The following is a 288,358-nucleotide window of genomic DNA, read 5'->3' on the forward strand; positions in this document are numbered from 1 at the left end:
CATGGTTCTCCTATTGAAGCTACAAAAACGTAATTATGTTGCTAATTCCACCGTATATTCCATTTTTCATCGGAATTTAGGAAATTCACCCTTATGAAACAATACTATTGAACACTATTCAGATACACTACTGAAAAACTATTGGACTAGTACTTTCATACTTGGCGCACTTTTTTACAGATGAAATCTGATTTTGGCTGATTAATCAGACTACTAATGCTCATTAATAAAACATTCACAACATTAACGAATTTTCTGTAGTGTTCATTAGTTTTTTCCGCAAAGGATACAAAATCATAGGCACGAATCCTATTCCAGAATTAGTTTTTAAATTATAAACTTACTCGGCAAGCATACTGTATTCGATTTCATTATAAATGGATCTCTACATTGACATTCATTATCATTACAGATAGAATTGTTAACTAAACAGGGCTTGTGTACATCACAAGATCCTCCTATCAGCGCTACACACTTAGAATTATTTGTCAATGCACCATAATTAGGTATACAATCACATTCTTGGTAATTAGTATTACACGTTGCGTAATCTAGCCTTAGACAGTCTGTATCATAGCGACAATACTCTCCTACCAATGCTTAAATAATTATTTAAATTATAATAAATAACTTCTGACAACTTAAGGGCTATTATTGTATGTCTTGTAAGTGTCAATGCAGTAAAAAAAGTTCATAACGCACCTGGAGTTATGCATATAGATCGCGTTTGATCGGGTTGCCATTTTACAGTTCTGCATATGTTACTTGTGTTACAACACGGGATATTATTTTCGAAATAACACTTCAAAAAAAACAATTCTTTTTAAAGTACATCATGACTTTTAATAAAATGTCGCAGATTCAATTCTTGATCTAAATTTTATTTTTTTAATCTTTAAATAAATACTTACCGTGTCACCAAACGCAATACAATCATTTCTTAGACGATCATCTTCCTTGGTATCGATTTGTGAATCAGTTGAAATCGTGGCGTGGATGCTGAATACAATAAGAATTAAAAAAATATTTATTGCCATATTTTGTACTCAACAAATACTCTACTACTGACTCAAAGCTGCGATTTTTATTTTCACAATCCTACTTTGTAATTATTGCTTTGCAGTAAAAACAAAAATAACCGTATCAATACTAGACAATTAAGATTATAGTGGTCGTTAGAATTACCCGAGTTCTATCTTTGTCAAATCATGATTATTTTTATTGTTAATCGCTCGCGCTATAAAATATTAATTTCATAACTTTTTATAAAAAAAATATATAAGTGCGAATGAAATGATGTAAGACACAGATTTCGTCAGATAGACACAATAAATGAACATTCGTTTCTTTATTTTAATATTTATGGGATATATTTTTTTTAGAAAACAACAATAATAACTTAAAACTTAGAACTATATTTTAACCAAAATACATGCATTATCGTTGAGAGATGAGTAATTAGTACTGCATTGACATTTATTATCAACACAAACAGAATTTCCAACTTTGCATTCTTCATCGTTTAAACAGAATCCGCCAATCAACGGTACACATTTGTCTCGGTTGATGACAGCATAGTTTTCACCACAAATACAGACTCCATGTTCAGAGCATACTGAGTGCAATATATTTTCACAATCCTGATTGCTTTCACATGGTCTACCTATATAAACTAAAAAATAAGAGAACGTTGATAATTCACACTAATAAAGTTGATAGCTGTGATATTTATAAATAACAGTTATCTATATCTACACGGAGAAAAAAGTATAGTAAAAATTACAATACTATAGTAAAATCTACTAACAGATATGAAAAAATACATTCTGTATTGTAATTATTACTAAACGTTTAGTAAAATTGACTAGTTAGTAATAATTACATAATAAGATATTAAAATTTACTATACGTAATGTATTTTTTTCTAAGACGATTAAATTTTTACTATTTGTATAGTAAATTTTACTATCAAGTACTATTAATAAATACAAATTTAAGATAGCAAATTTTTTAATACAATGTAGGATTTGTTACTATACAAAATATTAAAAATTACTATACGCAATGTATTTTTTGCTAACACGATTATATTTTTTTACTATCTGTGTAGTAAATTCTACTATGTATAGATAAAATTAGAAGTTGGTGGGGATAGCATATACAAATATGTATTACAAGTTCTGAAACTTTTGTTCAAAGGAGACATCGGGCCGTCAGACATTGGAAAGGACTCGCGCGCGGGAGATCAGGATTCGAATCTCGGTTGAATCAAGTGATTTTTTAAAAAACAAAAATCCACACCAACACCAATACAGAGGACAGTAATAATAATAATAGTAATCAATAATAATAAAAAGTCGAAAAACTATTAAAACTTTAATTTTATTTTTTTCCATTCTAATATAGTAAAATTTACTAAACGGGATAGTAAAATTCACTAAACAGGGATAGTAAAATTTACAAAACTGGGATAGTAAAATTTACAAAACGACTCCCTAGCAGACCTGAGTTACCGTAAATTCACGGTATTTTTACCGTAAATCTACCGTAGAATACCGTAAAATTCGAGTAGATTTACCGTAAATTACGGTAAATCCACCGTAAATTGCGGTAAATCGGTACTTTACGGTGGATTACCGTAAATTACGGCGGATATACCGTAAATTTACCGTCGAATACGATAAATCTACCGTAAAAAAATTCGGGTGGATTACCGAATTACCGTAATTTACGGTGGATTACCGTATTTCCGTATTTTACGGTAAATCCACCGTAAATTACGGAAAATCCACCGTAAATTACGGTAAAACCACCGTAAATTACGGTAAATCCACCGTAAACTTTTATTTTAATAGAGATATCCTGACGAGGTCTTGATCAGGAACTTGTCAGGTTGACCCGATGGCAAATAACTTTTTTTTTAATAGAGATATCTTGACGAGGTCCTGATCAGGAACTTGTCAGGTTGACCCGATGGCACATAACTTTTTTTTTTAATAAGGATATCCTGACGAGGTCCTGATCAGGAACTTGTCAGGTCGACCCGGTGGCAAATAACTTTTTTTTGAATAAGGATATCCTGATGAGGTCCTGACAGGGAACTTGTCGGGTTTGCCCTGATAAGGCAAACCTTATATTAACCCGATAAGGTCCTTATGGTACTTCAGGCAAATCAGGAAGAAATTGTAGTCGGAAAAAGTGTATAGGCTCTATATATGGCCATGTATGGTCATATGTAACTCGTTTTTCCTAGATGATTAATTACTATGCCTACACTGTAGAAAATTTGCGGAGTACACGCGGAATGAATACGGAGTGAACGTGGAGTGATTTTCTATTTCTTCAATTTCCCAATTCCCAGAGTGAGTTTCATTCGGAGGGGAAGTTTTAGAACATTTTAATTATAAAAAAAATTATTAATACATAGTGAAGTTAGGTCTTTTATATTTAGACATATTCCACATATGTGTCGATTACATTTTTTCTTATATATTTGCCGTACAAAAAAAATATATGTGATATACATTTTGATCATATAAGAAATACATTTATTCTATATGAAAAACGGCCAAAAGTTATGTATTTGAAATACATTTATTTTATATGTAAAATATATGTGCGTATATTTCACAGATATTCTAATTATATTTTTTAAATATTTCATTTATATTCCATATACATTAGGGTGGGCTGAAAATCCGCTTCTTTTAAATTTTCATTATTAATACCAAAAATATTTTTCCTTGTACAAAAAAAAAATTTTTCGGAAATCAAAAAAAATTTTAGGTCGATATCTTGAGCTCGCCAAATTGCGCTAAAGTTAGAAGTTGTTTAAAGTTTTTTTTTCCAACACATTTTGATCGGAAATTTAATTCTCTACAAAAAAGGTCCTATAATAAAATTACGTAAAGTTGATAGTTACTCAAATAATTGCAATTTTGCTGTAAAAAATGAAATTTTTCAAGATATTATTACACTTTCAGGGTATAAAATAAATTCTATCATAAAAATTTCGTAGGAAATTCAATTTTTTACAAAACAGACCTAACAAAAATTTATTCAAAGTTGATAGTTACAAAGATAATAGCAATTCTTGGTGAAAACCACCAAATAACGACAAATGTGACTATCTACACGGAGAAAAAAATATTGCGCTCATCACTCAACGGTATCGTGATATTCACTCTCCTCGGTTGGGTATCCGTTGTATACGGAAAGTGCTGGTCTATCGGATCGTCATTATCACGATCCAGGCGGATCCCGAAATCATAAGATCGTTTCGCTATAGTAACGATCCATTTTGTTATTAAAACTAATTTGAGGTTAAAATAGATAAATTTACAACTTTAACTTCATTACAATTTTATTTTTAGCTGTCATTAATAATCACATATTGATAATTCTATTAGGTGCAATAAAAAATTATTATTTAATATCAAGAAATGTTAAGTAATAGAATATACGTAATTAATTGATGTAAATTTTACAGTCTTTTTTTTGTTTTAAAGATAAATTAAAAAATTAATAGATAAAAAACAGAAATTCTTGCATTAGATATATAATTAGTATTTTTTCATTGTCGTTGTGCACTTTAAATAATTAATAATTTTATAAATAAACACTGTATAATTTGCAAGATATGCATTATAAAGTTTAATAATTTGGTTATGAGTGGTGGCGCTTGAGAAGTAGATCGCGATAATCACGATCCGTTTTGGTACGATATGGATACGTTAACTGACGATCACTATACATTTAAGTATATGCACAATCCGTAGGATCATTATTATAAGTATCTAGTGTTTCATTCATATCGATATATATATTGTGGTAGTAGCAATACAATTTAGAACTAATCACGATACACTTGTCGCTCTCCGTTGGTGAGCGATAAACACAATATTTTTTTTTCCGTGTAAATGTAAAACTGCCAGTTTCTGAGTAACTATAAATTTCAAGTTTTTACCAGAAGACCAATTTTGTAAATTCATATTTTACCCTGAAAAAGTGATAATATCTTAAAAAATTATATTTTTTAAAACAAAATTGCAATTATCTCAGTAACTATCAACTTTACGTAATTTTATTATAGGACCTTTTATGTAGAGAATTAAATTTCCGATCAAAATGTGTTGGAAAAAAAATTTTAAACAATTTCTAACTTCAGCGAGATTTGGCGAACTTAAGGTATCGACCTAAAATTTTTTTTGATTTCCGAAAATTTTTTTTTTTATGTACAAGGAAAAATATTTTTAGTATTAATAATAAAAATTTCAAAAAAGTGGATTATCGGCCCACCCTAATATATATTTCACATAAATCATGAAGCATATTTTATTCCCATGGGCGATGAACAGAGTTGTGCAAAATATCCTCACATATTGACAAACTGATGACTATCACCAACGCCGTGCGAAAGTTGTAGATTAAATTTGTTGATATGACTGATCTATATCTGACGTGGCTTTTTACTGTACTATAATGGGTGCGCGTGTCCTTTTTGCGTTGAATGTGATCAGTCGCAAGTCGCAAATGCTGAGTTGAGGAAACTAGAATAGTTGCAATAAAGGAGCTTTCAATTACTCTATCTTACTTTGACTCTACTATCGTCGTATTTTTACTGCAACTGGGGTTTTGGTTTTTTAAACGCTTATTTAATTTTTGCGACGAGAATAAAAAATTTTTTATCGCGAGTATCATGACACAACTGAATTATAGTTTCAAAATTTTAAATTAAGTCTATATTATGAATTTTTTTTCCATTATTAAAAAATCATGACAACGATGTGGATAAGAATAATGAACTGGTGGTTATTGTTCGCCTATTCCTTTAAGGAAATTGAGGGATTTACTTCATTATTTACTTCGGAAAATCCCATTAATTCCTACAAATATCAACAAATGGTACGTAAATGTTATTTAATGCATACTTTTAACCCTTCGTCACTCGCTCAATGAGCGCAGCGCCGCCTTTTTTACAATTATGCAATTTTCTCATAATAACGGTGACGGATGACGTCGAAAAAATTAGAATGCTTGAATTAGACATTCTAAAAGAATTTCTAGCATTAGCCGCTCCTAAGAAATAAATTATTTTGTTGAAAAAAAATTTTTTCATGCGAAAGAAATTGAAAAGCGGCGCGATGCCGCCCAGTGCGAGTTAGTAACCGGTAAATGTCCGCCGCGCGCTGCTGCCAACTTGTGTGTGGTAATATTCTCTTGTACGATATAGATATATAAATATTTAGGTTTGACATTTAGGTATTATCTCTTAATAGAGATACATTTTTTATTAATAATTAAGAATAATTCTACGCGTAATAAGTATTTTGTCACAAACAAAAATATGTTATTTGCATATTAATTATTATATTTACAAATATACACGGAAAGAAAATTATGGGAAGTTTTCCTATGCATTATGGGAATGGTTCCCATAATGGTATGGGAATAGTACCTATACTACTGTAGGGATGGTTCCCATATATTATGGGAACCATCCCCATAATAGTACGAGAATAGTTCCCATACCATTATGGGAATGGTTCCCATAATGATATGGGAATGGTTCCCATAATGGTATGGGAATAGTACTTATACTACTATAGGGATGGTTCCCATATATTATGGGAACCATCCCCGTAATAGTACGAGAATAGTTCCCATACCATTATGGGAATGGTTCCCATAATGATATGGGAATGGTTCCCATAATGGTATGGGAATAGTACCTATACTACTATAGGAATGGTTCCCATATATTATGGGAACCATCCCCATAATAGTATGAGAATAGTTCCCATACCATTATGGGGATGGTTCCCATAATGATATGGGAACGGTTCCCATAATGGTATGGGAATAGTACCTATACTACTATAGGGATGGTTCCCATATATTATGGGAACCATCCCCGTAATAGTACGAGAATAGTTCCCATACCATTATGGGAATGGTTCCCATAATGATATGGGAATAGTTCCCATAATGGTATGGGAATAGTACCTATACTACTATAGGAATGGTTCCCATATATTATGGGAACCATCCCCATAATAGTATGAGAATAGTTCCCATACCATTATGGGAATGGTTCCCATAATGAAATGGGAATGGTCTCCATAATATTATGGGAACCATACCCATAATGGTATGGGAATCATTCCCATACTATTATGGGAATGGTTCCTATAATGGTATAGGAACTATTCCTATAATATTATGGGAACTATTCCCATAATGTTATGGGAACCATCCCTATAATATCATAAAATTTTTTTTTTGCACAATAGTGTAGAAATTTCCCAAAATTTGAATTTTCTTGAATGTTTTGTGGTGACAAAAAATTCTTGTTAAAAATTTTAATGTTTTTTTGCCAAATACGATTTTTTTTTTCAATGTTTGAATTTTTGTTTTTATGTTTAATAATATTTCTGTGTATTGTAGAAGTGATTACCACACTTCTTTAAATTAATTTTTTCATGATAATATCGGAACCATTCCCAGAATATTATGGGAATGGTTCCTATAATAGTATGGGAACTATTCCCATAATATTATGGGAATGATTCCCATAATGGTATAGGAACCATTCCAATTGCATTATGGGAATCATTCCCATAATATTATGGGAATAGTTCCCATACTATTATAGGAACCATTCCCATAATATTATGGAATGGTTCCTATAATTTATGGGAATGGTTCCTATAAATTATAGGAACCATTCCTATAATTATAGGAACCATTCCCATAATTATAGGAACTATTCCTATAATTATGGGAAACATTCCTATAATACTAGGAACCGCTCCCATAATTTATGGTCGTAATTCCTATGATGGTATAGAAAAAAATTTCACAGAATTATGGGAACCGCTGCCATAATTTTCTTTCCGTGTATATTTATATTATATGTAATTTGTGTATAATATTCAAGAAGAATTTCGAGGTTATAACCACAACAGGTAATTGAATTTTATTTTGTTTTTAATTAATTTTGAGTTAAAATAATGAAAAAATTTTAGTAACAATAGAGGCATTATTAATAATTATAGAATTAATAATATTAACAATAATAATAATAATAATATCAACAATAAATAATTTATTAAAATACATTTGAGTAATAATTTTATGAGCAAGCGATTTTTTTAATAAAATTGTTGTTAAAAAAAATTTAATTTTAATTGAAACGGAGTAATTCCTAATAAAAAAAATTAAAAACAAAATGGAAAATCTATCTTTAATTTTTTAATTTCGAAAAATTAATTATTGAAAAAAATTTCTTTTAGATTATTTTTTATATAGATTTAGCAATCTGAAAAATGTGGCAACAGCGCGCTTGATTTAACACGGCGGCGCAGCGCTCACCGCGCGAGTGACGAAGGATGAAAAAGTGATGCGGGTGACGAAGGGTTAAAAATATTTTCGAGTTATTACAACTAATGACTTCTTGTTTACAGAGAGAAATTATAAAATTGTGCTTTTCAAATCGTTCGAACCCTATAGTGCTTACTGATAACTTAATAAGTGTAATAGACCAAGATGCTCAGGAATCAATCACGTCACCAATTAACGTTGTAAATGATAAATTTGAAGCGAAGAATATTCAAATATTCAACCCATCGAGGCCAACATACATTTTGTCGACTTCTTCTAATGAACAACTTGACACTTTTCTTCGGGAGTTTGAATCCATGGTAACATGGAGTATCGAGTCATTGTTTTTCATTGTTGACTTCGCTGACAACAATTATTGCATCAATGCTTCGAAAATGCTGCAGATTTTATGGAAAAAAGAATTGCTTTCATCCTTGTTTGTCTGCATCGAACCTGACAGTGACAAGATATGGCTGTATACTTTCAACCCTTACGCACCTTATGCTCCTCACCCATGGGAAGAAGTGAAAACTGTTGACAAACTTGATAGTCGATGGACTCTTTACAAACTACCTTACATAAATGGTACTTATTTAAAATAATATTCATCGTTTATAGAAAATTAATATAGGGGAGGGTGGGGCAGAGCGGCCCCCCTGAAATTTTGACCAAAAAAAATTTTTTTTTTTTTCGACTAATTACTATAAATCCGATATGTTTGCGCATTTTTATCCCTACGCATGACATTTGGGGCAAAATGGACAAGCCCAAAATTTTGAAAAAGTGATTTTTTCATATTTTTATCGTCAAATTAAAAAAAAATTATTTTTCTCACCTCCGGGCGGAAAGCGTCAACTTTCGTCCCGCTGTGCAAAACGAAGTTGCCGCTTTCCGCCTCCGTCGAGGAGAAAAATAGTATACACTCCTCGGGAAGTAAATAAGAAAGCCTCAGATCACATGTTTGTTGACCTCGGCTTCGCCTCGGCCAACAATTACATGTGATCTGAGACATTTCTTACTTTACTTCCCTGGGTGTGTAATATACTAATAATCCCACATTTCTAGCCCGACGCATAACACCTGGGGTAAAATGGACCAGCCGAAACTTCCGAAAAAATTATTTTTTCATATTTTTCGGCCGTTTCTCTATGTAAGAGGCAAATTTGGTCACTAAAAATTTATAAAAATTAAATTTTTTTTTTTAGTTGATAAATTTTTGAAATAAAGTAAAATTATAGAATTGATTTTTTTTTATTAAATAACAATTAGTAATTAAGGTAATCGAGAATGAACGATTTTTTACGCTTTAAAAAATTTTTTTCGAGTAATATAAAACCAAAAATAGTTGTCAAGAGAAAGAAATACATTCTTAATGATGAAAACAATTTAAAAAAAAAAAAAACGAAAAAAAAAAATTTTTTTATCACTTTTTGAAGGGGGGCCGCTCTGCCCCACAAAAAAAAAAAATTTTTTCAGAATTTTGGCAAAATGTCCATAAATTTGTTCGAAATAGGACAAAAGTAAAGTGATCTTATGGTTGAAAGCCACAAAAAATAATAATTGGCTTAGGGGGGCCGCTCTGCTCCACCCTCCCCTAAGTTATATTTTTAACTTCCCGCTAAGAAAAATGTTAATTTTCAAAAATTCGGGAAGTTATTGGTTTCAGTCCGATTTGCAAAAACCGAATTTCAATCAGATTTTGACGTTTTGAGGTTCTAGGAAGCTATCCTGACTAATTTCATGATGATACCGAGTGTATACGTATGTATGTGTGTACGTACGTACGTATGTAGATACCTGTATCTTTTGAACGAATAAACCGATTTTGATCTTTGAGGTGTCATTCGACGCGGCTTGTTAATATCTTGAAGCTGTAAAAATTTGAACTTAATCGGTAGGGTGCGTTCGGAGATATTTCAAAAATACAATTTTTTCAAAAATGTTTTATTTGGATAATTTTTAATTTGCTCGATGGATTAATTCCAAAATCTAATCAGCTCTAAAACTCTATAAGCCGCGTCGAATGCCACCTCAACCATCAAAATCGGTTAATTCGTTCAAGAGAAACCGTTGACGAAAGAATTCAAAAAAATTTTTTGTTTTGTTTTTTTGAAATTTCTCAAAAACGACTGGATAAATCGATTTAAAAATTTGATCAGCTTTAGAACTTGATAAAACACGTCAATTGCTTTCCCAACCGTCTTAATCGGTCAATTCGTTTACGAGATATCGTTGATTAAAAAAATAGAGAAAAACGTTTTTATTCGGATATCTAGAAAAAAATTGAATTATTCGATTTCAAAATCTAATCAGCTCTAGAACTCAATAAAACGCGTCGATTGCCGCCTGAACCATCAAAATCGGTTAATTCGTTCGCGAGATATCGTGGGAAAAAGAAATGCTAAAAAATGGTTTTTTTGAAAACAATGACATACAAAAGTATTTTCGAGATCGAAAATGTATTCACAATAATGTTTTCGAGCTCAAGGAGCTCGAACACAGCGGGAAGTTTTGGGGCTGGCCCGCAGGGTCAACTGATAGACCGATTTTTTTCACAGATATCAGCTTTTGTCAAAATCTCACATTTGACAAAACTCAAATCTTGGACGGCTATCCACTGAAAACTACTGGACATCCCAAATTTAAAAAAAATTGGACTCGAAACGAAGAATATGGTAAAGAAGTTTTGAAAACAGAATTTCCGTATTTTACTGGTATGTTTTTTTCAACATTATGCTCAAAAATGAATGCCACGCTAGTAATTAATTTAGACGATGAAGGCTACTTTCATAAAAACGAAGCTTTCGGTTTTTTGAACTTATTACTTAATGGAACATCCGATATCAGTATGGGTTTAAGACGATTCTATCGTGTTCCACCGGAACTTTTTGATGTAGTTAAACTATATCATGAAAACGGGTTTTTGATATTGACATTGAAAAAAAGATTTGAGCTTCCTCTCGAAGTAATTGAGGACTACTGGACCACTGACATAATCATATTATCAATAGCGACGTTACTAATTACGTCCATAACAATATTTATCAATAATAATAACAGTTTCCGCGCAACTTTCTTAGATATTTTACGAATGATATTAGGCGGGGGTATAATGACTACACTTGAAAGATTTTCTATGCGTATTGTTTTTGTAATCGCGACAGCAGTACTTTTTATTTTAAATCCAGCCTTAGGTGGTTCTCTGTCAGCTTTGATGTCAAATCCTGAACGTCACAGTGTAGAAAATTTGCAAGACTTGCATAATTATAACTATCATGTTTACATCCACTTTCTTCAAAAAGAGTTTATTGAAGAAGAAAATTTGTGGTTAGGTTTGGATCGTAAATATTTGCATTTTACAAATGGGACTGATATTGACTGTGACTATCGGGTATTAAATGACTCAACTGCTGCGTGTATTGCTTTTTCTGCTCGTCAAATACATGCTGCTAAGAAAAATCAGAAGCAATTGCATGTATCGGATTCACTTATATTCAAAACATATTTTAGTTTTTGGACCCGACGTAACTGGGCATTAAAAAATAGAGTCGACCGGATAGTCCTCCGATTAACCGAAGCCGGTATCATAAATCACTGGAATAGTAAAGGAATTAACGAACCTTTAAAAAAATTAAGAGCCATGGAAAAACTGGAGGAAAGTTCTGAATATTTTCAGATTCAATTAGAAAACGTGTTATTCGCTATTATATTTTTTGTATTGGGTTCAATTTTCGGAATAATTATGTTTATCACCGAAATATATTTAAAAAGACAAGTAATGCGTTTAGAACCGCCGGTAAGAAAATTAAAATTGCGACAAAAAATTGTCATTATCAATAAAAAAATTGTGATTCTCAATAAATATATTAAATAGTCAGGATACTCATAAGTATAAGCCTTTGTGTGGTTTTCAAATGTTGCTACAAAAAATTGTCTTTATCAATCAAAGAATAGTTATTATGATTAGGCGTCGATAATTCATATTCGCTTTTTAAACTGTGGTATTTTTAAATCGTTTTTGGAAACACTCATTAATAACCGTTGCTATAATCTATAATTATATTTAAAGTTTCTGTCTGACAATATTCAGGGATTTTAGCAATGATGTTCTTTATTTATATTTAGCCCGCATGAAAAAATGTATATTGCACGCCTCGAAAGCGACGCGACGAGGTTGTGCTTTATAACGGACCTGTCAAGGTCAGTTGACTTTTCCTCATTAAATTGTATACACGGAAAGAAAATTATGGGAAGTTTTGCTATGCATTATGGGAATGGTTCCCATTATGGTATGGGAATAGTACCTATACTACTATAGGGATGGTTCCTATATATTATGGGAACCATCCCCATAATAGTACGAGAATAGTTCCCATACCATTATGGGAATGGTTCCCATAATGGTATGGGAATAGTACCTATACTACTATAGGGATGGTTCCCATATATTATGGGAACCATCCCCATAATAGTACGAGAATAGTTCCCATACCATTATGGGAATGGTTCCCATAATGATATGGGAATGGTTCCCATAATGGTATGGGAATAGTACCTATACTACTATAGGGATGGTTCCCATATATTATGGGAACCATCCCCATAATAGTACGAGAATAGTTCCCATGCCATTATGGGAATGGTTCCCATAATGATATGGGAATCATTCCCATACTATTATGGGAATAGTTCCCATCTTGGTATAGGAACTATTCCTATAATATTATGGGAACTATTCCTATAATGTTATAGGAACCATCCCTATAATATCATAAAATTTTTTTTTTGCACAATAGTGTAGAAATTTCCGAAAATTTAAATTTTCTTGAATGTCTTGTGCTGACAAAAAATTCTTGTTAAAAATTTTAATGTTTTTTTGCCAAATACGATTTTTTTTTTCAATGTTTGAATTTTTGTTTTTATGTTTAATAATATTTCTGTGTATTGTAGAAGTGATTACCACACGTCTTTAAATTAATTTTTTCATGATAATATGGGAACCATTCCCATAATGGTATACGAACCATTCCAATTGCATTATGGGAATCATTCCCATAATATTATGGGAATAGTTCTCATACTATTATAGGAACCATTCCCATAATATTATGGGAATGGTTCCTATAATTTATGGGAATGGTTCCTATAAATTATAGGAACCATTCCCATAACACTTTAGGAATGGTTCCTATAATTATAGGAACCATTCCTCTTATTATAGGAACTATTCCTATAGTGTTATGGGTATCATCCCCATAATTATAGGAACTATTCCTATAATTATGGGAAACATTCCTATAATTATAGGAACCGCTCCCATAATTTATGGTCGTAATTCCTATGATGGTATAGGAAAAAATTTCACAAAATTATGGGAACCGCTGCCATAATTTCCTTTCCGTGTATATTATTTTTATGTTACACTCACACGTTATAAAAAGCACATTAACCTAAAGAGGAAACACTAATTAATATGACTGATACTTTCATTAAGTTGTTCGATACGTATTATAATAAAAAAAAAGTTCAATAAAAAATATGTATCGTGGACGTCAGTTAGTCTGTAGTCCAAAAAAACTTTGTGGCACGGATATTTCGTGAACGGCTTGACAAAATGACTTTTTTTTTTTTTCACTGTCTTCAGAATTATGCAAAGAAGGTTCTTTTCGAAAATCACTACTGTAGACCCTCTCGTTTTTTTTTTAATAAATCATTCCTGTTAAAACCGGCACTATTCCATGTAAACAAACACACACTGCAGCCATTTTTTTATTTTATCGAGAATTTTATTATTTTTTTATCATCGAACTTTGCTGATATCATAAGGTTCTACTTTACCATCAAATAATTTTTTTTTACTACCAACTGTCATAGAATTAACTAAATTAAAAAAAAAAACGACGAATTTCTTTCTAGATATTTATTAAAAAATTTTGTAATTAAAAATAAAAATTAATAATTTATATATTTCGTTGTAACATGAGCGTTCGAGGTGTGCACTTTTGGATTTTCCAAACTTTTTTTTATTTTATATACGGAAATATATAATTACATAAGACGGCAAAAATTTATGTATGTTTGAATATACTGTTCATATGACTTGAAAGTATATTTTTTCTTATATCATAAACTATAAAAGAATATATATATATTATTATAGAGCATCGTATATTATTATCTCCGTAGATCTAAACTACTTTCTCTTGGGTTAATACTATTGTTATGTATTGAAGTGTATAACGAATTGCAAAAAAATTTTTGTATCACCGATTGTTGTTTGTAAAAATAAAAAAAATGTACACCAAAAATTGTGAATTAAAAAATAAAATCGTGTAAAACAGTAAATGTGTTAATGACTCTGTATCAAAATATACATACATACATATACAGTGTATATTATACACACACACAAACACACACACATACATACATACAGACACTTGGAAATCATTCTAAAAATAGTCAGAATAGATTCCTGTGACCTTAAAATGCCGACATTAGATAAAAACTCGATTTTCACAAAACGGGGTAAAAACAATAACTTCCCGAATTTTTCGAAAATCATTGATTTTTTTAGCGGGAAGTTAAAAAGGTGATGGAAAGATATCGAGAACGAAATCGTTTCTTCAATGTCCATCTTTCGCGTGATCTCCACTTCTCATCAGTTATCTACATCAATAATACTTGGGCAGTAAGGTGTCCGTTATTTATCAAATTAAATTTTTTTACTTGGGTATGATATACATCATATATTTGTGATCCAAAAATAATAAAAAAATATAAACAAGTTTATTCTAATGCCGTTTAACCCTGCCTAAGTAATGATACAATCTCACTTCAGTACAATGAGAAAAATGTAATTACTTGCTTAAAAAGGGGGCACAGTAATGACTAATACATATTTTGTAGGAAATTTCCCGCTCTTCAAAAAAGGTATCTTATGTTTTTTTCGTGAATCCAACTGTTTAAGAGATATTGAAGGTCAAAGTTAGATTTGTTTAAAAAAATTTGCGTTTTTGTTTGAAATTTTATAACTCTCTAACACCTAGACATAAAATTAAGCGCTGTAAACTTTCTTGTAAGAAATTTATTGCTCTTCAAAAAGGTATCCAACACTTTTTCCCTAAATCCAACCATTTGAGTGATATCGAAGCTCAAAGTTGATAGATTTAAAAAAGAATGTTTTTCGATTAAAATTCTATAACTCTCCAGCAAACAAATATTTACGTAGGTTTTTAACAACTTTTCGTCGGAAATTTACCGCTCTACAAAAAAGGATTCTTTAATTTTTTTGATAAACTCAACCGTTTAAGAAATATTTAAGCTTTAAGTTGAAAGAAAAGTTTCACAAACCAACACAAAATTTTGCTCTGATGATATAAAAAATTTCTTTTTTTTCGAGCTCAAATATCTCTTAAACGGTTGAGTTGATCGAAAAAATTATAGAGACCTTTTTTGTAGAGCGGTGAATTTCCGACAAAAAACTGTTAAACACCTACGTAAATATTCGTTTGCTGGAGAGTTATAGAATTTTAATCGAAAAACATTCATTTTTAAATCTATCAACTTTGAGCTTCGATATCACTCAAATGGTTGGATTTAGGAAAAAAGTGTCGGATACCTTTTTGAAAAGCAATAAATTTCCTACAAAAAAGTTTACAGCGCTTAATTTTATGTCTAGGCGTTAGAGAGTTATAAAATTTCAAACAAAAACGCAAATTTTTTCAAACAAATCTAAGTTTGACCTTCAATATCTCTTAAACAGTTGGATTCACGGAAAAAACATAAAAGACCTTTTTTGAAGAGCGGGAAATTTCCTACAAAAGTATGTATTAGTCATTACTGTGCACTCATTTTTAAGCATGTAATTACTTTTTTCTCAAATAAAACTATATTTTCATGAAAAAGACATGATTTAATGATATTATAACCCGGGTTGAAAAATTTGATCTGATTTTAGTCTGATTGGACTATTTGATCTGATTTTGATCTTTTATGAAAATTTTAAGCTGTTTTCGACCTGCTACGTTAAAAAACAAACGCGTTACGAGCAGATTAAATTAGATTAATTCGTGAACTTTAAAAAATTTTAGTTCTGAAAATTTACAAGGACAAAACTAGATTAAATCATGGACTTATAAAATTTTTATTTATGGGCAATATTTATGAAAAAATATTAAGTTGCAGAATTGATTATGTTTTATTTACTATTTATTTACTATCTTTTGTTTAAAAATGTCGGCAGTTAATGAAAATTTGACAGCTTAATTTTTTAGTTGTCTTCATTGAATATTTATATCATTGAATAAAAGTGATAAAACAACTCTTGAAATGTCAAGAATTTTCTCTTATTTACTGGATAAAATTGAAAATATTTTGGCATAAGAAAACATCAAAATTCTTGTGCTACGGAGAAAAATGTTGGCTCGAAATCTACCAATTTTTATTATGCTGTCAACCAAACTTGAAACAGAAAGTAAAGTATCCAAAAAATTACTATGCTCTTATGAAAAATTATTATGCTGCATCAAAATTATTATAATGTATGGAAGTAATTGATATTGAAGCTCATCGATAAGTTTCTCGCGCGTAATAAGTAATGTGATACAGTATAATCATTTTTTGTAAGAGCACGATAATTTTTTGGATGCTTTACTCCCTGGTTCAAGTTTAGTCGACAGCATTGGAAAAATTGGTAGGTTTCGAGCCAACATTTTCTCTCTGTGACATCTTATTATGGAAGCGCATTAGCATGTTTTAAATACTAAGAAAATTAAAATAAATTAATAAATCTAGATTATTATTATTTATATTTATAAAAAGTCCTGTATTTGTCCTTAAAAACAATTGAACACAGACCAATAATTATAATAAAAAAGTCTGTTTTTAGTCTAAACGCGATTTAAAACAGACTAAATATCATACGGAAATAAGTCTGATATTAGCCTGGATAAGGAATAGTACGGGCAAAAACAGATTAAATTCTTATATAAAATAAATACGATTTATAAACTTGAATTAAAGGACAAATATTTGAATTTATCATTTATTTTAAAACAGATCTAATTTTTTGACCCGGGAAACTTTATCTATTTTTAAACTTTACATAAATCAATATTTTAACATAAACATATTGAAAAAAGTATCATTGATTTTAAATTTGATTAGCGGTTTGTCAGGCCGAGGTTACCGTTTAAAGGTTAATATAAGAACTAATTTCGATTAATTATACTTACATTTGGTGCAATGAGTATTTGCCACTGCAGAATAATCAGGTCTACATTTGCATCTATTATTGAAACAAACCGAATTTTTTGGTGCGCATAGCTCATCGCTCCAGCAGAACTCATCCAAAAGTGGTACACATATTGAATTGTCAACCAGAATATGATGATCTTTACACACACATTTTTTACTAACCGAGCAGCCAACATGGAGAATATCGCTGCAGTCAAGATCTTTTTTACATGATTTTCCTATTGAAGCTACAAAAATGTAACTAAATTATTATAACTCCCTCATCTATTCATATTCCCTTGCGGAAAAAAACTAATGAACACTATTGAAAATTTATTAGTGTTGTAATTGTTTTATTAGTGATCATTGGAACTCCGACTAGTGAATCTTGCAACACTATTGGAAGGTATGAATGTTGATGGGTCTTTTGTATAAAATCATTACTAGAGTTTGATTAGTGAGTCTACATCGTTATTGAAGAGAAATCAGTATCGATCGTGGTTTAGATAAAAAAAAAAACTCTAATTCAGAAGAATTGCCGTAAATTACCTGAACTACGGTATTTTACCGTAACGTGCGGTAGTTTATAGTAAAATGCGGCAATTCACCGTAAATTTGCAGCTAGGCCGGTATTTTACGGTCAAAGTGCGGTAATTTACCGCAATTCGGATCCACTGGAGACTTTAAAATTTTATATTCGATATCAATATAAATACAGTGATAATTTAGAAATTGCTTAATCATCGGATTAACCCTTTCCCGGTTGACCTTGAGTCCCTACTCTCAAATTGAATCGTACATCTTCGTCTGAAAGCGAGAGAGCGCTAGCCTGATAAGACGAGAAGGGGCAGAAAAAATAGTCGAAAGGGGCGCATGCATGCACTACTACAACTAAACTGTTATTCACACATTCTTAACAACGAACTTTGATTGGCGCTACCCCCGTAGAGCTCACATCGATTCATTTCGACACACACTTTCGGGAAAGGGTTGATATCATTCGCATTGTCATAATTATTGAGGTTTCTGTGATGAATATGTATAGACCTACAAACTGATGCTAACTATTGAGTCCGTGGTGTTGGCAGAGTGGAACCGGGCTTTAACTTATATGCAGAAGGATCCAGGTTCGAGTCCCGGTAACAGCAAAATAATTTTTCATCAATGAAAAAATTAATACACGTCAATTCATCAGTTCAAATAGTAATGCTAGCACATATAATTGGATCCAAATATTTTCGATTGGATTACAACATCGATGCTGAGGAATAAGAGTATTACGGATATGACACTAAAAATACCGGTAACACTGAACAGCCAAAGCGTTGGTGTGCGAAAAAACTAGTCCATTAGTTTTTCATTAATGTTTTCCAATAGTGTTAATTAGTATTTTTCCGTAAGGATTATGATAACTCGAAAATTCAGGGCGTCAATGCAGCGTCATTAGCTTGAATCCCGGTTCCGAATTTATTTTTGAATTATTAACTTACTTGGCCAACATTCTCTACTTGATTTCAAGCGAAATTCTGCTTTGCATTCACATTTGTGATTAATGCAAATAGACTTATCAACAAAACAATCTTTGTCATCGTAACAATTTCCACCTAAAAGTGATACACACCTCGGAATATTATTTACTTTACCATAATTAGGTAAACATTCACATCGATGGAATTCGGTATTACAATAAGCATAGTCCAGACGCATACAGTCTGTGTCATGCAGACAAAACTCTCCTATCGACGCTGAAATTTTTGTTTATTGAAAAAGTTTACAAAGCTGACGCTAGGTATTGAACGGCGCTTATTTTGAGCATGTATTCTATAAAATATTTTTTACGAACCTGGAGTTGTACATATTGATACTGTTTCGAAGTATTCCGGTCCTATGGTTCTACAAACTTCAGTTTTATTGCAACACGTATCACGATTTTCAAAATAACACTGTTGAATACAACTCAGTTAAGAAATAAATCAAGTCTTATTATCGAAGAGAGCAGGTTCGAGTCTTGATCTCAGTTTTTTTTTTAATTACAATTGAATCATTAACTATTACTTACCAATTCACCGTTTTCAACACAACTATCTATTTCGTGATATTCAGTTTCTTCATTAACATCTGAGTCACTATCAGAGATGGCATGAGTTACAGATAAAATTATAAGTAGGACAATGACCACCATTTTATGAACTTTAAAACTATTCATTATTGACTCAATTCTGCAAATTCAACTATACGTGTGACACTAAATGTTTTTTATTTTTTAATTAAATTATCAAGCTATAAAGTTTTTAATAACTGCCTTAATAATAGATAACATAAAATGTTGCTCAATGTAATTACCGAATTCTTAATGTTATTAATAAAGTTAATTTTTGTGTAACAAAATTAGGTGTAATAAAAATTGATTTTAATAGTGGGTTTGAAAAAAACAGAAACGATAGAAATGAGGGTCATTCCGCTCAATGAACTGTTTTTTAAAAAGGTGACCTCTAATGACCTTTAATGAAGTTTTCATAAGTTTGATAAATGGAAATTGTTTTTTTTTTTTTTTTCATGAAATGATAACTAAGTAACTAGTGGAATTTAATGTTCACTTCAATGAATCAAAATTACTAAACAAACCACTGAAACCCAATGACTAGTTGAATCAGTGAAATTTATCAATTGCTTCGGTTAGGCAATATTACTGATCATCAGTGATATTTACTGATTATTTCAGTGAAATGAAAGCATTCATCTGACTACTGAAACTTGCTTGATCACTTCAGTGAAAAAAAATCACTGATCTAAATAGTGCAATTCAATGATTAGCTCAGACAAATAGAATTACTGATCGAATCGACGAAATTCACTGAATGGTTCAATGGAATAAAATTACTGATCATCAGTGTTATTTACTGATTTATTCAGTGAAAAGAAAGCATTGATCTTAGCGCTGAAACGTTCTGGATCACTTCAGTGAAAAAAAAAATCACTGATCTAAATAGTGGAATTCAATGATTAGCTCAGTCAAATAGAATTACTGATCTAATCAACGAAATTCACTGAATGGTTCAATAGAATAAAATTACTGATCATCAGTGTTATTTACTGATTATTTCAGTGAAAATAAATCACTGATCTCAATAGTGGAATCAATGATTAGATGAGTCAAACACAATTACTGATCGAATCGACGAAATTCACTGAATGGTTTAATGAAATAAAGTTACTGATCATCAGTGATATTTACTGATTTTTTCAGTGAAATAAATGCATTCATCTTAGCACTGAAACTTTCTGGATCACTTCTGTGTAAACGTTGATATAATGAGAAAAATCCACGATACTGTTAAAAAAAATTCACCGCTGATGAAAGCGAACTAGAACGGCTATTTTTTCTACATTTTGTGATGGGTCTCGAAGACGGGGCCTTGAGAGGTCTATAGTTGTGCAAAACATAACATAAATTTATTCAAATTTTCTTTGAATTTATAATCAATAAACATATGTTGTTAATCTCATAAATCGTTGGCTTTTTTATTTTATTCTTCAATCACACATACAGTGAGATTTATATATTTATACATTTTTTAAATTAAGATAATAATTAATCAATATAAATTCTATTAGTTATATTTCAAGTAACAGATGGTGATAACAATACTTTCATACTTAATTTATGTATAATTATATTTATTTGTAAAGTAGTTAATTTGTTTATAGAATATATAAGTATAATTTTATCGATATATATTTTAAGTGGTAATTATATATATATATGAGCTATATATTTATTTGTCTATTTTTTTTTATTAATTCAATTTTCAAAGAATAAAGGAAATAGTAAAATTGATATTAATTAGAAAATATAAACAAATATAATCAAAATAGTTGCAAACAAAAGAAATGAACGTTACAAATGAAAACGTTGAGGAAATATATATATATATATTTGTAGAAAACATATGATATTAAAAATACCTGATGGTATTTGGGGTAAAAAATCTAATTACTTATTATGAATAAAAATAAATAATTGTTTAGAGAAAAAAAAAAATTATTTAGGCGGGGAGGAAGCAAAACGGGGTACTTCATTTAATACTAAGTTTTCAAGGACTCACATATGTTAAATCTTTTTTTTAATGATATTCAAAGTAAATAGAAAAAATTTTCAGGTGCCGTTAAAAAAATCTGGCCGACGGTTCGCCCTGCGGGCCAGCCCCACAACTTTCCGCTGTTTTCGAGTTCAAGGAGCTCGAAAACATCCGTATCAATACATTTTCGAGCTCGAAAATACTTTTACATGCAATTGTTTTTATGAGCTTTTGAGCTCTGAAAAGTTACTTTTTATGTTAAAGTTTTTCACGACGCGGTTTAATACAATGAAGGTTTGCATGTTTAGATTTCCACTATATAAAAATTGGTGTATTACTGTACGATGAACGGTGTGGCTCAATAAGTTATAGATCAAATTGAATGGAATATAGTATAGTGCCGGATAGCTCAACTGGTAGAGCACTCGGCGCGATACCGAATTGGTCTGGGTTCGATTCCCAGTTCGGGCTATCTATATTTTTCTCAATTTATCTATAAATTGTTTTATTGAGAAGGTTCGCATGTTAAGGTTTCCACTATATTTAAATGGTTCCGGTACCAAAAGAAACCCAGAAAAATTAGGATATTTTACGGTAATTACCGAAATTTACTGTGATTCGGATCTGCTAGGGTAATGAGCGTTTAATCCAAGAATAAAAAATTATGTGGCCAACAATGCTGTATAAAATCATAACTACGGCATTGGTTTATTTGAGAATAATGGACTGGTGGAAGTCATCAATAAGTCAGACGCTAGTGGGTTATGTTTGTTTTATAAACAAGATACCTCACTTTTGGACTCACCTCCAGGATATACCGATTCCTGATCAATTGATTATATCGACAAGTCGAAAGAGATATTTGAGTGACAAGAAAGGAATCGGTACTAATTTTCCAAAATGATCACCTAAGTTAGTTTTCAAAATTTTAAATGAGAGATGGCTATGGATATGGACACATATTTTTATTTTAAATCTAAAAATCGATTTCGTTGTTATGGTTTCAAATACATATACATATTTTTTCAATGCATCCTTGACTTGGACCTTGAAAGATGGAATCAGTTGTTGGGTGACTTAATTGGTTACAAACAAATAGGTTCACACTTTGCAAGTGCTTGATTGCCTAAGTGGACAGAACAAATAGTAAAAAGACATAAAGATGCCTTTAGATAGTAGCAAATATAGATAATTCGTCACGGTAGATTGTCATAAAAAATGTATTTTTGCTGTAACAACTGTTGTCATAGATACGCTTTGTGTTTCTATATTTTTGTGATCATTTGAAAAGCCAGAAGTTATTCTGCTAACGCAGCATACGGACGTACTGGAAGAATTCTCCATTAAAATAAGTCTATAGAAAATTTATTGTTTAAAAAAAAAGAATATAAGATTGATAATTTAAATTATATTAAATTATTTTTTCTCCGATAGAGATTGGAGTGATTAATTATTGTTGCGTTGTACTGTCAGAATAATGGAGTGTAATAAAATAATGCTATTTTATTGTTGTTTATTTATCGTTAATGTTTCGAGCAATAATATAAAAATTTATGCTCCTTCGCCAAAAGAAGATTCATCAAGGCGTCTCATTAGCGATGCGGTAAATTTTATTCTTAATTTAATTATTGAAAATGTGTTTCTAAATGGCGATTAGTTAATAAATTCTTTATTGTTACCAATAGAGGGAAATAGTGGAGAAATGTTTTACAAATAATTCAAATCCAATTATAATAAGTGCTGACTTGATTAATGTCCATGACAAAGTTGAAAATCCGTCTGATATTAATAATATAAAATCGTCGTTAATTATCATTAACGAGGATTTCAAGCCAACGAAGATCGAAGGGTATATTCCTGCTTACCCGACGTATGTCCTTTTATTTGAATCGTTGCTAAAACTGACAGGGCTTATTGGAGAGTTAAGGAAATCAAAAATTTGGAGTATCAAGTCTCCGTTTTTCATTCTCGACACTACGAAAGATTCTCGTTGTATGAATGCTCAACCCATACTAGGAATGCTGTGGGAATATAATTTATTGTCTGCATATTACTTGTGTAATAACAGTGAAAGAGATTCGACAATTGTTTACACTTTAAATCCCTTCACAAATTACGCTCCGTCACCGTGGGTCCAACTTGATGCCAGCCACGTATTTGTAAATAAAGCTGAAGAAAAATGAACATTCTACAGCTTAAAATATTCGAAAGGTATTTATTTAATTTTAAACCACTTGTGTTTTATAAATTTTAGAATTTTTTCAAACTCACATATGTACACGGAAAGAAAATTATGGCAGCGGTTCCCATAATTCTGTGAAATTTTTTTCTATACCATCATAGGAATTACGACCATAAATTATGGGAGCGGTTCCTATAATTATAGGAATGTTTCCCATAATTATAGGAATGGTTCCTATAATTTATAGGAATACTTCCTATAATATTATGGGAGCGGTTCCTATAATGTATGGGAATGGTTCCTATAATTTATAGGAACCATTCCCATAATATTATGGGAATGGTTCCTATAATAGTATGGGAACTATTCGCATAATATTATGGGAATGATTCCCATAATGCAATTGGAATGGTTCGTATACCATTATGGGAATCATTCCCATAATATTATGGGAATAGTTCTCATACTATTATAGGAACCATTCCCATAATATTATGGGAATGGTTCCCATATTATCATGAAAAAATTAATTTGAAGAAGTGTGGTAATCACTTCTACAATACACCGAAATATTATTAAACATAAAAACAAAAATTCAAACATTGAAAAAAAAAATCGTATTTGGCAAAAAAACATCAAAATTTTTAACAAGAATTTTTTGTCAGCACAAAACATTCAAGAAAATTCAAATTTTGGGAAATTTCTACACTATTGTGCAAAAAAAAAATTTTATGATATTATAGGGATGGTTCCCATAACATTATGGGAATAGTTCCCATAATATTATAGGAATAGTTCCTATACCAATATAGGAACCATTCCCATAATAGTATGGGAATGATTCCCATAATGAAATGGGAATGGTTTCCATAATAGTATGGAAATGATTCCCATACCATTATGGGAATGGTTCCCATACCATTATGGGAATGGTTCCCATAATGATATGGGAATGGTTTCCATAATATTATGGGAATGGTTCCCATAATGGTATGGGAACCATTCCCATATCATTATGGGAACTATTCTCATACTATTATGGGGATGGTTCCCATAATATATGGGAACCATTCCTATAGTAGTATAGGTACTATTCCCATACCATTATGGGAACCATTCCCATAATGCATAGGAAAACTTCCCATAATTTTCTTTCCGTGTACATATGTATTTATAAGAGGCGTGCGAATAATTCAAACTTGTGAATCATTCGTATCGAATTGAACTGAACTCTTCGATTCGAACTACGAATCGCATAATTCGGATTATTCGCAAGTTAACTCTCAAATTGATTTGAAAATTTCCGAATAACTTACAAATTTCCGTTTAAACGACTAGAAATTTTACTATTTTATCCTATAGTTCAAGTCTTGCTAAAAAAGGAACATTTGATTCAATTCGATTCGAACACGATTCGCATACCTCTATGTATAAAAGTATTTATATATTCAATTACAGATAAAAAAATATGTCAGAATATGATTTTTTATAAAACAAAAAACTTAAAACAAAATGAAATAAAAGTATTATCTCTTGGGCTATTTCCAAATATGACTTCAGATGAGAAAGTAAAAATGATGAAAAATTATTTGAAAACAATAAGGAATGAAAAATTAGCAACAATATATACATTATTATCGTACATTAATGCAACACATTCGGTCCACTTCTTGGATCAAGGTTTTTCCAAAGAAATGATGAATAATGGTTACATTGAAGAGTTAGTAAGAAAAAAGTATGATACCAATGGTAAATTAACGCAATTAGCAGATACTAACTATCAGTTTATAGATATTATAGAACAGTATAGTGTATTTGAATATTCAATATTGACTAGAAAGTCGAATTACTTGACGGTGATCAGCGAAATAACTTACAATCTACAATTTATTGTTCTATCGGTAGTTTTTCTATTATTGATGTTAGTCGTCATATTGATTAATAATACCTTCAGGGTCAGTGAGAGTATTATGGACGTGGTGAGAATGTTGGCTAATATGGGAGTTATGTCTCCAATGGATCGCTTATCCATGAGAATCATTTACTTCTCCGGATTTCTATTTATATTTATAATAATGCCCGAGTTTCAGGGACAAATATCCGCAATTTTGTCAAAACCAATCCGACGGAACGTCGAGTCGCTTAAAGATCTTCATGACAATAAGTATCACGTATATTTTGACAGACTTTTAGAGAATGACATGATCAATGAGAAATTGTGGGTTACTGATGAGGACAGAAAATATTTACATCCATCGAATTTTCAAGAACTTGAGAAATGCGCGTATGAAGCTCAGAAAAATTCAACCATTGCATGCATCGACGATAGGTCGTTTCAATTAAAGTCCGCTTTAAATTCAAAAAATTTATATATTTCGAAAGACGTCATATTTAGTAAATATTTCGTATACTGGACCAGGAAGGATTGGCCGCTAAAAGATAGAGTCGATAAAATGGGTGCACTATCGGTGGAAACAGGTTTTGTTTATTATCGGGTCGACAAACCGAGCAAACAATATTCAAAAAAGTTAAAGAAGATTAAGAAAATTAAAGAAAATGAAAAGTATGAACAGATTGACTTTGATAATTTGGTGTTCAGTTACATGTTTACTGGGGTGATTTTACTGTGGAGTGTGTTCATTTTTGCAATGGAACTGCTCTTCCATAAATATTCAAAACTTCGCAAACAAGTTCTGATAAGGCGACGGTTCGGGAATAGAAAATCATTGAGATCGCTACCGAGAATTGTTTTCTTTCCTGGGCGAATGGTTCTTCTCAATAGCCGCAAGTGATTTGTATCTCGAAACCAAGTATCAAATTAGTAGTAAATCCGTAATTAGTATTCACTGATTGGTTGATGTGGATTTGATAATTGCACTCGATGATATTCAAAAAAGGTGTTATCTGCAGGTTTTGGTCACTGAGTAAATAATAATTTAAACTCTCGAATATCATGATAAGTATCAATGATACCCAAAATACAACTCTTATTTTTCCGTAAAACATAAAATAATATCCAAAACAAGTTGATTCAACTTTTTTCTGAAAATCGTCTTTTGAATCTCCAGAAATTCAAAGTAAGATAACGGATTTAAATTTAATAAAAATTAAACCGCTGCTTACAAGTTGAAAATGAAATAAATGTTATGTGTTTTGTCATTAACAATTATAAATCTGCGATTTCCATGTATTGAGTGTATTGATTAATAAATAAAAACTTGATTATAAAGACATCATTCGAAAAAACTTAAAATAAAAAACATTTTTTAATATGTTCGTTCATAGGTAATTAAATAAAAACGTCAACGTAAGTATTGTAATTATCTAACATCGCACATAATATTTCAGGTAATTGAATGCTATACAAAAAATCTGGGCGTCAGTTGGCCCTGCGGGTCAGCCTCAAATCTTCCCATACGAAAATAATATTGTAACGAATGTGAAACTGATCTTTAAAATATTTTTCTCACCTCCGGGCGGAAAGCGTCAACTTTCGTCCCGCTGTGCAAAACGAAGTTGCCGCTTTCCGCCTCCGTCGAGGAGAAAAATAGTATACACTCCTCGGGAAGTAAATAAGAAAGCCTCAGATCACATATTTGTTGACCTCGGCTTCGCCTCGGCCAACAATTACATGTGTTCTGAGACATTTCTTACTTTATTTCCCTAGGTGTGTAATATAGTATGAATAGCTAGAAAACAAATGCCTTCTTCTCTTGTTTTATAGATGCGCGACTAAAGTCAATCAGTCATATATTGACAACTAAACAGCATACGTCTTGTATCAATAAACTATATCGCTCTCTTGCTTTCTTTATTGCTGTTAATTGTGGTGTTGTTATTTATAATTTAAGTGTGTTATTATTGTAGTGTATAAGTGATATTAATTTAAGATACCAGTTACTACAATATATATCCGGATATATATTTTTTTCGTATGGGTTCCCGCTGTTTTCGAGCTCAAGGAGCTTGAAAATATTAGGTGAATATATTTTCGAGCTCGAAAATCTTATTGCATGCGATTGTTTTTTTATAATGAGCTTTTCAAACTCTAACAAGTTACGTTTTATGCTAAAGTTTGAAAAACTTATACAGATAATGAAAAACAGTTTTTAAATTTTAATTCCTGATTATGTTCAATAAAATAAATGTATTGAGGCAGAAATCAATGTCAGTGATCAAAATCAAGATTTAAATAAGTTTTGACTTAGGTCAGAGCAATAATAAAAAAAATATCCGAGAAAAATTTTAAAAACTTTTTTTTTTCAATTTTTTTGTTGATAATATGATTTAAAATAACGAACAAGTTAGATGACATTATATGATGATTAAAAGAGACCATAAAGAGAAAAAGTTTGTATGATTTCACACATTTTAGTACATTATATCATGATTTATCCGGAAAAAATAACATAGAATGATATTTTTTTGACTTCTCAACGCCGATATCTTTTGAAGCATTAACCAATAGACGTTTGAGGTGGCAATCGGCGCGTTTTCTTGAATCCTAGAGCAGATAAGAATTTGGAATCAATCCGTTCAGCCGTTTCAGAGATATTTGGAAAAACCCGTATTACACCATTTCTTTCGCCAGCGATATCTCTCGAACAAATTAACCGATTGAAGTGGTTGAGGTCGCATTCGACGCGGCTTATAAAGTTCTAGAGCTGATTAGATTTAGAAATCGATCGTTTAACTCGTTTCTGAGAAATCAATAAAAAACTAAAAAAAAAAATTTTTTTTTCGTAATTCACCGATATTTTCGAGTCTACTTGATCAAATGAGCTGAAATTTTCAGAAAAGTTGATGGCCAACAAGCTCTTTCGATTGCCTCCTTAACCATTCAAATTGGTTTATTCGTTAAGAAGTTATAGACCGGTCACACATACACACACATACACACACACACATACAGACACTCGGACATCACTTTGGTAATAGTCAGAATAGCTTCCTAGGACCTCAGAACGTCGACATCTGATGGAATTTTGATTTTCGCAAATCGGGGTGAAAACTATAACTTCCTGAATTTTTCGAAAATCGTCGATTTTCTTAGCGGGAAGTTAAAAAATTCTATCGCAATTTTATTTTAAATCAAAAATCGAATCTTTCGAAACATTTTAAGATTTTTATCAAATAATTATTCCAAAAATTTGAAGCAGCTGCTTTAAACTCGAAATAACTCCATAAATATTAAAGATATCCATAATACAAAGAAGATTTATTAAAAAATAATTTCGACCCAAAGTTAAGTCAATTGATTATTCCATTAATTAAATATGAATTATTTTAACTTAAGAAACCAGTGCTGTCGATGTTACGTATGAAACTTCGTAAGCACGATAACTCTCAATAGACGCAATTAATCGGCCTGACTTTTTTTCATTATCTTTGTATTTTTTATCACAAGAGCCCTATGAAAAATCGCTATCTAAGTCCTTTGAGTATAATTCTAATTAAGTAAAAACTTAAAACTGATTATTCACAAAAAATTTACCTGCCGTTCTTATTTATATTGTTGTTATTATTATTTTTATTCTTTTTCTCCATCAACTACTAGCAGAAGCACTAGCGACATCTAAGACAAAAAGGCGGTTGATTTAAAAACAAATTAAACTGAAAACAAGAAATGAAAAAATCAGATTAATAATTTACAAGTTTTTTGAAAATAAAATAAAAGTAACGATTAAAAATAAGATGAGCGATTGAGGTGTGCACTTTTGGATTTCCCAATATTTATTTAAAATCAATATTTAATTTATTAAGACGTAAAAAAAATCTTATAGTTTAATTATTCATTTAATGCAAATAGTATATTTCCAATCATTAAAATTGTTAAATTTTAATATGATAATTAAGATGAATTGACAATTTGTTCCCGAATCCAATCAACGTAATTATTGATGTTAATATAAATATTTGTATACACGAGAAAATATTGATATTACTAAATTTTATAATTTAAAGAGCCTAGTCAAAAATAATGCTAAAGGCTTTGAGCCGAAAAAATCTTTGATCTTCAAGTGGGATGAAATTTCAAGATTTATGCCCGATGAAAAAAGATTTTATACTATTGTATAAAATTATATATCAATTATATATGGACTATATATAATTATATATAGACTATATATAATTGGATAGAAAAAATGGCCCGATCCAATTGTATACAATTTGTATAGAAAATTGTATACAATTCTATATAATTATATACAATTCTATACAATTCTATATATTGCAATTATATAGAAATGTATATAATTATATATAATTCTATATAATTTATATAAAATTGTATATAATTATATAGACTTGTATACAATTTGTGTAGAATCGTATACAATTTCTATACAGTTATATACAATTGGATCGGGCCATTTTTTGTATATAATTTTATACAATTGTATAAAATCTTTTTTCATCGGGTGAAAACAGCTCCAGATAACAAACATTTCGTTTCAAAGGTTCATATTTATAATAATTTTTATCAATTTTTTTTATTAATTTATATGTTAATTTTTCTAATATTTCAAGGTTATACTGATTTTGGAGTTTGTGGAGCTCTGAGATGTGACGAGATCAGCAAGCTTAAATTGCATGATGCCGAAGATCGTGGTAAAAAGTTCTTGGTTTCTACCAATGAGACAAAAAATGATGTCCCTCGCCAGTTTATCATCAGAGAACCCTTTTACTTATTATTGACTCAATCCCGCAAATTCAACTATGCGTGTGACACTAAACGTTTTTATTTCTAAGAAGGGGGGGTAGGGTTTTAAAATTTTTTTGTTCACACTTTTTCTTATTTTTTTTCTGAATTAACAATATGTCGAGAATATTGTGTACAAATTTTAAATCAATCTGATTTGAATAAATGGAAATTGTTGTTTTTTTCTTTATGAAATGATAACTAACTAACGAGTTGAATTTACTGATCACTTTCATGACTGAAAATTACTAAACAAACCACTGAAATACAATGACTGGTTGAATCAGTGAAATTTATTACTTACTTTGGCTAGGCAATATTACTGATCATCAGTGATATTTACTGATTATTTCGGTGAAATGAAAGCATTCATCTTACTACTGAAACTTGCTGAATCACTTCAGTGAAAAAAAAAATCACTGATCTAAATAGTGGAATTCAATGATTAGCTCAGTCAAATAGAATTACTGATCGAATCGACGAAATTCACTGAATGGATCAATAGAATAAAATTACTGATCATCAGTGTTATTTACTGATTATTTCAGTGAAAATAAATCACTGATCTCAATAGTGGAATCAATGATTAGATGAGTCAAATACAATTATTGATCGAATCGACGGAATTCACTGAATGGTTTAATGAAATAAAGTTACTGATCATCAGTGATATTTACTGATTTTTTCAGTGAAATAAATGCATTCATCTTAGCACTGAAACTTTCTGGATCACTTCTGTGTAAACGTTGATATAATGAGAAAAATCCACGATACTGTTAAAAAAAATTCACCGCTGATGAAAGCGAACTAGAACGGCTATTTTTTCTTCATTTTGTGATGGGTCTTGAAGACGGAGCCTTGAGAGTTCTATAGTTGTGCAAAACATAACATAAATTTATTCAAATTTTCTTTGAATTTATAATCAATAAACATATGTTGTTAATCTCATAAATCGTTGGGTTTTTTATTTTATTTTTCAATCACACATACAGTTAGATTTATATATTAATACATTTTTTAAATTAAGATAATAATCAATTAATATAAATTCTATGAATTATATCTCGAGTAACAGTTGGTGATAACAATACTTTCATACTTAATTTATCTATATATATATTTATTTGTAAAGTAGTTAATTTGTTTATAAAATATATAAGTATCATTTTATCGATATATATTTTAAGTGGTAATTATATATATGAGGTATATATTTATTTGTCTGTTTTTTTTTATTAATTCAATTTTCAAGAAAAAAAAAATAATAAAATTGATATTAATTAGAAAGTATATTTATGGCAGTGATAAATTTTACTGATTATCTCTTAGTAAATCAGTCAAAATCCCACAAATTTTAATTTTAATATTGTCTTATATATTTGCCTATCAAAAATTGAATCATTTTCTTTTATTTTTGCCCAGCAATATTGTCTTATTATTACTTGTGTAACTTTTAAAATATCAATCCGAGAGATCTGGTACTTAAAACCTTTTCTACAGAGAATTAAATTCTCTTCAAAAACATCTCATACATTTTCACAATAACTATAATAGTTCAGTTAACAATTATGAGCAAACATTAGATATATATTTTCTTAAATTAGAATTTTTTAATGTTTTCTTTATTCAAATAAAATTATATAAAGAAAAAAAAAATAGTTACTTAATATTTACAAAGTTCGCAGGAAAGTGGACTTAAGATGTAAATTGATATACTAATTGTCAATTGATTTACATCCCATGTTCACTTTCCTGCGAACTTTGTGAATATATATATATATATATTAAGAATGGACGCAATGATAGACTATAGTGACTTATTATGTTTTGTACTTGAGTTTTATAGCAAAAGTTATAATTGATCTGTTTGTCAGACTTAATACTCATTTAATATTCTGAAGTGAGTAAAAAAAATGCTTACAAATGAAAACGTTGAGGAAATATATCTATATATTTGTAGACAGTGTATGATATCAAAAATACTTGATGGTACTCAAGGTAAAAAAACTCATTACTTATAATCAATAAAAATAAATAAGTATTTAGAAAAAAAAAACACAAAATTTAGGCATGACCTGATGGGTGACTTGCATCTCTAATTTCAGCACAGCGACTGTAGAGCACCAGCCATAAATATACACCAATACCTGGAATAATATAATCATTTTATTAGCGTTAGAAAAAAAGTTTTTTTCTAAATATAGGCGCGGGGAGGGGGCGAAACGGGGTACATAATAAAATACTAACTTTGCGAAAACTCCAACGATTTATCATAAATCAAAATTCATTAAGATTTTTCGACTTACACTCGATTTTTGAAAAGACGTGACTTTTGAATATTCGAAAAACATTTTAAAAAAAGAAATTTTTTTATAAAATTTTGGGGTACTCCCCCCCCTAGGCCCCTATGTATGAGCCATTTCACACGAAATCGCCGACATCGTTGACCCGATCATTATTTGAATCGTTTATTTGAGAAATCCCATAAGTCAAACAAACAAAATTTTTCAGGAAACACAAAAAAAATTTTTCGGAAAAACTTGACATTAAAATAATAAATAAATAATTGAATACAATAATGTTAGCGTCTCTGAAAAAGATTTCAACGAGAAAAATTCAATTTTTTAACTGAAAATACTTAAAAAAATTATTTCAAGTTGATTGACTTATGGGGTTTCCAACCAAACGGAAAAAAAAGTTATAAAATCATTGTTTTTTTAAATGTTTCTACTCAAATCATTTATTAAACTGATAAAATGAAGTATTAAATATGTATTTGAACTCTGAAACTCAGAAATTACAAAAAATTATAATTAATTTAAACATTTTAATTAGTCACATAACAGTCAACAATAAAACTTTTGAAATTAATTTCCCAACAAAGCGCGAATTTTAAATAAAAAATAAAAAAAATTATTTCTGTAAAACTAAAAATGCATATGTTTACTTGAGTCATTGACTTATGGGGTTTCTCAATTAAATGAAATTACTGTCACCCCGTGAATTTTTTTTAAACGCTGATTTAATGCATATTTTGATTGATTTCTATGGAGGGACATCCAAAGAACCCAAAAATGAAAAAAACCTAATTTCGTAAGAACATGACTTATGGAGTTTCTCAAATAAACGATTCATTTGTTTAGCCATTCTTTTAACTTGTAATAGTCCTTTTCGAAAAACACGTCGGCGATTTTTGTTTTAAATTAGTATATCGTTGTTTCAACAATTTATGAATTTTTGAAAATTTCGGATGAAAAATATTTGAATACCCATAACTTTATGAAAAATATAGATAATTATATAAAGTCGTACATCATTTTTTTCAGCTTTAAATAAACTTGCAACAAAAAATATTTAAAAATTGAATAATTCTTTATTTCCATTTTTTTTTTAATAAAAAAAAAATGCGATTTTAAAAATTTGTGACATATTATATTTTCTCAAAAAAATCTCAAAAATAGTTTGAATTGTCAATAAAATTTTGAGCCCGATCCGATCATGCGGTACCAATCCGTTCTTTTTTTTTCAATTACAAAAAAAAAAAAAAAAAAAAAAAAAGTTGCTTTCATTGCGTTAATTTATTCATTGTGGAAAAGTTATTATCACATAAAAACGAATAATGACACTTTTTTAGTATATGTTTATTATTTAATTTAATCATAGCGAGATTCAGATGCAAAACATAGGCAAGCACGAGAGTAAAAGAACTCAAGTTCTAAGAATTATTTTTTCTATACTACGGTCTATCTTAGATCTACAATGAGTAGTTTCTCTACATAGTATAGTAATATACTGGGAAAAAAAAAAAATTACCTCGAGAATTTTTTTTTGTCGTACAAAATACAATGTACATCCACAATAGGTTTCCAGAATAAAAGTATCACCATTTAATTCTTAGTATTTATCACTATAGCAGATGTTTACTTTTGTATCGAAGTAATACTTCAATAATTCTCATACAAAAATAGTATATTTATATGTATATTTTTAGAAAAAAAATATAAAACATTTAAGTAATTTATAAAGAAAATAAAATTTCATAATTCAGAATAGGAGAGAGTGGGGCAAAATGAGACCCCTTTTTTTTTAACAAAAAAACGTTTTATCTTTATTTATGGTCTGTAGAAAAAAATTGGGGTAAATTGCTCAGCACAAATAGTACTATTTTTAAATTTTGGGTAAAATAAACTTAGATATAAAAATTTTTTTGGAATTAATTTTTTGGTAAACAAAATTTAAAAAAATATTCTGTAACTATCAGCTATGACTTAAATATTGATGTTTAATTTATATAACATAATTTTTTTTATTTTAACACAGAATTTCAAATTTTTTTTTGTATTTTTAATTATAGGGGAGGGTGGGGCAGAGCGGCCGCCCTGAAATTTTGACCAAAAAAAAAATTTTGTTTTTTTTGACTAATTACTATAAATCCGATATGTTTGCGCATTTTTACCCCTACGCATGACATTTGGGGCAAAATGGACAAGCCCAAAATTTTGAAAAAATGATTTTTTCATATTTTTATCGTCAAATTAAAAAAAAATTATCATAATTCCACATTTCTATCCCTACACATAACACCTGGGGTAAAATGGACCAGCCGAAACTTCCGAAAAAATTATTTTTTCATATTTTTCGGCCGTTTCTGTATGTAAGAGGCAAATTTGGTCACTAAAAATTTATAAAAATTAAATTTTTTTTTTAGTTGATAAATTTTTGAAATAAAGTAAAATTATAGAATTGATTTTTTTTTTTTATCAAATAACAATTAGTAATTAAGGTAATCGAGAGTGAACGATTTTTTACGCTTTAAAAAATTTTTTTCGAGTAATATAAAACCAAAAATAGTTGTCAAGAGAAAGAAATACATTCTTAATGATGAAAACAATTTAAAAAAAAAAAAACGAAAAAAAAATTTTTTTTATCACTTTTTGAAGGGCCGCTCTGCCCCACAAAAAAAAAAAAATTTTCAGAATTTTGGCAAAATGTCCATAAATTTGTTCGAAATAGGACAAAAGTAAAGTGATCATATGGTTGAAAGCCACAAAAAAAAATAATTGGCTTAGGGGGGCCGCTCTGCCCCACCCTCCCCTATATATATATATATATTATTAGTGTGTAACAAAAAAATCGACTAATTTATTTTTCTTCATTATATTTGAAAATATTGTTGAAAATGACGAAAAAAAAATACTGTGAAAGTTTGAGCTCTTAATATTAATATTAACAGCTGCCGCATCGCAATTTTTTATTTCCCGTTTAAAAAGATGGGAAAATTTATTTTTTAAGCTTTGGAATTTTGTAGCTCACGGTGGGATCAATACTATTGAATGTTCAAGATATATTCTTATGGGAAATTTGACGCTCTACAAAAAAGGTCTCTTATAATTTTTCGATATTTTTATTTCTTCAAAAGTTATTCAAAGTTAAAGTTAGATTGACGATAAATTTTTACATTTTTTAAATTTTTTGACGCAACCATCAACTTTATCGGAAAATTTTATAGGACATTTTTCGTAGAGCATTTCATTTCCTACAACTTATCTCAGAGAAAATTTTCGATATTTCTCACAAGTCGTAAGTTATTTGCAGTTAACTGAAAATTTTCTTAAATAATCTAAATTTTGTTGCTTAAAATTAATTATATTAAATTTTCAGTTAATTGCAAAAAAAAAAACTTTTGCGGAAATGAATCACCCTAATATATATATTATATATACATATGCTATTCTATTGCGCAGCAACTAATCATCGGCACAAAATTATTACTCACTAGTAAAATGAACTTGACTAATTTCGCTCACGGACATCTTTAATTGAGTTTTAGCTGACGAAATTTTCATATTTTTATTTTGGGTAAAAAAATTTAAAATTCCCGAGTAAATTTGAAAATAAATTTTTCGTATTTTTTTTTTTTAATGTTTAATTATTATTATCACTTACCAACAACTGCGTTGCCGATAATCATAAATAAAAATCCTGCTCCTACAGACGCTATAAAAGCAACAATAGTCAAATACCAAACAGCAATAAAGAAAATTACTAGTCCAATTGCTTGAAGAATAATAACTGGCAGCATTAATTGATGTTTTTCCTGTACAAATTAATTAATTTATTATTTTTTTATAAAAATTATCGTTTTTAAACTTATTCAATTTTTTGTTTCAAAAATAAAAATTGATTGTCAAAAAAAATTAAAAAAAGCAAAAAAAAACATTAATTGAAAATTTTCGGTGACCACTTTACCCCGAAATCTAAAAATACCCAAATCCATAAAAAAATAAATCTTTTACAATAAAAAAACTTTTACTTTGTTTGTCCCTTTAAAAAAAAAATTTGAAAAATAAAAAATTTTTTCTGTTAAAAATAAACTAAAAATGTATTAGCGATTTTATTTCAAAATATAAAAATTATAACCCGCGAAAAAGAATTTTTTTGAAAATGTCAACTCGCCGCGGTAAAAAAAAAGTTTTTCAATTTTCGGCTTCCAATTTTTTTAATTTTCTATTTAAAAAAAAAATTACTTTTTGTGATCCATAGAGTGTAAGAGAAGTCAAAATAAATCCAATAACGGCACTACTAATTGTCACTGCCAACATTGAACTTGCGCTCGCGCAATTGGAATCATTGTCAACTGTTCTTCCGCCTCTGCAAGCTTGACTGTAAGCTACAGGTCCTTGAATTATACTACCAATGTTACCCAGCTATTACCAAAATTTAAAATAAATCATTAATTAATAAATTTCCTAAATCACTCAAAAAATTAAATGAAAAAAAATATGAAAACTCACAATACCCAAAACACAGATAATAAGTACTCCCGTTTTTAAATCAAAGCAACAGCAAGATTCGATTTTTTTAATCGCCATTTTCAAATTATTTTGTCAATAAATGACTTATAAGTCAATAGATAATTTATTTAAATATAATTAATTATTATAAATAACGAGAGTAGAAGCAAATAAACTCTGTATTGATAATGCGCGTTAATACAGTACGATAACTACGAAAGTGCGTCGTCAACTGACAATTTTAGTTAGTTGCCGACAAGTATAGGTTCCAGTATCCACATGTTGCTCACGCGCATCTGCTTTTGAGTGGAAAAACACTCGAGCATAATATATATATGTATATATATATAATATATTATTCATAGGGTAAACATCGCAATACCGGAACGACGTAGGGTATACGACTGATTTTAATATTTCACGCTTGTGTGTGTGTGTGTGTGTGTGTGTGTGTGTGTGTAATGTAAACCTCTCATATCTTTTTGAAGAATACACTGATTCAGATGGTCTTTGCGTCATTCGAAAAATTTCTTCTGAACTTAGATTTGCACAAAATTTCAGATAATTTAGTCAAATAAACTGAGATATTTAAGAAATACGAAAAAACAAAAAAATTATCTGTGTATCGGTTGGCCCCACGAGCCAGCCCCAAAACTTTCTGCTGTTTTCGAGCTCGAAAGAGTTAAGTTTTATGTTAAAATTTGGAATTTTAGAATCGAAAATAATAATCCATGGTTATGTTCAACAAAGAAAAAAAAGTATATTCAGGCAGAAATTAATATAAGGGATCAAAGTAAGGATTTAAATGAGTTCTGACTCATACGCGGAAACAAATAAACTTTAAAAGTTAGTGTTTGAAATTATGACCCGGAACCCGGATGTCAATGTGGGGAATTTTAACATTCCAAATGATAAATTTTATAATACGTGTCGTCAATTTTTTAAGTATCAATAAATTTTCATACTTATCCTGTAATTATTAACGTTTTAATCATAGATGAAAAAATTAATTTTTAGAATGATAGTATTTACTGATCACTTTATCATTTTTTTACTTGTCGTTCTCAATTTATATAGTTCATTTTTTTCTGTGTATCAAAGCGTTAATACATGAAATATCCCAAAAAAATATTGAAATCGGTGTTTTTTCAATGTTTTAGTCGATAATATTACACGGAAAAAATGTTCCTTAAAATTTTAATAGTTTTGTAAGAAGCGACCATATTGCCCCGGACACCTAGGCTGCTAGACAGCCTGGCTGTGACGTCAAACCCGATCCCCTCACGTGACACCTCAGTTACCCCAACAGATCAAGGGACCCGAGGGTCTCAAATGCAGAGAGATTACAATTGTACTAGACGGTTAAGGGGATACGGTACCGGACCTCTTTCTCACACTCAGAAAAATAAACGGGACTGTCTTTGTTGCACTCGTAGAGTAAATGAGAATTTTAAAACAATTTTTCTCGGAGACGAATTAGAATTTTTGAAAATACGAAATTTCTAGCTCTTTGTTAAGGCTTTAAAAAACGCTAAAGACTCTCTATTTTAGGTTTCTAATGTTTGTCCGTAAATTAAATTGAATTGAAAATCGGTTACCGTTACCCCTTAAACTTGTAAAATAAATACTTCTTTGGTTTAAAACCTTGCGTTAGTTATTTCTTACAGTTATTAGTTTATTTTTTACTTAAAATTAGTATATTCGATACTAATATCAAACCAGGATCATTTTATGAATTACAAAATGGCTATTATTTATATTAAAATTTGATACACATAGAAGAGCAAAATTTGTAATTTCGTATATTAAAATTAATATGAAAAAGAATCGATAAATTGGTATCTACAGTTATTACTATTCAAATAAACATAGAAAAATTAAAAAATGATAAACCGAAAAATTAATAAACGTACATATTAGAGTGTTTAAAAAAAATCGACTTTTGCTATTTCTTCAAATGGCCAGCAAACTCTTTCAGAGAATGCCAAAATAAGGACCTCGTCAAAGTTAGAGTTCTTAATTTGAAGATTTACAGGTCGCGGATCGTAATTTTCTATTTCCCATTTAAATAACATGAGAAAAAAAATTTTTTATTTTTTTATTTTTCTAGCTCGGCATTCGCACCTCATATAAATCAGTCCGTAGCATATTCTTGTAGAGAATTTAACGCTCTACAAAAAATATCTCTTATCATTTTTTGATAAATCCATCCATTCGAAAGTTATTGGAGCTGGAATTCAAATTTATAATAAATTTCTAGATCTTTTTACTTTTCCAGCAAAACTATCAGACTTATCAAAAAATATTATGAGATCTTTTTTATAAACAATTTTATTCCCTACAAATTATACTTTATAAAGTTTTTTGAAATTCCGCATTGTTTTCTAGTTATTTTCATTTTAATGTTAAGTTCGCAGAATAGATTAGAAGACTATTATTTTTACGAGCTTGGCATTAAAATGAAAATAACTTGAAAACGATGCGGAATCTCAAAATACTTCATTTGAAATAATTTGTAGGGAATAAAATTGTCTATAAAAAAGATCTCATAATATTTTTTGATAATTCTGATAGTTTTGCTAGAAAAGTAAAAAGATCTGGAAATTTATTATAAATGTGACTTCCAGCTCCAATAACTTTCGAATGGATGGATTTATCAAAAAATGATAAGAGATAATTTTTGTAGAGCGTTAAATTCTCTACAAGAATATGCTATGGACTGATTTATATAAGGTGCGAATGCCGAGCTAGAAAAATAAAAAAATAAAAAATTTTTTTTCTCATGTTATTTAAATGGGAAATAGAAAATTACGATCCGCGACCTGTAAATCTTCAAATTAAGAACTCTTACTTTGACGAGGTCCTTATTTTGACATTCTCTGAAAGAATTTGCTGGCCATTTGAAGAAATAACAAAAGTCGATTTTTTAGAAACACCCTAGTACATATAAATATATAAAGATCTAGTATACTAATTTTTCATTTTATTATTTACCACTTATTCGATTTATGTATATTGTAAATTAATTTATAATGATAAATAAATTATATTTTAAGCTAATAATTGATCAGTGATATCGAATTTATAAAATGAAAGTTGGTAACTTTTGCAATTTTCGGCTGGAAAAATCAGTATCTGAGATAGCAATTCTTAATTTGACCAATCATTACTTTTTAATAGATTATGCCATAAATTAATTGACTTTCACCTATAAGTCACGTATTATACCTAAAAGTAATAATGTTTACTTACTTTTTGAAATAATTGATAGTAGTTTTTAGGAATGTACAAAAATTAGTAAACTACTTTGCATTAAGTACATAAAAGTACTAATTATTGATAACAGCCCAGCAAACGGGATCGGATTGAGTCGGATTCAACATCCTATCCGCTTTAACACGATTCAATGCAGTTTTTGAAATCTCCGTTTTTCAATCCGTTTTAATACGATCAGACCCGACACGTTAGTATTGGATAACGACAGAAAATTTTGTTACCAACTTCTAAAACTTCTAAAAATTTATTCATAATGAGTTGATTTCTTTTTTTATTCACTTTCAGAATTTTGTTTTCTTATAAATTTTTTGAGAAGTTTTTAGAGAAATTTTAAAATTAAATTATTTTTAGCTTCTACAATAGTTTATATGTTCTTTTTGATAAACTTATTTAATTTTAACTTGTGTCTGACGTTATTAGAAAAATAAAATTATGTTTATCAATTTACCACGGCCCAACCTTAAAGACATAAATTTCTTAATATAAATAAAATATCAAAAAGGAAAATTTCACTTGCATGTGTTTGGCTTATACCGACTTGGTCGGTAAGTTGAACTCTGCCTCGAATTTATTCTATCCGATTCAATGCGTTTTAACACGAAACACTGTTTTCAAAAATCGCATTGAATCGGGTTGGTTCGTATTGGACTTCAATCCGACTTCGTTTGCTGGGAGATTCCACTTTTTACTATTATTTATTAATTGTTAATATTCTGTTTCTTCCATGTATTTAAACTAAAGAATGAGTTACATTACATTACCTGGTGATAAAAAAGGACCATAAAGACAATGAATTGGTATGATTTTGAATACATTTTAATACATTATATTATGATTTACTTGGGAAAAATCACATAAAATGTTATTTTTTTTACTTTTCGACTCCGATATCTTTTGAAATACTGAACTGATTTTGATGTTCGAGGTGGCGATCGGTGCGTTCTATTGAATTCTAGAGCTGACTGCATTTTGGAAACGTTTGCTTGAGTCGTTTAAAAGATATTTCTGAAAAACTGATTTTTGACATTTCTTTCTCCGATGATATCTCGCGAACGAATAACCCGATTTTGATGTTCGAGGTAGCGATCGGCGCGTCTTATCTAGTTCTAGAGCTGATTAGATTCTGAAATTGATCGTTTAAATCGTTTCCGAGAAATTTTGGAATTTTTAATTTTTTTTTACTCAAAATTTAAATTGCAGGTTAAATATTAGAGATAAGGTTTAAATTCATATGAATAAATTTGTAGATAATTTCATTGCCTAAAAATAGGTATGAGATCATTTTTATGTTAAGTAATTATTTTACGAGTTATTTGATATCAACTCTAATCGGAACGTGATATCAGAGATGTGTAACGCGGATAAATTTAACTACGATTTCTTAATATGAGATAAATATGTTTCTGAGAAAAATAGCATAATCTCAGATAGGAATTTTAATTATCTATAACTATGGTAATTATAAAAATTAATTAATATTAAAATATCTTCTAATTACATCCAATTTAGTAATTAGATTTTTTCTTTTTTGACTAAATTTTATTATGCGGGCTGTAACTTCTAGACTAGCGATCCTAGGAGATTTTGATGTAAACCAAAATTTGTAGGAAATTAAATTTTGTTTCCAGAAACACCTAAAGATTTCTAATTATCTTGGATAATTACGAGAAAATGTCTAATTAAATGAATAAAATTAAATCTTTGGAAAAATGAATTTTATTAAAAAGTTTTTTTCTTTAAATATATCAATACATCGGTAAGGAATTAAAATAATGAGATGTCATTAGAGGTCTTTGATTAGGAAATTTAATTACCCTTAGAGGAAACGGTGATTGGTCCAAGCTTGGTAAACGACTGGCGCAACTCTACATAACTTTGGGACAAGAGTTAAATTGAAGCTTGGCCCAAGCCAGTCTAAGTCTCGAAATGATAACCTCCTCCCAAGCTTGGCTGCCAGACTTGTGCCACGACTGTTGCTAAATAAGCACCTATGCTTATTAAAAATAAATTGAAAAAAAAAAAAAAAAATATTAGTAGACATGTGCGGGATGGTAACATATGGAAATAAATTTGTACACAGAGAAATCAGGTGGATCGATGAAACTAATTTTTTTTTTGCATTTGCTGGGTCTCGAACCTGGTCCTTCATGACTGCTAGGCAAGCGTCTTATCCACTAGGCTGTTACGCTGTTCACAGAAGCCAGGAGTTTTTAGGTACCATTTGTTATTTAGACTGGTAAACTAAGGCTTGTCACTTGTATGATGGCTGAACCTTGTCCCAAGACTGGCAAGCCAAGGCTTGTCACTTGAGCATTGGCTGAACCTTGTCCCAAGACTGGCAAACCAAGGCTTGTCACTTGAGTATTGGCTGAACATTGGCCCAAGACTAGCAAACCAAGGCTTGTCACTTGAGCATTGGCTGAACCTTGTCCCAAGACGGGCAAACCAAGGCTTGTCACTTGAGCATTGGCTGAATCTTGTCCCAAGACTGGCAAACCAAGGCTTGTCACTTGAGTATTGGCTGAATCTTGGCCCAAGACTGGCAAACCAAGACTCGTCACTTGAACGTTGGTCGGATCTCGGACCAACCTTGGGAGGCCGAGCCTCGGTAGCCCAGTATTGTGCCAAGACTGGCCCCGTTGTCAATATTTTTTTTCCTACAAGGGTATCTACATCTTTTGTGTCTTTGAAAATAGGCGTAAAGTCAGTTCTTTTATAGATATAGCTATTGGAATATAGAAAAATACGCTACATTTATTAAAAAGGAAGTAAACACGGAAAAAAGAGCAGTTGAAAAATTGAACTCATATCTGAGTATTTATTACAGTTTCGTATAGTAGTAAAGCGCTGCGACTTTGAAACTGTAAAAATTACACTTTTATTCAGGCATAACAAATATTACAGTTTCACACTCGATATTGTCCAGTTCTCTATAGTAAACCGATTTTATAATTTTAAATTGTATTCTAAAAATTACAATCTCACACTGTAATTTTTTCTATAAATTCTTCAAATTTTATTTCCTGAGACAAAAAAATTATATTATTACAGTTTCATATAGTAAAAAATATTTTTTTTGCTTGAATTTATACTTCGAAATTGCTAAAATATGATATATAAGCTACAATCTTTACAGTTTCATTCGACAAAAGAGATTCTTTTTTTTCGAAATTCGATATTTAAAATAATGATAACTATAGTTTAAGATTAAAAAATTTACAGTTTTATAAAGCAATATTTATTTTTTTCTCTTAAATTTATATAATTAAAATTTTTATATCTATAGCACAATAATTTTTGTTTTTTAGTTATTATTGGATTTAATTGTGTTAATAAATATTCATAACCTTCAATAGAAGTTGTGACAGAATCAGCTAATCCCATGTCCAGTTCATAAATATTATCCGAATATGACGAAAAATATTAATATTGACTAAAAAAAAAACAAATTTTCCTTACTATAACTTTTTAGTTTCCTCTTACATTGATTGAGCTTCTTCATCTATATATTAATCAGTAATATCAACTATTGTAGATGAATAGTACCACAAAACCACCAATTAAAAATCAATTTTAACGATATAAACTTTTATTTAATAATTCAAATAATCACATAAAATTTATGACTTGACGCATTCGCATCTAATAAAGAACTGTCTATAAAACAGAAGCACAAAGCACAAGTTCAAATTTCTTTGTAGCCGTTTGTTACTCGAGCTATGGGCAAGATGCCTCCCTGAAGCTATTCGACTTATGGTCACTGCCTTAGCGTGAGTGAGATACTAAAAAGCGAAATATTAAATATTCAAAAATAAAATTTTCAAACTGTAAAACTTACTGACTAAAATTTACAAGTTGCTATCCGAAACTGTAATTTTTATTTACAATATGTGAATACTCTCTTACAAATTAATATAGTTAAAATTACATTTTCGATCGTTAATATTACTATTCCGTATAGTAGAGTTCTTCTTAAGATATAGAATTTAAGAATTACAGTGTGAGCTGTGATTTTTCTCAGATCATTTATCATTCTCGACAATTGATAACTCACAGTGTAATTTTTATATTATGAATAAATAAGAGGAATTATTTCAGAAAGCAAAAAATACATCACCAATAAATCTTAATTTTTACAGTTCCACCTATCAATTATTAATTTTTAAATAAAGCAAGAATTCAAAATAAAAAGTAAATAATACTTTAAAGATTTATTTAACTAAAATAACATTTTAAACTGTAAAATTTACTGCTTCAAATTGTATTAATTTTATTACTATGACTAATTTCGAAAATTATAGTTTAAGTTTTAATATTTAAAGATTTTTGCCTCGAAAGCCTATTTTTACTGTAGAAACTGTAATTTTTCTACTGCTCTTTTTTCCGTGAACAATCGCTCAAAAAGCTGTTAAATTGAAAATATTGATCCTACATTATTTTTTGTGGGGGAAAAAGTTGTAGGAAATGAAATTTCTATTAAATAAACTGGTAATCATATGTTGACTTATCTGTAATATTTATTCATGTAATAATATAATAAATAAATAAATTTTTATTCTATAGAATGATTTGACAAAAAAAATAATTTGATTGATGTCATAAATATATGTACACACATATATTTAAATATGGTGACGTAAAAAGTGTTTTCTATGCGGCCTTGATAAGCCAACTGTTTACATAAAATGACGGCATTAAATATTTTTCTGTTTAATCTTTCGTCTATCGATGCGTCAGAAAGTAATTGGAGAAGTGCTTATTTATTTATTATTATTATTTTTTTTATATATTCTACTTCGGGCTGTTGAAATGATTTATGATTTTGAGGTCATCAAAATGATATGAAAAAAATAAAATGTAAATGTAATAAAATAGAATGTAGGACATTTAGCGCCTATGACCGGCAGCTGAAAATATTAGATATGATACAGCAGGTAAAAAAAATACCTAATCGTTCCAATTGTGACGTCATCAATGGATTAAAAAAGATTTTTTGGTTACATGTGCGATAGCAAACGACCAAAAAATATCGAAGTAACTCAACGAGCCATCTTGTGACAAAATTTATCATCATTGTAATTCGTACACTTACCGAGTTATCTCTCAATTTCAACAAATACTCAAAACAATTTTACCAAATAAATAAACGCGAATTTATAACCTGTCATTTATAGGCACTAAATGTAGTACGTTTCAAATACACGGAGAAAAATGACGCTCAAAATGAAATAGTAATTACAACCATAACCAAAAATTTGCTATCTCAAATAAAAAATTACAATCCATAAAAAAAAATTACGATGACTAGTAGAAAATTAGTTTTTTATTTCAATTATTACTATCTAGATTGTAATTTTTATTTATCATAATAATTACAATCCTAAGTAGAGATAATTACTTAAAAAATTCGAAAATCGCTCACAACTTTAATAATTTTTATTTTAAAATTGTAATTGTTATTTTATTTGAAACTAAAACAGTGTTATCATACGTAATGAAAACTACAATTGTATCAGCTGAAATTTCCTTTTTAATTTTATCATAATTATCATTAGATATTAAAAAAAGTTATCTAAAATGAAAAATTACAATATCCATTTAAAATTACTATCAATTGTAAAAAATTCAAGTTAACTGTAAAAATTACATTGAAATTTCGTTAAATTTTTGCTTGGAAAAAATCAATATTTACTTATTCATATAAAAATAGTTCAATCATACAAAAAGTAGAAATCGTGATTAGAATTATTAAAAGTTAGTACATTAGTCATAACTTTTGTTTCGTAGTTGATAAATGTTACATCTCTAATGTTATTCTACATTTTAGAATGTCGGTAAGATAAATTGCTACTCCGGGAGATAAAATTACTATTTGAGATAGTAATTTTTAGTTCAGGGTATATGATGGCATTGTTGTTGTATTCTACCCATATACTTGTTATAAATTCAGAATTTCTAATCGTCATTGTGGCTGAGCTGTTAATGTACTTGGTCAGGGTGTGAAGAAACAGTGAGGACCGGGTTCGATCCCAACGTCGGGCAAATGATTTTATTTTCAAGCTTTGATTATAAATTATTCCGCGTTTGTATACGTATGTGTGTAAGTTTTGTGTGCATGTGCATCTCGTAAAAGTGATTCCCCATTCAACCTATGTATGTGTGTGTGTGTCCTGTTCGTCAGTAGGTAGTAGTAGATTATTATTTTAGGAGTGGGGACGAAATTACTATCAGGATTGTAAAAATTACAATCTGGATTGTCATAATTATTAAGATTCTTTTAGTTCTTATAATAGAATTAATTCAAAACGTTTTATGGAAAAATATAATTCTGATTCCGAGTGAGAAAATATCGAAATTTGTGTTTATTTAAATGTTGAGATATACTAGCTATAAAATTTCAGTGCTACTGAAGTATTGTCATTGATTCGAGGTTAATATTAAATCATAATAATATTTATGTTTTTATTATTATAATACACATTAAATTTAATATTGCAGAGTTTATCGCAAACAAATATTCTAATAAAAAAAAAAACAATGAAGATTATCAGTGTTATAAATACGTATCTATCTAGAGCTGGAGATCACGAGAGTGGAAGGTTAACAAGGAAAAAAGATTAAATAAAATAATCTATATTTTATTAAGTTCTTTGATATGTTTTAAATCTTCTTTAAGATCACTAAAATTTAAAATGTTTTTATTTATTAAAATTTTATAATTCTAAATAAATTATATGGTGTTCATTTTTACGAATTTATGATATTAATTTCCAGTATTAACTCTATAATGCTCGGCCTTCAAACCCCACCATAATTTTGATTTAAAAGCTGGAAGAGTAGGGAGCGCTTAGGCGATGGACGCCAGTGTCGTAATAGTAGGAGAGCCCAGGCGGGGATTTCGGGATTTACTCGAGCGCAGCAGATTAATATACAGGAGGGTACCTTGTACCCGGTTAAGTACTATAATATGTACACTCGTTGTCATTAATGCCTGCCCCCCCCCCCCCCAGACTATAGAATCTTAGCCATGCAGGGGACCAGGCATTAATGACAACGAGTGTATAACCTGCGAAAAAAAAATATTTAACATGAGACTAGTTGGACGTCAATTGGGATGTCCGTGTGTGAGCAAGATATCTCTCGAAAAACTCAATTAATCAGTCCAATTTTTTTTCAATAGCTTCAGATTTTATTAGAATAGAAGCCTTTTAAATATTTCTACTGTAGTCCTTCTCGTTCATTTATTATCAATTAAAAACTGAAAACTGATTATGTTTACTAATGCTTAATCCGCCATTTTTCCCCCACAAATATAAGTAGGCATGATTATCATGAAACTTTGCTGATATTATAAGGCTCCACTTTACCATCCGATAATTTTTTTTTTTTTTCATTATATCGTGTGACAAATCGACTTGCCAACTGTTATCTAATTAGCTAAATTAAAAAAAAAAAAAAGGAATGTCGAGATGTTTATTAAAAAATTTTGCAATAAAGAAAAATTATTAATAATTAATTTTATTGTAATATGAGCGTTCGAGGCGTGCACTTTTGGATTTTCCAAATTTTTTTTTATTTGCCAAGGCTTGGGGACATTGTTATCATCCTAGGCTTGGACCAATCCTTGGCCCAATGTTTAGCCAGACCTTATCTGAGGCTGGTGACACTTGGCTCAGGGTCGGTCCAAGCCTTGCCCAGTTGTTCTTTCCTACCTGGGTACCGTGAAAATATTGTTCAAGATGAAAAAAAAATTTTGGTAAAATTTGAGCTCTTAATATTAATATTAAGAGGTTCCGCTTCGTAATTTTTGATTGTCCATTTAAATAACATGGGAAAAAAATTGTTAAGTTTGGAATTTTATGCCTCGGCAATCGCTCATTGTACAGATAGGGTCAAGAAATATTTTGTAGGGAATTAAACGTTATACAAATAAATTTATCATTTTTTGATAAATCCATTTGTTCAAAAGTTATTGGAGCTTCAAGTCAAAATTATAATAAATTTCAAGATCTTTTTACTTTTCTGGTGAAACTATCAGACTTATCACAAAATTTCATAGGAACTTCTTTAGAGACAATTTTATTCCCTACAAATTTTTCTAGTAAAGTTTTTTCAAATTCCGCATTGTTTTCTAGTTATTTTCATCCTAATGTTAAGTTCTTGAAATTGATCAGAAGACTATTTTTTGTGGAGCTTGACATCGAAATGAAAATAACTAGATAACAATGCGTTAATGGTCAAGATCATGACATATTTCAAAAAATAAATAATGACATATATGAAGACCAATATATGAGGAATTTTCCACACGACTGTACGACGTTTTATTTGCATACTATTGTTTTGTCAAAAGTTCAATAGGTTTTGATTGATAACGCGTTGGTTTTGTTTATTCAAATTTGTTATTGCTAACTTATTTTACAATGTTAGACCTGACATTGACTCATGCACAAAATTGTTAGCGTCAGCGATTTGCAGTATGTTACAGTATATTTATTTTTTATGGATATATGCATAATCCTTGAGAACTGGATACAAAAGCTCACATTTCGATCGATATTGTTGCAGACGTCTTCTTCATCTCCAGCATCGCTCGAGTATTCAAAGTTCATATTTTTTTGTAAGTTTATATTTTTAATTCAGTTTTCATATTTTTAATTGATTCCATTCAACGTTTTATCTATAAATTATCTTGTAAATTGAATTCTTATACTCAAATTTACATAAGAATTATATTAAATCTGCACTTTTATTTTGTTTTGTAAAAATAGCTTTCCTTCCAAAAAATGGCCCGTACAAAAAAATATATATATGGCATACTTGCATCGATCTATTGGCTGAATGGGAAATATATGTCACTTATATATTTCTTCGTACACGGAGAGAAATTCATGGTAACAGTTCCTGGTACGTTTATGGAATATCATCCCATACTTTTATGGTAATGATTACTTGGAATTATGGGATATAGGCCCATACTTTCTGGGAAAAGTTCCCATAAGTATGGAACCAATTCCCATCATTTTAGTAACAGTTCCGATATTACATTTGAAATAATTATGGGAATGGTTACCATATAAATGGTAGTGGTTGCCATATATATGGTAATGGTTACAATAATGTTATGATTATGGTTACCATAATATCATGGTAACGATTAATACAATATTATAGTAATGATAACTATAAAATATATGTGTGCCGTTCCTATAATCAACATTTCTAAAGAACCGGTTACCATGCATTATGGGAACCATTTCCATAATATATTGTAATTGTTACCATTAATTTCCCTCCGTGTACGGAGAGTTTTCTTGTAATGGAAATCAAAAACTTTTATGTATATTTTTTTTAACTTCGTGAAAAAAGTAAATCAATATCAGGGTGTATCAAAAAAATCGACTAAGTTTTTTTTTCTTCATTATATCGAAACCCCTGTTGGAAATGAACGAAAAATACTGTGAAAGTTTGAGCTCTTCTCGGATCGCAATTTTCTATTTCCCGTTTAAATAACATGGGAAAATTTATTTTTTAAGCTTTGGAATTTTGTAGCTCACGGTGAGACGAATACTTTTTAATGTTCAAGACATGCACGGAGACAAAAATATTGCGCTCATCACTCAACGGTATCGTGATATTCACTCTCCTCGGTTGGGTATCCGTTGTATACGGAAAGTGCTGGTCTATTGGATCGTGATTATCACGATCCAGGCGGATCCCGAAATCATAAGATCGTTTCGCTATAGTAACGATCCGTTTTGTTATTATAACTAATTTGAGGTTAAAATAGATAAATTTACAACTTTAACTTCATTACAATTTTATTTTTATCTGTCATTAATAATCACATATTAATAATTCTAATAGGTGCAATAAAAAATTATTATTTAATATCAAGAAATGTTGAGTAATAGAATATACGTAATTAATTGATGTAAATTTTACAGTCTTTTCTTTGTTTCAAAGATAAATTAAAAAATTAATCGATAAAAAACAGCAATTCTTGCATTAGATATATAATTAGTGTTTTTTCATTGTCGTTGTGCACTTTAAATAATTAATAATTTTATAAATAAACACTGTATAATTTGCAAGATATGCATTATAAAGTTTAATAATTTGGTTATGAGTGGTGGCGCTTGAGAAGTAGATCGCGATAATCACGATCCGTTTTGGTACGATATGGATACGTTAACTGACGATCACTATACATTTAAGTATATGCACAATCCGTAGGATCATTATTCTAAGTATCTAGTGTTTCATTCATATCGATATATATATTGTGGTAGTAGCAATACAATTTAGAACTAATCACGATACACTTGTCGCTCTCCGTTAGTGAGCGATAAACACAATATTTTTTTTTCCGTGTGTTCTCATGGGAAATTTGACGCTCTTCAAAAAAGGTCTCTAATAATTTTTCGATATTTTTATTTTTTCAAAAGTTATTCAAAGTTAAAGTTAAATTGATGATAAATTTTTTCATTTTTGGAATTTTTTTCCATAGATTTTAATGTTTTCAACATTTTTACATTGATTGGAGCAAAAAAATTTTTTATACGCCCTTTTGGTTCTGCAGAACTACGAATTTTTAAACTACGAATATGTTCTTTTGTGAGCCGGCCGAAAAAAAAAATGATACGCCCTTTCACCGTTAGATCACCAAAATTTTGAATTCTTAAAAGTAAAAGGACGTATAATTAAAGACATACGCCCTTTTACCTTTCAATTTTTTTTTTCAATTTTAAGCGTAGAATGTGTCTACTACTCGATTGGCAATAAAAAAAAAATATGCACCCTTTTACCTTTGCAAAGGTAAAAGGGCGCATAAATTGTTATAAGCCCTTTTATCTTTAAGCACGCGACTTAATTTAAGCAAATATATCGTTAATCCGCCAAAAAACGCCAGAGAATGAAACAGGTCTCTTGGCAATTTGCTTATTTTTGGATTTGTGTTAATTTGAATATGGATGAGCCCCACTTATTATCATTTACCGTTTTTTGTGCAGAAATCGTCAAAAACGACAACAATTTCCAAAATGTTCAAAGTGTTGATATTCTCACTTTTGATGCTCGCATTGGTAGCAACTATTAATGCTGTTATAAATTGTGAAGGACGATGGGTACGTGATTATAATTATATTTATCTAGTGTCCCTAAGAGATGTCTATTAAAGTAAAGTAAGCTAAAAATTTTCCATAATTGATTATACCAAAATTTATATTTTTTAGTGTCACCCGAGTCAGGGTTACGACTGCTGCATCGGTTTTGCCTGTTCAGCCTATTTCTGGCAAGGTTTCTGCATGGGTAGAATCGGATAATACCAGTATATTTTTTGATGCCAAAAAAAATTATGTAGGATCAATAACTTAATAAATATACCCGTTAAAAGTTTTTCAAAATAATGGATATTTTTTTAACAATTTTACTAAGCGTTTGAATCTCTGTAACTTTTGAAGAATTGATTTTATGGAATTTTTCAAACAGATCCTCATGTATGTAACTATATTTAAACATGTTTTGGTTTTGCTACAAGATTTAATACAGTAATGAAAACAACAATAACAATGATGAAATGATATTTATTACCCGCATGAAAGAAACTTATACTCTGAAATTATATCAGATAATATAATATTTATTATATTATAGTATAATTTAGAATATAAATAATTATATATTTAGAAATAACTACTTTTTTGCCGTTTTCAATATAAAATTTTATATTTTAAAAGAGTATATCAATATAATATATAATTTTATATTTTGGCATATATTATCATTATAAAAACTCCATATAATATTAGATTATATAAATTAAATATATGTCATTATATAGTATCAATTTATAGGTTTATATATATTATGATTTTATAATTCAAATTATATTATTAACAGTATAATATAATATATAATGCTCTATATAAGCTTGTATATATTAAAAGATATACATGACACTTTTGTGCTTCGAAAAATTTTCAGTTCCATGAATGCTCTTTCGGTATCCTCTAAAACTTATTTTATTTTGAGTAATTATTTTTTTATATTAAAAATTAATGATATAAATGAAAATTTATAGTCATAACGACTCTCTCTACAAACTTCCTTTCAAGTTCGATCTACATACTTAATTTACTCGAATAAAATATATTCTCATTGATACTCACAATCATCGTCAAACTGAAAGTCTTTATTTTTCATATTTTATTTTATATTTTTAGATATATACTGTATTATATAATACAATATACAATTCAATATCTTGAGATTCTCCAACGTCAATTATATAAAAAAATATATTTAACAATATAATATTTAATATATAAAAAAATATATTCTATTATATATCATTCCAATATATGTAAATTTATAATGAATTTTATAAGTTAAAAATTATATTTTATAATTATATTACATATTATGAAAATATGTATATATTTTTTTATAATTTAAATTATAAATCAAAGTATAACTTTGAATTTATATAAATATTATATTTTATTATACATACATTTTTGCCGTTTTATAAAATTATATATTTACGGTATATTTTTTTATATATAATCAAAATATATGTTATTTTCATGCGGGTAATAATTTACATTGTATAAGATTCGTAATTTTTCATTTCTATAAAGTATTTTATTTACATTCGGTTCGATATATAATATGTATTCTCTAAATCTGAAACAGTGTATATATACTACTTTTTAGTGGTTTCCACTGTTTCAAATTTAAAGAGTACCCGGGAAAAAATTGTTTTTATAAAATTTTACAAAATTTTAGTACTAATATTTTATAAAATTTTATGCTGAAAATGGCCTGGTAAAATTTCATCAAATTTAATGAAGTTTTGTAAAATTTTATGAAGTTTTGTAAAATTTCATAAAATTTTACCAGGCCATTTTCAGCATAAAGTTTTATAAAATAATTTATTTTCTGGGATGGGTCACCCATCCAATTCATGTCCAACCTCGATGCTGCCTAACTTTTGTTATTGAAGAATCGTAGCCTACTCCGCTCGTCTATTGGTCACTTGTAGGTTAGGAAAATTCGTGGCTGTATTAATGATTACTCATGAATTCTTCTCAGCCATATTTCATAGCATTAATTTATAATTATATGTAAAAAAAAAGTTCGGAATAATTGAACTACGATTGTTTAATGGACACAAAATTTTAGAGTTAATTAAATTTATTGATTTTTGATGATTTATATTTTTAAATTAATGGCAAAACCTTTCAACTTTTCCTCGAGTAACGGCAATTTAATTTGAATTGCTAGTTGACAATACAAAAGTTTAAAAACATTAAATTCAAAATTATCACATTATGTAATATATATATATATATATATATATATATATATATATATATATATATATATATATATATATATATATATATATATATATATATATATATAAATATGTACGAGAAAGGGGTGGCGGGGGTAGGCAAAACGAGGTACTTCTAAAATGTTATTCAAAAAATTTTTTTTTTTTAAATCTATTATAACCTTCCCAAAATTCTTTTGTAAATATAATTGAGCATTATTTTGAATTTTTTTCGTCAAACTTTTTCAAGAATCGAGTGCCGGTCGAACATGTTAAAGACTTTTGTATCCCGACTAGAATTTTTCATAAGGGCCTGACGAGGTCCTTATCGGGTTAACCTTATTTCAAATAAGGTTCCGATCAGGGTATCCTGACGAGGATCCTGATATGGATGTAACGCATGAGACCCATGAGGTCCTTATCGGGATTGCCTTATCAGGACCTTACCAGGATATCCTCATCACGTTCTTATCAGGATTGCCTTATCAGGTCCTTACCAGGATATCCTCATCAAATCCTTATCAGGAATACCTTATTAGTAATTATTTTTAAAAAAATATGTAATTGCAAAAAAAAAATAAGAGAATTTTAATTCGATCTAGAACGTTATCTATTGTATTGAGAGCATTAATTAGAGGGAGTAAACATATTTATTATTGATGAAAAAATTCCGATAACTGCTGGGCTCGAACCTGCGTCCTTTCGATTCAAAGTCCTTGATGCTATCCACTGGGCTGACATACACAAGTGATCTTGAAAATGTAAATATAATATTCATTATGATGTCAAAGAATAACTGATGAAGAGGTAAAAAATCTGTGCTACAATGATTGACGTGATTTTCATATAAAATTCTTTTGTACTTTTTTTAATTTTTAGCCTGTAAATGGAATATTTAAAGGGATGGGATAACTATTTTTTGAATAAGGATATCCTGACGAGGTCCTGATCAGGAATTCGTCAGGTTGACCCGATAGCAAATAACTTTTTTTTGAATAGGGATATCCTGACGAGGTCCTGACAAGGAACTTGTCAGGTTCGCCCTAATAAGGCAAACCTTATATTAACCTGATAAGGTCCTTATGGTACTTCAGGCAAATCAGGAAGAAATTCTAGTCGGGATTATGATAAAAACTATTAAAAACTCTTTTATCTTGCTTTGCATCCAATAATTGTGTAAAATATAATTTTTCTTAATGTTAATAACTTACAAAAAATTTTAATAAAATCAAACTTATTCAATATTCAGAATTTTTAAAAGTGATAAAAAAAAATTTTTTTTTTCGTTTTTTTTTTTTTTAATTTTTTTCATCATTAAGAATGTATTTCTTTCTCTTGACAACTATTTTTGGTTTTATATTACTCGAAAAAAATTTTTTAAAGCGTAAAAAATCGTTCACTCTCGATTACCTTAATTACTAATTGTTATTTAATAAAAAAAAAAATCAATTCTATAATTTTACTTTATTTCAAAAATTTATCAACTAAAAAAAAAAATTTAATTTTTATAAATTTTTAGTGACCAAATTTGCCTCTTACATAGAGAAACGGCCGAAAAATATGAAAAAATAATTTTTTCGGAAGTTTCGGCTGGTCCATTTTGCCCCAGGTGTTATGCGTAGGGCTAGAAATGTGGATTTATAATAATTTTTTTTTAATTTGACGATAAAAATATGAAAAAATCACTTTTTCAAAATTTTGGGCTTGTCTATTTTGCCTCAAATGTCATGCGTAGGGGTAAAAATGCGCAAACATATCGGATTTATAGTAATTAGTCGAAAAAAAAAAAATTTTTTTTTTTGGTCAAAATTTCAGGGGGGCCGCTCTGCCCCACCCTCCCCTACTTGCTATAAATTCAGAATTTCTAATCGTCATTGTGGCTGAGCTGTTAATGTACTTAGTTAGGGTGTGAAGAAACAGTGAAGACCGGGTTTGATCCCAACGTCGGGCAAATAATGTTATTTTCAAGCTTTGATTTTAAATTATTCCGCGTTTGTATACGTATGTGTGTAAGTGTTAGTTTTGTGTGCATGTGCATCTCGTAAAAGTGATTCCCCATTCAACCTATTATGTATGTGTGTGTGTGTGTCTTGTTCGTCAGTAGGTAGTAGTAGATTATTATTTTAGGAGTGGGGACGAAATTACTATCAGGATTGTAAAAATTACAATCTGGATTGTCACAATTATTAAGATTCTTTTAGTTCTTATAATAGAATTAATTCAAAACGTTTTATGGAAAAATATAATTCTGATTCCGAGTGAAAAAATACCGAAATTTGTGTTTATTTAAATGCTGAGATATACTAGCTATAAAATTTCAGTGCTACTGAAGTATTGTCATTGATTCGAGGTTAATATTAAATCATAATAATATTTATGTTTTTATTAATATAATACACATTAAATTTAATATTGCAGAGTTTATCGCAAACAAATATTCTAATAAAAAAAAAACAATGAAGATTATCAGTGTTATAAGTACGTATCTATCTAGAGCTGGAGATCACGAGGGTGGAAGGTTAACAAGGAAAAAAGATTAAATAAAATAATCTATATTTTATTAAGTTCTGTTATATGTTTTGAATCTTCTTTAAGATCATTAAAATTTAAAATGTTTTTATTTATCAAAATTTTATAATTCTAAATAAATTATATGGTGTTCATATTTACGAATTTATGATATTAATTTCCACTATTAACTCTATAATTTTCGGCCTTGAAACTCCACCACAATTTTGATTTAAAAGCTGGAAGAGTAGGGAGCGCTTAGGCGATGGACGCCAGTGTCGTAATAGTAGGGGAGCCCAGGCGGGGATTTCGGAATTTACTCGAGCGCAGCAGATTAAGATACAGGGGGGTACCTTGTACCCGGTTAAGTACTATAATATGTATAACCAGCGAAGAGGGACAGAAAAGTTGTCATGTATATTATAAACAAGTTAGCTACGGCACTGGCGCGACACGTGCGCCGAACTAAAGAACAGAGAGAGGGAACTTCACGGTTAGACTAACACAATCATAACTCACTTACGCAAGTAAATACTGCGTTCTGATTGGCGCTATCCCCGTTTTGCTCACACTGAGATTCATTACGCTTCCAGAACCTTAAAGGGTTAAGTGTACTGTAAACATTCCCTACACTTTTTTAAGTATTTAAGACTTAGATGGAACCTGGATTTTCGCTTGGATCAACCTTGAATTTATGTTCCGTGAGACTTAGATCGAACCTGCATTTTTTTTTATGGAGCTTGGATCGAATCTAAATTTTTGTTTCCCAAGGCTTGGATTAACTCTGGATTTTTTTTCTCTAAGGGTTGGCCCAAGTCTGTTTTTTTTATTTGCCAAGGCTTGGGGACATTGTTATCATCCTAGGCTTGGACCGATCCTTGGCCCAATGTTTAGCCAAACCTTATCCAAGGCTGGCGACGCTTGGCTCAGGCTCGGTCCAAGCCTTGCCCAGTTGTTCTTTCCCACCTGGGTATCGTGAAAATATTGTTCAAGATGAAAAAAAAATTTTGGTAAAGTTTGAGCTCTTAATATTAATATTAAGAGGTTCCGCTTCGTAATTTTTGATTGTCCATTTAAATAACATGGGGAAAAAAAATTGTTAAGTTTGGAATTTTATGCCTCGACAATCGCTTATCGTACAGTTAAGGTCAAGATATATTTTTGTAGGAAATTAAACGTTCTACAAATGAATCTCTTATCATTTTTGCACGCCTCATAATTTAAAAAATCCATTTGTTCAAAAGTTATTGGAGCTCAAAGTTGTTACAATGAATTTCGAGATCTCTCAATTTTTCCGGTGTACTATCAGACTTATCACAAATTTTCATAGGAACTTCTTTGGAGACAATTTTATTCCCTACAAATTTTTCCAGTAAAGTTTTTTCAAATTCCGCATTGTTTTCTAGTTATTTGCGTTTTGATATCGAGCTCTTGAAATCGATCAGAAGACTATTTTTTGTGGAGCTTGACATCGAAATGAAAATAACTAGATAACAATGCGTTAATGGTCAAGATCATGACATATTTCCAAAAATAAATATTGACATATATGAAGACTAATACATGAGGAATTTTCCACACGACTGTATGACGTTTCATTTGCATACTATTGTTTTGTCAAAAGTTCAATAGGTTTTGATTGATAACGCGTTGGTTTTGTTTATTCAAATTTGTTATTGATAACTTATTTTACAATATTAGACCTGACATTGACTCATGCACAAAATTGTTAGCGTCAGCGATTTGCAGTATGTTACAGTATATTTATTTTTTATGGATATATGCATAATCCTTGAGAACTGGATACAAAAGCTCACATTTCGATCGATATTGTTGCAGACGTCTTCTTCATCTCCAGCATCGCTCGAGTATTCAAAGTTCATATTTTTTTGTAAGTTTATATTTTTAATTCAGTTTTCATATTTTTAATTGATTCCATTCAACGTTTTATCTATAAATTATCTTGTAAATTGAATTCTTATACTCAAATTTACATAAGAATTATATTAAATCTGCACTTTTATTTTGTTTTGTAAGAATAGCTTTCCTTCCAAAAAATGGCCCGTACAAAAAAATATATATATGGCATACTTGCATCGATGTATTGGCTGAATGGGAAATATATGTCACTTATATATTTCTTCGTACACGGAGAGAAATTTATGGTAACAGTTCGTAGTACGTGTATGAAATATCATCCCATACTGTTATGGTAATGATTACTTGGAATTATGGGATATAGGCCCATACTTTCTGGGAAAAGTTCCCATAAGTATGGGAACAATTCCCATCATTATAGTAACAGTTCCCATATCGCATCTGAAATAATTATGGTAATGGTTACCATAATGTTATGGGAACGATTAATATAATATTATAGTAATGATAACTATAATATATATGGGTGCCGTTCCTATAATCAACATTTCAAAAAAACCGGTTACCATTCATTATGGGAACCATTCTCATAATATATTGTAATTGTTATCATAAATTTGCCTCCGTGTACAGAAAGTTTTTTTTTAATGGAAATCAAAAATATTTATGTACATTTTTTTGAACTTCGTGAAAGGTATGAATCAATATTAGGGTGTATCAAAAAAATCGACTAATTTTTTTTTCTTCATTATATCGAAAATATTTTTTGAAATAACAAAAAAAAATAGTGTGAAAATTTGAGCTCTTAATATTAATATTAACAACCGCCGCATCGCAATTTTCTATTTCCCGTTTAAATAACATGGGAAAATTCATTTTTTAAGCTTTGGAATTTTGTAGCTCACGGTGGGACAAATATTTTTAAATGTTTAAGACATATTCTTATGGGAAATTTGACGCTCTACAAAAAAGGTCTCTTATAATTTTTCGATATTTTTATTTCTTCAAAAGTTATTGAAAATTAAAGTTAGATTGACGATAAATTTTCACATTTTTTAAATTTTTAGACGCAACCATCAAGTTGATCGGAAAATTTTATAGGACATTTTTTGTAGAGCATTTTATTTTTTATTACTTACTGTAAATATTAATATTAAGAGCTCAAACTTTCACAGTATTTTTTTTTTGTCATTTCAAAAAATATTTTCGATATAATGAAGGAAAAAAAAATTAGTCAATTTCTTTGACACCCCCTTATTAATATATGTATATTTAATTTGTGCCTTCGCAGCCCACATGTTTGCGTCAAAAAAAAGTTTCTTAGTCCTAAGATAATTATTGTTTTCATTTCATAGTACAAAATATTTTTGCACTAAAAAATACTTTTTTTTTGTGTCAAAAAAAAATATTATTATTCAAATAATTATAATCTCGAGGAAAATTTTTTTTTGTACAGAAATCGTCAAAAATTACAACAATTTCCAAAATGTTCAAAGTGTTGATATTCTCACTTTTGATGATCGCATTGGTAGCAACTGTTAATGCAATTCCGGATTGTACAGGAAGATGGGTACGTGATTATAATTTTATTTATCCAGTGTCCCTAATAGATGCCTATTAGGGTGAGCCAAAAAAACCAACCTACCGAATTTATGTCTTAAAAAGAGTCTGTATATCGAGAAAAAAATTCTTCCTTTGGGCAAAATTTTTAGCTCAGTTTTAAAAGGTGTCGATAGCCATTTGTAATTTCCCATTTAAATTACATGCAAAAGTATTTTTTTTGATTAAAAATATTATAACTTTTGAACCATCCCATACAGGAGCTGCCAGAGTTGAACAACGGGCCCCTACTTGGCCCAGCACTGGGGAACCTAGCTTTGGCACACCTATATTGGCCCAGGCGTGGGCCAGGACTGGGTAACTTAGTCTTGGCCATCCAATGGCAAGCCAGACTTGGGCCAAGACTGGGTAACTCAGCCTTGGCCATTACAATGATTACCCGGGCTTGGGCCAAGACTGGGTAACCTAGCCTTGGCTATCCAATGGCAATCCAGACTTGGGCCAAGGTAGGATTTTCGAAGTTTGGATATACCTATGGTTTATATAACTAGATCATATAAATGTACCAATTTAACGTTAGTAGGTTCGTCCAGTAGCTACCGTTCAGACCCAGTAATCGGAAGGACGGCAGTTCGCGCCCAGAGTCCAGCAGAATTTCCACCGAGTTTTTTTCACATCATTTACCTCCCTTAGATAATTAAACCGTTAATTATCATGAATTCTACGAGGTTAATAATAATAAAAAATTTTTTTTAATTTAATTTATTCGTTTCCTGGAAGCCTGGGCCAGGTCTGGCAACCAAGCATGGGCCAGGTCTGGTAACCAGGCTTGGCCCGAGATTATCATTCCAGGCTTCTACCAAGGCTGGCTTACAAGCCTGGCCGAAGGTTTTACAAAGTTGGGCCAAGTCTCGGCCAAGCTTGGGCCCGTGGTACTTTCCTCTCTGGGATGTGAGATAAAAATTCAGTTCTAGAATATTCTTGTATGGCATTAAATTTCTTTAAAAAAAGTCTTAGGAGTCGAATTTGTAAACTTGATATTTCGTATACTAACAGGCCATCAAAGTCTAGAGTAAACAGAATCATGCAAATTTAAGGCTTTATTATTAAAAATATCAATACTACGTGAAAATTTGTTCTACATGTAGTGTAGTAAAATCACCAACAATATCCACGTTGTTACAAATAATATTTTGTTATCGATCACAATGAAAGAAAAGTATTTGAAAAATCCAAATAAAGCCTTAAATTTATATGATTCTGTTTACTCTAAACTTTGATGGCCTGTTAGTATACGAAATATCAAGTTTACAAATTCGACTCCCAGGACTTTTTAACTTCCCGCTAAGAAAATTGTAAATTTTCAAAAATTCGGGAAGTTATTGGTTTCGGTCCGATTTACGAAAATCGAATTTCCATCAGATGTCGACGTTTCGAGGTCCTAGGAAGCAATCCTGACTAATTTCACGATGATGTCCGAGTGTATGTATGTATGTAAATATTCATAACTCTTGAACGGATAAACCGATTTTTATCTTTGAGGTGTCATTCGACGCGGCTTGTTAATGTCTTGAAGCCGTAAAAATTTGAACTTAATCGGTAGGGTGCGTTCAGAGATATTTCAAAAATAAAATTTTTTCGAAAATGTTTTATTTGGATAACTTTAAATTTGCTCAATGAATTGATTCCAAAATCTAATCAGCTCTAAAACTCTATCAGCCGCGTTGAATGCCACCTCAACCATCAAAATCGGTTCATTCGTTCAAGAGAAACCGTTGACGAAAGAATTCAAAAAAAAATTTTTTTTTGGTTTTTTCGAAATTTCTCAAAAACGACTCGATAAATCGATTTCAAAATTTGATCAGCTTTAGAACTTGATAAAACCCGTCAATTGCCGCCTCAACCATCAAAATCGGTTGATTCGTTCGCGAGATATCGTGGGAGAAAGAAATAGTAAAAAATAGTTTGTTACAAAACCGTAGCATACAAAAGTATTTGCGAGCTCGAAGAGCTCGAAATTGTATTCACAATAGTGTTTTCGAGCTCAACGAGCTCGAAAACAGCGGGGAGTTTTGGGGCTGGCCCGCAGGGTCAACTTATAGAACGATTTTTTTTTTCGATATGTACACGGAAAGAAAATTGTGGGAAGTTTTCCTATGCATTATGGGAATGGTTCCCATAATGGTATGGGAATAGTACCTATACTACTATAGGAATGGTTCCCATATATTATGGGAACCATCCCTATAATAGTATGAGAATAGTTCCCATACTATTATGGGAATGGTTCCCATATCATTAAGGGAATGGTTCCCATAATATTATGGGAACTATTCCCATATCATTAAGGGAATGGTTCCCATAATATTATGGGAACTATTCCCATATCATTATGGGAACCATTCCCATAATGGTATGGGAATCATTCCCATAATGTTATGGGAATGGTTCCCATATTGGTATAGGAACTATTCCTATAATATTATGGGAACTATTCCCATAATGTTATGGGAACCATCCCTATAATATCATAAAATTTTTTTTTTGCACAATGGTGTAGAAATTTCCCAAAATTTGAATTTTCTTGAATGTTTTGTGCTGACAAAAAATTCTTGTTAAAAATTTTAATGTTTTTTTTGCCAAATACGATTTTTTTTTTCAATGTTTGAATTTTTGTTTTTATGTTTAATAATATTTCTGTGTATTGTAGAAGTGATTACCATACTTCTTTAAATTAATTTTTTCATGATAATATGGGAACGATTCCCATAATATTATAGGAATGGTTCTTATAATAGTATGGGAACTATTCCCATAATATTATGGGAATGATTCCCATAATGGTATACGAACCATTTCCATTGCATTATGGGAATCATTCCCATAATATTATGGGATAGTTCCCATAATATTATGGGAATGGTTCCCATAATATTATAGGAATGATTCCCATAATATTATAGAAAGTATTCCTATAAATTATAGGAACCATTCCTATAATTATAGGAAACATTCCTATAATTATAGGAACCGCTTCCATAATTTATGTCCGTAATTCCTATGATGGTATAGGAAAAAATTTCACAAAATTATGGGAACCACTGCCATAATTTTCTTTCAGTGTAGGTCCTTTTTAAGACGTAAATTCGATAGGTTGTTTTTTTTGGCTCACCCTCATGTCTATCAAAGTAAAGTAAACTAAAAATTTTTCATTATTAATTATACAAAAATTTATATTTTTTAGTGTCACCCGAGTCAGGGTTACGACTGCTGCTTCAGTTATATCTGTACATCCGTTTTCTGGCAAGGTACCTGCAAGTTTCCTTTCCCATGATACCAGTTTATTTTCTTCTACCAAAAAAATTAAGTAGGATCAATAGCTTAATAAATATATCCTTAAAAAATTTTGCAAAATAACTGATATTTTTTTAACAATTTAACTAAGCGTTTAAATCTCTGTAACTTTTCAAGAATTGATTTTATGGAATTTTTCAATCAGACCCTGATGTATATAACTATATTTAAACATGTTTTGGTTTTGCTACAAGATTTAATACAGTAATAAAAACAGCAATAACAATGATGAAATATTTATTAATAATTTACAATGAATAATATTCATAATTTTTTATTTCTATAATGTATTTTATTTACATTCGGTTCGATATATAATATGTATTTTGTCCTTCTAAAACACAATGCAATAAACAGTAATTATTCGTACACATATTTGAGCCGTATTGACTAGTGTCTTATAATTAATCGACATAACTTTTGTGCCATATTATTATTTTGTATAATAACTTTAATAATTTAATGAATTTAATAATTTACGTTTCAATAATATATACTCTAGTTAGTAAAAATGTAAGTTAATTTACAAATGGGCAATGTAGTAATCTAGATATGACTCTAAATCGAGTTCAAAATAACACTAGGAAATGAATGGTTATTATTTTAGCTTCATTATTTATTTATTTATTTATTTATTTTATCTGAAATTTATTGTGCCGTAATCGCATTGAAGGCTTACATTATATGCAAATGATACTTACTTATTTTACGAACTGATTAATTGATTAAATAAGTAATACTGTACATGGAGAGAAATTTATGGTAAGCGTACCTAGTACGTTTATGAAATATCATCCCATACCTTTATGGTAATGATTACTTGAAATTATGGGATAAAGGTCCATACTTTCTGGTAAAAGTTCCCATAAGTATGGGAATAATTCCTATAATTATAGTAACAGATCCCATATCGCATGTAAAAAAATTATAAAATGATTACCATAATATTATGGTAACCATTATCATATAGTGATGGTTACAATATATGTGGAGATGGGCACCATATATATGGTCACCATTTCCACATTGTGGTAATGGTTACCACATATATGGTAACCATTACCATAAATATGGTAATGGTAACCATAATTTTATGGTGAGGGTTACCATATACATGGTGATGGTTACCATTTATATGGTGATGGTTACCATATGTATGGTGATGGTTACCATAATGCTATGGTAATGGATACCATATATATGGTAATGGTTACCATATCTATAGTAATGGGTACCATATATATGGTAATGGTGACCATAATTTTATGGTAATGGGTACCATATATATGGTGATGGTTACCATATATATAGTAATGGGTACCATATATATGGTAAACATTTCCACATATGTGGTAATGGTTACCACATATATGGTAACCATTACCATATATGGTGATGGTTACCATGATGCTATGGGAATGGATACCATATATATGTTAATGGTTACCATATATATAGTAATGGGTACCATATATATGGTACTGGTGACCATAATTTTATGGTAATGGGTACCATATATATGGTGATGGTTACCATAATGCTATGGTAATGGATACCATATATATATTAATGGTTACCATATATATAGTAATGGGTACCATATATATGGTAAACATTTCCACATATGTGGTAATAGTTACCACATATATGGTAACCATTACCATATATGGTGATGGTTACCATGATGCTATGGTAATGGATACCATATATATGTTAATGGTTACCATATATATAGTAATGGGTACCATATATATGGTGATGGTTACCATAATGCTATGGTAATGGATACCATATAAATATTAATGGTTACCATATATATAGTAATGGGTACCATATATATGGTAAACATTTCCACATATGTGGTAATGGTTACCACATATATGGTAACCATTACCATATATGGTGATGGTTACCATGATGCTATGGTAATGGATACCATATATATGTTAATGGTTACCATATATATAGTAATGGGTACCATATATATGGTAATGGTGACCATAATGTTATGGTAATGGGTACCATATATATGGTGATGGTTACCATAATGCTATGGTAATGGATACCATATATATGGTAATGGTTACCATATATATAGTAATGGGTACCATATATATGGTAATGGTTACCATATATATAGTAATGGGTACCATATATATGGTAATAGTGACCATAATTTTATGGTAATGGGTACCATATATATGGTGATGGTTACCATAATGCTATGGTAATGGATACCATATATATGGTAATGGTTACCATATATATAATAATGGGTACCATATATATGGTAATGGTGACCATAATTTTATGGTAATGGGTACCATATATATGGTGATGGTTACCATAATGCTATGGTAATGGATACCATATATATGGTAATGGTTACCATATATATAATAATGGGTACCATATATATGGTAATGGTGACCATAATTTTATGGTAATGGGTACCATATATATGGTGATGGTTACCATAATGCTATGGTAACGGATACCATAATATTATGGTAACGATTTCTATATTGTTATAGTAATGATAACTATAATATATATGAGTGCCGTTCCTATAATCAACATTTCAAAAAAACCGGTAACCATTCATTATGGGAACCATTCTCATAATTTATTGTAATGTTACCATAAGTTTCTCTTCTTGTACTTTGTTATCGTTTATAAAATTTGTCTAAATTTAAAAAGCTGTAACTTTGGTTAAAATTGTTGGATTTAAACAAAAAGACAACGATTTGAAGCTCGAGATGTAAATTTCCATAGCTTTTCAGTTCTCATTAAGTAGCTTAAACAACCCTTAGTCTTAAATAAAATCCGAAAGATAATCCAAAAGTTACAGCTTAAAAACGAAAATTGAATCTTGAAATTCTATATTTTTGACCAGCAAGAATGTCCTGTTATTATCTCTGTATGTTTCAAAATGTCTATTCCAGAGATTAGGCACTCAAGGGTTAATATAAGAAGCATTAGTATCATCCGCTGTACTATCGCATTTGAAAATTTCTATGATAATTTTGAACTTTAATTATTAATCTTATTTCCAATCACTGGATACCTCTCAGTTCTTTTAATTATCATTTTTACTTCAAATTTTATTTTCAAATTGAAATAAAATATAAAAATTTTCACTTCAGACATGACCCGATACTTTTTTTAATATCAACCGCATTGTTAATACTATGAAATATATAACACTTTATACATATATTTTTGACAGACAATCACATTCATTATATAAATTTTTGGCATATATAATTTATTTTGTAAACAGTTACAAGTCAATATGGACAGAACTTCGAATTTCTTAAAAGACAATTTTAAAAACTTTATAAAATAAACGAATGTAAAAATATGTAATTAGCAAATACTTAAAATCAATCAATAAATTTGATATTTCAATAATGCGTATAAAATTATTTGGAGAATCCAAAAGTGCACACCTCAAACGCTCATGATATATTTAAAAAATCAATTCATTATTCTAAATGATCGAAGCGCGTATTCCGTCTCAAGAACCTAGAAATAAAAATTTATCTGTTTAATTATCAAAAATTATTTAATGGAAGTAAAATATCGGCGGTTCTTCGTTGATCCTCTGATGAAAATTTAATTTAAGGAATAAATAAATTGAAAATAAAAAAAAAACTAACCTAAAAGCATTGAATTTTTTTGTTTTATTCAAATGTTCTGCTGGATGCCTTCAACAGTTTTTGTCTCAGTTGTAATATTGTTCGTCTGCAGCTGTCACGCCACTGTTGGTGTGTAGGTGGCATTCGACGGAAATGGAAATGAAGTAATAAAAAAATAATGAAACAATATATGGCCGCGATTTATACAAATAATGCGATCCAGTTTTACCCTAGAAGCATTCCTGGCAGATCAGAGTTACGGTAATTACCGTCATTTACGATATTTGAAAAAATTTTACGGTATAATACCATATTTTACTGTAAAATACCGTAATTTAGGGTAAACGGGGGATTCTGCGCTAATCGTACGTTATTTTGGGTGAAATTGCCGTATTTTACGATAATTCGCTGTAAAATACCGCAAATTACCATATGTTGTGGTAAATTGTAGCAAATGCGCTGTATAAATACCGTAGCTTACGGTATATTACGGCAAAATGCGGTAATATTACGTAAGTCATATTTGCCAATGATTGTTTCAAGCAACCCTAGTAGATTCCAATTACGTGAAATTTCGGTAATTACCGTAATTTATCGCAATTTGCGATATCTAGCAAAATTACCGCAATTTACGGGAAATTGCGACAATTTGCCGTAATCTGCCGTAGTTTATGGCATTTTACCGCATTGTCATTACGATTTACGGTAAAAATACCTTAATTTGCCGTAAATTACGACAACTTACCGTAGATTGCGCTACATTGCCGTATTTTGGCCGCAAATTACGGTAATTCTTTTGTTTATCGTAAATTGCGATAAATCCCGGCAATTACGTAATTTACCGAGATTCGGATCCGCTAGGGCAGTTATATGACGGAAGTTCTTTAGCAAGTCTCTTATGAAAGATTTAAATAAGACTTGAACAAGACGGCTTTCGTAAGTATACTTTCTGCAGATTTTATCGTCTTACTTAACTTTCTCTTGAACGACTTACAGAAATCTGTAGAAACAGTCTGCAGCAATTCTTAAGAATGGTTGTCAGATAATTATGTCCAAGTTTTTCTCTGAAATATTAAGCCCTAAACGCAATTGAAGACACAGACCCGATGCTTCACTCTATGAACTAGCGAAGTGCACTTCAATTTTTTGATCACTTCCATATGTTTCCGATAAAAACTTGGACAAAGTTCCTAAGTGCAACAAAGATAGTACCGTTTTTTCAGTTGTGTGTGAATAGAGATACAAATGAAAACGCGTCTTAACCGTGCGACTTTCCCAAGACTGATCATGTATACTTGCTTAAGACTTAAGATAACAGATTTACATAAAACTTCCGTAGAAATGCTACTAGGACACGCACTACCCTAGCGGATCCGAATTACGGTAAATACAGTGATTTACCGTAATTTACCGTAATTTACGATGCCTAGCAGAATTACCGTAAATTACGGTAATCTACGGTAAATTATGGTAATCTACGGCAAATTACGGTAAATTGCCGTAATTTACCGTAACTTTACGGAGCCTAGCAGAATTATCGTAAATTACGGCAATTTACCGCAAATTACGGTAATCCACGGCAGATTATGGTAATCTATGGCAAATTACGGTAAATTGCCGTAATTTACCGTAACTTTACGGCGCCTAGCAGAATTATCGTAAATTACGGCAATATACCGCAAATTACGGTAATCTGCGGTAAATTGTGGTAATCTACGGCAAATTACGGTAAATTGCCGTAATTTACCGTAACTTTACGGCGCCTAGCAGAATTATCGTAAATTACGGCAATTTACCGCAAATTACGGTAATCCACGGCAGATTATGGTAATCTATGGCAAATTACGGTAAATTGCCGTAATTTACCGTAACTTTACGGCGCCTAGCAGAATTATCGTAAATTACGGCAATATACCGCAAATTACGGTAATCTGCGGTAAATTGTGGTAATCTACGGCAAATTATGGTAAATTGCCGTAATTTTACGGCGCCTAGCAGAATTACCGTAAATTACGGCAATTTACCGTAATTTGCCGTAGATTACCGTAATTTACGGTAATTCTGCTAGGCATCGTAAATTACGGTAAATTACGGTAAATCAATGTATTTACCGTAATTCGGATCCGCTAGGGTATAATAGGAGTTATCGTGATAACATACTTACATCTGCATAGATCAATTGACGGCATAAAAAAATTAAGTGAAATTGGTTATCATTTCTTTTCATCATCTGAATTTAATTATCTAAAATAACACCATGTTTGTTTGATAGCGTCCTCTTGATATTTGTTTGTTGTATGCTTTAAATTCTATATGTGCGATATAAAAAACGTTGAGATGATTTAATGTGAGAAAATATTGTTTTTCAATTCGTGTGCAAGTAGAGCACACCCAAACGCTTCGCGTTTGAGGTGTGCAAAAATATTAAAATCTTCGGTAGCAACAATAATAAGGTGCTTGCGTCTAAAATTTATAAATTATTTTGTCAGAATTTATAAAATATGAAGAACGATCGAATATATCAATGTTTGAGAAATATGTGTATAATATACAATATCAAAAATATCATGAATTATGTAAATAATTAAAAAGATGAATCAATTGATTAATTTGATAAATATACTTAATAAATAATTTATGGACTATCAGCCTCCGCATAACTTAAATTTTTTACTTCTTGATAGCGGCTGTAGATAACAAGCCACAGATACACTGCAACAGCTGAAATAATATAATTATTTCTATTAATACATTATTATCATAATGATTATACTATGGATGGTAGAGATACCCAATTATTAAAAAAATTTATAAGTGAATCGTAAAATATGTATTTTCTAAAATAAGATTTTAAAGAAAATGTTTTTATAAGTATGCTTGAGAGTATGAAGAACATTGATTAATAAAAATTCAAATAAAAAAATTAGGGGAGGGTGGGGCAGAGCGGCCCCCCTGAAATTTTGACCAAAAAAAAAATTTTTTTTTTTCGACTAATTACCATAAATCCGATATGTTTGCGCATTTTTACCCCTACGCATGACATTTGGGGCAAAATGGACAAGCCCAAATTTTTGAAAAAGTGATTTTTTCATATTTTTATCGTCAAATTAAAAAAAAATTATCATAATTCCACATTTCTAGCCCTACGCATAACATCTGGGGCAAAATGGACCAGCCGAAACTTCCGAAAAAATTATTTTTTCATATTTTTCGGCCGTTTCTCTATGTAAGAGGCAAATTTGGTCACTAAAAATTTATAAAAATTAATTTTTTTTTTTTAGTTGATAAATTTTGGAAATAAACTAAAATTATAGAATTGATTTTTTTTTTTTATTAAATAACAATTAGGAATTAAGGTAATCGAGAGTGAACGATTTTTTACGCTTTAAAAAATTTTTTTCGAGTAATATAAAACCAAAAATAGTTGTCAAGAGAAAGAAATACATTCTTAATGATAAAAACAATTTAAAAAAAAAAAAAAAGAAAAAAAAAATTTTTTTTATAACTTTTTGAAGGGGGGGCGCTCTGCCCCACAAAAAAAAAATTTTTTTTCAGAATTTTGGCAAAATGTCCGTAAATTTGTTCGAAATAGAACAAAAGTAAAGTGATCTTATGGTTGAAAGCCACAAAAAATAATAATTGGCTTAGGGGGACCGCTCTGCCCCACCCTCCCCTATACCTTCTCTTTTCTTTAAACACCTCAACTTTTAAATATTATTATTATTGTTACTATTTATTATTATTGTTATTATTATTATTATTATTATTATTATTATTATTATTATTATTATTATTATTATTATTATTATTATTATTATTAAATTAATTAATAATTTGGATGGAAAAAAGGAAAAAATAACGACATCAATGCTGACATTGTTAAACTTGTGTGGAGTGCAAATAGTAATTTAATATTAAATATATTAATTACATCGTTAAAATTAGCCCCCATGAAAAAAATTTATACAAAAAAAATATGTTAAAATATAAAAAAAATGTATTTTTTATGTAAAAAAAAAATACATAAAAAATATACAAATATGTAAAAAAAAACATATTTTAAATAGCTAACCCGGGAAAAACGAATTATATATGGCCATATATTAATGCGACATATATAGAAATTGGCGATATATAACAATATATAATTTTATACGGCCATGTGTAGCTTGATATGACTATACATAACTTGACCTGACTATGTATAGAAATTGACAATATATGGGCATATATAGTTTGATATGACGATATATAGCTTGATATGGCCATATTAGACTTGATATGATTATGTATAGAAATTTTTAACTGAATTAAAAAAAATTTTTTTTTTTCTTTTTTTTTTTTAATTATTTTGGCAACGCAGAGATTATCAGACCTGCGAATAATTGAATTCCTAATCGGATTGGAAATTATAATTCAGAGAAAAAACGCTAGACTTATTAATGACCGCATCCGCTTCAGTAGGATTCGAACCCGGGACTTTTCGTACGAGAGACCGACGCTTTGACGACTAGGCTATACGACCGACAGTTACGACCAAGTTTAGTTGTGCTACTTAAGATTAAAAGAATATAATCACTTTCGAAAAAGCAAAATATAATGATATTGGTTGATTGATTATTGTTATTACTGTAAAAATTGGTTGATTGATATTCGATGTGTATGATATCGAGATGTAAGAAATTTTCATGTTCACTTTTATGTATGACCATTAGGGTGAGCCGAAAATACGCTTTTTTTGAATTTTCATTATTAATACCAAAAATATTTTTCTTTGTACAAAAAAAAAATTTTTCGGAAAACAAAAAAAATTTTAGGTTGAAATCTTAGGCTCGCCAAATCCCGTTAAAGTTAGAAGTTGTTTAAAAATTTTTTTCCAACTTATTTTGATCGGAAATTTAATTCTCTACATAAAAGTTCCTATAATAAAACAACGTAAAGTTGATAGGTACTGAGATAATTGCAATTTTGTTCTAAAAAATATAATTTTTCAAGATATTATCACTTTTTCAGGGTAAAATATGAATTTTATCATATAAATTTCATGGAAAATCAAATTTCTTACAAAATTGGTCTTCTGGTAAAAACTTGAAATTTATAGTTATTCATAAACTGGCAGTTTAATGTTTAGATAGTCACATTTTTCGTTATTTGGTGGTTTTCACCAAGAATTATTATTATCTTTGTATCTATCAACTTTGAATAAATTTTCATTAGGTCTGTTTTGTAAAAAATTAAATTTCCTACGAAATTTTTATAATAAAATTAATTTTTTACCCTGAAAAAGTAATAATATCTTGAAAAATTTCATTTTTTAGAGCAAAATTGCAATTATCTCAGTAACTATCAACTTTACGTGATTTTATTATAGGACCTTTTTTGTAGAGAATTAAATTTCCGATCAAAATGTGTCGAAAAAAAAATTTTAAACAACTTCTAACTTTAGCGGGATTTGGCGAGCCCAAGATATCGACCTAAAATTTTTTTTGGTTTCCGGAAAATTTTTTTTTTGTACGAGGAATAATATTTTTGGTATTAATATCGAAAATTTAAAAAAAGCGGATTTTCGGCCCACTCTAATGACCATATATTATTATATATACCTATATATAGTTATATATATTCATATAGAATAACAATCGAAAACTATATATTCCCATGTATAGTCATATATGTCCCATATATGATCTATATATGACCATATATAATTCGTTTTTCCCGGGAACTTTTGACCGAATTTCGTATATATTTTATATATTTTAAATATATTAATATTATATTTTAGAACATATGAAGAATACATGTATAAAAACATAAAAATAATTTATCAGCAATATATTTCAAATATATAAAAAATACATTTTTATCTTAATTAACAACCAAGGAAAAAAATATATAAAATTTAGATAAAAAATATATTTTTTATATATGTTTTGTATATTTCTATAATTATATTTTTCATGTACTCTAAGATATATTTTCAATCCATTTAAAATACATTTAAAATATATAAAATATATACGAAAATCGGCCAAAAGTTAGCCCCTTATGAAAAAACCATATACTGTCGATAATATATAAAAAAATATATGGTAAATAACTGACCATATATGGCGGCAAAATTATTAATATTGATTAATATATGATTTCTCATATATAATAATTTATACGTTTAATAATATAATAATCCATATCATTTATAATATATGTAATTATATACATGTGATATTGTATCAAAAATTATATGTCCGCTTCATATATTAATTTATAACGTAAAATATATGTTTCATCTTATAAATTAATTTATAATTTCAATATTATTATAATCCATATAATTTATAATATATGTAATTGTATACATATGATATTACATCTCAAATTATATTCTCGTTTTATATATAAACTTATAATTTCAATACTATAATAATTTCGATATTATTATACATAAATAATTTAAAAAATACACTCATACCAAAAATTAAAGGAACAAAAAAATTTTAGAAATTTTTTTAATGATTTTTGCAAGACTGTAACTTCATAAAAATTAATCGTATCGAGATTGAAAAAAAAGCATTTTATAGCTTGAAATCTCTAATTTTATATTTGTGCAAATATATATAAACATATATCTATATAAATATATATTTACATACATTTATACAAATATATGTGAACATATATTTATATAATTATATATTTACATGTATAAATATTATGTGTCAGTCATATAATTAAATCATATATCTTATCATATAACTTAAAGTATGGTATAAAATATTATAAGCAATATTTATAAGTTAGCATGTAAAAAAAATATATTACCAATATATATGTTGCAAATTATAAAATCATTTAATATTTCGGCAAAATTTTGTATATGGCTCCATATATGGTTTCTTATAATTCCATATAATTTATCATATATTTTGAATTATACTGAAGCTCATATATTGCTTTTTCATACGGGGCTATTTAAAATATATTTTTTATACATATTTTACGGTGAATATCCACAAGATGACATACAAAAAAAAGACGTAGCAGTTTTTCTGTTAGTTTTCTGAAAGTCTCTTGCAATGTATTCCTACATGTTTACGCGTCTTTATAAATTATCATGATACATGTCGCAAGTAAGACTTTTTTTTACAATTTTATTCGAATGAAAGAATTTCATATTCTTCTTCGAGTTATAAAATTTGATAATTCCGCGTTAATTACTATGAACAATTTAAAACCAGTCGTATGGAATGTAAATATATTTATTGCTTACCAATTATTAAATTTCCAATAAATAATGTTAAAAATCCATATCCAGTAGACATCATAAAGAAGGTAACTATTATATACCATGAGATGATGAATGCTATCACAAGTCCAACTGCTTGTACAATTATTATTGGGAGCATTAATTTGTGATTTTCCTGTTGAAAAAAAAAAATTAATCAGTAGTTTTCCGTGGAAAAATGTATGCGAAAAATCTATGTGACATATTGTAACCAAAATTGAGGGATAATATAAGAAACAAAAATTTTTGTAATATTTTTCATGCCGTAGCTTTTAAGAAAATGGTCGTATACACGGTAAGAAATATTTTGCGGATAAAACTATGCCAGTATGCCCCGAGTCAAAATTAAAAAGGTGATTTGAGCCGCCAAATTTTACACGAGGGTAAAGAGGTTCAAATCATTTTTTTAGAATATGAAGATCCATGCATTTAAAAGGTGATTTGAACCTCAATGTGGTAACTTTGTCCGCTTTTACCAAGTGTAGGTTCAAGCATCTTTTTAAAAAGGTAAAATAAGCCTCCAGAGCCTAAATTTATAGATCCAGAAAGACTCTCATCGGATCGCGTACAATTGGCAAAGAAACAGAAGGGAAAAGGGGGCCACTAATTAGAAATGGCTGCCATGATCGAAAAAAATTTGAAATTTAAAAATTCCAAAAATAATTTCTTAGCAATAAATGTTTTGTCGTGAGTTAAAAAATAATAAAATTTAAAATATTAATAATAATAGCGAAAGTTATACGAGTAGGCGTTCGAATAGAATAGTACTAAGTCATTCGAAATTCGAATTGAATAATTAGAGCCTTTGACTTATTAGTATATGATTAATTAATTATTTTATGTGAACAATAAATACAAACGATGTATTGGAAAACTGAAACTGCCAAAGAATTTGAAAAAAACTGCTGAAAACTAATCTGCTGCCGCCGGGATTCGAAACCACGACCTTACGAATATGAAGCACAACCACTGCCGCACTGCTACTCGGACGCTCACGATCAGTTGGAAATATCTTTATGTATTTAGAACGCAGATATTATTATAATAATAATATCATGCTAAAGAATTGAGCTCATTCGAAGTTGTAGATTAAAAGTGTGGTAGGCTATGGAGGGTTAAAATACCATTTTAAAAAGGTGATCAAGTCCTCCATGCGCTTCGTTTAGGGTATTTAAACTACTGTTTTAATTTTGACTCGGGTTAATAATTTTTTTTTTTTATAGTTTTGATTCATGGCTCTCTTAGGTAATTTAATGCCCTTTAATTTATCGCTCATCAAAAGTCTCTAAGACGATTTGGCGAGGAATTGTCGCCGATCGAATCAAAAAAGTCCATCTTAACTTTGACGATCAATAACTCGGGACATATTGATCGTTGGGTATAGAAGTAGGGCTTTGAAACCTGCGAAACATTTTCTATAAGACACAATCAGTGGCTTTTGATAAAAAAAACTTTTTCTAAGCGACAGTGCTGAGTAAAAAAAAGGTAAAAATTCGCATATTTAAGGATAGTCGGATAACTTTGTATAACTTTGGATAGAATGGATGGGCGAAGGATGTCGCCGGTAATTTTTCAACCTCAAAGTGTCACGAATAAACCCAGAGAATTTAAAAGCGCTGCGATTTTCTTTTCTTTGTGTCCCGAAGCTTTACTGATTGAATCAGTGGTATACTTAGGACTGTTTATGCAGTGAATATTCACTCATTAGCAACACTTTTTACTGATTCATTTTAAGAGAGTAAATTTATCGTTTTTTCTAGATATTTTGTAATGAGCAATTCTTCATTTTTCATTCAATTTCTCAGTTACAGATTTTTTTTTAGCAATAATCTTTATTTCTTGTGAAAAATAAGTTATAGGAAGGGAAGTAATCTATAAAAAAAGCCTCGTAACATTTTAAGATAAGTCCGATAGTTTCGCCGAAATAGTCAAATAATCCTAAAATTTACTATGAATCCAACTTTGACTTCGAATAATTTTTGGAAAATTAAATTTATCGAAAAATGATAAGAGACTTTTTTTGTAGAGCGTTCAATTTTCAACAAAAACGATCATTGATTTTTTCGATACACTAATTCCCTAGTGAGTGATAAAATTCCAAACTTTAATTAAAATTTTTCCCCCACGGAGAAAAAAATTAAGTTATTTTCACTTGATTTGAAAAATAAATTACAATAAGAGAAGTAATCTTGAAATGTTAAAAACAAAATCAAAACTTCTACAAAACTCAAAGTAAAAATTGCAAAATATTATTTAGAATAATAATTTCTATTGATTATAAAAATTACTACACGGAAAGAAAATTATGGCAGCGGTTCCCATAATTTTGTGAAGTTTTTTCCGATACCATCATAGGAATTACGACCATAAATTATGGGAGCGGTTCCTATAATTATAGGAATGTTTCCCATACTTATAGGAATAATTCCTATAAATATGGGAATGATACCCATAACACTATAGGAATGATTCCTATAATTATAGGAATGGTTCCTATAATTTATAGAAATACTTTCTATAATATTATGGAAACCATTCCCATAATGCAATTGGAATCGTTCCTATAATAGTATGGGAACTATTCCCATAATATTATGGGAATGATTCCCATAATGCAATTGGAATGGTTCCTATACCATTATGGAAATCATTCCCATAAAATTATGGGAATAGTTCCCATACTATTATAGGAACCATTCCTATAATATTATGGGAATGGTTCCCATATTATCATGAAAAAATTAATTTAAAGAAGTGCGGTAATCACTTCTACAATACACAGAAAAATTATTAAACATAAAAACAAAAATTCAAACATTGAAAAAAAAAATCGTATTTGGCAAAAAAAACATTAAAATTTTTAACAAGAATTTTTTGTCAGCACAAAACATTCAAGAAAATTCAAATTTTGGAAAATTTCTACACTATTGTGCAAAAAAAAAATTTTATGATATTATAGGGATGGTTCCCATAACATTATCGGAATAGTTCCCATAATATTATAGGAATAGTTCCTATACCAATATGGGAACCATTCCTATCATAGTATGGGAATGATTCCCATACCATTATGGGAACCATCCCTATAGTAGTATAGGTACTATTCCCATACCATTATGGGAACCATTCCCATAATGCATAGCAAAACTTTCCATAATTTTCTTTCCGTGTAGATTCAAAATAAAATTTACTAGCGACAAATAAAAATTATAATGTACCGATAATTTGTACTATTGCACCAGAGTCAAAATTAAAACAGTAGTTTGAGCCTCCAAAGCCTCAGTTCTTTTGATGTTGCACTTGCCGCTGAATGTAATATGTTCTTTAAGCCCTCGATGTCCTAAAAGTAGCGTATGAAGCAGTAAATCACCTTTTTAAAATGGTATTTTAACCCTCCATGGCCTACCATACTGTTAATCTGTAACTTCGAATGAGCTCAATTCTTTAGCATGATATTATTGTTATACATAAAGATATTTCCAACTGATCGCGAGCGGCCGAGTAGCAGTGCGGCAGTGGTTGTGCTTCATATTCGCAAGGTCGTGGTTTCGAATCCCGGCGGCAGCAGATTAGTTTTCAGCAGTTTTTTTCAAATTCTTCGGCAGTTTCCGTTCTCCAATACATCGTTTGTATTTATTGTTCACATAAAACAATTAATTAATCATATACTAATAAGTCAAAGGCTCTAATTATTCAATTTAAATTTCGAATGACTTAGTACTATTCTATTCGAACGCCTACTCGTATAACTTCCGCTATTATTATTAATATTTTAAATTTTATTATTTTTTAACTTACAACAAAACATTTATTACCAAGAAATTATTTTTTGAATTTTTAAATTTCAAATTTTTTTCGATCATGGCAGCCATTTATAATTAGTGGCCCCCTTTTCCCTTCTGTTTCTTTACCAATTGTACGCGATCCGATGAGAGTTTTTCTCGATCTATAAATTTAGGCTCTGGAGGCTTATTTTACCTTTTTAAAAAGATGATTTGAACCTAAGCTTGGTGAAAGCGGACAAAGTTACCACGTTTAGGTTCATATCACCTTTTTAATGCATGGATCTTTATATTCTAAAAAGATGATTTGAACCTCCTTACCCTCATGTAGGATGTGAAGGCTTAAATCACCTTTTTAATTTTGACTCGGGTGTACTTAGTAAATATTAGCTAACGCGCTTTGTGAAAGATATATTCCAGACAGTAATTTTTACAATCTCAAATAGTAATTTTATCTCCTGGAGTAGGAATTTGTCTTACCAACATTCTAAAATGTACAGTAACCAACGTAGAATTACATTGGAGATTCAATATTCATCAACTACGAAACAAAAATTGCGACTAACGTACTAACTTTTAATAATTCTAAAAACAATTTCTACTTTTTGTAACATTGAACTATTTTCATATGAATAAGTAAATATTGATTTTTTCCAAGCGAAAACTTAACGAAGCTGTATTGTAATTAATATGATAAGTGAAAATTACAATCTAGATAGTAATAATTGAAATAAAAAACTCATTTTCGGAAAATCATCGTAATTTTTTTTATGGATTGTAATTTTTTATTTGATATAGCAAATTTTTTGTAATTGTAATTATTTAATTTTGACTTGCATTTTTCTCGGTGCATGTTACTTAAATGTGAAATCGAAAAATGCGATGAGATGGTTGCTAATATTAATATTAAGAGCTCAAATTTGAACATTATGTTTTTTTCCGTCATCTCGAACTATATTTTCTGGGTTATTTTTGAAAAAAAAAAATTTAATTTTTTAAATCAGTCTAATGTCTCATATATGCAGATTTGCCCGATATATCAGCATTAGGGTGCGACATTTCGGAGCAACATTTTTTTTTTAAGTGCATGTGGAAAAAATCATAGTTCAACACAATAAAAAAATTATCGCGCAAGAAAAAAATCCTATGTCGATTACAACCCTAGCTCATTGAAAAATTCGAGTTCCCATTTAAATAACACGGGAAAAAATTTTTTTTTAACTTTGAGTATTTTTTAACTCGTTAACAAATTAATAGATCGAATAAACAAAGGGGAGGGTGGGGCAGAGCGGAAATTTTGACCAAATAAAAAATTTTTTTTTTTTCGACTAATTACTATAAATCCGATATGTTTGCGCATTTTTACCCCTACGCATGACATTTGGGGCAAAATGGACAAGCCCAAAATTTTGAAAAAGTGATTTTTTCATATTTTTATCGTCAAATTAAAAAAAAATTATTATAATCCCACATTTCTAGCCCTACGCATAATACCTGGGGCAAAATGGACCAGCCGAAACTTCCGAAAAAATTATTTTTTCATATTTTTCGGCCGTTTCTCAATGTAAGAGGCAAATTTGCTCACTAAAAATTTATAAAAATTAAATTTTTTTTTTTAGTTGATAAATTGTTGAAATAAAGTAAAATTATAGAATTGGTTTTTTTTTAATTAAATAACAATTAGTAATTAAGGTAATCGAGAGTGAACGATTTTTTACGCTTTAAAAAATTTTTTTCGAGTAATATAAAACCAAAAGTAGTTGTCAAGAGAAAGAAATACATTCTTAATGATGAAAACAATTTAAAAAAAAAAAAAACGAAAAAAAAAATTTTTTTTATCACTTTTTGAAGGGGGGCCGCTCTGCCCCACAAAAAAAAAAAATCTTTTTCAGAATTTTGGCAAAATGTCCATAAATTTGTTCGAAATAGGACAAAAGCAAAGTGATCTTATGGTTGAAAGCCACAAAAAATAATAATTGGCTTAGGGGGGCCGCTCTGCCCCACCCTCCCCTACATATTTTTGTAGGAAATTGAACGCTCTACAAAAAAGGGCTTTTATAATTTTTTTATAAATCCATCTGTTCAAAAGTTATTAGAGCTCGAAGTAAGGTTGGAGATCTTTTTACTTTTCCGGCGAAACTATCAGACTTATCACAAAATGTTATAGAGTCTTTTATGTTGACAATAATATTTTCTACAAATTATTATCAGTAAAGTTTTTCCAAATTCCTCATTGTTTTCTAGTTATTCTCATTTTAATTCAAAGCTTTTAAAGAAGTAGTGTTCTGATCGATTTCAAGAGCTCGACATTGAAATGAAAATAACTAGAAAAAAATGCGGAATTTGAAAAAACTTTACTGATTATAATTTGTAGAGAATAAAATTGTCAACATAAAAGACTCTGTAACATTTTGTGATAAGTCTGATAATTTCGCCGTAAAAGTAAAAAGATCTCCAACCTTACTTCGAGCTCTAATAACTTTTGAACAGATGGATTTATCAAAAAATGATAAGAGAACTTTTTTATAGAGCGTTCAATTTCCTACAAAAATATGTATTAGTCTATTCGATCTATTGATTTTTTAATGGGTTAAAATTACTCAAAGTTAAAAAAAAAATTTTCTCGTGTTATTTAAAAGGGAAATCGAATTTTTCAATCTGCTAGGTTTGTAATCGATATAGAATTTTTTTCTTGCGCAATAATTTTCTTTTTTGTATTGAACTGATTTTTTCCACATGCACATAAAAAAAAAATGTTGCTCCGAAATGACGCACCCTAATTCGTATATATATTTTTTTCATTTGGACAAATCTGAAAATTAGATACTTGAAACTACAATCTGCTTTTTTTGTTTTACCGTACGACCATTTCTCTCTGAGTGACACAAAAATTTTGAATTGTTAATTTTCGCGCCTAGTGTATGAAATATTAAAATAATTCCGAGACTTGTTTTCTCCGTGCAGTAAGAAAATTATAATTAAAAATTACCGTTTGAGATCCGTAGATTGTCAGTGCCATCAAAGTAATCCCAATAACTTCACCGCTTATTGACGTGCCCAATTGTGAACTTGCTTTGGCGCAAATACGATTATTTTCGACAGTTCTATTGCCCGAACATGCGTTATTGTAAGCAATTGGTGCCTCAATTAAACCGCCGACATTTAATACCTTCGAACAAAATTCATTATTTTTTACTTTGCATAAATTATTATTTTATTATTTGAAAACTTACGATACCCAAAATACCGATAACCATAACTCCAGTTTTTAAATCTAAACAACAACAGCAGCCTTCAAATTTTTGAAACGCCATATTTGTAAACTTAATTATTCAATAGTTAAATAAATTTTTTTAGACCGTCGTAGGTTTGAATTCCAAGCGACTGTTCGAAGCAGACTGAGAAATTTAATCATTAATATTGCGGTAGATAACTCGATTCCAGTTTAGCATCTGACGCGCATGAGCTTTTCACTTATCGCTTCGACTGATAGATAGGTTCGATTTTACAAAAGCTTATTTATGAAAAAAAAAAAGTAGCGAAAGATGGACAAAATTTAGGTAACGTTGGAGTCTAATTTGAATTTTATTGTTATTTTGAACCGAAATTATTTTGCGATAGCACCAAAAAAAATTTTTTGTAAGGAGAAATTTAATTTCTCTGTTCTCTTATTGGCTATCGTAGGCCTCGTGTTAGATTCTTTTGTATTGAATATGCGGAAAATGTATAATATGTACAAGTAGTGCGGAGGGTAGAGAAGACGCTACAGTCGCGCCTCTGCTGGTCGGTGGAACAATCAGTGCTCAGTAACTGGGGGTTGAAAATAACAGATTGTAGTAAGGAATAAATGATTATTATTTCAGTATGAGTATTTTTTTTTATTTACTTTTTTTGAATTTTATTTTGCCGTATTCGCATTAACGGCTTTAAATGCAAACATTTACATGCAAACGGTATTTATTTATTTTACAAGCTGATTTACTGACCAAATAAGTAATTCTGTAGTTTGTTATCGTTTATAAAAATAAGTAAAATTTAAAAAGCTGTAGCATTGGTCAAAATAGTTGGATTTAGACAGAAAGAAAATGATTTTAAGCTCGAGATATACACTTTCGGAGCTGGTAATTATTTGGAAGCTGAAAAAAATTTTTTGAATTTTTTTTATACGAAGTCTACATGGAAAGAAAATTGTGGAAACTTTTGCTATGCATTATGTGGATAGTTCTCATAATAGTATGGGAATGATTCCTATAAAATATATCGTTCATTCCTATACATTATGGGTATGATTCCCATTATATTGTAGGAGCGATTCTTATGAATAAAAGGAACCATTCCTATAATTACAGGAACCATTCCTATAATGTTATGTGAATGGTTCCTATAATCTATGAGAATGATCCCTATAAAGTACACGGAAAGAAAATTATGGGAAGTTTTGCTATGCATTATGGGAATGGTTCCCATAATGGTATGGGAATAGTACCTATACTACTATAGGGATGGTTCCCGTATATTATAGGAACCATCCCCATGATAGTATGAGAATAGTTTCCATACCATTATGGGAACCATTCCCATAATGGTATAGGAATCATTCCCATACTATTATGGGAATGGTTCCCATATTGGTATAGGAACTATTCTTATAATATTATGGGAACTATTCCCATAATGTTATGGGAACCATCCCTATAATATCATTTAATTATTTTTTTGCACAATAGTGTAGAAATTTCCCACAATTTGAATTTTCGGAATGTTTTGTGCTGACAAATTATTCTTGTTAAAAATTTTAATGTTTTTTTGCCAATTACGATTTTTTTTTTCAATGTTTGAATTTTTGTTTTTATGTTTAATAATATTTCTGTGTATTGTGGAAGTGATTACCGCACTTCTTTAAATTAATTTTTTCATGATAATATGGGAACCATTCCCATAATATTATAGGAATGGTTCCTATAATAGTATGGGAATAGTTCCTATGATTTATGGGAATGGTTCCTATAAATTATAGGAACCATTCCCATGAATTATAGGAATGATTCCCATGATATTATAGAAAGTATTTCTATAAATTATAGGAACCATTCCTATAATTATAGGAACCATTCCTATGGTGTTATGGGTATCATTCCCATAATTATAGGAACTATTCCTATAATTATGGGAAACATTCCTATAATTATAGGAACCGCTCCCATAATTTATGGTCGTAATTCCTATGATGGTATAGGAAAAAATTTCACAAAATTATGGGAACCGCTGCCATAATTTTCTTTCCGTGTACAGAGTTCATTCCTATATATTATGGGAATGATTCCCGTAATGGTATAGGAACTATTCCAATAGCATTATGGAAACCATTCTTATAATATTATGGGAATAGTTCCTGTACTATTATAGGAACCATTCCTATAATTATAGGAAACATTCCTATAGTGTTATGAGTAGCGTTCCCATAATTATAGCAACTGTTCCAATAATTATAAGAGACATTCCTATAATTATAGGAACTGCTCCCATAATTTATGGTCATAATTCCTGTGTTGGTATAGGAAAAAATTTTATAGAATCATGGGAACTGTTTCCATAATTTTCTTTTCATGTAGAGCGATTTGAAGAGAAATTAAATTTCCTTTGGTTCCAGAAAAAATTTATAGCTCATTTTCAAAATTTTTTTTCGGTTTCTTATATAAGCTTTAAACCTTTTTTTTAAATCACTCTGCTTTCGTTCGAGTTTTATTAAATTTCCAAACAAATAAACTTTTTCTTTCCATAATAATAACTCCAAAATTACCATAGAACTTTTTAGTACTCATAAAATAGCTTGAACTACAGTATTAAATACAATTTTAAAAAACTATCCAAGAGTTACAGCTCAAAAACGAAAATTGAATCTTTCCCTGTTTAAAAATATTGATTGAAATTAATTAAAAGTGATGAAATTCGAATTCTTTTCAATAATTTCAATTGATTTCAATTTTTTTGTTTGTATATATAAATATACAGTTTGCATGGAGCGATCGCTTCTCAATTGTTTTCAATCAATATTTTTGATCAGGGTTACATTCTGTATGTTTGTCTACCAACACACTGATAGTTCAGTAAATAATTACGAATAAACATATAGAATATTTACTTTTTTAGTTCAAAATATGAAAATATTTCGAACTTTTATATATTCCTCCAAATTATCACAGTTCCAAAATCATCATAAGGCTCCACTTTTCAGGCCATAGTTCAATCTTTAAGCTAATTTTAAAAAATGAAGCTTAAAATTGTCATATAATTGACTAAATATATTAATTTATATCAATAACTAGCAATACAATGTCTTTATATTCAACTTCAACAATATTTTTAAGATTTCAAAATATTTAATACTTAATACTTTCATTATTATCAGAGAATTTCATCCTCCACATAAACGGATTCATATACATGTATATATATATATATATGCATTTGGCATATAATAAGTTTTGTAAATAGTTACTTGTAAATATGGACAGAGCTTTCAATTTTTGATGCCGTCTCAAAAACTTTATCAAATAAGCGCATATTAAATATAAATATAAGTATAAATATATATATAATAAATATTATTATCCATTAATGAGAAAAAAAATCAATGTAATCCTTTTGGATTCAGGCTTATGAAATATTGTCATTTTCAGTACTGAATGCTACGTCGCATTAACTAATTAAACGCTGAAGTTTTGCAGTCAAAAATTAATTTGAGCCCACTATTGTTTTTTTTTTAAATAAGAACTCAGGTAAAAAAAATTATATATAATTATACATGATTGTATATAATTATATGCGATTAATATCTAATCATGTGTAATCAATATATAATTAGATAAAATAATATATAATTATATAGGGGAGACCGGGGCAAAGACCCCCCCCCCTGAAATTTTGATCAAAAATTTTTTTAGCTCTACGCGTGACACCCGGGACAGCCAAAAAAATAAATTTATCATTTTATGGAGGGGAGCTTCTTTCAAAATTTTTTTTCAGAGTCGAAAGCCACAAAAATTAATAATCGGCTTAGGGGAGCCGCCCTGCCCGGTCTCCCCTATAATTATATATAAAAAATGGCCCAATATAATTATATGGTATTATATATAAATATATATAATGTGATTTTTATAAATAAAATCGTATACAATTGTATGTATTTATATTTAATTGTAGATAATTATATGTAATTATATTGCGCCATGTTTCACATATAATTATATATAATTTTTTTTCCCGGGAAGCTTAAATACTTCAGTATAGCAAAAGTATATGATATATAATTCGTGTAAAAAAAATTCGTTCCAAAAAGATTCCAAAAAAGTTCCGCACGTGGAACTTCTAAAAGTGAGACGGATTAGAACTTCGAATGGAACTTTTTTGGAACGTTAGTAATTTTGATATTAAAAAAAGGTTTTTATGAGCAAATTTAGAGTCAAAAAAGGACGTTTTTGGAACGTTTTTGGAAGTTATCATGGACTTTTTTTTTGTTCTATAAAAAATTCAAAAGTAGATTTTTGAACTATTTTGGCATGTTTTTAGAATGTCTTTAGTCTTCAAAAGATGCAAAAGTAGTAATTTTGGAAAGTTTTTGGAACGCCTTTTTTAGTCCATAAAAAAGTCAAAAGTGGTGATTCTGGAGCTTATTTGGAATGTCCATATAAAATTCCAAAAACGTCCTTTTTTTACTCTAAATTTGCTCATAAAAACTTTTTTTTTACTATCAAAATTACTAATATTCCAAAAAAGTTCCATTCGAAGTTCTAATCTGTCTCATGTTTAGAAGTTCCACATGCGGAACGTTTTTGGAATCTTTTTGGAACGAATTTTTTTTACGCGGGAATATCAAAAATATACTTAAATATAAAAATAACTGAAAAAAAATTCAATTATTTAATCATAAGTTAATAATTTATGCGATGTCAGCTGCTGTATAACTCATGTTCTTGATTTCTTCACAACGGCTGTACATAACCAGCCAAAAATATACACAAAATACTGAAACAATTCAGAAATTAGTTACCATACGTTAATTAAATTGATTGGAGCCCTAACGGAAAAATGCTAATGAACACTATTGGAAAACACTAATGAGAAACTACTTGTTTAGCTTTTTCGCGCACTAATGCCTTAGTGTAATTAGTTCGTTAAGTGTTCTCAGTATTTTTAGTGTCATCCCGAGTCCAAAAACAAATTCTAGTTTAGTCCTAAAAAGCCTCAATTCCTTTGATATTTTATTTGCCACCCAGAACGTAACTCTACTTTAGTACTCAAAATCCTCAATGAGAACTATGAGGTCTTAATGCGAATAATTTATCGATTTTGAATTATAAGTAAGACCTCAAAATCTTCAACGAATGAAAAGTTTTGTTTCGGACTTTTAAAAATTTTAGATAGATAAGGGAGGGGAGAGAAAACATAGAATGAGACTTTTTCCGAGTCAAAATCAAAAAGGTGATTTGAGCCTCCAAATCTTACACCATGGTAAGGAGGTTCAAATCATCTTTTTAGAATATGAAGATCCATGCATTAAAAAGGTGATTTGAACCTAAATGTGGTAACTTTGTCCGCTTTTACCAAGTTTAGGTTCAAATCATCTTTTTAAAAAGGTAAAATAAACCTCCAGAGCCTAAATTTATAGATCGAGAAAGACTCTTATTGGATCGCGTACAATTGGCAAAGAAACAGAAGGGAAAAGGGGGCCACTAATTATAAATGGCTGCCATGATCGAAAAAAATTTGAAATTTAAAAATTCCAAAAATAATTTCTTAGTAATAAATGTTTTGTTGTAAGTTTCAAAATAATAAAATTTAAAATATTAATAATAATAGCGAAAGTTATACGAGTAGGCATTCGAATAGAATAGTACTAAGTCATTCGAAATTCGAATTGAATAATTAGAGCCTTTGACTTATTAGTATATGATTAATTAATTATTTTATGTGAACAATAAATACAAACGATGTATTGGAAAACTGAAACTGCCAAAGAATTTGAAAAAAATTGCTGAAAACTAATCTGCTGCCGCCGGGATTCGAAACCACGACCTTACGAATATGAAGCACAACCACTGCCGCACTGCTACTCGGACGCTCACGATCAGTTGGAAATATCTTTATGTATTTATAACGCAGATATTATTATAATAATAATATCATGCTAAAGAATTGAGCTCATTCGAAGTTGTAGATTAAAAGTATGGTAGGCCATGGAGGGTTAAAATACCATTTTAAAAAAGTGATTTACTCCTCCATATGCTACTTTTAGGACATCGAGGACTTAAATAACATATTACATTCAGCGGCAAGTCCAACATCAAAAGAACTGAGGCTTTGGAGGCTCAAACTACTGTTTTAATTTTGACTCGGGTAGTCCGGTGTTACTATGCACCCATAGTGAAATTTGTTAGTAATTTTTCACAGTGTAGTATCGATAGTGTAACCCGATAAAAATTTAATGTATCTGATGTCATTGTAGATCTAAATTCAACAAATTTTCTTAAATTTAATAATTAAATTTAGATCTCAACAAATTAATAGTTGATTCCGGTGTTGATACACGGTTAAAATTCTCGCGCTCTCACATTGTTCGATGCATACTTGGCGCGACTCGAACACGTCTCTTAATTAATCGACATGATTGAGCCATTTATAAATTTTCACTGTATTCATATAGAGATGGAATATAAAATTTTAAGGTTAGAGCTTTTTTTATTTGAAACACGATCGATACTGATATCACTTTCAATAGTGATGTTGACTCACTAATCGGACTTCTAATCAACGCTATTGATAGCCTGATATGCAGTAATCAATTCAATTGTGTTGCAAGAGTTACTGGTCGGAGTAGTAACGATCGCTAATAAAACACTATTTGACACTAATGCATTCTCGATAGTGTTACTTAGTTTTTTTCTCATACGGGATAGTATTTAAATATATAATTGCTTACCTAATATTAAATGGGTTATGAATAATGCTAAAAATCCATATCCAACAGAAAATATGAAGATTATAATTATAAAATACCAAAAGATAATAGACATTATCACTAGGCCAATTGCTTGCAATATTATAGCTGGCAGCATGAATCGGTAATTTTCCTGTAAAAGTAAATGAATCGAAAATTAATTACAATTACAGTAATTTAATCTCTACTCATAAGCCATCAATCATGATTACAATAAATTTTTTATTTCAAATTGCTACGGGATATAAAATAGATCAAATTTTTTTTAATTCATGTGAATTCACGACTTTAATTTTTTTTTTTCAATTAAAACAAAACGTGTTACGCGGAAAGAAAATTATGGCAGCGGTTCTCATAATTTTGTGAAATTTTTTCCAATACCATCATAGGAATTACGACCATAAATTATGGGAGCGGTTCCTATAATTATAGAAGTGTTTCCCATAATTATAGGAATAGTTCCTATAATTATGGGAATGATACCCATAACACTATAGGAATGGTTCCTATAATTATGGGAATGATACCCATAACACTATAGGAATGGTTCCTATAATTTATAGGAATACTTTCTATAATATTATAGGAACCATTCCCATAATATTATGGGAATGGTTCCTATAATAGTATGGGAACTATTCCCATAATATTATGGGAATGATTCCCATAATGCAATTGGAATGGTTCCCATAATGCAATTGGAATGGTTCCCATAATGCAATTGGAATGGTTCCTATAATAGTATGGGAATCATTCCCATAATATTATGGGAATAGTTCCCATACTATTATAGGAACCATTCCTATAATATTATGGGAATGGTTCCCATATTATCATGAAAAAATTAATTTAAAGAAGTGCGGTAATCACTTCTACAATACACACAAATATTATTAAACATAAAAACAAAAATTCAAACATTGAAAAAAAAAATCGTATTTGGCAAAAAAACATTAAAATTTTTAATAAGAATTTTTTGTCAGCACAAAACATTCAAGAAAATTCAAATTTTGGGAAATTTCTACACTATTGTGCAAAAAAAAAAATTCAATGATGTTATGGGAATAGTTCCCATAACATTATGGGAATAGTTCCCATAATATTATAGGAATAGTTCCTATACCAATATGGGAACCATTCCTATAATAGTATGGGAATGATTCCCATACCATTATGGGAACCATTCCTATAATGCATAGCAAAACTTCCCATAATTTTCTTTCCGTGTAGATTATTTTTACTCTTATCATTACTTTACAAGAAGGAGATCAGGAGACCCAAAAATTTATTACTATCAAATTATTTAATGTTACTCATGCCCAAATAATACGCCCCTAATTGGTTAAAGTTTGTCTTATAAAATTTTATATTCTCTTTAAATATAAATTAGTGATTTTTCACTAATTTCAAGTGAATATTCACTAATTGTCTATGCTACAATCGTACCACGCAGAATTAGTGAATATTCACTAAATGAATATGTGAATATTGGAATTCACTGATTTGATAAGTGAACATGAGAATCCACTAAATTGAAAAGTGAATATGAGAATCCACTGATTTCATCGGTGAAAAAAAAATATTATATTGCGAAAAAAAATATAAGACACTTGTAATTAGATCCGAAATGTGATTAATGTATTAGAATCATTACTTCGAGGAAGTATACATGATTTTGATTGATGAAAAAATCCCGGTGACTGCTGGGCTCGAACCTGCATCCTTCCGATTCAAAGTCTTTGATACTATCCACTGCGCTGGCCTACGCATGTGATCGCGTGAGTGTAAATAGTATATTCGTTATGATACCAAACAATAACTGATGAAGAAATAAAAATTCCGAGATGTTATGATTGACGTACTCTTCATATAAATATGTTATTGATCTGTACTTCTATTTTTGTTTATTTTGAAAGTTTTTTATCAAAATTTTTAAAAATAGTACCACAATTATTAATTATATTTATATCTAGTAAAATATTTAATTATTTGCTAGTTATGGTTACTATTGAAATTGTGAAATTCATAAATTAAGAAGTGAATAACAGTTTTACTTGTAGAAATTATGAAAATATCGCTAGTTCAGTAGTGAAAATCACTAATTTGCTAGTGAAAATTATAGTACTAAATTTATTAGTGAGAATTCACTAATTTGTTATTTAAATACACTGATTATGAAGTGAATACTGCTTCACTAACGTAATTAATGAAATTTCCACTAATTCATGTTTAGAGAGTAAGATCATGAAATTTTGGTAAAACGGGGAAGTATATATCCCTACTGAATGATTCAAGCCACCAACGAATCTATTACCCCGCCCTGCTCTTTTATGACGTCATTTTGAATTTCGCATGCCAAATGCCAGAAGGGCGTATTACAGCAGTTACATAGGGTTCCATGCCAAAAGAAGTCCTAAGACATTTTGTGATAAGTCCGATAGTTTCGCCGGAAAAGTAAAAAGATCTCGAAATTTACTATAAATTTGAGTTCAAGCTCCAATAACTTTTGAACAGATGAATTTACCAAAAAATGATGGAGTTACTTTTTTTGTAGAGTGTTCAATTCCTACAAAATCAAATGCTGACCTGCTCCGTACAATAAGACATTGCCGAGGTATAAAATTCTAAGCTTAAAGGTTTATTTTTTCCTATGTTAGTCAAATGGGAAATAGAAAATTGCGATGAGCGATCTCTAAATATTGATATTCACAGTTCATCTCTTAAAAGGCATCTTATTCTACCTCCCTGCAACTATTTAACAGTGAGCTTCAAGAAAAAAGTAGTCAATTTTATTGAATCAGTCTAATATATATATATATATATATATATATATATATATATATATATATATATATATATATATATATATATATTAGGGTGGCGCAAAAAAACCGACTATTTTTTTTTTTCCATCTCACATAAAAATTTGTTGGTTTACGATGTTTTAAGAAGCCTCTCCACAAATCAGCTCAATTAAAAATTTTTAAGAGGTCGCTCACGAATTTTGACAATATCAAAAATGATCGAAATTCGGATTTTTATTTAAAAAAATTTTTTTTTCTCGTGGCAGCAATAGTTTATATTTGTAAAATTATGACTATGCTGAAAATTTCAGCCCAAAATTTAAATATTTAACCGGCGCTCAAGAATTTCGAATATTAACTGATAAAATGTAACTAATAGTTTCAATTAGTTTTTATAACTCAATTATTGTCATTCCACTTAAATATAACTTTTGCATAACCAAAAATATACAGGACAGTCTTAAACAATAAAATTTGGTAAGTTTTGAATAAGCGAAAAAACCTACAAATTTAATAAAAAAATAAAAAAGTATGTAAATAACTTATTATTTATATTTCTCGGGTTATATTTTCATTCATTGTCATGCAAATTGATGGTGAAAAAATCGAGAAGCTTTATTATTAATATTTAAGGGTCACTCAAAAACGTCCAAGAGACTGCGCTCGGAAACATTCAAAATTCTTGAGCGCCGTTTAAATATTTAAATATTGGGCTGAAATTTTCAGCATAGTCATGATTTTACAAATATAAACTATTGCTGCCACGAGAAAAAAAAAAATAGTAAAATAAAAATCCGAATTTCGATCATTTTTTGTATTTTCAAAATTCGTGAGCGACCTCTTAAAAATTTTTTATCGAGCTGATTTGTGGAGAGGCTTCTTAAAACATCTTAAACTAACAAATTTTCATAAGAGATGAAAAAAAAAAAAATAGTCGGTTTTTTTGCGCCACCCTAATATATATATATATATATATATATATAGAAGTATTACCGCTTGAGATCCATAGATGGTTAGAGACATCAAGATAATCCCAATAACTCCACTGCTTATTGAGGAGCCCAATTTTGAACTCGCTTTAGCACATTCTACATTATTGTCGATAGTTCTATGGCCGGAACATGCTGCATTATAAGAAATTGGTACTTCGATTAACCCACCGATAGCTATTACCTTCAAACATAATTAAATTTATTTTTTTTACTCTACATAAATTATTATTATACTATTTATTTGTATAGTCAAAAAACTTACAATACTCAAAATTCCGATGACCAAAACTCCTGTTTTCAAATCGAAACAACAACAGCAAGATTCTAATCTTTTGATCGCCATTTTTTTTATACTTATTTATTTAATAGTTTAATAAATATATTTAGACCAACGTATGGTTTGAATTGCAAGTAAAGCGAATGTGCGACGCAGACTGAAAAATTTAATCATTAATATTGATGTATACACTCGGTTTCGTTTTTCGCATCTGACGCGCATGAGCTTTTTACTTATTGCGTGTGCAGATTAGAGTGATCCAAAAAATAACAGACTTTTTTAACTTCCCGCTAAGAAAATTGTAAATTTTCAAAAATTCGGGAAGTTATTGGTTTCGGTCCGATTTACGAAAATCGAATTTCCATCAGATGTCGACGTTTCGAGGTCCTAGGAAGCTATCCTGACTAATTTCACGATGATGTCCGAGTGTATGTATGTATGTAAATATTCATAACTCTTGAACGGATGAACCGATTTTGATCGTTGAGGTGTCATTCGACGCGGCTTGTTAATGTCTTGAGGCCGTAGAACTTTGAACTTAATCGGTAGGGTGCGTTCAGAGATATTTCAAAAATAAAATTTTTTCAAAAATGTTTTATTTGGATAACTTCCAATTTGCTCGATGGATTGATTCCAAAATCTAATCAGCTCTAAAACTCTATAAGCCGCGTCGAATGCCACCTCAACCATCAAAATCGGTTCATTCGTTCAAGAGAAACCGTTGACGAAAGAATTCAAAAAAAATTTTTTCCTTGGTTTTTTTGAAATTTCTCAAAAACGGCTGAATAAATCAATTTCAAAATTCGACCAGCTTTAGAACTTGATAAAACGCGTCGATTGCCACCTCAACCATCAAAATCGGTTAATTCGTTCGCGAGATATCGTGGAAGAAAGAAATGCTAAAAAATGGTTTTTTACAAAACAATGGCATACAAAAGTATTTGCGAGCTCGAAGAGCTCGAAAATATATTCACAATAATGTTTTCGAGCTCAGCGAGCTCGAAAACAGCGGGAAGTTTTGGGGCTGGCCCGCAGGGTCAACTGACAGACCGATGTTTTTTCTCGGAAACAGGTTCAAAAGTTTCATTTACCCGCATGAAAATAACATATATTTTGATTATATATAACAAAATATACCGTAAATATATAATTTTATAAAACGGCAAAAATGTATGTATAATAAAATATAATATTTATATAAATTCAAAGTTATACTTTGATTTATAATTTAAATTATAAAAAAATATATACATATTTTCATAATATGTAATATAATTATAAAATATAATTTTTAACTTATAAAATTCATTATAAATTTACATATATTGGAATGATATATAATAGAATATATTTTTTTATGTATTAAATATTATATTGTTAAATATATTTTTTTATATAATTGACGTTGGAGAATCTCAAGATATTGAATTGTATATTGTATTATATAATACACTATATATCTAAAAATATAAAATAAAATATGAAAAATAAAGACTTTCAGTTTGACGATGATTGTGAGTATCAATGAGAATATATTTTATTCGAGTAAATTAAGTATGTAGATCGAACTTGAAAGGAAGTTTGTAGAGAGAGTCGTTATGACTATAAATTTTCATTTATATGATTAATTTTTAATATAAAAAAATAATTACTCAAAATAAAATAAGTTTTAGAGGATACCGAAAGAGCATTCATGGAACTGAAAATTTTTCGAAGCACAAAAGTGTCATGTGTATCTTTCAATATATACAAGCTTATATACGAGCATTATTTATTATATTATACTGTTAATAATATAATTTGAATTATAAAATCATAATATATATAAACCTATAAATTGATACTATATAATGACATAAATTTTTTTTATATAATCTAATATTATATGGAGTTTTTATAATGATAATATAAGCCAAAATATAAAATTATATATTATATTGATATACTTTTAAAATATAAAATTTTATATTGAAAACGGCAAAAAAGTAGTTATTTTTAAATATGTAATTATTTATATTCTAAATTATACTATAACATAATAAATATTATATTATCTGATATAATTTCAGAGTATAAGTTTTTTTCATGCGGGTAGATAAAAAAAGACGCCTGTAAAAATTAGAGCTCTTAATATTAACATTAAGAGGTTCCTCATCGCACTTTTCTATTTTCCATAAGAATGACATGGAAAAAAATTTTATTACGTCTTCTAATTTTTATAAGTAACTAACGATGCGTCATAGGAATAATTGGCCGGCATAATTTTGTAGGTGATTGAATGCTCTACAAAAAAAGTTTCTGATCATTTTTTGATAAATCTATTTGTTCAAAAGTTATTTGAGGTTGAAGTTGGATTCATGTTAAATTTTGAGATCTTTTTACTTTTCCAGCGAAACTATCAGACCTATTACAAAATATCACGAGACCTTTTTTGTAGACAATTTTATTCCCTAGAAGTTATTTCCAATAAAGTTTTTCCGAATTCCGCATTGTTTTCTAGTTATTTTTATTTTAATGTCAAGCTCTTAAAATCGATCAGAAGACTTTTTTTTTATGAGCTTGACATTAAAATTAAAATAACTAGAAAACAATGCGGGATTCGAAAAAACTTTATCAGATACCCGACTAGAATTTTTCATAAGGGCCTGACGAGGTCCTTATTGGGTTAACCTTATTTCAAAGGTCCCGATCAGGGTATCCTGACGAGGATCCTGACATGGATGTAACACTTAAGACCCATGAGGTCCTTATCGGGATTGCCTTATCAGGACCTTACCAGGATATCCTCATCAAATCCTTACCGGGATTACCTTATTAGTAATCATTTTTAAAAAAATATTTAATTGCAAAGAAAAAATAAGAGAATTTTAATTCGATCGAGAATGTTATCTATCGTATTGAGAGCATTAATTAGAGGAAGAAAACATATTTTTTATTGATGAAAAAATCCCGATAACTGCTGGGCTCGAACCTGCGTCCTTCCGATTCAAAGTCTTCGATGCTATCCACTGCGCTGACATACACAAGTGATCTTGAAAGTGTAAATATAATATTCATTATAATGTTAAAGAATAACTGATGAAGAAGTAAAAAATCTGTGCTGCAATGATTGACGTGATTTTTATATAATATTCTTTTGTACTTTTTTTAATTTTTAGCCTGTAAATGGAATACTTAGAGGGATGGAATAACTCTTTTTTGAATAAGGATATCCTGACGAGGTCCTGATCAGGAAATCGTCAGGTTGACCCGATGGCAAATAACTTTTTTTTGAATAGGGATATCCTGATGAGGTCCTGATCAGGAACTCGTCAGGTTGACCTGATGGGAAATAACTCTTTTTTGAATAGGGATATCCTGATGAGGTCCTGATCAGGAACTCGTCAGGTTGACCCGATGGCAAATAACTTTTTTTTTAATAAGGATATCCTGATGAGGTCCTGACAAGGAACTTGTCAGGTTTGCCCTAATAAGGCAAACCTTATATTAACCTGATAAGGTCCTTATGGCACTTCAGGCAAATCAGGAAGAAATTCTAGTCGGCATATAACTTCTAGGGGATAAAATTGTCTACAAAATCGGTCCCATGATATTTTGAATATTTCAAATAGTCGGCTAGATGACTTAAGTGCCTGTTGTGAAGAAACTAAATGGGAAATATAAAAAATTCAGAGAAATAAAAATAACTGCAATTTCTGGAAAATAAGTAATTGTGTTGACCTAGTTGACACGTCTCTTCAGCAATCGTTTATGTAGATCTTATCGCTAGATTGTTACACTGCAATTTAAGCCTCATATGCAACGTATGGGTGTACAAAACGCAGTCGATAAACATTTATGTTCAGTCAAAAAGGTATCTTTGAACGGTATTGTTGCAATAGTTCGACTCGAAAGTCGTAGTTAAGCTGATAGTATATGCAGTAATGAGGATCAAAATAATCATTTTTTGCTGGTATTGCATACAGGCTGCCGATAGTGCGTTCAATGATTTTAATTATTTGAAATTTTCTCCTAATAGTTCAACGAAGCGGCTCATTAGTGATGCGGTAATTCATATTATTTATTTAATGACAACTTATATTTGTTGGATACTCCTTTTATTAATAGGTTTTATTATTCACAGAGACGATTGGTTGAAACGTGTCTTATAAATAATTCGAATCCGGCTATAATAACTTCTGATTTAATTGAGGATGGTAACAAACTTCAAAATCCGGGTGATGCTAATGGAATAAATCCACCGGTGATTGTAATTAACGATGAATTAAAAGGGGATAGAGTCAAAGGATACGTTCCTACTTACCCCACATATGTCCTGTCATTTGAGTCAATTGAAAAACTGGAGGCACAAGCTAAGGAGTTTAGATCATCGGCAATCTGGAGTGTGAAGTCGCCTTTCTTGGTCCTCGACTCTAACAAAGAGTCTCTTTGTTCGAATGCTGGGAAAGTACTTGGGATTTTGTGGACAATGGATTTATTGTCTGCGTATTACTTGTGTTATGACGTTAGCAACGATTCGACGATTGTTTATACTTTGAATCCGTTCACGAATTACGCTCCTCGTCCGTGGGCTAAAGTTGAGGCAGCTAACCAATTTGACAACAAGGGCAAGAAATGGACACTCTACAATCGTCAATATTCAAAAGGTACTAAATTTACTTATAATAATTAAATTGATACGAAACTAAATCGAATTTATAAAACTTACTACACGGAAAAAAAAGATGCTCAAAATTTTAATAGTTTATAATTTATTTTTGACTTAAAATTAGTATTTTCGATACTAATATCAAACCAGGATCATTTTATGAATTACAAAATGGCTATTATTTATATTAAAATTTGATACACATAGAAGAGCAAAATTTTTAATTTCGTATATTGAAATTAATATGAAAAAGAATCGATAAATTGGTATCTACAGTTAGTACTATTCAAATAAACATAGATAAATTTAAAAAATGAAGAACTTAGAGAAGAAATAGAGGAGGGGGGGCAAAAGGGGGTACCTAAGGAAATACTAAGTTTTCGAGGACTAAAATACGCTAAATCTTTTTTTTTTTTAGTGATATTCGAGGTAAATAGACAAAATTTTTAGCTGCCGTTAAAAAATAAAATTTTTATTTTTGGCGGGTAAAACAGGGTACCCTTAAAAAAAGTTGAAAAAAAAAATTTTCTGAAAATTGATCAAATTTTATTACTTGAATCTTTTATATGTAATATAAATAAAGAAAAATTACATTTCACATCATTGGTGGACACGGAGGCAAAAAAAAAAATTTTTGTGGGGCAGAGAGGCCTCCCTCCAAAAAATGATATATTTTTTTTTAAATTGTTTTCATTATTAAGAATGTATTTCTTTCTCTTGACAACTATTTTTGGTTTTATAATACTCAAGAAAAATTTTTTTAAGTGTAATAAATCGTTTCCCCTCGATTAGCTTAATTACTATTGCATGCCTTAAGCGCGAGCGTAGGTATGCTCTACTCTCGCCTAAAAATTAAAAACTGGGTTCCGTCAGAGTTTTTTTTAAATAAATAATAATATAGTGGTTAAAGTAGGTCAGCCTTCATACCACAATTAAAGAAAACATCAATGGTCATTTTTCTAAACAATAAACAGCTGGTCCAACCCACAATTTAGATAAAAAATGAATTTTTTAGAAAAAAATCCTGTAAAATACATGTAACACTCTTCTTGTAATCACCATAACTTTCGAAAAACAAAACGAATTTTTTCAAATTTTATTTCAATATATCAGTAAATTCATTGTGACAAACTGATTAAAAATCCACAACTCTATCATTATTCGTTTAATTATAAAATAATAAAATGTGCACTGTCGAAGCTTAAAAATTTACATCTCAGGCTGCCATATATAAAAAAAATATATAAACAGAGTTAGTGAAGACCTGGTTCTTCTATCGGAGCGTGCTAGATGGCGTTAGCAAAAATTTCCATTCTATCCGCGAGAATTTTTTAATATTTTCTATAATAATTTTCTATTATAATAAATTAGTTTAATAGTTCCTAAAATGTAAGCAAAAAAAAAAAGAAAAAACTAGGAGTCTTTATGAAAAAATTAACAAATCGTAACGTAAACATTTAATCTAAATAATTCGTGTATGACACGACCGCTTAAGGCATATGCTCATTTGGATTTTCCAAACTTTTTTGCTATTTAATAAAAAAAAACAATTCTGTATTTCTTATTTGTCATTATTTTGAACCCAAAAAACGTGTTTTTTGATTTTTTAGATTGCAGATTATTTTGCATTATTTAAAATATTTTATCAATAAAAAAATAAAATATTATTTTCGAATATTTTTAGTTGCCAAATTTGCCCCAGCTATAACAAATCAGCCGAAAAATGGATTAGTGTATTTTATTTTTTTCAATTTGACGATAAAAATATGAAAGATTCATTTTTTAAAAATTTTCGGCTGGTCCATTTTGCCCTGGGTGTTATGGGTAGGGCTCAAAATGCGGAAATATATCGGATCTATACTAATTAGACGAAAAAAAAAAATTTTTTTTTTTCATAAAATTTTGGGGGTACCCCGTTTTGCCCCCCCCCCTCTTCCCCTATATAAAGATCTAGTATACTAATTTTTCATTTTGTTATTTACCACTTATTTGATATATGTATATAATAAATTAATTTATAATAATGAATAAATAACATTTTATGTTAATGATTAGTTAATGGGATAGAATTTATAAAATAAGAGTTAAAAATTTTCGGTATTTTCATGAGCAAAAAATCAGTAGCTCGTATACTAATTTTTCATTTTATCATTTACTACTTATTCGATTTATGTATATTGTAAATTAATTTATAATGATGAATAAATGATATTTTAAGCTAATAATTGATCAGTGATATCGAATTTATAAAATAAAAGTTAGTAACTTTTGCAATTTTCGGCTGGAAAAATCAGTATCTAAGATAGCAATTCTTAATTTGACCAATCATTACTTTTTAATAGATTTTGCCATAAATTAATTAACTTTCACTAATAAGTCACGTATTATACCTTAAAGTAATAATATTTACTAACTTTTTGAAATAATTGATAGTCGTTTTTAGAAATCTACAAAAATTAGTAAACTTTTTTGCATTAAGTACATAATAGTACCCATTATTGATAACAGAATCCATTTTTTTCTATTTTTTATTAATTTTTTCTCCTCGACGGGCGGAAAGCGTCAACTTTCGTCCCGCTGTGCAAAACGAAGTTGCCGCTTTCCGCCTCCGTCGAGGAGAAAAATAGTATACACTCCTCGGGAAGTAAATAAGAAAGCCTCAGATCACATGTTTGTTGACCTCGGCTTCGTCTCGGCCAACAATTACATGTGATCTGAGACATTTCTTACTTTACTTCCCTAGGTGTGTAATATACTATTACTATTCTGTTTTTTCCGTGTATGAATGAGGATTCGCACTCAAGTGCGAATTAGTGTCATTAGGCCGTAGGAAAGTGCTACCATTGCTCGATTACTGAAATCCCGTTTTTATTTGATAGTCTAATATGACCCGACTAGAATTTCATCCTGATTTGCCTGAAGTACCATAAGGACCTTATCAGGTTAATATAAGGTTTGCCTTATTAGGGCTTATTAGATCCTTGTCAGGACCTCATCAGGACATACTTATTCAAAAAAAAGTTATTTGCCATCAGGTCAACCTGACGAGTTCCTGATCAGGACCTCGTCAGGATATCCTTCTTCAAAAAAGAGTTATTCCATCCCTTTAAATATTCCATTTACAGGCTAAAAATTAAACGAAGTACAAAAGAATATTATATAAAAATCACGTCAATCATTGCAGCACAGATTTTTTACTTCTTCATCAGTTATTCTTTGACATCATAATGAATATTATATTTACACTTTCAAGATCACATGTGTATGTCAGCCCAGTGGAGAGCATCGAGGACTTTGAATCGAAAGGACGCAGGTTCGAGCCCAGCAGTCATCGGGATTTTTTCATCAAAAAAAAATATGTTTTCCTCCTCTAATTAATGCTCTCAATACAATAGATAACATTCTCGATCGAATTAAAATTCTCTTGTTTTTTCTTTGCAATTTAATATTTTTTTAAAAATAATTACTAATACGGTAATCCTGATAAGGATTTGATGAGGATATTCCGGTAAGGACCTGATAAGGCAATCCCGATAAGGACCTCATGAGTCTTAACCGTTACATCCATATCAGGATCCTCGTTAGGATACCCTGATCGGGACCTTATTTGAAATAAGGTTAACCCGATAAGGACCTCGTCAGGCCCTTATGAAAAATTCTAGTCGGGGAATATTGTGCTAACGTTTCAAAATTAAATTTAAAGAATACCAAATTATTAACTTTTAATATAATTATTTAGTTACAGATCGGACTCCATGCAAAAATATATGCTTTGAGAAGACTCAAGAATTGGATGGTCATGAAATTAAATTATTCGGACATGCTTCGAATTCACAGAAGGATGATAACATTAGGACAAGAGGACACAAAATTGTCGATAGCTTTGCCGATGAAAAATTAGTAAGTTTATTGGGATGGTCGAGATATATTAACGCCCAAAGAGTAATTTACTTTTTACCGCTTAGTGCGATGAATACTATTGCTGAGGAAGGTTATATTGCGGAATTAGCTAATAAAAAACTTGACGCTCATGTAAAACTATTGCAATTAGCGGATACTAATTACAAGTTTTCAGACTTTATAACGCAGTATCTCGAACGAAGGTATTCGATTTTAACTAAAAAGTCAAATTATTTAACGGCGATAAGCGAGATAACTTACAATCTGCAGTTTATTATTTCGACAATAGTTGTCTTGTTATTGATAGCAGTGATTATGATAGTTAATAACAAATTTGACATAAGCGGGGGTATTATGGACGTGATAAAAATGTCGGCAGGAATGGGCGTGATGTCACCATTCGACCGGCTATCGACAAGAATAATTTACTTAAGCGGCTTCTTGTTTATTTTCACTGTAATGCCCGAGTTCCAGGGACAGATATCTGCCATTTTGTCGAAGCCTATGCGCCGTAACGTTGAGTCGTTAAAAGATCTGTACGAAAATAAGTTTCACGTTTATTATGACAAGTTATTAGAGAATGATATTATCAATGAAAATTTGTGGGTCACTGATGAGGACAAAAAATATTTACATCCATTGGATCAATTAGAATTATTTGACTGTTCATTGAAAGTACAAAAGGATCCATTAATATCCTGTATTTTTTTCACATGGCATCACTTACAAGTTGCTTCAAAATCAAAATATTTGATTTTGTATGTTTCGAAAAAGGTTACTTTTAAAAAATATTACGTTTATTGGACAAGAAAAGACTGGGCCGTCAAACAGAAACTCGATAAAATAGCTTCATTATTTGTGGAATCGGGTCTTATTCATTATGGCATTGAAAAAGTAAACGAGTATTCCAAGAAAGTAAAGAAATTGGATAAAATCGAGCAACAAAGAAATTTCGACCAGATTGATTTTGATCATTTGGTGATTAGTTATATGTTCACTGGAGCAATTGTACTGTGGGGTTTGTTTATCTTTGGAATTGAAGTTCTCTTCCATAAGCATTCGAAAATTTGCAGGCAAATTAAAATGCGCAGATATTTTAGAAAGAACATTTCTGTAAGATCGCAGCCGAGAATTATTTTCTTTCCCGGGCGAATGGTTCTCTTAAACAACCGCAATCAAGCTTAAATAAAAAATAATAAATTTAACATTCGGGGTGAGAAAAAAACTAAAAAAACCGAAATCTAAAGATCTCATATTACTTTATTACAAAAATATTGTTCTGAATTTTGAATTTTCGAGTGTGTGTTGATTTGTGTCATCACCAGTTATTTGTGACTGGAATAATATCATAAATTAAACTTATACGTATTGTTTTCAATTTTTACTTATGACTTGATATTTATCAATTATTCTAATCTATTAATAAAAATCTCATTAAACAACTTATTTTTTTCTGTCAGAGATCAATCTTATAATTCAATGGACTGTTCATTTATTTCCTGTCTCAGGACTTCTGATTGAATCCGATTGAAAATCTTCGATTTTATCGTTTCCCGATTGAATCCGTTCAAGGTTCAATCGGATTTATCCGAAATTTTAAGCTGCTGCTGTTTTATCACCTTCCGGGAAGAACCATCATGCACGATCATGCTTGACCATGCATAAATCATGTTCATTCATGCATGATTATGCATGGAAAAGAAAGAATAGTCATGCAATATCATGCGTGAACCATACATGACCTAGCTCAATCATGAATGATCTTGCGCGACTGTGCATGATTCATGCAAAGGCATGCATGGTCATCTATAATGATGTTCAATCATGCATGACAAGGAAAGAAAAGCCGCACATGATTCATGCATGACCAAACTCAATCATGAATCATCATTCATGACACTACATGAATTATGCATCGTCGTGCATGACCATGTTTAATCATGCATGACTGCCTGTATGAAAAAAACATATATTATAAAATTATATCGGATAATATATTATAAATATGGAGTATCCCGGGAAAAAAAGATTTTATATATTCATATACAATTTATATATGATCATGGAAGAGATATATAAAAATTATATGATTACATAAAAGCTTATATGATCTTATAAAGTTCTTATAAGAATTAATATACTCTTATAAGAACTTTATAAAAATTGATATGATTTTATATGAAGTTATATATAACTTTACAAAATTACTAGATAAAGTTTTATACGCTTATATATAATTATATATGATCATATAAAAATCTTATAAGAATTTCTATAGTTTTATAAAGATTCTATAAAAATTGATGTGATTTTATATAAACCCGGAAAAAAGTTCTTATATAATCATATGTAAACATATGCGTTTATATATGATTATATGAAAGCTTACATAATCTTATAAAATTCTTATAAGGATTCATATGATCTTATAAGAATTTTCTAACAGTTGATGTGATTTTATATAAAGTTATATATCACTTTATAACAAAACCAGGTAAAGTTTCATATGCTTATATATAATCATATATGATCATATAAAAGCTCATACGATCTTAAAAAATTCTTATAAGAATTTATATAATTTTATAAGGATTTTATAATAGTTGATATGATTTTTTATAAAGTTATATATGAGTTTATAACATAACCAGATAAAATGTTATAAATTATATGCAGTCATATATGATTATATAAAAACTCATATGATCTTATAAAATTCTTATAATAATTCGTACAAACTTATAAAATTTTTATACAATTACATGCAACTTCATATAAGGTTATATATAACATTATGAAATTACAAGATCACGTTTTATATGATTTACATAATCATGTATGATCATATATGATCATATAAAATCTTATATAACCATATAAAATTCTTCTAAGAATTCAGATAATTAATAAAAATTTATGTGATTCTATATGGATTTACAAATAAATTTTTATGATTATAAAAGAGTTTAATAAGGTTATATAAAATCATATATGATTATATAAAAGTTTATATAGATATATGATTCTTATATATAAATTTCTATGGTCTTATAAGCAGGTTATCTTAAAGAAACCTAATTTTATATAAAACACTTATGTGATAAAATTTGACCATATTTGGTGCATTATTTATGTAAGATGTATCAATTTGATCATTCGACATAAGTAATACTATAGATTGTTAAATACTTATAAGGGTAAAGCCGACTAGAGAAGCACACGGCAACCAAGCGATCGTCAGAGCTGAGCAGCATTCAGACAGAACATTAGTTGGATGGGTGACCTCTTGGCAAAATAGCAGTAAACCGATAGATGTTTTTTATTTTTTTTTTGTTCATGCATGATTGTATATAATTATATATCATCAGATCCTGCCAATTTTGAGATCTAATCATATATAAGTTATTGTCTATATGATTCAATAAAATCATTTATTCCCGGGTATATCTAACTTTAAATGATTATATAAGATTTCATAAAGTCACATAAATTTTTATAGGACCAATTTCATTATAAAACTTTATATGATTTTATATGAGTCACTTTTATATGATTTATATATGATCATAAAAGAACTTTTTTTCCCAGGATACATATTATTAGTATGAAAATAAAATCACTTATATTAAAATTAATTAAAAAAGCTGATTAGTAATAAAAATAATATAATATGAGCGTTCAAGATGTTCACATTTGGATTTTTAGATTTTTCTATTTTTTGCGTATAGAAACTTATTTTATCAAATACCAATTTTGGATCAAAGCTTTTGAATGACGACAAGTGGATATTAATATTTATAGTTGCGATGAAAAAAAAATTAATACTTACATTTGTTCAGAGATACAATCTTACGATTCGTTGTTGAATATAATCAATAAATTTTTTCAGGAAAACGAGCATTTACATACCAATATCTCATTATATATTAGATAAGCTTGAATGTCACTTTAACTATTATTTTTAATATGTAAATGCTGATACGCAAAAATTATTTATTATAAACAAGTTAGTATATATATGTATTAATCAAATCAACAGTTAATATGACATATTATGATAAAATTTTCTGTCGATAAAAATTCTGGCATTTTTAACTTCCCGCTAAGAAAATCGACGATTTTCGAAAAATTCGGGAAGTAATTGTTTTCACCCCGATTTTCGAATAAAACGCGTCGATTGCCGCCTTAGCCACCTCAATCGGATAATTTGCTAATTATGGGTATAATTTCTATATGGTATCGGAACAGTTGCTATGGGATTATGGTAATCGTTACTATGTAAGTATGGTAATGGTTACTACAATATTACGGTAATGGTTACTATTTCTAATAATTCCCATACATTATGGGAATGGTTACCATAATATTTAGGGAACGATGACCACGATATGATGGGAATAGTTACCATAATAGGGAGGGGTGGGGCAGAGCGGCCCCCCTAAGCCAATTATTATATTTTGTGGCTTTCAACCATAAGATCACTTTACTTTTGTCCTATTTCGAACAAATTTATGGACATTTTGCCAAAATTCTGAAAAAAATTTTTTTTTTTTTTGTAGGGCAGAGCGGCCCCCCTTCAAAAAGTTATGAAAAAATTTTTTTTTTCGTTTTTTTTTTTTTTAAATTGTTTTCATCATTAAGAATGTATTTCTTTCTCTTGACAACTATTTCTGGTTTTATATTACTCGAAAAAAACTTTTTAAAGCGTAAAAAATCGTTCACTCTCGATTACCTTAATTACTAATTGTTATTTAATGAAAAAAAAAATTAATTCTATAATTTTACTTTATTTCAAAAATTTATCAACTAAAACAAAAAATTTAATTTTTATAAATTTTTAGTGACCAAATTTGCCTCTTACATAGAGAAACGGCCGAAAAATATGAAAAAATAATTTTTTCGGAAGTTTCGGCTGGTCCATTTTGCCCCAGGTGTTATGCGTAGGGCTAGAAATGTGGAATTATGATAATTTTTTTTTAATTTGACGATAAAAATACGAAAAAATCACTTTTTCAAAATTTTGGGCTTGTCCATTTTGCCCCAAATGTCATGCGTAGGGGTAAAAATGCGCAAACATATCGGATTTATAGTAATTAGTCGAAAAAAAAAAAATTTTTTTTTTGGTGAAAATTTCAGGGGGGCCGCTCTGCCCCACCCTCCCCTAATAATATTTTGCTTTAATATTTGGGTTTGTTGGCACTATACAATAATTTAGTTGTCTCTATCAAATAAATATTTTCTTAACTTTACCAAATGGTTTTACTATTTAAAAGAGAGAAATATTAACGTCAACCGAATAGAGTCTATTAAATTATTTGTTAAAAATGACGAAATAGGTTATGTTGACGCGATAAAATTTAGTTGTCCCAAAAAAAATTTTAGTTCAACAGAATTTGACAAAATCGATTTAATTGTCCGAAGAGAAAATCTTTCTCAGTGTATGGCTATCAATAAATATTCTGTGGTTAGAGATAATTATTGTCATAAATGTAAATAGTTTTATAATTTTGCCAAAGAACAAGCGTGATAAGATTAACGTTCACATCCTCAGATCAATGATTGTGTAAGTAAGTCGATAATCTTTGATCGATAGCTATGGAAGGATATGATCGCTGGCAAAAAAAAATGCCTGAATTTTTATACACAGAAAACTTTATCATAATATGTCATATTAACTGTTGATTTGATTAATACAAATATATAATAACTTGTTTATAATAAATAATTTTTGCTTGTCAGCATTTACGTATTAAAAATAATAGTCAAAGTAACATTCAAGCTCATTTAATGTATGATGAGAAATCGGTATATAAATCCGCATTTTCCTGAACAAATATTCTCAATACATTCAACAACGAATCGTAAGATTGTATCTCTGGCCAAATGTAAGTATTAATTTTCTTTTCATCGCAATTATAAATATTGATATCCACTTGTCGTAATTTAAAAGCTTTGATCCAAAATTTATGTTTGAAAAAATAAGTTCCTATTAGGGGTGTGCGAATATCGTTTGAATCGAATCGAATCGAATATTAATATTCGATTCGAAATTCGAATCGAATAATTCGAAAGTTCCCGAATAATTCGAATAATTCGAAAGTTCCCGAATAATTCGAATAATTCGAAAGTTCCCGAATAATTCGAAAAAATTCGAATAATTCGAAAGTTCACGAATAATTCGAATAATTTCGAATAATTTGTAAATTTTCGAATAATTCGGAAACTTTCGAATAATTCGCGAATTATCAAAATATCACTGGATTTTCGATTGCTATCAATTTGAATTCCATTTTACATCGTGTATCAAAATAATCTACTTACGAATAATAGTATACTTTTTGATTAAAAATCAATTATCCGGAGAAAACAATTGCTCAGTTTCAATGTATGTTCATTTCTGTCAGTAACATAAAAAATCTACACAGAAAGAAAATTATGGCAGCGGTTCCCATAATTTTGTGAAATTTTTTCCTATACCGTCATAGGAATTACGACCATAAATTATGGGAGCGGTTCCTATAATTATAGGAATGTTTCCCATAATTATAGAAATAGTTCCTATAATTATGGGAATTATACCCATAACACTATAGGAATGATTCCTATAATTATAGGAATGGTTCCTATAATTTATAAGAATACTTTCTATAATATTATGGGAATCATTCCTATAATTTATGGGAATAGTTCCTATAATTATGGGAATGATACCCATAACACTATCGGAATGATTCCTATAATTATAGGAATGGTTCCTATAATTTATAAGAATACTTTCTATAATATTATGGGAATCATTCCTATAATTTATGGGAATAGTTCCTATAATTATGGGAATGATACCCATAACACTATAGGAATGATTCCTATAATTATAGGAATGATTCCTATAATTATAGGAATGGTTCCTATAATTTATAAGAATACTTTCTATAATATTATGGGAATCATTCCTATAATTTATGGGAATGGTTCCTATAATTTATAGGAACCATTCCCATAAATTATAGAAACCATTCCCATAATATTATGGGAATGGTTCCCATGATAGTATGGGAACTATTCTCATATTATTATGGGAATGATTCCCATAACACTATAGGAATGATTCCTATAATTATAGGAATGATTCCTATAATTATAGGAATGGTTCCTATAATTTATAAGAATACTTTCTACAATATTATGGGAATCATTCCTATAATTATGGGAATGATACCCATAACACTATAGAAATGATTCCTAGAATTATAGGAATGATTCCTATAATTATAGGAATGGTTCCTATAATTTATAAGAATACTTTCTATAATATTATAGAAACCATTCCCATAATATTATGGGAATGGTTTCTATGATAGTATGGGAACTATTCCCATAATATTATGGGAATGGTTCGTATATCATTATGGGAATCATTCCCATAATATTATGGGAATGGTTCCCATATTATCATGAAAAAATTAATTAAAACAAGTGTGGTAATCACTTCTACAATACACAGAAATATTATTAAACATAAAAACAAAAATTCAAACATTGAAAAAAAAAATCGTATTTGGCAAAAAAACATTAAAATTTTTAACAAGAATTTTTCGTCAGCACAAAACATTCAAGAAAATTCAAATTTTGGGAAATTTCTACACTATTGTGCAAAAAAAAAAATTTATGATATTATAGGGATGGTTCCCATAACATTATGGGAATAGTTCCCATAATATTATAGGAATAGTTCCTATACCAATATGGGAACCATTCCCATATCATTGTGGGAACCATTCCCATAATGGTATGGGAATGGTTCCCATAATGCATAGCAAAACTTCCCATAATTTTCTTTCCGTGTATATACTATTATTGGCAAGAGATCTTCTCAATTCATTTTGGTTTTTATTATTATTAATTTCCATTTGAAAAAAAATAAATAACAAAAAAGTCACACATGCAATATTTTAAAATTCTCCAAATTAATTACTCCAAGTTTTTTTATAAAGAATTTTAAAATAAAGTATACTATTCGTAAGTAGAATATTTGATACACGATGTAAAATGGAATTCAAATTGATAGCAATTGAAAATCCAGTGAAATTTCGATAATTCGCGGATTATTCAAAAATTTCCGAATCATTCGAAATTCGTTGAATTATTCGAATATTTTCGAATTATTTGTGATCTTTCAAATTATTCAAATTTTTCGAATTATTCGGGAACTTTCGAACTTCGTTCGTGCGCTCAACTTTGCTCTCGTGGGCAATCGACAACTTACCGCACTAGTTGTACAATATATTATTTTTCTACTATTACGCCACTGTTTAGGTCTAATTCATACACAGTAAAAAACGAATCGTCAAAGTGTAAAAAAAACGTATGTTAAAATTCTGTGTGTTGAATTTTTAACACTTTTGTGTGTCAATTTAACACACAGTATTTATCTTGTTTGAACTGTCGCAATCGATTGATTCTTTAACACACAAAAATGTTATTTTATTCTAAAGTAACACTTTTTATATGTTACTGTAAAATCAACACACAAAATATGTTAAGAATAATGTCGACCATCACAAAAGAATTCTTGGAAAATTTTTACTTTTAACATATGCGTATGTAACTTTTTTTAACACTCACAACATGTTAAAATAACACATAAATAAGTGTAAAACGGTCGTTTTACACACGATGGTTACGTAACAAATGATCCGAGGACAATTGATCCGCGACAATTGATCCTTGCGACGATTGATCCGTCGATAAAATGCGTGTAACATGAAAAATTACGCCCTTTTTTCACTAATTTTGTGTGCGTGTAACATAAAAAAAAGGCCATTCGGCAGCCGAAATGGAAGTAGATTTCTCATTATTTGACTATTTTCACCTTTCAAATAAAAGCTAATAACGAAACAAAATTTTTTTTGACATTTTCTGAAAAATTCTCAAGATGATAAAACAAAAAAAATCAAAAAATTATAAGTGTAATGCCAAAAATTGAAGCTAAATAAATGAGCTTCAGAAGAATTTTTGATGATAATGCACTATATGTTTTGATTTGACGTTATTTAAAGATACCTATGCATATATTAAAACTATCGGACCAATGGTATTTCGGATCCTATTCAAAGAATTATGATATATTATGGTTTTATTCCTCGAAAATTCTACCATAAGGACAAAGGCAATAATTTTCTTTCAATAAAATCCACTAATATAATAATCTAACATTACAATTTGATTGTGATATATCAAAGTGTCGTACTTAAAATTAGTACTAATATTTGGAATAAAAAGCCTATTAGAATATCAAACGACGAGTAGATATAGAGAATATTATCATCATAACTAATGTTAATACTGTTATTGATATATCATATCATTTATACACTGTCGATAAAACAAAATTGTATATACCTACTGAATTGAGATGATTGGATTTTATAGGTGTCACACTGCAATAATATAAATTTAAATAGCTCCATGAATTTACTAAGAAGTAGAAGAACTAATGCAATAGCAAAATTTCATTAAATGAATGGTAAAATAAGTAATTTCAGTGGTCTAGGCACATATATAGGCATGAAAATTAAAGCTTATTTGAAGAGCTTTCAGATGAATTTTATAGGAAGTCGATAAGTTATCACATTCAAAAGATATTGAAGAAAGAATAAGTAAAAATATGAATTTTGGACAATTTGAAAATTTTGAAATGCTATAACTTCTAAACTAATCAACCGATTGAGCTCGTTTTCAAACTCGAACAAGGTAGTCACCCACAAGCTACGTGTACTAAGTTTCACGGCGATCGGTTTAAAATTGTGGCTATAATCAAAGTGAAAACCTGCATAAAATTAGTTTTTACAATAAATTGTAAATTTTCAAAACCATTTATCTATTAGAAAAAATGGTTAAATCAATGAGTTGTATAGTCAAAATTGTAGGCAATCGAACGAGCTTTCACATAGAAGAAACAAAAATAAGCTATCTCACTCCGTTGGAAAGTTACATCCTGTTAAACGAGTAAACAAATTTTTTTTGGAAATTTTACAAAATTTCAATTAACCATAACTTCTAAACTTATTGGCCGAATTGGCTCATCTTCGAACTCATCCAAGGTAATCGTCCATAGAATAACTATACTGAGTTTCATTAAGATCGGTGTAGAATTGCGGAGGCTATCGTTGGAGAACGGCGCGTTATATTGTATATATATATATATATATATATATATATATATATATATATATATATATATATATATATATATATATATATATATATATATATATATAAATACATATATAAACTTTTGAACCAAATGTATTTCCTGACTCAGCTCGTCGAGCTGAGTCTAGAGGTAGCAAAATTTTTTGAAAATTCCATCATAAGGACAAATACAATAGTTAGATTTTTATGAAATCTACTAAAATATACTCACACACAAATTAGTAAAAAAAGGGTGTAATTTTTCATGTTACACGCATTTTATCGACGGATCAATCGTCGCAAGGATCAATTGTCGCGGATTAATTGTCGCCGATCAATTGTCCTCGGATCATCGGTCGTGTCACCACACACGATATGTGTTGATTTTGACGAAACTTTTTTTACTGTGTACCTCCATAAATCTGAGTAGGTTCAACTCAAGTCTTTGTAAGTCTAAGTTGGTTCATTTCAAGCTTCTACAATTATTATGTCCTAAAAAATTTAATATAAGTTTTCAATGCTCATTTAGTTCCAAAGTGTTCCTTAGATTTCGACTCGGTTATTTTCATGCAAAGAGTTCTATACTATTTTTTCAGTTTTAATAGGATAAAAATAAAATTTTGATTACAGTTCCTATCGATCAAATACTTGATTGAAAAGATGTCGAATATATTTTTGTTGATGATTTTATCCTTAGTTGGTTGGCTTTGACTGGTGTCAATGCGCAGTGGGAAAATGAAGACACTGAAGGCTGTCAGGGAAAATGGGTGAGTTCAAAAGAATCAATCGTTTTGAGACAACAATTAATAATTTATTGAAAATGAAATTTTTCATGTGATAAAATTCGTCCAATAATAGTTCGATATAATCTAGCGCATTTAAAAAAATTTTTTTTAGTGCCATGCAGTTCAAGGTTACTATTGCTGTAACGGTTACAGATGTTATTCAGGCGTGACGCATGATGGACATTGTATACCGAAGTAACAATGAGGATTACTTCAAAATTGAGCACCCCAGAGAGGAAAGTACCACGGGCCCAGGCTTGGCCCAGACTTGGCCCAACTTTGTAGAACCTTGGGTCAGGCTTGTAAGCCAGTCTTGGCCCAGCCTTGGTAGAAGCCTGGAATGATAATCTCGGGCCAAGCCTGGTTGCCAGACCTGGCCCATGCTTGGTTACCAGACCTGACCCATGCTTGTTTGTCAGACCTGGCCCAGGCTTCCAGGAAACGAATAAATTTAATTAAAAAAAATTTATTATTATTAACCTCGTAGAATTCATGATCATTAACGTTTTAATTATCTAGGGGAGGTAAATGATGTGAAAAAAACTCGGTGGAAATTCTGCTGGACTCTGGGCGCGAACTGCCGTCCTTCTGATTACTAGGTCCGAACGGTAGCTACTGGACGAACCTACTAACGTTGAACTGGTACATTTATATGATCTACTTATATAAACCATAGGTATATCCAAACTTGGGTAATCCTACCTTGGCCCAAGCCTGTCTTGCCATTGGATGGCCAAGGCTAGGTTACCCAGTCTTGGCCCAAGTCCGGGTAATCATTGTAACGGCCAAGGCTAGGTTACCCAGTCCTGGCCCAAGTCTGGCTTGCCATTGGATAGCCAAGGCTAGGTTACCCAGTCCTGGCCCAAGCCTGGGCCAATATAGGTGTGCCAAAGCTAGGTTCCCCAGTGATGGGCCAAGTAGGGGTCCGTTGTTCAACTCTGGCAGCTCCTGTATAGGACCTAATATATATATGAGACCGTTGGCAAAGTGAATATTGACAGATCTTTTTTCAACAATTGTACTTTATTTTTTTTTTTTGAAATCAATAATACACGTTATTAATTCAAAAATTGTATCTAATAAAAAAATAAAATTATATTTTGGCTTCAAAATATTAACTGAGCACTAAAATTTAACCATCGAAATTTTCCTCTTTCCTTGGATTTATTTTAATTATATTTTTATCATTATTCTCAACAGTCATAAATTTTTCATAAATTTGTTGTATTATAAATTCCATGTGAGAAAATGTGAAAGATTTGATTGAATCCTTTTTAAAAAAAGAATTTTTTTCGATGGTAAAGATTTTTTAAGAGTATAAGCATTTTAAAAGTAATAGATGTGAATTATAGTAATTAGATATATTAATAAATATACAAAAGAGCAGTGAAGTAATTTAGTGATCAGGATAATTACCCGACTAGAAATGTTGGTGAGGCTTGCCGAAATATTAGGTTGGCCCAAACTCAGCTTGCCTAAGTAAGGCAAGCCTGATTCGTATCTAATTTGATTTTAATGAGGCAAAACGAACATTGGCATGCCGAAAAATTCCAGATTCGATTGTGATCAGCCCCGGGTCGAAAAATTTGATCTGATTTTAGTCTAACTGGACTGTATTTGGACTACTTGGTCGGTTATTGAACTTCGATAAAAATTTTAATCTGTTTTTGATCTACCCGGACTGAAAAATTTGACCTGATTTTAGTCTGATTGGACTATTTGATCTGATTTTGATCTTTTATGAAAATTTTAAGCTGTTTTCGACCTGCTACTTTAAAAAACAAACGCGTTACGAGCAGACTAAATTAGATTAATTCGTGAACTTTAAAAAACTTTAGTTCTGAAAATTTACAAGGACAAAACTAGATTAAATCATGGACTTATAAAATTTTTATTTATGGGCAATATTTATGAAAAAATATTAAGTTGCAGAATTGATTATGTTTTATTTACTATCTTTTGTTTAAAAATGTCGGCAGTTAATGAAAATTTGACAGCTTAATTTTTTAGTTGTCTTCATTGAATATTTATATCATATAATAAAAGTGATAAAACAACTCTTAAAATGTCAAGAATTTTCTCTTATTTACTGGATAAAATTGAAAATATTTTGGCATAAGAAAACATCAAAATTCTTGTGCTACGGAGAAAAATGTTGGCTCGAAATCTACCAATCTTTATTATGCTGTCGACTAAACTTGAAACAGAAAGTAAAGTATCCAAAAAATTACTATGCTCTTATAAAAAATTATTATGCTGCATCAAAATTATTATAATGTATGGAAGTAATTGATATTGAAGCTCATCGATAAGTTTCTCGTGCGTAATAAGTAATGTGATACAGTATAATCATTTTTTGTAAGAGCACGATAATTTTTTGGATGCTTTACTCCCTGTTTCAAGTTTAGTCGACAGCATTGTAAAAATTGGTAGGTTTCGAGCCAACATTTTTTCTCTGTGACATCTTATTATTGAAGCGCATTAGCATGTTTTAAATACCAAGAAAATTAAAATAAATTAATAAATCTAGATTATTATTATTATTATTATTTATATTTATAAAAAGTCCTGTATTTGTCCTTAAAAAACAATTGAACACAGACCAATAATTATAATAAAAAAAGTCTATTTTTAGTCTAAACGCGATTTAAAACAGACTAAATATCATACGAAAATAAGTCTGATATTAGCCTGGATAAGGAATAGTACGGGCAAAAACAGATTAAATTCTTATATAAAATAAATACGATTTATAAACTTGAATTAAAGGAAAAATATTTGAATTTATCATTTATTTTAAAACAGATCTAATTTTTTGACCCGGGGCGCACGAAACTCTGTGGCATTGCCGAAGTACGGCATACTATTGGAATTCCTGACTGGTAGGTAGCAATGTTAACCTGAAGCTTGCCTAAGTTTGGTATGCCAAAGTTAGATGAAACTAGGAAAGTTACACTAATAGTTAGGTCAATAATCACGAGTAAACATACATTGGATAATTACTTTCCAAGATTAAAATTTAAAAATATTTTGAACTCTAATATATTCCTCCAAATTATCACATCTCAAAAATTATAATAAGGCTCTAACGTTCAGGCCACAGTCCAATCTTCAAGGCAATTCAAAATTCTTGTCATATAGTTTACTACATATATAAATGTATATCAGTATTTAAAATTTATCACTTAAATTTTATTATTATCAGCAAATTGCATCCTCCACATATAGCGTTTTATATACATACATTTTTGGCATATTGTAAGTTTTCTCACTAGTTACAAGTATGGACAGAGCTTTCATTTAAGGCCGCCTTAAAAAAATGATAAAATTAACGCATACAAGTATACATATATTTATAATAATCAGTCATAATTATCAATTATAAATTATGAATTATTAATAAAAACTAATCATCAGTATCCTCTTATAATAAAACTTGTAAAATATTGTCGTATTCAGTATTTTCAATCAGAAATATGTATAAAGTATAAAATTAATGATAAAAAAAATATACTTAATTATGTATACAATAAAAAAAAAAACCCATGTAAATAATAAAAATAATAAAGAAAAAATAATTTATGCAATTATCGGTGACTTGTAACTTGCATCCTTAATTTCTTGACATCGGCTAGAAATAACTAGCCACAGATATATAGACACAGCTGAAATCAATAAATTACTTGTTAGAATACTAAAATTAAGTTTTGTTAACACGATTAATTTTAATCGCATTCAAATTTTCAAAATTATTTTTTCATCACAAAATTAGGAGTTCAACTTGAACTCATAATTATAGATCGATTAAAGTATACCTATAAACATGAGGGTGTTTAAAAAAAAAATATTTTTTTTTTTTTTTAAGTCTTATGGTCTTAAGTATAAAAAAAGTCCTCCTAAAAGTGCTGCTCGAAATCTCAATCCTGCTAAGAGCTCAAAGAATATTCATTTTCTCATTTGAATGTCAGTGCTCCCCCCAACTCCTAAGATATCAGACTCGGGGCTCTGGTTCCAGGAAAAATATCTTAGAGAGGTGCCCCTTCCACTCTCAAAAGGTGGAGCTATTAAAAATAGAAGCATGCGCAGTCTTACTATCTATAAGTATATCTATGCGTATGCAAACAGCTGACTTATAGTAGCGGCTCAAGCGCATGCGCAAGTAAATTCCACTGATTGTAGTGGGGAAACTGAATTGAGGGGAAATGAAATCTTACAGAGGGATATCTTAGAGAGAGAAGTTACTTTTCGATACAAGTTCTAGGTAAGTTAACTAAACTATAGATTGCCAGAAATCGTATAGTTTGCGCGTTCTGCATGTTGCTCGAAAATCCAACTTTTGCGGTTAAGGAGGTTCATCGGTAGCAGTAGTTCGCAACTTTTAGAACGATTTCTCTCGTGTAAAACATTTTAAGTACAGTAAGAAGTGGTTGAGATACAGTACACTTTTGTGCATCCTCTTATATGCGCAGAAGTATAAAAATGATCCCATTGCGACTTTTTTCAGACTTGGCTACGTTGCATTCTAACTTAAAATATTTTTCCCCTTGAGCATGTGTGTAGAAAGTGTTTTTAATAATTTCGAGGTTATACATAGTTGGAGATAACAAATACTAAATATTTGCATTGCAGTTATTTATAATTTATACCTTTTATTATTCTAAATATAATATATATTTACCCTTCCCTATACGGTAACCTTATGTTTAACCTATATCCGTAAAGTTTTTATAATTATTTAAATTTGTTGGGCTTCTACTGTGTTTTAAACTTCCCGCGCACTGCAACGTTGCCAAGTCACTATCTCTCACTTGTCAGGTTATGGGAGAAAGCTTGAAAATCATAAAAAGTAACAAACTTTAAAAAGTAATTACAAAAAAATGAATACCGCTCGTTTATGTTTTTATTGAAAAAAATTACTTGTTATAAATTGAATTAATAATTTTCAACTTTTAAAAAAATTTTGTAAAAAAAGTATGATTGTTATTTAATAAAATTCTCACTCTAACTACGGACAACATAGGGAATGCATGTTAAATGTACGATTTTTAATTGTTAATATTTCGAAATTTAGTACCGCTTGGACTACCCGGGAAAAAATGTTTTTATAAAATTTTATAAAATAATATAAAATTTTATACAATTTTATAAAATTTTGTAAGATTTTATAAGATTTTACAGCAAAATTTTATAAAAATTCATACAATTTTATAAAATTTTATAATATTTTATACAATTTTATAAAATCTTCAAAAATTTTATAAAATCTTCTAAAATTTTATAAAGTAAGATCTGAGTAAGGAACGTAATAAATAAATGTAATTTTATAAAATTGTATGACATTTTATAAAATTGTATAAAATATAACAAAATTTTATAAAGTTTTACACAATTGTATAAAATTATATAAAATTTTATATAATTTTATAAGACTGTACAGCGAAATTTTATACAATTTCATATAATTTTATATAATTTTATCAAATTTCATAGAATTTTATAAAATTTTATAAAATTTTATATGGTAAGATCTTAAAAGGGAAGTCATAATTAGATAAAATTTTATATAATTGTACGAAATTTTATAAGATTTTATGAAATTGTATAAACTTTTATACGATTTCATAAAATTATATAAATTTTTATACAATCTTATAAAATTTTATAAAGTAAGATCTTAGTGAGGGAAATAATAATTAAATGGAATTTGATATAATTGTATGAAATTTTATAAAGTTTTATACGATTTCATAAAATTATATAAAATTTTATACAATCTTATACAATTTTATATAGTTTTATAAAGTAAGTCCTTAGAAGAGAAGTAATATTTAGATGAAATTTTATAAAATATGATAAAGTTGTATACGATTTCATAAAATTATATAAAATTTTATACAATCTTATCCAATTTTATATAATTTTATGAAGTAAGTCCTTAGAAGAGAAGTAATATTTAGATGAAATTTTATAAAATTTTATAAAGTTGTATACGATTTCATAAAATTATATGCGATCTTATAAAATCTTATACAAATTTATACAATTTTATAAAGTAAGATCTCAAAAGGGGAGTAATAATTAGATAAAATTTTATATAATTGTATGAAATTTTATAAAATTATATAATATTTCATAAAACTTTAGAGAACTTGATGCCACTATCGCATCTAGTGTAGGGTAGCATTTTGTATAATTTGATAAAATGTCACACAATTTTATAACGTTTATTACAAATTATTATAAAAATTGTTAGAAATTCAAAGTAAATAAATAAAATTTTCAATGGCCATAAAAAAAAAAAAATTCCATTTTTGCGGGCAAAATATGGTGATAAACAAATATGAAAATTATATTATAAAAAATATAATTGATTACCTAAATATATGCAGGGTACCCCTAGAAAAATGTAAAAAAAAAAAAAATTCTGAATATTGAATAAGTTTGATTTTATTAAAATTTTTTGTAAGTTATTTACATTAAGAAAAATTATATTTTACACAATTATTGGATGCAAAGGAAGATAAAAAAGTTTTTAATAGTTTTTATCATAATACAAAAGTCTTTAACATTTTTCGACCGGCACTAGATTCTTGAAAAAGTTTAACGAAAAAAATTCGAAATAATGCTCAATTATATTTACAAAAGTAATTTTGGGATGGTTATAATAGATTTAAAAAAAAAAAATTTTTTTTTATAAAATTTTAGGAGTACCTCGTTTCGCCTACCCCCGCCACCCCTTTCTCTTACATATTTATATATATATTACATAATGTGATAATTTTGAATTTAATGTTTTCAAACTTTTATTTTGTCAACTAGCAATTCAAATTAAATCGTCGTTACTCAAGAAAAAGTTCAAAGGTTTCGTCATTAATTCACAAATAAAAATCATGAAAAATCAATAAATTTAATTAATTTTAAAATTTTATGTCCATTAAACAGTCGATAGTTGAATTATTCAAATCTTTTTTTTATATATAATTATAAATTAAACTATGAAATATGGCTGATAAGTATTCATGAGTAATCATAAATACAGCCATGAATATTTCTTAGCTACAAGTGACCAATAGACGAGCGGAGCAGACTACGATTCTTCAATAACAAAAGTTAAGCAGCATCGAGGTTGGCCATTAATTGGATGGGTGACCCGTCCCGGAAAAAAAAATCATTTTATAAAACTTTATAAAATTTTATAAAATTTTACAAAATTTTATAAAACTTTATACTGGAAATGGCCTGGTAAAATTTTATGAAATTTTACAAAGTTTTATAAAATTTTATAAATTTTTATAAAACTTCATAAAATTTGATAAAACTTTATAAAATTTGATAAAATTTTACCAGGCCATTTTCAGTATAAAATTTTATAAAATTTTATAAAATGTTAGTACTAAAATTTTGTAAAATTTTATAAAATTTTACAAAATTTTATAAAAACATTTTTTCCCGGGTATTTTAAAAAATTACTACGTATTCAGGACACTTCAAAGTATTCGTATTTAAATATTGAAAGATATTGTAAAAAAAGTGATTATCCGATGAACCTCCTTAATATGACAAAAAAATGTTTTCACATATACAGTGCCCCCTAAGATAGTTTTTTCTGTTAGGACTACGAAAAAAAAAGACTATACTTCCGAATACAGCACACCTTACTTTTTTCTATTAATCACACACAAGCTTTATTTTTATGTGTAGAGACGTTACCCGAGCGAATTTGTTGGCGATGGAGCCGAATAAGCCAAAATTTTTGATGTTTAACTCAGATACACACAACACGTGTTCAAAATTCATCAACCTATCAATTAATTGTTTAATTAATTAACAAATTATTCACGAAATTTTGAACTAAATATGCCACTAATTCACCAATATCAATCTTTAACGAATGAATTCGTTAGACACCGAACAATGTTAGGTTTCATCCCAGATGTGATGGTGGAATCGTCAGTGAGGCACCTCCATCACATCCTGCCTCATACCTAACACTGAAGTTACCATAAAATTATAAATGGGTTGAACCTACACGCCACCGTCCTTCTTACGGTTTGAATAAAATTAATTATTAGTATTTTAATTTTAATTTAGCTATTGATAATTGATCAATTAGCAGCGCCATCTATGTGCACGTATTCCAACATAATCGCATCTATTCGTCCGTATCGCCAACTCAGACAAATTGCGCTGGGTTTTATATGTTATTAGGGTTATTACGCCGTATTTTATGAAGTAATTGATGATATGCCGTATTCGGAAGTATAGCCAAAAAAAAATACTTGAATGCTTTTTTGTAGAGAATTTAATTTCCTACAAAATTGTGTCCTTCGATTTTCGGAAAAAATTTTGTTTAAACGTTCGTTTTCAAAAAACGAAAAAAAATGTTTTTTATGCAATTTAAATGGGAAAATGAATATTCGTTGAGCTCTTGGTGGGAATGAGATTTCGAACTGCTCTTTTGGGAGGATTTTTTTTTTTACTTAAAACCAACTTTTGAGACTATAAGAAAAAAAATTTTTTTTTTGAAATACCCTAATATATATACTAGGGTGCTTTTTTTTGGACTATTTTTTTTTTCCGCTCCCATCCCGAAATTTTGTTGGAATTACCCCCCAAAAAATTCCCTAAGAGTTTGAGCCCTTAATATTAATATCAAGTACTTTCCCAGAGCAGGTGAAGATTTCCCATTTAAAATTCACGTAAACTTGGGTTTTTAGTTTTTAAACTCCTATAACTCCGCGGAAATTTATGATATCATCTCGCCCAGAGTCGGGATTTTCTCAGATTTGAATGATCTACAAAAGTGCCCGAGGTCGCGAAGTCGTAACTCATACGGGTGGGGTAGTACGGACCGCTGAACCGAATTTTTTCATAGAACGCTTGTTTTTTCTCTCATTATCTCATAAACAACAAGACCTGTAGAAAAAATGTAAATGACAATTTTATAGGAAATTTAATTTCCTCCAAAAAAAGTCCTTAGCACCAAATCACTAAGATTGATATTTTCTGAGATATTAGTCAAATGAAAAATCCATATTTTTTAAGATTTGATTCGACATTTTATGGGAAATCATTGCTACGTAAACTTTAATAATTAATATCTCAGAAAATATCAATCTGAGTGATTTGGTGCCAAGGACTTTTTTTGAAGGAAATTAAATTTACTATAAAATTATCGTTTCCATTTTTTCTTTAGGTCATGATGTTGAGAGAAAAAACAAGAATCCTATGAAAAAATTCAGTTTAGCGGTCCGTACTACCCCACCTGTATGAATTACGACTTCAAGACAAATAGAACTTTTGTAGAGCATTCGATTCTGAGAATATCCCGACCTTGGGCGAGATGATATCATAAAATGCTGCAGAGTTATAGAAGTATAAAAAATAAAAACCCTAGTTTACGTGTATTTTAAATGGGAAATCTTCACCTGCTCTGGGAAAGTACTCAATATTAAGGGCTCAAACTCTCAGGGAATTTTTTGATGGGTATTTCCAACAAAATTTCAGGATGGGAGCGAAAAAAAAAATAGTCCCAAAAAAAAAGCACCCTAATATATACGTGTGTATTTATACTTATCTATAGTATGTGTTATTGCTTACCAATCGCAATATTGCCAATAACTAGCATCAAAATTCCATGTCCCAAAGAAAATGCCAATAAAATAATTGATAAATACCAGATGATACAGGTGCCAATTACTATTCCAACTGCCTGAAGAATTGCTATTAGCATCATTATAGTGTAATTTTCCTGTATAAAACAAAATAGTTAATTAGTCATTAGTTAATTAAAACAACCATTGACTCAGCCTTTACATTCAATCAAATGAATTTGATAAATGTCATAATTCACTACACGTTATTTAGTCAGTTATGCATTAAATCCAGGTCACGGATTTAATATAAAAATAGCTTCCATAGCGACAAATCTAAATTGCATATAAAAATATTTTCAAAACATACTTTAATGTCATTCGTTGTATATTTATACAGAAATTGTTTTTAAATATTTGTTCGAGCTCAAAGTCATCATTTGTCATTATGCACTAAGTGACATAGAAAATCAATTCATGATAAATTTATTGACAAATAAATCATAAAAATTAATAATAATGTTTAAAGTGCCATAAATACTATCAATGTCGATAGTTCCGTCCCGTGTACGCCAATGTACGCATCAGTAGGCTGATGCTGATGTTCTCTGCCTCAGGCAGTCTCTTTACTAGTACGAGTGGAAGTAAAACACTGTCGCGGTCTTGGATGCGCGCGCCCGGTAGCAACCGGAGGCGGATAGTTGCGTATCCCCCTGCATCTACTTGCATGCTTTGGACTTGTACGCTGACCAAAATAACTCAACTATAGCAATTCAAACTTATTCAAAGCTTACTATTTATTTTCTAAACTTTAGATCGATCTTTTCCACTCGCCACCGCCCATCTTACGGCAATAAACAAATGATATTATTTACTTTAAATAATTTATGAATTTTTTTTTCTCAGTCACAAGATTGAAAAATCCCGCCGGAATCTAAATTTAAAACTTTTAAGTGACTATGTGATATAATTATTTTCATTTCTTACCAATCATTGCGTTGCCAATAAGAAATATAACAAGACCATATCCAACAGATACCATAAAGAGAATTATTGATAAATACCATATAACAATAGTTATAATCGACTGTATTTTTTAAATTTATGAAGTAACATAGTCAAGCCACTATTGGTAACCCGACAAAGTTAACAGGTGGATTTATGTATTGTCATTAATAGATATTAATAATAATTACCGTTTGGGATCCATAGATCATTAGAGCCATCAAAATACTCCCAAAAACTGCACTGCTTATCGAAACACCCAATCGCATATTTGCTCCAGCGCACTCGAGATTATTTTCTGGCGTTCTAAAACCGGAACATGCTTGAGTATAAGCTATTGGTGCTTGGATCAAAGCTCCGATATCGAATACCTTTTAACAAAATACATTTTTTTTTTGCTGTACATAAATTATTACTTCATTATCTTTTAATTTCTTGGTAACTTACGATACTTATAATCCCGATGACCAAAACTCCGGTTTTCAAATCTATACAACAACAGCAACTGTCTAATTTTCTAACCAACATATTTATGTATTTAGTTATTAAATAGTTTAATAAATTTATTTAGACCGACGTATGGTTCGAAATGTAAGCGAATGTGCGACGCAGACTGAGAAATTGCATCAGAAATAATGCTGTAGATATGATGCTTTGAGTTTTTGCATCTAACGCGCATGAGCTTAGTTATCACGTGCGATGTTGACTACATTAAAATTTAAAAGAGTTTATTTATAAAAACAATCTTAATATATGACAAAATTATTGAATTTTAATTTCTATATTTAATATAAGCTGTCAATAAATTATAAATATATAACTGAAATGTCAATAAATAAAAACATTTTAGGTAATTAATTTTTCAACAAAAAAAAATTTCGGACGAATTTCATGTAAAGTTATAAATTTCAAAATTATTTAAATTATAAATTTTGGAAATTTTTTTTTTATTTTTTAATGTTAATTTTTTATAACTCTTTAAATTCAAACTGCGGCTTAATTATCGGAGATAGGATAAAAATGTATGGAAATTAATTTGTAGAGAATTCAATTTGCTACAAAAAACGTCTTCTGTAATTTTTACATAAAGTCATTAGTTTCCGAGTTATTTAATTAAAAAGTTTAATTATAATTAAAAGACAGTCGAGTTAGTGGAGTTTGATAAGAATCAGCGGAAAAATGTGATAAGCGGACCTTCAATATATTTATGAGAAAGGTCATATAGTTTTTTTTTTACAACTTAGACTTGAATAAAAATTACATAAGTACAGCTTTCAGTAAATTACAGCCGTTTAAATAATTAGATAATTTATCTACACAACATTTTTCTTACTTTGACCCTCTGCATCTCGGAAACTATCGGTTCTAAAAAAATTTATAAAGAAACCAAATTTATAGAAAATTAAATTTCATTCAAAGACATACATATCAAAGATTTTATTCGCGATTAATTACTGAGATATCATCAATTGAAATTAAAAAATTTTTTCGGTATGTAAATATGTAATTGAAAGAATTAAAAAAAAATAACGTACGAGTGATAATTATTTGAGTTTATCGTATGAAGTGAAATATGATGTTACTTATATAAGTGTTGTATCAAAGATACTCTTGGTTAATCATAAAGTAAACATTTACATGACGCACGAGATTTTTCTCGGCCGCGGCCTTGCTGGTGGTCAAGTTCACGTCTAACGCTCGCGTCCTACATTCTCCCATTCGATATCTTGGCGCCAGACGCATCACTACGCTCTTACATAAATAAAAGAGGAAATTAAACATTTCGTTGTGATAAAATATTAGCAGCATGTGTTTGTTAAGTAATTAGAGATTTTTTTATGTATTTTGATTATTAAAATTTTTTCTTTTAAATCATTACGAATGTATGATTAAATTTTCATGTAAAATTTAAACCAAATAATTAAGAAAGTGTTCGGATGATACTCGGAACAAGGCTGTAATTATTTTATTCAAAATCGAATTTTCTGATAGTTTGAAAAATTTTAATTGCTTGTTCCAACTTTTCAACTCATATTCAATTTTTGGCGCGAATTCTGAAAATAAAATATGTGTTTTAAATAATCGGTACACGGCAAGGAAATTATAGGACCTTTCGCTATGCATTATGAGAATGGTTCCCATAACATTATCGGAATAATTCCTATCATAGTATGGTAATGGTTCCCATGATGGTATAGGAACTATTTCGATAGCATTATGGGAACCACTCCTATAATATTATGAGAATAGTTCCCATAATATTATAGGAACAATTCTTATAAATTATAGGAACCATTTCTATAATCATAAGAACCATTCTTGTAATTATAGGAACCATTCCTATAATTATAGGAGCAATTCTTATAATTATACAAACCGTTTCTATAATTATAGGAACCATTCTTATAATTATAGGAACCATTTTTATAATTATAGGAACCATTCTTATAATTATACGAACCGATCCTATAATTATAGGAACCATTTTTATAATTATAGGAACCATTCTTATAATTATACGAACCGATCCTATAATTATAGGAACCATTCCTGTAATTTTAGGAATGGTTTCTATAATGTTATGGGTAGCATTCCCAAAATTATAGGAACAATTCCTATAAATTATAGGAACCATTTCAATAATTCTAGGAACCATTCTTATAATTATACGAACCGTTCCTATAATTATAGGAACCATTCCTATAATTTTAGGAATGGTTTCGATAATGTTATGGGTAGCATTCCCACAATTATAGGAACAATTCCTATAAATTATAGGAACCATTTCAATAATTCTAGGAACCATTCTTATAATTATACGAACCGTTCCTATAATTATAGGAACCATTCCTGTAATTATAGGAACCATTGCTATAATTTTAGGAATGGTTTCTATAATGTTATGGGTAGCATTCCCACAATTATAGGAACAATTTCTATAAATTATAGGAACCATTTCTATAATTCTAGGAACCATTTTACGATTATACGAACCGTTCCTTTAATTATAGGAACCATTCCTATAATTTTAGGAATGGTTCCTATAATGTTATGGGTAACATTCCCATAATTATAGGAACTGTTCCTATAATTATCGGAACTGCTCCCATAATTTATGGTCATAATTCCTTTGTTGGTATAGGAAAAAGTTTTATAGAATTTTGAGAACCGTTTATGGGAACCGTAAGAAGAACATAAAAATCAGGACTTTCTGAATAACTATAAAGCTATTTATTATATATGATATATGTGAAAATAAGTGTTAATATCGTCTTGAATAATATATAATATAAATATTGGAAAAGTTAAGAAATAGATAAGAGATGCTGCAGTGACCCAGTTTTATAAATAACACTAGGAAAGAAATAATTATGAGCTCAGTTTGATGATTCAATTATTTATTTTATTTAAATTCTATTTTGTCATAATCGCATCGAAGGCTTCAAATTACATGCAACCGATATTTATTTATCTTGCAAGCTGATTTATTGACCAAATAAGTAATTCTGTAGTTTGTTACCAGTCCACAGCTCCCAACTACTAGCCAGCCAGTCACATACTTTAACATTGGCTCAAAATATATATAGATATAATTTAACATGAAGTCGCTTGCTACTGGTTTGGGGCTGGTACTGGTGTTCTTACCCTATTCCTCCAAATCATTACGACTCCACAATTAGGCTCCAACTTTCAGGCCAAAGTTCAATTTTCAAGTCATTTAAAAAAATAAAGTTTACAATTGTCGTATGATTTTCTAAATATATGAATTCATATCAATAACTTGCAATATAATGTCTTTAGATTTAACTTCAATAATTTTTTTAAGATTTCGAAATATTTAATACTTTATACTTTCATGCTTATCAGATAATTTTATTAATCATGTATATATACGGAAAGAACAAGATGGTACTAACTACTATCCCGGATCATACTCAGTTACATCCGACGTAGAAAAAATGTTCAGATAGTACCCAGTATAATCTAGATTATACTGAGTTCCATCTACACTATACTCAGGTCCAACCCAGATGTTACTCAGTTACATCTCAGATTATACAGCGCTAGATTATACTGGTTTTCGTCCTAGATGGTAACCACACCCTGTTTAAAAAATTCGATAGATTCTTATAGCCGCATGTATAAGGCTCTATACTTAACTATAGGGCCTTAACTACATGGAGAAAAAGTATAGTAAAAATTACAATACTATAGTAAAATTTACTAACAGATATGAAAAAATACATTCTTTATTGTAATTATTACAAAACGTCTAGTAAAATTTACTAATTAGTAATAATTACATAATAAGATATTAAAAATTACTATGCGTAATGTATTTTTTGCTAAGACGATTATATTTTTTACTATTTGTATAGTAAATTTTACTATAAGTATTATTAATAAAAACAAATTTAAGAAAGTAAATTTTCTAATACAATATAGGATTTGTTACTATACAAAATATTAAAAATTACTATACGCAATGTATTTTTTGCTAACACGATTATATTTTTTTACTATCTGTATAGTAAATTCTACTATGTATAGATAAAATTAAAAGTTGGTGGGGATAGCATATACAAATATGTATTACAAGTTCCGAAACTTTTGTTCAAAGGAGACATCAGGCCGTCAGACATAGGAAAGGACTCGCGCGCGGGAGATCAGGATTCGAATCTCGGTTGAAACAAGTGATTTTTTTTAAAATAAAAGTCGACACCAACACCAATACAGATGACATAAATAACAATAATAATCAAAATGATAGCAATAATAATAAAAAGTTAAAAGCTAATAATAATTTAATTTTATTTTTTTCCATTCTAATATAGTAAAATTTACTAAACGGGATAGTAAAATTTACTAAACAGGGATGGTAAAATTTACTAAATATAACTAAAAATTAATATGCAATATAGGAAATTTTCCATAACCAGTATATGAGAAATTACTAAACGACTTGTAAAATATTATCTGTTTATAAATTTTTCATATAAATTACAAGCGTGTCAAGATTACTATCCAAATTTAGTAATGATTCTCATATTTTTTAGTAAAATTTACTAAATTTTTTTCTCCGTGATATATTTAAAAAAAAAAATTATATTACTATTATCTGAAATGTTTTATTATGTGAAATTAGTGTTTTTGACAGGTATCTGGTCGAAATGTATCTGAAAGTGTTCCGCAAGCGGCGAAAAGTTTTCCGCAAGCGTCAAAAAGTTAGGTCTAGTTTCATCGAAATACTAGAGAATTTCCATACACTTTCAACAGATTTTCTATTGACTTTCCATCGAGATGACTGATTGATCCCGCGTAAAAAAATTTTATTCATAATTAATTTATATCTGAATTTCATCCCGAAACTCAGATCGTGATACAAATATGAGTTTCATCATGATTTTGTATCAACAACTTTAATCACGACAAAATTATGACTCAATCTATTTTTTATCCAAGTGATCCAAAGTTTATTCACTAAATTAATTTTATAATCGAAACTGATTTACGTAAATCAAATACTTTATAGGAGAAATTTATTGGCGATTTTTGAATCGATGAATTTGACAAAAGGTAAAAATTCAGTCAAGTTTCTATCTAAATCATCCCAAGTCCATTCGAAGACAGAATAAATTAATGTAGAATTGATTCGGATTTACTAGACGAAATTTTGGAGTAAATTCATGATGAAAGTCATATTTGTGTCACGATCTGAGTTTCGTTATGAAATTCAAATTGAAATTCATTATGAACAAAAAATTTTTTTACACGGGATAGCACTTCTCATAGAACTCATTCATTCTTATAAAATTTCTATAGGAATATATGAGAATCTAATGGATTCTATGAGATTTTCTAAACAGGGCATACATCTAGATTATATTCAATACTATCTCAGATTGTACTCAGGCCTATCTGAGATTTAACTCACTTACATCCTAGCCATTTTTTTTCTGGCGCATGCGTATCAAGTATACTACACGCGCATGCGCTAGAGAAAAAATAGCTAATATGTAACTGAGTTAAATCTCAGATAGTACTGTGTATAATCTGAGATGGTACTGAGTATAATCCAGATGTATGTGGTTACCATCTAGGGTGATAACTAGTATAATCTAGCGCTGTATAATCTAGAATATACTAGGTACTATCTGGAATTCATTTTTACGTCGACTGTAACTGAGTATGATCCGGGATGGTAGCCAGAACCATCTTGTTCTTTCCGTGTAGTTTCATATTTATTTAATATATATTAAGTTTTGTAAATAGTTACGAGTAAATATGGAAACAGTTTTCAACTTTTTAAAATTTCGAGAAAATAACGCATATAAAAAATATAAATATATAGTTCTTTTAATCATTAGTTATTAACCAGTAATTAAAATCAATTAATTGAACACTTTAATAATAAGGCTTGTAAAATCTTGTCATATTCAGTAGAAAAGTTAATAAGGCGCTTAAGTTTAAATTAAAAAAAATTGTTTAAGTGTAATTCCCTTTTTTCGTTATTAAAAAAAAAATATTAGAAAATTTTAATTTAGTAATATATGAAAAACATATATATGTCATACAAATATAAAAAATATATGTGATCATATAATATGTAAAAAAAAGAAAGCTAAAGATTAATTAAGTAATATAATTAAAAAATAATTTATGCAGTATTTGCTGCTGCATAACTTGCAGTCCTTATTTCTTGACAACGACTGTAGATAACCAGCCATAGATATATACAAAGACCTGAAACAATTTAATTTTTTATTACAATTAATAAATTAATAAATTTATAAATTTTTTTAAATTTCGTGACTGAAAAAAAAAATTCCGCGTCGGACATAACGACGGATTTAATATAAAAATAGCTTCCATAGTGACAGATTTTAATTGCATTTAAGAACATTTTCAAAACATACGCTAATGTCATTCTGTGTATATTTATATAAAAATTGATTCTACAGGGAGAAAAAAAAACGGTAATTTTTCCTATGTTGGCATAGTAACTATTACTATGTGGACACAGGAATTTTTCATGTAAATGTAAATAAAGGGAAATTCCCTATAGAAACATAGGAAAAAATTCTATGTTACATAGGAACTTTTCCTATAATACACAGGAAAAATTCCTATGTTGACATAGTAAAAGTTACTGTGTCAACATAGAAATCATTCCTATGTTACCACAGTAATTTTTTCTCTGTAACATAGGAAAAATTCGTGTGATCAAAAACTATAGAAGGATGAGATTTTTTTTTCTTTTCAAAAATTATAATATTCAAAAATTCAAATTCAGACAAAGTTGGTATGACTAAGACGTTCACTAATCGAACCGCGTTAAAATGAACAGTTAATTTGATTAATCCGGTTTAGTTTTAATGAAGCCTTCAGAAGAAGGACCTAATTTTTTTTTGTATTATACCAATTATTACAAAATGAATTATTTATATATTACAATTATGTGTAATCTAATTAGTTAATTTAAATGTGTTGATTTGACTTACGCTAATTATTTATAAGTCAATATTCATTTTAATCTAGTAAATTACGTAGGTTTATCAACTATTAATTTCATGTCACTAACTTTAAGGTTTAAAGTTAAATTTACCTTAAAAAAATTATATTTCTACAAGTCACATTGCTTTTACGGAGTAAACGTACAGTTTTAAGTCCCATGATTTTTTGTAGTAAGCAAGCTAATATATATGTAAAGAAATAAGTAAATTATCTGTTTTAAAATTTTATATGCATAGGAATTATTCCTACGTTAACATAGTATATTTCCCCATGTTAGCATAGTAAAAATTCCTATGCAAACATAAGAAATATTACTATGCAACATAGGAAAATTGCCTATTTTTTTTTCTCCGTGTAAGTATTTGTCATTATGCACAAAGTGACATAGCAAATCAATTCATGATGAATTTATTGACAAATAAATCATAAGAATTAATAATCATGTTTAAAGTGCCATAAATACTATCAATGTCGATAGTTCCGTCCCGTGTACGCCAATGTACGCATCAGTAGGCTGATGCTGACGTTCTCTGCCTCAGGCAGTCTCTCTACTAGTACGAGTGGAAGTAAAACACTGTCGCGGTCTTGGATGCGCGCGCCCGGTAGCAACCGGAGGCGGATAGTTGCGTATCCCCCTGCATCTACTTGCATGCTTTGGACTTGTACGCTGACCAAAATAACTCAACTATAGCAATTCAAACTTATTCAAAGCTTAATATTTATTTTCTAAACTTTAGATCGATCTTTTCCACTCGCCACCGCCCATCTTACGGCAATAAACAAATGATATTATTTACTTTAAATAATTTATGAATTTTTTTTTCTCAGTCACAAGATTGAAAAATCCCGCCGGAATCTAAATTTAAAATTTTTAAGTGACTATGTGATATAATTATTTTCATTTCTTACCAATCATTGCGTTGCCAATAAGAAATATAACAAGACCATATCCAACAGATACCATAAAGAGAATTATTGATAAATACCATATAACAATAGTTATAATCGCAATTCCAATAGCTTGAAGAATAATCACTGGCAGTAGTAATCGGTAATTTTCCTGTAAAATCAAATAAATTATTATTTATTGCAATGACATTGACAAGTTATTTATTGTACAAGTTATTTCTGTCCATTTTATACAATGTATTAAATTTTACTGAACGTCTAAATTAGTCAATTTTGCTTTATTTTTCAAATTTTTTTACTTTTATTGATCGAAATGTGATTTTACGATCGACATCGGCCTCGCATTCTCACATGGCCTTTCCTGCTGTTATATAACTACCGACTATTTTTAAGTATGCAACGTGTTTGGTTTGTTTAGCATAAATACCGTGAGCCTTGATGTCACTATAAGCTATTTTAGTCTTTTCAATTATTTTCATACCATTATTTTATAATGAATACTGTTATTGAATTTTTTTTATTGTTGAATCATTAATTCGTTCCGATAAATTATTTGTCTATTGACGACTACCCATACAGGAGCTGCCAGAGTTGAACAACGGGCCCCTACTTGGCCCAGCACTGGGGAACCTAGCTTTGGCATACCAATACTGGCCCAGGCTTGGGCCAGGACTGGGTAACTTAGCCTTGGCTATCCAATGGCAAGCCAGACTTGGGCCAAGACTGGGTAACCTAGCCTTGGCCGTTACAATGATTACCCGGGCTTGGGCCAAGACTGGGTAAACTAGCCTTGGCCGTCCAATGGCAACCCAGACTTGGGCCAAGGTAGGATTACCCAAGTTTGGCTATACCTATGGTTTATATAAGTAGATCATACAAATGTATCAGTTCAACATTGGTAGGTTCGTCCAGTAGCTACCGTTCGGGCCTAGCAATCAGAAGGACGGCAGTTCGCGCCCAGAGTCCAGCAAAATTTCCACCGAGTTTTTTTCACATCATTTACCTCCCTTAGATAATTAAAACGTTAATGATCATGAATTCTACGAGGTTAATAATAATAAATTTTTTTTAATTAAATTTATTCGTTTCCTGGAAGCCTGGGCCAGGTCTGGCAACGAAGCATGGGCCAGGTCTGGTAACCAAGCATGGACCAGGTCTGGCAACCAGGCTTGGCCCGTGATTATCATTCCAGGCTTCTACCAATGCTGGGCCAAGACTGGCTTACAAGCCTGGCCCAAGGTTCTACAAAGTTGGGTCAAGCCAAGGCCCGTGGTACTTTCCTCTCTGGGTAAACGCTTCAAATTTTCAAATACATCTATTTAAAAATTAAAAAGAAAGTATTTGAAAATTAAAAAAAGAGTATTTGAAAATTCAAAAAAAAGTATTTGAATATTAAAAAAAAAGTATTTGAAAATTCAAGAAGAAGTATTTGAAAATCCAAAGTGTTAATTTGAAAATTCAATAACATGTATTTTAAATTCTATATGAAATTAGTAATGAAATTTCAAGCACAAATGTATGTGTTTATTGCGTCATATACAATGTTTTGAAAATTCAAATAATATTTTTAACAGTGTAGTAATAATTAAAACAATCAACTTCCTGATTAAAAATTTCGATTGATTCCGATTAGAAGTCAATCCGTAAGGTATAGAGGGCACCGTAATGCTCTGATGGGAACCAATTAAAGTTTTTGGCCAGGGATAGGACCAAGAAGATTCAAATAATTTTTAACCTCGAAATTGTTAGATCACTTTTCGATGCATGTTTCATCAAATTCCCGTTAGATGGCTAACACAGTCCGTCATTACTATACTGTTGTATCACCGAAAGCAAGAATAATTTCTCCGTGGATTTATTTTCTAAATAAAGAAAATTATTAACTCTGGTCCAATTAACGTATTCCGTGTCTAGTTTCTAACAGATGGCGTTTCAAGGTCTATTGAATTATTGTCTAATAATTGATAAATGGACGCTCGTGGGTGTGTACACATGCTCGTGTGCAAACTAATTTCTTTCCTCGGATAGCCTTGGAAACTAATAAACTGATTTTAACGATACGAGCCTTACGGCAATCGATTGGTGTTTTTATCAACACTTGAAGTTTATTAAATTTTCTAGTCCATCAGCTGACGAGTTTTCAAATAATCAATAGTTGGTTCAAATATCTCAGAAATCGTAAGATCACCATTACTAAAATTTGAAAATGTGCAATTTTTAATATTAAAAATTGCTGTTAAATAAAATTTGTACATCAATTAATTAGTAAGTACGTGCGCATGCGCTTTAACCGAGAAAAATAATCTATTCAATTGGAGATCGCGGTCATTTAAAGTTACAATTAAAACTTGTTGACTTAAATCAGATTAAATACTCAGATAAAAAACATCAATTAGAGACACTGGGGCAAAATGGACGGCATATTTTTATTAGATGTCTGGAGTAAAATGAGATTCTATTATTGTAAAAAAAAAAAAATCAGTCTTTTATTTTCAAATCTTAGTTATGGTTTAAAATAAAATGTGAGGTAAGTTGACGAGTTCATAAAGTGAGAAAAATTTTAAATCAGACCTCAAAGAGGAGTTCATTTTAAGATTCTAACTCCAGGTCATAGTGAACTCCCTACCCTTACAAAAAAATACTCATGAACACTATCGGAAAACAATAATGATCTAGTATTTTCGAGAACTAATGCTTTAGTGTCATTAGTTCGCTTAGTATTCTCGATATTTTTAGTATCATATGCACAATGCACTTATTTCTTAGTATCGATAGTATGACCCGATAAAAGATAATTGGATCCAATCGTTTATGCTCGGATTACTATTTGTACTGATTAATTGACGTTTATTAATTTTTTTATCGATGAAAAATTATTCGCCATTACTGGGGCTCGAACCTGGATCCTTCTGCGTATCATTCAAAGCCTGGTACCACTCTGCCAATACCGTGGAAGCAATAGTTAAGATTATTTTGAAAGTATATATATTTATCGTATAAAACTCAATAATCTTGACAATGCGAATAATATTAATCTAATTAATAAAATTGTAAGGTTAGAGTTTTTCAACTTCCCGCTAAGAAAATAGGAAATTTTCAAAAATTCGAAAAGTTATTGGTTTTGGTCCGATTTTCGAAAATCGAATTTCTAAAAGATCTTGAGGTTTTGAGGTCCTAGGAAGCTATTCTGACTAATTTCAAAATGATATCCGAGTGTATGTATGCATGTATGTACGTACGTACGTACGTATGTAAATATCTGTAACTTTTGAACGGATGAACCGATTTTGATCGTCAAGGTGTCATTCGACGCGGCTTGTCAATATCTAAAAGCTGTGAAAAATTGAGCTTGATCGGTAGGGCTCGTTCGGAGATATTCCAAAAATAAAATTTTTTCAAAAATATTTTTTTTTGATAACTTGTAATGTGCTCGATGGATTGATTCCAAAATTTAATCAGCTCTAAGACTTTATGTCGCGTTGAATGCCACCTCAACCATCAAAATCGGTTCATTCGTTCAAGAAAAACCGAAAACGAAAGAATTCAAAAAAAACTTTTTTTTTGGTTTTTATGAAATTTCTCAAAAACGACTAGATAAATCAATTTCAAAATCTAATCAGCTTCAGAACTCGATTAAACACGTCGATTGCCACTTCAATCGTCTCAATCGATCAATCATCGATCGATCATCAGATTCGGGACTGGCCCGCAAGATCAACCGATAGACAGATTTTTTTATTTGAAACACGATCGATACTAAAATCATTTCAATAGTGATGTAGACTCACTAATCGGACTACTAATCAACACTATTGACAGCCTGATCAACATTTACCACTTTTAATAATGCTGTAGCTTCACTCATCAGATTACTAATGATCACAAATAAAAGACTAGTCAAAAGTCATCACTTCCAATAGTGTTGCAAACCTACTAGTCGGATTACTAATAATCCCTAATAAAACACTATTCAACACTAATGAACTATCAATAGTGTTTATTATTTTTTTTTTTCCGTCAACATTCACTCCGTATTCGGAGCAGTTTTTTAAAACTTCGCAACTCCGGAGTAATGAAGTGGCTTCAGATTAAACTACATTCCATTTTAACTCCGAATTCACTCCCTAATTTTTTTTCTACAGGGTCATAGCTTTTTAACGAATAAAATTTTGCCGTTACTTGATTCTTTAAAATTCATGATAAGTTAATAAAAATATGAAATTACCTTATGGTTACCGTAGATCATTAGAGCCATTAAAATAATCCCGATAACTTCACTGCTTATGGACATGCCCAATTGAGAACTCGCTTTACGGCAATCAAGATTATTGTCGGGCGTTCTAAAACCCGAGCATGCATTATTGTAAGCTATGGGTGCTTGGATTAAACCACCGATGCTTAATACCTTTAAACAAAATTCAAATTATTTTTTACTTTACGTAATTTATTTATTTATTATTTAAGAACTTACTATACTTAAAATACCGATGACCAAAACTCCCGTTTTTAAATCTAGACAACAGCAACAAGTATCAAATTTTTTAAGCGCCATATTCGTATATTTAAATATTTAATATTTAAATAAATTTATATAGACCGACGTATGGTTTGAATTGCGAACGAATGTGCGACGTAGACTGGGAAATTTAATCAGGAATATTGTTGTAGATATCTTGGTTTAAGTTTCCACATCTAAAGCGCATGCTCTATGCACTTATTGCGTGCAATGATGAGCAGATTAGAATTTCAAAAGAGTTTATTTATAAAAACAATGTTAATATTTATTAAAATTGTTGAATACTAATTTTTATTTTTTTATATAAACTGTCAATAAATTATAAATATATAACTGAAATATAAATAAATAAAAACATTTTAGGAAATTTATTTTTCAACAAAAAAAAATTTTGGACGAATTTCATGCAAAGTTATAAATTTCAAAATTATTTAAATTATAAATTTTGGAAATTTTTTTTTTATTTTTTAATGTAAATTTTTTATAACTCTTTAAATTCAAACTGCGGCTTAATTATCGGAGATAGGATAAAAATGTATGGAAATTAATTTGTAGAGAATTCAATTTGCTACAAAAAACGTCTTCTGTAATTTTTACATAAAGTCATTAGTTTCCGAGTTATTTAATTAAAAAGTTTAATTATAATTAAAAGACAGTCGAGTTAGTGGAGTTTGATAAGAATCAGCGGAAAAATGTGATAAGCGGACCTTCAATATATTTATGAGAAAGGTCATATTGTTTTTTTTTTACAACTTAGACTTGAATAAAAATTACATAAGTACAGCTTTCAGTAAATTACAGCCGTTTAAATAATTAGATAATTTATCTACACAACATTTTTCTTACTTTGACCCTCTGCATCTCGGAAACTATCGGTCCTAAAAAAATTTATGAAGAGACCAAATTTATAGAAAATTAAATTTCATTCAAAGACATACATATCAAAGATTTTATTCTCGATTAATTACTGAGATATTATCAATTGAAATTAAAAAATTTTTTTCGGTATGTAAAAATATAACTGAAAGAATTAAAAAAAATAACGTACGAGTAATAATTATTTGAGTTTGTCACATACAATAAAATTTGATGACGCTTTTATTTATATTGCAACGAAGATACTATGAATTTATAATAGCATATGACGTAAGCCGTTTTTCTCAGCAACGACCTTGTTGGCAGTCATGTTTACTCCTAATGCACTAGCCTTATACATTGAGATATAATATCTCGCCGGCAACGGCGTAACTCCACTCCTAGAATAAAAAAAAAAAAAAAAAAAAAAAAAAAAAAAAAATAGAGAAATATTCCTCATTCCGTTTAGATAAACTGAAAATAAATACTTTAGTTGATGATAGAAACTATTAAAACATCCATGATAAAAAATATGATATAAATTTTTTCTCAAAATATACAAGGAATTTCTATGCAAAAATAATAAATAAAAATTTATTTCAAATTCAACAATTTATTAATTTTCAATTTTGAGTCTGCTGTAATTTATAAATATAATATTCTTTATTTAAAATTCATCTATTTATTTTTTTTTATATATTATAGTTATAATAAATTTTTTTTCTATGCTTCATTATATTATAGTACAAGAGATGTAACAAAGAAAATAATATTTTTTATTCGTCTTCAATTAGTAGATTTTTTTTATCACTCTTGATTTCTTGAGAGCGACTGTAGACGATTATCCAATAGTACATAATGATAGCTGAAACAACAAAAAATCATTTAGTGTATACACGGTAAGAAATATTTTGCGGATATCACTATGCCAGTATGGGCGTGAACGCCAGACTGTATAGTATCGATGATTTTTATAGGTTATAAAATTGTATGCATAGAAGATTCAACCATTTCGGGAATAGTAACATTGGCAATAGTTGTCATGGACGCCGCAATGTCAGTATGGCCGTCGAGCCCTTACTGCGTTGCCGTATCCACATTGCTTCTGGCCGATAAACCTAGTCTAACGACATCTATATAGTTTTGGTGGTAATACGATAGTTTACTTTTATTGACACGCCAGAAATTATGGCGGGAAAAACTAGTAGCATTGTGCCCTTGGCATTATAGTATGGGTCTCAGGGCCATGCTGTTTCGCCGTGCTTGCTATGCATACGTGTTAGCAATACAATAGCTCCAGTACTAGTATAGTAATTAACGTCACACTTCTGGGACTAGTTACAATATTGTCTTGGAATATTTCACATACTATTTTAGTATCTGTCTTGAGACCATATCAGCATGGTGTTGAATGCCATGCATTTCTTACCGTGTACGATGTGAGTTATAAAAATTACGATGTTACATTGTAATTTTCAAACAGTAACTGTTTACCGTAAGAGGCGTTTCGTAATTTACGACTGCTTACGACTTATATGGATCTTAAAAACTACCTGGACGTGAGCTCTTCTGTGGCCGAGTGGCCCAAGGCATCGGTCAGTTCGCACTAGAGAGGTCTCGTGTTCAAATTCACCACTCGAGTAGTTATTATTTTATACTTTTATTTAAATTTTCTAGTACATCAAAAATTATACTCACCAAGATAAGTATAGATAATTATTGGTTCCAGTAGAATTCCATAATCAGTATTATCGTAATTGATAATAACAAACCATGATATAAACGGCAACACTGTCATTTGGATCGCATCGAAAATCATCACAGGAAACAGTAGCGTACGACAATTCTAGCAAAATAAATAAATTTACAATCCCGTATGAAAAAGCAATATATGAGCTTCAGTATAATTCGAAATATATGATAAATTATATGGAATTATAAGAAGTCATATATGGAGCCATATACAAAATTTTGCCGAAATATTATATGATTTTATGATTTGCAACATATATATTGGTAATATATTTTTTTTACATGCTAACTTATAAATATTGCTTATAATATTTTAAAGTATACTTTAAGTTATATGATAAGATATATGATTTAATTATATGACTGACATATAATATTTATACATGTTAATATATAATTATATAAATATATGTTCACATATATTTGTATAAATGTATGTAAATATATATATATATAGATATATGTTTATATATATTTGTACAAATATAAAACTAGAGATTTCAAGCTATAAAATGCTTTTTTTTAAATCTCGATACGATTATTTTTCATGAAGTTACAGTCTTGCAAAAATCACTAAAAAATTTCTAAAAGTAGTACCAAAGTTAATTGAAATCAAAACATAGGTTATGTGTGGTTATAGATTGAAGTATATTATCTATGAATATTATAAATTATAAGATTAAACCCAATATTTATAAGTAGAGAAATATATAAGAATATGATATTAATGATAAATCTATGCTATTAATATTAATTATTTTCAATATAGGGGAGGGTGGGGCAGAGCGGCCCCCCTAAGCCAATTATTATTTTTTGTGGCTTAAAACCATAAGATCACTTTACTTTTTTCCTATTTCGAACAAATTTATGGAAATTTTGCCAAAATTCTGAAAAAAAAAATTCTTTTTTGTGGGGCAGAGCGGCCCCCCTTCAAAAAGTGATAAAAAATTTTTTTTTTTCGTTTTTTTTTTTTTTTAAATAGTTTTCATCATTAAGAATGTATTTCTTTCTCTTGACAACTATTTTTGGTTTTAGATTACTCGAAAAAAATTTTTTAAAGCGTAAAAAATCGTTCACTCTCGATTACCTTAATTACTAATTATTATTTAATAAAAAAAAAAATCAATTCTATAATTTTACTTTATTTCAAAAATTTATCAACCAAAATAAAAAATTTAATTTTTATAAATTTTTAGTGACCAAATTTGCCTCTTACATAAAGAAACGGCCGAAAAAAATGAAAAAATAATTTTTTCGGAAGTTTCGGCTGGTCCATTTTACCCCAGGTGTTATGCGTAGGGCTAGAAATGTGTAATTATACTAAATTTTTTTTAATTTGACGATAAAAATATGAAAAAATCACTTTTTCAAAATTTTGGGCTTGTCCATTTAGCCCCAAATGTCATGCGTAGGGGTAAAAATGCGCAAACATATCGGATTTATAGTAATTAGGCGAAAAAAAAAATAATTTTTTTTTTGATCAAAATTTCAGGGGGGCCGCTCTGCCCCACCCTCCCCTAACTATATGATTTTTTTTATTTCCGATTGAAATCAATTTATACCAATTGAAAATTCTTGATGGGATTCAGCGGAAATGAACATATGATAAAAATGTTCTGAAATATATTGATTGCTTTAAATAATAAAACTATATCTTTTAGAAAAATTAATTTTTAAATTATGAGGCATTATTTCTTGTAAAATTTAAAAGATAAATAAGGAAATAAACTATTAATAGTTTTCCTGGAAGAAAATTTTTCGGACTTTTCTCTGAGAAACTCTGAAAAAGTCTTTAGAACTTTGAAAAAGTTTTTAGAACTGTAGGACTGAGTTTTTCAGAGAAAATTCCGATAAATTTCCACCAGGGATAATTTCTTTTTCAAATTTATTTATTCATAATTTCTCTTTTAATTTGATTAATGTACAGCATTATTGACGTTAATAAAGATTATATAAAAAAATTAGCAACTACATTTACGCAGTATTGATGGTAACCCGATACACGGAAAGAAAATTATGGCAGCGGTTCCCATAATTTTGTGAAATTTTTTCCTATACCATCATAGGAATTACGACCATAAATTATGGGAACGGTTCCTATAATTATAGGAATGTTTCCCATAATTATAGGAATAGTTCCTATAATTATGGGAATGATACCCATAACACTATAGGAATGGTTCCTATAATTTATAGGAATACTTTCTATAATATTATGGGAATCATTCCTATAATTTATGGGAATGGTTCCTATAATTTATAGGAACCATTCCCATAGATTATAGGAACCATTCCCATAATATTATGGGAATGGTTCCTATAATAGTATGGGAACTATTCCCATAATATTATGGGAATGATTCCCATAGTGCAATTGGAATGGTTCGTATACCATTATGGGAATCATTCCCATAATATTATGGAAATAGTTCCCATACTATTATAGGAATCATTCCTATAATATTATGGGAATGGTTCCCATATTATCATGAAAAAATTAATTTTAACAAGTGTGGTAATCACTTCTACAATACACAGAAATATTATTAAACATAAAAACAAAAATTCAAACATTGAAAAAGAAAATCGTATTTGGCAAAAAAACATTAAAATTTTTAACAAGAATTTTTTGTCAGCACAAAACATCCAAGAAAATTCGAATTTTGGGAAATTTCTACACTATTGTGCAAAAAAAAAATTTTATGATATTATAGGGATGGTTCCCATAACACTATGGGAATAGTTCCCATAATATTAAAGGAATAGTTCCTATACCAATATGGGTACCATTCCCATAATAGTATGGGAATGATTCCCATAATGGTATGGGAACCATTCCCATATCATTATGGGAACCATTCCCATAATGGTATGGGAACTATTATCATACTATTATGGGGATGGTTCCCATAATATATGGGAACCATTCCTATAGTAGTATGGGAATGATTCCCATAATGGTATGGGAGCCATTCCCATATCATTATGGGAACCATTCCCATAATGATATGGGAACTATTATCATACTATTATAGGGATGTTTCCCATAACATTATGGGAATAGTTCCCATATCATTATGGGAACCATTCCCATAATGGTATGGGAACTATTATCATACTATTATGGGGATGGTTCCCATAATATATGGGAACCATTCCTATAGTAGTATGGGAATGATTCCCATAATGGTATGGGAGCCATTCCCATATCATTATGGGAACCATTCCCATAATGATATGGGAACTATTATCATACTATTATAGGGATGTTTCCCATAACATTATGGGAATAGTTCCCATATCATTATGGGAACCATTCCCATAATGGTATGGGAACTATTATCATACTATTATGGGGATGGTTCCCATAATATATGGGAACCATTCCTATAGTAGTATGGGAATGATTCCCATAATGGTATGGGAGCCATTCCCATATCATTATGGGAACCATTCCCATAATGATATGGGAACTATTATCATACTATTATAGGGATGTTTCCCATAACATTATGGGAATAGTTCCCATATCATTGTGGGAACCATTCCCATAATGGTATGGGAACTATTATCATACTATTATGGGGATGGTTCCCATAATATATGGGAACCATTCCTATAGTAGTATAGGTACTATTCCCATACCATTATGGGAACCATTCCCATAATGCATAGGAAAACTTCCCATAATTTTCTTTCCGTGTAGTGTATTGACTACTCCACAAAGATCTATTGTGACGCAGCCTAGTGGCATTGCCGTTTCTTCAATGTAGTATGGGACTCAAGCCAATACTGATATTGTCTATCCCGCTATACAGACATGTAAACTACGCAAAGATTTTTGTACTATACAGTATAGTAGATAACGCCATACTTATGGTACTGGCTGCAATACTATAATAAGAGTATGGCGATAAGCTCCATACATTTCTTTCCGTGATCTATGTAAGGATTAAGTAGGGTTCCTGGAAGGGTCTTATAGAATTTCTTACATAATTTAAGCAGGAATTTTTTTTACAGAAACCAGTGAGCGGGAAATAGTTATAATTTAAACGTGTTCATTAAACTATTCTTGGATTAATTACTTTAGTTATTAAATCGTATCTTCAATTCATTATTAATTACTTCCGAACCATATCATAATTAGATAATAATAAAGTTGATAAATATAATGATGGTAATTACCACTATTGATGCAAGAATTGCTAATAAAACAAGTATCGTTCCGATAATAAAAATAGTTATGACAGAAATGAACTCGTTGTATGAAGTAACTCGACATGTTGTGTGAACTATAGGGTCGCAGTTCTCAAGATGATTTTTTATCGGCAATACTGTGTTTAAGAAAGCTGCTGCCTGTAATAAAAAAGTTATCAGTAATAAAGAATGCCCGGGAAAAAAACTTTAGATCTGCCTAGATCAAATTAGATCAAATCTGATCAAATTTGATCAGGTCTGGTCGAATTTCATGCTTGAATAGGTACACTGAGAGACAATTTCGTTTCATAGTAATAAAAGTTATTAGTATTTATTAAAACACGTATTATGGTCATGCGCAGATCAAAAGTTTACTAAATACAAATAAAAATTTTATTAAAATCCCGTTCAAAATTTTATTAATATTTAACACGTGTTTATTAGTATCAACTACGTGTTTATTCATATAGTAAATGAATTAATGTTGTGAATAACTAATAAATAGATATGTATAATAGGGTGCTTCGTTTAAACCGACTATTTTTTTTTTTCGCTCCCATCCCGAAATTTTGTTGGAAGTACTCCAAAAAAAATTCCCTGAGAGTTTGAGCCCTTAAAATTAATATTAAGTACTCGAACACAACGTGTGAAGATTTCCCATTGAAAATACACGTAAACTTTGGTTTTTATTTTTTAAACTTCTATAATTCCGCGGCATTTTATGATATCATCTCGCCCAAAGTCGGGATTTTCTGAGAATTAAATGTACTACAAAAGTGTCCAGTGTCGCGAAGTCGTAACTCAGACGGGTGGGGTAGTACGGACCGCTAAACCGAACTCTTTCATAGAATTCTTGTTTTTTTCTTATTATCTCATAAACAACGAGACCTACAGAAAAATTGTAAGGAATGATTTTATAGGAAATTTATTTTTCTACAAAAAAGGTCCTTAGCACCGAATCACTCAGATTGATATTTTCTGAGATATTAATTATTGAAGTTTAAGTAGCATTGAATTCCCATAAAATGTCAAATCAAATCTTAGAAAATATTGATTTTTTATTTGACTAATATCTCAGAAAATATCAATCTGAGTGATTCGGTGCTAAGGATCTTTTTTGTAGGAAAATAAATTTCCTATAAAATTATCGTTTCCATTTTTTCTGTAGGTCTTGTTGTTTATGATATAATGAGAGAAAAAACAAGAATTCTATGAAAGAGTTCGGTTTAGCGGTCCGTACTACCCCACCCGTATGAGTTACGACTTCGCGACACGGGACACTTTTGTAGTACATTTAATTCTGAGAAAATCCCGACTTTGGGCGAGATGATATCATACAATGCCGCGGAGTTATAGAAGTTTAAAAAATAAAAACCTAAGTTTACGTGTATTTTAAATGGGAAATCTCCACACGCTGTGGTCGAGTACTTAATATCAATTTTAAGGGCTCAAACTCTCAGGAAATTTTTTTTGGAGTACTTCCAACAAAATTTCGGGATGGGAGCGAAAAAAAAAAAATAGTTGTTTCAAACGAAGCACCCTAATGTATAATCTAAAAAGTCATTGCATTCCATTGATGAATTAAAATTAAAAAATTTTGTTACAGATTAATTTATTTATGAGCAGTAAATAATACCAAAATATTAAAACCCGGGGAAAATGATTTAGATCTGACTATGGTCAGCAGATATAATTATATCTGATCAGATAAAATAATATCTTGGCAGATCTATTTATATCTGATCAGATCTAATATTTAGACATGACCAGATCTCATTATATCTGGCCAACCACCGTTTATGTCTTGTCAGATCTAATTAGATGTAATTAGATCTAGGCTAGATACAATATCAGGCATGATTATATCTAGTCAGATCGGCATATATCTCGTAAGATCTGATCAGATAACTATATCTGAACTAAATACAACAATTAACATAATCAGATCCTTTTATATCTGCTCAGATACAATTATGTTGTAACAGGGAAAATTTGAATTTTCCGCGTTCAGTTAAAATAATTATCTACTATGCGCGCCGTCGATAAAAGCTATAACTACCCTAGGGTTATCCGGGGTAGAGTGCGACTTGTCGTCAGGAGTGGTAATTGTAGAGGCTTGTCCGTCAGTCTCACTTAGTTCTAAGTAGGAGTTGCCGAATTTTCCGAAAGTTGCCGAATCTAGACGAGTGGGTGCACAATTAGAGTGATGGAGAGTACAGACGAGACAAAGGAACCCGACAAGACGAGACAAAGGAACCCAACAAGACGAGACAAAGGAACCTAATAAAACGAGACGGAGAAAACACGAGGAGAAAACATCAGAATAAAATCAGGTATTAATTAAATTAGTTTTCTAGGCCTAAGCTGGAATATTAATTTAATTTAAAAAAATACTTAATCGTTCGTGAGGGTGATCCACGTCTAGGCCCATAATAAATTAATTAGTTGTAGAATTTGTTAAAATTAATTTAAGCCAGGCGTTGTCTAACCGGATCTAGACCATTGCCGGAATTATTGCGTCGTAGAAATTTCTAGGCCGATTGTGTAAAACACAAGCCAGAAATTCCGTGGTCTAGTCCGAGTTAAATAAAATTAATTAATTAAATTAAATAAAATTAGTTGATCAAAATAAATAAAATTAATTAAATAAATAAATTAAAATTATAAAGTAACCGATAAATAAATGAATGATTAATTCAACAGACGCGAAAAATCTGATCAATAAATAATTAAAATTATTAAATTATAGTAATTAATAAATTATCATAATTAAAATTGATGTCACGGTGAGAATCAAGTACCCGAAAAGAAAAGGATCGAAGAAAATCAAAAGTAGTCAGTAACGCGTACTTGGAAGAATTAAGTGCGGTGATTGTAATGTGGTTTTGAAATTACTGACGGAAATTCATTGCGGTTAAAGATAATCAAAGTAATAAAAGTAAAAGTGATAAAGTCATTTCAAAATAAATGAATTAATAAATTTTTATACTCTAACATTAATTAATTTATTGCAAAAATTAAAGTCGTGGCGGGAAATTTGATGGCCGGATGCCATTTTATTTTATTTTAAACGTGTGCGTGTGCGTGCGATAGTCTAGGGGACTTAGATAAGTGTGAGTGTGTGAGAAATCGTCAAAGGTAGTTGACGTTAGTTAAATAAAGTTTAAATTTGAATTGTTTAGAAAATACCAAAGGTAATTGGCTAAAATAATTGTATTAAAATTACCAAAGGTAATTGGTTAAAGTTAATAATTTATAGCGTCAAAGGTAATTGACAAATTGCTTATAATGTATAAGGTACATAAGTTATAAGGTCATAAAGGTTTATAAAGTTAAAAAGGTTTATTGAATAAACAAAAGGTCTAAAGGTTAAATAAAAAGTGAATTAAAATTTATTACAAATTATCCTTCCTCTTCTCTCTCTCTCACAATTAATTAATTTACACCATGTCTGTTCATGTCTAAAGCGGTATATGCGTTCAGGCCTGATCATACCTGTACATGCCTGTCCATGTCTGTTCATGCATGTTCATGTCTGTTCATGTCTGAAGTGTTAAATATGCTCAGGCCTGATCATACCTGTCCATGCCTGTTCATGTCTGTCCATATCTGAAGTGTTAAATATGCCCAGGCCTGTCCATATCTGTTCATGCCTGTCATGCCTGTTATGCCTGTTCATGGCTGTTCATGGTTGTTCATGTCTGAAGCGTTAACTACGCTCAGGACTGATCATACCTGACCATGCCCGGTCATGTCTGTTCATGTCTGAAGCGTTGAATAAGCTCAGGCCTGATCAGGCCTGTTCATGCCTGGTTATGTCTGTTCATGTCTGTTCATTGATATAAAATTTTTTTGACCAAGAATTTATCACGTATAACCCGGGAAAACAGGATCAGACCTGATCAGACATGAACAGACATGAGTCTTAAGACTTTCAGTACTTGAAGTTCGTACGATACCTACTTTTCAACTCAATCTCTTAGGTCAACAGGTCACGAGGCGAACTTTCAAGCGCAAAGTCCACGGTTCGAATCCTAGACACTCCCATATTTTTTATTTTTTTTTCATTTTTATAGAAATAATTATATATAATTGTATACAGTTATGCATATTTATATATAATTATATAGGACCATTTTAGGTAGATTTTTTTAAAAATCTAGGTATTGTATTTGTCCTCATGGTCGATTTTTCAAGGAATTTTGTCACAACCTATCATAATTAGTTGAGTAGAGTTCGAAAATACCATTCGTTGAAAAATTTATATATGTATATATATATATATATATATATATATATATATATATATATATATATATATATATATATATATGTAATAGAACCAAGTTTTGAGAACACGATTGCGCCTAGAATCCTAATCGGATCCTAATGAAATTTATTACACTTATTCTATGGGTGATTACCACGGTTAAGTTCGAAGATGGGCTAAATCGTTCGATTAGTTTAGAAGATATGGCTGTTTCAAATTCCCACGATTTTTCAAAAAAAAAAAATTTTATCCACTTTCAAGTTCATATAACTTTAAAACTAAAACTCATAGATAATTTCCGTAAAAAGTATTTGAAAGCTAGTCTAATAAGCTTTAATTTATGACCTTAAACTTGATGTTTTGACCATTTCTTCAAATAATTTGATAGCCTTGAAAATTTTAATGGAATCAAAAAATGTTGAAAATATGGTGTTCATTCAACATCATTTATGCATTTCCCATTATAATCAAATTTCGTCAGTTGTATTTTATTGTGCACAAAATAACCTGTAAATTTCACAGCTATTTTATATTTTAAAAGTATTTCTTTTATTACTTATGATGTATCAAATGTACCTCTACGACGTATGATTATAACTGGTCTTGTCATTACGATAGCGCCTACAGTTCTTATCGGATCTTAATGAAATTTTTCACACTTATTCCATAGGCGATTATCTTGATCAAGTTCAAAGATGGGCTGAATCGTTCGAATAGTTGTGAAGTTATGGCTGTTTGAAATTTCCACGAGTTTTCGAAAAAATCAGTTTTTATTCACTGTTGAAGTTCATATAACATTAAAACTAAAACTGATAGACAATTCCAGTAAAAAGTATTTAAAAGCTTGTCTAATAAGCTTTAATTAAAGACCTTAAACTTAATGTTTTGACCATTTCTTCCAATAATTTGATAGCCTTAAAAATTTTAATGGAATAAAAAAATCTTGGAAATATGGTTTTCATTTCACATAACTTATGCATTTCCCATTATAATACAATTTTGTCAGTTGTATTATAGTGTGAACAAAATAACCTGTAAATTTCACTGCTATTTTATATTTTAAAAGTATTTTTTTTATTATTTATGCTGTTTCGATCGTACCTGTACGTCCTATAATTATAACTGATCTTGCCATCGTAATAGTAATTACAATTATGATCTCATACTAATTAAAATTTCTATACTTTGTTTACGTGAAGGTTAGTTTAGTACATTACCTATATAATGTTTTGTCAAATCAACTATCTGAAGTTCACTATCGAAAATAGTCGTTGTCTTTTTTTACTCTCACTCTTAGAAAACGAGCCTAATTTCATATCATGACTATACACTAACATGTATCACAAGATATGTATGTATTAAACTTTTTATATAGATTAATTGGAAAATCTACCTTCCATTTCGGCTGCCGAATGGCCTTTTTTTTATATATAATTGTTTTACCAGAATGGGCATGAACAGGCATGAACAGACCTGATCAGGCCTGAAGACCCATGCCTGTTCATGTCTGATCAGGCCTGAACATTTTTTCCCGGGGTGTCAATCGGTTTATTCGTTCGAGAGATATCGTTAGAGAAAAAATGGTAAAGAACTATTTTTTTCGAAAAGAACGGCATACAAAAGTATTTTCGCGCTCGAAAATGTATTAACGACAAAGTTTCCAAGCTCAAGGAGCTCGAAAACAGCGGGAAGTATTAGGGTTGGCCCACAGGGTCACTCGATAGACATATTTTTTTCTGTGGATTGACTGCTTACCATTTTATCGTTTTCAGTATACGTCAGAAGCGGATAAGGAAAATTAAAAGTGCAGCAATTATGATAATAATAATTGGACACTAATTTATAATATCCGCTTTCATTCATAACACACAGGGTCATTGCTGGCTAGTTTTACATATCAACTTTAAAAAAAAAAAAAAAGTTAAAGTAGATAAATAAGCAAGTTAAATAATATATTTAGGGAAGGGTGGAGCACGACAGCCCCCCTTAAAAATTTGAATAAATTTTTTATATCATTATCGGTCATATCATGATATCTCTGATGTTAAATATCTGGGGCATAATGGATCACCTGAATAAAAATACGCTACAGAAAAATTATTTTATTTTCTAAACTAAAATGAATTTGAAAATTTATTGATATAAGATCGTATAGGTCAACAGATTATAATGTGGTTAAAATAAAAAAATTAAAATTTCAACAAAATTTGTTATACCAGCTAAATAAAATTTTTTTTTAATAAATTTGGAGTCCATATGGGCTTATAAAGGTACGGAAATAGTAGATTTGTGCTTAAAATCTTATATTCAATAAAAAGAAAAAAAAAATTTTGTTACAAGCTTTTTTGGAGAGATGCCGTCGTGCTCCCAAAAAAAAAAAATTTTTTTTTTTAGTTTTTGTAAAACTTTAAGGCGGTTGCTTAAGGTAGGACCAAATAAGGTTGACCTGGAGATTAAGAGCCATAAAGAATTATTACCGGCTTAAGGGGGCCGTCGTGCCCTACCCTTCCTTATGTCAATTGAGCTCATTTAGTATTATATGAAATTAAGACAATATATTTTGAGAAAATAATCTGTAACAGTTTATGGAGAAATTAATGATTTATCAGAAGAAATCACCACATTGTTTTCAAGGTACTTGCTTAACTGATGAAGCGCAATTAAGATCACTCGGAGGATAATTATAACAATTCAGTGAAGATTTATAAATGTATTCTATAAATTGATAAAAATCTCTCATTTGCAAAAAAAAATTTAAAGGACCTGTTTTTATTCATAAGAGATGCTCCTGATATCTTTTATGAATACTAAAATAATTTTTTCTCTCGATGTTATAAAATGGAAGAAAAAGAATCTATGTGGGATTCGAATCTACGATTACTCTTTTAAAGATGTTTCCCGCATGGAAAAGCTATATATTGTTAAAAGTATATAAAAAAATATATGGTGAATATGTGATAAATATATAGCGGCAAAAATATCTATATTGAAAAATATATGTTTTTTACATATATTGAATTATATATTTATCATAATATATTTACTTGTATATAATGTTTTGTATTTTTCTATATATGTTATCTCATATAATGCTCAATATATTCTTATCATATATGGATAATTTATATATAATTTATAAGTATAATATAATAAACTTGATATATATATCCATATATTTTGACTCATATAATTAGTGGTATATGGTCTCTATATAATTGATTATATATGAAAGAATTTATATGATTAAATATATGGTTCGCGGTATATTGGAATTATATTTTTCCAGTTTATCAAAACTTATATTTTTCGCAATATTTTGAAAATTTTATTTTTTAATATACTTTTTCAATTTCTACACAATTCCACAAAAAAAAGTCAAATTTATTATTTTTTCTCCTTCTTTTCATTGACCTTATATTTACTGGCAATTACCTAAGAAAAGTAAAAAAACTGAAAAAGGCCATTCGGCAGCCGAAATGGAAGTAGATTTCTCATTGTTTAATTTTTTTTCACTGTTAAAATAAAAGTTGATAATAAAATAAAATTTTTTTTTACATTTTCTTAAGAATTCTTAAAACAAAAGAAATCCAAAAATTATACCCGGGAAAAAATGTTTTTATAAAATTTTGTAAAATTTTATAAAATTTTACAAAATTTTAGTACTAACATTTTATAAAATTTTATAAAATTTTATACTGAAAATGGCCTGGTAAAATTTTATCAAATTTTATAAAGTTTTATCAAATTTTATGAAGTTTTATAAAAATTTATAAAATTTTATAAAACTTTGTAAAATTTCATAAAATTTTACCAGGCCATTTTCAGTATAAAGTTTTATAAAATTTTGTAAAATTTTATAAAATTTTATAAAGTTTTATAAAATGATTTTTTTTTTCCGGGACGGGTCACCCATCCAATTAATGGCCACCCTCGATGCTGCTTAACTTTTGTTATTGAAGAATCGTAGTCTGCTCCGCTCGTCTATTGGTTACTTGTAGCTAAGAAATATTCATGGCTATATTTATGATTACTCATGAATACTTATCAGCCATATTTCATAGTTTAATTTATAATTATATATAAAAAAAAGATTTGGATAATTCAACTATCGACTGTTTAATGGACATAAAATTTTAAAATTAATTAAATTTATTGATTTTTATTTTTGAATTAATGGCGAAACCTTCGAACTTTTTCTTGAGTAACGACGATTTAATTTGAATTGCTAGTTGACAAAATAAAAATTTAAAAACATTAAATTCAAAATTATCACATTATGTAATATATATAAATATGTAAGAGAAAGGGGTGGCGGGGGTAGGCAAAACGAGGTACTTCTAAAATTTTATAAAAAACAATTTTTTTTTTTTAAATCTATTATAACCATCCCAAAATTACTTTTGTAAATATAATTGAGCATTATTTCGAATTTTTTTCGTTAAACTTTTTCAAGAATCTAGTGCCGGTCGAAAAATGTTAAAGACTTTTGTATTATGATAAAAACTATTAAAAACTTTTTTATCTTCCTTTGCATCCAATAATTGTGTAAAATATAATTTTTCTTAATGTAAATAACTTACAAAAAATTTTAATAAAATCAAACTTATTCAATATTCAGAATTTTTTTTTTTTTTTACATTTTTCTAGGGGTACCCTGCATACATTTAGGTAATCAATTATATTTTTTATAATATAATTTTCATATTTGTTTATCACCATATTTTGCCCGCAAAAATGGAATTTTTGTTTTTTTATGGCCATTGAAAATTTTATTTATTTACTTTGAATTTCTAACAATTTTTATAATAATTTGTAATAAACGTTATAAAATTGTGTGACATTTTATCAAATTTTACAAAATGCTACCCTACACTAGATGCAATAGTGGCATCAAGTTCTCTAAAGTTTTATGAAATATTATTATAATTTTATAAAATTTCATACAATTATATAAAATTTTATCTAATTATTACTCCCCTTTTGAGATCTTACTTTATAAAATTGTATAAATTTGTATAAGATTTTATAAGATCGCATATAATTTTATGAAATCGTATACAACTTTATAAAATTTTATAAAATTTCATCTAAATATTACTTCTCTTCTAAGAACTTACTTCATAAAATTATATAAAATTGTATAAGATTGTATAAAATTTTATATAATTTTATGAAATCGTATAAAACTTTATAAAATTTCATACAATTATATCAAATTCCATTTAATTATTATTTCCCTCACTAAGATCTTACTTTATAAAATTTTATAAGATTGTATAAAAATTTATATAATTTTATGAAATCGTATAAAAGTTTATACAATTTCATAAAATCTTATAAAATTTCGTACAATTATATAAAATTTTATCTAATTATGACTTCCCTTTTAAGATCTTACCATATAAAATTTTATAAAATTTTATAAAATTCTATGAAATTTGATAAAATTATATAAAATTATATGAAATTCTATAAAATTTCGCTGTACAGTCTTATAAAATTATATAAAATTTAATATAATTTTATACAATTGTATAAAACTTTATAAAATTTTGTTATATTTTATACAATTTTATAAAATGTCATACAATTTTATAAAATTACATTTATTTATTACGTTCCTTACTCAGATCTTACTTTATAAAATTTTAGAAGATTTTATAAAATTTTTGAAGATTTTATAAAATTGTATAAAATATTATAAAATTTTATAAAATTGTATGAATTTTTATAAAATTTTGCTGTAAAATCTTATAAAATATTACAAAATTTTATAAAATTGTATAAAATTTTATATTATTTTATAAAATTTTATAAAAACATTTTTTCCCGGGTAAGTATAATGCCAAAAATTGAAGCTAACTAAATGAGCTTCAGAAGAATTTTTGATAATGCACTATATGTTTTGATTTGACGTTATTTAAAGATTCGTATGCATATATTCAAACTATTGGACCAATGGTATTCCGGACCCTATTCGAAAAATTATGAAAGATTATGGTTTTAGGGCTCGAGAATTCTACCATAAGGACAAAGGCGATAATTTGCTTTCAATAAAATCTACTAATAAAATATTCTAAGATTAAAAATTGATTGCGATACATCAAAGTGTCATACTTGAAATTAGTACTAATATTTGAAATAAAAAGCCTATTAGAATATCGAACGACGAGTAGATATAGAGAATATTATCATCATAACTAATGTTAATCTTGTTATTGATATATCATATCATTTATACACTGTCGATAAAACAAAATTGTATATACCCACTGAATTGAGATGTATGGATTTTATAAGTGTCACACTGCGATTATATGAATTTAAGTAGCTCCATGAATGTACTAAGGAGTAGGAGAACTAATGCAATAGCAAAATTTCATTGAATGAATGGTAAAATAAGTAATTCCAGTGGTCTAGGCATATATATAGGCATGAAAATTAAAGCTTATTCGAAGAGCTTTCAGATGGATTTGATGTAAAGTCGATAAGTTATCACATTCAAAAGATATTGAAGGAAGAATAAATAAAAATATATGAATTTTGGACATTTTGAAAATTTAGAAATGCTATAACTTCTAAACTAATGGACCAATTGAGCTCATTTTCGAACTCGAACAAGGTTGTCACCCACAAAATACGTATACTAAGTTTCAAGGTGATCGGTGTGAAATTGTGGCTATGATCAAAGTGAAAACCCGCATAAAATTAGTTTTTATAATATTTTGTAAATGTTCAAAACCATTTATCTACTAGAAAAAATGGTCAAATTAATGAGCTGTATAGTCAAAATTGTAGGCAATCGGACGAGCTTTCACATAGAACAAACGAAAATAAGCTATATCTTACCGTTTAGAAGTTACATCCAGTTAAAGCAGCAAACAAATTTTTTTTGAAAATTTTGCAAAATTTCAATTAACTATAACTTCTAAACTTATTGGCCGAAATGGCTCATCTTCGAACTCATTCAAGGTAATCGTCCATAGAATAAGTATACTAAGTTTCATTAAGATCGGTGTAGAATTGCGGACGCTATCGTTGGAGAACGGCGCGTTATATTTTATATATATATATATATATATATATATATATATATATATATATATATATATATATATATATATATATATATATATATAAATACATATATAAACTTTTGAACTGAATGTATTTCCTGACTCAGCTCGTCGAGCTGAGTTTAGAGGTAGCAAAATTTTTCAAAAATTCCATCATGAGGACAAATACAATAGTTAGATTTTTATGAAATCTACTAAAAATTGACTAAAAATATACATTAAATACTCTACAGTATATAAAAATTCCAATGTATTTAGTTATTTCTGTAGTGTTTAATTGTTATTATCATAATTGCTGCACTGTCGTTTTTCCTTGGGTGCTTCTGACGTATACCAAAAATGATAAAATGGTTATCAGATAATTGTTTTTCGGCATTGAAGGCTCCCACTCGAACAATTCTGCAAGTATAAAAACCCCATTTTGTTACCAATCGGTACTCAGAAGGTTTCAAAGATTCAACGGAACACTATTGGTAAGAGATTACAACTTTTGTTTTTACATTTTGAATTATTGAAATTGAGGATCATTCGAATAACAAATATTTGGTTACGCTGTTTGTTAGATTTCCTTAAAGGAAAATAATTTTAAAACATTGATGAATTTTGCTAGAATAAGTCATAGTATCCCATCGATTTTCTTCACAACAGCTATACCTGGGTCATAAATAAAACTTTATTCAGGCTCGCTCCACCTTATTTTCTTTTAAAATCGGTTTGCCGACGATTTTTCGATAATATCTCGACTTTTTCGATTTAAATTAAAGTATTTTCAACTTATTTGTATTTTTTGATCTTAGTTTGAACTGATTCGTCTTTATTTAATGCTGAATATTTATTTATGCTGAATATTTTTATTATGCTGAATTAAATCGAAAAAAAGTTATTTATTCGTCTTCCTTTCACCCGAATATATCAAAATTATTTTACCTTAGTTTTGACTCTGTGGCCTTATAATTTAAGTCGAATAAGTCTAAACCAAGTCAATTTCGACTTAATTTCAACTTTTTCGTCTTAAATCGAGACCAAGTAAGGCCGCTAAGTCAAAACCAAGGCGAAAACTCAAAGTATTTGGTATATATGCCATTATGTCAATCCCAGCTCGATATATTTTCCACATTCGAATTTTGATTACATTTTTTATCATTTCTCGAAGCAGTACATTTGTTTGTTTATCAGATATACTTTACGTTTCAAAACCGATTTATCGCAAAGAAAACATTTATCATCGGAAAGGTCGAAGAACACGATTTGTAAATATTTGAAATTCAGCAATTTGCGGATCGATCACATACAGGCTTGCAGAACTTGAGAAAACAACGATCGGTAATGAATCATAATTGCTTATATATTCTTAATTATAACTTTTGTATTGTTGAATTTACGAATACAAAAGGAAAATATTTTTTATAGAAATTTTATTAATTTCTGAATTAATTACAGTACTTTTTTTGTCGTACCTTAACAGTTTTGCTGCAAAATTTAAATTAAATAATAATTTTATTTTTCAGCTTCAAGATATAAAATAAAAAAATGTCGAAAATAATTTTATTGTTATCAATTTTCGTATTGGTTGTTATCTATCCCGATGTGTATGCAGAATGTCCTGGCGGTTGGGTAAGTAATTATTACAACACAGAGGAAAAAAAACAAAGTTACAAGTAGACATGAATAGTTTTGAAAAACTCCAAACTTTAATCAATTCGTTTCAACTTAAAAACTCTAAGTTTTGACATTTTAACCCTGAAACTCATCATTTAACAAATTACAGTTGATATTAAACCTTGCGCAAGACTGAAATTCGAATATTTCATACTGTTCACTTTAAACTCGTATAAATTTCTAATTTTAAATTTAACGATTCGCATCAGTTAAGGACATTATTTCTTATAAATTTCAATTTCGTGTAACTTCGTTGCTCCCTGGTAGGAAAAAAAATATTGACAATGGCGCCAGTCTTGGTACAATACTGGGCTACCCAGACTCGGCCTCCAAAGTTTGATCCGAGATCTGACCAACGTTTAGGTGACGAGCCTCGGTTTACCAGTCTTGGGCCAAGATTCAACAGACATTTAATTGACAAGTCTTGATCTGCCAGTCTTTGGGCCAAGATTCAGCCAATATTCTAGCAACAAGCCCTGGTTTACCATACTAAATAACAAATGTTACCTATTGTACCTAAAAACCTCTGGCTTTTATGTATGACATAACAGCCTAGAGGATGAAACACTTGCCTAACAGCTATGAAGGACCAGGTTCGAGACCCAGCAAATGCAAAAAAATTTAATTTCATTGATCTACCCGATTTTTCTATTGTACTAATTAATTTGCATATGTTACCATCACGCACATGTCTACTAATATATTTTTAACTTTCCGTTGAAAAAATCTATGAAAAATTCGAAAAGTTATTGTTTTTACCCCGATTTTCGAGAATCGAGTTTTCATCAGGTGTCGACGTTTTGAGGTTCTAGAAAGCTATTCTTACTATTTTCAGAATGATGAGCGAGTGTGTGTGTGTGTGTGTGTGTGTGTGTGTGTGTGTGTGTGTGTGTGTGTGTGTGTGTGTGTGTGTGTGTGTGTGTGCAGCTAAAGGAGCCCAATAACAGCGGGATGTTTTGGGGCTGGCTTGCAGGCTCAACCGACAGACAGATTTTGTTTTTTTATTTATTATTCATAAGTGTAGGTGCTTATTTAGCTACAAACTTGGCACAATGCTGGCAATAAAGCTTGGCTCTATATTATCATTTCGATACTTAGACAGACTTGGGCCAAGCTTGGATTTCAAACTTCCCTCAGAGTTAATAAATCTTTCGCCAACCCTCGGCCAAGCTTGGGCCCATAGTTTTTTCCTATGAGGACTTGGAGTCAAATAAAAAAAAGTTAATTGTTTTTACTTCTCGATACACTACAACAATTTCTACTGAAAACTGAAAAATCAATGATCTAATATTTTTTTAGTGCGATGCATCAGCAGGATATCACTGTTGTCGAGGAAATGAATGCGATAATTGGTATGGTGAATGTACTTGTGTACTTTCGGAGCCGGTTGGTTGAAAAAACATTTGTTCCTTCTAGCAAATAATTATAAAAACACAATGAAGGTTTATAAATGTATTTTATAAGTAAATAAAAAGATCTTATTTACAAAACAAATTGAAAGGACTTGTTTTCATTTATTAGAGATGTTTCTGATATCTTTTAGACAACTATTCTGAATATCGAGCCATAAAAATCTCAACTTCAAGAGATCTGTAAGATAAAATTTTTCTTATCAGGATAATGGCATATAAAAAAATCTGAAAATCACCTGACCTTGGGGGCCGACTCTGAATCTTCCCGCTACTCTCGAGCTCAAAGAGCTCGAAATCATTATAGTCAATACATTTTTTAGCTTTTCAAGCTCGGAAATAGTAATGTCGCACATTACATTGCGACAGTTTAAGCAATAACCAAAATGGAGTAAATCGTCGTTTTTTTTTGTTATATTATATCAGCAATATTTTTGGAAATAATGATCTGATTTTGACGTTCAAAAAGGCATTTCACGCATAGTTTTCTTGCCTCTAACATTGGAACGAAATTTTTAAACGTTTGATAGATCATATTATGACTTATTCGGAATAAATGAAGTTAAAAGTTATTTTTCTTATTTTTAATCATCAATATTTCTTGAATTAATGAACCGATTTCGATGTTGAGGTGGCATTCGAGCCGGCTTATAAATTTTTTGAGCTGTTTATAGATTTTGGAATTAATCCATAGAGTACATTACAAGTTATCCACATTACAAGTTATGAACTTTTAGCCACTGGTTGAATCAGTGAAATTCACTGTTTGTATCAGTGAATATCACGCTCACTAGTTTAAACTAGATAAAACTCTTAATTATTTCTCTGCAATCGAATTTATTGTTATAAAATAAAATTCATACTTATATATAATTAATACTTATTAATATGTAGTGTCCAGAGAGGAAATTACCACGGGCCCAGGCTTGATCCAGACTTGGCCCAACTTTGTAGAACCTTGGGCCAGGCTTGTAAGCCAGTCTTGGTAGAAGCCTGGAATGATAATCTCGGGCCAAGCCTGGTTGCCAGACCTGGCCCAGGCTTCCAGGAAACGAATAAATTTAATTTTAAAAAATTTATTATTATTACCCTCGTAGAATTCATGATCATTAATGTTTTAATTATCTAAGGGAAGTAAATGATGTGAAAAAAACTCGGTGGAAATTCTGCTGGACTCTGGGTGCAAACTGCCGTCCCTCTGATTACTGGGTCCGAACGGTAGCTACTGGACGAACCTACTAACGTTGAACTGGTACATTTATATGATCTACTTATTTAAACCATAGGTGTATCCAAACTTGGGTAATCCTACCTTGGCCCAAGCCTGGCTTGCCATTGGATAGCCAAGGCTAGGTTACCCAGTCTTGGCCCAAGTCTGGCTTGCCATTGGATGGCCAAGGCTAAGTTACCCAGTCCTGACCCAAGCCTGGGCCAATATAGGTGTGCCAAAGCTAGGTTACCCAGTGCTGGGCCAAGTAGGGGCCCGTTGTTCAACTCTGGCAGCTCCTGTATGGGTGGTACTTTGGAAAAAAATTCTAGTACGCGCTTTTATTCTTTGCGAATAAATTTGTCTCTCAGTGTGTATGAACCGATCTGATTTGATCTGTTCAGATCAAAGTAGATCTAGGCTGATATAACTTTCTGCTTAACAATCAGCCTGTCCAGATCCGAACAGATCTAATTTGATCTGGTCATATATAAACAAAATGCAAATCTAAACTTTTTTTCCCGGGTATTGACAGAAAAGAAGTACGGCGGAATTCCGTAAAAGCTAGTTGATTATTTTTTATCGTAACTCGTAAACTATAGAGTTTAGTGATTCGACTCACAGGACATTTTTTACAGAGAATTAAATTTCCCACAAAATTGGTCCTTGACCCTATCATCGTACAGCCAATAGTTTACGTTCTACAGGCAAAAATATGAATTTTTATGGAAATATAGAATTTCATTGGGAGCTAAAAATTATAATCGAAAGTTGGTTCAGAGAATTCTCATTTTTTGACTTAAATATGGGAAAGTTGTGTTTACCTGATTAAGAATTGAGTCTACAAAAGTCTCTATGAGTTTATACGGACGATTTGAGATTATTTTTACAAAAATTTTCTAAAGCCATGCAAAAAATTCTAATGATCATGTTATTGAATATATTTAATACTTACAATTCTTAGAGTGCTCATAATATATATTCCGAGTTTCAAATTTTTACATCCACAAAAACTATTAACTATTCGATGATCTTTAACAACGGCCATTTTCTAGATGCACTTAGAAAACTTACTTTTTTTTAAATTTTATATACAAGACCCGTGTGCGTACGAAGCGTACAAGAAAACTTTTTGACCCAATATAAATAATTTAGAAATAGATATATATAACTGCGTACACATGCGTACTAGTTCAGGGTTTCACATAAGGTTACCCTAAATTTGAAGAAACGCAGTAGTTAAATCTATAGAATTTTCCCGTTTAATTATCGACCGGTTTCTCATGCGAGGGGGAATTATTATAATTATTTAGTTGTTTTTTACACAACATAGTTTTGGGGATGAAAAATTTTCGTATTGATTTTGAATGAGTAGTAAAATGTTATGAAGTATAGTTTAAATAATGATATTAGATTCAAAAAATTTACGATACTCTCTAAACATGAATTAGTGGAAATTTCATTAATTATGTTAGTGAAGCAGGATTCACGTCATAATCAGTGTATTTAAATAAAAAATTAGTGAATTCTCACTAATAAATTTAGTACTATAATATTCACTAGCAAATTAGTGATTTTCACTACTGAACTAGCGATATTTTCATAATTTCTACAAGTGAAACTGTTATTCACTTCTTAATTGATGAATTTCACAATTTCACTAGTAACTTTAACTAGCAAATAATTAAATATTTTACTAGATATAAATATAATTAATAATTATGGTGCTATTTTTAAAAATTTTAATAAAAAACTTTCAAAATAAACAAAAATAGAAGTACAGATCAATAACATATTTATATGAAGAGTACGTCAATCATAACATCACGGATTTTTTATTTCTTCATCAGTTATTGTTTGGTATCATAACGAATATACTATTTACACTCACGCGATCACATGCGTAGGTCAGCGCAGTGGATAGCATCAAAGACTTTGAATCGAAAGGATGCAGGTTCGAGCCCAGCAGTCACCGGGATTTTTTCATCAATCAAAATCATGTATACTTCATCTAAATAATGATTCTAATACATTAATCACATTTCGGATCTAATTACAAGTGTCTTATATTTTTTTTCGCAATATAAGATTTTTTTTCACCGATGAAATCAGTGGATTCTCATATTCACTTTTCAATTTAGTGGATTCTCATATTCACTTATCAAATCAGTGAATTCTAATATTCACATATTCATTTAGTGAATATTCACTAATTCTGCGTAGTACGATTGTAGCATCGACAATTAGTGAATATTCACTTAAATTTAGTGAAAAATCACTAATTCATATTTAGAGAGTAGTACTAATGGTAAATGAGTATGGAACTACAGTAAAAAATACCGATAACGGAAAAATTTTTAAAATACGTCGAACAGAGTTCATAATTTGCATTGTAATTTAGACAATGCAGCAGATTAAATTTTACTTAAAAAATTTTCACCCGCTGCATCGTAATTGATAATTGATAGAAACAGTTCCGAAAAAGTTTGAATTGTTAAATTTTCTATCGCACCTAATTTTTTAATTTATTTTTTCTTGTTAAAATCAAAATAAAGAAATAGTTTTTCAATATAGCAAAGATAGTTAACTTTTAGAGGTCGATAAAAAATGGTTGGATCTCTGGGAAAAAATTTTTTGATGAAATTTCATAAAATTTCACAAAATCTTATCAAATTTTATGGAATTACACTAATGAAATTTTGTAAAATTTTGTGAAATTTCATAAATTTTTATAAAATTTGACATAATTGTTATCGTGATCCCAAGGAGTTCTCGGTATGAAATTATATATATTTTTATGAATTTCATGAAATTACATGAAGTTTTATAAAATACACTGGTCACAAAAATTAAGGGATAGAAAAAAAATCCGAAATTTTTAGGTGATTTTCAACATGCTGTAACTCGGTGAAAAATGGTTGCAGAAAAAAATCAAAAAAAGTAAATTGTAGCTTCAAGTTTCTAGTTTTCAGATCTGGACCTTAAATTTTTTTATCATGCACGGTTCCGGAGTAATCATAAGAAAACCGACGAAAAAAAAATTTTCAAAATTTTTGCTGGTCTTTCAATAACTCTATGGGCGTCAATAAATTTTTTTGAATAATCCGACCTTATGACTCTTTTAGGAAATTTTATACCCTTTGATTTGGTGGCCTGAAAAAGTCTCTACGACGATTTGGCGCCGAGTTATCATTGATCAAAGCAAAAAAGTCCATTTTGGCTTTGATAATCAATAACTCCGGACTTATTGGTCGTACAGAGAATAGAAGCAGGGTTTTGAAAACTGAGAAACATTCTCTAGAAGGCAAAATTAAAGGCTTTGGATAGAAAAATTTTTTTTAAAGCGATATTGTTTAGTAAAAAAAAGGTCAGGATTTGCAAATTTAAAGATATTCGGAAATCTAGCTAGAACTTTGGATATAACGGATGAACAAAGGATATCTTCGTCTTTTTTTCAACCTCAAAGTGTTCTGAAAAAACCCTGAAAATTTCAAATCGCTGCGATTTTTCTTTCTTAGTGCCCCGAAGCTTTAAATTTATCGATTTTGTCAAAAATCATCATAATTGGTAGTTTCTCGGTTTTTGTTTATTTTTTCGATTTGAAGATGTTTTTTTTTACCGATAACCTTCATTTTCTTGATCAAAAAAATTGATTGTCGAAAAAAATTGAAAAAAAAATAAATTTTGGAAAAATTTTTTTTTTTTCAAAAATTTTTTTTTCGTTGTATCGCAATGATTTATCTTTGTCAAAAACAATTCCTCAATTTTTTTTTACCACCGGCATTAGCGTTACCCAAAGGGTATGTTTGTTAAGTTGACATTTAAAGCAGATTTAGATTTGAAATTTCCAGGGTTTTTTCAGGACACTTTGAGGTTGAAAATGAAACGAAGATATCTTTTGTTCATCCGTTATATCCAAAGTTCTAGCAAGATTTCCGAATATCCTTAAATTTGCAAATTCTGACCTTTTTTTTACTAAACAATATCGCTTTAAAAAAAATTTTTCTATCCAAAGCCTTTAATTTTGCCTTCTAGAAAATGTTTCTCAGTTTTCAAAACCCTGCTTCTATTCTCTGTACAACCAATACGTCCGGAGTTATTGATTATCAAAGCCAAAATGGACTTTTTTGCTTTGATCAATGATTACTCGGCGCCAAATCGTCGTAGAGACTTTTTCAGGCCACCAAATTAAAGGGCATAAATTTTCGTGAAAAGTCAGACAGTCGGATTATTCAAAAAAATTTATTGACACCCATAGAGTTATTGAAAGACCAGCAAAAATTTTAAAAATTTTTTTTCGACGGTTTTCTTATGATTACTCCGGAACCGTGCATGATAAATAAATTTGAGGTCCCGATCTGAAAACTAGAAACTTGAAGCTACAATTTACTTTTTTTATCTACTCTCTAAAACTAAATTAGTGAAAAACCACTCATTACTTGTGAATATTCACTAATCTAAATTGTCCAAAGTATACGACTATGAATTAGTGACTATTCACTTTTTGAATTAGTAAAAAAAAAACAACATATAGAATTAGTGAAAATTTCACTGATTGAATTAGTCAAAAATGTACTAATTCACTTGTTGACGAGGATTTATTTGGAAAAATATTGTATCGTTGCTAATAATATTGTATCAAAATATTATTATTATTATGATTATTATTTGTAATTGATTATAAAATTTTTTTAGCAACTTGATCGACTAAATTAACAATTAAAATTACTTTCATACGGTAAATATTTATATCATAATTATAACTCATAACCTGAATCTATTGTCAATGATGGTTTTGATTCAGGTTCGGTAAAAAAAGTTGGAGTAAAAATATAAAGCTATTAAAAAATAACAAGATGTATTATTTAGCAACTAAATTAGGTTTTATTTAATTAACTTACTTGAATTAATACTGTTCAGTTGTATTTAAAAATTATCGTAATTAATTTTGCCCTGAATTTGATAATTCAATGATAGAATAAAAAGTCCTTAAGCGAGGCGCCACTAGTAATCATTGTAGAATCCGGGGAATCACTAATGAATTAGTGAATCTAATTCAAAATCACTAATTTTGTAGTGAATTTTAAGATCACTATTTCAATTAGTGAAATTTTCACTTATTTAGTTTTAGAGAGTAAGTGAAACTTTAGAACCTGTTTCCGAGAAAAAAAAAAATTGTTATTTTTTGGATCACTCTAATAATTAGATATGGTTATATATAATTTCATATAGAATCATTTCTTTTCGGCTTCAAATAAAAAATCTGGTTATATATAATTATATATGATCATTTTTTCTCCAGTATAATATTTTAATAAAATTTTATTGAATATTACTGGAACAAATAGTGCAATCTTTGAGAATATCGAAGTTTCTCTCTGTTATTTAAAGTTTTTGGGTTTTTTTGACTATAAAATTCTTTACATGTAGTCAATAATAAGTAAAAAAAAAAATTTTTTTTATGACATTTCTAAAACTCGTTAAAGTAAAAAACGATAACAACTATCTATTTTTATCATTAATTATAGAATTATATATTAAGAGCTATTAAATAGTTATAACATATATTTATAAGACTGTGTCAGCGAAAATAAGTTTTTTTTTGTTTTTAATTAAATACATTTAAAAAGTTCTTCTAATAAAAAATAAATCCGCCTAAAATCTCAACTCTATCTCAAAAATTAAGCTGGCACACGGGGGGGGGGGATCCCCTTTCCCATTTAAAATACATTGAAAAAAATTGTTTTTTTCTATTTTGTAAATAACTATTTTAAAAATTTTCTTTCGACTTTTTAATTCTAAGATCTTGTAGGAAATTAAATTCTCTACGAAAAATATCTCTTGTGTCATACGGTCGAAGTTGATAGGAGAAAAGTTATAGAGGTTGAAACTTAGGAGGAAAAAATCGAATTTTTAAGATGAATACAATTTTCTTGTTTTTTATTCGTTAACTAGCAGGATTTGATTTTTTTATTATTTTGCAATTAGAGTCCTTATAAGAAATGTAATTATCTACAAAAATGGTCGTCAGAGTCGTTTTAATTTTTTTTAGAGCTCATAGAAAAAAAGTTACAGATCTCTAAAGTTAAGAAAAATTGAATTATTGAAAAAAAAATTTTTTTAGTCTAATATTATTTTGAAAGATTGTAAGTCCAGAGAACATAGATACAATAAACCTGAATTTTTAATTTCAATTACAATTTAATTTTGTAGAAATATAAAAAAAAAAAAAATTTTTCTCATTAATTCAATTCTTCTTAACTTTAGAGCTCTGTAACTTTCTTTCCATGAGCTCTATCAAAACGACTCTAAGAACCATTTTTGTAGATAATTACATTTCTTATAAGGACTTTAATTGCTAAATAATAAAAATATGTAATTCTGCTAGTTAACGAATAAAAAACAAAAAAATTGTATTCATCTAAAAAATTCGATTTTTTCTTCCTAAGCTTCAACCTCTATAACTTTTTTCTTATCAACTTTGACCATATGACACAAGAGATCATTTTCGTAGAGAATTTAATTTTCTACAAGAAATTCAGAATTCAAAAATCGGAAAAAAAAATTTTTAACACAGTTATTTACAAAATAAAAAAAAAATTATTTAATGTATTTTAAATGGGAAAGGGGACCCCCCCCCCCCGTGCGCCAGCTCAATTTTTGAGATACAGAGTTGAGATTTTAGGAGGTTTTTTTTTTTTTTATCAAAGTAACTTTTTAAATGTATTTAATTAAAAAAAAAAAACTTTCTGATACAGTCTAATATATATATTTATATATATATAGAAATATACATACAGATATACATACAAATATATAAATATATTTATCCCTTTCCAGAAAGTCTGTTTCGAAATGTTTCGGTGTGAGCTCTACGGGGGTAGTGCCAATCAAAGTTCGTTGTAAGGCTGTTGAGTAACGGTTTAATCGTAGTAGTGCATGCATGCGCCCCCTTCTACTATTTTTTCTGCCCCTTCTTTTCTAAGCAGGCTAGCGCTCTCTCACTTTAAAACGAAGACGTACGATTCAAATTAAGAGCAGGGACTCAAGATCAACCGGGAAAGGGGTATATATATGTATATGTAAGTATAATATGCAATTGTGAAGAGGCAGTAAATTACATTTTCTATTACACGCCAGAATTATTTTTTCACTGAAATAAGTTTCCGAAATCTAAAACTAAAATGGCCATAATAAAAATTTTGGTAATTACTATCAGCGTAATTCAAGCAGAAATTCTACAATTTCCAAGATTCAAATCACTTAACAATTGCAGGGATTACCGAATACAAGTATGCATTAATAAGATTTTGTTTTTTTTTTCTTAACAGTTGATAAACAAAAATGAATTATTTCCAGTGCAATTCGAGTAATGAAATTCCGTGTTGCCAAGAAAATAACGTGTGCGTGAAAGTTCAAAAAGATCTGAGGACATATACTTCCATATGTTTGAAACCGTGTATGTATTTATTTATTTATTCTAATTGAAAATAAATTATCTCTACTTGTATGAAAAATTACGGGCATATATTTTCTAGTAAAATTGGGAGATCTCTGCGAAGAAAATGTCGATTGTTTGATGTTAGGTCATGCGAAATGTGATGAAGGTCACTGTGATTGTTTGACTAATTATGGGATACCGAATAAGGGAACCAAATGTTTGCCACTTATAGGAGGCATTTGTTTGGAAGATGATGATTGCTCTGTGAAAAATACAATATGTGTCAATAATAAGTGTCAATGCAGAGATAAATACTTAGCTATCAATAATAATCAGTGCAAACCATGTAAAATATTTACGTATTTTTATTTTAAGTAACGTGCCAGGTGTTTAGTTCACCATATGTAATTTCAAGTCTGTTTCATAAGCCTAAGGCAAATGTTACCATCTTGTTGGTTGCATGGCCCTTAGGCAAATGCTACTAATACATTTATTACATGAGCTCTAGATTAGATAACTAATGATGTTGAATGGTCTTCAACCGAATGCTTGTAATCATTTGCTGCATAAGCCTTCGGCCAATGGAACCAATGCGTTTGCTACATGAACCTTTGGTCAACGCTGCTAATACATTAATGACACAAGCTCTAGTTTAATTTTACTAACAATATTAAATGAGCTATAGGCGTGTGCCAGTAAACATTTGCTGCATGATCTTTCGGTTAATACTGCTAACTTGTTTGCTGCATGGACCTTAGAAAGAATGATACTAGTACATTCGTTACATTAGCTTTAGATTAGCTGTACTAACAAGATTCAACGAACTTTAGGCAATCGCTAGTAATCATTTGCTGCATAACTCTTCGGCCAATGCAACCAATGCGTTTGTTACATTGACCTGAGGTCAGCGATACTAATACATTCATTACACAAGCTTTAGTTTCATTTTACTAACAATATTGAATGAGCTATAGGCATGTGCCAGTAATCATTTGCTGCATGAACCTTCGGTTAATGCTGCTAACTTGTTTGCTGCATGGACCTTAGAAAGAATGATACTAGTACAATCGTTACATTAGCTTTAGATTAGCTGTACTAACAAGATTCAATTAACTGTAGGCAAACGCTAGTAATCATTTGCTGCATAAGCCTTCGGCCAATAGAACTAATGCGTTTGTTGCATTGACCTGAGGTCAGCGATGCTAATACATTCATTACACAAACTTTAGTTTCATTTTACTAACAATACTGAATGAGGTTTCGTCAAATGTGTGTAATCATTTGCTGCATAAGCCGAAAGTCAATGTTACAAATACATTAGAAACACGAGCTTTTGGCGGATGCTACCAAAAGATTCAATACCTCTGTATATAATTGATTTTACTGCCACTACTGAGTCAGCTTTAGGCAAATATTTTTTCATTTGCTACATGAGCCTTCGGTCAATGCTACCAATTTATTAACTGAATTAGCGTTAAGTGAATAGTCATAATACATTCGATGCGTACGTCATATGTTAATGTTACTGTTGTTTTGTTTTGCATGAGCCTTAGGCAAATGCTACCAACGAATTTTCTATTTGAATTTCAATTCAATGCTACTAATAAATTCACTCTATTTGAGTATATAGCTACGGTAAATTATCGGCACATAATTTTAATTGTCTTTTTAAATTTTAGCAACATTAGGAAAAAAATGCAGAGGTGATTTAAATTGTAATAATGAATTACATATGAAATGCTCAGAAAATGAAATATGTAGCTGTAAAAGTAATCATACCATGATAGATAATATAAAGTGTGTTCCGCTTTTGGATGAATTTTGTTGGACTGGCGAAAAATGTGCAGTAAATAATTCTATATGTTTTAAAAACAAATGTCAATGCATAAAAGATTACAAAGCACTTGGCAATTATATGTGCATTCATAGTAAGTGTTTCTATTTTTATTATTAATAACAGGTTGTTAAATATGTGATCATTTTTCTAGCGGATATTTGAAGTCGCATTGACTTAATGACTTATGCTGTTGGACTACTTCGACTTTATGATTATATATAACAATCATCGGTTATAGTTTTGATAATTTTTAAGTATTTATTGGAATACTTAATGAAGTGTAAAATACTTTCGAAAGATTAAACTGTCAAAAATATAAAAATTAAATAGATTTTTATTCATATCTGATATTATCATATATCATTTTGTTTTAGTTTCAATTGTCAAATCTGGTTATATTAATTATATTTGATTATATATAACTAAACATGATTAGATATAATTAAATATAATCATACTGAAATTTTCCATGTAACGATTTTCATCACAAGTCGCTGGTCAAGACATTGATCACAAGAATCTTTTGATAGATACTACAAAGACTTGGCTGAGATGAAGCCTACACAACAATTTTGTGAGGTAAAAGACCCAGTTACTGACCCTAGCCCAGCTTCTGACCTCAACATTTTTCTTACGTACTTAAAAAACTATAACTTTAAAAAAAAAATCAATTTTTTCTCAATTTATTGTAATTTATTCTGAGTCTCATTAATGGTTATTTATAAAACATAGGAAATATTAATTTAATAAAACCAAACATTTTAGCCATAAGTGGCTAAGGCAGCGAGTTTTTAGGTAGAGTCTAAACAGCCCGATGAAAAAAGATTTTATACAATTATATATAGACTATATATTAGGGTGGCCCAAAAAAACCGACTATATTTTTTTTTTGAGTCTCTTATGAAAATTTGTTGATTCAAGATGTTTTAAGAAGCCTCTCCAAAAATCAGCTAGATAAAAAATTTTCAAGAGGTCGCTCACGAATTTTGAAAATATCAAAAATGATCGAAATTCAGATTTTTTTGTTCTAAATTTCTTCTTTCTCGTGGCAGCTATAGTTTATATTTATGAAATCATGACTACGCTGAAAATTTCAGCCCAAAATTAAAATATTTAAACGTCGCTCAAGAATTTTTAATGTTTTCGAGTACTGTCTCTTGGATGTTTTCGAGCGACCCTTGAATATTAATAATAAAGCTTCTCAATTTTTTTACCTTCAATTTGTATCATAATGAATAAAAATACAACCCGAGATATATAAATAATAAGTTATTTACATACTTTTTTATTTTTTAATTCAATTTTGAGGTTTTTTTGCTTATTCAAAACTTACCTAATTTTATTGTTTAAGATTGTCCTGTATATTTTCGGTTATGCAAAAGTTATATTTGAGTGAAATGACAATAATTGAATTATAAAAAAATACAAAAGCTAATTCAAAGTATTACTTACATATTATCAGTTAATCCCAGAGAGGAAAGTACCACGGGCCCAGGCTTGGCCCAGACTTGGCCCAACTTTGTTGAACCTTGGGCCAGGCTTGTAAGCCAGTCTTGGCCCAGCCTTGGTAGAAGCCTGGAATGATAATCTCGGGCCAAGCCTGGTTGCCAGACCTGGCCCATGCTTGGTTACCAGACCTGACCCATGCTTGTTTGCCAGACCTGGCCCAGGCTTCCAGGAAACGAATAAATTTTATAAAAAAAAATTTATTATTATTAACCTCGTAGAATTCATGATCATTAACGTTTTAATTATCTAGGGGAGGTAAATGATGTGAAAAAAACTCGGTGTAAATTCTGCTGGTCTCTGGGCGCGAACTGCCGTCCTTCTGATTACTAGGTCCGAACGGTAGCTACTGGACGAACCTACTAACGTTGAACTGGTACATTTATATGATCTACTTATATAAACCATAGGTATATCCAAACTTGGGTAATCCTACCTTGGCCCAAGTCTGGGTTGCCATTGGACGGCCAAGGCTAGGTTACCCAGTCTTGGCCCAAGTCCGGGTAATCATTGTAACGGCCAAGGCTAGGTTACCGTCTTGGCCCAAGTCTGGCTTGCCATTGGATGGCCAAGGCTAAGTTACCCAGTCCTGGCCCAAGTCTGGCTTGCCATTGGATAGCCAAGGCTAGGTTACCCAGTCTTGGCCCAAGTCTGGCTTGCCATTGGATGGCCAAGGCTAGGTTACCCAGTCTTGGCCCAAGTCTGGCTTGCCATTAGATAGCCAAGGCTAGGTTACCCAGTCTTGGCCCAAGCCCGGGTAATCATTGTAACGGCCAAGGCTAGGTTACCCAGTCCTGGCCCAAGCCTGGGCCAATATAGGTGTGCCAAAGCTAGGTTCCCCAGTGCTGGGCCAAGTAGGGGCCCGTTGTTCAACTCTGGCAGCTCCTGTATGGGTTGTTAATCTTCCGTTACATACGCTTTCTCTAGTGTCTGACTCGTATTCACGCCAACTCTATTAGGTTAAGTAGTCTTGTGCGGGGAATCGACGTATAGCGCGAGTAACGAAGGGTTAATACGTACACTGAGAAAAAAATTTTCTCCTGACAACTAAATTTTAGTTATGACAAGAAAATGATTTGATTACCCATTGCCAATCATATATATGGTGGTTTTAACTAAACATTTTATAATCCACCAACAAAACGAGTTATTAAAAACTATAAAATATTTAGTAAAGATAATTACGCGTTTAGTAGCAAGCATAAAATCAATTTGATTAGCTGTAGAGGTTATAAAGTAGTCATAATGAAATGTATGAGTGGTCATTATAAAGAATGAGTTATTAATAATAATTAAATATTATTTTTAAGTGACAGAATATTTATTCAACAGTTCAATAAATGCGTATTTAGAAAAATAATTTATTTCCTTCACAAGTACCTTTTTTCGTACTATGACAAAAATTGTTCAGGAAAAATATCAATATTAAACATTAATGTCATAGAGTAATACAGTATACGCCTATATTACTATAAAAAATTTTAAGCGGATAACTCGTCCCATCTCTGTTTCAAGCTCGGAATATAAAAACTCTGAAATAAGTATCTTACCAGGGACACCACAAATGGTGGGCGCGATCTAGTGGCGAGCACCGAACTACTCCAGCTGCTGCTGCCTAACACCATAACTTTTACATCAATAATCATTAGATTCAAATATATATTTATTAACCTCGAACAAATATATATATTTATTCTAAACGAATATATTTTTTTGTGTCTAATTAACCAATTTAATTGTCCAAAGAGAAATTTTTTGTCAGTGTACGCTGTATGTGTGCCCGCATGAAAAAACTTTAAATGTGAAAACATATATGATAGAATATATGAATATTATAATATGATATATTGTACAATATATAAAATAATATTTGTATTTTTGCCGTATTAATATATGATAATATATTGAAAAAAAATATATTGCTAGAATATATTATCAATATATTTAACAATATATGACTTTTTATGTATGTTTTACATATATATTTTAATATATCTTTTTTATATTGATATATTATATTGAAAGTAGTATATTAATAATATATAGTATTTTTTATATTTTTTATATATGTTTTCCAATATATTGCAAAATATATGGTTTCCAATATATTGTAAAACATATGGCACTTTTTTTACTTTTCTTAGGTTATTGCCAGTAAATATAAAGTCAATGAACAGAAGGAGAAAAAATAATAAATTTGACTTTTTTTTGTGGAATTGTGTAGAAATTGAAAAAGTATATTGAAAAAATAAAATTTCAATATATTGCGAAAGATATAAGTTTTAATATACTGGAAAAATATAATTCCAATATACCGCGCACCATATGTTTAATCATATAAATTCTTTCATATATAATCAATTATATAGAGACCGTATACCACTAATTATATGAGTCAAAATATATGGATATATATATCAAGTTTATTATATTATACTTATAAATTACATATATACTATCCATATATGATAAGAATATCTTAGCATTATATGAGATAATATATATAAAAAAATACAAAACATTATATACAAGTAAATATATTATGATAAATATATAATCCAATATAGGGGAGGGTGGGGCAGAGCGGCCCCCCTAAGCCAATTATTATTTTTTGTGGCTTTCAACCATATGATCACTTTACTTTTGTCCTATTTCGAACAAATTTATGGACATTTTGCCAAAATTCTGAAAAAAATTTTTTTTTTTTGTGGGGCAGAGCGGCCCCCCTTCAAAAAGTGATAAAAAAAATTTTTTTTTTCGTTTTTTTTTTTTTTTTAAATAGTTTTCATCATTAAGAATGTATTTCTTTCTCTTGACAACTATTTTTGGTTTTATATTACTCGAAAAAAATTTTTTAAAGCGTAAAAAATCGTTCACTCTCGATTACCTTAATTACTAATTGTTATTTAATAAAAAAAAAATCAATTCTATGATTTTACTTTATTTTAAAAATTTATCAACTAAAAAAAAAAATTTAATTTTTATAAATTTTTAGTGACCAAATTTGCCTCTTACATAAAGAAACGGCCGAAAAATATGAAAAAATAATTTTTTCGGAAGTTTCGGCTGGTCCATTTTGCCCCAGGTGTTATGCGTAGGGCTAGAAACGTGGAATTATGATAATTTTTTTTTAATTTGACGATAAAAATATGAAAAAATCACTTTTTCAAAATTCTGGGCTTGTCCATTTTGCCCCAAATGTCATGCGTAGGGCTAAAAATGCGCAAACATATCGGATTTATAGTAATTAGTCGAAAAAAAAAAATTTTTTTTTTGGTCAAATTTAAGGGGGGCCGCTCTGCCCCACCCTCCCCTATGTAAAAAACATATATTTTTCAATATAGATATTTTTGCCGCTATATATTTATCACATATTCACCATATATTTTTTTATATACTTTTAACAATATATAGCTGTTCCATGCGGGTGTCTCCGGACCATAAAATAAATAAGTTTTTTTTTTGTATTTCGACAACCGACGGTTTTCTTTGAGCAACGAACTGACTTTGTCTTTTGATCAAGTACGAGTTCTAAGAGCAATTTTATTTTCGTTTATATCGAGTCAAGCCGAAAACGGCAAATTATATTTTATTTGTAACCGATAATTTTATTTGTGATACCGATCAATTTATTATTCTGTGTTCAATATACGATTAATTATTTTTGGTTAATTCTGATCAATTATTTATCGTAATCTTAAGTGCCTGACCTTTCCCCGATCCTCTACCCTGAGCGGATTTATTTTGATAATTATTTATTGGTGATTATAAAATCACCTGGCGCCCAACTATAGATTTTGAACAAGGCCTAAATAGTAAGTATACTCGGACTTCACTCCGGTAGATCCCCGGTGGTGAAAACCCCGTTACAAATTATATATGATTATATCTAATTATATAAAATTTTTTTTTCCCGGGAACCAAAGAGTCATTAAAATAATTTTTATGACATTAATAAAACTTAATAAAGCTATAAACGACAATGATTTTTTATTTTTGTCATTAATGCGATAGTTAAACATTCAAAGCCATTAAATATATATTTTACTCATATATGTATAGACTATATATATCCTAAACTATTCAATTTATGTGAAATATTCAATTAAGGAAAGACATATTAGTAAATTACATTTTTTATCACACGACTAAATTATTTTTTAACTTTACTAAGTTTCAATAAATACAAAACTAAACATGTCCGTCATGAAAATTTTATTAATTAGTTTTTGCGTAATTAAAGCAGAGGTATTACTATTTCCAAGAATGAAGCGGACCGGAAATTGCGTGGAGTACCGGATGCACGTATGTATTAATAAGATTTTTTCGAATTCCATAAAATTGAATGAAATTTTTTAAAACTATAAATTTTTATCGAACATAAGTTTGAATCCTGAGTCAGAGAAAATGATTTTTTAAAAATTTATGCAGTTTTCGGGAAAAAAATTATATATATAGAGAAATGTGGGGTAAGAGTGCGCAAACCTATGCATTTCAGTCCGAAATAAAAATAAATATACGTACCTGGGTCAATGCAAGGCATTTTTAGTACAAAATTTTACAAAATTCCTTGAAAAATTTTTTTACAGGGCATATCTTAAAAATTATTAAGTAAAAATGATTTATTTCCAGTGTAATTCAAGTAATGAAACTCCGTGTTGTCAAGTAAATAATGTGTGCGCACCAATTTCAATCGATCGTGGCATATATACTTTCATATGTTTGAAACCGTGTATGTATTTATTCATTGGTTTTTTTTTTTGTTTTAATAAATTATTGTTGTTTGTATAAAAAATAACAAAAAAATGTTTTCTAGTACACTTAGGAGATTTTTGCGAAGACGACGTCGATTGTTTGATGTTAGGTTATGCAAGATGTCATGAAAGTTACTGTATTTGTTTGACTAATTATGGGATACCAGATAAGGGAACACAATGTTTGCCACTTCTAGGAGGCATTTGTTTGGAAGATAATGATTGCCCAGTGGAAAATAGTATATGTGTTGATACTGAGTGTCAATGCAAATATAAATACATAGCTATCAATAATAATCAATGCAAACCATGTAATATATTTACTTATCTTTAGTTTGATTAACGTGTCGAGTGTGGATTGTAAAATACGTAATTTGTAGTTTGTTTCATAAGCCTAAGGCAAACACTACTGTCCTGTTTTGGCATAGTCCTTGGGCGAATGCTACTAATAAGTTTATAACACAAGTTTTAAATTAGTTTTACTAACAATATTCAGTTAACTTTAGGCAAACGCTAATTATCATTCGCTGCATAAGCCTTTGGTCAATACTGCCAACTGGTTTGCTGCATGGCCCTTAGGCGAATGCTACTAATACATTCATTACACTGGCTCTAGATTAGATAAATAATGACAGTAAATGGTCCTCAAGCGAATGCTAGTAATCATTTGCTGCATACAACTTCGGTCAATGCAATCAATGCGTTTGCTACATGGACCTTTGGTCAACGCTGCTAATACATTAATTACACAAGCTCTAGTTTAATTTTACAAACAATATTGAATGAGCTATAGGCATGTGCCAGTAATCATTTGCTGCATGATCCTTCGGTTAATGCTGCTAACTTGTTTGCTGCATGGACCTTAGAAAGAATGGTACTCGTACACTCGTTACATTAGCTTTAGATTAGTTGTACTAACAAGATTCAATTAACTGTAGGCAAACGCTAGTAATCATTTGCTGCATAAGCCTTCGGTCAATAGAACCAATGCGTTTGTTACATTGACCTGAGGTCAGCGATGCTAATACATTCATTACACAAACTTTAGTTTCATTTTACTAACAATGCTGAATGAGGCTTAGGCAAATGTGAGTAATCAATTGCTGCATAAGCCGAAAATCAATGTCACAAATACATTAGAAACGCGAGCTTTTGGCGGATGCTACCAAAAGACTTAATACCTCTGTATATAATTGATTTTACTGCCACTACTGAGTCAGCCTTAGGCAAATATTTTTTCATTTGCTACATGAGCCTTCGGTCAATGCTACCAATTTATTAACTGAATTAGCGTTAAGTGAATGCTCATAATACATTCGATGCGTATGTCATATGTAAATGCTACTGTTGTTTATTGCATAAGCCTTAGGCGAATGGTACCAACGATTTGCTTATTTGAATTTCAATTCAACGCTACTAATAAATTCACTCTATTTGAGTATATAGCTACGGTAAATAATCAGCACTTAATATTAATTGTCTTTTCAAATTTTAGCAACATTAGGAAAAAGATGCAAAGGTGATTTGAATTGTAATAGTGAATTGCACATGACATGCTCAAAAAACAAAATATGTAGGTGTCAAAGTAATCATACCGTGATAGATAATACAAAGTGTGTTCCGCTTTTGGATGAATTTTGTTGGAGTGGAGAAAAATGTGCACCAATTAATTCTGAATGTTTTAATAATAAATGCAAGTGCATCAAAAATTACAGAGCACTTGAAAATTATTTGTGCATTTATAGTAAGTGTAATCATTTCGATTAATAATACAAGGTTCCCGTAGAAAATAAAACATATATTGCCATGTATGGCCGTATGTAGTTCATATATAAAGCATATATGGCCATCGTGGAGCACATATGGCCGTACAGAAGCAAACTAACGTTTTTAATACAGTCATGCATGGCCATATATGAATCATATAAGGCCATATATGACCATAGATAGTTTTGTATGACTATGTCTGACCATGTATGCCCGTCATTAATTAAACATATATGGCCATACACAGTCATGTACGATCATATATGATTATATCTGGTCATATACGGCCATGCCTGGCCAATTCCCATACATGGCTATTAGGGTGAGACGAAAAAACCAACCTATCGAATTTATGTCTTAAAAAGGATCTATATATCGAGAAAAAAATTCTCCCATTGGGCAAAATTTTTAGCTCAATTTTAAAAAGTGTCGGTAGCCATTTGAAATTTTCCATTTAAATAACATGCAAAAAAATTTTTTCTGATTAAAAATATTATAACTTTTGAACCGTGTGAGATAAAAATTCGGCTCTAGAATATTCTTGTAAGGCATTAAATTTCTTAAAAGAAAGTCCTGAGAGTCGAATTTTTAAACTTGATATTTCGTATACTAACAGGCTATTAAAGTCTAGAGTCAACAGAATCATAAAAATTTTTCTTTATTTGGATATTTCAAATACTTTTCTTTTATTGTGATCGATAACAAAATATTATTTGTTACAACGTGGATATTGTTGGTGATTTCATTGCACTACATGTAGAACAAATTTTCTCGTAGTATTGATATTTTTAATAATAAAGCCTTAAATTTGTATAATTCTGTTTACTCTAGACTTTGATGGCCTGTTAGTATACGAAATATCAAGTTTACAAATTCGACTTCTAGGACTTTTTTTAGAGAAATTTAATGCCATACAAGAATATTCTAGAGCCGAATTTTTATCCACGGTTCAAAAGTTATAATATTTTTAATCAAAAAAAATTTTTTTGCATGTTATTTAAATGTGAAATTTCAAATGGCTACCGACACCTTTTAAAATTGAGCTAAAAATTTTGCCCAATGGGAGAATTTTTTTCTCGATATATAGGTCCTTTTTAAGACATAAATTCGATAGGTTGGTTTTTTTGGCTCACCCTAATGGCCATATATGGAGCATTCATTATTTATATGTATGATATATTTTTCACGGGTTGTTAATTATGTGATTATTTTTCTAGTGGTAAATCGAAGTAGCAGTGACTGAAAGACGTGCTGCTGGACTACTTTATTTAATATTAGTTTATTAATATTATTATATATATTATTTATATTATTGTTATTAATATTCAATTAGTTTATTAATAATAGTTATCGATAATGGTTTTGATTATTTCTAAATATATAATGGAATACTTAATAAAATGTGAAGCATTCTTGAATGATTATAGTGTCCTGAGTTTGAAAAAAATAAAATTTTCGTTTATGAACAGACAATCATTAGTTAGGGTTCAATTACCTCAACTGTGAGTTTATTACAGTCTTTCCAAGAAATTTCAAGTATTTAAAAAATATATTTTTAAATTACTATTATTTTTAACATTAAAATCATTTCAAACTAATTGACTTCCGGACAAACAAAATTATTAAAATAAAATAAAATAAGATAAGTTTCTACACGGAGAAAAAAATATAGTAAATTTTACTAAAAAATATGAGAATAATTACTAAATTTGGATAGTAATTTTGAAACGCTTATGATTTATATGAAAAATTTATAAACAGATAAGCATATTTTACAAGTCGTTTAGTAATTTCTCATATACTGGTTATGGATAATCTCCTATATCGCATATTAATTTTAAGTTATATTTAGTATATTTTAGTATCCCTATTCAGTAAATTTAACTATCCCGTTTAGTAAATTTTACTATATTAGAATGGAAAAAAATTAAATTAAATTTTTATTAGCTTTTAACTTTTCATTATTATTGCTATCATTTTGATTATCATTGTTATTTATGTCATCTGTATTGGTGATGGTGTCGATTTTTATTTTTTAAAAAATCACTTGTTTCAACCGAGATTCGAACCCCGATCTCTCGCGCGCGAATCCTTTCCAATGTCTGACGGCCTGATGTCTCCTTTAAACAAAAGTTTCAGAACTTGTAATACCTCGGGTCAAAAATAAAACTTGATTTAAAGTTGGTTTACCAAGTCGAAATTTGGAGCCGTTTTTCACAAGACAAACTCGACTTTTTTTACGGAGGTATGAAATATATTAAGTTTTCGCCTTGGTTTAGACTTAACTGGCTTACTTAGTCACGATTTAAGACGAAAAAGTTGAAATCAAGTCGAAATTGACTTGGTTTAGACTTATTCGACTTAAAATGTAAGGCGAAAAAGTCTAAATCAAGTCGAAACTGACTTGATGTAGACTTATTCGACTTGAATTATAAGTCGAAAAAGTCAGAACTAAGGTGAAATAATTTTTATATATTAAGGCGAAAGTAAGGCGAATAAATGACTTTTTTTCGACTTGGTTTAGCAAGTCAAAAGTAAGGTGAATGACTATCGTGCTCAAAGTAAAGACGAATAAGTTGAAACTAAGATGAAAAAAGTTGAAAAAGTTGAAAAAAATTAAATTTAAGTCGAAAAAGTCAAGATCTTATCAAAAAATCGTCGGCAAATCGATAACTTCAAAAGAAAATAAGGCGAAGCGAGCCTGAATCAAGTTTTATTTTTGACCCGGGACCCTAATACAGATAGTAAAGAAATATAATCGTGTTAGCAAAAAATACATTGCGTAGGGGAGGGTGGGGCAGAGCGGCCCCCCTAAGCCAATTATTATTTTTTGTGGCTTTCAACCATAAGATCACTTTACTTTTGTCCTATATCGAACAAATTTATGGACATTTTGCCAAAATTCTGAAAAATTTTTTTTTTTTTTGTGGGGCAGAGCGGCCCCCCTTCAAAAAGTGATAAAAACAATTTTTTTTTCGTTTTTTTTTTTTTTTAAATTGTTTTCATCATTAAGAATGTATTTCTTTCTCTTGACAACTATTTTTGGTTTTATATTACTCGAAAAAAATTTTTTAAAGCGTAAAAAATCGTTCACTCTCGATTACCTTAATTACTAATTGTTATTTAATAAAAAAAAAATCAATTCTATAATTTTACTTTATTTTAAAAATTTATCAACTAAAAAAAAAAATTTAATTTTTATAAATTTTTAGTGACCAAATTTGCCTCTTACATAGAGAAACGGCCGAAAAATATGAAAAAATAATTTTTTCGGAAGTTTCGGCTGGTCCATTTTACCCCAGGTGTTATGCGTAGGGATAGAAATGTGGAATTATGATAATTTTTTTTTAATTTGACGATAAAAATATGAAAAAATCATTTTTTCAAAATTTTGGGCTTGTCCATTTTGCCCCAAATGTCATGCGTAGGGGTAAAAATGCGCAAACATATCGGATTTATAGTAATTAGTCGAAAAAAATAAAATTTTTTTTTTGGTCAAAATTTCAGGGGGGCCGCTCTGCCCCACCCTCCCCTATAGTAATTTTTAATATTTTGTATAGTAACAAATCCTATATGTATTAGAAAATTTACTATCTTAAATTTGTATTTATTAATAATACTTACACTACAATTTACTAAACAAATATTAAAAAATATAATCGTCTTAGCAAAAAATACATTACGCATAGTAATTTTTAATATCTTATTATGTAATTATTACTAACTAGTAAATTTTACTAAACGTTTAGTAATAATTATAATACAGAATGTATTTTTTCATATCTGTTAGTAAATTTTACTATAGTATTGTAATTTTTACTATACTTTCTCCGTGTATAAGATCTAAAAAAAGTTTTTTTAAAGACTTCCATAAATACACATTTTATAAAAAAATAAATGTCAGCTTTTTTGTCAGTGATAGACATCCGCCCGATGGAAATCATCACATGGGTATCACATTTAAATTTTTTGGTCAACCGTCAACTTACTAATGGTCATATGTCGGTCTCACGTCAGTCACGCGATCGTCAAAATTCTCGCTGACAGCTGGCTCGCCTTGCAAGGCAGAAGTGTCAGGTGTCGCCATCTTACAGTCGGCTTTTCCATCAGTTCGTTGTCCATAGATAAAACATTTTCTACACTGGACAATGATGATTTCTGGCATCGAATCTCTTTATTATTGACATGCGCTACACTCACGATCCTTTTTATCAGTAAATGACAATTCTAAAGAAATTGGAAACAAAAAACATTCGCGATTTTAACCTCAAAAAAAAACGTAGATATTTTTCAAGTTTAATTTCCGAGCCCAAAAACAAATAATAGAATACTGGTATAAATAATATATAAAAATGACAACAAAGAAAATTACAAACGTAAGTATGCAGGCAAATAAATTCATCATATTTTTATATAAATTATATATTATATTAATTCCGTAATTAATTTTATCCGGAACTCAATATTGAGGCGAGGGTTAAATCGCCGTAATTTTTTTTTGTTTTCGGGTTTTTGATTTTTTTTTTATTAATGAATGATAGGAATAATTTTTTTTCAATTGTTAATTACAATAGAAATTATACTACTTTCCGCGTCCGGATAAATGGACGACTGGAGCCGGTCCAGAATTACCAGAGGCGTACAGAAAATTCTGGCATGAATGGAGAGTCCAACAACCGGCTCCCGTTCATTATATTCCTGAAGAAGGAAAATATAAATTTGATGAGCTCTTAGGTCTTCCGTAAGTAGTTTTTTTTATTTATTACTTGAGATAAAAATATTAATCAATTTTCAGTTTTATTTTAGGAAAAGTAATTAGCGTAATTTGAATTCTATAACGGGTAAAAATTTTTTATGGAAAAAATTAATTTTTAATTATGGGGTCATTCTGGTTTAGGCGGTCAAAAAAAAGTCATTTTCATTAGTCTGTTTAGAAATGAGGGTAATTATATAGAAGTGGGGCTCCCCTGTTTTTTGGCCATAAAAAATCGAAAAATAGAGTTTTTCACAAATTTTTTTTTTTTCATTTTGTTCTACTCTTCGGCGGATTTATGATAAAAATTAAATCAATACCCAAAAAATCCAATTTCATAAAGATTTTGGCGATTGAAAAGTCAAAAAATTTAATTTTTGACTTTCAATCGATTATTTGAGCATTAAAACTTTTTTTTTTTCTAATTTCTATTTTTTTTCTTGTTGCGCATAGAAAATAGAATAATTTAAAAAAAAAAATATCCCAATAACTCATTTTTTCAAATTTTTACAGCATTTTATCGTTGTTGATTTTATTCCATTTTTTAAATTATTTCTTAAATTACATATTTGGTACATACAAGAAAAATTACATACAAGAAAAAAAATAGAAATTATAAAAAAAAAAACGTTTCAATGCTCAAATAATCGATTGAAAATCAAAAATTTAATTTTTTGACTTTTCAATCGCCAAAATCTTTATGAAATTGAATTTTTTAGGTATTGATTTAATTTTTACCATAAATCCGCCGAAGAGTAGAACAAAGTGAAAAAAAAAAATTATCGGATATCTTCATTTTTCGATTTTTTATAGCCAAAAAACAGGGGAGCCCCACTTCTATATAATAACCAATTATTGTGCAAGTTTGAGCCTTTAATATTGATATTAAGAGGTGTATCGTTACGAACATAAGTTTTTTGGAAAAAATTTCATTTTTTAACCTAAAACTCGTAAATCATTTATCTGAAAAATTTGAGCTATATATATTCTTAAAGGAAATTGAATTCCCTAAAAAAAATCTCTCTTAGTAAATTGACGTAAAACGAACCGTTTCCTTGTAACCGTGCCTTAAACATTGATTTGTTTTTAAAATTCTTTGTTTCTATTTTGAATTTTTGTAACTACTAGAAATATTAAAATTTTTTTTAGTCGAGAAACATATTCTTGAAGGAAATTTAATGCTCTACAAAAAAGGTATCTTAACATTTTTTGCTAAATTCACTCCTTCGAAAGTTATTCCAGGTTAAAGTTGAGTCAAAACGACTTTAATAACCTGAATAACTTTCGAAGGAGTGAATTTAGCAAAAAATGTTAAGACACCTTTTTTGTAGAGCATTTAATTTCCTTTAAGAATATGTATCATGACTTGAAAAAATTTTAATATTTCTAGTAGTTACAAAAATCCAAAATAGAAACAAAGGATTTAAAAAACAAATCAATGTTTAAGGCGCGGTTACAAGGAAACGGCTCAATTTACGTCAATTTACTAAGAGAGATTTTTTGTAGGGAATTCAATTTCCTTTTAGAATATATATAGCTCAAATTTTTCAGATAGATGATTTACGAGTTTTGGGTAAAAAATGAAATTTCTATCAAGAAACTAATAGTCGTAACGATACATCTCTTAATAATAATATTAAGGGCTCAAACTTGCACAATAATTTTTTTTGGTCATCAGGGATAATATTTTCACAGTATCGAAAAAAAAAAAAAAATAGTTGAACTTTTTTTTTAACTTTTGTGAAACAATACAAATTGCATTACAAACATGAAAAATCACATGGGACAAAGAGGATTGGCACAAAAATTTGGAATTCTCGACTTTTCGGGATGTGTCGCTAACAAAGGAAACTCACAATTAGGTATCAATATTTTTAGATCTTTTTTGATAATTTTGATTATACTTCAAAATTTTTTTAGAACTTAAAATTTTCTATGGGTACAATAGTTGGAAATGTTAACTTTTTTGATAATTTTAAGTATAAAAGTTCTAAAAACATTCGACGTATAAAGAACTTTTTCAATAATTTTTATTATAGATTTGCAGAAGAAGTTAAAACTTTCTAGTACTTACCCGATAATTTTCTTCGGTAGAAGTCCAGAAGTTTCAGGACTTTTTCGAAGATATTAATTACAGAAATTCAAAAGAAGTGCGAAATTTTTAAAATTTATTGGATAATTTTTATTATAAAAATTATAGAAAAGTTCGAAATTTTCAGAACTTTTTCAATAATTTTAAGTGTAGAAGTTCTATACACAGAGAATTTTGCGGTATTTTTTACATAAATAATTTATAGAAAAATAACTCTCATAGTAACATGAGCCCAGTATGGAATAATTGAACAAATTACCGATAACGTAGAAATTTTTAAAATACATCGAACAGAATTTACACTTTTGACAAAGCAACAGATTAAGAAATTTAAATTTCTGAAAAAAAAATTACGATGCACCTTGTAAATTCTGTTCGATGCACTTTAAAAATGTCTACGTTATCGGTACTTTGTTCAATAATTCTCTGCGTGTAGAAAAGTGGGATATTTTCAGATCTTTTTCGATAATTTTTATCGCAGAAGTTTGAATGTTTTAGAACTTTTTGTATGATTTTTATTAAAGAAGTTCTGAACAAGTTCGGAATTTTTAGAACTTTTTCGATAATTTTAAGTGTAGGAGTTATGAAAAAGTTCGAGAATTCCGAACTTTTATGTCAATCCTCTTTGCCCCATGTGATTTTTCATGTTTGTAATGCAATTTGTATTGTTTTACAAAAGTTCGAAAAAAGTTTGATTTTGTCTCAAATTTCGAAGTTTGACATGTCAAACTTCGTTCGAACGTTTTTTTTACAGGGGCTGTTACAGTACACGAAAAAAATTTTTAACTTTCCGCTAGAAAAATTTTTTTCTACTCATTTTCATTTTAATGTCAAGCTCCTGAAATCCCGTATGAAAAAATAATTTATGGTTAAAATATATAAAATCACATATGTTTGCAACAAAAAAATATATGTTTCATCATATTGTATATTATAAAAAATCATACGAAATTATGCACAGTAGTAAATATATGTATTCCATATATGTAACATATGTTTTTTATGTTAAGCTATATATACATTTACATCCACCTTATAATATATTGTATTGATATATTTTCTTTTGTATTCAAAAAATATAAAATTTTTATATGAAGTGAAATATATGGTAGCATTTAATTTATATTATATATGGCACCATATATTTTCTTTGTTATATTTAAGCATATATTTGAATCGGTGTATGTATATGTATATGGGTATATATATATTCGCATCAAATTAACTAATTTTGAAAATTTTAATTGCAATTTAAAGAGTATATTAAAATTTTAATCTTATTTAATTGAAGTTGGTCATACGAATAAGAAAGTTTTTTTTTTCATACACAATATAAATATATGTTTTTATATATGATCAGAATATATTTTTCGTTTATGATAGAAATATATATTTTGATGTATGATAAAAATATAGTTTTCGTATATGACAAGAATATATATTTTCATATATGATAAAAATATATATTTTATATATGCTAACCATATACGGACTCGTATCTGATGAATATTATATTTTTGAATACAAAAAAAAATATATCAGAAAATATAGTTAAATTTACCGCATATATTATCTGATATTTATCATATATTATTACATATATTTTAACCACATATGTTATTTTGAAATTAAAATAGAAATAATTAGAATACAATGCGGAATTTGAAAAAACTTTACTGATAATAATTTGTAGAGAATAAAATTGTCAACAAAAAAGACCGTACAACATTTTGTGATAAGTCTGATAGTTTTGCCGGAAAAGTTAAAAGATCTCCAACTTTACTTCGAGCTCTGATAACTTTTGAACAGATGGATTTATCAAAAAATGATAAGAGACCTTTTTTTTTGAGCTAGGTCTATAATCGACATAAAATTTTTTTTCTTGTGCGAAAATTGGCAGTCTTACAATTCTACTCACAACATCTCTACTTAAGGGAAATAGCTACAACTCTACTCACTCACAACTTTACTCAGCCTCAACTCTACTGACAGTTTTTTTTACTCAGCTATAACTCTACTCACGTATTTTAGCCCGATAAAAAAGATTTTATACAATTGTATAAAATTATATACAAAAAATGGCCCGATCCAATTGTATACAACTGTATAGGAATTGTATACAATTCTATACAAATTGTATACAAGTCTATATAATTATATATAATTTTATACAAATTTTATACAACTCTATATAATTGTATACAATTCTATATAATTATATACAATTCTATATAATTGCAATATATAGAATTGTATATAATCGTATACAATTTGTATAGAATTGTATACAATTTATATACAAATTGTATACAATTGGATCGGGCCATTTATTCTATCCAATTATATATAGTCTATATATAATTATATATAGTCCATATATAATTGATATATAATTCTATACAATTGTATAAAATTTTTTTTCATCGGGTACCGTTCGCGCGCGATTTTCGATTAGGTTATTCACGGCATTGTAAAATTAATATGATTCTGAAATTACTAGACAATTAACAATTTTTGTTTTTTTTTTTTTTCAACATCAATCACAAATAATAAAATAAAAATATGCATATGCAGAAAATCAAAAAAACTATAAGTGCAATTTTTTCAAATATTTTTTTTTTATAACTTATCGTTTTGAAAAAATATCAAAAATTACTTGACATTAGCTAACTTCAGTGTCATAAAATCAATCCATATTTTTTTAATATGATTTATGGTGGAAATTTTTCGGACTTTTCTCTGAAAAAGTCTTTAGAACTTTGAAAAAATCTTTAAAACTTTAGAACTGAGTTTTTCAGAGAAAATTCCGAAAAATTTCCACTATCGCACTAAAAAACCATAAAAAATTTCTCACCCCCCCACCCATTTACTGGTCGTCCTACCCTGTTATTGTAATGATCAATGAAAATTCTGTTGATACCTCTTTTTTTTTTAATTTTTAAGAGTGCCAGTACAAAATGTCCCAATAAAGCTACTTTACCCAAAAGAATTAGATGAAGGAATATGGGGTGGAGAGGCCGTTGTACAAGGGTTTAGAAAAAAAGCAGAGGATAAAAAGCGTGTTGCTAGATTTTGGGTTCCACGATTAATAAAATCGGTTGTATACAGCGAAGTATTAGATAAACATATGAAAACGGTGGTAACTTATCGTACTCTTGAATTAATTCAGGCTCACTATGGTTTCGATCATTATCTACTTAAGGTAATAATTGATAATTAATTATAGTTGTCCCGATGAAAGGTTAGGATTTTTTCCCACCACGGTTTCTTCCCTCACCCTTTAAATGTTGGTTTGGCACATGCGCACATTTAATAACGCATGCGCGCCTTTAACGACGCATGCGCTCATTCTAATACTATGGTGGTGGGGAAAAACTGGTGGGAAAAAAATCCCAAGCTTTCGTTGGGAGGACTATAGTTTTATAAATCGAAATAAGTTGTTGGTTAGTTTAGTCATTCAAATTTATTAATTATTTAGACGCCAGCCTGTGATTTGAGATCATTGTTGGCACTGAGACTTAAACGTCATATTTTAACTGCGTTGGCGGACAAAACTTTGTATCCAGATGATCCTGTTAAACGTGAAGAGGTTTACAACACATACAAAGAATATTTGACTGCTGTAAGTTCATTTTTATATTTTTTTTGCCGTAAGATGGACAGGATTTCAATTTGAAATTCATACAAATCAGTGCAATTGGTCTAAATAAATATAATTTTTTTTTTTTTTTCAATTTACTCTGAATTTTTATTACTTTTCAGTATACAAGAGAAGAAATTGAATGGTACGGACTCTCATGGGACGAAGCAATGAAAAAGCATCTTAATAAGAAACGCAGCGAAATTGTAGTCGAGCCTTTGAAAGTAAAATATCGATCGGAATTAATCGCAAAATTGAAAGAAGCGCAAATTTCCGAGGCCAAAGACGTCGAAGTCGAGCAACCGGAAAACAAATCGTGGCTCAACAAAGTTAACCCCTTTTCTAAGACCCCCAAGGCTTAAATATTAATGTACATGTAATTATTTAAAGAAAATAAAGTAAATTTAAAAAGTTATTGAAAATATGATTAATAAATTTTGCGTTTTTATTTCATTTACTTCCCAAATACTTTGAATACGAACGATTTTTGAGTAAACAAGGCACATACATTTATATATTTAACTATTTTATGAATTATTACAATAATAAGTTTTAATATTAATGAGTATTAAGATATACTGCACTCAAGGTCGCCATCTTTGGGTAAACAATTCAGTAAACTGGCTATTGCACGGGTTATGTAAGTCATTGTACCGAAGCTGCCGCTTGGGGCGCTGTCGTAGAAGTGTTGGCAAATGTATGCAGCGCCCCCGCATAACAATGTACCCATTGGAGTTGTTTCTCGTTGTTCCTTAGGCTTCGCGCAGCATAGAGTCGCGTCTCCGTCGACTCTCATCTAGAAAAATATAAATTGCTTACTTTACAACTGCTTCGATAATAAAAAAAAAATAGTGAAATGAGTGAGTCCGAAAGCTGGAGATCTTAAGTTTTTCTACCTTTCTCTAAAAAATTTATATGGGTTACAATTGAAAGGTTTTTTGAGCAAAAAAACCCGAGATAATTTTCAAAAATCGGTTATCGACTTTAAATTGTGCTGGAGGTAAAATTAAATTTTTTTGAAAAAATCTGATGGTGGGAGCTGTTAAAATAGACTTTTCTCAATGATTTTATTTTTTTAGTCATGACTCTAAACCGATTTTTGAGCGAGTTATTGGTGGTTGAATGGGACAACATACTTTTGACTTTGGCAGCCTGTAACTCGGGAACTAATTATCGTAAAATGATTGCTAGTATGTGTTTTGAAAATGCCAGAGACAGCCCGAGAAGTTCATGACATCATTTTTGATTAAAATACTTTTTTTGACCCCCGAAAATAGATTTAAAAAAACTTTTACACCGATTTTATACTCAGCCTAAATCAAAAACAAATTTCAATTGACTTTAAAAATATCCAGCGAGCGCAAAAAATTTTTTAAACAAAATCTCCCATTAGATTCTTGTTGCCCAGACATTTTTCTACAACTTTCTTTTTTTGTTCATCTTTCTAGCCCAAGTTGCAGCTGAGTTATCAGCTTCCAAGCAAAAACCCTACTTCCAACTTCCAAAATCTGTAACTGCTAAACTAATCGCCCTATAATAAAAAGTCCCAGATATTTTCGAAAGCTCAAAGCCTACTTTTGATGCCCACGTACCCACTTTTGCTCAAAAAAATTTTCTTAACCCCAAATATCAATCCAACCTAGAAAGTCTTAATTAATACCTGATCCTCCAGGAAGATGGCGTTGGCTTTGTGTACCAGCTGTTCGACCACGATCATACCACCCAGAGAAGCGACCACATTGTACTCAGTGACCAGAGTCAACACCATCAGAGCCTCAACAATCAGCTGCCTGTACTCCGGCTGTGGGATTGTGTTCAGAACCGTCTCAACAGCCAGCGCGAATTTGAGTTCCCCAGAAGTCATTTCCTGAGTGAGATGCTGCGGCAGTACTTTTCCTTCAATGACCAGTCCCTGACATCGTTCAAGCACTTGCCAAACCCTCGGGTAAAAGTCTCTCGGGACCCTGTTCAAAGCGCCATCTAAACGTCTCCGTCTTAGCCACTGCCCCTGTCTGTCAGGTTCTATCTCGCTTCCGTCTGGTCCGTCGGCATTCAGGAACCCACCGATCTGTGACTTCTTGCTAACTCGATTAGACTTGCAGGAGATAATAGAAAAATTACCCCGACCTACGCTACTGATCGCGAATTCTTTTCCGCTCATTATGTGGTGCAGCAAATTTTTCATCTCAAACGGCGACAGGTTCAACAAGTGCTCGGATGCTTCTTCCCCGGTACAAATCAGTGTTCTTGATAATTCGGTAGCCATCACTTGGATTATCAGACCCACGCGTAATCGTAACATTTCCAGAAACAGTTGAGGTTCCGTGCGGATAAACATGGCCAAGTAGACGAGCAACTCTTGAGTCAACATCGCCGTTGATTCATCGTCTCCGTAGGCTTGATGGATTAGCGACCGCAATTCATTCTCTGGAAGTGGTGCCACTATTGTGTGCTCATTCGCTGGTGGCATACCTGCAATACCCAATTATTTTTCACAGAACAGGTACCTCGGGCAGAGTTTCCTAGCTTACATTGTCCAGAGTCTCTTTATTTCCTGAGATGATCAAGATTTGATTCCTGATCGTGGAAGTGATCAATAAACGAAATCCATTAGCATATGGAACCTGAAAACGGCCATCGCGAGACCGATTTCTCGGACCAAGGTCTGACCATCCCAAGAAATAGGGAGACTTTGAACAGAGCAAAGCGTGAAGTTTAACTATGGTACCAGTTCCCGCTACTGGTTAAAGTTTCGAAAAGTGGCAATACGCTACCTTCGGACACTAATCATAAGTAGGGATCAACCAAATCGCCTTACTTACCAACAGTAACTTGTTTTTGTCTCACTAATAAGTCAGTCACAGCCTTGGCTAGATCTTCAACCCTCTTGCCAAGCATCCCCGCGGTATGACGAACGATACCCCACATTTTTTGCTGGCAGGCTTTCTCGTAGACGCCTTTCAGTAAATCTTTTACCAAAACCGGCTGGCCATTTTCAATCATTCCCGTGTTGAATAGTAATCCTTGTGAATCAACCTATCGGTCAATGCAACCGTCATACAGTTAATAAATTAATTTAATAAGTACTCAATCAAAAAAGTCCACGTACGATTGTATAGGAGTTCATATAGAAACCAATATAGGAAACTATGGATTGATGTAAGGATCTATGGAAATCAATAGAGAAAAGTACGGATTTATACGGGAATTCATGTAGAAATTTATTTAATTAAATCGGGGTGAAATCAATAACTTCCCGAATTTTTTAAAATTAACAATTTTCTAAGCAGGAAGTTTAAAAAGTCATTACCAATCAATGGGTATTTTGAATGGTGACACAACCGATGATCCGAGGACAATTAATCCGCGACAATTGATCCTTGCGACGATTGATCCGTCGATAAAATGTAACATGAAAAATTACGCCCTTTTTTCACTAATTTGTGTGTGAGTATATTTTTTATGTTACATGCACACAAAATTAGTGAAAAAAGGGCGTAATTTTTCATGTTACACGCATTTTATCGACGGATCAATCATCGCAAGGATCAATTGTCGCGGATCATATGTCTTTGGATCATTTGTTACGTAACCATGTTGAATATTTATGGAATTATTTCATGTCTACGGCAGCTGCATCAAATTTTTGAATAATTATTTCACAAAAATCTTAAAGTGCTTCAAGAGTTTAGATTTCTGATTTAAAATAAAAGTTGCGACAATTTTTTTGTATAGCATTTTAATACCTGCAATATTAAAAACGATGTTAAATAATTTTATTACTTACAGAGATGTTTTTATTTAACTGTCTATGAATGATTGAATTCAAAAAAATGTTTAATTTCATGTTTTTCCAAATGATAACTTCATAATTAGGTTTTTATCCATTAATCAATACACTCAATACATGTAAATCGCAGATTTATAATTTGTAAGAACAAACAACACGATATTTATGCCATGGAAGTACACTTTCAACTATTAAGCAGCGGTTCAATTTTTTGAAATTTATATCCGTTATTCAACTTTCAGTTTCTGGAGATTCAAATATAGATCGAAAGAGAAAAGTTAAATCAATTTTTTTTGTAGATAATTTTATGCTCTACGGAAAAATTAGAGTTGTATTTTGTGTATGATTGATACTTGATTGAGAATTTAAATTATTATGTACTTAGAGACCAAAACCTGCAGATGACACATTTTTTAAATATCATCAAGCCCTCGCGGACTCGGGATTACTCCGAAATCATGGTGAAATTTCGGTGAAATCATAGTGAAATGACAGTGAAATCACTGTAACTTTGTGCCATTTGCTTACTGTGTGATAATTATCATCCGATGGTAATTTTATGATGATTTCACCATCGATTCATAGTAGAATCACAATAGCATAACAGTCAATTTACAGTAGTATAGCTGTAAGTTGACAGTAGTATTACTGTGTATTTACAGTGATTTCACTATCAGTTTATGCTGGATCTGCAGTGCTTCAGTCATGCTTTCTCAGTAATAATACCGTGATCATACAGTGATTTCACAGCAGTCTTACTATAGATTCTTCGTGAAATCACAATAATATCGCTGTGAATTGACAGTAATATTACTGTGATTTCTTAATCATTTAATCCTGGATCTGCTTAGTTTTCATCGAGATTTAGGGGCAATATTGAGATCCTATATTTATTGATTCAAAGATAATAATAATAAAATTAATAATAATATTATAATAGCAACAATAATCCTAATCTTGGTTTTTCAATAAATAATTTTTCTTGTTTAAAAAAATTATTTAGTATCCATCTCTTTGTACGACTTCATGTTATTATTCCTCTGGAGGATTAAATGCTATTTTTTTACCCTCGGTAAAGAAGGAATTTTATTTTTTTTTAACGCATGATGGGATTCGAACTGCCGACCCTTCGATTGAGAGTAGCTTAAGTCATGTACTTTAGCCCACTCGGCCACCACACGCATTCGGAACTTAATATTTAATCTGTTACTTCATGCTATTCAATACTATATATACTCAAGATTAAGCTATAAGAAAAATTATTTTATTAAATACTATAAAATTAAAAGAATTCGATATTTATCAAAAAAAAATTTTTACCTTCATTTGTAAATCATCAAGTTTTCTTAATTTAAGAATATTTTATTTTAAATTATGATAAATAATAAATATTTACTATTGAAATATTAATCTAAATGATATTCTCTTTATTTTTTGCAGTAGTTTAAATTCAATTTATACAGTTTTAAAAAAAAAGTTATTCAATTTTTTTATTTATTTATTTTTTTTCATAATTCTGAAGAATTTTACCGTCTTAAGCTTTTATAAAATTAACTAAATTAGACAATTACAGATAAAGTTTCGCTCGGAAATTCCTAAAATAGCTAAATTTATAATAAATAAAATACATTTGTGCCCAAGTATTTGCTAAACTTACAAATAATTATAGGAGCATTTATGAAATAATTGATATTATTTTTTTTTTAATTCCATTTCTATCGATTAATGACATTAAAAATTCAAATTTTTGATTTTGAAATTGGATTAATGATAGATGTACCGTATCAGATCACTATCAAAGTAGAGTGAAATCATGGAGAAAACGCTAATAATTTGCTGTGAAAATATCATAGAGTCACAGTGCTAATACTACTAGGTTGTCATGGGATCACGGTAAATTCATGGTTAAACCACTATGAACTGACTGTGAAACTATTGTAAAGTCACAGAGTTAACACTATCAAATTACTATGGAATCACAGTGAATTCGTAGTGAAATCACGATAAACTGACTGTGAACCCATGATAAAGCCTCAGTGTTACCATTGTTGAGTTACCATAAATCGATAGCTGATCGACAGTAAAATTATCATGAAAGTATGGTAATTTAATTGTAAAATTACTGTAAAATTACTATATAACCAGAGTGACGAAATGGCACAAAACGACTGTGAATTCACTATGAAATTACCATCAATACACAGTAAACTTACGGTAAAATTGATTTCACTGTGATTTCACTGTGATTTCACAGTAACCCCGAATCCGCGAGGGAGTGCAATTATCAAATCCACATAAGCCAATCAGTGAATACCCGTGCAAAAAAAAAATTTGCTTCATTATGAATTTCATTATGAATTTGATAATCAAATTCAGATTTTGAAACAAATATGACTTTGATAATGAATTAGCTATAAAAATCCTCTAGTTTTCTACTACAGCTGAATCTAACAGGTAACCAACAGCTGAAATCTAATAATTTAATGGGTAATTTTTTAAAAAATTACCTTTCTCTTTAAACAAGTGACAAGTACATTATAAAAATGGTATATTTCTAGCTTTGAAGAAGATTCAAAATTTTTTAATCGAAAGAAATTAAGACAACGAAGAGGAGGTACACGAAAAAAAAATTCTAATTAAATTTACGATAATAATATCGTAATTTGTCCTATTGATTATTGTAGTGGTGGACTAGACTTTTACAATCGTAATTTTTACGATGTAGCGTTGGAAATTTCATTTAAGAAATAATACTTCAGACAAACAATACGAAGTCTTAAGCTTTTCAATATAAATTACGATGTGAATATCGTAAAATTTGAAGAGAAATTTTAAATAAAAGAATAACATAATAATCGTTCGGACGTTAGATTCGAACCCGAGTTCTTCTGAGTGCGAAGTGTCCGACGCCTTGGACCACTCGGCCACCGAAGAGCCTACACTTCATATGGTTTTTAAGGTTCATATAAACGATTTGAATAAACATTCATAAGTCATGAGAGCGCCTCTTGCGGAGAACGCAGTTAATATTTAAAAATTACGATACAATATCGTAATTTTTATAGCTTAGATCGTATTATAACAGAGGCAGCACTGTAATATTTATTTTACTCAAAAGTACATAGAAAGATAAATATAGGAATAAATATAGTTTTTGAATTGTAATTTTTATTTCTTTTATTTTTACGATGTTAAATTGTAATTTTTGAAGTAATTTTTAATCCTGAAAGTCTTTGTTAAAATTACGATGTTAAATAGTAAAAAATATAACCCACATAGTAAATTTTGAAATAAAATATTTTAAAATTGACGATAATAAAAGTCCAGTCCACGATTACGATGTTAACATCGTAAATTTTGTTAGAATTTTCTTTCCGTGTATTCATGATGAAGTTGATAATAATTATTATCAATTCAGGACGAGATTCATATTGAATTAGTTATAAGATAAATGTGTTTATTTCATAATTCTATTTTTTGTTCTTCCACCCGAAATAAAAAAAAAAAAAAATAAAGAACTAGTTTATTTAAATTAGATTACATTTATTACTAATTTTATTAAATTTAACAGTATAAAATTAATACTTGATTCATAATAAGTTGATTATAAAAGTGTTACAAAGTTGATATTAAGTTGATCGTATGTTACATATGATAATGAACAAATTTTATATAACAATAACTGTTAAGTTATAGTTTCTAATAAATATAGCTATAAAATTAGAAAAATATATTATAAATGTAGATTAGTTTAATAAATTCAATTTACTAATGCAGAGTGAAATATATTTTTTAGTTTATTTATTTTCCAACTCATTCAATAAACAAAATTTTTTTTTGTAATAGTACAAACAACAAACTGCTAACAATAAATATAGATTTTTTAGAGTCAATTTCAATTTTATACTGTTAAATTTAATCAAATTAGTAATAAATTTCATCTAAGTTAAATAAAATAATTCTTTATTTTTTTTTTTAATTTCGGGTGGAAGAACAAAAAATACAATTATGAAATAAACACATTTATCTTATAACTAATTCAATATGAATCTCGTACTGAATTGATAATAATTATTATCAACTTCATCATGAATACCTCCTCTTTGTTGTCTTAATTTCTTTCGATTAAAAAATTTTGAATCTTCTTCAAAGCTAGGAATATACCATTTTTATAATGTACTTGTCACTTGTTTAAAGAGAAAGGTAAGATTTTAAAAATTACCCATTAAATTATTAGATTTCAGCTGTTGGTTACCTATTACGGATTTGTTACTAATTACGGATTTACTACTAATTTCATAGTTGGTTTCAAGATACAAATTACTCGCGGCTATTAAGAAGAACCATTCGCCCAGGAAAGAAAACAATTCTCGGTTGCGATCTCAATGACTTTATATTCCCGAACCGTCGCCTTATCAGAACTTGTTTGCGAAGTTTTGAATATTTATGAAAGAGCAGTTCCATTGCAAAAATAAACACACTCCACAGTAAAATCACCCCAGTGAACATGTAACTGAACACCAAATTATCAAAGTCAATCTGCTCATACTTTTCATTTTCTTTAATTTTATTAATCTTCTTTAACTTTTTCGAATATTCTTTGCTCGGTTTGTCGTCCCGATAATAAACAAAACCTGTTTCCACCGATAGTGCACCCATTTTATCGACTTTATCTTTCAACGGCCAATTCTTCCTGGCCCAGTATATGAAATATTTTTTAAAGATAACGTCTTTTGAAACATGTAGATTTTTTAACTTTAAAGCAAAATTTAATTGAGACGACCTCAGATTAATGCATGCAACAGTCGAATTTTTCTGTGCTTCATATGCGCATTTGTCAAGATCTAGTGATCTTATTGGATGCAAATATTTTCTGTCCTCATCAGTAACCCACAACTTTTCATTGATCATATCATTCAGTAAAAGTCCGTCAAAATAGACGTGGTACTTATTGTCACGAAGATCTTTAAGCGACTCGACGTTACGTCGGATTGGTTTTGACAACATTGCTGATATTTGCCCCTGGAATTCGGGCATTATTATAAATATGAATAGAAATCCGGAGAAGTAAATGATTCTCATAGACAAACGGTCCATTGGAGACATAACTCCCATATTGGCCAACATTCTCACCACGTCCATAATACTCTCACTGACCCTGAACGTATTATTAATTAATATGACCATTAATATCAATAACAGAAAAACGATTGAAAGAATAATAAATTGTAGATTGTAAGTTATTTTGCTGATTTCTGTCAGATAATTCGACTTTCTAGTCAATATTGAATATTCAAATACATTATACTGTGTTATTATATCCATAAACTGATAGTTAGTATCCGATAATTGCGTTACTTTATCATTGGCATCATACTCTGTTCTTACTAACTTGTCAGTGTAACCATTTTTTATCATTTCTTTGGAAAAACCTTGTTCCAAGAATCTGACTGAATATGTTGCATTAATATGCGAAATTAGAGTGTATAATGATTGTATTTTATCATTCTTCATTCTGTTGATAAAATTATTCACTATTGCTCTTTGCTTATCTAAAGTCACATTGGGAAATTTCTCAGAGGATATCAATTTTATTTTATGACGGTCTAGGTTTTTTGTTTTGTCAAAAATTATATTCTGACATATTTTTTTATCTGTAATTGAATATATAAATACTAGGGGTGTGCGAATCGTCTTCGAATCAAATCGAATTATTCGTCGATTTTCAAATTATCTGAAAATTTCGAATTATTTGTAACTTTTGAAATTACTCGAACCAAATTGAGAAAATTCTGACAAGTTTTCAAATATTCAATTTTCATCGAACGAGCTTTTAAAGAGTTTTTGAAGAAACCAAAAATAATTTTTTCGTCGATTCATGTCACATCACTATTAATCTCTGACAAAAGTTTCAAATTATTGGAAAAAATAATACAATTATAAATCGTACAAAACAAAATTTTGGAAATTTCCGAATAATTCGGAGAGTTTCGAATTATTCGAAAACTGACGAATAATCCGAATCATTCAATTTGAGGTTCAAATCGAACAGTTCGATTCGGTTCGATACGAATAATTAGTAAGTTTGAACTATTCGCTCGCCCCTAATAAATACGTATGTAAATATGTGGCTTAAAAAAATTCTAAAATACACCCATGCCATAAATTAAAGGAACAGAAATATTTTAGAAATTTTTCAGTGATTTTTGCAAGGCTGTAACTTCGTGAAAAATAATCGTGTCAAAAAAAAAAACGCATTTTGTAGCATGCAATCTCTAGTTTCGACGCATTTTAATAAAATTTTTTTTAGATCTTCAGCCATTGCGCAAACATGAGAAATAACGCGAGACAAAAATTTTCTAAATTTTTTCTTTTCTTTGAGGGAGTCCACAGGCTGCGAAAATTTTTTTTCAACTAAACCAATGCATAGTTCGTTTAGAAAATTTATTCAGCTTTAATTTGCAATTTTTCGCAGATTCGTACGACAACTTGTCGCTGAGATATCAGCCTTCAAACGAAAAATGATCCTTTTGGGTTTGATCATCGATATTTAAGGTACCAATGATTGCACAGTGAATTTTAGGGTGGCGTTAAAAAACTTGAATAAATTCCCTACAAGACCCTTTCCTCATTTTTTGAAAAAACAATTTCTTTTTATTTTTAACATCCATTAGAAGTAAGTACAATAAAATTGAAGCTGATTAAATTTGCTGAATGACCTATGCATTGGTTTAGCTGAAAAAAATTTTTTGCAGCCCGTGGACTCCCTCAAAGAAAAGAAAAAATTAAGAAAATTTTTGTCTCGCGGCATCCCTGTGGAAAAGGTCTTATAAAATCTCATAAAAAAAATTGGCTATGAGAAAACGATCAGTATTTGTCCACGAAAAATCTCAAAAATTCTGATACAATTATTTTCTCATAGATGGTGCATCCAAAAAATTTTTTTCTTAAAATTCTCATATAAATTATCAGAATCTATAAGAAACAGAAGCTGTAATATTGTGAGTATAAGTATTTATAAGTTTTCGAAAAATGTAAAGTTTACAATTGAGTAGATTTTGGAAATGAATAAGATTGTATGAGACGATTTCTGAAGTAATCATACAAGATTTGATACTGATTAATTAATGTGAGTACAGTTATTTTCCATATAGTTTATATGCTAAATGATTGAATTTTTTAGCATGAATTCAAAAAGTTTCTATTATGTATACTCAAGAATATTTGTATAAGTATTTACGCGGAAAATATTTAGCAATCTATTCACGAACAATCTATGAAATTGAATCCGTTTATTTATTCATCAAAAATTACTCAAGTAAACATTAATATTAAATATTAAAGTCATGATGTATTATGGGATATACTATAGTACAACCCAAACAGGTACTTGTTGGTCTGTTAAATGACGCAGGAGTACTCGAATAAAATCGTATTGAAATTTGGAATATAACACTTCTGAAATAAATGTCTTACCAGGGACACTACAAATCGTAGGCGCGATCTCGTGGCGAGCACCGAACTACTCCCGCTGCTGCTACCTAGCACCGGTGACTTTCCCCTTCTCCATATCGATCTTTTCTCCCGAGAAATTTTTTCTCTTGGCTTAAGCAACTTTTGTTATTTTGGTCGGAGAATACAAAAAAACTTGCGTGAAATGAATAGTACTTGTTCCGAGAAATTTTAATTTGTTTAACCAAAAAAATGCAACATTGCTACAAAAAAATAATGTATCTTGCACCAAAAAAAAAAAGAATGGGGCAAGATACATTACTGGGTTTGTAAAAAATCACATAAAAACTTTTATTTTCACTCATCTCCGAACAGTTAAAATATTTAAAGTACAAGAAATAGTGATAATGTTAATATTTTTGGTGTAAATTCTTATAAAAAAAAAATGAAGTTAAGCAATTATTTTTGAATGAATCTGATAAAATTAATATTTTATGTGAATGGAAATTATTTATAAAATCTCATAAGTACTCCATAATATTTTATAAGTAATAGCCTTCTAACTAAAACTTACAAAAACTCATAAATCACATAGCTTTTAAATTAAAATTAAATCTTTTAAGTTTTTACAAGTTAATTCGATTATAGATTTTCTTACTAATTCTCATAAAATTTTTATGAGAAAAAGGTCTGCATTTGTCCATGTGATTCCTGATTCAGTCTCATAAATTTTCGAAGAAATACATGTTAAATATTTTCTCATAAAATATGACAAATATTTTATGATATTCAATAAGATATTATCTCCTAGGATAACTCTTACTAAAACTTATAAATTCTGGAAATTTCATATAAAAAAATAATCTTATTGAGATTTTGTAAGTATTATAACATCGGAATTCGCCTGATCAATTCTTATTGAAAATAGATTAGAATAAACTGTAACAATCTTATAGAAGTGAAAGTACTTAATCAATCTCATAATCGTTGGCGGAATTCGAGTCACAAAATCTCATAAATTAAAAAATCTTACTCATTCTTTTAAAAATCTAGTACGGAAATCATGATAGGAACACATCAAAAGCTTTGACTCATAGATTCTCATAAAAATTCATATGAGAATTTTTTTAAATCTCATAGATATTTTCGAAGCTCATAGATTCTCATAAAAAATATTCAATATCTTATCAGAATTTATGAGAGCTTTTCCACAGGGATTTCTCATGTTTGCGCAACAGCCGAAGCTCTTAAAAAAATTTGATCAAAATGCGTCGAAACTAGAAATTTTAAGCTACAAAATGCTTTTTTTTTCAATACGATTATTTTTCACGAAGTTACAGACTTGCAAAAATTACTACACGGAAAAAATTTTCGTCTGAATATTGCCATGTTATTTATTCTAAAAATTACTCTAAATCGAGTAATCTTGGGCCATTACGACTTTTTACTTTCGAATTACGAAATTTTACTCTGTCAGTGAGTAAAATTCAATCAGATTAATTTTTACTCACAATTACGAGTAAAAATTACACCTAGCGGCTATCTAAATAAATTCTCCCTAATTCAATTTTTACTCGTAGGTTATGATAAAAAGTTGCTGATTCAATTTATAAAATTTATATTGAATTACAATAAAAATTACAATTAATAGGCTGAAATTTTCATAAAAAATCTAAAAATCATCTAATTGCTTTAAAATATGACTTAAAATAAATATTTTGAAAAATAATAAAAAAAAATTACTCTTATTGTGTTGAAAAAGAAAAGATACAAATTTTTTTTTTAATTTTAGAATAAATATTAAGTTATAGAGAGATACAGAGATCGTCTTTTTTTCCAACCCTACGTTTGTGTGCGTAACATGTAAGTTGTCGCGAGCAAAATAAAAGACATTTAATTGAAGCCGATATTAACCGAAGATTAACGGAGACTACTGAAATATTACTTTGCAGTTTAGAGTAAAAATTACTTCCATAGATAAGAAAATTTATTTGAGTTATAAGCAGTTTTTCATCAAAAAGTTAAAGGGTTTAAAAGAATGGTATATTGGGGAGTAAAAATTAATCACATGGAGTAAAAATGAATAGATTATGATGAGATTTTCACAATAATCGATTAAATATAAGACTTTTAAAAAATTACTCAGTACACGGAAAGAAAATTATGGGAAGTTTTGCTATGCATTATGGGAATGGTTCCCATAATGGTATGGGAATAGTACCTATACTACTATAGGGATTGTTCCCATATATTATGGGAACTATGCCCATAATATTATGGGAACCATTCCCATATCATTATGGGAACCATTCCCATAATGGTATTGGAATCATTCCCATACGATTATGGGAATGGTTCCCATATTGGTATAGGAACTATTCCTATAATATTATGGGAACTATTCCCATAATATTATGGGAACCATCCCTATAATATCATAAAATTTTTTTTTTGCACAATAGTGTCGAAATTTCCCAAAATTTGAATTTTCTTGAATGTTTTGTGCTGACAAAAAATTCGTGTTAAAAATTTTAATGTTTTTTTGCCAAATACGATTTTTTTTTTCAATGTTTGAATTTTTGTTTTTATGTTTAATAATATTTCTGTGTATTGTAGAAGTGATTACCACACTTCTTTAAATTAATTTTTTCATGATAATATGGGAACCATTCCCATAATATTATAGGAATGGTTCCTATAATAGTATGGGAACTATTCCCATAATATTATGGGAATGATTCCTATAATGTTATACGAACCATTCCAATTGCATTATGGGAATCATTCCCATAATATTATGGGAATGGTTCCTATAATTTATGGGAATGGTTCCTATAAATTATAGGAACCATTCCTATAAATTATAGGAATATTATGATTCCCATAATATTATAGAAAGTATTCCTATAAATTATAGGAACCATTTCTATAGTGTTATGGGTATCATTCCCATAATTATAGGAACTATTTCTATAATTATGGGAAACATTCCTATAATTATAGGAACCGCTCCCATAATTTATGGTCGTAATTCCTATGATGGTATAGGAAAAAATTTCACAAAATTATGGGAACCGCTGCTATAATTTTCTTTCCGTGTAGTAGAGTAAAACATAGTCTACACGGAAAGAATTTTTCGATAAAAATTACTCTTTAATTTCGAGTAATCCTGGGCCGTTGCAAAAAATTGGTATTTTTTGTTTTAAATTTAATATTTTTTGTTTGAATATTAACGTTGCTAGACTATGTTTTACTCTACTACTGAGTAATTTTTTAAAAGTCTTATATTCAATCGATTATTGTGAATATCTCATTTTAATCTATTAATTTTTACTCCATGCGATTAATTTTTACTCCCCAATATACCATTCTTTTGAACCCATTAACTGTTTGATGAAAAACTGCTTATAACTCGAATAAATTTTCTTACCTGTGGAAGTAATTTTTACTCTAAACTGCAGAGTAATATTTCAGTAGTCTCCGTTAATCTTCGGTTAATATCGGCTTCAATTAAATGTCTTTTATTTTGCTCGCGACAACTTACATGTTACGCACACAAACGTAGGGTTGGAAAAAAAGACGATCTCTGAATCTCTCTATAACTTAATATTTATTTTAAAATTAAAAAAAAATTTGTATCTTTTCTTTTTCAACACAATAAGAGTAATTTTTTTTTTATTCTTTTTCAAAATATTTATTTTAAGTCATATTCTAAGGCAATTAGATGGTTTTTTGATTTTTTATAGAAATTTCAGCCTATTAATTGTAATTTTTATTGTAATTAAATATAAATTTTATAAATTGAATAATCAACTTTTTATAATAACCTACGAGTAAAAATTGAATTAGAGAAAATTTATTTAGACATCCGCTAGGGGTAATTTTTACTCGCAATTGTGAGTAAAAATTAATCTGATTGAATTTTACTCACTGAAAGAGTAAAATTTCGTAATTCGAAAGTAAAAAGTCGTAATGGCCCAAGATTACTCGATTTAGAGTAATTTTTAGAATAAATAACATGGCAATATTCATACGAAAATTCTTTCCGTGTAGCAACGTTAATATTCAAACAAAAAATATTAAATTTAAAACAAAAAATACCAATTTTTTGCAACGGCCCAGGATTACTCGAAATTACAGAGTAATTTTTATCAAAAAATTCTTTCCGTGTAGAAAACTTCTAAAATTTTTCTGTTCCTTTAATTTATGACATGGGTGTACAATGTGATTATTATGAAAATCGTGAAATACCTTTCGAATATTTTAGACTGTAGAATGACCATTTCGCTCCAGGTTTATGTATAAATACATCACTAGCATCAACTGGGACCCATTGTGACGGAGCGTAATTTGTGAAAGGATTTAAAGTATAAACAATTGTCGAATCTCTGTCATTGTTATAACACAAGTAATACGCAGATAACAAATCATGTTCCCATAGCATTCCTAGTACGGTTTGAGCATTCATACAACGAGGATCTTTTGTAGTGTCGAGAATAAAAAACAGAGACTTGATACTCCAGATTTTTGATTTCTGTAACTCTCCAATAAGCGCTGTCAGTTTTAGAAACGATTCAAACAAAAGGACATACGTCGGATAAGCAGGAATGTGCCCTTCGATTTCAGTTGTCTTGAAATCCTCGTTAATGATAATGAATGACGATTTTATGTTATTAATATCAGATGGATTTTCAACTTTGTCATCGACATTAATCAAATCATCACTTATTATAATTGGATTTGAATTATTTGTAAAACATTTCTCTACTATTTCTCTCTATTGGTAACAATAAATAATTTATTAATTAATCGCCAATTAGAAATAAATTTTCAAAAATTAAATTAATAATAAAAATTACCGCATGGCTAATGAGACGTTTTGCTGAATCTTCTTCCGGTGAAGACGCGTAAATTTTTATATTGCTGCACGAAACATTGACAATCAATAAACAATAATAAAATAAAATTATTTTATTACACCCCATTATTCTGACAGTATAACGCCACAAAATATTTAATCACTTTATAGACTTATTTCGATGGAGAATTTTTCAAGTACGTCCGTATGCTGTGTGAGCAGAATATCTACTGGCTTTTTAAATGATCACAAAAATATAGAAACACAAAGCGTATCTATGACAACAGTTGTTACTGCAAAATTACATTTTTTATGACATTTGACTAGGACGAAATATTCATATTTGCTGTTATCTAAAGGCATCTTTATGTCTTTTCATTATTCGTTCTGTCCACTTCGGCGAACGAGCGCTTGCAAAGTGGGTACCGATCCATTTGAAACCAATTAACCCACCCAACAACTGATTCCATCTTTTAAAGTCCGCGGCAAGGTGCATTTAAAAAAATATATACATTCGAAGCCACAACAACGAAATCGATTTTTAAATTTAAAATAAAAATATTGATGTCTTCAAATAACACGAAAGCACTCGACAAATTTTTACTGGCACACATAAGCCATCTTTCATTTAAAATTTTAAAAACTAACTTAGGTGTTCATACGGGAAAATAAGCACCGGTTCCTTTCTTGTTACTCCGATATCTCCGTCGACTTGCAAGCAGGTTACAAGGAAAAAAATCGGTCTGTCAGTTGACCCTGCGGGCCAGCCCCAAAACTTTCCGCAGTTTTCGAGCTCAAGAACCTCGAAAACATTATGGTGAATACATTTTCGAGCTCGAAAATACGTTTGTATGCTGTTGTTTTCGAAAAAAAACGTTTTTCACCATTTTTTCTCCAACGATATCTCTCAAACGAATAAACCGATTGATACGGTTGAGGTGGCAATCGACGGGTTTTATCAAGTTCTAAAGCTGATCAAATTTTGAATTCGATTTATCGAGTCGTTTTTAAGATATTTCAGAAAAAATAAAAAAAATTCATTCTTTTAATTCTTTCGACAACGGTTTTTCTTGAACGAATAAACCGATTTTGATGGTTGAGGTGGCATTCGACGCGGCTTATAAAGCTCTAAAGCCCAGTCCAATTTGGAATGAATCCATTGAGCACATTAAAAGTTATCCAAAAAAAACACTTTTGAAAAAATTTAATTTTTGGAATATCTCTGAACGAGCCCTACCGATCAAGCTCAATTTTCTTACAGCTTCAAGATATTGACAAGCCGGATCGAATGACACCTTAAAGTTCAAAATCGGTTCATCCGTTCAAAAGATACAGGTATTTACATACGTACGTACATACATACATACATACACTTGGAAATTATCCTGAAATTAGTCAGAATAGCTTCCTAGGACCTCAAAACGTCGACATCTGGTCAAAATTCGATTTTCGTAAATCGGACCGAAACCAATAACTTCCCGAATTTTAAAAAATTTACAATTTTCTTAGCGCCCGCATGAAAATAACATATATTTTGATTATATATAACAAAATATACCGTAAATATATAATTTTATAAAACGGCAAAAATGTATGTATAATAAAATATAATATTTATATAAATTCAAAGTTATACTTTGATTTATAATTTAAATTATAAAAAAATATATACATATTTTCATAATATGTAATTTAATTATAAAATATAATTTTTAACTTATAAAAATCATTATAAATTTACATATATTGGAATGATATATAATATAATATATTTTTTTATATATTAAATATTATATTGTTAAATATATTTTTTTATATAATTGACGTTGGAGAATCTCAAGATATTGAATTGTATATTGTATTATATAATACATTATATATCTAAAAATATAAAATAAAATATGAAAAATAAAGACTCTCAGTTTGACGATGATTGTGAGTATCAATGAGAATATATTATATTCGAGTAAATTAAGTATGTAGATCGAACTTGAAAGGAAGTTTGTAGAGAGAGTCGTTATGACTATAAATTTTCATTTATATGATTAATTTTTAATATAAAAAAATAATTACTCAAAATAAAATAAGTTTTAGAGGATACCGAAAGAGCATTCATGAAACTGAAAATTTTTCGAAGCACAAAAGTGTCATGTATATCTTTTAATATATACAAGCTTATATACGAGCATTATATATTATATTATACTGTTAATAATATAATTTGAATTATAAAATCATAATATATATAATCCTATAAATTGATACTATATAATGACATATATTTTTTTTTATATAATCTAATATTATATGGAGTTTTTATAATGATAATATATGCCAAAATATAAAATTATATATTATATTGATATACTTTTAAAATATAAAATTTTATATTGAAAACGGCAAAAAAGTAGTTATTTTTAAATATATAAATATTTATATTCTAAATTATACTATAATATAATAAATATTATATTATCTGATATAATTTCAGAGTATAAGTTTTTTTCATGCGGGCGGGAAGTTAAAAATAGATAGAAACGGTTACTGTGCTACTCAAGAATGATCGTAATGTATGTAAACATTATAATGTCATGACATAAATGTATGATTGTAAAATTACGTCATTATGATATACGATACTGACTTTTTACTATGTAACGATGTAGTGTAGATTTTATGTCAAGCGTACATAATACATAAGTCATAACTGTGACGTCATACAAGATTCATGCTTACATCAATATGATGTCACAAGTTTTTACATCATATTAAAGTCATGTAGAACGTCAGATTGACATCACATTTACATAAGATGCCGTGACATTTCTATAACCTACGTATGACGTCAAAACAAGGTCATGTGTTCACTGGGTATTGGTTCCGGTCCGATTTTCGAAAATGCGTGTGTGTGTGTAAACTTTTTTTGTTTGACGATATCTTTGGAACGAATCAATCGATTTGAAACTTCTTGGTGGCAATCGAAAGGGCTCATCAATACTTAAAATTGATTTAATTTCGGAGTTTATCGGTCGAGTAGTTTGCAAGTTATACGAAATTAAAAATTTTAAAAATTTTTTATCAAGTTTTTGTTGCATAACTGCTGGACCAATTTGTTGCTAAGTCTGATCGAGTCTGTCTTAACAACTTCTTTCGATTGCCGCAAATCACATGCAAGTTGTTTGATGTGTTCCGAAGATATCATCGGGCAAAAGCTACTTTTTTCAGCGAAATGTCTATTTCTTCGGTCCAGCCGTTTTTTGAGCTCGGAGAGCTCGAAAACAGCAGAAAGTTTTGGGGTTGGCCCATAGAGTCAACCGTTTTTCAGATTTTTTTACCCGGATAGTGCGGATCCATGGGAACCTACATAAGGATCTACTTAGGAATCTAGGCTGGATTTCCGTGGTGGTTTTTTGATAGGGTAAATTAATCAGTTAGTTCTTCGTTTGCCAACTCACCAAATACTGCAAAATATCTCCTTGCTCTTCCAAACTCTCAGTCTCACGTAACATGGCCATTAATTCTTCAACTTCGGTGTCAGCATACTGAGTTTCCGTTAAAGTCCGTACCTTATGAGCCTTTCTAGGAATAATGTCACTAGTAATTTCTACCTCGGGAGAAGGGGTTCGTTTGTCTTCATCTTTTGCCGGTTGGTCGATATCTAAAGTAGATTGAGTTGATGTTGGGGTATCAGTTACTTCAATAAGCGGATTGACTGACGAGATAGCGGATGGCCGACGATCATCGCCTGCCATTCCACAAATTTCAGCTAAAAAAACATTCACATCTTTCTAACTACTCTACATTTACAAATCAATGCACTAAATTTATAGGTTTACTTTTTAGTCCATGCGATAACTTACGTTGTAAATAAAAAATCGAAAAACCAGCTGTTAATGTAAACATGCCCATGCGTATTAGATATCAAATTGATGTAAAAAAACAATATAACGTTCGAGTTTTATGAGAAAAAGCAGCTTACGTTCAACGGCGATAGACCGGGTTTTCTTTATTGCTCCTTTGAAAGACAATTTGCGACGTAAGTTACGGCCGGTACGCACTGCCGGGCGGTTCAGGAGACCTGAGCGGAGAGGAAATGCTCGCATCAGGTGCTCATCTAGGTATTTCTGAACCTGAAAGTCGAAAAATTCTGTGGAGATTAAAAAAGATTTGGAATTGGGGGAGCCAGGGGACTAGAGTTTCCTTGGATTGATATTTGAGGGTTAAGAAAATTTTTTTGAGCAAAAGTGGGTACGTGGGCATCAAAAGTAGGCTTTGAGCTTTCGAAAATATCTGGGACTTTTTATTATCGGGCGATTAGTTTAGCAGTTACAGATTTTGGAAGTTGAAAGGAGGGTTTTTGCTTGGAAGCTGATAACTCAGCTGCAACTTGGGCTAGAAAGATGAATAAAAAAAGAAAATTGTACGAAAATGTCTGGGCAACAAGAATCTAATGATAGATTTTGTTTAAAAAATATTTTGCGCTCGCTGGATATTTTTAAAGTCAATTGAAATTTGTTTTTGATTAAGGCTGAGTATAAAATCGGTGTAAAAGTTTTTTTAAATCCATTTTAAGGGGTCAAAAAAATTATTTTAATCAAAAATGATGTCAAGAACTTCTCGGGCTGTCTCTGGCATTTTCAAAACACATACTAGCAATCATTTTACGTCAATTAGTTCCCGAGTTACAGGCTGCCAAAGTCAAAAGTATGTTGTTCCATTCAATCACCGATAACTCGTTCAAAAATAGGCTTAGAGTCATGACTAAAAAAATAAAATCATTGAGAAAAGTCTATTTTAACAGCTCCCACCATCAGATTTTTTCAAAAAAATTTATTTTCATCTCCAGCGAAATTTGAAGTCGAAAACCGATTTTCGAAAATTATCGCTCGGCTTTTTTTGCTCAAAAAAACTTTCAATTGTAACCCATATAAATTTTTTAGAGTCAAGGGTAGAAAACTAAAGTTTTCAAGCTTAAAAACTCCCATTACTTTTTATCCTTATAGTTATAAAAGTAAAGATACTGACCTGTGGATTCAGTTTATCCGGTCGGCCCTCTTCGGCACTTCCCAAAAAGCTCAAATTAGTGATGCAGGAAGTACTCAAAAAGTCATTTAAGTTACCCAGTGATACTCTAGTGCCATTAATATAACCGCTCTTAAGTTTTTTCATCGTCGTAATCATCGCCAGAGGAATCCTGCCTTGATCTAAAAATAAAAGTTTTCTCTTTACTTGGAACCAGCTCACGGTCGAAATTAGGCCGACGGTTTTCAAAACAAAAATGCACTAGCAAACAATTTAATTTTATTAGTTGCGGAATTACCTAAGTGATTATGAGTAGCTACAATGGTTATTGTCGGTCTGCCTAGCATTTGTTTCCAGTTGATACCGAGAAACGCCAAATTTGTGGTAAAAATACTCGCTAAAAAATCGGCGTCATTTGTCACGTAAAATTCTTCCGCATCAAAATTCTGATCCATGCAAAAAACATACTCTGTTGTTAATAAATAACTCAACAAGTCGATTCATCGATCCGCTAACAGCAATTATTTAAATCGAAAGCAAAATTCATGCTGATGATCAGTAATGAAACTAAAGTCACCCAATAAGTAAGTGGGCAATGGGGTTATTTCTTATGTTTTTACCTAGATGGATATTCTTGAGTGGCATTACAACAAGTGGTCGACCTAACATATTTTGCCAGCTAGACTTCAAGAAGTTTATTTCCCCTTTGAATATATCGATCATTAATTCGTAGTCTGATGCGATGTAGAAACGTGTCATATCGGTTAACTGTTTAGCAATTAATCAAATTTTCTTTTATCAATAAAAAAAAAACAACCCGGGTAAAAAAAATTACACAGAAAAAAAATTTAACTTGATTCAAGTGAAACATTTTTGAACCAACCCTAACGGACCCAAATTATGGTAAATTACGGTAAACCCACCGTAAATGACGGTAATCCACCGTAAAATACCGATTTACCTTAAATTACGGTGGATTTTCCGTAATTTACGGTGGATTTACAGTAAAATACGGAAATACGGTAATCCACCGTAAATTACGGTAATTCCGTAATCCACCCGAATTTTTTTACGGTAAATTTACCGTATTCGACGGTAAACTTACGGTATACCCACCGTAATTTACGGTAATCCACCGTAATGTACCGATTTACCGTAAATTACGGTGGATTTACCGTAATTTACGGTGGTTTTACCGTAATTTACGGTGGATTTACCGTAAAATACAGAAATACGGTAATCCACCCGAATTTTTGTACGGTAGATTTATCGTATTCGACGGTAAATTTACGGTATACCCGCCGTAATTTACGGTAATCCACCCTAAAGTACCGATTTACCGTAAATTACGGTGGATTTACCGCAATTTCCGGTGGGTTTACCGTAATTTACGGTAAATCTACTCGAATTTTACGGTATTTTACGGTAAAAATACCGTGAATTTACAGTAACTCAGGTCTGCTAGGGAAGAATACTAGTTTGAAAAATTCCATGTTTCTGCTTCAAGAAATTATTTTTTGGCTCAAGGAGTCTCAGGATTCTTAAATCAAAATTTGTATATGCTTGGTTCAAAAGTACATTTTTTCCACACAATAAATCTAACTCTCAAACCAAGTAACAGATTTACCTGGGCGAAGTAGAAATTTTGACGCCAGGCGGCGCCTCGATGAGTACAGCGTATTTGCTTGTTTTTCTCGGTTAGTTGTAGTTAGTTTTGAATTGTAAGTTCACAATTTGAACATCAAAACATATATCTCGCCGTTGATAATTATTTTTGTTTAATGTATATAAATATGAACAAATTTCGATATCATAATACCTAAAGTAGTAAATAATTACTGTGTTCAAACTTTAAAGATTTTCACAGCAAATGTATTTAATTGTCAATGCTTATTTGCTGGGTAACCTCAAATTTTCTACAATTGAAAATGTGGCCATTTAACAAAAATATTATTCAAATTTTTAGTATAAATAAATTTTTAAAAAATAAAAATATGCATTAAAATTCCAAATCAAAAAGTAGTATGAGAAACTATTGTAGTAATGAACTGATTAATAATTTTAAAAAATATATTTGTATATTTCTGAATCGAGAAAAACAACATCCTAATTAAAAAATGCGCCATACTCAAACTAAGACGGTATCATCCTGAATCAATATTATCGGCCTAAAACCAAGAGAAAAAAATTCTTGAGAGAAATAAATATGCATCTTGTTTGAAAACAGAAAATGCTTCTTTCAGGAGTAAAATTTTTGAAAGAAAAATTTTTACTCTCCATTGAAGAGTAATAATTTATTTATTCGAGATTGAACTTTTTTGAATTGAAAAGTTTAGATGTTTTGAAACAAGAATGATGATTTGGAGAAAATAATTTACTTGAATCAAGTTAATTTTTTTTTCTGTGTATATGTAATTATATATAATTATATACAATTCATATCTAATTATGTGCGAAAAATTGCCCACTATAATTATAAATAATTACCTGGTGATAGAGTATATAATTATATGCAGTTTATATCTAATGACTTATAATTGTATATAGAAAATAGCACAATGCTATTACATATAATTATGAATAATAACTTATATTTACATTTTTCACGCTCTGGTAAAAAGTATATATAATTATATACAATTACATGCAATTCATATCTTATTACATATAATTATATATAGAAAAAGGCCCAATGGAATTATATAAAATTATACATAAATATATGTAATGTTTTGTTACATATAATCATTTATAAATTATTACAATTGTATGTAATTATATGTTGGGCCATTTTCTAAATATAATTATATATAGGTTTTTTAGACAACCATATATAAATTATAAATTATTGGATGGTATTGTATATATATTAGACTAGGCCAAAAAAATTGGCTATTTTTTTTTTTTTTTTTGATACTGTGAAAATATTATTCCTGATGACCAAAAAAATTATTCTGCAAGTTTGAGCCTTTAATATTGATATTAAGAGATGTATCGTTACGACAATTAGTTTTTTGACAGAAATTTCATTTTTTACCCAAAACTCGTAAATTATCAATCCGAAAAATATGAGCGTGCCTTAAACATTGATTTGTTTTTTGAATCCTTTGTTTCTATTTTGAATTTTTGTAACTACTAGAAACATTGATATTTTTCTAGACAAGATATATATTTCTAAAGGAAATTTAATGCTCTACAAAAAAGATCTCTTAACAATTTTTGCTAAATTCACTCCTTCAAAAGTTATTCAAGGTTAAAGTTGAGTCAAAACGACTTTAATAACCTGAATAACTTTCGAAGGAGTGAATTTAGCAAAAAATGTTAAGAGACCTTTTTTGAAGAGCATTAAATTTCTATCAAGAATACGTATCTTGACTAAGAAAATTTTTAATATTTCTAGTAGTTACAAAAATTCAAAATAGAAACAAAGAATTCAAAAAACAAATCAATGTTTAAGGCACAGTTACAAGGAAACGGCTCGTTTTACGTCAATTTACTAAGAGAGATTTTTTGTAGGGAATTCAATTTCCTTTAAGAATTTACATTGCTCAAATTTTCCAGATAGATGATTTACGAGTTTTGGGTAAAAAATGAAATTTCTGTCAAAAATCTAATAGTCGTAACGATACACCTCTTAATATCAATATTACACGGAAAAAAATTAATCGTGAATGCAACATGATGCAGTCTTGGTAAATAAACATGATGAAATCATGTTGCATTCACATGATTTGTCATGTTGCATTCACATGATAATCATGTTGCGGTAACATGAGAAAATCATGTGGCATTCACATGATTTGTCATGTTGCATTCACATGATAATCATGTTGCGGTAACATGAGAAAATCATGTGGCATTCACATGATTTGTCATGTTGCATTCACATGATAATCATGTTGCGGTAACATGAGATAATCATGTGAATGCAACATGATCTTCTCATGTTACCGCAACATGATTATCGTGTGAATGCAACATGACAAATCATGTGAATGCAACATGATTTTTCTCATGTTACCGCAACATGATTATCATGTGAATGCAACATGACAAATCATGTGAATGCCACATGATTTTCTCATGTTACCGCAACATGATTATCATGTAGCAGAAACATGACAAATCATGTGAATTCAACATGATTTTCTCATGTTACCGCAACATGACTATCATGTGAATGCAACATGACAAATCATGTGAATGCAACATGATTTCATCATGTTTATTTACCAAGACTGCATCATGTTGCATTCACATGATTATCTCATGTTACCGCAACATGATTATCATGTGAATGCAACATGACAAATCATGTGAATGCAACATGATTTTTCTCATGTTACCGCAACATGATTATCATGTGAATGCAACATGACAAATCATGTGAATGCCACATGATTTTCTCATGTTACCGCAACATGATTATCATGTGAATGCAACATGACAAATCATGTGAATGCCACATGATTTTCTCATGTTACCGCAACATGATTATCATGTGAATGCAACATGACAAATCATGTGAATGCAACATGATTTCATCATGTTTATTTACCAAGACTGCATCATGTTGCATTCACGATTAATTTTTTTCCGTGTAAGGGCTCAAACTTGCAAAACAATTTTTTTTGGTCATCAGGAATAATATTTTCACAGTATCGAAAATAAAAGCCGATTTTTTTGGCCCAGTCTAATATATACAATAGGGTGGGTTAAAAAAAGACTTTTTTTTTGTTTTTCTTAGCATGGGGGTAGAATTCGTACCTTATAAAAAAAAAAATTTTTCAAGAAAAAAAAAATTTTTTTACTCAACATTTTTAGGTGGCCCACTCGTTTTTCAAATAAATAATTGATTAAACGGGGTAGTTCGAACGAAAAAATTTTTTTTTTGTCCAAAATCGTGGAAAACATCTAATAATTGTCGAATGTGATTTTTTTTTACTTCACTTTCATTTTAATTCAGACGAAAAATAATAGGAAAACAATTTTTTCGACTTCTGACTTTCAATTAGATTTCAATGGGACACCCTACAGATTCTAGAACACCATGTAATTTTTTTCGTTGGGACTACCCCGTTTGATCAATTATTTATTTTAAAAACGAGTGGGCCACCTCAAAATGTTGAGTAAAAAAATTTTTTTTTTTATAAGATACAAATTCTACCCCCATGCTAAGAAAAACAAAAAAAAAGTTTTCTTTCAACCCACCCTAATATACAATCACCTGTAATTGTATGTAATTTTATGTAACTACATACAGTAACATTTAATTATATAAAATTACTTTTTACCACGAAGAACTGCAGATAAAATGACTCGTTTAAAGAATTACTTAAGTTGAAACATTCAGTGACTTTTTCACTGAAATTAAACGCATGAAGTTTAATCTTTAGGTCCGTTTTACCCTCCTTTCAAACAAGCCATTTTAGCCCATAGTGTTCTCTATTTTTTTTTTTTTTTTTAGATAATTGACTCCCAAGAAACTACAAAGTGTTCATCTAAATCCTTAAAAAAAGTCAATTGGTTGGCCCATGGTACCCCAAATTTATCAAAGCTAGTTTTTATGAATTATTCAATATTCACTTTAATGCTCAGTCTATCTAACATACCTGAGGAGTGAACGCAAAAATCTTATCTTGCAATGAGTATAATTTGCTGGTGCTAAGAATTCCCACGTCCCTGGACTTCCTTCCCGAGAGCCCCAGCTTCTTGTTCCGACCTGGAACCACAATCATCGCAATTACAATGATCCCCTTGTTCAGTCGATCATTAAACTCCTACCTAAATAAGTGTACAAATGGCTGAGAACTTTAGCAGGCTGGACTTCAATCGGAGCAACTTCAGCGATAGTCTGGACGTGGATGTCATGCTGGGAAATTTTATCTCTGACCTCATCATCTTCTGCTAGAATGACAACCTGGACAACGACATCAGGCTTCTTCTCACTGCATAGTCTCCTATTTAGTGGATCCAGTTCTCCGACAGCTAGGAATCCTTCTTGGAGCAACTTCCCCAGAATGTAGAGAGACTGGGACCACTTGAAGGGGCAACGTCCCAAAGGTTCTCTTGGCTGACTTCCTGGCTCGGCATACTCGGCCACGACGTTCTCTGCTGCTACCGCATATAGTTCAGGCACGAGTGTAATCCCGTCCTCACCTTTGATCAAAATACTTTCCAACGCATTCATGTAATCTTTGACTGCAGTGGAGTTTCCTTGGAAGCAATAGTCCAGAATGAGGTAACAGAAAAATAGCGGCCACTCGCACTCTATGTTCTCGAACATACGCAACTCCCAGGGCTCGTAATAGAGTCGGTTGGGGTCTTCCTTAGGCGTGCGGTAGCCATCACGAAGGAACCGCTTGCAGCCGTACTTGCCCTGTAGTTTTTTGGTGATCGCATCCCGGGTCATTTGGATCAGATTCGGCTCATCCACGGCAAAAGCTGGGTAGCTTATGATAGAAAGCAGCCCACTGTCTAATTCCTTGGAGTTGGACTCACGGGGTAGCATGGACTGAAGAACTGCTTGGCATTTCTGTGCCTCGTCCGCCAGGATGTGGATCACTGAAGTTGGTCCACCTCGGGCACCAAACAGATCCAATTCATTCATTGCTTCCATGGCTGCTTTGGCCATTCCGATGCTGCTGGCATTGAGCTCCGGCAATCCGTGATTAGTCTTGTCCCCACGTTCCCAGATTCCATAGTCAGGAGTACAGTACGCGGACTCAATATAGAAGACCAAGTTCTGGATGAACGCGACCTCATCCAAATTGAAGACAATCTGCAATCCGGAGGCAGTCATTTGCGCTAATATCAACAGGTACAACGAAACAGCGTCAATCTGCAAGTGACCCCACTCATTGTCACCCACAACAGTCTGCCCAGTCGACGCCGAGTACTTGGCATGCAGTGCATCCAGTGGATTCTGAGTTATTTTGAATTTCTCAACTTTATCCTTCTGCTGCATCATTGCCATCAGCAGCCCTCTCATCAGTTTAACGCAGCTCTGCTCCAGCTCATAAGTTTTAGCCCGATCTTCATCAACATCCGCGATCTTCTTGTAAGCCATCGACAATCCCCAGACTGCTAATATACAATAAACGTTGTCGCGAATCCACGCATGATCTAAGTCTTCACTTAATGGAAACAATCCCGTCACCGGATTTTGGTGGTTCATTATTATCTTTTGAATAACTCGCTGATAATAGTCCAATCGGACCCCTGAGTTACTTCTGCTACGCATTTTTGTTGAACGAAGGTACTTTCTACAATTCAAAAACAAACGTATTATTGATATTTAGTAGTTACCCGTGTAAAAAAACCTCGTTTCAAAAATGCTGATGACGGAATTTCCAAAACTGAGACAATTCTGAGCTTTGAAGTTGGACATTTTTGGAAATTTGAAAATAAACTATTTTGAACTAGTATAGGCTTTTCCTGTACGTTTTTTGTTATTTTTTGAACAAAAATAATTTGATTTGACAACTTTTTGGGAAAAAAAGGAATTAGGAATTATGAAAATTTACGACTCTTATACCAGAATGATTCATGTATGAGGCAAAAAAAAAAAATAAAAATGATTTGAAAATATTTATGAACTTTTTTTGACTTTTATCAGAACTTTTTGGAACAGTCAGTTTTTTTTTTTTTCACTTTTCATCCGCGTTCAAAAAATGAGGGATTGCAAATAATTATGAACTTTTTATGAACTCAAAAAATTTTTAATTCAAATTATTATTGCTCAAAAAATTTCAAAAAAAAAATTAGAAACCCGAAGAAAAGTCAACACTATTTGAAAATTTATTTCACTTCTAATTATTTTCAAGTTCCAAAAATGTTCAACTCAAAATTCAGAATTGTCTCAATTTTGGAAGTTCACTGACAAAAAAGTTTTTGAAACGAATTTTTTTTACACAGAAAAAATAACATATATTTTTATATATAATAGGTTACCTCGGAAAGCAATTGGTTGCTATTTATTCTCAAGCGTTCATCTTGAGTGTAAACTATTTTATTTATTTATATTGTTTACTTCTAATCTATCATGGTTGATTATTTTTTTTTTTTATTATTATATTTTTATTGTTAATTATAAGACAATGTTAAACGAATGTCAAATGTTACGGTGTCAATACTAAAATAGCTAGTGTTTTGTTTTGGCTTACTAGCAGTCACTAATAAATTTGAATTTGAAATGTTTCCCGGGCTTTGTGGTAGATGGCGCGAGAATGCTGCTTTACAGATGTTCTTTTGTTCTCGGGTAGAGATCTTCCGATAAGTAATGGGGTAGCAAAAACAATAATTAATAGATTACACAGAAGATTTTCAGGTCTTCAGATCTTCAGTATGACTTCTAATTAAAAATCGCGTTTTTCAAAAATGAAAAATCAATTATGTAAGTATGTACTGTTTAAATCAAATAATAACTTATTATTCTCAGTCATATATTACGCGTAAATTAGAATGATGATCATAAATCTGGTTAAATGGTCTTTGAACAACACGGGTCTTAGAAATATGGGATTAGTAGATTTTAGATAAATCGTTGAAGTAGGGGGTGGGGGCAAAAAGGCCCACTCCAAAAACTTGATCCAAAAATTTTTTTCTGTTTTTATTTTAATTACCATAAGTTAGATATATTTGCGCCTTTTAACTCTACACATGATACTTGGGGCAAAATGGACCAGTGGAAAATTTTGAAAATGATATTTTTTTTCATATTTGTATGGTTAAATTATAAAAAATTAAATATACTTATTCATTTTTCGGCTAGTGCTCTATACCTGGGGTAAATTTGGCCACTAAAAATATTTGAAAATAATAATTTTTTTTTAATTGATAAATTTTTCAATTTGATTAATTTTTACAGTATTCGCAAATACACTCATCGGAATAATATTCATCTACACCTGCACAGGAATCATGAGACCATTTCTTATGATTCTTACATTGAATCCATGATTCCTTGGATTTCGAATAAAGTCAATTGCAATGAAGACAGTTACAATCATCAGTTTTAACTTTTGATAAATTTTTTTTTGTGTTTTAGATTTTATTTTATTTTTGTTAAATCCAGGCGTTTTCTCCTATATTTTGGCGGCAATTTTAAATTCAAATTCCATTGTATTGCAATAGTTGTGAAAAAATCATTACAATTTTTTTCAGTAAGAGTGGGGGACGATTTGTTACACCTAAAAAATTTTTAACGTTGAAACCAATTTTGCAAAACCAAAAAAAATTTTTTTCCTACCTTTTTTTGGAGGGGGACGTTATGCCCCAGAACAAAATTTGTTTTACAAAGTTTCAACAAAATGTCAAAAATTTGTTCGAGGCCTTGTCCCACCCTCCCCTGAATAAATTTTTTAATTGGAACTTATTAATTACCCGTATAAAAAAAAAAGGCAAATTAGGGAATTCGAAACCAATTCGAACACTATGATTTTCGTACTAATGAAAACTATCAAAAAATCGAAATTTTTGAAAATTTTTGTGACAACTCTGATTTTTTTATTCGAGAAAAAATCTTAAAAATTGAAAATTTCAATCAATTCTGCTGTTTTAATCTAATCTCTATTCAAGAAAAGTTTAAAAATTTCCACAATTTTCTGAAGACGACCCTGTAAAATTTTTCCTTTTGCAATCCAATATTCTATTCCACGATTTATTTATTTCTGTACTGTCTTCAGTATCAAGTTTCGTAAAAGTTCAGTTGTCTCAAATTTCAAAGTTTGACTATTCCAGATTTTTTTTCTCCTGAAGAAGCATTCAAGTACCTGATACCCCCCCCCCCCCTCACAAATGTATTTTATTATCAGAATTATTTAAACAATAAATTGACAAAAATTCAATGTCGAAATTTTGTAATTTTCAAGTTACGGGCGTTCTCATAAAAAATCCTTCATATATATAAATATACGACTTCTAGTTTTTAATTACCATCATATTTATTTATCATTGGCTATAAAAACTACTGCTACATCTAACAATCTCTGAAAAATGTATAAAAATATAGGGGATAAACTATAAACTATAAATAATAACCCGGGTGTACTACATCAATTTTATTGATGTTACAAGACATTTTGACCCACCTACTCCAAGAAATTTAAAGTTAAACCTCAACTACTAGATCCACATCAAAAACACGTTCTCTTTCTCTTTTCTTCTTCGTCGATCACTTTTACCCTCTTTTTCCCTCACAGAAAAAGTATCTGTTGGGTCTATAACTCAAGTTTTCTTAAATTCCCTGTACTGTGCATTCGGTTTCCAGCTGTTTTCTTAAAATCACCGTCGGCTTAACAAGACTACGCCAGGGATAGACCATACGTGATCTAACCATCGTTACATCCTATTTTTCAAAATATTAACTAGTCACTAACGTCACTATATAATCATAACTATTTCCTCAAAATAATCCGCGTCATTATACATCTGTTTTCTCATATATATAAGTATACTTAACTCGATAAATTATTGAATTTTTTTATAACGTTCTAATTTAATCAATTTCTCAAAAAAAAAAAATCCGTTTCGTTGATTATCCGTGAAATTTGGATTTTGTTGTTATAATTGAATAGTAGAGAAGTTGCGTTTAGGTAAAAATTTCTACAGACTATTTTGATAAAGTATAAAATTTGCTACAAAATTATTTTTGTGATATAAGTAATAGTACCCGCATGGAAAAGTTATATATTGTTAAAAATATATAAAAATATATATGGTGAATATGTGATAAACATATGTTGCAAAAATATATAGGGGAAGGGGGGGCAAAACGGGGTACCCTCAAAATTTTATGAAAAAAAAAAATTTTTTTTTTTCGTCTAATTAGTATAAATCCGATACATTTGCGCACTTTTAGCCCTACGCATGACACCTGGGGCAAAATGGACCAGCCGAAAATCCTGAAAAAATGATTCTTTCAAATTTTTATCGTTAAATTAAAAAAAATTTGATATAATTCCGCATTTTTAGCATTACCCATAACACCTAGGGCAAAATGGACCAGCCGAAAATTTTTAAAAAATGATTCTTTTATATTTTTATCGTCAAATTAAATAAAATATAATACATTAATCCATTTTTCGGCTGATTTGTTATAGCTGGGGCAAATTTGGCCACTAAAAATATTCGAAAATAATATTTTATTTTTTTATTGATAAAATATTTTAAATAATGCAAAATAATCTGCAATCTAAAAAATCAAAAAACACGTTTTTTGGGTTCAAAATAATGACAAATAAGAAATACAGAATTGTTTTTTTATTAAATAGCAATTAGTAATTAAGCTAATCGAGGGGAAATGATTTATTACACTTAAAAAAATTTTTCTTGAGTATTATAAAACCAAAAATAGTTGTCAAGAGAAAGAAATACATTCTTAATAATGAAAACAATTTAAAAAAAAAAAAAAAAAAAAATATCATTTTTTGGAGGGAGGCCTCTCTGCCCCACAAAAATTTTTTTTTTGCCTTCGTGTCCACCAATGATGTGAAATGTAATTTTTCTTTATGTATATTACATATAAAAGATTCAAATAATAAAATTTGATCAATTTTCAGAAATTTTTTTTTTTCAACTTTTTTTAAGGGTACCCTGTTTTACCCGCCAAAAATAAAAATTTTATTTTTTAACGGCAGCTAAAAATTTTGTCTATTTACCTCGAATATCACTAAAAACAAAAAGATTTAGCGTATTTTAGTCCTCGAAAACTTAGTATTTCCTTAGGTACCCCCTTTTGCCCCCCCCCCTCCCCTATATTTATGAATATATGTTTTTTACATATATTGGATTATATATTTTTAATAATATATTTCTTTTTATATAATGTTTTATATTTCTCTGCATATATTATCTCATATAATGCTATATATATTTTTGTCATATATGGATGGTATATATGAAATTTATAAAGTGAAATATAATAAAATTTATATATATTTTGACTCATATAATTAGTGATACATTGTCTGTATATAATTGATCATACATGGAAAAACTTATATGTTTAAATCTATAGTTTGCGGTATATTGAAGTTATATTTTTCCAATATATTAAAAATTATATTTTTCTCAATATATTGAAAATTGTAGTCTTTATATACTGATATTTTTTGAGAAGTTGCTCGATAGCATAGAAATGAAAATTATAATCTAAAATGCATGGTTTTTATTATGTAACATACCATAGTACGGAAAATATGCATAGTACCATATATTTTGCAATATATTGGACGTTATATATTGCAAAATATATGGAGTACCGTATATTTTGCAATATACTGGAAAACTTATATAAAAAATATACATCATACTGTATGTTAATAAATATACTATTTTCAATACAATATATCAATATATAATAAAATATACCAAGATATATATATGCTAAATGTACATAACAAAAGTTATATTGATAAATATATAATTAATATATTATAGCAATATATTTTTTTTCAATATATTATCATATATTAATATGGCAAAAATATAAATATAATTTTATATATTGTGCAATATATCACATTATAATATTCATATATTTTAAAGTATAATTTTTCGCATATATGAAGTTTTTTTATGCCGGTATGAACAGAATTTCAATTCAAAAACCAATTTCAATAATTTTGAACATTTTATATAATTATTTATTTACTATGAATTGATATTATTCCTAAACTATTGAATTTATGAAAAAATATATGAGATACTTTTTTGTAGGAAATTAAATTTCCTACAAAATTTATTTGAATCATATTTGTCATATATGTCATACGTTAGCTAGAATATTGATTTAAAGATAAAAAAATTAATGGATTTTTGAGTTTTCGTGTTTTACTGAATTTCAAATAAATATTTATAAAAATAATTTTCTATTTTTGAAGGCTATTGGAAATTTCACCTGGCACTTTAGCAGTTTGTTAAAAATTCCAGAAACATAATTATTATTATTTTAATACAGGTGAGGAACGTCACTTAACATATAATTAAATAAAAACGACTAAATGGACAGCTACTTAATTCATAAAAAAATTACTAACGAGTATTTCATCTTTTTTTTTATTATACTTTTGAGTCTAAAAGGGGGCGTTACCTATCGATTAACGCTAAGATATGACGTATTATTAAATATATTTCTTTATAAATAATTCCTTATACATTATATATATATTTGGGAGGCGCACAAAACCAACTATTTTTTTTTTCGAGTCTCATATAAAAATTTGTAGGTTTAGCATATTTTAGGAACCCTCTCCAAAAATCAGATCGACAAAAACTTTTTAAGATTTCGCTCACAATTTTTGAAAATTCCCAAAATTTAAAAAAAAAAATGTTTTTTGAAATGCGTTTTAATTTAAATTTTAAATTAGTAAATAATTTCTTTTTCATTAATTTAACCCATGAATGAAAATATGGATTAAATTTGATAAGCTTCGGAAAAATTTTTGACAAATATTTTTTTTTACAGAATTAATAAAATCCCTACATCAGGTGAACGAAGAACTTGAGCCACTTAACTACGAGCACCTTTTCTGTAGAGAATCAAATTTCCTAAAACATTGTTATCTGCATTTTTGTTGTAAATTTCGGAATTAAGTCGATATTTACTAAAAACCCAAATTATTATGAAAAAAAATGATTTTCGGAACCAGTACAGAAAAAACAATTGAAATCTCAGTAAAATTACTAAGGAGACTTTTTAAGAGTATTAAATTATCTACAAAATGCCACAAACGGCGACCCGATAACTTGAAATGCCGCTGAGCTATAGAGAATTGAAAAAAAAAATCCTAACTTTTCTCTCCCTGGCGGATCCGAATTACGGTAAATTACCGTATTTTACGGTTAATTACGGTGAATTACCGTAAAATACCGTAATTTACGGCAATTCACCGCAATTCAGGTAGATTACCGTGATTTACCGTAAATTACGGTAAAATGGAGTATTTTACGGTAATTCTTCTGGATACCGTAAATTACGATATTTCACCGCAATTTTACGGCAAATTTGCGGTAAAATACCGCAGTGTTGCCGTGGATTTTACGGTGAATTGCTGCAACTATACCGTAAAATAGGTATTTTACCGTAATTTGCAGTAAATTACGGTAACTTACGGTAGATTACAGCAAATTACGGCAATTCTACCGAATACCGTAAATTACGGCAATTTACCGTAATTTGCCGTAGATTACCGTAATTTACGGTAAATTACCGTAATTTACGGTAAATTACGGTAAATCACTGTATTTACCGTAATTCGGATCCGCTAGGGAGGGATGTATTTTAAATGGGAATTCAAAATCAAATGAAAAAAATTTCAAATTAACATTAAGACCTGAAACTTCCAGGGAATTTTTTTTTCAATGTTTACAACAATATTTTGAAGTGGGAGTGAAAAAAAAAGTAGTTGTTCCAAACGGACCACCCAATTATTTATGTCTATATATGTGTGTATGTGTGATGACGTCACCATCTTTTTAAACGACCTAAAGTTATTCTGAAAGACAATGCAATTATTTTTGTCGTAACTTATAACAGAGCAACTCTATTCTATATTTATGGATTAACCTTTGTGTATATATTTGATATTGGAGACTAGAGACTAGAGAATGGAGACAAAAGTTTATACTTTGTATTCAATTTTATTTTTTCATTATTGTTATTTCTTTATAAACTTTCGTACATTGTCTTGTTATTTTTCAGTTTTTTTTTATCTTGTGTTCTAGTTATAGAAACTTTTGTATATATTTTTGTAACTGAACCAAAGTTTTTTATCAGTTGTGTATACTAAAAATACAAGATCGAGATTGAAGAAAAAAAAACAAAGTCATCAAAACACTGGAATGAGTATTTCAGTGACAATTTTTACTCGAGTATTTTCTACTTCAACGATTGATATTTCATTGAATATTGGCGATGGACAAACAACAATGTAAAATTTTTTTTCACATTTTTTTATGGGGGGGGATTACTCTGCCCCATGACTCTCGACACTAAAAAATCTTTGTTACTATGTGACATAGTAATGGTTACTAGGGTGTTTAAAAAAAAACAAATTTTTTTTTGGTATTCAAAAATTGAAAGTATACCTGAAAATAAAAATTTTGGTGCCAATCCGAGCTCTTACTAATAATATTAAGGTTTGCCTCAATCCATTTTTCTATTTTCCATTTAAATAACATAGGAAAATTTTTTTATTTTTTTTTTAGAATTTTCTAGCTTACAGACCACTCAACGAATTTTTATGCGCAATGGAACTTTGTGTAGGAAATTGAACGCTCTACAAAAAAGGTCTCTTATCATTTTTTGATAAATTCCACTGTTCAAAAGTTATTTAAGCTTCAAGTCAAATTTATAGTAAATTTTGAGATCTTTTCACTTTTCCGGCGAAACTATCAGTCTTATTACAAAATGTCATAGAGACTTTTTTGTAGGTAATTTTATTCCTTACAAATTATTATGAATAAAATTTTTCGAAATTCCGCATTGTTTTCAATTTATTTTTATTTCAATGTCAAGCTCCTTAAATTAATCAGAAATCTATTTTTTTAAGAGCTTGACATTGAAATGGAAATCACTTGAAAACAACGCAGAATTTTGAAAAACTTTATTTGTAATAATTTGTAAGGAATAAAATTATCTACAAAAAAGGACCTATGATATTTTTTGATAAGACTGATAGTTTCGCCGGAAAAGTAAAAAAATCTCAAAATTTACTATAAATTTGACTTGAAGCTTAAATAACTTTTGAACAGTAGGATTTATCAAAAAATGATAAGAGACTTTTTTTGTAGAGCGTTCAATTTCCTACAATAAAATTTGTTGTTAATAAAAATTTTAGTCGAAAATTATACTAGAAAAAATTGAAAAGAGAATAGGGAGGGACACAAAACAGAATATCCTATTCAGAACCCGGGAAAAAATGATTTTGCCTAATCATATATGATCATGCATAATTGTCTATATATGATCAGATCCAAAAATTGGCCAGGTCTGATCATACATAACTTGATCTGTTTATACATGATCATATATGATTATATATAATCATGCATGAACGAATATAGTCATTTGTAGAATCTCATTTAGAATATCTGTAAATTATTAATTAAGTAGTTTAATTAGGATTTATTGTCTTCATCAATATCAATGTCGGTTAAAATTAAATAAAAAAAAAAAAAAAAATTATTAACCATCGACAATTATTTTACTACGAGGTCACCCATCCAATTAATGTCCAACGCCGATGCTGCTTAACTTTGGTTATCGATGGTTTGTAGTCTGATCCTCTAGTCTGTTATACACTTACAATTAAGAAACGTTTATGGCATTACTTAACTCAAATAATCAAATTGATACTTTATACTTTTAAATTACTGCCGAAACCTTTGAACATTTTTTAAGTATTGGGGATTTAAGTTTGATTGATAGTTGACAGAATAAAAATTTAATAACATTGATATTAAAAAATTGTCATATTATTTAATATATATATATATATATATATATATATATATATATATATATATATATATATATATATATATATATATATATATATATATATATATATATATATATATATATATATATATATATATTTAAATATTTATAGGTTTCATATCAATGAAATCTGATCAGATTTAATCATAGACATATATAACTACATATAGGTTTATATCAGTCACGTCTGATCAGATCTAATTATGTATGGGGTCATATATAATTATATATAATTATATATGACCCCATATATAATCATGCATGATTATATATAACTTCATATATGATTATATATAATCATATATGATCATATATATGAACATATATAATCATATATGATTAGGCAAAATCATTTTTTCCCGGGAAGAAGCGAAAAATAATTTGATTTGAAAATTAAATAAATTTGATAAAATGAAATTGATTATAAACAATTTAGATAAAAAAAAAGTAATTTTAACATAAATATTGTGTACGAACGTAAAAAACAATTTTTTTTTTACTATTAAATTTTTGAAAAAAAAAAATGAAAATTTTCAATAACAAATTTTGAGCATTTCAGGTTATATAGGGGAAGGGGCAAAAGGGGGTAGGGTTAGGCAAAACGAGGTACCCCCAAAATTTGATAAAAAAAATTTTATAATTTAAATGGTTTTTAAACATTCCAAAATCACTTCTGTAAATATAATTAAGCGTTACTTTGAATGTTTTTTGGTAAAATTTTTCAAAAATCAATAGTCAGGTGAAAAATATTAATGACTTTTGTTTTATGATAAAAACTATTCAAAATTTTTTTTTCTTCTTTTGTATCCAATAATCATGTAAAATATTATTTTTTCTTTATGTATATAAATTACATTTATCCAAAAAATTAAAGGAACAAGAAAATTTTATAAATTTTTTAGTGATTTTTGGAAGGCTGTATTTTCGTGAAAAATGATCGTATCGAAAAAATTAAAAAAGCAAATTGAAGCTTGAAATCTCTAGTTTAAAGATCTTCCAGCAAAATATTTTTTTGAGCCACGGTTTCTGCGGAATCATAAGAAAAAGGTCGAGACAAAATTTTTCTAAATTTTGTGATTTGGTTTTTTAGGTCTACGGGGCCGGGAAAAATTTTTTCAAAAAAACGAATTCTTGGTTCGGTTAGAAAATTTATTCAGCTACAATTTGCTTTTTTTTGTTTCTCTGTACGACAATTTGCTGCTGAGATATCAGCCTTCAAATGAAAAAGGATCCTTTTGTCTTTGATTATTGATATCTCAGCAAGTAATGATCACACAGTAATTTAAAGGGCAGTCTAATAAACTTGAATAAATTCCTTACAAGCTCCATTTTCGATTTTTTCAAAAAAAAATATTTTTTCATCCTTGATATCCATTTGAAAAACCCACAAAAAATGGCCATTTTCTGGTTTTTTAGTCAACTCATCGCTACTCATCGCAACTCATCGCAAATATCGATAAAAAAAATAATGTTGCCAGGTGATTTTACAGCTTAATGTCCCCCAAAAAACCCTGGAAATTTTCAGATTGATCCATTGAACCGTTTGTCCGGACCGATTGCTCAAAGTTTTACAAAACAATTAAAGGAACAAGTTTTGTTCCTTAATTTGTGTAATCATTACCAAAATGAAAAAATTAATTTTCTTTGGATTTTCTTTCATTTTTGCGTTAGTTATTCAGTAAATGTAAGGTATAGAGGAAAAAAAAATTTTTTCCACTTAGGAAAAATTGATGCTGGGTAGGTGATTTTTGTGTTGGGATATTTTAACAAGTTTCCGATCGGGTTCCGAATGGGGTAGCCCGACTGGGCATGCCACAGCGATTCCCAATTGGGGCCCAATATATGTATTGGGACAATTTCTAGTCGGGTACTAGTACTTGGTCAGTCACTGGAAGATTTACCCTATTTTTAGCAGCAATAAATATTCATTTGGCTAAAACAATACTTTTTTTCAGTTAAAATAATAATAATAACGATGCAAATTACTAAAAATAAATGTAGTAACAGTTGCGATAAATTTATTTAAAATAAAATCGTTAGGATAAAAACCTTTGAAAAACTTTGTTGAAATAATGCCACGCCTAGATTATTTATTTTCCGTCTGTTATTCTTCCTTTTGAATTTTCATCTGTTTCTTATTTTATATATACTTATTCTTTTCTATTCTATCGTCTACAGACTTTTATTTCCAGCCAGACTATACTAGTTTTACCCGCTCCTCCCATTCAATTTTTTTTAATTACAGGCCGCTCTTTTTTTTTTGCCCATAAAAATTCAACATTCATTTTTTTAAAATAAAATAAATATAGTTATTCTAATATTTGTTATTCATGTTTATTTTAAAGCACTCAAAATATTTTTTTTTTTTTTTAATAAATTAACAAAATTATTAAATTTGAAAAAATTTTTAAAATATTTTATTTGAATTTTACATGACATTTTATTAAATCAATTATATCTCGTTAAATATCGCCAGTACACAAAAACTACTTATGACCTTTTTTGTAGCCCTGTAAATTTTCTTCAAAAAAGGTCTTATTGACTTTTCACGTATCATCAATATTTACCGAGATATGTAGAAGTGAAGGGAACAAGACAGTCTACTGATGACCAAAATTTTTTTTTTTTAATTTTTTTGAGTCCGCCATCTTGCCGCCTTTTTTTTGGGTCACTTGCATTGCAATAAAAAAAAAGTAATAAATTAAATGGGTTATTATTTATTTTTTTTATTTAAAAAAAAATAAATTCAATTGAATATTTATATGTTCATATATTTTTCTTATATTTATTGGGTTTAAAATAAAATAATTACTGTAGCACGTGTGTCGAGGATTAGGGGACTCGAGTTACAGATTTTCGGCTTAGAAAAAAACTGGCGGAAATATTTTTCTAGATACTGCATCGTAATCTTTCAGTAGCCTGTTAAATTTCGTCAAGCATAAAATGAAAAAAAAAAATGTCAGGGGCTAATGCTGGGGTCTGAAACAAGTGTCGGAGGGTTAGAAAAAAAAATGAAATAAAAAAGTTCGGTGGTTAATTTATAACGTCTTGGCGTAAGCAGTAAAAGATTATCTGGTCACTTTTGCATTTCCTGGGTACATTATTTTTTTTTTTTACTAGTTTTTAAGTTCAAGATTAAATCTGATAAATATTCTACACGTGTATACAGATAGAATTATTTCTAACAAGTTTTTTATACTGAATACTAATTTGTGGTCAGTTAAATTTAGAAAAATATATTTCATGTTTTTTATACTCTGATACTAAACATCTCATTAAATATTCAAGATCCACATAAAGTTGGAGATATATTTCTTGTAGAAAACTTCGAGGGCTACAAATAAGGTCCTCATCATTTCTTTTTTATCTCCCATCATTTAAAAGTTATAAATTTTTTAAACTTAATAATAAAAAATCACATTTATGTCAGTTGCAAAATTTACTATTTTTACATATTTTTAGAATGGTCATACTTTCGTAAATATTAGTTTTAGGCAAAAAATGAATAACAACTTTTTCAAAGAAAATTGAAAGGTCTACAAAAAAGTATTTGGTCAATTTCTTCATATATCTAACCATGTAAAAGATACAAGCCTTTAAAAATTAACGAAAAAATTACATTTATGTCAGTTGCAAAAACGATCATGTTCGATATTTTTAAAAATCATCACAACTTTTTTACTATCAGTTTTGAGTAAAAAATGATCGGGACATTTCTTAAAGAGAATTAGAAGGTTTACAAAAAAGTATTCTGTCAATTTCTTCATATCTTTGGGCATTTAAAACATACAAGCCTTTAAAAATTAACAAAAAAATTTCATTTATGTCAGTTGCAAAAACGACTATGTTCGATTTTTTTAAAAATGATCACAACTTTTTTAATATCAGTTTTTAGTAAAAAGTTCTTCAGACCTTTTTAAAAGAAAATTAAAAGGTCTACAAAAAAGTACTCTATCGATTTCTTCATATTTCCATTTATTTAAAAGATACAAGCCCTTTAAAGTTAACCAAAAAATTACATTTATGTCAGTTTCAAAAATGACTATTATCACATATTTCAAAATGTTTACACTTTCTTAAATATCAGTTTTAGGTAAAAAATAAATGATATCTTTTTTATAGAGAATTAAAAGGTCTACAAAAAAGTAATTAATCAATTTCTTCATATCTCTATCCATTTAATAGATACAAGCCCTTTAATGTTAACAAAAAAATTACATTTATGTCAGTTGCAAAAATGACTACTTGTAATGATTTAAAAAATCGCCAGAACTTTTTAAATATCAGTTTTATGGAAAAATTCAGTAGTGGCTTTTTTAAAGGAAATTTAACGCTCTACAAAAAAGTACTTATTGTATTTTTCATATCTTGAACAGTTAACGAAATATTTATAAAAATCTCAGTGTTTGAAAGGATTTACCGGATAGATGATTAATTATAAATTAGTAATTTAATTAGTAACGATTAATTAACAATTGCCAATAAATTTAATAATTCTTATACAATTTATCATGACATAAAACTGTAAAATAAATATACTGACTGATAGGCAAGTGTAATAAATAATTACAGAGTAATAAATTATGTCAAAATTCCGGTGATAAATTACTTGTCTACGGATGTTTTATATTTAAGTATAATATTAATGTATGTTATAATTAATACGTCAAGAAATGATGTCGTAAGAATTTTAAAATTATAACTGTCACAGAAGTTGTAAAAAAAGACAGAATATGTAAAAAAAAATAGTGAGAAAAATAGTATCGGTAATTAACAATGACGTATTTTTTTTATTAACGTTCTTACTCTACTGTGAAAAAAAAAAAAAACCAAGAGTCAAAGCACTCGTGTATACTTGAGAGTCTAGAGGTCTAGAGATAAATATATACAAACATGTGTAACTAGTTTCCGGTCGGCACGCTCGTTATCGTCAGCGTGTTAGATGTTACATGTATTACATATTAGAGAAGATAAAGGAAGCGAAGAATTTAATTCAGATAAAAAAAAAAAAAAAATAGGTAGAATGGGTTACGGGTAAAGTGGCCTGAATAAACACAATTAATGGTGACGTAAAAAAAGTTCTGATTTTAACTTAAGATATTTGGTTTTAAGTTACTGGGAGTAAATCTACAATTTTTTTTTTTTTTTTTTTTTTTTTTTTAAGACAAATTACCGGAAAATTAGTTTAGATCCATTATACAATTGTTTTGAATACATTATCTCCTCATTAATTTGACTGAGATTCTGATTGTTTTTTCTGTATTGGCTCAAGTTCTTCGTTCACGAGATGTAGAGAATTTATTAATTATGTAAATAAAATATTTTTTTAAAAATTCGACCACATGCCTTTACTTTTCATTTTAAAGAAGTCAATAATTTTTTCTTCATAAATATAACTCATTAATAAAGCGAATCAATTAAAAATCAACATGAAGAAAACAGGATTTTCTATTTTACATGATAAAAAGAGAAGTAACATAAGAAATAAGTGCAATGTTATATTTAACGATATGAAAGTCCAAGAAGTTTCTACAGTTAAATATTTAGGAATAATTATTGATGATAATTTAACTTTTAAGAATAGTACAATTAATGTTATAAGCTGCTAAAAAATTAAATGTACTCGACCGGATAAACAATTCAGTTAGTAATTATACAAAAAATATAATATACAAATCTATAATAGTACCACATTTTGAATAATGTAATGTTAATTTGTCCTCACTTTACCTTAATGTTAAATTGTCCCGCATGAAAATAACATATATTTTGATTATATATAAAAAAATATACCGCGAATTTATAATTTTATGAAACGGCAAAAATGTATGTATAATAAAATATAATATTTATATAAATTCAAAGTAATACTTTGATTTATAATTTAAATTATAAAAAAATATATACATATTTTCATAATATGTAATATAATTATAAAATATAATTTTTAACTTGTAAAATTCATTATAACTTTACATATATTGGAATGATATATAATAGAATATATTTTTTTATATATTAAATATTATATTGTTAAATATATTTTTTTATATAATTGACGTTGGAGAATCTTAAGATATTGAATTGTATATTATATTATATAATATATTATATATCTAAAAATATAAAATAAAATATGAAAAATAAAGACTTTCAGTTTGACGATGATTGTGAGTATTAATGAGAATATATTTTATTCGAGTAAATTAAGTATGTAGATCGAACTTGAAAGGAAGTTTGTAGAGAGAGTCGTTATGACTATAAATTTTCATTTATATGATTAATTTTTAATATAAAAAAATAATTACTCAAAATAAAATAAGTTTTAGAGGATACCGAAAGAGCATTCATGGAACTGAAAATTTTTCGAAGCACAAAAGTGTCATGTATATCTTTTAATATATACAAGCTTATATAGAGCATTATATATTATATTATACTGTTAATAATATAATTTGAATTATAAAATCATAATATATATAAACCTATAAATTGATACTATATAATGACATATATTTAATTTATATAATCTAATATTATATGGAGTTTTTATAATGATAATATATGCCAAAATATAAAATTATATATTATATTGATATACTCTTTTAAAATATAAAATTTTATATTGAAAACGGCAAAAAAGTAGTTATTTCTAAATATATAATTATTTATATTCTAAATTATACTATAATATAATAAATATTATATTATCTGATATAATTTCAGAGTATAAGTTTTTTTTCATGCGGGGTAATCGAGATGAAATGAATAAAATGCACAAAGTCCAAAATAGAGCTATGAAATTAGTTTTAGGGGTAAAAAAATACATAAGTATCAAATTAATGCTTGAATTTATAAGTATAGTAAAAATTACAATATTATGGTAAAATTTACTAACAGATATGAAAAAATACATTTTCTGTATTGTAATTATTACTAAACGCTTAGTAAAATTTACTAGTTAGTAATAATTACATAATAAAATATTAAAAATTACTATACACAAATTTTTTTTGCTAACACGATTATATTTTTTTACGATATGTATAGTAAATTCTACTATGCATAGTAAAATATACTATGTATATATTTTTTTGAGTCTCTTATGAAAATTTGTTGATTCAAGATGTTTTAAGAAGCCTCTTCAAAAATCATCTCGATAAAAAGTTTTCAAGAGGTCGTTCACAAATTTTGAAAATATCAAAAATGATCGAAATTCAGATTTTTTTGTTCTAAATTTCTTCTTTCTCAAGGCGGCTATAGTTTATATTTATAAAATTAGGACTACGCTGAAAATTTCAGCCCAAAATTAAAATATTTAACCGTCGCTCAAGAATTTTTAATGTTTCCGAGTACTGTCTCTTGGATGTTTTCGAGCGACTCTTGAATATTAATAATAATGCTTCTCAATTTTTTCACCATAAATTTGTATCATAATGAATAAAAATACAACCCAAGATATATAAATAATAAGTAATTTACATACTTTTTTATTATTTAATTCAATCTTTAGGTTTTTTGCTTATTCAAAACTTTTCCAATTTTATTGTTTAAGACTGTCCTGTATATTTTCGGTTATGCAAAAGTTATATTTAAGTGAAATGACAATAATTGAGTTATAAAAAAATACAAAAACTAATTCGAAGTATTATTTACATATTATCAGTTAATATTCAAAATTCTTGAGCGCCGTTTAAATATTTGAATTTTCGGCTCAAATTTACAGCGTAGTCATGATTTTACAAATATAAACTATTGCTGCCATGAGAAAGAAAAAAATTTTAAAATAAAAATCCGAATTTCGATCATTTTTGATATTTTCAAAATTCGTAAGCGACCTCTTGAAAATTTTTTATCGAGCTGATTTTTGGAGCGGCTTCTTAAAACATCGTAAACCAACAAATTTTCATAAGAGACTCAAAAAAAAAATAGTCGGTTTTTTTGGGCCATCTTAATAACCAGTATATGAGAAATTACTAACCGACTTATAAAATATGCTTATCTGTTTATGAATTTTTCATATAAATCTTAAGCGTTTCAAGATTACTATCCAAATTTAGTAATTATTCTCATATTTTTTCGTAAAATTTACTATATTTTTTTCTCCGTGTACATATCTATGATCAATTTTTGTCAGGAATATGAACTAATAACCTACTTTGAATAAAAAATATTTCGATTCGTGTCCATTTTTAAAAATCGTTTTTTAAGTCAATCGCCGAATAAAGTGAATAAAAAAAAGTATAAATCCGTAATTATAATCTGTATTTGACCCAGTTCGATGTTTGAATCAGTTAAAACAATTCTCAACTCAATACACCGTAAGCTAATTTACGCAATTCAATTAACTCTCGTGTTTATTTTTATTCCAAAAACTAGTTCTTTACTCCAATAAAATACTATTTATTATTAATTATTACTTGTAATTGAACGAAAATATTTATATCTGAATCTAATAATTGATAACAGGCCACCTTATAGCTTTAAACTATCAAAGAATAGAAAAAATAATTTTTTAGATAAAAGTGTGAGCAGCTGTTTTCATAACAAACTTTTTTTTTATTTTATTTGTTCATTTATTTATCAGTCAAGTGAAGTCATAAAAAAGAACACAAGTGCCGCTTTATATTGAATGTGGAGAAAAGCCCTTGATGAATAGAATTAAAACCGCTGAAAGGGTCGCTCAATGCTTTACATTTTTCCTGAGTTTATTTATTTTCTTTTCTTTGTTCGGGTTTCATGGGCTTGAATTTAGAGATTACGATAGTGAATAACAGAAACTTTTGTTGCTTACATAAGTCTATCATTTTTATTTAAATATTTTTACTGTAGACAAAATGGGTCATAGTTTCAAGTAATTTATGAAAAAAAAAAATTTTTTTTCCGAGGCAAGTTTAAAAAAAAAAATTTTAAATGAAGTTTTTTTTCTTTAATAAATTAAGGGGGGGGGGTGGCTATACATTGTTACGAAAAGTGACTGCAGATTTGCTCCTGTTCGGAATAACTCTACACAATATAAACATTTTTTGTTCTTCATAGTGTCCTCTGTTAGGGAAAATTCAGAAAAATCCCATGAGAAATTTTTTTTCCGGTATTATTGCGTGTCAGAGGGGGAGGGGGTAACCTGTGTATGAATTTTTATGAACAATGGTCCATAGATTTGCTCCTGCAGGGAATAACTCTACATAATATGAACATTTTTTGTCCTTTATAGTGTACTTTAGCAGGAACAACTATTAAAACTCCTATTAGATCACAAAATATTCATTTTATGAAGGGTTTATTCTATACTCGTAGTAAATTTACTCACTATATATTATAGCACCCTATACACGAAAAAAAAAATCCAGTTGAATTTACGATGCTAACATCGTAATTTTTCCTATTGATTATTGTATTCCGCATGAAAAAAATTTATATCCTAAAATTATACTGAATAATATAATACAGTTTATATTACAATCTAATTATTTATATAAGAAGTCATGCATATTAAAATAACTATTTTTTTGCCGTTTTAATTATACGATTATATATTTTCAAAATATACAAATATGATATATAATATTATATGTTGGCAAATATTCAAGCTATATGAACTCCATATATTTAAAATTATATTATAAACACATAAGTAATTTTATAATGTTAATATATAAGCTAACATATATTACCCTTGCAGAGAGCTGCCAGAGTTGAACGACGGAGCCCTACTTGGCCCAGCACTGGGGAACCTAGCTTTGGCACATCTATATTGGCTCATGCTTGGCTGAAGATTGGGTTCTCAGTCCTGGCCGTTACAATGATTACCCGGGCTTGGGCCAAGATTGGATAACTTAGCGTTGGCCATCCAATGACAAGCCAGACTTGGGCCAAGACTGGGTTCTCTTGTCTTGGCCATTCAATGGCAATCCAGACTTGGGCCAAGGTAGGATTACCTAAGTTTGGCTATACCTATGGTTTAATAAGTAGATCATATAAATGTATCAGTTCAACATTAGTAGGTCCGTCCAGTAGCTATTGTTCGGACCCAGCAATCAGAAGGACGGCAGTTCGCGCCTGGAGCCCAACAGAATTTTCTTAATTATATTTATTCGTTTTCTTGATGCATGGGCAAGGTCTGGCAACGAAGTCAGGTCCAGGACTGGCCCAATATTATCATTCCAGATTTCTACCAAGGCTGGGCCAAGGCTGGCTTACAAGCTAGGGCTAAGGTTCTACATACTTGGGCCAGGCCTGGGCCAAGCCAGGGCCCGTCGTACTTTCCTCTCTGGGATATCGGCTTATAAAATTTTAAGTCTAAAAGGTTTATTCCAAACCTATATCATGTTTTAAACCTAAAAAAGTTTAATTCAGTTTTTTTACAGTCAGAGTCGTAGGTTGACATCCCCTGATTGAAACGCTCACTTACATATAAACATCTATGGTCAGATTTACTTTGATATGTACTGAGATATCTGTTCTTTCTTCATTATAATCTGTAGGGAAGGGTGGGGCAGAGCGGCCCCCTAAGCCAATTATTACTTTTTGTGGCTTTCAACCATAATATCACTTTACTTTTGTCCTATTTCGAACAAATTTATGGACATTTTGCCAAAATTCTGAAAAAAATTTTTTTTTTTTTTTGGGCAGAGCGGCCCCCCTCCAAAAAATGATAACAGATTTTTTTTTTTTCGTTTTTTTTTTTTTTTAAATTGTTTTCATCATTAAGGATGTATTTCTTTCTCTTGACAACTATTTTTGGTTTTATATTACTCGAAAAAAATTTTTTAAGGTGTAATAAATCGTTCACTCTCGATTACCTTAATTATTAATTGTTATTTAATTAAAAAAAAACAAATCTATAGTTTTACTTTATTTCAAAAATTTATCAACGAAAAAAAAAATTTTTTTTTTATATATTTTTAGTGACCAAATTTGCCTCTTACATAGAGAAATGGCCGAAAAATATGAAAAAATAATTTTTTCGGAAGTTTTGGCTGATCCATTTTGCCTCAGGTGTTATGCCTAGGGCTAGAAATGTGGAATTATAATAATTTTTTTTTAATTTGACGATAAAAATATGAAAAAATCACTTTTTAAAAATTTTGGGCTTGTCCATTTTGCCCCAAATGTCATGCGCAAACATATCAGATTTATAGTAATTAGTCAAAAAAAAAATAAATTTTTTTTTGATCAAAATTTCAGGGGAGCCGCTCTGCTCCACCCTCCCCTACCTTTATTTTCTTCCCTGAGTTAAACTGATAAATTGAATGTTCATTTTGCCGATTAAAAAAATATTTATATTATATATTTTTAAGTATATAATCCAATAAATAATGCGATATGTTTGAAAAATATAATGAAAATTATTTTTTTTTTTAGAACAGTTACTATACTTTAAAATATATGTCTTGATTATATTTCGTTATATTGGAATTTATAACCGGCAAATTATATTTTGAAAATATACGATGCTCTATAATAAAATATATATTTTCTTTTATAGTTTATGTTATAAGAAAAAAAATACTTTCAAGTTATATGAACATTATGTTCAAACATACATCAATTTTTGGCGTTTTATATAGTTATATATTTTCGTATATAAATCGATCCCAATGATTCGATAAGTTAATTTCTGTCTCAGCTTTGAAAAATGTCAGGTAAAAAAAACTTACATACAAGCCAAATCTTTCAGAATCCGGCGAAAAGATTTTATTTTTATTTGATCAAAGAAAAAAAAATTCTATTACCAATCCCACGGGTAATGGAGAAGCAATTTTTGCTCTTTTCATTATTAACTCTTTTTTTTTGAAGCCAAAAAAAGTCGCGAAAAGTAAGCAAGAAAAGTATAAATGAGAAAACGAAACCTAAAACATTCAGCAAGCCCTCTAAAATATTTTGTTTTATTTAGCAGAATATTATCTTTTACGATGAAATTTCTATATCTATATCTAAAATTTTTATCTTCTTGTCTCCAGTAACAAGACTAACAAGGGACTTGAGAGGATTCGAGTGCACAATTTCATATCGGAACGGCTGCTACGAATTTTCGTCTTTGCTTTTCTAGATACGAACGAGATACAGAGGAGCCGGATGCTTTAAATCCCTAGGTCAGTGATCGAATCTTGAGCCCGACCCTCACTCTGTCCAATATACCCCAATAATCCTTACCAATTCCCTTTATATGTCTGTCTCTATTTCTGTCTCTCTTTTTGAGTCTTTGTCTATCGAGTTCGGTTGATTTAGTGTCTCTGTTGATAGCTGCTGATACCAGAACGAATGGAATGAAATAGTATAGCATTATACTTGCATTTGATGGGATTTTACTGTGAAAATGAACCACGTCAGCGCTGGAAGCGATCAGCTTCGTTTGTGATTCGGTTTAGTATCAGGCGGTCATTGTACTTAGCTCAAATTAATTAGTAATATCATAATGGCCAATAATGACGTTATGAAAGTGATACTTAATTAATGAAAGAGCTTTGAATTAGTATTTGGAATATTGAAGAGAAAGAAAAAGTGATATAGTCAATTATGGTTTATGAATGAAATAAATTTTGGGAATCGATGCGTTTGAAGTTGGAGACATTTGATGGATAAAATGATAACGATCTTGTAATTTTGATGCAGTGGATTTGGAAGTCTTTGGAAAAGTGGTAGATTAATTTGAAGTTCGATGAATCGATTTGGGGTTCTATGAGTCAGTTTGAAGTTCAAAACATTGGCCGAGTTCAATTTGTTGGTTTGAAGTTCGATCAATTATTTTTAGGTTGAGAAATTGAGTGAATGTTCAATAAACCGATATAAACTTCGATTTATTGATTTGAAGTTAGATACTTTAATTTGAAGTTCGATTTGTCAGTTTGAAGTTTAATACAGCGATTTAATTTTAAGATGTCAATTTGAAGTTCAAAATATCGATTTAAAGTTCAATGTATCGATTTGACGTTCGTTGTATCGACTTGAAATTTAATGCATCGATTTGAAGTTCATAATATTTCTATGAGTCGGTTTGAAGTTCAACAAATTGGCTGATTTTGATTTATCGGTTTGAAGTTCGATCAATTAATTTTAGGTTGAAAAATTGAGTGAATGTTCAATATATCGATATAAACTTCGATTTATTGATTTGAAGTTAGATACTTTAATTTGAAGTTCGATTTGTCAGTTTGAAGTTTAATACAGCGATTTAATTTTAAGATGTCAATTTGAAGTTCAAAATATCGATTTAAAGTTCAATGTATCGATTTGACGTTCGTTGTATCGACTTGAAATTTAATGCATCGATTTGAAGTTCACAATATTTCTATGAGTCGGTTTGAAGTTCAACAAATTGGCTGATTTTGATTTATCGGTTTGAAGTTTGATCAATTAATTTTAGGTTGAAAAATTGAGTGAATGTTCAATATATCGATATAAACTTCGATTTATTGATTTGAAGTTAGATACTTTAATTTGAAGTTCGATTTGTCAGTTTGAAGTTTAATACAGCGATTTAATTTTAAGATGTCAATTTGAAGTTCAAAATATCGATTTAAAGTTCAATGTATCGATTTGACGTTCGTTGTATCGACTTGAAATTTAATGCATCGATTTGAAGTTCATAATATTTCTATGAGTCGGTTTAAAGTTCAACAAATTGGCTGATTTTGATTTATCGGTTTGAAGTTCGATCAATTAATTTTAGGTTGAAAAATTGAGTGAATGTTCAATATATCGATATAAACTTCGATTTATTGATTTGAAGTTAGATACTTTAATTTGAAGTTCGATTTGTCAGTTTGAAGTTTAATACAGCGATTTAATTTTAAGATGTCAATTTGAAGTTCAAAATATCGATTTAAAGTTCAATGTATCGATTTGAAGTTCGTTGTATCGACTTGAAATTTAATGCATCGATTTGAAGTTCACAATATTTCTATGAGTCGGTTTGAAGTTCAACAAATTGGCTGATTTTGATTTATCGGTTTGAAGTTCGATCAATTAATTTTAGGTTGAAAAATTGAGTGAATGTTCAATATATCGATATAAACTTCGATTTATTGATTTGAAGTTAGATACTTTAATTTGAAGTTCGATTTGTCAGTTTGAAGTTTTATACAGCGATTTTAATTTTAAGATGTCAATTCGAAGTCCAAAATATCGATATAAAATTCAATGTATCGATTTGAAGATCGTTGTGTCAATTTTAAATTAAATGCATCGATTTGAAGTTCACGATATCGATTAGAAGTTTACAATATGTATTTAAAATTCAATGGATCGCTTTAAAGCTTGATATATAGATTAAAAATTAGAAATATTGCTTTGAAGTTCAATGTATCAATTTGAAGTTTGATATCGATTTGTCGCTTGGTGTATCGGTTCGAAATTTGATATATAGATTTGAGAATTAAGGCACCAATTTGAAGTTTTATTAGTCGATTTGAAATTCAACATATTTGCCGCGTTTGATATATTGGTTTGAAGTTCAATGGATCGATTTGAAGTTCGTTGCATCGATTTGAAATTTAATGCATCGATTTTAAGTTCAAGATAGCGATCTGAAGTTCAATGTATCGACTCGAAGTTTGTGACATTGATTTGAAGATCAGTGCTTAAATTTAAACTTTATTGAAGTGACTTTAAGCTGAAAATATGTATTTGAAGTTCTATTATTCGATTTGAAGTTCGAAATATAAATTTTTTTGCTTTACGAAGCCCAAAAGTATCCTAGTATTTTTTTAACTTAACGTTTAAATACTTGATGAGTTTCTCGATAGCTCAGTTTTAATGAATCTAATTAAAACCAATAACCTTTTTTTTTTGAAAATTCAAAATTCTCATAACAGGAAGTAAAAAATAATTCACCAACATCAGAAATTGATGACGAAAATTTTTGTACATTTCTTATATTAAATAAATATAAGTCATTACAAATAAAACGTCTGGAACAAAATAAATTACGTACAAAAAAAACTTGGTCTTCCTTTTACGTTACGGTTTAATGGTTGTGCTCATATAATTAAAGTCTAGCCAGACCAATCCTCAGTTAAATTATAAATATATTTCATATATAGAGACCATTCAAACCCACTCTTTCCGTACTTCCTAAACTTAAATTTTGAATACCTAATTTATGAGCAACAAAATTCTTTTAACATTTTAGAATCTTATTTTTTTTCAAAAAATTAATACTGAAAACTATTGAAAATTTCAGTGAACCCTCGGGACATGTAATTTCTATTGCATTAAACTCAAAATTTTCTACTGTACATAACTAATTATTTTTTTTAAATAAACGATTAAAATTGCACCGAATTTATAAATATAAATTTTCATAATTTAATAGAGAAAATTTTTATTTAAAATTGAATATCAGCCCATATTACCCCACAACCTTTCTACACCTTTTATTTATGAAATATAAATATTTACATAGAACCCCGAGTATTAGACGTCAGAATATTTATCTAGGACCATTTTCTTTATCTCATATTTTCTGTTACTATTTTCCCTTTAGAGTTTAATTCCTAGCCGATACTTTACCACAATAAAATACCACAATCATACCATAAATATATAAACATATATACCAATGAATAGACACCTTTAGACATACTTATTGTTCTCAAATTTATATATTTTTTTTATTTACTCAGTCGGCCCTACAGCAAACACTCGCACAGTCAACTTTTAGAAAAAAAAATGAATAAATAAATATTTAATATTTAAAATCTCGATGTTGTATTTCTGCTAATGTACACTTAAAATACTTGTTTCTATCAGCTGCTCTTTTGTAAAATTTACTTACTAATTTTTTTACAAATGATAAGCAAAGACGCTACTAATTAAAAAAAAAGAAATTTACTTAACGTTTTTTTTACTTTGATATCAAATATATCGTTAAATATCAAAGATATGTAAAAAATGTATAGATACTTTTTTTTTAGTAATTTGATAAGCTGCAAATAAGGTCCTTATCAATTTTCACGTTTCTCGAACCGTTTAAGAGATATGAGCTTCTAAAAATTAATAGAAAAAATTACATTTATGTTAGCTACGTAAATGTAATATTTTTATAACTGGTATAACTTTGTAAATATCAGTTTTTCATAAAAATTGATAAAGACCTTTTTTATAGAGAGTTTAATTCTCTACAAAAAGTATCCAAATCATTTTTAACGTAACTCAGTTATTGAATGAGATATTTGTAATTATAAATGAACTTTATAAAGTTAATTATGAAGTTCCTGAATTTTTGATTAAAAATTATAGTAATTTTATATTTTGAATAAAAAATATTTCATATGAATAGATGTCATGCAAAACGTTTGAAAAATAGTATAGAAAATAATTAAATAAAGATTCAGTACAAAAATTGTATAAAAAAGACTGCGACAGATAAAGGGAAAAAAAAAAAAAAAAAAAAAAAAAAAAACGATACAGTAAATTGGGTCTGTTAAAATAATCAGACAAGTCGATCAAATGCGATGAATGGAATTGTATTAAATTCTCTAATCTATACAAGCAGTAAACTCTGGTCTGTGTAAGTTTAAAGACCAAGATCGGACCTTTAGTTCTATTGAAAATTGTCCGTATCTGAGATAAAATCTTTGGATACCTCCTGTACTCTATAGCATTCACAATCACAATAACTCGACATAACAATTCTGTTGTTGCATTTGTACATTCTACATCGACCTCGACAAGTACACGGGTATATAACAGATGAACTAGTGAACTATTTCAGCAAAAAAAAAAAAGATAAAATAAAAATAGTATAAATAATAAGAAGAATAATTGAGATCGAGTACGAAATTGATATATTTGTAAGGGTGTATCTATTTGTAGGAACATCTTTTCATGGTTTTGTTTATTGAAGAATTGAAATTGCCATTTGATATCTTGAGAATGATTTTATTTAATTTCGGATGTTTAGAATAATTTATTATTTATTTTTTTTTCTGAAGCAGGATTTAGAGTAAGAATTTTTCAAGAACTTTAAGTAACGGTCGGACTTTTTGGCTCTCATTCGATTGAAATCCAAACTAGACTCCCATATACACGGAGAAAAAAGGATAGTAAAAATTACAATACTATAGTAAAATTTACTAACAGACATGAAAAAATGCATACCGTATTGTAATTATTACTAAACGCTTAGTAAAATTTACTAGTTAGTAATAAATACATAATAAGATTCTAAAAATTACTATGCGTAATGTATTTTTTGCTATTTGTATAGTAAATTTTACTATACTCTCTAAACATGAATTAGTGTAAATTTCATTAATTACGTTAGTGAAGCAGTATTCACTTCATAATCAGTGTATTTAAATAACAAATTAGTGAATTCTCACTAATAAATTTAGTACTATAATTTTCACTAGCAAATTAGTGATTTTCACTACTGAACTAGCGATATTTTCATAATTTCTACAAGTAAAACTGTTACTCACTTCTTAATTTATGAATTTCACAATTTCACTAGTAACTTTAACTAGCAAATAATTAAATATTTTACTAGATATAAATATAATTAATAATTATGTGCTATTTTTTAAAATTTTAATAAAAAACTTTCAAAATAAAAAAATATAGAAGTACAGAACAATAATATATTTATATGAAGAGTACGTCAATCATAACATCACGGATTTTTTATTTCTTCATCAGTTATTGTTTGGTATCATAACGAATATACTATTTACACTCACGCGATCACATGCGTAGGCCAGCGCAGTGGATAGCATCAAAGACTTTGAATCGGAAGGATGCAAGTTCGAGCCCAGCAGTCACCGGGATTTTTTCATCAATTAAAATCATGTATACTTCATCTAAATAATGATTCTAATACATTAATCACATTTCGGATCTAATTACAAGTGTCTTATATTTTTTTTCGCAATATAATATTTTTTTTCACCGATGAAATCAGTGGATTCCTATATTCACTTTTCAATTTAGTGGATTCTCATATTCACTTATCAAATCAGTGAATTCCAATATGCACATATTAATTTAGTGAATATTCACTAATTCTGCGTGGTACGATTGTAGCCCGCATGAAAAAAACTTATACTCTGAAATTATATCAGATAATATAATATTTATTATATTATAGTATAATTTAGAATATAAATAATTATATATTTAAAAATAACTACTTTTTTGCCGTTTTCAATATAAAATTTTATATTTTAAAAGTATATCAATATAATATATAATTTTATATTTTGGCATATATTATCATTATAAAAACTCCATATAATATTAGATTATATAAAAAAAATATATGTCATTATATAGTATCAATTTATAGGTTTATATATATTATGATTTTATAATTCAAATTATATTATTAACAGTATAATATAATATATAATGCTCGTATATAAGCTTGTATATATTAAAAGATATACATGACACTTTTGTGCTTCGAAAAATTTTCAGTTCCATGAATGCTACCGTATGGAAATAACATATATGGTCAAAATATATGTAAAAATATATAATACATATCAGAAAATATATGTGGCGAATTTAACTATATTTTCTGATATATTTTTTTTTATATTAAAAAATATAATACTTATTATATACGAGTCCATTTATATTTAGCATGTATAAAATATATATGTCAATCATATACAAAAAATATATTTTTTTCATATATGAAAATATATATCCTTTTCATACACAAAAACTATATTTTTATCATACATAAAAATATATATTTCTACTATACGAAAAATATATTCCGATCATATATCAAAACATATATTTGCTTTCTTATTCGTATGACCAACTCCAATTAAATTAGATCTGAATTTTAATATACTCTTTAAATTGCAGTTAAAATTTTCAAAATTAGTTAATTTGATGCGAATATGCATACCCATATACATATACATACACCGAATAAAATATATGCTTAAATATAACAAAAAAAAAATATGGTGCCATATATAATATAAATTATTTGCCACCATATATTTCATTTCATATAAAAATTATATATTTTTTTAATATAAAAGGAAATATATCAATACAATATATTATAAGGTAAATGTAAATGTATATAGCTTAATATAAAAAACATATAAGTAATATATATGAATACATATATTTACTACTATATATAATTTTATATTAAATCGGCGAAAATCTCTATATGATTTTTTATAATATACAATATAATATATCATGTATTGTTTTGTTGCAAACATATATGATTTTATATATTTTAACCATATATTGTTTTTTCATACGGGTATGGAGAGAACGCGGGTAATTCGAACTTTTTTAAAATTTATCATTTTGAAATATAACATGAGCTGCTTTAATTGCATAACTTCATTTCAAAAAATACATTTTTATATTACAGTATGGGTTATAAACTTTTATAATTTTGAATTCAAAGAGCTCATTTTTACAGTTTATACTGTAGTAGTTCATGTTTTCTTTCCTTCTTCTATTATGTTAGTAAGTCTTGTCACCAATTTATTAAGAGACTCTTGTCGAGGAGATAGATCATATAAAGTTCCTGTCAGATGTTCATATTTAAGTGGTGTTCGGGTATATACTTTGTAGACAATTGTCGCAAAACCTGCTTGTACATATGTGGTAGGATCACTTTTGAGCGGACATGCTATTGGACTTCCTACGAAACTCTGTCAACATAAGTTGATTATATTAGAAAAGAAAAATTTATGAATTAGAACTCAAAAAATGCACATGGAAAAAAAGATATGTTGCTGCAATAGGAACCACCCTGTTACAGCTAAAAGATCAGTCCTGTTGCAGCCATTGGAATAATGCTGTTGCAACCTCGGGTCCATTCCTGTTGCAGTCACAGGAATAGTCTTGGATTCGTTATGAGTATGATGATGTGAATTAGTGAAGTTGAGAATCAACAACGATGATATATATTTTTTATACTACACATACACACACATATGCGCACGCGCACAAACGCTTGGGCACGCGCATACATTCATACGCGCACACACACGTACACACAAACACATACATATGTGTTCGTATGCATATATATATATATATATATATATACTGTAAACAAATATTTTTATCGATATTGATTTTGAACTACACTAATTCACTTTATTCTACTTGTCACGATTTCGAAGACTGTCTCTATGATTGCAACAGGACTGGCCCTGTAGCAGCAGCAGGATCATGTTCTGCTGCAGCAACAGTTCTTTTTTTACGTGCAAAAGAAACCTTGAACCGAAAAATAACATCTCCAAAATTTGTTTCTTGAACGAAGCGATATTTCTTCCCTGATTGAGGTAACAAATTATTCGATTTGAGAAATGATTATCTACTTCGCGGAGGACACAATTTTCTCAGGCTGAAACAGTATTTCCCTAATCCAAGAAAACACTCTCTTGGGCTAAATTTTTTTTTTTGTTGCAAACAGAAAAACAGTGATCATTAGACATGCTAATTATTTAATTTCTAATCGAATTTAAAAATTTTAGCTCACGGAAAAACACAAGACCTATCAACGATTGCATGCGCTTCAGTAGGATTTGAACCCGGAACCGTACGTACGAAAGACCTACGCTTTAGCTATTACGCTATGCTACCGGTTATTGCTCCTTAGTTTAGTACTGCTTAAGAAAAATACAACTTGGCATCAGTGAGGAATGTCAAAGATCAATTTAATTCAGGCCATGCACAGATTTTTTCAATAACAACCAAATTTGGATTTTTTAACCCGCTAAGAAAATTGAAAATTTTCAAAAGAAGAGGTCATAGATTTCTGCCCGATTTTCTGAAACCGAGTTTTCAACCGATCACGACATTTTGAGGTCCTAGGAAGCTATTCTATTTTTAACTTGATGTCTGAGGGTATGTATAAGTGTACATATGTATGAAAATATTCTATCGTTTGAACGGATGAACCGATTCGACTTTTTGAGGTAGCGTTTGAAGCAGCTTATTAATTCCAACAGTTTGTGAAAAATCAAACATAATCAGCACAGTATATTCAAAGATATTCCAAAAAATAATATTTTTTCAAAAGTGTATTTTACGGATACCTTGTAATGTATTCAATGGATTGATTTCAAAATCTATCCAGCTCTAAAACTTCATAAGCTGCGTCGAATGCCACATCAACTTTCAAAATTCGTTCATTACTTCAAAAAAAATCTGTCTATCGGTTGACCCTGCGGGCCAGCTCCAAAACTTCCCGCTGTTTTCGAACTCCTTGAGCTCGGAAACATTGTTGTGGATACATTTTCAAGCTCTTCGAGCTCGAAAATACTTTTGTGTGCCATTGTTTTCGAAAAAAACCGATTTTAGCATTTCTTTCTCCCACGATATCTCACGAACTAATTGACCGATTTCGATGGTTGAAGCGGCAATCGGCGTATTTTATTGAGTTCTAGAGCTGATAAAATTTTAAAATTTTTTGGTTCAGTTGTTTCGAAGATATTCGCAAAAAAACCGTTTCTTACCATTTCTTTCTCCCGCGATAACTCTCGAACGAATTATCCGATTGAGATGGCTAAGGCGGCAATCGACGCGTTTTATTAATTTCTAGAGCTGATCAGATTTTGAAGTTGATCGTATAAGTCGTTTCTGAGAAATCAATAAAAAACTAAAAAAAATCGGTCTGTCAGTTGACCCTGCGGGCCAGCCCCAAAACTTCCCGCTGTTTTCGAGCTCAAGAACCTCGAAAATAGCAGGAAGTTTTTGGGCTGACCAGCAAGGGCAGGTAGTTTTCAGATTTTTTTTGGCATGTCGTGATTCGATATTCCTCATAAGGATTGAATGAAGTTTACTGTGTTTTGGAATGCCTCAATTGGTCTTTCAGAATGCCGCAGTGGGGTTTATAATCAGGCATCTTGGGTCAGGATTTTTTTTTCTGTGTGTAAATTTATAGTGATAGACCAAAAAAATTACCATATTTCGCGGAATCTTTTCTTGTTGTTCATTTTCCAACGTACAAGGATCAAGAATACAGTCTGCATCGTCCTTAAATCTTTGTTCATCATCTTTGTTTATTTTGAATCCTTCTTCATCAGACACAACTGAATACTCCATTGTAATAAATGCTATTTCGGGATTTAAATAAAATAGTATAGTACATTTGTATTTTGAATGACTAGTATCATCAAATGTAATACTCAAATACGGTTCATGAGAACACAAGTGCTAGCGAGTGCTACCAACCAAACGAGAGTATTATGCTCAATGTCACTATATATTTACAACACGTTATATAATTCCTAATCTACACATGATTCTCATATGCTTTCTGACATGCTGCAGACCCGCATGCAAAAACTTGATATGTGAAAACATATATGATAGAATATATGCATATTATAATGTGATATATTGTACAATACATAAAATAATATTTATATTTTTGCCGTATTAATATATGATAATATATTGAAAAAAAATATATTGCTAGAATATATTATCAATATATTTATCAATGTATGACTTTTTATGTATGTTTTACATATATATTTTAATATATCTTTTTTATATTGATATATTATATTGAAAGTAGTATATTAATAATATATAGTATTTTTTATATTTTTTATATATGTTTTCCAATATATTGCAAAATATATGGTTTCCAATATATTGTAAAACATATGGCACTTTTTTTACTTTTCTTAGGTTATTGCCAGTAAATATAAAGTCAATGAACAGAAGGAGAAAAAATAATAAATTTGACTTTTTTTGTGGAATTGTGTAGAAATTGAAAAAGTATATTGAAAAAATAAAATTTCAATATATTGCGAAAGATATAAGTTTTAATATACTGGAAAAATATAATTCCAATATACCGCGAACCATATATTTAATCATATAAATTCTTTCATATATAATCAATTATATAGAGACCATATACCACTAATTATATGAGTCAAAATATATGGATATTAGGGTGGCCCAAAAAAACAAACTATTTTTTTTTTCGAGTCTCTTATGAAAATTTGTTGGTTTAAGATGTTTTAAGAGGCCACTCCGAAATTCAACTCGAATAAAAATTTTCAAGAGTTCGCTCACGAATTTTGAAAATATCGAAAATGATTGGAATTCGGATTTTTTGTTTCTAAATTTTTTCTTCCTCGTGGCAGCAATATTTTATATCTATAAAATGATGACTCTGCTGAAAATTTCAGCCCAATATTTAAATATTTAAACGGCGCTCAAGAATTTTGAATATTAACCGATAATATGTAACTAATACTTTGAATTAGTTTTTATATTTTTTTATCACTCAATTATTGTCATTCTACTTAAATATAACTTTTGCATAACCGAAAATATACAGGACAGTCTTAAACAATAAAATTCGGTAAGTTTTGAATAAGCAAAAAAACCTAAAAATTGAATTAAAAAATAAAAAAGTTTGCAAATAACTTATTATTTATATTTCTCGGGTTGTATTTTTATTCATTATGATACAAATTGATGGTGAAAAAATTGAGAAACTTTATTATTAACATTCAAGGGTCGCTCGAAAACATCCAAGAGACAGTACTCGGAAACATTAAAAATTCTTGAGCGAAGTTTGAGTATTTTAATTTTGGGCTGAAATTTTTAGCGTAGTCATGATTTCATAAATATAAACTACATCTGCCACGAGAAAGAAGAAATTTAGAACAAAAAAATCCGAATTTTGATCATTTTTGATATTTTCGAAATTCGTGAGCGACATCTTGAAAATTTTTTATCGAGCTGATTTTCGGATAGGCTTCTTAAAACATCTTGAACTAACAAATTTTCATAAGAGACTCAAGAAAAAAAAATAGTCGGTTTTTTTGGGCCACCCTAATGGATATATATATCAAGTTTATTATATTATACTTATAAATTATATATATACTATCCATATATGATAAGAATATATTGAGCATTATATGAGATAATATATATAGAAAAATACAAAACATTATATACAAGTAAATATATTATGATAAATATATAATCCAATATATGTAAAAAACATATATTTTTCAACATAGATATTTTTGCCGCTATATATTTATCACATATTCACCATATATTTTTTTATATACTTTTAACAATATATAGCTTTTTCATGCGGGGAGTCTCATGGAAAATCGCTCAATAATACAGCGGAATATAATAGGAGGAAATATTGCAAAATAATTTTCGAAGCTAAACTAAAGACTTATAGTCTTTATATCGGACACTGTGGAATAACGCTGTTTTGTTACATCGTAAGTCTGCATTGAAATGTCAGACATATGAACGAAATAAAGATATTATTGCATATCACCTGCATCGTCGTAATTGACTGCAACTGCCCAGTGGTAAACCGAACAATTATTTTTATCAATATCATCAATATTATTATCGTTTATCAATGGAATGGTATTCACTCGCTTGGTCAGTTCAAACGGTTTATCCACATCTAACACAGCCCAATAATTTTCTTTAACAGTTGTTGAAAAAGCTTTGTTCTCATAGTATATTAGAAATACTCTTCTGTATATGCAAGATTGAATATCGGTTCCTTCACTTTCACTATTAATGTCACAATCAGTCATTAATACTAAATGTCCGATGTTATGACTGAAAAATAGTTAAGTTGTATCAATATGTCGGCTACAAATTTGAATATCTACGAGTGATTATATTAACTTAGAAACTGCCTTGGCTGCCGTTAAAACGAGATTTTCGCTGATAATCGATCCATAGGCGATACCTTTAACAAAATTTCATTAGTTAAAAACCCTTAAACGTATTTTCTGCATCAAATTCATAAAAATATGACTGCGACTTAGGTTTTAACTTGAGTCGAAATTCGGGTCCATGTTAGGTACTGCCTAGACTTAAGTACTGTAGAACTTAAAAATACTATCCAGAACCTCAAGAACATAATGACGACTTTCTACTTAGGATCTAATAAGCTTCGCTTGTGTTTAATTACATCCATTATTAGAATGTATTTAGACTCTTATTGAAAATGTTCATACACGGAAAAAAAAATTCCACTTAAATTTATGATGCTAACATCGTAATTTTTCCTATCGATTATTATAGTGGTGGTCTATACCTTATAATCAAAATCTTTACGATCGAGCATTGGAAATTTTAATTTATAAATAATACTTCAGATAAACAACACAAAGGTTTGAGCTCTTTAGTATAAATTACGACGTGAACATCGTGAAATTTGATGTAATAGAAATTTTAAATAAAAGTATAAAATAATAATCGCTCGGACGTTGGATTTAACCCGTCAGCACTCACGTCATGAGCATTTTGCTCACGCTCGATTTTAAACAATGATAACTTTTTTTTTTCAAATGGAAAGGGTAGATGAAATTTTTTCTACCTTCGAATAATTTTATCTATTTTCAAATTATGAACTTTTAAAATGCCTTAATATTATATATAATTTATAAAAAAATGTTTTTATTATGCGCGTCGGAAATTGTGAGCATTCTTCTCATCACGGGATTATAGATGTAACAAAAAAAAATTTACTTTTGGTGACGTTCGGGCCAGTTCGTGTGCCTTCGTAAGTGAATAGCTGTTCGGCCGCACTCGGCATACTTCGTAACTTTTAAACTTATCCTCCGTTACAAGTGCGCCAAAGCGTGCGAGATGTTAGACGCATGCGCATAGAGCGTGAGCGAATCTCTCATTATGAGAGTAAAGATAACCGAAAAGTTCACGTGAGTGCTGACGGGTTAAACACGAAACCTTACGAATGCGAACTGACCGACGCCTTGGACCAGTCGGTTATAGAAGATCTCGTAAGTCCAGGTGGTTCTTAAGATTAATATAATATCATATTGCATAGCGAGTGGGTTATGTGAGTCTTTATACGGGAAGAACAATGTTTTTGACACGAGCCGTAGGTGTACACGTAAGAGCGCTAGCGAGCGCTTAGGATAGATAAGAATTTAACCACCGTGCTATGCACTATACTTTATTCAACAATTGTCTGATTTTCGCAAATTTCTCTATCAGCAAAGTTAAACCTAAATCAGGTGGAGTTCTTTATGATACTAGTTCTTGACTTCTCTCACCACTCATTTGTTATTAATTTTAATTTTAAAAAAATTACCAACGTATTCATAATAACGTAGACAGTGACATCAAAGTTGTTAGATTGATTGTACTACTCATTCTGAATATATTTAGTGTCGAGATTATTTTCTTTAGTGATAATAGTAAAGTTTGTTTTAAGATCGGTCGTTACTGACTTTTGAAGAATGTGTTTATGGATTCAAATATGGTTGTTTATGACCCCATAATCACACGCTGTTAAGGAACATGGGATGTCATTTGCTTTTTAACGAATTATTAACCACCGGTCGGTGAACAGTCATTTACCCAGATAGCAAAATGACGTCTTGATGAGTTCTGAATGAGTTCCTATTTATGATTTGGACGTCTTAAAAACATGTTAGAGAATTCTTTAAGGAGTTCTCAAGATGTCGAATGCGCCACCTAGCGAACTCAGTAAGACGTCTTTAAAAAGAGTTCTCAAAGAGTTTTTTTTTCTGACTCCGCAAATAAGACTTCAGAATGAACTTACCATGACGTCTTAAGGAGTTCCTAATTTTGACTCCATTTTGACTTCAAAAAAGTTAAAAAAAGCATACATTAAGACGTCACAAAACTGACGTCTTATTTATGAAGTCTTCAAGAACTCTTAATTAAGAGTTCTTAAAAATGACACCTTTAAGAAGTCATTATATCCCGGGTCGAAAAATTTGATCTGATTTTAGTCTAACTGGACAGTATTTGGACTACTTGGTCTGTTATTAAACTTCGATAAAAATTTTAATCTGTTTTTGATCTACCCGGACTGAACAATTTGACCTGATTTTAGTCTGATTGGACTATTTGATCTGATTTTGATCTTTTATGAAAATTTTAAGCTGTTTTCGACCTGCTACTTTAAAAAACAAACGCGTTACGAGCAGACTAAATTAGATTAATTCGTGAACTTTAAAAAATTTTAGTTCTGAAAATTTACAAGGACAAAACTAGATTAAATCATGGACTTATAAAATTTTTATTTATGGGCAATATTTATGAAAAAATTTTAAGTTGCAGAATTGATTATGTTTTATTTACTATCTTTTGTTTAAAAATGTCGGCAGTTAATGAAAATTTGATAGCTTCATTTTTTAGTTGTCTTCATTGAATATTTATATCATTGAATAAAAGTGATAAAACAACTCTTAAAATGTCAAGAATTTTCTCTTATTCACTGGATAAAATTGAAAATATTTTGGCATAAGAAAACATCAAATTTCTTGTGCTACGGAGAAAAATGTTGGCTCGAAATCTACCAATTTTTATTATGCTGTCGACCAAACTTGAAACAGAAAGTAAAGTATCCAAAAAATTACTATACTCTTATAAAAAATTATTATGCTGCATCAAAATTATTATAATGTATGGAAGTAATTGATATTGAAGCTCATCGATAAGTTTCTCGCGCGTAATAAGTAATGTGATACAGTATAATCATTTTTTGTAAGAGCACGATAATTTTTTGGATGCTTTACTCCTTGTTTCAAGTTTAGTCGACAGCATTGTAAAAATTGGTAGGTTTCAAGCCAACATTTTCTCTGTTTGACATCTTATTATGGAAGCGCATTAGCATGTTTTAAATACCAAGAAAATTAAAGTAAATTAATAAATCTAGATTATTATTATTATTATTATTATTATTATTATTTATATTTATAAAAAGTCCTGTATTTGTCCTTAAAAACAATTGAACACAGAGCAATAATTATAATAAAAAAGTCTGTTTTCAGTCTAAAAGCGATTTAAAACAGACTAAATATCATACGAAAATAAGTCTGATATTAGCCTGGATAAGGAATAGTACGGGCAAAACCAGATTGAATTCTTATATAAAATAAATACGATTTATAAACTTGAATTAAAGGAAAAATATTTGAATTTATCATTTATTTTCAATCAGATCTAATTTTTTGACCCGGGTAAGCCTTCTTGAAGACTCCTTCAAAAATACGTCGTAAAGCAGTCATTCTGACTTGAATGCTGTCTGGGTAGGGTTTGCTTTGCAGATATGATAAGTCACGATAATGGGATATGCGTTGAATATAAATAAACAGTCACAAGTTATGAGATCGCCTCTTATGGTGGAGGAAGTATAGTTACTTGGATTGTTTAAAATAATTTTAATAGAGCATATGAGGAGCTCGAGGTTCTCGGAAGATCTTAGAAGAAAAAATAAAAAATTAATACTACTAATAAAGATTTTTATTATGAAATTGGTTGTACCTGAAAGGAGTAAGAAACGTTTCAGTACATTTGTAAAAATACAGAAAAGTATCTAAACGGAATATTTTAAGGCATGTAGAGTCTGCCTGGTTCTTAATTTTTAAAAAGCGAAGATCGTTAGATCCTAAATAGTATTTGAGGACTGGAAAGTACGGCTTGCAGGCACACCGTCAAAAGTAAAAATTTCAGAAGTATACCAACTTCAGAAACTCACAGTTAGGAATGTAAAAAATAAAGATGGTTCATAATTCAGAATGACAAATTATCACCTTGTCAAAAACATCGAATCTCTAATCTTTATATCAACACATACTCAGAATTTACAATATTCATTCTTTCGTAATAAAGAATTAACAATATTTAGAATGACAATATTTCAGAAATCCAATACTTCCGAAATTTCGAAATACGAACGCCAATTCTTCAGAATTACATTTTATACGAATGACCATTTTAGTAAAATTTTCTAAGCTTTGCTGACAGTCGGTATTACAGACTTTCCCTATGAATTTACCATTATCATGTGAGTGCTTTGGCGGATTGATTGGGTTTAAAAAATTTATATGACTCGTTATGTAATAATTATATATGAATTTTACGAGTTTAATTTGTATGAAACGATTATATTGAATGTACTGAATTAAGATAGAAGTGCTATTTATGGCCAGTGTTTTATTTTTAGACCTTTAATATTTCATTTTAATTAATGGAGAAGTATAAAAAAAAAAAAATTCATTCTAATACAGTAAAAAAAATCGGTCTGTCAGTTGACCCTGCGGGCCAGCCCTCAACCATCAAAATCGGTTCATCCGTTCAAGAGTTATGAATATTTACATACATACATACGTACGTACGTACGTACGTACACACATACATACACTCGGACATCATCGTGAAATTAGTCAGAATAGCTTCTTAGGACCTCGAAACGTCGACATCTGATGGAAATTAAATTTTCGTAAATCGGACCGAAACCAATAACTTCCCGAGTTTTTGAAAATTTACAATTTTCTTAGCGGGAAGTTAAAAATTCCCTTTAAATGAATTAAAAAAAATTCATCATATCATTACGTACTTTGCGTATTATTTTATTAAAATTTTTGAAGTAACCAAAACTGGTACTAAAGTGGCCAAAAATGGTACTTCTATCCTATATGAATTATAAAATAAAATTCAAATAAGATATTGAAAATAATACACGGGTCAATGTCCAATAGAATGAATCAATTATTCTTGAATTATAATTATTATTTAAAATATTGGACCTAATAAAACATAAACATATATGTTAATTATAAATTTATAAATAAAAAATGCATCTGGATTTGATTTAGGCTGTATTTTTATTCATCACACAAGCATTAATAATAATTAAGTTACAATAATAATAATCCGAAAATTCCCATAGAATCCAATCACATGCGACAAAAACGGCATTGAAACCAATACAGTCTATAGGATTCTATGCGGTTTTTGTCGCAGTTACGTGGATTCTACAAGAATTTTTGGACAGGGTAGGGGAGGGTGGGGCAGAGCGGCCCCCCTAAGCCAATTATTATTATTTGTGGTTTTCAACCATAAGATCACTTTACTTTTGTCCTATTTCGAACAAATTTATGGACATTTTGCCAAAATTCTGAAAAAAATTTTTTTTTTTTGTGGGGCAGAGCGGCCCCCCTTCAAAAAGTGATAAAAAAAATTTTTTTTTTCGTTTTTTTTTTTTTAATTGTTTTCATCATTAAGAATGTATTTCTTACTCTTGACAACTATTTTTGGTTTTATATTACTCGAAAAAAATTTTTTAAAGCGTAAAAAATCGTTCACTCTCGATTACCTTAATTACTAATTGTTATTTAATAAAAAAAAAAATCAATTCTATAATTTTACTTTATTTCAAAAATTTATCAACTAAAAAAAAAAATTTAATTTTTATAAATTTTTAGTGACCAAATTTGCCTCTTACATAAAGAAACGGCCGAAAAATATGAAAAAATAATTTTTTCGGAAGTTTCGGCTGGTCCATTTTGCCCCAGGTGTTATGCGTAGGGGTAAAAATGCGCAAACATATCGGATTTATAGTAATTAGTCAAAAAAAAAAAAATTTTTTTTTTGGTCAAAATTTCAGGGGGGCCGCTCTGCCCCACCCTCCCCTATATACTGATATACATCAAGATTAGTTTCGATTAAAATTTAGTTTATTTAAATTGATAATATTTAAAATCTATAAACTATTTTTGAAAAGATGAGATTATATTGTTTATTCACATGTGTTAAAAAAATTATGTGACTAATTTTACGGTTATATTATGAAATTTAAATTATTATTGTAACTTAATTATTATTAATGCTTGTGTGATGAATAAAACTACAGCCTAAATCAAATCCAGACGTATTTTTTATTTATAAATTTATAATTAACACATATGTTTATGTTTTATTAGGTCCAATATTTAAAATAATAATTATAGTTCAAGAATAATTAATTTATTCTATTGGACATTGATCCGTGTATAATTTTTAATATCTTATTTGAATTTTATTTTATAATTCATATAGGATAGAAGTACTATTTGTGGCCACTTTAGTGCCAGTTTTGGTTACTTCAAAAATTTTAATAAAATAATACGCAAGGTACGTAATGATATAATGAATTTTTTTTAATTTATTCAAAGGGAATTTTTTTTACTGTATTAGAATGAATTTTTTTTTTTTTTTTATACTTCTCCATTAATTAAAATAAAATATTAAAGGTCTAAAAATAAAACACTGGCCACAAATAGCACTTCTATCTTAATTAAGTACATTCAATTGAATCGTTTCATACAAATTAAACTCGTTAAATTCATATATAATTATTACACAACGATTCATACAAATTTTTTAAACACAATCAATCCGCCAAAGCACTCACATGATAATGGTAAATTCATAGGGAAAGTCTGTAATACCGACTGTCAGCAAAGCTTAGAAAATTTTACTAAAATGGTCATTCGTATAAAATGTAATTCTGAAGAATTGGCGTTCGTAGTTTGAAATTTCGGAAGTATTGAATTTCTGAAATATTGTCATTCTAAATATTGTTAATTCTTTATTACGAAAGAATAAATATTGTAAATTCTGAGTATGCGTTGATATAAAGATTAGAGATTCGATGTTTTTGACAAGGTGATAATTTGTCATTCTGAATTATGAACCATCTTTATTTTTTACATTCCTAACTGTGAGTTTCTGAAGTTGGTATACTTCTGAAATTTTTACTTTTGACGGTGTGCCTGCAAGCCGAAAGTACTCAATGAGATTCTAGTCAACGGCCAATAGAATTTCAGAACTTGTATTTTGAACCGCGAATCGACGGATTACAATGAAAAAAAAATTATATTTAAGCTTTCAAGCTCTACTTCAATGGCTCGTTTGTTATTTAATCGCCAAAATTTATTGTAAAAAGTTGCTCTACGAAGAATAAAAATAAAAAATGGATCGTTGATTGTAAAACGATTTCTGCTAGTGTGGCATCTAATAAATTTTTAACTTCCCGCTAAGAAAATTGTAAATTTTCAAAAATTCGGGAAGTTATTGGTTTCGGTCCGATTTACGAAAATCGAATTTTCATCAGATGTCGACGTTTTGAGGTCCTAGGAAGCTATTCTAACTAATTTCACGATGATGTCCGAGTGTATGTATGCATGTATGTACGTACGTACATACGTATGTAAATACCTGTATCTTTTGAACGGATGAACCGATTTTGAACTTTAAGGTGTCATTCGACGCGGATTGTGAATATCTTAAAGCCGAGAAAAATTGAGCTTGATCGGTAGGGCTCGTTCAGAGATATTCCAAAAATAAAATTTTTTCAAAAATGTTTTTTTTGGATAACTTTTAATGTGCTTGATGGATTGATTCCAAAATGGACTGGGCTCTAGAGCTTTGTAAGCCGCGTCGAATGCCACCTCAACCATCAAAATCGGTTCATTCGTTCAAGAGAAACCGTTGTCGAATTAATTAAAAAAAAATTTTTTCTTTAGTTTTTTTGAAATATCTCAAAATAGACTCAATAAATCGAAATCAAAATTTGATTAGCTTTAGAACTTGACAAAACGCGTCGATTGCCGCCTTAACCATCAAAATCGGTTAATTCGTTCGCGAGATATCGTGGGATAAAGAAATGCTAAAAAATGTTTTTTTACAAAACAATGGCATACAAAAGTATTTGCGAGCTTGAAGAGCTTGAAAATGTATTTACAATATTGTTTTCGAGCTCAACGAGCTCGAAAACAGCGGGAAGTTTTGGGGCTGGCCCGCAGGGTCAACTGACAGACCGATTTTTTTTTTAGTTTTTTTGAAATATCTCAAAATCGACTCAATAAATCGAATTCAAAATTTGATTAGCTTTAGAACTTGATAAACCGCGTCGATTGCGACCTCAACCGTCTCAATCGGTTTATTCGTTTGAGAGATATCGTTGGAGTAAAAATGGTAAAAAACTATTTTTTTCGAAAAGAACGACATACAAAAGTATTTTCGAGCTCGAAGAGCTCGAAAATTTATTCGCGACAAAGTTTTCGAGCTTAAGGAGCTCGAAAACAGCGGGAAGTTTTAGGGCTGGCCCGCAGGGTCAACCGATTGACAGATTTTTTTACATTAAATGAAATAAGGTCATGCAATGTTAATTTGTTAATACTGTAAGATGATTTATATTTAAGCTTAGGATTAATAAATTATACTACCTGGCGGAAACGCTCTTCCTCTATTATCCATAATAAGCACCAGCCATGGTGAGTTCAGATTTTGTTCGACTACTTCACTCATTGGGCGATCAGTCTCTATGGCGCAGCAATCGATGTATTCCACCAAAGTAAATAATACAAATGTTAATAATTTTTTCTCCATATTTAATACATTCATTTGTTCAAAAATTCAAACGAATTCAAACGTACTAGCTTTCGTTTAACTTATATGCTTACAGAAGATTGTAAATAGTTACTCGACTAACTTATCAGTAATTATTGTGGATAATTTCGCTTTGGTAAATTCGTCAATTATTGAAGATTATTATAATTGCTTATTTTTTTTTTCAAGATAACACATAATAAGTTTACGTCAACTTGAAACAAAGCTCTAATAGCCGGATAGTAGGTTTTTGTAAAATATCGAAAATTGAAATGGCACCAATACAAATCACGGTAACCGTTTCTGGACGATTTCGGAATCGTTGGCGGTGAAAACAATTCACGTAGGATTGTATGATACTCAAAAAAATTCATTTAGGACATTATAGACTTACATAAAACTCTATGGGAATTAACATAGAAGAGTATAGATGTACAGTCCACGTCACTTAAATAGCCTTACCTATTTTTTTCAATAACTGATTCTTCACTCGCTGAAACATAAAATTATATGTGTATATTATATTACTTATTTAAGACAGAACAAGATGTATTGTTAGTTTTCGAGAAACAATGCACGGATATTGGGAGGGGGGCATATCGCTCGTCAACAGTTCGTCACATAGATAGCTTCAGTGAAATTTATAGCTCAATGAAACAAATTCGTTTTATTTTCGTATTATTATGTTTTAATTTTATAGCGTGGTGAATAAATTCAAATCGATTCATAACATTACCATTGGTTGCTATGTAAAATGGGGCGCAATGAAATGTTAAGTATTAAAGAAATAAATAAAATTAATTTTTTACTTACTCAAAATTTATCTCATCATGAAATAGCTCGAAGATTGAATAGAAGTGCTAACGTTATTAATAATTTTGTGGAAAACAATGCAAACTATGGAAAAAATTATAAAGTTTGAACGGAATTCACAACAACGTCAAGGAAGCGTCGAATGATAATTCGTGCTGCATCAAATTTTATCTAGACTGTGACGCAAATAGCAGCAAAAGTTGGAACAGCAGCATCTATTTCAACTTCAATAAGAGTGATAAGACGGGCAAAGCTTCTAAAGAGAATGAAATTAAAGAAAAACCGACTTTGAATCAATAACCCGTGAAAAAATTACCATTTACCGCAAAATACGGCATGCCAACGAGAACTTTGCCGCAATATAGTGGTAATTTACAGTAATGCCGGTACTTTACGGTATTTTACGATAAATTGCGATGGAATGTGACAATTTATCGAAATTTGCGGCATATTTATCGTGAGCACTGTGTGCTCTTTTATTTTTACAATGTAATACTTTACGGCAAAATACCGCAGGCATTCTGCAATTTTACGGTCAATTGCCGTGAATTGGACCCAACAGCGCACTCGCTATGCAATGTACTAATAAATAGCAACTATGACTTTATATTTCACCAGGGCAATTTCTATAGATAGAACGCGGGTGATTTCAACTTTTTTGAAATTTATTGTTTTAAAATATAACATGAGCTGCTTAAATTGCAATGACTTCATTTTTGTTCAGTCACGAGCTTAGACAATTTGAAAAGCTTCGTGCATTTCCGCTACGAACGGAAGTAGCCGAACTTGCTACTGACTTGAATGTCAGAATACCCGGGTCAAAAAATTAGATCTGTTTTAAAATAAATGATAAATTCAAATATTTTTCCTTTAATTCAAGTTTATAAATCGTATTTATTTTATATAAGAATTTAATCTGTTTTTGCCCGTACTATTCCTTATCCAGGCTAATATCAGACTTATTTTCGTATGATATTTAGTCTGTTTTAAATCGCGTTTAGACTAAAAACAGACTTTTTTATTATAATTATTGGTCTGTGTTCAATTGTTTCTAAGGACAAAAACAGACTTTATTTTCTATAATATTTAGTCTGTGTTCAATTGTTTTTAAGGACAAATACAGGACTTTTTATAAATATAAATGATAATAATAATAATAATTATAATAATAATAATAATAATAATAATAATAATAATAATAATAATAATAATAATAATAATAATAATAATAATAATAATAATAATAATAATAATAATAATAATAATAATAATAATCTAGATTTATTAATTTACTTTAATTTTCTTGGTATTTAAAACATGCTAATGCGCTTCCATAATAAGATGTCAAACAGAGAAAATGTTGGCTTGAAACCTACCAATTTTTACAATGCTGTCGACTAGACTTGAAACAGGAAGTAAAGCATCCAAAAAATTATCGTGCTCTTACAAAAAATGATTATACTGTATCACATTACTTATTACGCGCGAGAAACTTATCGATGAGCTTCAATATCAATTACTTCCATACATTATAATAATTTTGATGCAGCATAATAATTTTTTATAAGAGTATAGTAATTTTTTGGATACTTTACTTTCTGTTTCAAGTTTGGTCGACAGCATAATAAAAATTGGTAGATTTCGTGCCAACATTTTTCTCCGTAGCACAAGAAATTTGATGTTTTCTTATGCCAAAATATTTTCAATTTTATCCAGTAAATAAGAGAATATTCTTGACATTTCAAGAGTTGTTTTATCACTTTTATTCAATGATATAAATATTCAATGAAGACAACTAAAAAATTAAGCTGTCAAATTTTCACTAACTGCCGACATTTTTAAACAAAAGATAGTAAATAGATAGTAAATAAAACATAATCAATTCTGCAACTTAATATTTTTTCATAAATATTGCCCATAAATAAAAATTTTATAAGTCCATGATTTAATCTAGTTTTGTCCTTGTAAATTTTCAGAACTAAAATTTTTTAAAGTTCACGAATTAATCTAATTTAGTCTGCTCGTAACGCGTTTGTTTTTTAAAGTAGCAGGTCGAAAGAAGCTTAAAATTTTCATAAAAGATCAAAATCAGATCAAATAGTCCAATCAGACTAAAATCAGGTCAAATTTTTCAGTCCGGGTAGATCAAAAACAGATTAAAATTTTTATCGAAGTTCAATAACAGACCAAGTAGTCCAAATACAGTCCAGTTAGACTAAAATCAGATCAAATTTTTCGACCCGGGTAGTGCCGGGTCACTCGCTATTTAGGCCCGACACCTGCAATTTCTTGCTCATGACTGTGTCAAGACGGCATGAGAACCCGCTACCAGCTGGCCAATCAGAAAAATTGGTGGCCAACTATTTCCTGTTGGCACGCTTTTAAGCCAATGGGAAAATTCATTACTGCAGCCATGCTGCCACGTCACCACCGAGTGGCAACGATGAAGAAGACGCCGTCTCAACATCTATTCTACAACGTGCTTTGTTAAGGAAGTACTACCGGTTTTAGAATTGACGTTCAGAATTTAATGAAACTTGGCATATTAGTACTTTATAATATCATAATTAAGCAGTTAAATTTTTGGAGGCCTACAGAGCACTGAAAAAAAGATATTAATATTTATAAATTTTTGCGTTTAACATTGATCCTTATGGGAAATCACAGACTTTATTTTATTTCACAAAACTGGACGTTGAGATTTCTTTAATTTTGGTATCAATAGAAAGAGAAAAATTTATTGAATATTATGTGCAAATAAAACCATAAACTCAGAGCCTGTGATAAGAACAATTAATAAATGATTGAGAAAAAAGTACTAGTCGACTTAAATGTGGCAACGCCGCAGAAAAGGTTAGGACGCGCGCGAAATTCAAACATGCACCAATGCGGTATGTGAGAATATCAGTGTGACTTGTTTCAGATTTTTTTTATATACCTTTTCGGTAACTCTTTTACCTTTCCAACGAAATACTTTTTTTGTGCAGTTTATTAAATTTAACTCCGACATTTTTGATAATAAACATACGCAACTGATAATTAGTGTAAAAATAAACAAATGTATGCGCAATAGATTTCCGCGCATAAACTCATATGTTGAGTGAAACAGAATGTATTTCTGTCTCTTTAGTTTTTATGCGGCGTTGCCAAATGAAAATACTACTCTAGCCAAATTACACATAGCACTAATTTGACACCTGTGGTAACAGTAGTACTACCTTAACTACAACCTCGTGTTCTAAAACCGCTTAACTTGTCGCATTCGCTATCGCTTATCTATCTTGTCGCATTCGCTATCTAATGTTACTTCTTACCAGTTTTAAGTGTATAAAGTATAAATAAAGATCTAAATTATTTATCTATTAACTTTGGGTAATTTATAGTTGTTAGAATTCCTTCACGCCTAAACCAGACCTTCTAAGTTTATTCGCTCATTTTACAATTTTAAATAAACATTTTTAAATTACAATATGGATTGAAACTTTTGTAACTTTGAATTCAAAGACCTCATTTTTACAGTTTATACTGTAGTAGTTTATGTTTTCTTCCTTTTCTTCTTTATGTTTGTAAGTTTTGTTACCAATTTATTAAGAGACTCTTGTCGAGGAGATAGATCATATAAAGTTCCTGTCAGATGTTCATATTTAAGTGGTTTTTGTGTATATACTGTGTAGACAATTGTCGCAAAACCAGCTTGTATGTATGTGGTTGGATCACTTTTGAGCGGACATGCTATTGGACTTCAACTGGTAGAGCACTCGGCGCGTTACCGAATTGGTCTGGGTTCGATTCCCAGTTCGGGCTATCTATATTTTTCTCAATTTATCTATAAATTGTCTTATTGAGAGGTTTGCATGTTTAGGTTTCCACTATATTTAAACGGAAAAAAAAAATTTTTTTCCGAAAAACGAAAAAAAAAAAATAACCCCCCGAATAAAACATAAAAAAAAAAAAATTGGAATAAATTCTTGTTTGGTCTCGTTTTTTGGAAAATTTTTTTTTTTCCTCTTTACCTTACATTTACTGAATAACTAACGCAAAAATGAAAGAAAATCCGAAAAAAATTGATTTTTTCATTTTGATAACGATTACACAGATTAAGGAACAAAACTTGTTCCTTTAATTGTTTTGTAAAACTTTGAGCAATCGGACCGGACAAACGGTTCAATGGATCAATCTGAAAATTTCCAGGGTTTTTGGGGGTACATTAAGCTGTAAAATTACCTGGCAACATTATTTTCTCTATCAATATTTGCAGAGTAGCGATGAGTCGACTAAAAAACCAGAAAATGGCTATTTTTTAAAGGTTTTTCAAATGGATGTCAAGGATGAAAAAAAATTTTTTTTTGAAAAAATCAAAAATGGAGCTTGTAGGGGATTTATTCAAGTTTATTAAACTGTCCTTTAAATCACTGTGTGACCATTTCTTGCTGAGATATCAATAATCAAAGACAAAAGGATCCTTTTTTATTTGAAGGCTGATATCTTAGCAGCAAATTGTCGTACAGAGAAACAAAAAAAAGCAAATTGTAGCTGAATAAATTTCCTAAACAAGCCATGAATTCGTTTTTTTGAAAAAATTTTTCCCGGCCCCGTAGACCTAAAAAATGAAACCAAAAAATTTAGAAAAATTTTGTCTCGACCTTTTTCTTCTGATTCCGCAAAAACCGTGGCTCAAAAAAATATTTTGCTGAAAGATCTTCAAACTAGAGATTTCAAGCTTCAATTTGCTTTTTTTATTTTTTCGATACGATCATTTTTCACGAAAATACAGCCTTCCAAAAATCACTAAAAAATTTATAAAATTTTCTTGTTCCTTTAATTTTTTGGATAAGTGTATTTAAAACAGATTAAATTCTTATATAAAATAAATACGATTCATAAACTTGAATTGAAGGAAAAATATTTGAATTTATCATTTATTTTAAAACAGATCTAATTTTTTGACCCGGGTAAGATCAGTTAAGTCGAAATCAAGGTGAACTCACGCAACTCGCCTTGGTTTCGACTTAACTGGTCTTACTTAGTCACGATTTAAGACGACCAAGTCTAAACCAAGTTTTATTTTTGACCAGGGAAATTATTCGATTTGAGAAATGATTATTTACTTCGCGGGAGACACCATTTTTTTAGTTTGAAACAGTAATTCCCTAATCCAAGAAAACACTCTCTTAAGCTAAAATTTTTTAACTTCCCGCTAAGAAAATTGTAAATTTTCAAAAATTCGGGAAGTTATTGTTTTTACCCCCATTTTCGAAAATCGAGTTTTCATCAGATGTCGTCGTTTTGAGTATAGGGCCGGATAGCTCAACTGGTAGAGCACTCGGCGCGATACCGAATTGGTCTGGGTTCGATTCCCAGTTCGGGCTATCTATATTTTTCTCAATTTATCTATAAATTGTCTTACTGAGAAGGTTATTTGCATGTTTGCATGTTTAGGTTTCCACTATATAAAAATGGCCCAGGAAGCTATTCTGACTGTTTTCAGAATGATGCCCGAGTGTATGTGTGTGTGTGTGTGTGTGTGTGTGTGTGTGTGTGTAACCTCTTTGTAACTTTTTAACTAATGTACCGATTTGGATGTTTAGGGTGGCAATCGAAAGAGCTTGTTGGCTGTCAACTTTCCTGAAAATTTCAGATCAATTATCACAACCATCTCAATCGGTTAATTTGTTCGAGAGATATCGTTGGAGAAAAAATGGTGAAAAACAGATTTTTTTAAATATCTTCGTTTTTTTAAAGATCGATATGGAGAAGGAGAAAGTCACCGGTGCTAGACAGCAGCAGCGGGAGTAGTTCGGTGCTCGCCACGAGATCGCGCCTACGACATGTAGTGTCCCTGGTAAGACATTTATTTCAGAAGTGTTATATTCCAAATTTCATTACGATTTTGTTCGAGTACTCTTCTGTCATTTGACAGAATTACAAGTATCCTTTTAAATTGTACTATAGTATATCCTATAATACATCATGACTTTAATATTTAATATTAAAGTTTACTTGACATTCAAGTCTTGAATAATTAAGCTCGAAAAAAAAAAACCAAAAAATTACGTTTTAGATTAAAAAAAATAAAAAACGAATTAACACGTCAACCCGTCGGAAAGAGAATACATTTTTGACTAAGAAAAATTTAAGTCTTTATTGAAGAAGCAAACTTTTAGAGCAAGAATTTTTTTTTTCTTGGCCCAAGCAACTTTTATTTTCACTTAAGCAGTTTATTTTTCGGAGCAAGAGAATTTTTTTCTTGGGCCAAGGGTTTTTTTTTTTTTCAATCAAGACGTTTATTTTTTGGAGTAAGAAAAGTTTTTCCTTGGGCCAAGAAAAAGTTTTCTGGCCGAAGTTAAACTTTTTTTCGTTCAAAACGTTGATTTTTTGGCAAGAAATAACTTATTTTCTTTAGCCAAGAATTTTTTTTCTTAAACCAAGAAATTTTCAACTTCTGTTCAAAAATAAATTTTTTTGGAGCAAGGGAATTTACTGTCTTGAACCAAAAAAAAGTTTTTAAATCAAGTGTTTTACTTTTATTGAATCAAGAAAGAAAATTCGGAAGACAATATTTTTCTTGAACCAAGTTAACTGTTTTTTCTGTGCAGGTGATAGCAGCTCGAAGAGCTCGAAAACAGCGGGAAATTTTGGGGCTGGCCCACAGGGTCAACCGACGCCCAGTTTTTTTTTTTATGCAATTATAAAAACAGTGATCATCGGACATGTTAATTATTTAATTTCTAATCGAATCAAAAAATTTTAGTTCACGGAAAAACACAAGACTTATTAACGACTGCATGAACTTTAGTAGGATTCGAACCCGGAACCGTACGCACGAAAGACCAACGCTTTAGCTATTACACTACGCTACCGGTCGTTGCTCCTTAGTCTAGTTATGCTTTAGAAAAATACTACTTGGTATCAGTGAGGGATTTCAAAGATCCGTCTAATTTAGGCCATGTACAGATTTTTTTAATAACAACCAAGTTTGGATTTTTTAACCCGCTAAGAAAATTGAAGATTTTCAAATGACGAGGTTGTTGGTTTCGGCCCGATTTTCTAACACTGAGTTTTCAGTCGGGCAGGAAGTTTCCGGGCTGGCCTGCAGGGGCAGGCAGTTTTCAGATTTTTTAGCATGTCCTGATTCGATATTCCTCATAAGGTTTGAATTAAGCTTACTGTGTTTTGGAATGCCTCAATTGGTTTTTAAAAATGCCTTAATGGGGTTTATGATCAGGCATCTTGGGTCAGGATTTTTCTTTCTGATTGTAAATTCATAGTAATAGAACAAAAAAATTACCATATTGCGCGGAATCGATTTTTCGTGTTCACTTTCAAGCCAACAAGGATCGAGAAGACAGTCTCTATCGAAATTAAATTTTTTCTCATCATCTTTGTTCATTTGGAATCCTTCTTCATCAGATACAACTGAATACTCCATTGTTATAAATGCTATTTCGGGATTTAAATAAAATAGTATAGTACATTTGTATTTTGAATAAATAGTATTATCGAATGTAATACTCCAATACGATTCTTAAGAACACGGGTCCTAGCGAGTGTTACCAACCGAACGAGAATATTATACTTAATGTCACTAGATGATTACAACAAGTCATACACTGTAAAAAATCACCGGGGTCAGTCCAAGCGGTGTAGGTGTTAAAATTATCGGTGTTAAATTTACCCCCGGAAGCGGTGTGAAAATAACGCCGCCACCGGTGTAAATATTCTTTACCGGTGTTAAAATATTTTACTTTATATAATACATGCTGATTGGTCAAATGCAGTGTTTAAACTTTCTTAAAGCATTTGTGCATCCCTTCTACCGCAAAATTCGACGGAAATAGGCGCGATATATCCCTACTCTATAATCCAAGTTGGGAATGATTCCCATAATGGTATAGGAATAGTTCCTATAATGTTATGGGAATGGTTCCTATAATTTATGGGAATTGTTCCTATATATTTTAGGAATGATTCCCATAATATTATAGAAAGTATTCCTATTAATTATAGGAACCATTCCTATAATTAGAGGAACCATTCCCATAACGTTATGGGTATCATTCCCATAATTATAGGAACTATTCCTATAATTATGGGACACATTCCTGAAATTATAGGAACTGCTCCCATAATTTATGAGTGTAATTCCGATCATGATATAGGAAAACATTTCACAAAATTATGGGAACAGTTTCCATAATTTTCTTTCCGTGTATGACTGTTACTCTGAGTTAGTGAATATTTATTAACTTTGACCTCAGTTTTTAAGAGTAGGGTTTGCTTTGCCGATATGATAAGGCACGATAATCATCTGGGTCGAAATATTTGATCTGATTTTAGTCTAACTGGACTGTATTTAGACTTATGGGTCTGTATTTGAACTGGTCGATCTGTTTTCGATCATTTATAAAAATTTTAAGCTGTTTTTGATCTGCTATTTTGAAAAAAAGTCGAATTACGGGCCGACAGAAGTCGATTTGTTCTTGAACTTGAAAAAATTTTAGTTCTGAAAATTTTCAAGGACAGAACCAAAGTAAATCATAGACTTGTAAGATTTTTATTTATTGACAATATTTATAAAAAATATTCATAGTTCCAGAATTGATTATGTTTTGTTAAGTTAAATTAAATACCGACAATTAGAACACCGGAAACTGCATGGACAAACTGTGGGTTTTTCTACTGCGTATGTAAGACTGCAGTGAAATAGCCGGTATTAAATCAAATAAAAACTTTATAGCATATTACCTGAATCATGGTCATTAACTGCAAGTACCCAGTGGTAAACTAAACAATTATTTTTATCGATATCATCAACATTATTATCGTTTATCAATGGAATGGTATTTACTCGCTTGGTCAGTTCAAACGGTTTATCCACAATTAACACGGCCCAATAATTTTTTTTAACAGTTGTAGAAAAAGCTTTGTTCTCATAATATATTTGAAATACTCTTCTGTATACTTAAGATTCAGAATTAGGAGTTCCTCCAGTGTAACTATTCATCTCACAATCAGTCATTAATACTAAACGTCCGATGTTATGACTGAAAAATAGTTAAGATGTATTAGTATATCGGCTACAAATTTGAATATCTACGAGTGATCATATTAACTCAGAAACTGCCTTTGCTGCCGTTAAAACGAGATTTTCGTTGATAATTGACCCATAGCCGATACCTTTAACAAAAATTTATAAGTTAAAAGACTTGAGTACAGTATAACTTAAAAATAATTATGCAGAACCTCAACAACATAATGACGACTTTCTACTTAGGATCTAATGAGCTTCGATTGTGATCACATCCATTATCAGACTGTATTTAGACTCTTATTGAAAATTCTCATACACGGAAAAAAAATTCCAGCTAAATTTTTCGATGCTAACATCGTAATTTTTCCTATTGATTATTATAGTGGTGGACTATACCTCACAATCATAATTTTTACGATCCCGGGTCAAAAATAAAACTTGATTCAGACTTGGTTTACTAAGTCAAAATTGGGAGCCGTTTTTCACAAGACAAACTCGACTTTCTTTTACGAAGATATGAAATACATTGAGTTTTCGCCTTGGTTAAGACTTAACTGGCTTACTTAGTCACGATTTAAGACGAAAAAGTTGAAATCAAGTCGAAATTGACTTGGTTTAGACTTATTCGACTTAAATTATAAGACGAAAAAGTCAAAACTAAGGTGAAATAATTTGTATATATAATGGCGGAAGTAAGGCGAACAAATAACTTTTTTTCGACTTGGTTCAGCAAGTCAAATGTAAGGTGAATGACTATCGTGCTCGAAGCAAAGGCGAATAAGTTCAAACTAAGATCAAAAAATATGAATAAGTTGAAATAAGTTGAAACTAAGATGAAAAAAGTTCAAAAAGTTGAAAAAAATTTAATTTAAGTCGAAAAAGTCGAGATCTTATCGAAAAGTTGTCGGCAAATCGATCACTTCAAAAGAAAATAAGGTGAAACGAGCCTGAATCAAGTTTTATTTTTGACCCGGGACCTCAAAGGAGTATGAAACATTTCAGTATATATGTAAAGATACAAAAAATCATCTAAACGGAATACTTTAAGGCATTTAGAGTCTGCATGGATCTTAATTCTTAAAAAGCGAAGGTCGTTAGATCCTTAATAGTACTTGAGGACTGGAAAGTACTCAATGAGATTCTAGTCAGCACCCAATAGAATTTCAGAACCTAAATTTTGAATCGGAAATCGACGGATTGCAATGAAAAATAGTTATTTTTGATACGTATACGGAACGGTAGGGATTCTGACGGCTTGAAGTGACGTCACGAGTTTGAGGTTATGGGCGCTTTCTTATAAAGACCGGATATAGTACGAGGTCTTGATGAGAATGTATCCATAGCCTCAAACGCGGGCCTGCACTTCAAGTCTGTCAGGGTTCCTACCTTTGAGAATAAAGTATCGAACAAAATTTTTTGTCATATCAACGGCGGAAGTTGAATTCGAGAGAGAAACAGTCAAAAATGTTTTGAGTCATGTAGGAATGTAGAGACAGACAAGTTACTTTTCTATACAAGTTCGAGGAAAGTTAACCAAACTATAGATTGCCAGAAATCGTATAGTTTGCGCCCTCTGCATGTTGCTCGAAAATCGAACTTTCGCGGTTGATATGACAAAAAAATTATTTTAAAGCTTTATTTTAATGGTTCCTCTGTAAGTTGATCGTCAAAACTTATTGTAAAATGCTGCTCGACGAAAAACAAAAAAAAAGTAAAAATCGCTGATTTTAAGACGTTTTCCTTCTAGTGCGACATTTAATTTATTCTTTTTACATCGAATAAATTAAGACCATGTGATACTTTGTTTTTTATTTTTAGAAAATATAATTTTTTATACTGTGTAATGATTTATATTTAAGCTAAGAATTAACAATTTATACTACCTGGTGGAAACGATTTCTTTTTATTATCCATAATAAACACCACCCATGGTGAGTTCAGATTTTGTTCCATTACTTCACTTATCGGGCGATCAGTCATTATGGCACAGCAATCAACATATTCCATCAAAGTAAGTAATATAAATATTAATAATTTTTTTGCCATATTTTATATATTCCTTTATTCAAATATTTAAACGAATTTAAACGTACTCACTTTCGTTAAACTTAAATGCGCACAAAAGATTGTTAATAGTTACTCGACTAACTTATCGGTAATTATTGTACCCGGGAAAAAATGTTTTTATAAAATTTTATAAAATAATATAAAATTTTATACAATTTTATAAAATTTTGTAAGATTTTATAAGATTTTACAGCAAAATTTTATAAAAATTCATACAATTTTATAAAATTTTATAATATTTTATACAATTTCATAAAATCTTATAAAATCTTACAAAATTTTATAAAGTAAGATCTGAGTAAGGTACGTAATAAATAAATGTAATTTTATAAAATTGTATGACATTTTATAAAATTGTATAAAATATAACAAAATTTTATAAAGTTTTACACAATTGTATAAAATTATATAAAATTTTATACAATTTTATAAGACTGTACAGCGAAATTTTATAGAATTCCATATAATTTTATATAATTTTATCAAATTTCATAGAATTTTATAAAATTATATAAAATTTTATATGGTAAGATCTTAAAAGGGAAGTCATAATTAGATAAAATTTTATATAATTGTACGAAATTTTATAAGATTTTATGAAATTGTATAAACTTTTATACGATTTCATAAAATTATATAAATTTTTATACAATCTTATAAAATTTTATAAAGTAAGATCTTAGTGAGAGAAGTAATAATTGAATGAAATTTGATATAATTGTATGAAATTTTATAAAGTTTTATACGATTTCATAAAATTATATAAAATTTGATACAATCTTATACAATTTTATATAATTGTATGAAGTAAGTCCTTAGAAGAGAAGTAATATTTAGATGAAATTTTATAAAATTTTTTAAAGTTGTATACGATTTCATAAAATTATATGCGATCTTATAAAATCTCATACAAATTTATACAATTTTATAAAGTAAGATCTCAAAAGGGGAGTAATAATTAGATAAAATTTTATATAATTGTATGAAATTTTATAAAATTATATAAAATTTTATAATATTTCATAAAAGTTTAGAGAACTTGATGCCACTATTGCATCTAGTGTAGGGTAGCATTTTGTAAAATTTTATAAAATTTCACACAATTTCATAAAGTTTATTACAAATTATTATAAAAATTGTTAAAAATTCGAAGTAAATAGATAAAATTTTCAATGGCCATAAAAAAAAAATTTCATGTTTGCGGGCAAAATATGGTGATAAACAAATTTGAAAATTACATTATAAAAAACATAATTGATTACCTAAATATATGCAGGGTACCCCCAGAAAAATGTAGAAAAAAAAAAAAATTCTGAATGTTGAATAAGTTTGATTTTATTAAAATTTTTTGTAAGTCATTTACATTAAGAAAAATTATATTTTACACAATTATTGGATGCAAAGGAAGATAAAAAAGTTTTTAATAGTTTTTATCATAATACAAAAGTCTTTAAAATTTTTCGACCGGCACTCGATTCTTGAAAAAGTTTAACGAAAAAAATTCAAAATAATGCTCAATTATATTTAAAAAAATAATTTTGGGATGGTTATAATAGATTTAAAAAAAAAAAATTTTTTTTTATAATATTTTAGAAGTACCTCGTTTTGCATACCCCCGCCAACCCTTTCTCTTACATATTTATATATATATTACATAATGTGATAATTTTGAATTTAATGTTTTTAAACTTTTATTTTGTCAACTAGCAATTCAAATTAAATCGTCGTTACTCAAGAAAAAGTTCAAAGGTTTCGCCATTAATTCAAAAATAAAAATCATGAAAAATCAATAAATTTAATTAATTTTAAAATTTTATGTCCATTAAACAGTCGATAGTTGAATTATTCAAATTTTTTTATTTATGTATAATTATAAATTAATACTATGAAATATGGCTGATAAGAATTCATGAGTAATCATAAATACAGCCACGGATATTTCTAAGCTACAAGTGACCAATAGACGAGCGGAGCAGACTACGATTCTTCAATAACAAAAGTTAAGCAGCATCGAGGTTGGCCATTAATTGGATAGGTGACCCGTCCCGGAAAAAAAAAATCATTTTATAAAACTTTATAAAATTTTATAAAATTTTACAAAATTTGATAAAACTTTATACTGAAAATGGCCTGGTAAAATTGTATGAAATTTTACAAAGTTTTATGAAATTTTATAAATTTTTATAAAACTTCATAAAATTTTATAAAATTTGATAAAATTATATAAAATTTGATAAAATTTTACCAGGCCATTTTCAGTATAAAATTTTATAAAAACATTTTTTCCCGGGTAGATAATTTCGCTTTTATAAATACGTCAATTATTGAATATCATCATAATTGCTTTTTTTTTTTAAGATAACATATAATAAGTTTACGTCAACTTGAAACAAAACTTTAATAGCCTTTTTGAGTTCCTTTTGTTGTTGCTGCCCGGGTCAAAAATAAAACTTGATTCAGGCTCGCTTCACCTTATTTTCTTTTGAAGTGATCGATTTGCCGACGATTTTTCGATAAGATCTCGACTTTTTCGACTTAAATTAAATTATTATCAACTTTATGAACTTTTTTCATCTTAGTTTCAACTTATTTCAACTTATTCATATTTTTTTATCTTATTTTGAACTTATTCGCCTTTGCTTCGAGCACGATAGTCACCCGAGTCAAAAATAAAACTTGATTTAGACTTGGTTTACCAAGTCGAAATTGGGAGCCGTTTTTCACAAGACAAACTCGACTTTTTTTACGGAGGTATAAAATATATCAAGTTTTTGCCTTGGTTTAGACTTAACTGGCTTACTTAGTCACGATTTAAGACGAAAAAGTTGAAATCAAGTCGAAATTGACTTGGTTTAGACTTATTCGACTTAAAATATAAGGCGATAAAGTCAAAACTAAGGTGAATAACTATTGTGCTCGAAGCAAAGGCGAATAAGTTCAAACTAAGATCAAAAAATATGAATAAGTTGAAATAAGTTGAAACCAAGATTAAAAAAGTTCAAAAAGTTGAAAACATTTAATTTAAGTCGGAAAAGTCGAGATCTGATCGAAAAATCGTCGGCAAATCGATCACTTCAAAAGAATATAAGGTGAAGCGAGCCTGAATCAAGTTTTATTTTTGACCCGGGCATTCACTTTACTTTTGACTTGCTGAACCAAGTCGAAAAAAAGTTATTTATTTGCCTTACTTCCGCCTTTATACATACAAATTATTTCACCTTAGTTTTAACTTTTTCGTCTTATAATTTAAGTCGAATAAGTCTAAACCAAGTCAATTTCGACTTGATTTCAACTTTTTCGTCTTAAATCGTGACTAAGTAAGCCAGTTAAGTCTAAACCAAGGCGAAAACTCAATGTATTTCTTATCTTCGTAAAAAAAAGTCGAGTTTGTCTTGTAAAAAACGGCTCCCAATTTTGACTTGGTAAACCAAGTCTAAATCAAGTTTTATTTTTGACCCGGGTGTTTTATTAAACTTCATTTTGTGACACCAAATGATGATGGAAGTTTACTTGTAAAACAATACTCAAAGTCAACTGAGTTTAAAATTCACAAATTGTTTAAGCTTTAAAAAAAAATTAACATCGGTTATTACTTTGGGGTTTAAATGCGGATCAATTTCATTTGCTACTCTTTCCTGAGTTTTTTTTTCCTTATTGGCTATCGTCCCAATAAGGCCAAATTCCACCTCTCCTAGGTTACAAAGACAACTCATAAATTGGTCTTAGTTGATTTTTATAACTCATTTACTGAATGAGTAAAAAAACTTTAAAAAATTGTATACTTCGAACAGCACAGTATTAAAAACAAAATCATAGCAGCTTAATAGACCGATCTGAGAATGCTTATTGGTCGAATCAAGTCAAAAAATAAGGTTTAAGGAAAAAAAATTATTTCGAATTAAGAAAAAAAATCTGGGCATCGGTTGGCCGTGCAGGCCAGCCCCTAAACTTCTTGCTGTTTACTATTTAATTAGTGTCTTTTGGTTAAAAATGTCGTCAGTGAATGATAATTTTACAGCTGTATTTTTTAGTTGTCTTGATAGAATATTTATAATATTTAATTGAAGTATAAAATTGCTATTAAAATCTCAAGAATGTTTTCTTTAATTAACTGGACAGAGTCAAAAAATATTCTAGTGTTAAAAAACATCAACACATTCCTCTGTGAAATTGCATTTAAATAAACCTGTACATCTTGATGCTCTCGTATCACTTTCCATGAGTAGTAAGTTTTATTGAATTTTATTCATTCTCATTATTTTCAGTAAATTGTGTAGCGATTAATAGAATAGTGATTAATTTTCTCCATAAATGGAAGTATGAATTTTTTCTCAAAATTGTTTTGTGAATTCTAATTCATAGCTCATATATAACGCTTTTAATACAGCAAATTACTTATTTCTCGCAGAATCATTGAGTTGCTTAGGATAACTTATTTTTTATTGCCAAGTTTTTCACCAATTATTCTTTAAATTAAAATTTTCTTTCATACTGAGTATAAACTTATGATAGTGAATTTGTTCATTCATAAAAATATCTAACGGATGTTGATAAGGAACTGAATGAGTTGGAGATAGAAGAATCAAGAGGGAAAATAGTTAAAACTTCTCAGAATTGATGCTCAGAGAAAATCTCAGTTACTAGGACAGCACTATTAAAAGAAGAGGAAGAAAATGATGATAAACTCTTTTTAAATAATGTCTATATGTCTATTGAGCGAATTTATTCAATAAAATGAACATTAGTTGGCATTAACATGTAAAATACAATTAAGCTTTTATTAATTTTTTGGTTTCATTATTTATTATAATAAATATGAAAAAAAAAATTCTAATCTGTTTTTGATCTTATGGAAATCAAAATCGGACTAAAAATAATAGACAGAATGAGTCTCATTTTGATCTAGATTAGAACGAAAACAGACGAAAAATGATTGAAAATAAGTCAGAAAATCGTTTAGATAAGGAACAGTAAGAGCAAAACTAGATTAAATTTAACTCATTAATTAAATATAAAAAAAAAATCAGATTGAACAAAAATAACTTAAAATTTTTAGTTGATTTTAAACAGATTAAATTTTTCGACCCGGGCACATTTCGAAACTGTAAAAGTTGCGGCTCGAAGCGCAATTCATTGCTACTTAACATTTTAAAATTACGGTAAAAATTAAAACTGTCTCAATTTTGAATTCGAAGAGCTCATTTATTCGGTTTTCTCTGTAACAGTTTTTGTTTTCTTTCCTTCCTCTATTAAGTTTGTAAATTTAGTTATCCATTTATTAAGAGACTCTTGTCCAGAAGATAGATCATATAAAGTTCCATTTATATGATTATAGTCAAGTGGTTTTTGTGAATGTATTTCGTAGACAATTGTCGCAAAACCAGCTTGTATATATTTAGTTGGATCACTTTTCCGTGGACATGCTATTGGACTTCCCAGAAAACTCTATCAACATAAATTAATTATATAATATATCGAATTTGAATTTTCACGCGAAAGGTATTAATTGGCAGTCATAGAATAAGAAACTCACCATTTCTACTTGCTTTTGTTCTATGTGTCCATTTGACACCTGACAAGGATCGAGAACACAGTCTACATCCCAACTAAATTTTTTTTCATCATCTTTGTTTATATTAAATCCTTCTTCATCAGACACAACTGAGTACTCCATTGTAACCAATGCTAATTCAAGATTTGAATACAATATTATAGTACTTTGAGTGACTAGTATCATAGAATGTAATACTTGGGAACACGAGAGCTGGTGAGTATTACCAACCGAACAAGAGTACTATTCGCTCTAAGTGAAGCCATGGTAGGAGAAATTAAATCGACTGAAGCGCTCGCAATGGTCACTTTTAGTGTTACGGGAGGCTATTATTACAAAAATTGTAAGCAAGCACACGTGAAAGTATTTATTTTGTATTAATTTTTATAAATTAAAAAAAAAATGAGACACCAGAGTTGTTGTGTTGTAAATTGTAAGAATACCAGCGGAAAAAAACGAACTATATAAATTGAAAATGACAAGTAATATAATAACAAAGTGATAAGTAAATGCTATCATTCTAAATAATAATTTTTTCATTTATGATTAAAACGTGAATATTTACAGGATAAGTTTGAAAATTCATTGTCTACACTGTAAAAAATCACCGGGGTAAGTCCAAGCGGTGTAGGTGTTAAAATTAGCGGTGTTAAATTTACCCCCAAAAGTGGTGTTAAAATAACGCCGCCACCGGTCTAGATATTCATTAACGGTGTTAAAATATTTTACTTTATGAATATTTTTACTCAATCGATAACTATACTTGTTAATAAATGATATTTTTTAGTAATTTTCATAAAGAGTTGGCGTTTTTTGTGTTTTATAATCTTTAAAGTTAATACTCCAAGCAGAGGCAGTTTCCCCGCTTTTACACCGATTACCCCGCCTTTACACAGGTTTTACTCCACTTTTACACCGGTTACTCCGCTTGAACACCGGTATTTTTAGCACCGGTGAATTATTCCTCCTACACCGGTGTAATGTCATTTTTACACCGGGCGGAGTTAAAATGAGTCCATTTTTAACACCGCTCTTTTTAAATATGTAAGATAAATTACTATTTGAATTTTAAAAATTGTAACTGATACTTAGAAAATTGTCGACGTGTATTATAAAATTTTATCATTTGGAATGTTAAAATTTCCCATATTGGCATCCGGGTTCCGGGTTATAATTTCAAATACTAATTTTTGAAGTTTATTCTTTTCCATGTAATTTTATCAATAACAATAATTCGAAGAATTGCAAACCTTTTCAAAATTTTTAAGTTTAGTAAAAGTTAATAAATTTGTAGGGATTCTGTGATGGAAACATCTAATATATAATAAATGCTTAAATTTAAATTAAAAAAAAAATAAGATTCAACATTCTGTTCTAACATTTTGTAAACACGTGATTTTTTAGCGCTGATCGATCATAGTGGGTTCCCAAGCCATACGGTTGTGTTTGCAGTAATCATTTTATTGGAGGTAAAAAATCAGAAGAGGCGCTAAGTCCTGAACTAAAACACAAAACTGGAATCACTGTAAGACTGTCACATATTTTTTATAACTTTTTTTTTTACTATTATTTATTTATTTTTACGTCTCTTGCTATCGATATACGTATCAAAACATTCTCTGACAGCCTTCCGTAGTTCATATTTTGTCTGGCGATGCAGTCACACTCATAGCGAATACTCAATGTCGCTAGTTGTCTACGATATATTATATAATAAAAGCTCAAAATGTTAAGTCCGTTAAATTTCTAAAGATGGCGGCATTTTTAATCGTGTTGTAAGATTTACTAGTCAGAGTACTAATGGTCATTAATCATCACCAATAAAATACTTATCAACAGTAATGAATTTTCAATAGTGTTTATAAGTGTTCATTAGTTTTTTTCCGAAGGAAAGCGCTTATAGTTGGCAGCTAGAAATGTTTACTATAACACAGCCAGTCACAATATTAGGAATAATTTTAATACCGTTTTCAAAGTTAAATTAAATATTGACAATTATAACACCGGAAACTGCATAGCCCGTGTAAAAAAAATTCGTTCCAAAAAGATTCCAAAAAAGTTCCGCATGTGGAACTTCTAAACGTGAGACAGATTAGAACTACGAATAGAACTTTTTTGGAACGTTAGTAATTCTGATGGTAAAAAAAAAGTTTTTATAAGCAAATTTAGAGTTAAAAAAGGACGTTCTTGTAAATTTTTTGGAATTTTTTATGGACGTTCTTTCTAGTTCTATAAAAAATTCAAAAGTAGTGATTTTTGAACTATTTCAGCATTTTTCTAGAACATCTTTAGTCTACAAAAAATGTAAAAGTAGTGATTTTAGAAAGTTTTCGGAACGCCTTTTTGTGTCCATAAAAAAGTCAAAAGTGCTGATTCTGGAACTTTTTTGGAATGTTTTTGGAACGTCTATATTAATTCCATAATAGGTGGTAAAATAATGATTTTTGGACCATTTTTGAATGTTTTTGGAAAGTCTTTTTAAGGTTCCGAAAAAAGTCAAAATTGGTGATTATGAAACTTTTTTTGAATGTTCATATAAAATTCCAAAAAATTTCCGAGAATGTCCTTTTTTGACTCTAAGCTCACTCATAAATCTTTTTTTACACCATTAAACTTACTAACGTTCCAAAGAGGGTCTATTCGAAGTTCTAATCTGTCTCATGTTTAGAAGTTCCACATGCGGAACTTTTTTCGAATTTTTTTGGAACGAATTATTTTTACACGGGAGACAAACTCTGGATTTTTCTACTTCGTATGTAAGTCGACACTGAAATATTCGGTAATAAATCAAATAAATACATTATTGCATATTACCTATATCGTATTTATTTACCATTACTACCCAGTGGTAAGTCAAACAATTGTCTTTATCAATATCATCAATATTATTATCGTTTATCAATGGAATGGTATTTACTCGCTTGGTCAGTTCAAATGGTTTATCCACAATTAACATGGCCCAATCATTATCCTTGATATTTGTAGAAAAAGAACCTTTCTCATAATATATTTGAAACACTCTTCTGGATACGCAAGATTCAATACGAAAATAATTATCGCCGTCAGTATTCATCTCGCAATCGGTCACTAATACTAAATGTCTGGTGGTATGACTGAAAAATAGTTAAGTTGTATTAATATGTCCGCTACAAATTTGAATATCTACGAGTAATTATATTAACTCAGGAACTGCCCTTGCTGCCGTTAAAACGAGATTTTCGCTGATAATCGATCCATAGCCGATACCTTTAACAAAATTTTATAAGATAAAAACCCTAAAGCGTATTGTCAACATTAAATTCTTAAAAATAAGACTGCAACTTGGGTTTCAACCTGTGTCGCAATTTAGGTCCATGTAAGTTACTGCCAAGAATTGGTACTGTATAACTTAATAATACTTATGCAGAACCTCGACAACATAATGAAGGCTTTCTACTCAGGACCTAATAACCTTCGCTTATGTTCAGTTACAGCCGTTATTAAAATGTTTTCAGACTTTTATTGAAAATGCTCATAGGACTTGATAGAGCGTGACAGGGCTTCATATTAATTTTGCAGTGGAACTAATAGTTCCAGTTGAAGCTTTTGCCACACTGTCAAACTACGGGCTTCTGAGTCAAAATTAAAACAGTAGTTTGAGCCTCCAAAGCCTCGGTTCTTTTGATGTTGCACTTGCCGCGGAATGTAATATGTTATTTAAGTCCTTGATGTCCTAATAGTAGCGTATGAAGGAGTAAATTACCTTTTTAAAACGGTATTTTAACCCTCCATGGCCTACCATACTTTTAATCTGCAACTTCGAATGAGCTCAATTCTTTAGCATGATATTATTGTTATACATAAAGATATTTCCGACTGATTGTGAGCGTCCGAGTAGCAGTGCGGCAGTGATTGTGCTTCATATTCGAAAGGTTGTGGTTTCGAATCTCGGTGGCAGCAGATTAGTTTACAGCAGTTTTTTTCAAATTCTTCGGCAGTTTCCGTTTTCCAATACTTCGTTTGTATTTATTGTTCACATAAAATAATTAATTGATCATATACTAATAAGTCAATGGCTCTAATTATTCAATTCGAATTTCGAATGACATAGTACTATTCTACTCGAACGCCTACTCATATAAGTTTAGCTATTATTATTAATATTTTAAATTTTGTTATTTTTTAACTCACAACAAAACATTTATTGCTAAGACATTATCTTTGGAATTTTTAAATTTCAAATTTTTTCGATCATGGCAGCCATTTCTAATTAGTGGCCCCCTTTTCCCTTCTGTTTCTTTACCAATTGTACGCGATCCGATGAGAGTCTTTCTCGATACATAAATTTAGGCTTTGGAGGCTTATTTTACCTTTTTAGAAAGATGATTTGAACCTAAGCTTGGTAAAAGCGGACAAAGTTACCTCGTTTAGGTTCAAATTACCTTTTTAATGCATGGATCTTCATATTCTAAAAAGATGATTTGAACCTCCTTACCCTCATGTAGGATTTGGAGGCTCAAATCACCTTTTTAATTTTGACTCGGGCTGCCACCTCAACTGTCTCAATCGGTTTATTCGTTTGAGAGATATCGTTGATGAAAGAAATAGTGAAAAACGTTTTTTTTAATATCTCCAAAAAAATTGAATCAATCGATTTCAAAATCTAATCAGTTCTATAACTCAATAAATCACGTCGATTGCCACCTTAACCGTCTCAATCGGTCAATTCGTTTGAAAGATACCGTTGGAGAATAAATGGTGAAAAACGTTTTTTTTTTACGAAAACAACAGCATACAAAAGTGTTTTCGAGCTCGAAGAACTCGAAAATGTATTCACAATAATGTTTTCGAAGTTTTTGAGCTCAAAAACAGCCGGAAGTTTTGGGGCTGGCCCGCAGGGTCAACTGACAGACCAATTTTTTATACTGTGTAATGATTTATATTTAAGCTTAGAATTAATAAATTATACTACCTGGCAGATACGCTCTCTTAGCTTTATCCAAAATGAGCACCAGCCATGGTGAGTTTAAGTTTTGTTCCATTAATTCAGGTATTGGGCGATCAGTCAATATGGCACAGCAATCAATATATTCCATCAAAGTGAATAATACAAAGATTAATAATTTTTTCTTCATATTCGATATATTCATTTATTCGATAGTTCAAATAAATGGAAACGTACTCGTTTTCTTTGAATTTAAATGCTTAGAAATGAATATTAAAGTTTCCTTGGCTAACTGGTCAGCAATTAACGTAGATAATTTCGCTTTTATACACACGACTATTATTGACTATCAAATAAATTACTGACTCGTTTTTATGCGATAAGATATAATACGTTTGCGTAAAGATAAAGCATTTAATATAGTGAAAACCTAAACATGCAAACATGCAAATAACCTTCTCAATAAGACAATTTATAGATAAATTGAGAAATGTATAGATAGCCCGAACTGGGAATCGAACCCAGACCAATTAGGTATCGCGCCGAGTGCTCTACCAGTTAAGTTATCCGGCCCTATGAAGGTTTTCACAAACGGGCGACCTTGCAGGCGTTCGTATGTGTGCGCCTACGACTCGTGTTAAAAACATTGTGCTTTCCGTATAAAGACTCACCTAGCCCACAATGGCGGATTTAAATTATGGTAAATTACCATTTACCGTAAAATCCAGCATTTCAACAAGAAATTTGCCGCAACTTAGCGGTAATTTACGGCAAAGTCAGTAATTTTCGGTGTTTTATGGTAAATTGCGATGAAATGTGACAATTTACTGAAATTTGCGTCATATTTATCGTAAGCACCGTATCCTCAGTTGTTTTTACAGTGCAGTACTTAACTGCAAAATACCGGAGGCTTTTTAAAATTTTACGTTAATTTACCGGAAATCGGAGCTACCAGGGTACTCGATATGCAATAACTAATAAATATCAATTATAACTGTCTGTTTCATCAGGGCGATTTCTATAGATAGGATGGGGGTGATTCAAACTTTATTGAAATTTATTGTGTTAAAATATAACATGAGCTGCTTGCAATAATTTCATTTTGAAAAAACATTTTTAAATTATAGTATGGGTTGAAACTTTTGTAATTTTGAATTCAAAGAGCTCATTTTTACAGTTTATACTGTCGTAGGTCATTTTTACTTTCTTTTCTCCATTAAGTTTGTAAGTTTTGTAACCAATTTATAATGAGACTCTTGTCAAGGAGAAAGATCATATAAAGTTCCCGTCAGATGTCCATATTCAAGTGGTTCTTGGGTATATATGTAGTGGATCACTTTTAAGCGGACGTGCTATTGGACTTCCTAAGAAACTCTGTCAACATAACTTGATTACATCAGATACAAAATTTATAAATTTGAACTCATAAAATGCACACGGAAAAAAAGAAATGTTGCTGCAACAGGAATGTTCCTGTAGCATGAGTTTGCGGCTGCAACAGAAATAATCTGTGGCTGCCACAAGAACCACCCTGTTACAGCTAAAAGATCAGTCCTGTTGCAGCCACAGGTTATCCCTGCTGCAGCCATAGAAATAATGCTGTTGCAACCACAGTTCCATTCTTGTTGCAGTCACAAAAATAGTCTTGGATCATATGCGCACACACGCGTGTTTAGCGGGAACTAATGATGTAAACAGCACTCAGCGTTGTGACTAAAAGCAACAGTTCCTGTCCAGCACAGGAGTGTGTGAGCTTATGCTCATATTTCGTTTTTATAACATTATGGTAGAAGATAAGAATGTTATGCAGGGCGTCTATGCCCAAAAAGGTGGAGGAACAGCTTCTCGCCAAATAGAGGCGGACTTCAGCCCTGTTACATTGATGAATTGATTATTTTTGACACTACAGACACATATGAGTTAGCAACCGTTCATGTCGAAACAGGACTGAGTACTGTTCTGGAGGTTAATGAGTTCTGCAAGACATAAATAACCTTCCCGTCACTAAATAGTAAGTTCTTACATTTTATATAGCAACAAGAGCAGTACTGATAGGTTTATATACTCGACAAAATCCACATAGGAATTCATACACGATTTCCTTATGGATTTGGGATGACGTGGATTGCTATGGAAACCTACGTAAGAACTCATACTGTATTACTACAGTAGTCCATTTGAAAAAATCATGTGAGAATTCATATTCGAATCTAAGCTGGATTCCTACAATGATTATAATCCTACAAAGATACAAAGATAAAATTTTTTATCTTTTGATGTCTTCAATTCGCATCTTAATTTTTTTAGTCTATTCACCCTCTAAAGCTGGAAAAATTCGAAAAAATTGTGAAAATTACCATTCATAACAGAAAAAAAATTGATTGAACATGATTTAATGCCTAAAATAAATACTCTATAACGTAGAAATATCAAATAACTTGAAATCTGTGAAAAACACAAGACATAAAAAGATAGATAGAAATGATTCTTACGAATCATAAACTTTCCTTCGTTTGTATCGCACTCTTTTATCCTCAAATGATCTTCGTAGTGGATTCCTCTTTCGTGTGATTTTTTTACATTTAAAACGGCTCGTGGTCTCAATAAAGTTTCGATTCATATTCAGCGGATCGAAATACATGAAAATCACGCTTAGTTTTGTTACAAAAATTTTTTTTATCATTAAAACTGCCGATTTTCATCATTCTTACGGTTTTTCGAAGTTTTCTCGAAATTTCGAGGGTGTAGGGGTCAAACTGACCCCGAATTCGGATTCAGCGGACCAAAATACGTACCCGTAGGTAGGTCCGGTCAAATGCACATTCTACTTAATTTTTTTTGTGTGCCGGTGTTATTTCTGAAGTAAAACTATTTTTTCAACAAATAAAACTTGCAAAATAAAAATTTAATAATAATCAATAATCAAAAATTTTATTCAGCTAAAATCACATTTCGAAACTGTAAAAGTTGCTGCTCAAAGCGCAATAACTTTATTGCTACATAACATTTTAAAATTACTGTACAGATTAAAACTTTCTCAATTTTGAATTCGAAGAGCTCATTTATTCGGTTTTCTCTGTAACAGTTTTTGTTTTCTTTCCTTCCTCTATTAAGTTTGTAAATTTAGTTATCCATTTATTAAGAGACTCTTGTCCAGAAGATAGATCATATAAAGTTCCATTCATATATTCATATTTTAGTGGTTCTTGGGAATATATATCGTAGACGATTGTCGCAAAACCAGCTTGTATGTTTTTAGTTGGATCACTTTTCCGTGGACATGCTATTGGACTTCCCAGAAAACTCTATCAACATAAATTAATTATATAATATATCGAATTTGAATTTTCATGCAAAAAGTATTAATTCACAGTTATGGAATAAAAATCTAACCATTCTTATCGGCTGTCCTTTTTTATATTTATTTGCCATATGACATTGATCGAGAACACAGTCTATATCCCAATTAAATTTTTTTTCATCATCTTTGCTTATTTTGAATCCTTTTTCATCAGATACAACTGTGTACTCTATTGTAACCAATGCTAATCCAGGATTTAAATAAAATATTATAGTATTTTGAGTGACTAGGATCATAGAATGTAATACTTGGGAACACGACCGCTGGCGAGTATTACCAACCGAACAAGAGTACTATACTCGATGCCAGTAGTTGCTAAGATATTGTATATAATAATAGCTCAAAATGACAAGGTCGTTAAATTTCTAAAGACGGCGGTTTTTTCAATATTGAACACTATAGTGTTGTAAGATCCACTTGTCCGAGTAGTAATGGTCACTGATGGTCACCAATAAAACACTTATCGACAGTAATGAATTTTCAGTAGTGTTCATAAGTTGTTTTCCGTAAGGAAAGCGCTTATAGTTGGCAGCTAGAAATGTTTACTATAACACAGCCAGTCACAACATTAGGAACAATTTTAATGCCGTTTTCAACGTTAAATAAAATATTGACAATTATAACACAGGAATCTGCATACACAAACTCTGGGTTTTTCTACTTCGTATGTAAGTCCACACTGAAATAGCCGGTAATAAATCAAATGAAGACACACGGGAAAACATTTGTTGTGACCACAAGATAAGATAACTTCCCAGGTCAAAAATAAAACTTGAATCAGGCTCGCTTTACCTTATTTTCTTTTGAAGTGATCGATTTGCCGACGATTTTTCGATAAGATCTCGACTTTTTCGACTTAAATTAAATTTTTTTCAACTTTTTGAACTTTTTTCATTTTAGTTTCAACTTATTTCAACTTATTCATATTTTTTGATCTTAGTTTGAACTTATTCGCCTTTGCTTCGAGCACGATAGTCATTCACCTTACTTTTGACTTGCTGAACCAAGTCGAAAAAAAGTTACCCGGGTCAAAAATAAAACTTGATTCAGGCTCGCTTCGCCTTATTTTCTTTTGAAGTTATCGATTTGCCGACAATTTTTCGATAAGATCTCGACTTTTTCGACTTAAAGATAATTTTTTTCAACTTTTTGAACTTTTTTCATCTTAGTTTCAACTTATTTCAACTTATTCATATTTTTTGATCTTAGTTTGAACTTATTCGCCTTTGCTTCGAGCACGATAGTCATTCTCCTTACTTTTGACTTGCTGAACCAAGTCGAAAAAAAGTTATTTATTCGCCTTACTTCCGCCTTTATATATACAAATTATTTTACCTTAGTTTTGACTTTTTCGTCTTATAATTTAAGTCGAATAAGTCTAAACCAAGTCAATTTCGACTTGATCTTGACTTTTTCGTCTTAAGATTTAAGTCGAATGAGTCTAAACCAAGCCAATTTTGATTTGATTTCAACTTTTTCGTCTTCAATCGTGACTAAGTAAGCCAGTTAAGTCTAAACCAAGGCGAAAACTCAATGCATTTCATATCTTCGTAAAAAAAAGTCGAGTTTGTCTTGTGAAAAATGGCTCCCAATTTCGACTTGGTAAACCAAGTCTAAATCAAGTTTTATTTTTGACCCGGGTTACGGTATCAAAATTCTGTCTTAATATACGAATAACGAAGCATTCGTTGGGATTACAATGTTTTTGTAATGCTAGCAAATTCATTGTTGGGCCAAGCAATGGTTTGTCACTGTAACAAAACTGTTGTGTTTCAATAAAAAAACTGATTTAATGAAGTAACAGAATGAATTTGTAGCATTAACGAAAATTTTTGTAATCATAAGCTAAGATTACTTACGGTAGCAAATGCTGGCTTTAAAATACGAGGATATTTTTGTAATAAACATCATGTGTTCTCATAACAAATCGAGTTCTTAATTACGACACAAATTCGTTTGTTACTATAACAAATTGATTTGTTACCGTAAGCTAATCATGTTTGTCATTATAACAAAATCTTCCGTTATCCCGTCTTTCCTTATCAGGACGAAATTCGTTTTTCCGTGCATAATTGCATATTACCTGTATCGTGATTATTCATCATTATTGCCCAGTGGTAGACCAAACAATTATTTTTATCAATATCATCAACATTATTATCGTTTAACAATGGAATGGTATTTACTCGCTTGGTCAGTTCAAACGGTTTATCCACAATTAACACGGCCCAATCATTATCCTTAATAATTGTAGAAAAAGAACCGTTCTCATCATATATTCGAAACACTCTTCTAGATAGGCAAGATTTGATATCAAAGTGACCATTTCTGTGACTATTCACTCCGCAATCGGTTACTAATACTAAATGTCTGGTGGTATGACTGAAAAATAGTTAAGTTGAACCCGTATGTTGGCTATAAATTTGAATATTTACGAGTAATTATATTAACTCAGAAGCTGCCTTTGCTGCCGTTAAAACGAGATTTTCGTTGATAATCGATCCATAGCCGATACCTTTAACAAAATTTTATAAGATAAAAACCCTAAAACGTATTTTCAGCATCAAATTCATAAAAATAAGACGGCAACTTTGGTTTCTACCTGAGTCGCAATTTAGGTCCATGTGAACTACTGCTAAAACTTGAGTACTGGATAACTTAATAATACTTATGCAGAACCTCGACAACATAATGACGGCTTTCTACTCAGGACCTAATAAGCTTCGCTTATGTTCACTTACAGCCGTTATTAAAATGTTTTCACACTCTTATTGATAATGCTCATAGAACCTAATAGAACTTGTTGGGGCTTCATATCAAATTTGTATTGGACCTAATAGTACCCAGTTATACCAATAGTATCCAGTTATAGTTGTATTTCGTATTCTCCGGGGAAAAAATCATTTTCAATTTGGTTTCATTAGACATTACACATTAAGATTAAAAAAAAAATCGTTTCAATCATGTCTGGCTGTCTTAATCATTTCTAAAATTTTTTTGTTCCTTTAATTTTTTGGATAAGTGTATTTTGCTTGAGACTTCCCGGTCATGGATTAAGACAGGCAGAAAGGTAGGCTTAAGACATTATTGACTTGTTCTGAGAACAGCGCGGTTTTCAAATCAAAATAATGATCAACTCGGCTTGAAAAAATGATTTTTTTCATGTTAAAAATTAAAAATTGTAAAGTGATATTTTAGGATTAGGGAAGACCGAGGTGCTTTGGCCCCCCGAGGTACGAAGGCCCACCTCCACAATTACGTAAAAAAAATTTTTTTAATTTTCGTCGTCATGACCCCTACAATGTTTTTATCACATTTTAAGTCAATATGTGATATGTGAGGTAAAATAAACCACTCAATAAAATAAATTATAACAAAAAAATTATTTTTTTTTCATTTTCCGTCAAGTTAATTTTTTCGTTACAATTTTTTTTTCAAGTGGTTCATTTTGCCCCACATATCACATATTGACCTAAAATATAACAAAAACATTATAAAGGTCATAACTTGACGGAAAATAAAAAAAAATCATTTTTTCATTACAATTCTTTTTTTCGAGTGATCCATTGTACCCCGTATATCACATATTTGCTTAGAATATGATAAAAACATTGTAGTGGTCATAACTTGACGAGAAATAAAAAAAAATTTTTTTTCATAATTTTTGCGGGAGGGGCTTCGTGCCCTAGAAAAAAAATTTTTTTTTTTCGATTTTTTACAAAATTTCGACTGATTCTTCCGAAGTAGACGGAATATAAACGAATCTAATGGTCAAAAGCCACGACACGAAAAAACCGGCTTAAGGGGACATTCGTACCCCGGTTTCCCCTACATGCATTTACTTCAGATATGGTAAAGGAAAAATTAATAAAAAAATTTTTTTTTCATTCCTTCAAAAACATCTTCCATCGAGACATTACTACTTGAATCGAAAAATTGCGGCATTAATAAATTTTCTTACATCAAATGAATAGAAACCATATGACATTTTGTTTATTATTCTTGGAAAATATGATTTTTTAATTGTGTATGATTTATACTCAAGTTTAAAATTAATAAATCGGACTACCTGGCAAATTCGCTTTCTTTGTTATATCCAAAATAAGCACCAGCCATGGTGAGTTCAAATTTTGTTCCATTACTTCAGTTAGCGAACGATCAGTCGTTATGGCACAGCAATCAATATATTCCATCAAAGTAAATAATACAAGTATTAATAATTTTTTCTCCATGATTGATATATTCATATTTTCGATAGTATAAATAAATTAAAACGTACTCGTTTCCGTTAAATTCGAATGCATAGAAATGATTACTGATATTTTCTCGGCTCACTGGTCAGTGATTAACGTAGATAATTTTGCTTCTATACATACAACAATTATTGACTATCATTATAATTACTTACTTGTTTTTATGCGATAATATGTAACAAGTTTGCGTAAAAGTACTTGGTATCAGTGAGGAGTTTCAGAGATCCGTTTAATTCAGGCCATGCACAGATTTTTTTAATAACAACCAAGTTTGGATTTTTTAACCCGCTAAGAAAATTGAAAATTTTCAAAAGAAGATGTCATTGGTTCTGCCCGATTTTCTAAAACCGAGTTTTTAACCGATCACGAAATTTTGAGGTCCTAGGAAGCTATTCTATTTTCAACTTGATGTCTGAGGGTATGTATAAGTGTATATATGTATGAAAATATTCTTTTGAATGGATGAACCAATTCTACTTTTTGAGGTAGCGTTTAAAGAGGCTCATTAATTCTAACAATTTGTGAAAAATCAATCATAATCGGCACAGTATATTCGTAGATATTCCAAAAATTAAATTTTTCAAAAGTATGTTTTACGGATACCTTGTAATGTACTCACCCAGTAAACACATTGACGTAAATTTGACGTCAGAGTGACGTTACGCTATGTCATCATTTACGTAAGATATAAGTCACGAATGAGTCAGGTGTGACTCATTATTTCACACTTTTTTACGTAAGATTATGATGTAAAACTAATGACGTATGCATGATGTAAATGTGATGTCTGTGTGACCTTCTATGACGTCAATATGACATATGGGTGATGTCAAAATTATCAATTCGGAAAAAATATTTTGAAAAATAAAAAAATAAAATGAAATACCGAATTTTTGATTTGATTATTACCGCGCGAACGCATTGTGAATTCTGAAACAAGATTAGATAACGTTAAATGATGAAAAAATCCTGGGCGTCTGCTGGGTTCGAACACGGCTCCTCTTGGCTTGTAGACCTGAACGTTGCTCACTGGTCTACATCACGAAAGTTCAAATCTCGTGCTTAATTGATGTATTTAGAGTGAAATGCCGGAAGAGACAGAGTTAATAAGTTTTCGTGATGGATTTTTACAAAATTTAAATAAACTTTATGAACTTTTATGAAATTTTACAGAAGCAATATTTGTCGGCCTCGATGATAATTGTATGAAATTTCATTAAGTTTCATCAAATTTTTTAATTTTTTGTTGTGATGTGAAATTTAAAAAATCTTATATAAAATTTTGCGAAACATTAAATAATTTCACAAAATCGTATGAAATTTAATCGATTGAAAAATTGTGATACTAAACTTTAAAATCATAATAGCAAAAGAGTTCAAACTGTCGTTACATTTTCTTTGTCATCCTAAATGATATTTTCGATATATAATTTAAAAAAATAAAGTTAATTTTTTTATGCTCACGCTAATGTTCTAATCTAAAACGTTTGAATGATCTATTATCGAGTTTATCGATTACTTTGACCCCAAAAATGTTCGACGTTTAGTTGTTATTTTTACACATTTACACATATTTGAAAATTCATTCTATGATTGTTTTATTTCAATAAATAGATGATAAAAAACTATGACTCGGAAATTACATCAGCATTGCGTAAAATACTGACTTGTCACTGATGTAAAGATATGATTTAAGAGTGACATCCATATTACGTATAACCGTGACTTTGCTACTGACATAAATGTATGATTTTTAAATTACGTCATTATGATATACGGATAATGACTTTATTACTACATAACAATGTGATGTAGATTCTATGTCAAACATACGTAATACATAAGTCATAACTGTGACGTCGTACAAGAGTCATGCTTACATCAATATGATGTCACAAGCTTTACATCATATTAAAGTCATGTAGAACGGCAGATTGACATCAAATTTACATCAGATGTCGTGACATTGCTATGACCTACGTATGACGTCAAAATAAGGTCATGTGTTCACTGGGCAATGAATTGATTTCAAAATCCATCTAGCTCTAAAACTTTATAAGCTGCGTCGAATGCCACCGCAACTATAAAAATTAGTTCATTACTTAAAAAAAAATCGTTGTCGAGAAAATTTCTAGAAAGTGTTGTTTTTCCAATAAAATCGGTAAACTAATTGATGACAGTTTTTTTTAAACGTTAGTAGTTAAAAAAATGCGTCGA

At 29.5% G+C, this 288,358-nt stretch overlaps 11 protein-coding genes and 5 long non-coding RNA genes across 32 annotated transcripts; 7 read left to right on the forward strand and 9 right to left on the reverse strand.

Annotated features, from left to right (window-relative positions):
- Positions 1 to 31,651: 31,651 nt before the first annotated feature.
- Positions 31,652 to 37,630, reverse strand: LOC130674350 (uncharacterized). The gene is made up of 4 exons (XM_057479652.1): positions 37,378 to 37,630; positions 37,111 to 37,290; positions 36,530 to 36,680; positions 31,652 to 32,730 (listed from the first exon to the last, which is right to left on the reverse strand). The coding sequence occupies exons 1-4, from the start codon at positions 37,453 to 37,455 to the stop codon at positions 32,648 to 32,650; spliced, it is 492 nt and encodes a 163-aa protein (XP_057335635.1). The 5' UTR covers positions 37,456 to 37,630; the 3' UTR covers positions 31,652 to 32,647.
- A 9,062-nt stretch (positions 37,631 to 46,692) lies between these two features.
- LOC130674930 (uncharacterized) lies at positions 46,693 to 52,224 on the forward strand. Of its 2 annotated transcripts, none has more exons than XR_008991172.1 (5): positions 46,693 to 47,083; positions 47,152 to 47,347; positions 47,428 to 49,273; positions 51,666 to 51,779; positions 51,888 to 52,224. It is a non-coding gene; the product is annotated as an uncharacterized LOC130674930 (long non-coding RNA). The 2 variants fall into 2 exon arrangements; XR_008991173.1 differs by having other exon boundaries at positions 46,696 to 47,083; positions 47,152 to 47,252.
- Positions 52,225 to 58,232: 6,008 nt separating this feature from the next.
- LOC130674379 (uncharacterized) lies at positions 58,233 to 63,526 on the forward strand. The gene is made up of 3 exons (XR_008991031.1): positions 58,233 to 58,391; positions 59,835 to 59,948; positions 63,183 to 63,526. It is a non-coding gene; the product is annotated as an uncharacterized LOC130674379 (long non-coding RNA).
- Positions 63,243 to 92,237, reverse strand: LOC130674380 (uncharacterized). 4 transcript variants are annotated; one of them, XR_008991033.1, is made up of 10 exons: positions 92,056 to 92,237; positions 91,795 to 91,974; positions 87,980 to 88,130; positions 81,234 to 86,025; positions 80,990 to 81,169; positions 74,204 to 74,354; positions 69,557 to 69,654; positions 69,098 to 69,396; positions 66,955 to 67,056; positions 63,243 to 66,820 (listed from the first exon to the last, which is right to left on the reverse strand). It is a non-coding gene; the product is annotated as an uncharacterized LOC130674380 (long non-coding RNA). The 4 variants fall into 4 exon arrangements; XR_008991032.1 differs by having other exon boundaries at positions 69,098 to 69,654; XR_008991034.1 differs by having other exon boundaries at positions 66,955 to 67,163; positions 69,098 to 69,654.
- Positions 92,238 to 95,659: 3,422 nt separating this feature from the next.
- On the forward strand, positions 95,660 to 102,075 carry LOC130674378 (uncharacterized). Its single transcript, XM_057479692.1, has 3 exons — positions 95,660 to 96,116; positions 96,194 to 96,716; positions 100,458 to 102,075. The coding sequence occupies exons 1-3, from the start codon at positions 95,994 to 95,996 to the stop codon at positions 101,801 to 101,803; spliced, it is 1,992 nt and encodes a 663-aa protein (XP_057335675.1). The 5' UTR covers positions 95,660 to 95,993; the 3' UTR covers positions 101,804 to 102,075.
- Positions 102,076 to 106,344: 4,269 nt separating this feature from the next.
- On the forward strand, positions 106,345 to 112,729 carry LOC130674349 (uncharacterized). The gene is made up of 3 exons (XR_008991029.1): positions 106,345 to 106,503; positions 111,443 to 111,579; positions 111,710 to 112,729. It is a non-coding gene; the product is annotated as an uncharacterized LOC130674349 (long non-coding RNA).
- Positions 112,730 to 113,499: 770 nt separating this feature from the next.
- LOC130674348 (uncharacterized) lies at positions 113,500 to 122,833 on the reverse strand. Of its 2 annotated transcripts, none has more exons than XM_057479649.1 (4): positions 122,643 to 122,832; positions 122,387 to 122,566; positions 121,198 to 121,348; positions 113,500 to 115,262 (listed from the first exon to the last, which is right to left on the reverse strand). In XM_057479649.1, the coding sequence occupies exons 1-4, from the start codon at positions 122,721 to 122,723 to the stop codon at positions 115,177 to 115,179; spliced, it is 498 nt and encodes a 165-aa protein (XP_057335632.1). In that variant the 5' UTR covers positions 122,724 to 122,832; the 3' UTR covers positions 113,500 to 115,176. The 2 variants fall into 2 exon arrangements, with proteins under 2 accessions (XP_057335632.1, XP_057335633.1); XM_057479650.1 differs by lacking the exon at positions 113,500 to 115,262 and adding an exon at positions 119,035 to 120,096 and having other exon boundaries at positions 122,643 to 122,833.
- Positions 122,834 to 125,576: 2,743 nt separating this feature from the next.
- LOC130674347 (uncharacterized) lies at positions 125,577 to 135,281 on the reverse strand. The gene is made up of 4 exons (XM_057479648.1): positions 135,091 to 135,281; positions 134,845 to 135,024; positions 130,620 to 130,770; positions 125,577 to 128,939 (listed from the first exon to the last, which is right to left on the reverse strand). The coding sequence occupies exons 1-4, from the start codon at positions 135,169 to 135,171 to the stop codon at positions 128,854 to 128,856; spliced, it is 498 nt and encodes a 165-aa protein (XP_057335631.1). The 5' UTR covers positions 135,172 to 135,281; the 3' UTR covers positions 125,577 to 128,853.
- A 6,682-nt stretch (positions 135,282 to 141,963) lies between these two features.
- Positions 141,964 to 147,191, reverse strand: LOC130675186 (uncharacterized). Its single transcript, XR_008991234.1, has 3 exons — positions 146,786 to 147,191; positions 146,555 to 146,716; positions 141,964 to 142,098 (listed from the first exon to the last, which is right to left on the reverse strand). It is a non-coding gene; the product is annotated as an uncharacterized LOC130675186 (long non-coding RNA).
- On the forward strand, positions 144,062 to 168,085 carry LOC130675184 (uncharacterized). Of its 7 annotated transcripts, none has more exons than XM_057480718.1 (9): positions 144,069 to 144,272; positions 154,462 to 154,608; positions 154,794 to 154,899; positions 164,401 to 164,642; positions 164,701 to 164,852; positions 164,920 to 165,019; positions 165,099 to 165,347; positions 166,681 to 166,929; positions 166,990 to 168,085. In XM_057480718.1, the coding sequence occupies exons 5-9, from the start codon at positions 164,745 to 164,747 to the stop codon at positions 166,998 to 167,000; spliced, it is 717 nt and encodes a 238-aa protein (XP_057336701.1). In that variant the 5' UTR covers positions 144,069 to 144,272; positions 154,462 to 154,608; positions 154,794 to 154,899; positions 164,401 to 164,642; positions 164,701 to 164,744; the 3' UTR covers positions 167,001 to 168,085. The 7 variants fall into 7 exon arrangements, with proteins under 7 accessions (XP_057336703.1, XP_057336701.1, XP_057336706.1 ...); XM_057480723.1 differs by having other exon boundaries at positions 164,724 to 164,852; XM_057480724.1 differs by having other exon boundaries at positions 164,780 to 164,852.
- Positions 168,086 to 172,530: 4,445 nt separating this feature from the next.
- On the forward strand, positions 172,531 to 176,291 carry LOC130675183 (uncharacterized). The gene is made up of 5 exons (XM_057480717.1): positions 172,531 to 172,649; positions 172,977 to 173,076; positions 173,161 to 173,409; positions 174,594 to 174,842; positions 176,083 to 176,291. Exons 1-5 carry the CDS (start codon positions 172,542 to 172,544, stop codon positions 176,106 to 176,108), a joined length of 732 nt encoding a protein of 243 aa, XP_057336700.1. The 5' UTR covers positions 172,531 to 172,541; the 3' UTR covers positions 176,109 to 176,291.
- A 2,792-nt stretch (positions 176,292 to 179,083) lies between these two features.
- On the forward strand, positions 179,084 to 185,712 carry LOC130675182 (39S ribosomal protein L28, mitochondrial). Its single transcript, XM_057480716.1, has 5 exons — positions 179,084 to 179,241; positions 179,440 to 179,606; positions 184,654 to 184,912; positions 185,189 to 185,332; positions 185,473 to 185,712. Exons 1-5 carry the CDS (start codon positions 179,218 to 179,220, stop codon positions 185,710 to 185,712), a joined length of 834 nt encoding a protein of 277 aa, XP_057336699.1. The 5' UTR covers positions 179,084 to 179,217.
- On the reverse strand, positions 185,563 to 214,613 carry LOC130675178 (probable phosphorylase b kinase regulatory subunit alpha). 5 transcript variants are annotated; one of them, XM_057480708.1, is made up of 11 exons: positions 214,426 to 214,613; positions 212,257 to 213,737; positions 212,085 to 212,194; positions 206,771 to 206,918; positions 206,476 to 206,654; positions 205,430 to 205,580; positions 205,311 to 205,337; positions 204,906 to 205,216; positions 188,173 to 188,386; positions 187,011 to 187,822; positions 185,563 to 186,146 (listed from the first exon to the last, which is right to left on the reverse strand). In XM_057480708.1, the coding sequence occupies exons 2-11, from the start codon at positions 213,713 to 213,715 to the stop codon at positions 185,919 to 185,921; spliced, it is 3,639 nt and encodes a 1,212-aa protein (XP_057336691.1). In that variant the 5' UTR covers positions 213,716 to 213,737; positions 214,426 to 214,613; the 3' UTR covers positions 185,563 to 185,918. The 5 variants fall into 5 exon arrangements, with proteins under 5 accessions (XP_057336691.1, XP_057336690.1, XP_057336692.1 ...); XM_057480707.1 differs by lacking the exon at positions 206,771 to 206,918 and adding an exon at positions 207,093 to 207,240; XM_057480709.1 differs by lacking the exons at positions 206,771 to 206,918; positions 214,426 to 214,613 and adding exons at positions 207,093 to 207,240; positions 214,244 to 214,261.
- Positions 193,109 to 201,460, reverse strand: LOC130675180 (uncharacterized). The gene is made up of 2 exons (XM_057480712.1): positions 200,844 to 201,460; positions 193,109 to 194,794 (listed from the first exon to the last, which is right to left on the reverse strand). The coding sequence occupies exons 1-2, from the start codon at positions 201,058 to 201,060 to the stop codon at positions 193,461 to 193,463; spliced, it is 1,551 nt and encodes a 516-aa protein (XP_057336695.1). The 5' UTR covers positions 201,061 to 201,460; the 3' UTR covers positions 193,109 to 193,460.
- Positions 214,614 to 242,126: 27,513 nt separating the features above from the next.
- LOC130675181 (uncharacterized) lies at positions 242,127 to 256,250 on the reverse strand. Of its 2 annotated transcripts, XR_008991233.1 has the most exons (6): positions 255,979 to 256,250; positions 247,613 to 247,676; positions 247,248 to 247,543; positions 244,880 to 245,031; positions 244,432 to 244,555; positions 242,516 to 242,616 (listed from the first exon to the last, which is right to left on the reverse strand). XR_008991233.1 is itself a non-coding variant. In XM_057480713.1 (5 exons), the coding sequence occupies exons 1-5, from the start codon at positions 256,154 to 256,156 to the stop codon at positions 242,398 to 242,400; spliced, it is 909 nt and encodes a 302-aa protein (XP_057336696.1). In that variant the 5' UTR covers positions 256,157 to 256,243; the 3' UTR covers positions 242,127 to 242,397. The 2 variants fall into 2 exon arrangements, 1 of the variants encoding a protein (XP_057336696.1); XM_057480713.1 differs by lacking the exon at positions 244,432 to 244,555 and having other exon boundaries at positions 242,127 to 242,616; positions 255,979 to 256,243.
- A 16,659-nt stretch (positions 256,251 to 272,909) lies between these two features.
- Positions 272,910 to 278,808, reverse strand: LOC130674598 (uncharacterized). Its single transcript, XM_057479970.1, has 5 exons — positions 278,555 to 278,808; positions 276,786 to 276,849; positions 276,418 to 276,716; positions 273,586 to 273,737; positions 272,910 to 273,497 (listed from the first exon to the last, which is right to left on the reverse strand). Exons 1-5 carry the CDS (start codon positions 278,730 to 278,732, stop codon positions 273,255 to 273,257), a joined length of 936 nt encoding a protein of 311 aa, XP_057335953.1. The 5' UTR covers positions 278,733 to 278,808; the 3' UTR covers positions 272,910 to 273,254.
- Between the last annotated feature and the right edge of the window lie 9,550 nt (positions 278,809 to 288,358).

Source organism: Microplitis mediator, chromosome 9 (assembly GCF_029852145.1).
Source record: "Microplitis mediator isolate UGA2020A chromosome 9, iyMicMedi2.1, whole genome shotgun sequence".
In the NCBI taxonomy this organism is placed as follows: domain Eukaryota; kingdom Metazoa; phylum Arthropoda; class Insecta; order Hymenoptera; family Braconidae; genus Microplitis; species Microplitis mediator.

Coding starts and splice junctions, on each gene's coding strand:
- LOC130675183 (XM_057480717.1), top strand. CDS start 172,542: ATGTCCGTCATGAAAATTTTATTAATTAGTTTTTGCGTAATTAAAGCA. Junction 173,077..173,160: donor TTTCATATGTTTGAAACCGT/GTATGTATTTAT, acceptor AATGTTTTCTAG/TACACTTAGGAGATTTTTGC. Junction 174,843..176,082: donor AAATTATTTGTGCATTTATA/GTAAGTGTAATC, acceptor TTATTTTTCTAG/TGGTAAATCGAAGTAGCAGT.
- LOC130675184 (XM_057480720.1), top strand. CDS start 164,745: ATGGCCATAATAAAAATTTTGGTAATTACTATCAGCGTAATTCAAGCA. Junction 165,020..165,098: donor TTCCATATGTTTGAAACCGT/GTATGTATTTAT, acceptor TATATTTTCTAG/TAAAATTGGGAGATCTCTGC. Junction 165,348..166,680: donor TAATAATCAGTGCAAACCAT/GTAAAATATTTA, acceptor TTTAAATTTTAG/CAACATTAGGAAAAAAATGC.
- LOC130675181 (XM_057480713.1), bottom strand. CDS start 256,156: ATGAATGTATTAAATATGGAGAAAAAATTATTAACATTTGTATTATTT. Junction 247,544..247,612: donor GCAGCCAAGGCAGTTTCTAA/GTTAATATAATC, acceptor ACTATTTTTCAG/TCATAACATCGGACATTTAG. Junction 242,617..244,879: donor AAAAGATTCCGCGAAATATG/GTAATTTTTTTG, acceptor TTATGTTGACAG/AGTTTCGTAGGAAGTCCAAT.
- LOC130674347 (XM_057479648.1), bottom strand. CDS start 135,171: ATGGCGCTTAAAAAATTTGATACTTGTTGCTGTTGTCTAGATTTAAAA. Junction 135,025..135,090: donor TCATCGGTATTTTAAGTATA/GTAAGTTCTTAA, acceptor TTTTGTTTAAAG/GTATTAAGCATCGGTGGTTT. Junction 130,771..134,844: donor TGATCTACGGTAACCATAAG/GTAATTTCATAT, acceptor TTGATTTTACAG/GAAAATTACCGATTACTACT.
- LOC130675180 (XM_057480712.1), bottom strand. CDS start 201,060: ATGAATGCTCAAACCGTACTAGGAATGCTATGGGAACATGATTTGTTA. Junction 194,795..200,843: donor CAGTCTAAAATATTCGAAAG/GTATTTCACGAT, acceptor ATTCAATTACAG/ATAAAAAAATATGTCAGAAT.
- LOC130674378 (XM_057479692.1), top strand. CDS start 95,994: ATGAGGATCAAAATAATCATTTTTTGCTGGTATTGCATACAGGCTGCC. Junction 96,117..96,193: donor AGCGGCTCATTAGTGATGCG/GTAATTCATATT, acceptor TATTATTCACAG/AGACGATTGGTTGAAACGTG. Junction 96,717..100,457: donor CAATCGTCAATATTCAAAAG/GTACTAAATTTA, acceptor ATAATTATTTAG/TTACAGATCGGACTCCATGC.
- LOC130675178 (XM_057480708.1), bottom strand. CDS start 213,715: ATGCGTAGCAGAAGTAACTCAGGGGTCCGATTGGACTATTATCAGCGA. Junction 206,919..212,084: donor TTTTTGCGTTCACTCCTCAG/GTATGTTAGATA, acceptor TGCATGGATCAG/AATTTTGATGCGGAAGAATT. Junction 188,387..204,905: donor GAGATATTTTGCAGTATTTG/GTGAGTTGGCAA, acceptor ATTGACCGATAG/GTTGATTCACAAGGATTACT.
- LOC130675182 (XM_057480716.1), top strand. CDS start 179,218: ATGACAACAAAGAAAATTACAAAC. Junction 184,913..185,188: donor TCGATCATTATCTACTTAAG/GTAATAATTGAT, acceptor TTAATTATTTAG/ACGCCAGCCTGTGATTTGAG. Junction 185,333..185,472: donor ACAAAGAATATTTGACTGCT/GTAAGTTCATTT, acceptor ATTACTTTTCAG/TATACAAGAGAAGAAATTGA.
- LOC130674350 (XM_057479652.1), bottom strand. CDS start 37,455: ATGGCGATTAAAAAAATCGAATCTTGCTGTTGCTTTGATTTAAAAACG. Junction 37,291..37,377: donor TTATCTGTGTTTTGGGTATT/GTGAGTTTTCAT, acceptor TTTTGGTAATAG/CTGGGTAACATTGGTAGTAT. Junction 32,731..36,529: donor TATCGGCAACGCAGTTGTTG/GTAAGTGATAAT, acceptor ATATTATTCCAG/GTATTGGTGTATATTTATGG.
- LOC130674598 (XM_057479970.1), bottom strand. CDS start 278,732: ATGAATATATCGAATATGAAGAAAAAATTATTAATCTTTGTATTATTC. Junction 276,717..276,785: donor GCAGCAAGGGCAGTTCCTGA/GTTAATATAATT, acceptor ACTATTTTTCAG/TCATACCACCAGACATTTAG. Junction 273,738..276,417: donor GGTAAATAAATACGATATAG/GTAATATGCAAT, acceptor ATCTTGAATTAG/CATTGGTTACAATGGAGTAC.
- LOC130674348 (XM_057479649.1), bottom strand. CDS start 122,723: ATGTTGGTTAGAAAATTAGACAGTTGCTGTTGTTGTATAGATTTGAAA. Junction 122,567..122,642: donor TCATCGGGATTATAAGTATC/GTAAGTTACCAA, acceptor TTTTGTTAAAAG/GTATTCGATATCGGAGCTTT. Junction 115,263..121,197: donor TATTGGCAATATTGCGATTG/GTAAGCAATAAC, acceptor TATTGATTTCAG/CTGTGTCTATATATCTGTGG.